We start from the raw sequence: 282,826 nt of genomic DNA on the forward strand, positions 1-282,826 counted from the left end.
CTGAAGACCATTCTTCTGATGAAGAAAGCTCAGACACTTCATCAAAATGTGGCACAACATCATCCTTATCTTTAGTGTCCAGGTTCTCACAGTGGTCTGTGTGACTTTTAATTTCTGTGTCCCCAGAGAAGGTTTCAAATTCCAGCTCCATTTTGTTATCAGGAAGACAGATGCTTTCCAAAGCAGCAGTTTCTCCAGATGTCTTTACTGTCAAACATCTATTGATGGTAACTTCCTCGACTTTAGAGGAAGCATCGATGTCCTTCTGATCTTCAGGAAAAATGTCAAAACTCAAGTTCTTCCCTGTCTTATCCTCTTCGAATTCTCCTGAAATTCCATCATCTTTTACATCATCTTCGGAGACAATGTCAAAACCTGAGGACTCAAATCTTCCATCTACAGATGAGCTCTCAGCATAAACATCCTTGTGTTTTACACATTCTTCAAAGAAATCTTCAAATCCAAAATACTTCATACGTTCATCTTCAGATGAGCTCTCCTTTGAAACATCACTGTGTTTTACATCGTCTTTGGCGACGACGTCAAAATCAAAGTGTTTCGAACTTTTGTCAGTTGATCTCTCTGCTGAAACGTCTTCATCTTTTATCCGATATCCCAGCAACTTTTCTACTCCCTTCGTAACAAGATACCCAAGGCCCCAACCGATGGTTAAAATCATCTTGACTGAGGTTGAAATGGTTTCTAAAATCACTGTCCGAAATCGTCTCTCTATCAAAGTGTTGTACCTCCAACGTCGTTGAAAAGCAAACTGAGAATTCTTGGATTCCAAATGATATGACATCATCGATGAGAACACCGATGACATGATGATGTCATGAGGATGATGTCACACGACCTGTGTCAGGTTCTTGTTTGTTTTAGTTGCTATGGAAACACAAGGAGTTATGTATGAGATAAAACTACTGTCAATTAAAAATGCATGCGTAGACATCTAAATTTGTGAATTTAAGTCAGTAAATGTGCATAAATGTAAGTTTTGTATTTGTCCTGTTTTTCAACTCATACGTACGTGTAACTTTACCTATGAGAATACTCGTAAACAAATAAATTAATACAAGTGTTTTTGATTGGTTTTATAGAGAGTAAGTATTTTCCCAGAAGTTAGACACACATCAGTCACATTTAGAAACTGGCTCTAAACCATCTGCTTGATCTATTTTGAACTGGGAGTGAGGAGGATCCTCTTCAACTTATCATGTCTTGCCTTAATTACTTGCTCTGTTCATCAGGAAAACATTGGCTGGCTGACTTCTCTGGTTTTCACTGCTTAGCTGTGTCATTTATATATTTCCTCTGTCCTGTTGTACAAATGCTTTTTTTAAACATTTTATCTCCAAAAATATAGAAATGTTATGGATGAAATAATGTGTTTACAATCATGAATTTAAAGTGTAGCAGGAAGCCGGAGCACCCGGAGAGAAACCTGCAAATTTCTTTTTGATATTTTATTCATGAAATGTAATTACAAAATCTATTTCTGACATTTTGTAATTAAATGTCAGAAATACATTTTTTATTTCAGAGCCTTTTTGGGAAATAAAGGCTCTAGTGGCCTTTATTTAATAGGAGTAGACAGGAAAGTGGGTTATGAGAGAGGGGATTCAAACCCAGGACTTTGATGCTGCAAGGCAACAGTGCTCCCAACTGAGACACTGTCCAACAGTTTTATTCTCAAAATTAATGTTTTATTAACATCTAAGGAGAATTTAGAGGCCAATTAACCAAAGAGTCATGATGTTAGACTGTGGCAGGAAGCCGGAGCGCCCGGAGAGAAACCTGCAAACAGGAAACCTGTCTTAATCTTTTTACCCTTTGATCCCAGAAGATTTTGTGTCTCTTGTCATGAATGTTTAAGTAACTGAACTCAACAACACATGTTCTGTCCCAGTTACTGAAACGTCTCCAGCTTCAAAATGCTCGGTTATTATCTCATCAGGGATATTTTCTTCAACCAAATTAGACATTTCTAGCTCCTCTCCAAAAGCACCTTAATCGCTTTCGAGAGGAGGGGCTGGAGAAACCGTCGCATTAGATCTTTTTACCCGGTCTTTGCCTACTTCCTTTCCTTTTGATAAAGGTAAATGAAGCCCCTTCTGAACATGATGATGTAGAAGCAGTCGTGATAGTTTGTGGACTCATTTTAAGCGATAAAAAAAAGAAAAGACGTTTGATACGAGACGGAACTACAAAATTTAACTACGAAAAAACATAACTCAACTAGAAATCATAGTTCAGCAAATAGAACCTCCAGCCCCTGCATCCTCCACACCTCCGGTCGTCACCGCTGTGGCTGCCGCTCCCACGCCCCCAGCAGCCGTCGCTCCTAAGCCTTCTCCAGCCCCTCGGCGAAGAGAGCACACTATCGCCTTCGCTCTGGTCCCCATGATGATGGGTTTCCAGGCGGTCGCCAGCCAGGGGGCGCCAGCCTTGGGGCGCGGCTGATGGCGTGGCCTGTTCCCCGTAAGTGAGCCTTCGGGCCCTGTTAGTGGGTTCTTGGCCCCTAAAGAGCTTCCTAGTTCCTCCGAGTTTCCTAGCGTCCCCTCCAAGCTCCCTGGCTTTCCCTCCAAGCTCCCTAGCTTTCCCTCCAAGCTACCTAGCGTCTCCTCCGAGCTCCCTAGTGTTCCCTCCAAGCTCCCTAGCGTCCCCTCCGAGCTCCCTGGCTTTCCCTCCAAGCTCCCTAACGTCCCCTCCAAGCTCCCTGGCTTTCCCTCCAAGCTCCCTAGCGTCTCCTCCGAGCTCCCTAGTGTTTCCAATGTTTCCTCGTCGCCCCCTAGTCCTCCTCCCGAGAACCAGCCTCCTAGTGCTCCTCCAGATACTCCCAGAGACTCCTTGTCGCCGCCTCCTGTGGCCCGGTCCCTGCGCCGACGTTGCCTGGCGGACCCACCTCCCGCAGCCTGGCTTCTGTACCGACGTCGACCTCCGGACCAGCCTCCAGTGGCCCGGCCCCAGCACCGACGTTGCCCGTCGAACCCACATTCGGCTCCTTCCTGTGTCTCCGCCCACCCTGCTGGGTGCTGCTCAAATCTTTCATCTTCAGATGAGCTCTCTGAAGAAACATCACTGTGTTCTACTTCGTCTTCGGAGACACTGTCAGAACCTGAGGACTCAAATCTTTCATCTTCAGATGAGCTCTCTGAAGAAACATCACTGTGTTCTACTTCGTCTTCGGAGACACTGTCAGAACCAGAGGACTCAAATCTTTCATCTTCAGATGAGCTCTCTGAAGAAACATCACTGTGTTTTTCATCGTGTTCAACGAAATCTTCAAATTCAAAGTAATTATGTTGTTTATCTTCAGATGAGCTCTCTGCAGAAACATCAGTGTGTTTTACATTGTCTTCAGAGACGATGTCAGAACTTGTGGACTCAAATCTTCCATCTTCAGATGAGCTTTCTGAAGAAACAACACTGTGTTTTTCATTGTCTTCAACGAAATCTTCAAATCCAAAGTGCTTATGTTGTTCATCTTCAGATGTGCTCTCCTTTGAAACATCCTTGTGTTTTACATCGTCTTTGGCGACGACGTCAAAATCAAACTTTTCTGAACTTTCGTCAGTTGATCTCTCTGCTGAAAGGTCTTCATCTTTAATCCGATATCCCAGCAACTTTTCTACTCCCTTCGTAACAAGATACCCAAGGCCCCAACCGATGGTTAAAATCATCTTGACTGTAGTTGAAATGGTTTCTAAAATCACTGTCCGAAATCGTCTCTCTATCAAAGTGTTGTACCTCCAACGGCGTTGAAAAGCAAACTGAGAATTCTTGGATTCCAAATGATAATAATCGCTTGAACCTTTATGACATCATCGATGAGAACACCGATGACATGATGATGTCACACGACCTGTGTCAGGTTCTTGTTTGTTTTAGTTGCTATGGAAACACAAGGAGTTATGTATGAGATAAAACTACTGTCAATTAAAAATGCATGCGTAGACATCTAAATTTGTGAATTTAAGTCAGTAAATGTGCATAAATGTAAGTTTTGTATTTGTCCTGTTTTTCAACTCATACGTACGTGTAACTTTACCTATGAGAATACTCGTAAACAAATAAATTAATACAAGTGTTTTTGATTGGTTTTATAGAGAGTAAGTATTTTCCCAGAACTTAGACAAACATCAGTCACATTTAGAAACTGGCTCTAAACCATCTGCTTGATCTATTTTGAACTGGGAGTGAGGAGGATCCTCTTCAACTTATCATGTCTTGCCTTAATTACTTGCTCTGTTCATAAGGAAAACATTTAACGACGTCTAATAATGACATTATTATTGTTTTTTTTACATTTGAACTCAGTGAAAAGGATGATTCACAAAGCAGATCATCAGCCAAAGAATTTTATGTCTAATCTCACCTTATTTATTTTTTAATTTTCTCTTTTTCTAACACCCCCATCTCAGCCTCTTTTCTGTGTTTTTATGAATCGCCCCTTTCAGAGATCTTCTGTTTACTCTTACCACTGCAGCATAAAGTGACACCCTACCCAAAACATTTGCAATGGAGATTTTATTCTTGAGTTTGCTTCTTTGATTGCATTGCAAGACCAGTTAATGTGGTTCTTCCAGTTTAGCTGCGTTTTGTCGCCCCCTCCTGGTCACTTTTGAGTAATTGAGTTATTTTTCCCCTGTTGTGTTATTAAACATGCTGTGTTATTAAATAATAAAAAAAAGAAACATAATAAAAGTAGCAGCAGACAATAACTGAACAGTTTGCCAGTAATTTGTGGCACTTCAGTTTAAGTTCAATTTAAATTAAGACCAGATCAGTTTTTGGTCTCTTGAACAGAAAAATATTTTTATTCTCTTACCATAAAACTAGGGTTTAATTTCCTTTTATTCCTGGACTCAATGAAAGAATGTCATGTCAGCTTCATCTTCAAAAGATATCTACTTTGAAAATTGGTGACGTGTTAAATTCTTGTTACTTGAACATAAACGAAACATAGAAACATAAACAATGATAACTCAAAATGCTTTTCTGAAATACTGAGTGAGGTTTCTGTGTAACGATAGGCTGTTCTAACTAAATGTTGTATTTTTACATGAGAAAATGTCAACCATTCATTAATGCATTAGTGTGGATTATCAATCATTAAGATGAAACCATCCTAATGCCTTTAGCTGAACTGATGTAATTATTCCTGTGCTGCGGTTGTTACCACATCTTCATTTCTTGTTTTCTCATTTGGATTTCTTTCTGAGGTTGGCAAGTAGGACACGGCTTGTTCAGATCCACATCTGGGTAGAGCTTAGTAATCGTTTACTTAACTGATTTTATCTCTTTCAAAGAGTCCAAACTCAAAGAAACAAACTTAATTCATTGTTTATCCCAGTTTGTAAACAAGGAGAAAGTTAATTTTAGGACAAAAAACGTTAAGCATCAGTTTTTTCCTCAGGACATTCAAGGCTGTTGCTTCAAAAGACCAACATGAGCTCAGTGTGTTTGGAAAGAGGATTTTAAGTGTTTGTAGTTTATGTAAAATTGTGTCTCATCCACACCACCTTTGGTGCTACAATCCAACTATGTATATTCTACATAAACTGTGACATTTTGCTAATTGTAGAAATGATTGCTTACTTTTCTTTCTGCTCAGCTCAATGAGCCATGCACTGCCTTGCAGGAAACTGTTGTAACTTCAGTATATTTATTTTTTAAATGCCACTCTGGCAATAAAGCTGTGCACAATTGTGAAAATGGAGGAAAACTAACTCAGGGTTTGCAAACATTTTACAAGCAAAAATCTAAAAACAAACTATTCAGCCCCCCTGAGACGATGCTTGAGCTGCTGCCTGTCGCTGCGATCACAGCTGCAGGTTACGTCTGCCTTGCTCTCCTCAGTCTCACTAACTTTTCCTGGCCAGTAGAATCAAAATGATCCCCACATCATCCTGCTGCCACTGCCATGTTTCACTCAACACACTTTGTTTGCAGGGATAAAAAACTGATTTAAAAAATGAAAGAAGAAAAAGGAAAAGATTTTCTTCACTTCTGATATTATTTGAATAAACATGCAGAAAACATTCATATGATGAGCCATCAAGACATCAAGCTGCTTATGAAACACAAAATTGTATACACAATGTACAGTGGTAAAAAAAAATAAATAAAAACACTGTTAGAATAATTAACAAGAAGAAAAGCTAAACTCTGTTCTGTTCATTTACTGATCTATTGTTGGTAATATTGTAGCATTGATAGAAAACATACATTTTGCAAGTTTTCTGAAACACAATTTTTTACCATCTTTAAACCATAATCTTAAATTATAATAACCTATTTAGATTTCACTGTGTTGTGTAATGAATTTATATTTTCTATTAGTTTCACTTTCTGAAATGATAACAAATATATATATACATATTTTTTTCATGATACTCCAATGTTTGAATGGTACTTGCATATTATATCCTTTGAAATGTTAAAGCCTAAACATGTAAACTCTAATTTAAGACCAGGTTGGTCAGTCGGCTGATTTACTCATTAGCGGAGCTCGAAGACTGAAATGCGTTTTTATCAGTCGGATCCATCATTGGCTGGCTGCAGCAATCTATAAATACAAAGACCCGTTCTTTCAAAATTTCATAACATAATAAAATGAACTTAAGGTGATTTATTTGGTCTCACCTGTTGTCTGCTGAGTTACATACAGCCTTCCTGTGAAGTGTGGTAAAAGTCTCATTTTTAATTACTTAACTACTTTTAGTTTATGATGACAAAATCCTGACTTCTCTGGTTTTCACTGCTTAGCTGTGTCATTTATATATTTCCTCTGTCCTGTTGTACAAATGCTTTTCTTTAAACATTTTATCTCCAAAAATATAGAAATGTTATGGATGAAATGAGCAACTCACCAATCGGTAAGATGGGTACCAGTCTCCACATCATCTTAGATGGTTTCTGAATTTGTTCTTCATAAATGAATCACAGAGAACTGAATAAGATATGAGGCAAAAAGTTATTTGCACAAATTCCTTCTCCACTGTGAAACTAATAACAGCTGAATCATCTAGTCATGTTGAATTCATGATGTGCATCACGCAAATCTCCTTTGCATTAGAAATCTCTTCTGAGGACAATAGTCTTGTTCAATGTGCCCCTTTTTTAAATTTGAGCCCCTGCCCCTCCATAGGTCTCTGCACGGCCCTGCTCCCTCCCACCCCGGGCCGCGGCAGCAAAATTGCTAAGTCTTAGCCGGTCCGCGGTAATGAAAAGGTTGGAGACCACTGTTTTAGAATGTCGCCATTCTGTCAACTGGAGCCATTTTCACACCAACCCACAGAAGTGTTTTTCTCCCGTTCCCACAAATCCGTCCCAAGGTGTGCGCCATCTGGTCAACGTCGTCACATTTTTCATTTCACACATGCTCCACTTGGACAGGTGGCTGATGACATTCTCTCTTCCACGGCGAGTTGTCGACGTCTCCCATCTACTCTTGCTATCTTTCCTCTTCATTGTCGCTGGCGGTGGGAGCAAACGCGAGCAGACAGTGTGCAGCAGGGCGAACGGGTCTTCAGTTCACCCCGGGGCTAACAATCCGTCACATGTCTACACTCACTCGCATAGGCAATTTTCAAACATCTACAAACATAACCCCAGAGGAAACCTACATGTTCTCATGAGAGAACATTGAAATTGCTTAAATTTGCTTGATAGGTTTTTCTCTTATGACGAACTTTCCTGCAGCCTTTTGCCCGAGCTCCCACTGCTGCGCCCCGTCTGCATCTTTATTAGGTCTTGTTCTACCCTCTCCAAGTTCATTCAGATTTTAGCAGATAGAAAGCCATAATTTAAATTAGATCTTAATGAAACATTGGTTTAAAAATGCAATGTTTAATATTTGTATAAGTTTTAATAGATAGAGTAAACTGGTTGAAAACAACAAAAAAAACAGCCCCTTGTCCTACTCTCTGCCAAACACAATGTCCCAACTCCAAGTTCTCTGTTTATCCTTTAATATATTCTAACCAGAACCGGATTCCATTGGGACTAAAAAGGATTCGACTATTAGAACACAACAAGACTTGTTTTTCTTTTTTTTTTTCTTGTTTGAATCATGAAGTTGCATTGGAATTTCGGTTTTCTGTTCTCCCTCGCTACTTTTTTTTTAATTAAAGCTTTTTTCTGACCTTGTTGTCATAGCGTTGACAATTAGTAGCAAAACTGTGTGCCTTTTCCTTTCATTTATATATCGCACGAACATTTAAGATCCAGCGCGTTACGTTGACAACTTGCAAACAACACAACCAAAACTGATCCAACAAATGTTCAAATGCGTTGAGGTTATTTCTGCTGGCAGACCGCTCCGCCCTCTTCACTCCCTCAATTCTCTAGGCAGTCTCAGATAAACCATATCTCCTCTACCAGAGTAGAGGAGATACAGAAATTGATCTTGATATCTCCCCTCACTGAGATTGCCTCCAATGTCGACAAGCCGGGTTTTGACAACCATTCATGTCCTACTTTTCCCAGAAGAGTCGCTCCGGTTCTATTACAGCTCCAATCAGAAAACCTGCTCAAGCTCTTGCGCTTACAGACATATTAACACTCGCCGATTGTCAGTGGTTAGAGTTCATTCGATCAGTAAGAATATGCTGCTGCTTTCTTTCGACATGCAGACAGCAAGTGATAGCCCTTCAAACAGCGATGACAGGATGGATTCCCCGTGGTTTCGTTGAACTGTTTCTGTGTGCAGAGGACAGGTGCACCAGACCTCTAGCTTAAAGCCCTCATATCTTTTCCTCACTTTTAGTCTTTACTGTATACATCGTTCCTCCAGAGACGGAAGCCTTTTCTTTTTTATTGTCAACATTTTTCTTCGTTGTTAAATTTAACCTTTCAGGTTGCCCTTTTTAAGATGACTTCAGAAAGAAAGTTCAGCAGTAATCTTCAAGTCTGAGTTATGTTTTTATCCTGGCTGGTAGATTGAAACATAGATCATATGTATAGCATTATGAAAATAAATGCTTATTACTTCAAATAGATCTTATGAAAAGCAATTCTTGCATTCGCCTCTAATACTATGACCCAAAAAGGGACACAATTAAACCTAAAGTGGGTAAGATAAATAAGGTTGGGAGAAATTCCTACATAAACAATGCTATGTTGCTGTGTTTTTATTAACCATAGACTTGCGCAAAAGGAAATCACAAACATTTATTTGTTTGATGGAAACATTCCAATTGTGAAAAAAATAAACATTTAATAGAACGTTTTAGGAGTAGGGTTACTTTTTGGCTGTATCGAGATAGATGCATTTCACAAAACTGAAGTGGAAACACTTTTTTTGCATCAGATGAGTCGCATGATCAACAGCCGAATGTTACTACTGACGGAAACGACGAAGACGACAACAGGAAGTGGTAGGAAGATAATGGTTTGTTTTTGTTTTTTTCCAGATAAACGGCTCTGGGCATCACACAGGTTCAAATGTTTTAAATCCATAAGTCCTCTGTAAAATAGTTGACTACAATTTCACCAAAAAGGTCGCATACATAGCCGCTTCAAGGGGTTTCGGCCTTTGAAGCGTGCATCAGCCGTCTCCTCTGACAGCTGATAGATGATGAGCGCTAGCACCGCGGCTAAATTATGAATATTTCTCAGCCATGTGTCTACATCCATCATTGATTTTTAATGACTTACCATGGGAACAAGCTTATTAAAGTGTGATTTTAATTTCATGTCTTATTAATGAAAACATTGCACTTGCAAAACTGTGTTGTTTTCAACATCAGCAGGATTTAGACAAAGGATCGCTCATGGAAACGCAGCTTCTGTTGTGTCGCCGGAGCATTGCTTGTTTACCTGGACCAGTCAAATCCTGACTTGACTGACAAATGGATCTGAATTATTGATAAACGGACTGCTGTGGCGTTCTTTTGAGAGCAAAATTACTTTTGCGCGGCTTTGTCCGTTCGCTTAATTGTCGCTTAATTGACTATTTGTCTATAGTTGTGCCTAAATCATCTTATTAAAGCCTTTATCAATGTTGCGATTAGGAATTTTAGAACTCATGAGGCACGAGGCGGCTCCCCTACAGTACTCTGGCATGTCCCACTTGCTCGCTGCCTTGCTTAGAGATGAGTTGACATGTGATTTTAGTTTTTTTACCTGACAGGTTGTTGCTGAATTTAATGAGTGAAACTCCAGACGGACGCTGTCAGACAGGAGCGGCCGTGAATAACCGCCATGATTCAGCACAGCAGCAACAGCTCATTAGCTGTGCATAAACAGTATAGCAGGAGATAGAAAGCGTGGTAAACAACCGTGGGTTTCCTGGAGGGCTTTTTCTTTAATTCATTTCACTTCAGCGAGGCGTGAGATAATTTGCATTTGTTTTATGGTCGCACGTCATTCATGGCAATGAACTCTGGCCATGTTTTAACGACACAGAAGCTCATGAAAACGCCTCTAAATGTCATTTGAGTATTTTTCTCTATAACTTCTGAACCAGTCAAACTTTCTTGCATTCATGGTTCTCTAATCCCTTTAGGTCCATGATTTACCTTTGGATGAGTATGACAAATGTTTATTCAACAGCGTTAGACCTAAGGGAACCCTCTACGAAAAACAAACACTGCCTGGATTTCCGATGGTTTGGAAATGGAAACAAACTTAATAGCAGAGACTTTTAAATTTCTTATTCTTCTCTCCACACCCTCCGTCTCTCCATGTCTCTCTTTTGGACATATTTTTGGTTAAGCGCACCTCTTATTGATTTTGTAAGCCGTTTTCCTGCACTCTGTAAAGCACTTTGTATTTATATGTGTAGAATGTGCTGTTTAAATAAAGTTTACACTGTAAAAGTAAAAATAAATAAATAAAAATAAGAAACAGAAATTGTACTTTAAAGAGTGTTGTTAGCGATGTAGCATAATCCAGTACGTATATTGAGATTTTAATGCTGATGTGGAAAAAATAATAATAATAAATTATGTTTTTATGACTCAGCTAGATTTACTGATGCTAAAAAAAACAAACACACAGTATGCTAAACAAAAAAGTCAACTTTGTTGTCGTCAACCGCTTTGGCCTCACTTCTGACCGCCTCATAATGTCTGTTACAGTTTACTGTCAGCACAGGACACATAGCACTTGCAAATGTTTTTATTTATATCATATTAAATTAATATAATGGTGCCCACGTGGCAAAAACAGGAAAACCTCAAAAAAAGATCAAATGGAAGCAGTCTTTTAATATTGCCCTAGCTCCCTATTTATAAAAGAACTGAACGTTTTAAGTCCAGAGGGCTGTGGGCTTGAATCCCAGCCTGGGGTTTGCATGCTCTCTGTTGAATTTTATTATTATTGCTTTGATGTAGTTCCTATTTTGATCTATTAATCTTTATCTCAGTTTGTTTTTTTCCCTGCACAGCCCTCTGAAATCAATCTTGCTACTAAAGTAAATGTACCTCTTGCCAATAATCGAGTCATATTTCTTGAAGCAGACTTTGCTCAGACAGAAATCTTTCTGGGATGTTAAGGATTTATTCCAGAGAGATAAATCTTCATTATTCCATCACAAGCTACTTATTCTCTGAAGGGGCAGGCAGCGGTTCAATTTTCTTACTATTACTCAAACACATAGGCTCATGATTAATTACCAGCCTGACTGTTCTCTGATGATTACTCTCCCTTGGACTCTGTCCACTGACCAAGCCCTACAGTAAGCCGCGCTGCGTTCGGTTTTGGCTCTTAACCCAACTCTGTCCTCCAACAGACCAGGTACACAAGCCGTGAGGTGAGTTCACACACTCTCCTGGTTGGTGTTAATCACTTGAACTACGTACAGCTTTTAAGTTTACCTGTTTGCAGTGACATGTCAAGGTGGAAATTTGAAATATGCAACAAACATTCTGTTTTCCATTTGAAGGGTGAGAATTATGTGTTTCCCATGTACATTGTGCCGTTTTATGCATAATCAAGTAACTATGTTACCTCAGTTGTTATAAAAATTATTTATGAAATATGACTCGAAATTTACTGCCTGATTTAACGCCTTGAAATTGGGTCTCTGTCTCTTTAAAAACTCCTGCTCTTTCTGAAGCCCCGCCTTCAGGAAGCCATCACAACATGGCTCCTCTATTAACCCTTCAACAGCGTTTTTACCAGTGCTGTCCTGGTAAAAGTCGCTCCTATAAAGACCTCAGCAGATGTGCAGCTCCACCAGGTGTTTGCTAATTGCAATGGGCTAGTCTGCAGGAGCTGAGTGGGGAGGGCTGCTTTGTGAGGCAGAAGTTTGGAAACTGCAGCTCCGAGGGGGAGCTGCACCTTGAAGGCAGGGCTAGGTCCAATCAGGCGTTTTCCAGAGCTGAATGGTTACCACGGGAGATTAAAGGATATCTCAAACATGCCTGAAAGAATCAAGGCAACACTCCAGGTATGTTTTTGATGAGGCAATAACATTATAGCATTATGTAAAGCTCAAAAAAGTTGAGCTTTACATAATGCTATCCCTTTAAACTTTGTTGGACTTAGAATTTCTCACAGGTTTGGCAAAACAAACTCGTTTGCAAAAATAGCTAGCTTGATATTATGCAGGTGGAAGTAGGCAGACTTAGTGATGTTGTTGGATTTAAAACATAGTGTGCCATCAAGGCTGACACCCAGACCCTTAAAATGGGGGGGAGGAAAAACTGTCTGTGTTGGATAAGGTGGATTTGGTACTAATTACTTCATTTTGGTGTTTATTTTAATCAAGCTTAGCACGAACAATGTTTTTATTTCAGAGATGGAATCATTGAGGAAGGTGGGCGAGGGTTTTGTGTGTTGAGGTAGACCTGGGTGTCGTCAGCCTCGCAGTGAAAATCAACTCCAAATTTGTGAAAAATACTGCAAAGGAGTTATGATATTGATGATGAATAGTAGGGGCCCGAGGACAGAACCCTGGGGTTAAAGAACTTCAGTTGAATGAAATGTGTGTGACTAGAGCCGTAAGAAGAACATAAAACATCACTATACTACACTCAATTTTCAGGCTGTGATGTGACAAAATGTTACTCCTTGTTTTAACTCACGTAATTCTCTCGCTCTTATAAGAAACTACAAGAAAAAAGTATGAGGCAAACTACCTGTTTGTTGTTTTTCATGTATAGCTGTAAATCAGTATTCTAAACGGCTGTGATTATAGCTCTACAGCGCTCCAGCTGACATCGTACTCGCACAGAACAAGCTGTGAGGCTGAGGACTTAATGGCTCGCTACCTGCACACTTCTGACAGAAATCCATAAAATGGAATTCACTTCTTACTTCTTTCCTGTAGTTTCAGATGTCATTAGCATGCGCAAGCCGCAAATGGCCCGCTCCCTCCCGCCCTCGTCATGTTTGGTGGCCTTGACCAAACTGCCGTCCAATTGTTCAGAGAGCTCTCTAATCCAGCCTTAGATCTGAGTCGTACTGCACCATGCCTAATAGGATCGTAGTATTAACCCTGATGACAATACCACCAGCTGTCGCAGGGCCCCCTGCTGGCCGCCGGCAGAATGTGGCCTGCGGGGCACGAGGGAGGAGAGAGAGAGAGGTTGGAATCAGTGTGTCTGTGGGAGATGGGTTGGATGTAAAGTACAGTCGGACGAAGCCCAGAGGGGGAGACGCTCAAAAACCTACTGAACCGTTCATATTTTGGGATCTTTATTTAATTCATTCACCTTTTGTTTTATTACTGAAATCCCTTTTGTTTTGTTTTTTCTACTTTAATTTTTTTTTTTGCTTTTTAAAGCCCACTTTCTCCTCAATCAGTCTGCCTCCCTCTAGTCGCCCCCACCGTCCTCTCCAGCCCCCCCGGTTTGCTGCGGCGGTTGACCCGACTGGATCTCCATGGCTGAATAACAGATTAAAGTCGGGGGCTTGCTTCTGTGGTTTTCTCTGAGGGGGGTTGCTAAGTTGCGGTTGAGACCGTCGGTGGCGGCGGCGGAGGAGGATGGCGCTGGCTCTGGAGGAAGTGTGGGGCAGAGTGAAGAACGTCTGCAAGCAGAACGGCCTGCTCATCCTGTCCGTGCTGGCCGTGGTCATCGGCTGCCTGCTGGGCTTCTTCCTCAGAGGCAAGCAGCTCTCTGAGCAGGTCAGTTGGTGGTCGTGACCCCAGTCAACCGCCCCCACCCTGCCCCGATTTCACGCCCTTTCTCTACCCTGTCCCCCACACTACAAGATGTTTCTGAGTGATGCCCCCAACTTTCACACTCCTGCTTCTACACATTTTCTCTTAGCACAACAGAAGTTCCAGAGGATGTTTGAGATACGCATCAAGTTCCCAGAGGCTTAACCGCAGCGATTACAAGCCTAACCCTAATCTTTGCCCCAGTCAGAGTTGACTAAAGATCAAATCTTTCAGAGCATATTTGAAACCACTTAGTTATTTAATGATTTTTAGACTGAATGATTAGAGATGTTAATCTTTCAGCAACTAACAAATAGAGTCCGATTTTTTTCTGTTTTTCTATTCAAACGTGTGTGTCACAATAAGCAATGAATCGATTAATCGCACGGTGGATTTAAACGAGCTCAATCATTTCCATTTGCATGATTTATCGTTTTCCTCTTTCCCCTCTCTCTTTCTACCAAAACCTGGATGATAAAAGTCTTCAGTCTAGTGTTTTGGTCTCAACTAGACCCTTATTTTAAGGACAACTTTGTTTACAGAGACTTTATGATTCTATGACTTTATGATTTTATTTGTCATTTCTGTTATTTTGTGTATTTATTTGGGGTATTTAAAATGTCTTCCAGCTCCAGTGTTAAACATTCATTAGAATTTAAAGTTTATTCATCTTTGAGAATGTGTTCTTAAAAGGTCTCAAAACAACAATGTTATCGTTTATCGCGATAACCTTTGGGACGATTTATCGTCCAGCTACATTTGTCATCGTGGCAGAATTATTCAAACCTGCCACTGAGGTTCCTGCCACTGTTTAAGCCTTGTGAATAGAGGAAAATACGGCATAAACAACATTCGGCGTCAAGCTGTTTTCTCTAAATGTTTCTCTAAGGTTTTTTGTCTTGATTTTGAGAAGGAATCATCTTGTCTGTAACTGTTCCAACAGAGGAATCTTTTAATTGAATTTATTTATGACAATGTTGACAGTGTTAATGTTTTTTCTGCTTTTGCTGCAATTGTTCTGTAACCCTCTGCCTGTTGCTGCCAGGATTCTCTCAATAAAAAGATTTTAATTAATCTCTGCGGGATTTTCCTGGTGAAGTCGAAGTTAAAGAAAATAAAATCAATTTCCATCAGTTTATATTTAAACAAAAATACGTTTGTGGATTCTTGAAAGTTTTGAATCTTAAATTACCAGTATTAGGTCAGCTTAGCTGCCTGGCTTTTTTTGTAAATAAAAGGAAATGTCAAAGAATTATTAAAAATATAATTTTACACAGTGGCGCAGTTGGTAGCACTGTTGCCTTGCAGCAAGAAGGTCCTGGGTTCGATTCCCGGCCGGGGTCTTTCTGCATGCCCTGTGCATGCGTGGGTGCTCTCCGGGTACTCCGGCTTCCTCCCACAGTCCAAAAACATGACTGTCAGGTTAATTGGTCTCTCTAAATTCTCCCTAGGTGTGAGTGTGAGTGTGTGTGTGTATGGTTGTGTGTCCTGTATGTCTTTGTGTTGCCCTGCGACAGACTGGCGACCTGTCCAGGGCGTACCCTGCCTCTCGCCCGGAACGTAGCTGGAGATAGGCACCGGCAACCCTCCCGACCCCATTAGGGACAAAGGGTGAACAGAAATGGATGGATGGATGGATAATTTTACAAAAAAAAAAATTTAAGCTGACTAAAATTAACTTTTGAGGATTTTGATTCAGAACTCCCATGAATAGGAACTGCAATTTTCTATACAATCTATTTTTTTCTGCACACACGTTTGTGTGGCTATCTTTGTGGGGACTTTTCATTGACTTCCATTCATTTCTAAAGCATAAACCTTATCCTAACCAAAATTCAATTCACACGTTAGTCCTAAATCTGACCCCTGACCCAAAAACATAATTTCCCCTTGTGGGGACCAGGCTTCGGTCCCCACAAGAAGCAGTGGGTCTCCACAACGTAGTCCCAGGAAAATGGTCCCCACAAGGTATTACAAACAAATGCACACACACGCAAACCAAGAACAATAAATTAAAAAAAAGATGCTTACGCATTAAAAGTCAATAGATCCGACACAAAGAGCCAGCCAGTCGGGAACCAGGGCGGCGCTGTGATGATTGCTGATCTGTTTGGTCAGAGTGACTCTGTTCTCACTTGGTAAGTGCGAAAGCACTCGAACGCATTTAAGCATTTCTTTGAGTCGATGCTCTCTCCTAAAGTTCCAGGAAGTTTGCTTGGTTTTGTTTAGATGGTGCTGCGGATAATGGAGCCGTGATTGTCGTTAGCCGACTCCTCCAGCATCAGTCAAGTTCTGACTGATTTGAAATCCAATCTGTGTGCAGCTGGGGGGAGAGTGTCACAATTACAACACAATCCAAGGAGAGAACAGTGTTCTGTTTTGGTGAAATGTGAACTCAGCCAGTCTACCCGAGGACAGCAGGGGGCCGCAGAGAGAGAAGGCAGCGATTAGCATTTTGTTCTTATATAATTCTCCTAAGACCAACAATAAAGTCTCAGCAACATGAGATGAGTGACTGGAGATGACAAACGCTGAAGAACCACGTCTTGAAAGCACAAGATTTCAGGTCTTTGACTAGGCTGTGCTTACGTTTTCACCGTGTGGCTGGACGTCTGTTTTCTTCTGGTGTTGTTTTATAACATTCACCTTGCTGCCTGTTCTCCAAAAAATCCTCTTAGGCCTTTACAATTCCATTGCATTGTTGGTTTCTAAGATAGAATGTTGCATTGCAGTTTATTTAGGGGCATCAGAGTAAAGGACAGAGTATAAATGCATTGTAGACGGTAGAATTACATGCTAACCCACATTAAACAGAAAATGAAAGTTTGTCAAGGGGTACTGCTTTATTAATATTAGTCCAACTATATGTGATTTCATAACAACCGTGTGCAAAACTTTGTCAATATGTCAATGTCGAAAAAACAAACAATTCTTTCTGAAATCAGATACATTTTTCGTGTACCACGAATTAAACGTGACTGAAATCAGATTTCTGTGTAAAGGGTTTATCTGTTTTTATGTTTCACATCACCATTCCACCATTTACAGAAGTAATATTAATTGGAGCCGATTTTAAAGTTACGGGAGCTGACAGTATTGCCAAAAGATCATAAGACAAAGGAAGCCAAGAAAAAGAAAGCACAACTAACAGCATCGGCCATTTGAGGAGCATTTACTGCAACTTCTGCAGAGAAATCTGCTTTTACGCATTGTCAGAGCTGAGAGTGGTGGGATTATGGTGTGACGCACTTCACCGACACAAACTTCTTCCATGTTTTCTTAATTATAATTTTGATTCAATGGTTATGTCCTGATTTATCGCATCTGGCTTCTTCTGGTACAGAATTATGTTGCACGTCTCACGCCAATGACAGAAAACGTTGAACAAAATGCGACACGACCGTTCAGGTCGCAGACACTTTGAAAACCATCGGACATGCATCCAAATTAGTTCCACATGTGGAAGTGGCATAGGGAAAATTGGGTCACTTAGACTGACGTTAAAAACATCGGACATGAGCAAATAATAAAATAAAGTTAATTGATTAATTAATTGGATTTGGGTCATATTTGTGAACATATTAGCCTTAAAGACACTAAACAAGACTCAACAGAAGAGTAAAGTTTGCTCTGGGTAGAGGAAGGGTTTGTGATGGTGTAGCCTAAACGCTCGACTCTGCTTCTCAACTCTTCAAATGCATTCGTCCTCATGAGGGTGGCACAATTTAAAAGGAAATAAATAGACTTTCCGGAAAAGCAACATTTATTACAAAGAAACGCTGTCACAACAAAGAAATATCCAACTAACCACAACCGTTCTGGTTTTTTGTTGTTGTTGGTTTTTTTTGTTCTAAGAATAAATGCGTGCAGAATAAGCGACACATTAAACATTGATTGTGGTTTGACAAACTTTCTGTTTTTATGGTTTAGTTTTAACATCATTTGTTCCTCATTTAACCATAAAACGCTGCAGGACTGTTCTGATCCCATCATCAGTCTTTAGCTGGACTCAAACATTTAGTACCAAACTCTCGATGGACAGTTATTAAAAACAGAATTTCTGGGGACGTTGTGGGGAAAAAAAACAAAAACAAAAGAACCCCCGGCTCTGCTGCATCTGGTGAGGTCGGGGTCAGCGTAACAGACGCTGACCCTGAGGTCACTGACATACATTTAGTTCTCTGTGTGAGTTGCTGTACTCTTTGCTACCACGTTGTAAAGCCACTAATCTTCAGCCATTCGGTTTGTTTTATTTCCGTTAGAATGAAATCAGTTCCTCTTAGTAAGAATGCACCGATAGGAGATTTATCTGATGTTGATATATATATTTCCCTGCTCTTTTCTAATCCATGACAAAATAAATAAATAAATAAATACGACACTGCTGAAATTGCTTCTCTGCTTCTGTTAAACACGCCACAATCACCGTCACATGACCCAAAAAAGGAGAGAAAAAACCCACGTTGTCACACCACCCTGAAACCATGGCAACCAGATGTAAATAAGCATTGGTTGTTAATATCACCCCAGCTTTGCTAACACTGGTCGATACAGATCTTGTTGCCGATATATCATGCATCCCTACTAAGAAGCAACAATAGACATTGCATCAGACAAGTAATCAGTATCAATAGATATCTGATGGAATATTCAATGATTTCACTGACTCGGAACCTCACAGCATTCTGGGAGATGTAGGCAGAGGAAAGACTTCAGCCGCTCAACTTCTCACCGCCAGCTAAGCTAGCTGGGTGGCATCAACTCACTCGCTCTTTGGTTACCTAGCAACGATTTGTGGAGGAACTTGCGCAGCAGCAGTTTCAGGTTTTGCCTCATGACGGTTTAAAAATAAAAACAATGTGGAGTGTAACAGGAGAGGCACCGTTACAGGTTTAAAAGAGTTTCAGATATTAACGATAATTATCGACATCAACTGGTGGTACGTTTTTCAGCCATATTGTGGAGCCTTAGTGATTAGCTGCTTTTTCTTTTTCATTTAGCTGTATTACTGAAAGCTTTAGTAGTTTTGCCAAATACTATTAAATACTATTAATAGTAATAGTACTATTACTGCTAAATAGTAATAGTATTATTAAATACTAAATAGGGCAAAAAGATGAAAATAAATGAATGCGATATGAAAGAAAAGAAACTTTCTATTTCGGCCACAAGTTTACCATTTAAAAAATAAATAAATAAAAGCAATTAAACTCTTATAATTGTCCGAAAATGGATGGAAATTTCCAAAAATAATGGGAGCGTAATTGCACAGGGAGCTGAGAACCTCTGGCATGACGGTGCAGATTAAAGATTAGTAGCTTCAACAAGCATCCTGCTGCTTTTTGAAATTTTAATTGTTAAATTTCAGCGAAATTACTGCACAGTCTGCCAAGAGACAAATCATGAGATAATCGTCACGCCGTCAGCATCAGGCATTATTATAGGAGAAACTTTAACGCCGGCTTTCAAAGAGAAACTTCAAGAATCCATACGTCTGCTGAGTTAATGGGCCTCCTGTCTGCATGTGTGTTTGCGTGTGTATGAAAGAGAGAGAGAGTGAGAGAGGGAAAGTGTGTCGGAGTACCGACACTGTTTGTTCCACTGTTTAGCAGATGCCAGGTCACAGTGACAGCTGTGATTGTCCTTCACACACATACACACCAACTAGCACACTTGTATATGCCCTCACTATGTCCTCATATACACCCCCTCTTCCTACTTCACACACACACACACGTGCACGCCAACAACAAAATGAACACACTCATTTGCGCTAAAAGCCCAGCCACTCCAAAACACCAGCAAAAAGCTTTCATTGCTCCGTCATCTCACAGATGTCATGTACTTACATTTCTGTTCTCGGCCCTGAGCTCCGCGCTTTTAGTCTCCCTGACTTCCATTAAACAAAAGAAATTTTATGTTGCCCATTAGCTTAAAGACAGAAACGTTTTTTTCTTTCTTAAGCTTTTGCAGGCAGTGACATCCTACGAATCTCTTTCAACGTAAACAGATTCATGCTTTACAGAGTGCTTCTTTTGCGGTAAGATAGAAAGTCTCAGAACAGGAGCGACTCGACTCACCCAGGTTAAAATGGATGAAATCTAAACCAGTTCTTGTTCTTTTGTCATACTTTGGTCTGAAATAAACAAGAAAGCAAAGCAAGTCTGCAATTCAGGAAACTTCATAAAGGACTACAAGGTCCACCAGTTGCTCCACTTGCTCCCGCTATTTGCTTCATTCCTGTAATTGATTCACAAGCAGTAAAACTGCAGCAGTCAAAAAAAACATCAAGGAGCAATTTGTTCCTTTTCTTAAATGATTTGGTGTTTTATTATTATTATTATTGTTATTTACAGCACTTTTATAACAGCTATAGGTGACAGTTATTTGATTATAGCATAAAATGGATCTATGTGTCTGGAAAACACACAGTACTGCTCCTTTAAAATGCTTGGATACGAACGTCTAACAACCAGTTTCTTTAGTAATGACCTTCAGTCTCTTCCCGTCATTGTGCAGGACGTCCGTCTTCTGGACATCTGTCCACTCAGCAGATTGTGCAGCCGACTGACCCAGATTGAGCGTTTATAGGCTCAGGAAACATTTGCAGGTGTTTTGAGTTAATTATCTGATTAGGGTGTGACACTTAGTTTCCAATAATTACCGGTTTCACGGTGGCCTGATTTTCTGCGACTATGGAATGTTGCGTTTTCGTCATCTGTAAACCATAATCAACAAAATTACTAAAAAAATAATAATAATAATAATAATAGTAAACAACTGGTTGGAGTATATGAGTGACTGTGATCCCATAAAATATTTGATTTCACTTTCTGAAATGACTGACAAGAAATACTGCACTTTTACACAATACTCACGTTTTTGGAGACATACCTGACACAGGATATTTTTTAAAAACTCGGCAAGCGAGTATTTAATGTTAAAAAATAGAATATTCTCTTTTGATGAAGAAAAAACTGATTAAATGCTTTTAGAAAGCTCGCTTCCATTACATTTATACTCAGTGATAAATGCATCAATTTAACACGGTTTGCTTTCAAAAGTATCCGACTGATTGAATCCTTGTGAACGAAACAACAGTCGTCTCAAAGAGCTGGGATTGTTTTGTCCGAGTTCCTCTACTGAGGGTTTTGTAGCTGCGCAGTTTTCCTGGAAACAGATAGCAGGAAGAGGTATAGTGACCCTTTGTTTCAGTTCTTGTTGGGTAAAAAAAATAATAAAAGTCCAATATGGCTCAGAGGACACGTGTGACAGGAGGTAATAATTATGTAATAGCTCAGAAGGAACTCAAAACACCGCATGTGAAGTTGTTTGTTCTTTTTGTTTCTACAAATCTTGAGTATGGCGTCTCCCACCTTACACTGGAACGACACACGAGTCCTTCTGAGAAAACTTGCAGTAGACATCTGTGAAGACATTACTACGTCATTATACACTACTTTGCCAGGCTTTCTAGTGTGCCAGGCTTTCTGGAGTGCCAGGCTTTCTTGAAATCTTTTTAAATTATCTGGGTTTGTTAAGCCACATCATCTACAAATCATTCTGGTTTATAAAAGGATCCGAAATTCAAGCAAGGAACCCGATTTGTGTCACAGCAGAAGATGCTTTAGCATAAACATAGCAAGAAACTAAGTTTTATTTTCAATTTGCTGAGCTGTTAAAAAAAAAACCTGCAAATTGTGGTTTGTTGTGAGTCCAACAAACCACAGGAAGAACAAATTGGAAAAAAATATAAATATATACGCTTGTAAACCTTCCCAGAAGTGGCCGATCATCCAAACTTCATAAATTCATCCAGGAAGTCACAAAATAACCCAGGACAAAACCTAAAGCACTGCAGGTGCTTCAGTTAAAGCCAGAGTTGAGGATTCAGCAACAAGAAAGAGAAACTGGGCAGAAATGGCATCCATGAGAGAGTCTACTAGTATTGAACCGATACAGACACTGACTTGGTATTGATATTATTGATACTTTGGCTCAATGTCCCAATATCTAGTTTGTTTTCTTTCTAAATCATTTCCATTTTAGTTTTCGACATCCTGACTGTGCTGCTGCTCGAACTTTATTATTCCTTCACCATAAACAGTTATTAGGTTAATGGGACAATTTGTCACAAACAGCCAGGCTGGTTTGGGATGCATTTTTCCCTTTAAAAAAAATAATAATAATTGTCAGCTCTTTTTTTGAATAAGGTTGAGATTTAAAGCCAGGACCTTCTTGTTGCACCTTTCAGCCAATTATTTTAACACATTGCTCTCTTCAGGGCTTAGAGTAATGCATTTCAGTCTTTTTTTTTTTGGTTCTGATGTCCCGTCATCTTAAGTTTTGGATGTGAAACAGAATGCTATATTTCGAAAGTTAATGTCTTCCAGTGGCCATATAATAAAGGTGCAAAGAAAATCAACTTTCACGCTGAAAACGGTTTTGACTTTTACAAAAGATCTCATTTGTACCAGGGTCAGTCCTCAACAAGAAGCAGTCAAAGTAAAAAATAATTGCAGCTTATTTTGGTTTTTCACTCTATCAATATGTCTCAAGGAAAAGTTGCGCTGTCTGGGTGTTTGTTGGGTTTTTATTGCCTTTAATTGGCTTCGACATTTCTTAGCCTTTCAGGTGCTCCAGTGAGATCAATTCATTTTTGCTCTGGAGGCTCCGTTACGAATCCTCCGACAGCCAGTTGCTTTTTCTTTTTTGTGTTTTTTTGAAGAATGAGAACTTATTTCAAACACAGAGCTGGGGAGCAGTCGAAGGGGGGAGCAGATTAGAGGAGGAAATTGCCATCCCACAGAGGACTGGGTCGCATTTTCACCAGACACTTAGGATTCAGTTTGTGTTTCAGACAGTTTTATTTATGCCATTTATTTATTTATGACATTTCCTCTATATATTGTAAAAGATAAGTTAAATAATGAAAGTAGCAAACAAACAAAATATTCAAATATGAAAATCCAATGGTTGAAATAAAATAAATCAAAATAAACAAGCGCTCCACCATGAAACATTTTTGTTTTGGGTGTGGCCAACGTTGAGCCGGAGTCAGCTGGTTGACTTTACAGATGAATTCATGAAAAGTGACCAAGATACAGCTGTCAATACCTTAGAATTACAATATGTAACTTTTATAAATATGTTTTTTTTTTACATATTTGTTAAAACTGTCGCCATGTCATGACAACATTTTATGATACTGTCATAGGATGCAAAACAAATCAAGCTCTTCTCTTCTGCCTCCCCCCTGAGATACTGTAGTGATCAAAAACAACCAATCAGACAGGAGGAGGGTCTTAGCACTGTCAATCACACTCATCTATGTGCTGCTCAATGAAGTAATAGTGGAGAAACAACTAATTGTTCTAGGAAAACTGTTTATCTCGACCTCTGCTCTAAGACTATTCAGGCTTTGCTCCTTGGAAGCAAAACGGAGAGTAAAGGGTTAAACCAAACGTTTATTGAGAAAAGTTGAGAAATTTTAGAAAGAAAAGTCACAGGTCCTTTTGTGTTGGGTTTTCCAATGATTTTTGTGAAATGTTTGGTGGGTTTTAAGGTCATCATCACTTTTCAGTTGTGCAGAAAAAAAAAGGTAAAATTAAGAAATACCACGGGGGGTCACATCAAGTACCGTGTAGAGCAAAAGTGTGGAAACAGGCAGCAAGGCCTTTCAGAACATACTGTATCTCTCATACATACAGGTTACATCAAGGTCAGGAACTGTTATTGACAAGTAAATGAAAAATAACTTTTTCGCTGAAAAACCTTTTTGGCAGCAGAAACCTCTGATCACCTGAAATCCGGAGTTGTGCAGAGATCCCGTTTTAAACTGAAAGGCGGCGAACAATGTGCTCCGAGAGAAGAGTTTCATCTTTAAGTCTATTCAGTGAGAAAAACACAAAGACCGGCGCCTCTCAGGCTCCGATCTGCTGAGGAAACAATCCGTGATGCGTCTCGGTTCTCAGCCGTCTGCGCTGTGATTGGCTGTCGCCGACAACATCCATTAAAAAAAACGTCTCTGTTGCTTTCAGGAGGTGAAGTACTTCCAGTTTCCCGGTGAGCTGCTCATGAGGATGCTGAAAATGCTAATCTTGCCTCTTGTCGTTTCAAGGTAAGAGAACCAGCTCTGTTAGACAAAAACACACACACACACACGCACACACGCCTACGCTGTGTGCTACTTACTGTCTGACACACACAGTTTTTGTAGTCATTAACAGCATCTGCTACACTTCTGGCTGGATATTTGACCGCTCTGCTTGGCAGAAATGTCAAGAATAAATTTCTCCCAGGAGTGAGCTCTGAGGCATTCAGGAGGCTGGAGTTATCCCGTTTAAAACAAGTTCTGATGTGTTTTTGAGATTGTTATCCTGCCGGACTGTCCAGCTGAGTTCAAGTCAAAGGAAAGAGGCTTTTCAACACAAGGACCAGGCGCAGTGATGACAGCATCACTCAACAAAGTGGTTGGAAAAATCTAAAGCATCCAAGTTTTCAGTTTTACCTTAAACCAGCTGGCAAAGGGTTGAGACAGTTTGTTGTTCTAACCGAGCAATAATCCTGCACAGCTGAGTGAATTTCTGACACAACTTCTCAGACATTTTCTAGAAAAAACTTGGAAATTTGAGAGTAATCTGAGTTTTTTTTTGAGAAAACGCAACCTGGAAATTTCTGAGCCTGGGAAGTTGAAAATTTGTTAGGAAAAAAAAACAACCCTAAAATTCTGAAAATCTCCAGAAATTTTTGAGAGAAAAGGAAAACGTGGAAATTTCTGAGTTAGGAGTCAAAAATTTGCTAGAAAAAAAAAAGGAATTTTGAGAAAAAAAAATTTAACGTTTTTTCTGACCTTGTTATCTAGTCATTGTAGTGTTCACAATTAGAAGCAAAGCAGTGTGTCTTTCATAGCGTGCTTACATCAAACACTTTACGTCATATTGACGGATATTTGATGCTAGCTGTTAAGCTAACACCAATTGTCGCTTAAATTTAGCTAAAATTGGTGTGCTGGTTAAGCCCATAAAATCTCAGCAGACATACATTAAGGTTTATGCTTTTAGCATGCCTTGCATAACGTTAATTTTGCAAAGCACTCACAATGAGCGCTCTCGTTTTTTAAACCTCAGGAAAAAAAAACAGGTGATTTTTTTTTTTTTTCAGATTCTGATTCATTTATTTGCTTCCGCCGGACCTGCGGGGGTCTTCCTGCGTGCCTGAGCGATGATTAGGCTAGATGAGACGGGCAACGTTGATGAGATTGTTCCTCTGCTCAATTGCTTTTTGAAGGAAGATTAAAGAGTAATATGTTCCTCGGAACGCGGGTCACCGTGTGCCGGCTTCAGAGCATGCTTGATCATCTGGGGGAGGGGGCCCCTTCAGAAGCTCTTGGTTTCCTGCATGAGATCAGCGGTGTGTATTGCACACACGCTCCAAACGAATCATGCAAACGCACGGGCAACATCCAGGCTGCTTTGTGCAATAAGCTACTTACAATCGATGCAACAGTAAAGACTGGATGAGAAGTTAATCTCCCCACCCTCTCTCTATCGCTCCATGTCTGCTGTCTGTTCTCCCGCTTTGTCTTCATCTCTGTCTGTTGATGTTTAGGCACATTTTCTTTGAATATTTCCAGTTTTTTTATCCTGGAACACATGCGCTCTAAGCATGAAGACATGTTCATCAATTCCTCCTAATGTCCTTTCCCTTTCTTCTGTTTTGCATTTGGGTTCCACCTCAGTGCCAAACATGGATCACGTTATAGGAAAAGACATGAACTAATCTGAAGTCATCTCCAAAGATCAATCCAGGACATGGGAGTATAAAAGCAATCAGTTATTATTTAACTGATGCTGTGATTCTGCGGCGCTCCTGTTGGCGCCCGCCCGCGTCTCGACCGCAGCAGTGACGCATATTGAGCCTGGAAGGCGTTTCCTGTTCGCTACGGCTAATCACCGTCGGCCTGCAACGCCGCCCACTTTCAGGATCATTTATAGAACATGTGTGAGTGTCTCGCTCCGTCTGATGCTGATCCAGCGGCGGTCTTGGAGATTTTCACCTGCTTTTTTTCCCCCTCCTGTCTTCTGCTGGAGGGTCTTGCCGGGACCCAGAGGAGGGCCGCTCGGCCCGGCGCGTGGTACAGTAGGGCTTATCTAGGGGTGAATGTCCTCTCTGGCCCCACAGCGCGTCTGTCCCCGATTTTCCCCTCCCAGTGCCATCTGTGCGCCAACCAAAGCGGAAACCAGATTATCCCATGAATGCGTCAGGTCAAAAACAACAATGGCCACCGTGCTGGGAGCCTCCTTATGCTTTCATTTTGTGTATAAAAATCTTGTTTTGGCAGAGACAAATGGTTACAAAACATATATATGTATAGTAGAAAACAAGTGGTGAGCCTTAGTATAGAGGAGCTTGGTCCTTCATGGTTATGGAATATTGAAAACAAGCAACTTCAGCTTTAAATGTAGCAAAATACAACAATTTAGATTATTTGTGATCTAAGATCTTTTCTTTAATATGCATTTGTGCATGATTTGCTGCAATATTGTAATACTGTATACTCATAATATGACATGTAATCTTACCAGGTTCATGACGATGAGAAAAGGATACAAATTACAAACTTAGTCTAAAACAATCTCTAATGGGAAAAGGAGCATTTTGTCCACATGTTGAAGGTTTTTTTGCTACTATGATTTTAACATAAACTTAAAGAAACAAACACTTTGAAAGTGACACCTTCTTAGCTTTCATGAATAGAATAAAGGCGTCATAAATCTAAAGGTTATCTGTTTAGTGTGGAATTATTCAGTTCTACATTGATTTCTCAATATTTCTGCTCCAAAATCAACACTTTCCCCACATATCGCAACTGAAATAGAGGATTATATTGATTAATGCTGAATAAAATGAATCTTTCTTTAAGTTTTTAATTTAGGCTTTCTGGAACTTTTCCAGAAACTTCTTTGTGTATCCTGTAAATGTTGAAGTCCAAGTCTAAACTTTGACCTCTTCAGACCTGACAGCTTTGTTTGGTCAAAATCTAGATGACAGATGATGTGGGCTGCTTGTAGTAACAACACTGACTAAATTGAGTCTTTGTGTGACTTGTCAGTTGAAATCCTTTGTATTGCTCAGTGGGCAGAAAGTGCCTGTTGACTTTAAATGACATTTATTTGATGAGAAGGATTGTTTTGTCTTAATTAAAATATGTTAGCCAGGATTTTGGGAACCAAACAAGTGCCCTTAAAACCTTTAAGCATGTTTAAGAAAAAAACCCAACATACTGTAGTTATGCAACTTGTTACCAAAGATGAACTGTGGAGGCCAAATGCTTGGACCTGGTTATTGACTGAAATCGGTCTCCCTCCCCAATTACTGGCTCTTAAAACAATCCCCTGCCCCCGGCGTCCCTCTCCAGCTCACTCTAAGATTTGAAGGAGCCTCGCTGCTCTGCAGAGGAAACTCATTTCAGGCTGACCTGATAACAAGCACTGGAGTTTGTCTCGTGTGTTTCCGTGCTGGCCCTGTTGCCGGGCAACTATTCAAAGAGTCATATTTACTGACTGCTGAGACAGACTCTAAACCCTCGATGCAAACCTAGAACATCACGGAGAAAAAAAAAAAGACTAAACATGTTAGAGTTCGATGTGATTGATTTGTCCGAGGTCTCGCCCGAGCATTAAAGATGTGTAACATGTACAGCTGAAACCAGAAGTTTACATACACCAAATAAAAAGATAACTTTGTTTCTCACTGTCTGAAGTTAAATCACATAAAACTTCTCTTGTTTTTAGACAGAAAAAAAAGAAAATTATTTCTATTTTATAAATGCTACTATATTGAGAGAATGAATATGTCAGAAAGCAAGAAAGTCACTGAGTTGGCAACAGTGGGGTGGCTATTAACTACAAACATGCAGACATGACCTGGTGGGCCGGTCTATCGGTCAAACTTCTCTCTGCAGAGCAGAAGAGAACAGTGGTTGATTTTTAGACCTTTGCTGATGGGGATAATATCGGCTTCATATGTATCAGTCGATCACTGATCTCCCAAACTTAAGGAAATCTGTCCCGATAAATAGGTGCACTCCTACTTTCTTGCAGATGTTTGATGTTGCCTCAATATTTCCACATAATGTTCTTTACTCATGATGTCATCAATTTTATGATGACACCATAATCTATTGGATTTGCTTTTTTTAAGCTTGTCCTCTCCTTTCTGGTCGATTGTTGCTAATACCATCTTAAAATGTAAAAGATATAATCTTCTGTCCTGCAAAAGACAACATGTGGCTTTTTTATTTCCTCTTTCGGTTGGCTACTTGATAGACCTTATTCCAGCAGTCCGTTAAAGAATACATATTTTATTTTGTAGGAACTAGAGCTAGGTGTGCTTTATTTTCTAGTCGAGGCCTGGTCCTTGGTTCTGATCAGCAGAGAAAATGTAAATCTACAGCTAAGACTTCAGCTGCATGCTTCATGCCGCAATTGGTTTGCTTGGTAGGTCAGGAAGCGGAGTTGGATGAACGAGAGGTTTGTGGAAAATTGGTTTTCTTAATCTCAGCGTACAGAGAGCCAGATAAACACGGCAGAGTCGAGCAAAGCCAGGAGAATTCCTCTTCCCGACTCGGTCTGCTGTCCATAAACCTCCTGTTGCTAAAAATTAGGCAGGAGGAAAAACCGTCCTTCTGCAGCACCAGAAGGACGTTGTTTTTTCCACTGATGGCCACGAAGCATTCAACTTAACAACTAGGGAGTGTGTCATGTCTTTTTTTTTTTTTTTGGAGCACCATCACAGCAGCTCACTGAAAGAGAACAGAACGCTGAAAAATAAAGGGGCAATTTTTCTGGATTTTAATTCATCCTGGCACAACCTGAAGTACGCCGCATTCAAACAATACCCTTTTCCAGCTGGAGCTTGTTGTGCACAGTCACACGTCTTTGTACGAGATTTGTGATGACTCACGGTGTGGCACGGACCTGCTTGTGGAAAGTCTTGCAACCAAGGCAACTGCGGCACCAAGTGCACCCCTTGTTGCATCTAGAAACCCAAAATAAAAACTGGGGATATCAAATTTAGAAGCTGCCGCAGAGTTAGAGGACTTATGCGACCTATAATTATCTGAGCTGCTCAAGCAAAAGGCCAGGGTGTCAGTCCTAGATGTCAAGGATAACCCTCTTCCACGGAGCCGCTGCTGTCTCTCTTTCATCTGGATGTGGGATTACTCTAATGCTCTTGCACAGCAAAGGTGGAGCAGGGAAGGCTCTAAACTCCATATGGCCCTGAACTCTTGCAGCAGATCGGCCATGCATGTGCCCCGACCTGCCACGGTCAAGGAGGCTGCACATGGCAGGTGCCACGCTGTAATCCCGCCCGGTCTCAAGAGCGCTCAGCTGCAAGTTTTCTTGGTTACTGTGCCTTGCAAAGGTATTTATGGCCTTTGCAGTTGGCGAGATGTGGGAAAAGCTCAAACTTTGGGACAGCGTCAGCTGCTATTGATGTGACTGAGCAACACAAGTCAATGTATCACAGTGAAATGGAAATTATGCATGTTAACTTTGAGAGTTTTAAATAAAGGCAAGTGGACTTCTCAAGACACGTCTCCTCTCGAAGAGTGTTTCTCAGTTCTGAAACTTGGGTTGAAAATATAAGGTTTTTAACATTTAACCAGAAGCACTTACACTGATAGGGCAATGGGAATCCTTAACGAGGCCCTTGATATTACTAATGAAGGCCATCAAGGTCACACGAGTCTCTGAATTTAGACTCTTTCAATTCTTTGTTGGAGTTGCTGACATTGATGTTCTTACCAAGCCCCCAACAAAGCCAACATCTGCTCTGTCAATCTGTTTGGGAAGATAAGCCAACGCTGCAGTGGAGGTGTTAGAAAGAAGAAATCTTGAAAAATTAAACATGATGGCATTGTTGGGGACTTGTTAGAGTCATCGGTGTCAATGACACCAACAGGGAATTGAATAGTCATGACAATGACATTGCTAGTGACCTCTATTGAGTTATCAGTTTATGGTTACAACTTATAAACCTGACTCTTCCAACCCAAGATTCAGAACTTAAGAACCGTCTTAGAGGAGAGGAGAGGTGACTTCAAGATGTTTAGTTGCCTTTATTTAAAACTCTTAACATTATCTTGTCGTGGACGCCAGTCTCGTCTGGAGTAGGGGACAAAGCAAACATGTGGAAAAAGGCACTCTGGATGATTGAGTAACATAACCTGAGCGCAACGCTATGTGTGATGTTATGTCACCCTGCACATATCATCATCATGCTGGTCCATTGTGTTGAGTATTTTGCGCTGCTGATGCTTTTCATCAGCAGTTTGATGGAAAGATGGATGGAGCTAAATACAGGCTGAGCCTAAAAGAAAGCCTGTTAGAGGCTGCAAAAGGCTTAAGACCACAAGAGACAAAGAATATTCATGTGTTAGAATGATCTAGTCAAAGACCTGATGTTAACAAATTATGTCCATTCATTTTGAAACTGAGCTATTTTGTAAAGCACGTATGTAAATCTAGTAACAGCCCAAGACTTGAAGCTGGAATTGCAGCAAATGCTGGTTCAGCAAACTCTTCATTCAGGAAGAATGCATACAAAAACACTACTTTTCAAGAACTCAACTGGATGGTAGCAAAGTTAGGCACCGTTGCTCTGCAACAACAAGTTTCTGGGTAATGTGGTTAAAAATATACATGCTAGAAAAAATAAAATGAATATAGTTCTTTTCTGGTTTTCAAAATGTAAAAAGTGCCACCTGATGTGAATCACAACACATCATAAATTACATAAGTGTTAGAAAAGACAACCCAGACAACGGAAGCAGTGATGGAAATCATTAAACAGCCTAGAGAAGCCTGCAGCTGGATTAGTCAGAAATATGAATTTCCTCTACGACTCCCATTTTCAAACCCCTGGCTTCAGTTGAATGAGTTGCAGATATTTCAAGCCCATCTGTGTGAAGGTTCAGGTTCAGATTGCTGTGACATTAAACATTATTTATTCACGTTCCATTCCGCTGTAGACTCAGAGACGCGTTTCAAATACATCCTTTTCAGAAGAGTCTTTGACCTCTGAACCCTGTCCCCAGCTGAAGTCTGCTAATCTGTGCGTCTGGAATCACTTCAACATGATGAAACCAATGACTGATAAAGTACAAAGTACATATTCATTCTGGTCTTTCCTGTCCTAACCTAAAACCTGTTGCCATATGGTTTTACAAAGAAGACTTTCTTCTGGTAACAAGCCGTATTTATTCATATATGAGACTTTAACAGAACAATTAAAACTTGTTTCCACAAATAATTTGACATGACGACAATAATTCGCCTTCGACCTGTTCAATCCAAGAGGAAAATGAAAATTCTGTAGAGATAAAAACAACAATTTTAAAAAGTAATAAGCACCACAAAACCTGGTTGCAAAGACAAGTACTTTGAAGTAAAATTGATTTTATTGATGATTGATTTGTCGCCACAGTAACTAACATTTACATTGTTCTCACTGTACAAAGGTATCAGTCAGAATAAAAGGAATTATCCTATGATGTAAAGCACTTTGAACCACTTTGCTGCTGAGATGTGCTATACAAATAAACTTGATTGATTGATTTTCAAACACCATGGCACAGTGAAGGTAACTTCCAATAATTCAAGACCATATTGAACAAGACCGACATTAGATTTCTACCAACTGGGCTTTAAATCCAAATTCGACTGCTTTGTGTTGCAAGTAGGTTTGATTGTAATGTACATATGAGTTTTAATCTGTCTTTATAATTGGGTCCTGACGTTTGGAGCTGATTTTGCATTCCTATGTATGAATCAGCGCTGGTCTGGTATCGAGGCGACCTTTGTTGTGATTTGGAACAACGTAGCTTAAATTGAGTTAAAATGGTGGGAGAAAATATAGATGTAGAATCTGCTTACTAGTATAAGGCCATAGAGAGGGCAAGATGACTTTTACTACAATCTCATACATAAAGGTTCAAAACAGGGTGAACTAACATTTGACTTTTGATTTACAGTGTGCATATACTGAGTACGGAACTCTGTTTAACATAAGTAAGCTTGGGAGGATGACAAGAAGGACATGTATGCTGCAATTTCTTGATTATCGTTTGTAACTTTTCATTTTTTTATTCGCGCAGCGTGCTCCGGGGGGCCCCGCCTCTCACTGGCTGATCCGTCGCTCCATCTTTTCTCGTCCACCTTTTGTTAATCTGCTGAGGAAGTTATCTGTTTAATAACAGATCCACCTCAGGAGATGTTTCCCCTGTGGCCCTTAGACACCCTGGCTTATGGCGCCCGTCATTTGTGTGTTCCTGAACATTGTACGACTTTGCTGCTTTGACCTTCAGCAGAATGCTGGAGATGTTTTTTCTTTCTGCCGGAGCTTATCGTACTCTGCCAGGCTGAGGGGTTGGATCTCTCGGTCGTTGCCGCCGCCAACACGACCTACCGGCGGGCGAAGAGGGTATTCTCACAATCTGTGCATCAATCTATGATTATATGTAAATCCTGTCTGATCCCAGCGTTCAGCTCAGGACAACAAATTGTCAAAGGTATTTAACATTTAGCAACAACTTATATAGCATTTCTTTTCTTATGTAAGAGGGGAAAAAAGCCTAGATTGTCTTACTGCCTACATGCCGCTTCATTTTATGTAGGAAAAACAATGTTATCGTTGTCTGGATGGTGAAACTAGTCAAAGTTCAAGTGTTTCTTGAGAAATAGTGATATTGTTTGTGCTACTAAGTGTGCTCAAATTATTTGGAATTGTGTTTCAATCTAGAATGGGATTTCTTTTTTTTAAGATGTATAACAAATACAAAATAATCAAATATTAAAAAATGATATTTTTAAGACATTTAAAATACATATCATTTTGTTGCTTCAATCAAGAATTAGATTTTTTTTTCTTTGTCAAGCAAAAAACAAAAATCATAAAGTATTTGTCCCCTAACAAATTTCTGCTGTTTTTTTTTTTTACACTTGTTTCGGATCATCAAATGTCAGACAGTAGACTTAGTGTTGCAGATGAACACATATAAGTATTCTTTCTAAAAAGAAAACCTAATGTCTGAGTCCGCATTTATAATATTATTTATACCCAGATGCCTCGACATTTGCAGATCAACACTCTCTAAACTGGAAGAACACTTATTGGCTCAGAATAAACTTTCCTAGATTTGTTAGCGATATCCATTTTGAACAGTTTTAAATTATGGAAGCGTTTCTGAAGGTTGAGAGAGAATTACTACAGATTTTAAACAACATAATAAAGTCAGTAAAGCAGTAAATAACTGTCTCATCTGCATAAAGGTTGATTTTGCAACTTTTCAATGAATGCTTATTAAAAATGCTGAGTAGAACTGGACCGAGGATCGAACACTGAGGCTGAATGTGTGACAGACTGATATGTGACAATTTGTTCTTCACTGTACTGCTTGCTACAGTAGGAGTACAACCTGGTCAATAAAAATAACTGAATAAAAAAAACTTTCAGATCTATTGTTCGTTATGAATTATCGAATGCCTTAACCATGAGGGTTGAGGTTATTTAACAGGAACTTTAATATCTTCACTGGTAACTGTTCCCATAAAAAGCATCCGATTCACATTCACCAACTACCATTTCTATTAAATCATTTGCTCAATATTGCTACGCTGAATTCTCGGTTGCTGCGCTGCCATTCCATCGATGAAATGACAATACTTCACATTGTTTTCATCAAATGGAAAAATGATATTAGATATCTGAAACCTTTCAGTTTAGCAGCTGGGAACACTAATAAGGTTACATATTTGCCTTTGATTGGTGTGTAATCTCCATACTCTGTGAAAATTCATGAAGTTCTGACCCACTGAACACATCCATGACAACACTTGCCAAGTGTGAGCAGATTATGCTCTGACGGCCAGATAATCTTGTCACACAAGCTCAACAGGCTGAGCAGAGATGCAGGCGAATGTTGGCGCCCTTCCACAATAAACAAAAGTACCTCTGGAATAACGTGAAACTGACATGTGTTTTAAGTCGCCTTTTACCGTTTATCCTATATTTAAAGGAGAGGAAGGATTGTGTAAAATTGACTTTTTTTGAGCTTTGCATCATGTTATAATTTTATATAAACATATCTGGTGTGTTGCTTTGACTCTTTCATGCATATTTGATTCTCCCATGTCAACCATCTGGGGCGCCTAAACACTTGCTCTCACAAAGCACCGCCTATTTCCACAAAGCTCCACCCCTCCCCTACTACTACCCCACTCAGCTCCTTCAGACTAGCAGCAAACACCTGGTGGAACTGCACGTCTTCTGAGTCCATCATACAAACTACTTCTCAGTCCACCGCTCCAAAGAACGGTTGTAAATGACTTAACAGAGGAACACTGTTGTGGTGACTTCCTGAAGTCCGAGTGGCGGAAAGAGTAGGAGCTTCTTAAAGAGACAGAGGCCCAATTTCAAGGTGCCAAATTGCAATTTGGATAATTGATTCTGTTGAATATGGCTGCATTCACCGTCATTCTCTCCGAGTTCCTTCTGCGGACGTGCTTTTTTTTTGTCTTTCTGTAAATAGAGGTGCATTCCTCTGCTACTTTCATAGGGCTCATTAAGTTCAAATTGCAAAGCACTGAGCAATCAGTGCTTTGCCTTGGAGTTCAGCTTGAACGGTTTTCTTGGTTCTTTTTCCCTTTTCTACCATCCACACCATCACACTGATTGATTCTGGGGTTGCATTTCATTGCATTATAATTTTTAGGTTTTACTTATTTGGCAGCTGTGCTAGCAGGAAGAAAAAAAAAACTCCCTGGAAGACACTAATTGTCTTTACCTTTATATGCGGACATCTAAAATATTCCTTTTAAACCCTCCAACCAGTTCTTATATTTAGTGAGTTAATGGTATTTTGGTTTTGTTTGAAATTAGCTGTCTGGTTGATGAAAAGCTTGAAGGCACCTGTTCTAATCACGGTCAAACGCCTAGCTTGTTACATGACTGTAACGCAATAATTAATAGTCTTCTTAAAGGTACAGTCAAGTGAAATCATCAAAAACAACTTATTTTCACGGTTTTATTTCATTATCACACTGCAACAGGAGCTTTCAGTTGAATCGGGATTTCCCAGCCTTTGTTTCTATGACACCAGCACTTGTTTCCGGCTCCATATCTTCATAGCCTCACTTCTCAGAAGTGACATTTTTCAGCCTGCTGCGTTCCACACTGACTGAGACGCGGCTACGCCTGAAAGCCTCCTCCTTGCTTTTTTTTTTTTTGTATTCCCGAGTTCGCTTCTAAAGTGACCCAGACTGCTGTAGTAAAAAAAAGAAGCGGTATTTAAAGCCAATTTGAATGTAAATTTGTCTTTTTATATTGTGAAAAGGGTTTTTGTTCTGTTTTTTTTTCTGCTCCCCACAGTAGCCCCCAAACTTTGAGCTGAAAAGAAAAGTTATGTTGCTGTGAAAGGCCTAATAGCAAATGTGCTCAGATTGCCGTACTTCAGAGAGCAGAGGCAGTGGGGCGACTCGGAGGCCCTCTGTGGTTATATACAGGCCCATTCAGTTTCGTCGAGTGCTGCAATCGCTCCCGAGCGAACATGAAAAGGCTTGCTTTTACTTACCCGCGAAGCCCGCTGTATAATTATGGTGGAAATTTTATATTGTTAAATAGCGCGGTGTGAATAATTTCCTCACACAAAGAGTTAGTTGAGCGTTTCTAACACAACTCAGCATTCATGCTTCTTGCTTATCTCCCTCTGCAGGAAAACTCATTCCGTTTCAAAGTGTCCTCTTTGACAGGCAGTAGAAAAGGAGCACTGAGGGAAGCAGTTCCTCAAAGCTGGTCAAATACTAACTTTCTCCTCCTTTTTTCCTTTCCGTCTTTCCTGAATTCTCTCCTGTTTGTGCCCCCTCTCACCCGCTACGCTTCAGTTTGATGTCAGGTCTCGCTGCCCTGGACGCCAAGTGCTCAAGTCGCTTGGGCATCATGACCATTTCCTACTACTTGTGGACCACCTTTGTTGCCGTGGTGGTGGGCATCCTCATGGTGTACATCATACATCCGGGCGGCGCCGCCCAGAAGGAGGACTCTGAGGACAGCAAGAAGCCCATGACGAGTTCTGCCGATGCGCTGCTGGACCTCATCCGGTAGGAGGCCGTCGAGAAATCCACCGTGAAATGGTGACCTTGCAAAAGTATCAATACCGGCTGAGCTGGAACTACGGAGGATGCTGATTAACAAACTTGATAGAGACGTTCCAACAAAGACTTGCAGATGTAATTTCTGCAAAAAAGCAGTTCCACAAAGTATTGACTTAGAGGGTAGAACACAAATGAACGTGGTATGGATACTTTTGCAAGGCTTTATAGCGTAGCCAGCACCATGGCTTTGCATCTAAACATCCAGACAAGCAAACTTTTAACTAAGGGTGCATTCCCACCACCTGTTCAGTTCACTTTAATCAAATTCTAGTTCATTTGCAGAAAAAGTCTGGTTTGTTTGGATAGGAGTGACTCTGTGATCAAACTCTGACAAGGACCAAAAAAGCGAACTCTGGTCCACCTAAAAACCTGGTTCTGATTTCTGTTGAAGTGAATTCTGATGCGGATTAAATGCATATGTGAATGTCATGTGAACCAGAGACCGCTCCAAAACGTTCCACATTAGCCCACTACCAAAGAAAAAAGTGAAGGGCGTTCTGGGTAAATACAACCAAAACAAACATAATAGTCTAGAGCTAGTGGGATTAATGGTTTGTGGTCTTTTACCAAAGACAAAAGAGAAATCCTACAGCCACTAAAATCTGACACTTCTCCCATTTTTGTTTACATTTCAGGAAAACATTGTCTTTTTAATGGTTTTTAAGTGGTTCTTGGTGCAGCGCCTCCACAGGCAAGGAGGGGAACAGGTTTTTCAAAGGTTTGGTTCGTTTGATGTATTGCAGCGTTAAAACAAACCGCATTAGCTGAAAATGTAACCATTTGTACATTTTGGGGCCCCAATCGAACTGAGTCTACTGAACTGTTAGGTGTGAAAACACACTAAAGCAGAGGGTGTTTGACAGATGGAAGCATAGGCTTGCATCGTTTGATTACAGACACGAAGAATTACAAAGTCAAGTCAGATTTACAATCTTGCAGAAGCACAAAACATTTTTGATTTTACAAACTGGATCTTTGGAAAAGTCTTGTATATCTTTCTTGTATTGCAAAAACATAATAATAATAATAAAATATCACATTATAAATCCAATTTAAATTCTTTTGTGGAATTAAACTGGAAAATTAAACACATAAAATAACGCAACCTTAAAAGATCCACCCTGCTCTTTTAAGACCTGGGAACTTATATGCAACTGGGTTACTGTGCTAAGCTAATTAGTGCTGAAGTCTGGTAGTGTTGGAGGTAAACCTGGGTCAGGCCTGCTGAGGAAAAGGTGGGCCGTGTCAGACGGTGGACTACGGCCAAACGCCAGCAAAACACAAGATCTAGAGAGCTGAATTAAAGGAATTCATAAAAACCATCGAAAATGTGAACAAAGACAGACAGAAGTCCATGTAATTTAAATAAATTAATGCTTAATTAGGAATTTAATCTCAAGAAGTTTTACTATACAAACAGAATTAAAACATATTCCATTTTGGCTTGCATTTAGCAGGAATTTAAAAAGAAGGAGGGTTATAAACTGGCCGAGCTCATAAATCCAGCTACGTATTGATCATGTGTAGTGGCGAAGCCTGGTCTATAATAGGCAACAAACGGGGTGTGTGTGTAGGCGGGGGTGGGCGTACGTGTGTGTGTTTACAGAGCACAGCTGGGCTTTGGATTTATTGCGCAAAGCTCCTTTACTGCCTTCATCTAACGTGCAGTCATGGTCTGCTACAGCTGTAGCCTCACAAAAGCACCTGACCCTCGCACAGTCGTGTGTTTGTTGTGAGCGAACACGCGCCGCGACGTTATATAAATGAGCATGAATGGAAACGTGGCGCGTTTATTCTGAGCTCTGAACTCAGAGTGGCTCATCAACCAAAATGCAGGAAAGAGAGGATACGATTTCTCTCTGTGATTAAATCTGTTCAGAGGACTTCGTGAAGACGCACTCAGTCCCACCTGAGTGACCCTGCCCACTCTGTTTACTAAGCTTTCTTTAGAATACAGTAGATCTTAATCTCTCGTAGATTACTCATCTTTGACTCTGCACTGGCGTGGGATTTACAACAGGTTCCAGCGTTTCAATTCGGTTGGGTTTTACACGGCGCAGGTTCAAGGCAAACGTTGCCTCGATGCATTTTACAAGAAGATTTTCTGCTTATGTACAGAAACGCGAAGGTAATTGTGCAAACGGATTCAAAGTCAGTTTGACCTTTCTTGATGAGGGCCAGTGTGCTTGAGGGCTCCTGCAGGCATGAGAGGCTCCAAGACTGAATAAGATTCTTAAAGGACAGAATGACAAACGAGTCAATTGAGGTTAAATATAAATCATGGAAATAAAGTATTAGAAAGTTACTTTGCTTCAGCAATTCAGATCAAGAAGTAAAATTTATGTTTCATTTATTAGATAGAATAGTAACATACACTGATTTATTTTGATGAACACAGCAGACAGTTAATGGAAACCTTAAAATTTAGTTTCTTCAATGATTTGAGTCTTGCATAACAAACTGCACTTCCTAAGACTCTCTGTGACCATTAAGGCATTTCTTCATCTAAAATCCTATTTTGAAGTTCAACATTTCTGAACTTTCTGGTTCTTATCTGTAAACCGTGTTGATCAAAATTATCCAGAGTCATGCGATCTAAAATACATCACTCTGTCTGTGATAAATTCCTAGACAAAAAAATAAAAATAAAAAGACTTTCTAAGTGCAAGCCGACCCACAAATGGAATTCTGCCTGGGAGTCTCTGACCACGTTGGGTCAGTGCTGTTGTTAACAAGTGACCTTCTTGTTGGTACATTGCGCCCTTAACTGTGTAGTCTACTGAGAAAATCCTCATCAGTTTGTATGGTCAGGACTTTTGGGTCTCAGCTGTGCAGTATGCTGTTTATTTATCATTTATATTGGAGGCATCCCAATTCTGTTGCCACATGAGAAAAGCTGAGTGTGTTTGAGTGAAATGTTTAGTTTTACGTTTCATGGAGTAAAACTCTTGACTAATGCATTAGTCAAGAGTTTCACATCAAATCTTGGACACAATGTGGAATGCAAAAAAAAATGTCATTGGACACAGTTACTGAGTGAAGATGGGGTGTTTAAATTATTAATAACCCAAAATTTGTGGATGGATTATTTTAATAAAAGATACCAAAGGGCAAGTTAAATTCAATGTCTTATGACTGCTTTGGCAACCAGATGTATCAGTATGGTGAACTACTTTGTTAGTGAATCCAGGCTCTACAGACAATCAGATGAGATAACAGATAGTTTTTGGCTAGCTGGGGTGGAAATGTCTGAGTGGCCAACCTAAAGAAAATCTGAGCTTATTACAAACAAAAACAAATGCTGTTATTAATGTTCAACTATTGGTAAGCAACCCTGGTCACAAATTTTGGTGAACATTTTACAGAGACAAAACTGATGTGGAGCGATCTGATGAGACGTGGATGCGGTGTAATGCTAAATCGCCTAAAATGTTTTTGTGCTTTTGCTAGAGCCACAAACATCAGGTTCATCTTCATAATTTGCCTGTTTTGTAACAAAGTCTAGCAAAAAATCCTTTCTATTGTCTTCTTTCTGAAAGAAAAACTTGTTTGCTCCTGCAAACTACCATCCAGTTATATTTAAAGTCTGTACAGCTTCCAAAATCAGGGACAGGAAGTTAGCTGACATGCTGCGGGCTAATCTAGAAAACCGAACGACAAATTTCATTGGGGGGTTTTAAGCCGCCAGTTAAATTTGTCAGCTATTGTAAACTATGGCAATATATGACCCAGAAAGGAAATATTCTCATGGTTGTCCAGAACAGCATATTCGTGTCTGCTGGGAATGCTTGGTCTTTTTTAGCCGCTGTTAGCAACAGGTTTGATTTTGGGCTCAACTCTACATGGGTTACAGATTCAATAAAAACTCTTAACAAGTACTTTTTACCAACAAATAAAACCACCAAAACGTTTTGCTGCCCCAATAATAACAGCTGTGTCTTCCTTTAGATAGCCCACTGATAAATTTCTTACCCAACTGCAGTTGGCCAAAAGTGATTCAAAACCCTGAAATCAATTTCTTCCTACAAAGAAGTTTGCGTCTGACAGGAAAAGAGACCACCGTCTTTTACAACATCAAGCAAATTGAAAGAAGCACCTGTATAGAAAGATAATTATTGATCAGTTTTTGCATTTAGTAACATATATTCTTCTCAATCACCATCAGAAAACTCCGAATTGGCTCCACAGAAATGAAATCATTCTCATACTGCATATTGCTGAGCAGCTTGCAGCCGTTTTCCACTGGTACACAGACAATTCCTCTGTTGTCACTACCTTCTTCAAGGCCTCCTGTTCCTCTACTCTAATTTCCAGCTACACCAACAGATTTTTCTATCAGATTCTGAACTCTGGATGACCCGTTTCAAGGCATTAATATTCATATTAGTCAGAAGAAACGTGTTGGTAATATTGAACTGCTACTTTATGAATAACTTTGTACTTAGCTAGAGACAGAAACAAAATGCAAGGTTCTATGAAAATATAAGATAATTTGAACATAACCATAGTTTGATAAAAGCCTACATGTGATATTTAACATTAAGTATAGGTTTAGTGTTTTGATACAGTTTAAGTTTTTCTTAATTAGCCTTTCCATCTTCACTCAGTCTCTGCTTGATATCTCCGGTACTTCTGCATGTGTCACCATGGTTACACGTTGGCTGCCTGTCCTCCCACATGAGCCTTAGTAACATTTAGTAGCATCATTGAAACAGCATTAATCAACCCATACAGTACGACATCTGACAGTCACTGATCAATTTTTCCCACTTTTTCCCCCCCAGCAACATGTTTCCAGCCAACTTGGTTCAAGCTACATTTCAACAGGTAAGCTAATATCAGTATGACATGATAATAAAACATTTTAGAACGGAGATCATACATGGTGTCTTTCAAGATTATCTACGTATAGATTTTTTTCCCAACAAAAGTAAGGTAAAAGATAAGATGCTACAGCATTTGTACTAAGCTAGCAGACAGTTAGCTTATAGCACAGCGATTCACAGGTGTTAGGAACCACTGCCAAAACGTTTAAATCTACAAATTGTTGAAATTGCTTACAGCTGCTTATTTTAATAGTTCAAACACCAAATATATCTTCCTATGCTTTAATACAGACAGTGGAAACCATGTTAGCTCAACCGCACAGGCTAACATCTATCATCTTCCTTATTTCTGCTATTGGTGGGATAGCCAATCAGTGACAAGAAGAATAAAGGCAGCGTTTGGATTGGCTCCTTTCGTAAACATCTGCCAACAGTGTGTCAAGTCGCAGTGCACATTGGTTTTCACCTCCTCAAGTCGCATTTTTCAATTCAAATATTTTTGATACGCTATAGAAAAAAAGTCAGACAGATTTTCCACAAATAAATGGGAGAAGGCCTGTCACAATAGTTAACCATGTCACTCAACACAGCAATAAACAACTCCAACTTGGTTTAGACTTGCAACTAACTAATGCAGCCTCATGTCTGTCATATAATCCAGATGTCAGAAGTAATCAACTCTCCTAACTCAAGATTTTGCTGATCAGTCTTAATTGCTCCTTTATCTCAAAATGTTGCTCTTTACAATCAATTTTCTTGTTTCCTGTGACTAGCGGATAATTATGATGTATTTGAATGTCTGATTTACTTGAATACATATCATTTGACTCTCTAGTTATCTTCAAAGCCAGAAGATAATGGCGTATAATTTTAAAACGAATGTGATCCTTAAAATAAATAAGTAAACGTCTGTCCCAGTTTAGTGCAGACTTCTGTTTGATCATGTGCTTGTTGTGTGGATTATTGTAAATTAGAAACATCACATTGAGAAAATGGCATGCAGTCGGTTATTTAAAAAAAGAAGAAGAAAAGAGCCCAACCATGTGGTTAGTGTTTCCACTCTGATTATTGTGCTGATTTAGAGGCTCCAGCTTCTGTTTTTTTTCCGCCCTCCAGTATCGGACACACAGAGTGTCCGAGCTGATCCCCAAGCCGACGGTGGCCCAGCTCCTGGACGAGACCACCACGCGGCGGGTCTACATCTACGGCGTCCAGGACGACAACGGCACTGACGTCCAGAACTTCTCCTTGGACCTGACGCCGCCTCCCGACGTCATCGTGAAGACGTCGCCCGGGACCAGCGAGGGCATGAACGTGCTGGGGATTGTTATCTTTTCTGCAACTATGGGTGAGCGCTTGGCACGCGCCCTGCAAACGTTAGCATGCACTGCACCCTGAAGCAGCGGCTCAAAGTGACGGTCTGGGCATGCTCCACTTTTCTAAATGATTCAGTTAGAAACACGTGTTTCGCCCCTGGTGAGCAATTAGCACAGTTTGAAAGCTTCCCTGTAGGTGAACCCCCGGGTAAATGTAATATTTACCGCTCTATACATAAGCAATGTCGTTATTTTCTGTTATTTTTTTTAACCTCTTATTGTAGGAATAATGCTGGGAAGGATGGGACCCAACGGAAGCGCGTTGGTCAACTTTTGCCAGAGTTTGAATGAAGCGGTTCTGAAGATTGTTGCCATTGTCATTTGGTAAGAGTCACAGTGGAAACAGGAAGTTCACAAAGTAGCAACTCACCTTACCCAGCCCAATACAATGGTTACTAATCTATTTTTTTTCATTCTGAATTTTCATATATCCACTAAATAAGTATATTAATGAATAAAGCTTGTCTAATCTAAAGGGATGTGTAAATGGTCTAAAAATAAAGTTCCCCCTTTTTTGCACGAGTGTCACTCCTTATGGAAACTTTTGAAAGCACTTAGAGGTCACAAAAATTATATTTTTAAATAAACATTTTTAGTACATTTCTTTCTTCTTTCTGTGTTTGCCCAATGATAAGCTGAAAATGTGACGTTTTACAAAAATGAACAAAATATTGAGATTTGTTTTACAAAACTGAAATCACAGACAATCCAAACATTATTAAATATATTAAAAGGGTCTTGAGTAAATGGGCGACTACAGATGAGGACGGTAGTTGCCTAACTTCTTGGTTTGAGTGTTTTGTTTTTTGGGCAAGATTTTTTTTTCTTCTTTTTTTGCGTAAACTCAGCAACAAGAGTGTGGAACACGGCGATTCTTTCTTCTAGAACTGCTCAAAAATCTATTTTTGTGTAATATTGCTGGATGTTTGTGGTTCTATTTAACAAATGAACCGAGTTGATAAATAAAAAGTCATTTGCTGTATTTAATGTTTTGTATAATAGGGCGACTGTGAAAATGAAAGACTTTTAAAAAGTGTCCATCTGCATCGATCAGTTTCTACTCACGGGCCAGATTCTTCATTCTTGAATTGTTAATGGAGCTGCATAAAATCATTCAGAGCCGTAAATGGGCTGCTGCCCGCAGCATCATTGCTTCCATTCTCAATTCTCCTTATTCCCTATTCGTTTCACTACATTCAGAGATGCTACAGCATCTGTACATAGCTAGCAAACAGTTAGCTTACAGCACAGCGATTCACTGCCAAAAAGTTAAAATCTGTAAATAGTTTTAATTGCTTACAGCTGCTTATTTTAATAGTTCAAACACCAAATATATCTTCCTATGCTTTAATACAGACAGTGGAAACTATGTTAGCTCAGCCGCCCAGGCTAACATCTATCGTCTTCCTTATTTCTGCTGTTGGTGGGATAGCCAATCAGTGACAAGAAGAGTAAAGACAGCTTTTGGATTGGCTCCTTTCGTAAACATCTGCCAATAGTGTGTCAAGTCGCAGTGCACATTGGTTTTCATCTCCTCAAGTCGCATTTTTCAATTCAAATATTTTTGATACACAATTTCTGTCGAATTGGAAACTCACCGGTTTCCAATTCGAACCTGAGGCCAGTCTTTTCTACAGTGATCTCACGTTGATGATAAAACAGTTAAATCTTCACCAGCACGTCCTGAAGGCATTTACCGGGATGTTTTCCTTCGTTCTTCAACACCCAACCAAAAAAAAAATCCACAGCTTAATCCTCAGAAAGTCTGTGATTATTATTATTACTTGACATTACATGGTTCGCTGAACAATAATCACACAAAGAATGAGAACTGACAGTAAAAAAGGATAAAACACCTTTTTGCCAGAAAAAACATTCTTGTGACCTTTAACCTAAATCGTGAGACGCATTCATACGGTTCAGACTTGTATCTGTTTGCTGGTACCAGTAGTGGGTTTGAATGTTTTGGACCACAGATTGTTTTGAGAAGATCAATCAGCTTAATCTCTGCTTGTTTGCAGGGTTATTATAGTTTTGGGTCTTTCATTAGAGTTTAGTTTCTTTCATTGAGTCTTTTTGTTGTCAAATTCAGGTCGTTTTAATTCATCTTTAGAGTGTTTGCTAGCTTTTATTAGTTAAATATTGTTCCGTTTTTATTACTTGTAGTAGTTTTAGTTTTTTCACAGTTTTTGTTCAATTTTAGGTGCAGAATAAAAAGAAATCTGTAATTTGTTTTGTAATTATGTAGACATTGATTGGATAAGGGATACGCAACAATTTTCAAAACATTTATTCAATTGTTGTTGAACAATAAACTGACTCTGGCATTTTCGCTCAATTTTGCCCACTAGCGTAGCGTAGCCACCAGAAGGGGTATGGAGTGCCATAATTTGCAGATAGCTGCCATATACAGCTTGCGTGAAACAAATAAGCTATTAGTGCAAAAGGGTAATAAATAGATTTATAAACACAAAAACAAAGGATATATCTATAATTTTAGTATGTTTTACTGGGTTTTATAAATGCGTAATATAATTCCTGTTAAATTACCCCATAAATTACCATTTTTATTTATTTCAGCAACCGAAAATGTTTTCTCAATTTCAGTTTCTGTCTTTTCGTTAGTTTTAGTTAGCTATAATTACCTTTGCTAACATGCTAACATCTGATGGCTAACAGTTTATCCTAGCACTAGGATGTTTTTTGTTTTCAGCTCTTACTTCATGTTTAAGGGTTACTAGCAACATTCACACAAAGAATACGGCTTTGGGAAATCTTATATTTTTAGTCTAAGTTCTTAACAAGCTTTCCTCGTCTCTCCTCTCCTCCACTTCCAGGTATTTTCCCTTCGGCATCGTCTTCCTCGTTGCCGGGAAGATCTTGGAAATGGATGACCCTTCAGCCATGGGGAAGAAACTGGGCTTTTATGCCATCACTGTGGTCATGGGCTTGGTGCTCCATGGTCTTTTCATCCTCCCTGCCATGTACTTTTTCATCACCAAGAAGAGTCCCATAGTGTACATTAGAGGGATTTTGCAGGCTCTGCTCATCTCTCTCGCCACCTCCTCCAGGTAAAAACTAAAATATGATCCAACTGTACCTCTTTAGATTCTCAGCTTGCTAGGGGTTTTGTTGTCTTGAACTTCGTACATGTCCTCCAAACATATGGATGTATTTTTTGTGATGCCGGCATCATGCTGGACAGTTATTGTGACATTTTAGCCCACAATTATAGATCAATCAATCAATAAAACCCAGCTATTTTTATTTACAGAACACATTTCAGACATCACATTGTATTACCAAGAGATTTAAAGGGTTTAAAGTGGACAGAGATAAACAACTCTGTCCACTTTATTAGAAATAGTTCGACTAAGTAAAAGAAAATATGAATAAATACATTTCTTCAATCAGATAAATAAATCACTCTCGCGGGATGATGAGCTGAGGACATGTAACTGTTTAAATTAGTAATAAAAAGCCAGTATTGTAGCGTAAAACCATTATTATATTATTTAGGATACATTATTGTGTCCTAAAAGTAGGAATAGAGTAGTAAACATACAAATACTTACATGTTTGTGATAGAATCTGAACTATCAAAAAGATACAGTGGTTACCTAAATAAAAAAGAACTACGTAATAATGAAATGAAGTAGTACATTCTAAAAAAAACCATTACTATAAACTGAACAGATTGATTTTAATTACATCCATATTTTTAGCTTGTGGAGCACCGTATTTTGAATACACCGTTCTAATGAACACGTTTTCTGTTCCCGACTACAAAGCAGCTCTAGAAATTCAAATCCGTCTAAAATGTAAAAACCTTTTAACAAAGACGATTGAGACAGTTCTTCTGAGTTCTGAACTTCATTGCTTGCCACAGTACACCACATCCCTATGCATTCTGAGCACTGCTCCAAACAATTCAAACTCTTAGCAGTCAGCTAAACATATCAACAAAGTGAATCAATACACACCAATGTAAAACCCTCTGGAAACTCACAATGCCTGTGACCAAAAGTCGATTCAGTCGAGTCTGACAACACAAACTAAACACTTCTTTTAGCAACTTCAAACATGTGACATTTTTACTACAGTGTCAGTCTGCGTAGTGGGTTCTGATGGTAAGGGCTAAGGGCTAGTACTATATCAATCCATGTACTGTGCGTGGATCCAAACCAGACTGGTATCTTCTGAAATGCTGCCAGGGTTTATAAAAGAGCATAAAAAACTTCTTTTGATCTTCAGTTAAAGTCACAAAGAAAACGTAACTTTTCGAGTTCACGTTTTACAGCTAAATTCTGTGAAAATCCGTGATTAGCACTTCGATCTCATCCGGTTTTTTGCTCCCAATCAGAATAAGTAATCATAACACCACTGACCGTTGTTCAGACCTTTTGTTTTTCTGCCTTTTTGCCGCAGCTCTGCCACTCTGCCTATCACCTTCAAGTGCCTCCTAGAGAACAACCACATCGACCGGCGCATCATCCGCTTCGTGCTGCCCGTCGGGGCCACCATCAACATGGACGGCACTGCTCTCTACGAGGCCGTGGCAGCCATCTTCATCGCCCAAGTGAATAATTACGAGCTCGACTTTGGGCAGATCATCACCATCAGGTAAAGTTGACACAACTCTCAGACTCTTCCGCTGAATGTTGCGCGAAGAAATGTCAGCCTCTGGGGTGGCAGTGGGCTGGAGAAGGGACGTTAGCTTGGTTTGCCCTTTTCAGGCAAATATTTCAAAGTTTCCTCATGGCAGGTTCTTTCAGTTTAAATAGCTAGAAAAGCTACATGATTAAATAGCTGCTCTGTGGGGTTTTTTTTTGTTTTGTGTTTTACACGAGGTCAAGTTCAGCTCAACATATGTGTGGTTTCTCGTTTGGCATGCTAATGAAGCTACGCCATTTTGTGTATTTTGTGAATTTAAAGAAGCTTCCTCAACACTTAGCCCTTTACAGGTTCACACGCCTGCTTCAAACTTTGCTTTCAAATGAGAACAGGGAGTTTAAAAGTGCTTGATATTTACCTTCAGGCAGACTCCTGTGTTGAATTTTGTATTTTTTTCCCCCCCTTTCAGCAAAGACTAAAGGGTAAGATGTTTCCGCTGTTGCGTTACTTCGTTAAACTACAACTGCAGGGCTTCATGTTCAGGCTACTAAATCCCTGAACAGAAAGGCCCGGGGAGACTTTTCACTTGTCACTCTCGTTTGTGGTGAAAGACGACTTGTGGAAAGTTTATCAAGTCAAATTGTCGAGAAAAAAACAAAAAATAACTGTTGAATGTTTTACAGCAAACAATGCATGCTCAGATATTTCATAACTAAAGCAATAATTCAGCTTAAAAAATAAACCACAGGGGGAAAAAAGAAAGGAGCTGCAACTTCAAAAGCATGAGTTAATTTGCTACATGTAACCAAATTTAGTATGTCCAACTTACTTTTTTTATGTTTAACACGACAACTGAATAAACTTAAAATGGCAGTATTATGCAAAATTGACTTTTTTAGCTTAACATCATCTTATAATGTTATTCCCTCATCAAAAACAGAGCTGGAGTGTTGCCTTGATTCTGTCATGCATGTTTTTAGGAAAATCCTTGAGTCTCCATGGCAACCATTCAGCAGTTCAAAACATCTGGGTGGACCTAGCCCCGCCCTCTAGGACAAAGCTCCTCCTTGGAGCTGCAGTCTCCAAGCTTTCGAGCTTCCCCACTCCTTCAGACTAGCTAGCAGCAATTAGCAAACACCTGGTGGAACTGAGCTCATTAGAGGAGCTACTGCTTAGAGCAACGCTGGTAAAAACGTTAAAGACGTTATATAGAGGGGCAAAGTAGGGTGAGCTTCTGAAAAAACAGGAGTTTTTAAAGACACAGTGGCCCAATTAATTATCATTAGGGAGTAAAAAAAACCATTTTTTTGGGAGCTTGGCTCACCTGTTGTTTTTTTTTGTTGTTTTTTTCCTCTCAGAGCAAATCTGAATTTTCTTCGAACAAAATCAGAATCCCAGGAAGTCTGACCGGGTTGCTTCGAGTTCAGCATGTGAAGAAATTTAGCATCACACGTTAAAATCGGAATTATTAATACTATTATGGGATTGAGTATATTCTCGTATATGTAAATGTCACACAGATTACAGCTGGTGTGAGCCTCTTAATCTGATCTGATTTCAGATGAATTGGAACTCGTTGATTATGCAAAATAAATAAATAAATAAAAATTCAGAAATCAAGTGCTCAGGCTCCGCTAGCGATGAGGAGAAGAGGCGCGAACAAATGTCCTGCTCCTCACCTGACCGGAGGACATGTTTGACCGTGATGTCGTTAGGAGCAGACCTGTCCTCGCGGCCGCTCTCTCGACGCACGGTCGCTCCTTCTAATCCCTCGGCTGTAAAACCCACATGACCTGTATTACTCATCTCACATGTCACGACAGAATTATAATCGTTTTCCTCTCTGTCCCTGCGCCGCTTGGCTCCGGACCACGGAGCTCCTCCATCTGTACGCCAACCCGACCCCAAAGCGCCGCTTTCAGATAACGAGTCCAAACCGACCCGCTGTGCAGCGACCGCGGTTCAAACCAGATGTTTACACAAACTGTAAAAAAAAAAAAAAAAAGGGGGAAAAACAAAAATAAGGCCTTTTTTTTTTCTTCCTTCACTGTCTGAGATGAAATCAGGCTAAACGTTTTCTGGTTTTGCTAATCCTGTTTTTATCATTGCCAAAAATATTCAGTTTGTTAAAATGCCACATTAGCAAGACTTGCACTATGTTATGATTGCTCTTGTTTTTGGGAAAAGTCAGGGGTCTGAGACTGAGAGGTTCTTTGGATCTTCCACAATGGCTCTTAAATAATAATAAAAAAATGGACATAATAAAAATACATTGTATTTAAAGGACACTGTACAATAAAAAAGCAACAATTCTAATAGACGTTCAATTTTTGCAAAAAAGCTACGAAAAATTGGTTAATCTAAAAAGATGTTTTTTAATACAATATCTAATAATAAATGCAAGTTTTTACCCGTTTTTCAGTTTATTGTTTCGATATCTGCATTTCATTTCCGCAAAGATCCTAAATGAATCCAAGACAGGAGAGGTTTGTTCTGATTTGATGTCAGGTTGTGAGGAAGGAAGGCCGCGTCTGTTTTTAAACGGTGGACGTAAACGTGAAGTTTCAACTTTATGAAAAAGTGGAGGAAAAAAACAAAATCAACTTATGAATTCAGAATAGTAATTAATTTTACGAGATACAGCTTTAACGTTCTGATTCACGAATGATGGAAACTGCATGTCGCCTCTTTGTAGCTAAACTTGTAAAATTTAGACAGATTATATCTAAAAATGACTTCTTGTATCTAAAATCTTCTTTAAGGGTCTAGTCAAAGCCCAGATTTTATTCTTCAAATCTTAAATTCTTTGTATGACCTAAAGATCACCGAACAGCTTTTTGAACTACCTTAAGAAAGCTTCAGCGCTTCTTTCTTCTCACTGAAAGATTAACCTTCTGATAACTAGATTATTAAAAAAATAGATGCACTGCTTGTAATTTCTGCAAATCGGCTCCAGACGTTGTTTGAGGTTGTTTTCCCACCCCCAAAATTTCAAATACTCCTCTAATATAAGGCATTTTGTGTCAATCAAATAAAATAAAATAAAATAAAAAAAATACTCAAAAGTGGTAACCTTCAGTTGGAAGGGAAGAAAATAAAAATCCAGCTGGAAAATAAATGAAGGAAGTACAGAGAACACTTCAGGTGTTTGAAAGCCCTTCCCCCTCTGTTCCAATTTGTTGTTTTTTTAAATTTTTTATTCCAGCAGTCTCTCACTAAGAAATGTGCACCGGTCAACTCAGAAAGCTTTCACACACCTTCGGTTCTGATTGTGAGTGTGAGGTTTTTTCTTTTCTTTTCTAATGACCCGGTGATCCGCTCGCTTTTCCAGTATCACCGCCACGGCTGCCAGCATCGGCGCAGCCGGAATCCCGCAGGCCGGACTCGTCACCATGGTGATCGTGTTGACCTCCGTGGGTCTACCCACCGACGACATCACTCTCATCATTGCTGTTGATTGGGCCTTGTAAGTAAAATCTCTTCTCTTTTTTCTTTTCTTTCATACATATATGTTTAGTAGCTGTAACAACAAACGGCCTCTAACTGTGTTGTCCAGGGATCGATTCAGGACCATGGTCAACGTCATGGGCGACGCTCTGGCTACCGGCATCATGGCTCACATCTGCAGAAAGGATTTCGTCAAGGAGGGGGAGCAGGTGAGCGCAAAGAAAAAGATGGATCAATACGACTCGGACGGCACAAACCTTGAACATTGGTCTTGTTTTTATTTTAAAGAAAGAGTAATATGATATACGGATGTGGAACAAGAAAAACAACTGTAAAGTTTCATCTGATGGGAGGTGGGATGCAGGGTATATGTAAACACACAGATCATTTAGAGAAAGAGCAGCAGCAGTGGACCAAGAAATATCACTTTCATCACTCGCGGTCCTGCTGGTAGCTCCTCCATATCGGTCTCCAGAAAAGGCCAAATGAATTTGTGTTCTGCGGGAAGAAACGCTGCAGAAGGTTTCACAGCTGTTAGCCGCAAAGGAAAGTATATAGAAAATGCCTGTTTTGTTTTTTTTTCTTTGACGAATCAGTTCAGTGTAGAAATTAGAAAACAAAAATTGAGTTTTTCCTATCATTTGCTTACAGTCGCTGGAAGGCAACGTGATTATGTTACTCCAATAACTGAAATCTGCAGCAAGAGGTTGTTCAAAGTGACTCCGGTTCTGATCTGCTACGTTTCAGCAGCGTGGACCGGCTGGGACGAGAGCCAAAATAAAACTGAATTGGTAGTGGTACAAAGTTTTCAGAAAGTTTGAGGTTTTTAGGACGAGTTAAAATATTCATGGCGGTACTAGACTACAAGGGAAGAAAATGCAATTATATCCAATGGTTTAGGTGGGAAAAAATGGTTTGTTTACATGTACAGAGCGACCGCTCATAACTACAAAGTGATGTGTGAGTGAATGAATTTATGGAACTAGAAGCCAAGCTAAGGTCAAGGCTTTGCAAATGAGCTCTGGCTATATAGTAACAAATATGCAACTTTTGTCCATATGCAAATTAATTCAATTGAATTCAAGGCACAAACTGAACCAGAGCTTTACTGAGTGAAGAAGTGTAAAAGTTATCTGTTTTTAATATCACAGGTGCATAAAAAGGAAGTTGGAAAAGTTTTTCCAAAAATAAATCTGCATTTTCTCAAGACAAACGTGCTACAATGAGGTGGCAACATCCCCTTGGACTGTCACACAGACTCTTCCACTGAGCTCCTTCAGACTAGCCAGCGGCAACTGGCAAACTCCTGGTGGATCTACACATTTATTGAGCTTCTGCTCAGTTAAACGCTGGTAAAAACGCTGTGAAAGGGTTAATAGAGGAGCCATGTTGTGATGACTTCCTGGAGGCGGAGTTTCAGAAAGAGCAGGAGTTTTTAAAGAGACAGAGGCCCAATTTCAAGACATAGATTGCAACGTCAAATTTCTTGGAAGTTATATTCAATATATAGCACTTTTATAACAACTGAAGGAGAAAACAACTACCTTATTGTGCTACAAAATTACACTATGTGCCTGGAAAATACATAATACCAGCCCTTTAAATCTTAAGAAACATTTACAACGTTGTTGTAGACCATTTAAAGAGACGATTCAGTCGCTTTTTGTTTTCTTTCTTTATTTCTCCTTCAGGTACCCCTGATCTGTGAAACCAAACCCATGATAAGTATCCAGCAGATGATGAGGTACCAGAACCAAAAGAACGGCTGCTACCAGCCGCCGCCGGGCAGCCGGCAGGACCACGTGTCCCCGGACGTGGCCCGCCTCATCCAGCTGGAGGAGGGCATCCGGCCGGTGGAGAAGAAGAAGCATGGCCACGGCCCGCACCACAAGCGAGAGCACAGAGACAAGGACCACTGTTCTGTGGACATGAACGGCCTGGAGACCAACGTCTGAGAGGACCGGGCCGCTTTGGAGCTCCGGTTCCGACAGACGGAAGCAGAGGGGACGGCGTCGCGTTCACACTGAGACTGGAACCAGAGGGAAAATATTTTAAAAATAAAATAAAACAGACTTCTTTTTTTTTTTTTACATAACCTGTATAATGACCCACATTATATTCTTGATGTTTATGTGTAAATATTTATCAAAGATGTCATATTCAGCTGCAGCAGCAGCGAGACTCGCAAACCGCAGATGAATAATGCAACAACAACAAGAACAACAAACAAAAAGAAATAAGCGAAGCAGAAGAAAGTTGTCGGATAGTAATGCAAGGCCTCTGGATTCTTCTGTGGACTTCGACACAAAAAAAAACAAAACATCATTTCATAGATATTTTTATTTATTATGTATTTGGAATGTTTTAGCATAATAATAACAACCGGATTTTATATATTTCTTTTATTCTTATTCCGACTGTTCACAGCCGCAATGGAAAATGTTTCCTCGTTAAAGAAGATGTGATTAAACATGCAAGCAAAGAAAAAAGAAACGAAAGAAAGAACGGTGTGGTGCAAAAACAGGATGTTCTGGCTGTGAGGCTTGTCTGACGGTTAAAACAAGACGTTTCCTTCTGCTTCTCTGCCTTGTGAGCCTCCAGGATCCTCCAAATCCTTCCATTATTAATGCAAAACAAGAACTTGAACGCCACGCTTCCTTATCCATCTCTTCGACATTCCTACACCAACTTTTTCTTTTTCTTTTTTTGCCTTAAACGACCGACAGGAGAAGCATGTTAGCCCTAGCGTAGCCACCATCAAGCCAGCCGACAATCACAACCCAGGCTCTGTTTTTCTTTTACTGTTCAGCCTCCACTCACGTCCAATTCTGTAAAAAATTCACAGCTTCGATTAAAGTAAAAGTCCAACTCAACTATGACAAGATTTATTTCCTAATAATTTACAAGCATGTGTGGTAGAGTAACATATCTAACCGTCATGGTATACAAGGTACTGGATGTGTAATCAAATCACTCTAAACTGCGATAGCAGCATGGAGGTCAGTCATAGCGTGACCATGGTGGCCATGATTTAACTCATTCCTCTCAGAGTTAAATGTTAAGCAGCGTACTTTGATTTAAAATGTTAAAGAGAATATGATAACAAAAGACTTCTTTAAAAAACTTTTTAAGTCGGAGCGAGGTGGAAGAAAACCGACGAAAATCCATTCCTTGATCCATTCCTTCAAATGGATCAAGGAATGTCAAAAAGAGGATACAATAAAATTAAGAAAGAAGCCACGCCCCTTTTGTGGAAAAAATGGGATGGGCTGAAAAACTGAAAGAGTTAAAGAAAATGGTGCAGAATGAATATTATTGAAAAGTAAGTTCATTTCAGGAATTTTATCACTAAGTGAAACACATTATAGAGCTTCATGGATGTTTGAAAGCCTTTATTTCTGGTAATTATGATGATTTCCTGCTTGTAGCTAATGAAAAACATGTTTTCATTAGCATGTTTGAAATGAAAACGTTTGAAATGTTTGAAATTAGAATATTACAGACTACTGAAAAAAAAAAGTATAAACAGAAACATTGGCTCAATGAAACATGTCCAACACCTGCGTAAAGGTTGTTATTTTCAAAATACGCTTTTAATCTGAAAAACAAACCTCAACGGGGACATTGTTTTTGTTTGGGGTGGGGGGGAGGGGGGGTTTCTCATTTTTTAAATATGAGAGGTGATGAAAATGAAACTGTTAAGAGTTTGTCAGACAAACCTTAAAACACGGAATTCAAGCCTCACTGTGAATCAGGCCAAGCAGCAACAACACTTGGACTGGTCGGGTTCGCCAACGGTGGAAAAACAAAATCTTTAGAAAAAAATCTTTCTATTTAATAAGACAAGTCCCTTGGTTCCAGACCAACCAGACCTAGTTCCCTGACTGTAGTCAAATAGAAAACGTTTTTTAAAAAAAGATGCAATGTTTATGAAGCAAAACCAAGAAACACAGATGAACTGTAGAACGCCGACCAATCACGCTGGGCTAGGACGTCTGTTTACTGGACTCCATACGACACAGAATGAAGCTTTTTATCAGAAACAGTGGCTCTAAACTAAGCTGAACAATCCAGAATTGTTCAGTTTGCTAAGAAAAACACTGATGCTACTTTTTATTAATTAATTCACTTATTTAGTAAGCAGATCTTTCGTTTTCCTTTGTTTTGATTTGAAATAACATGCCTGTATGGGAATAAAAGCTGTTACAAGGATTTTGTTTTAGCATCACTCACTTGTTTAAACACAATGCTTTTACTTTGAATCAAGTGTTGTTGGCGCCGTAATGTCAAAGAGAAAAATATGAATGCAGAAAATCTTGTTTGAAGGCAGAGAAATGCGACATGAGCCACCGGTGCAGGTTATGTGTCGCAAATGAAACCAGTTGAACACGGTTTGGACTTCTGTGTCATTAAAAGCGGTAAAATATTTTACTTCATCTTTCAAACTGACCATTTTGTTTGTTTTTTTTCCTTTGGCTGTTTTTTGGAAGAGGAATTTAATTTGCCACATTTGTTGATCTGGTGTTAACCTCTTAAAGCCACAGCGTCTCATATTCTGTGAATTTTGTCACATTTTGTCCCTTGACAACCACAAACTCCAGTGAGTTTCATTGTGCAGGATAAAAACGCATCGTTTCCATTTTTGCTTTTTTCATAAAAAAACAACTAGAATGAAACTTTTTGCCTTTCATTTTGTAAAAACAGCTCACGCTCCCTCAGACTGGGTTGATGGCATCTGTGAGCAACAACTGTTTGAATCTTGCCCAAGGGTGTCAGCTAGATTTTTATTTGGTCTTCGACTAGGACATCCTGCAACATAAAAGTCCTTTTCAGCAGCACCATTAAGTCTACGGCTGTCAGTGTTGGCAGAGGTTAAACGACAACCAGGTGGATTTTATTTGGGGGTATCAGAGAGCGAAGGTACTGAGTGTCATGGCGCTGAGCGTCATGGCTCTGAGCGTCATGGCTCCGAGTGTCATGGCAGTGAGCGTCATGGCGCTGAGCGTCATGGCGCTGAGCGTCATGGCAGTGTGCGTCATGGCGCTGAGCGTCATGGCAGTGTGCGTCATGGCGCTGAACGTCATGGCGCTGAACATCATGGCAGTGAGCGTCATGGCGCTGAGCGTCATGGCAGTGTGCGTCATGGCTCTGAGCGTCATGGCAGTGAGCGTCATGGCAGTGAGCGTCATGGCAGTGAGCGTCATGGCAGTGAGCGTCATGGCGCTGAGTGTCATGGCAGTGAGCGTCATGGCGCTGAGTGTCATGGCAGTGAGCGTCATGGCGCTGAGTGTCATGGCAGTGAGCGTCATGGCGCTGAGTGTCATGGCATTGAGCGTCAGAGGGTTTTAAGAATCTGCTGCTCTGCTGGGATTTTCACACACAACCATCTCTCTGGTTTGCAGAAAATGGGCTGAAAATGGATAAATATGCAGTGAACAGCAGCTGTCTGGACAAAACCACCTCGATGTCAAAGGTCGATATGTAGACTGGTCTGAAAGGTAACAGCAGGTCAAAACCAGGTGAGCAGAAAACCATCTTTGACACAGCGTCACTATTTATTTAAGCCAGCTTCTTGAGCACAATGACATCAGTCATTGTGTAGAAACAGCATATCTGCATTTCCATACAAGTTGATATTTTGAAAATAAATTCGCTTAATGGAAATACGCCAATTTTGAAAGAAAGACTTGTTTTCCTTTCAAGTTTTAGCGGTACGATGCGATGGTTTAGTTCGCAAATCCTCAATGGAAACACTTTTTTTCGCGTCACACGAGTCACATGACTCAGCGACCGGATGTTGTCACAAAGTGGACGGGAAAGTGGCTGGAGGACGGTTATTTGTTCACGTCATAAAAACACAGAAACATAAAGTCATAAAAAAAACACCACGGTCAGCGACGGAGGAAACCTGCCCTGAGTGCCATCACCAAAATCATTAGTACATATCAAATATTTGTTCAATGTTTCATTAATTAAGGTTTTAAAGCAACTCTAAGCAGGTGGATGTTGGTAAGTTAAAAAAAAAAAAAGCGTTATCTTTGGACGTATTTTCATTAAAACTCTCCTAAAGTCTGTACTGTAGTCTTTATAATGTCCTTCTCATTGATCAGAACCAAAAATTTTCAAATTTTGGTCAAGAGGAACGGATGTTTCATATGAGCTTTGATCGTGACGCTGTCCAGAAGAGGGCGCCAAACAATTACCTCAGTAATAGAGAGTAACCTATCCTATCGATTATCAGAACAATCGAGTAATGAACGACAATTTGATCAAGTAAAATATAGGCGAATACTGTCATAATATCAGATATTAATATGATTTAAAACATTACCTTTTTCATTTTTTTGTAAGTACTCAAGTTTTTCTTTGAAATGTAAATGAAAGACCTTAAATCAACACAAAAATATATTTCCAATAGTATTTGTCATAGCCACAATAAATTATCACTTTTAACATTAGGTATGTTATCAAGGTTTATTATAGTGATATTTATTAAGCTGAATCACTTCCTGGAGCCTTTTAACTGTATTCGCCAAAGCCGTGGCAGCCATCTTTCTTTCTTTCGCATTACAACTGATTTGTCAACCATTAACTTCAGACTCCAACATGCTAGTTGCAGCAAAACCGTCGCAGGTCACATGACAGCGCAAAAAACACAAAACAAAAAAACCCCCATCAAGACAGAAAGATTTAGCACAGCAGAATGCTTCTCAGCTGACAGACTCTCAGCAGAGAATAAAAACAAACCAACACAGCAAAAAGTCAAGCGCTTTGGGTTTCATTAACAACCAAAACCGGCATCAGCTCTTACTTTGAGACATCTTTGGCCAGTTGTTTGAATTATCCTACCCTTCCTCTGACAGTCGGGCGGATCCTCAGCCTGCCTGTAAGGATCGCCTCAGTGTCCATCTTTGACCTGCTGCTGGTTCCAGACGCCATTTTTCTTTCTCCTCACATGTTTCAGGAATCCCCGCTGCCAAACAAACCGCCTTAGAGACGCCGTGGTCGGGCCGTTCCTTGTCTGTTTCACAGTTTAGACACACAAAAAATTCCTCCCATAACTTAACCAGAAAAAAAAAAAAACACACACAACTTAGAAATGAGGTTTCCGAAAAATAACTTACCATAACACAAGCGCAGCGATTTCCAAACTTGGCGCTCCCGCGGCGTCCTGGCCTATTCTAGAACCTTCTGTTTCATCTTCATGAATTTGATTTGGTGAATGCAGTTAAAAGGCCACAGGAAGTGATTCAGCTCGCCAAGGAACGTTAAGGTTATATTACCGCCACCTGCTGATATGAAGTGTGGCTCAAAAGGTCTTAATTTATTCCAATATGTTTTTAAAAAATAAATAAATAAATAATAAACAATTAAAATGTGAATGTAAAGGTGTAGTGTACTAAATTAAATTAAACGTTTCCTTTTTCAGAATCCCTCCATTAGTCTCCTTTCTATCTCATATCTTCTACAAACGACAATAATGCCGTGTTTTCTCATTTCCTCCATAATATTAGCATTTCCTGTATTATGCTGCTGTATTCTGAAACATGAGCTGTTACTAGTTTCTCCTCCCTTCTCTCATTCCTCATACTCTTTTTGGAATCCTAAGACACCACCTTCCTTTCTTATTTCCATCCCATTCTTTCTGTCATCTTTCCCTCAAGTTTTGTACTTTTTTTATTTGATTGTATTTACTGTAAAGTTGACTTGTCCTTTTTTCCCTTCCCTATCTACTGTTTTTTTCCCTTAATTCCAATATGTGCTGGAACACAAATAAATGTAACTGTTAATCCCATCATCTGTATCCTAGGTAATGATTGTTGCATTTCTAATAAAATGTCTGGACTAAATGACTATATTTTAAACTGGTTAGTGCTGAACTGGAATTTGAACAAATTAGTTCTTACAAAATTGCTGCTATTTCCCCAGCGTATATTGACATTCATCTGTAATTCGTTTCACCAGACATTTTTGTACAATAAAGGCTAAGCATCTCAAAATGTTCATCCTGTGTAAACATCATAATCTTTTTTTGTTGTTTCTACGAAAAATCTAAAACTGTCATCACCAACAAAGGCTTTCACATGAGGAACACACTGTGGACAGTCATTTTTCTCTGTATCATTACAAACCAATTTCCTTCCATCTGAAGGTGAAAGTTGGGGTCAGGCGTTTTTGAAAATTGGACTCAACCGGGAGCTTCAACCAGAAAATGATTCCAAACACATAAAAAAAAAAGAAAGAAACAAAAAACTGGTTTTGGAAATGATAAAAGCGGGCAAACGTTGAGCTGCAACCCCAAACTAAACATGACTGAAAATGCATGGCCGTGTTCTGCTCCTTAAATCAGCTTTGTTGTTTTGAAAAATAACCAAAATTGCACTTTGTAACAAAGTCTCATAAGAAAAGTTCAATTCAAATCATTAAAACCTCTTAAAATTATTACATGATTAATGTCTGAAAGGAATATATGCAAGCCTCAATCTGAGGCTTTCTGGATGAATTCATCTTTTATTATAACAAAGTTTCACTTATCTCCTACTTTTGACTTTGCTTTCCATTTTAAAGAGCCAACAATATCCATTTAGAAGCATTAAAACTTGCAGAGACGACGATTCCAAAGACATTCAGAGTTAAAAACTTTATTTTACAAACATTAGATCTTTCACATTCACATCCTTAGAATGGTTATGAAAAATTTAAAGTCAAGAACAGCTTCAATTTGCCTTCCTAGCTCCAGAATCGGTTAGGACACGCTGTGCTTTTTAATCTGTGACGACATTTGATCATTTCTGTAGGACCAACAACATGAATAACAGCTCTGTCGACTGATTAAAAGGAAGAAAGAAAGAAAAAAACCATGCAGAAGCAGCTTCACAGACCTCCTCCTGAGACAGAGCCGGGCGCATAATCAAAGCATTTCATTTAATATTCAATTAATTCTACATGAGCAGGGTTTCCAGTGCTAGGGGCTGCACAAAGAGCTCCTCCAAGACTTCACAACCGGGCTTTGACTGGCGTCACCTGTAGGTTCTGCAGCTTCATGGCCATGCCCATGTTCCCAGTGATCTTCAGCTTCCCTTTGAAGAACGCCTGATGCAACCAGAGATAAAGGGACAAAAGAGGAAAAGTACATTTGAATATTTCTTACAAGCAACAGCCGTGACGGCAGGTCGCTGATGAAACCCGAAACGGAGCAAAGTTTTATTTTTTAATTAAAATCCAAGCTTTTATTCCTTTATTTTATTTTATTCTTTTTCATCATTTTTGCCTTCGGCTGCTTTTGTCACTGATCAAAATAAGGAGTTTATTTTTCTCAACCGTGTGCTTGAGGGCACAAGTTCTCTGCAAACTGATTCTAGTTTATAATACTTAAAAATCTCCAAATTCTCTCTGCCTCATTGCAAGTCAACTAGTAGAAAAAGAAAAAAAAGAACAGAATAAAGAACACAACTCTGTTAAAAGGGAAAACACATAAAACAATAAAGGTGCAGCAAAAACCTGGGTATACAACTTAGCACACCCTTACGATCATATTTTGAACTAACTTTTAAATTAATTTTAGCATTTAATATTAAAACCCAAGAGGGTTATAGGACTGTAAATGAAGGACTAGTAGGCTACTATAGAGCTAGTCCCAGCTAGCTATCTAGACCTAGAAAGCTAGCTTGACTAGAAAGCTAGTTCCAGCTAGCTCCAGAATTAGCACTAGCTTTCTAGGACTAGTCTTTCATTAACAGTCCTAAAACCCTCCAACTAGACTAGCTAGAAAGCTAGCAGCTTTCTAGCTAGTCTAGCTTTCTAGTCTAGCTAGACTAGCTAGCCAGGAATAGCTATTCTTGCTAGCTAGAAATAGGACTAGCTTTCTAGTCACCAAAACTGCCTTACCAGAAAAAAAAATAATTACCAGGTTTGAAAGGAAATCTGTGGGGGAAATTTGTGCAAATATACCAAAAGGTGTTGGGTGCGCAGACTTTCGCACCTAAGTTTTAACTATTTGTTTCCTTTTGTTAAACGTTTTCTTGCGACTATGACCATTTTTGAAAAAAGCATTTGGTATATTTTTAGCTCCAGACTGTGTTGCTGGATTGAATTGGATTGAATGGAGACTTTAATGGTTCTTGCATTTACTAAATGTATAAACTTAAATACCATTAATTGAACTGAAACAGGACACATTTCAATTGATTCAGCGTGACATAATGTCTTTTAAACACAGTGTATATAAAATATCTGCTTTCCACTATGTCATATTAAAAGGCAGAAATGGTTTCGACGTAATCTAACATTCTACGATGTCCTAACATGACTAAACACGTGCATGTAACCAGGTGTGTGTAACTTTTGGATACAAAAAGTGGATATACTCGGGCACGAATACGCGATCCAACAGGAATTCAGCCAGCACTGCAACAACAGGTCAGTGTCAAAGGTCATTTCATCTCAGTTCAATTCATTTCTGGAAACTGAAAAATTGCTTTTAAAATTTCCCCCTTTCCTATCATATCAACAATGAAACTGAGTGCAAGATGGCAAACACAGTTGCCATGGAGCAAATGTGTGTCCCCAAACCATCTCACAGTGGAAATATATATGTACACACATATATATATTGGACCTGACGTAAGCAAACACACCGTTTGTGGGTTCAGCTTTCCTGTCATGAGATCCAGCAGATCCTCGTCTCCAATGGACAACGTGCAGTCTGCCGTTTTACCTGAAAAATAAAAAAAGAAGATACTTACAGTAAAACTGATTCACTGCAGCAGTTTCAGTACAAACGCTTGAAGCCGAGTTCAAAAACCACCTGGCGTTTAACAACAGGCATATTACGTTTCAGATCGGAGATGAAAAGCTCATCTCGGTCCCTATTATCGCCACGCTCGGAACAGAAGGCTCCAATTTGCATTTTGATGAGTTTCAGAGCGGTGAAAAGTCGCCCTGGAAGGACTCGCGCGTGTTCTAGAGGATTCTTTGAATTATTTTGAGTCAGAGTTTGTGACTCATCCTGCACATTTTAGACCAAAGTGATATTTCAGGTCGCGTTTCTGCCGACTTTTAGGTCAAGCACCTGGAAAACCCTCCGCCTGGAAGCTGAAAAATGTTAAGTGAGCGTTTCTAGAAAGCTGAATTCTGACTGACTTTGAAAGTTTGGAACGTTTTCCGGAGTTGCATCCAAACACTTCAGAGCATTTATTATCTACACAAAGACAAAATGGAGCATAAATGCAAAACAGAAGGAAAAGAAGATGCAGTTTTCATTTCAGTACATGAAAATTTAAATGAAAAAAAAATCCTATTTGGTCCATTTTAAAGTATGTAACTTTAAAAAAAAGCCCCTATGTACCTGCTATCATTTTCACAAATAAACTGTTCAGTCAGAAACAGCCAATTACAGTCAGGAGGAGGGTCTTAGCGCTGTCAATCGTGTTTGCGTACGTGCTGCTCAGACCCTAACCCCTTTCTCTCTGCTATTCTACAACAGAGCCTGTTATAAATGCTAAGGCTAGTTAGCATGGCCGCTGGATAAACAGTATTCCTGTAACGGTGAGTTGTTTCTCTGCCATTAGCACATTTAGCAATGCTAAGACCCGCCTCCTGGCTTTAATTGGTTGTTTCTGGTTGCATTTCTTTAGATGGCAATAATAGCTCAAGGGATGGGGGTGGAGATGTTGGGGGGTTTTTTTTCACAGATTATCTGCCTCATATTACACTGTCATGATATGCTAAAAAACATATTTCTGTTGTCCAGATTGATTTGTGCTTAAGTGTAATAGTGTAAGTCGTCTGAATTTTCAAATTTACATGTGCATTGACAGTTGCGCAGTGAAATTTGTGTCTTGATTAAAATGGAAGTGCAGTACACATGATTCTATAAACACTTGACTAATGGTGCAGTTTATTTTAATATTTGTTTTCTTGACATTAACTCTGGTATTCTGTGCCTTGGTACGGTTGGCTATAATATTCCTGTTTTTTCCACATTTTTTTCCTGATCAAATACTCTAATAAATTTTGAAAGTTTTTTTATGATGATACATGGTAATCTAAGCGATGTTGGGCCCGGGGCACCGAGCAGGCTGTGCATACCGAGCAAGAGCAAATAAGGGTAATGAAATGCAAATAAGGAGAGGAGGGGGGGTTAGAGGAGATACGTACACGAGAAATAAAAGTAATTAAAATCAGATCAGAGTCCCTGACAGGTCCTTCATGGCTCATCCTGCATTGCCGCATTTTCTCCGCTCTTATCTGTTCTGCCTGACCCGAATGTTGATATTTGCACCTCGTCTTTAACTAAGCGTCTTATTATACCAAAGGCCTCCGAGGGGGACTTGTTCATCCCGCACCGCGCCTGTGTTTTAAATGAAGAATTAGCGCCACTGACGCCCTCCTAAAGGAAGCGCGGAGGGGCGCTCTGACAGGAAACAAAGCGATGAAGGAATGTTTTGTGCCGCCTGCCGTTTATCACATTTCCTCTCCTGGCCTTTTGTCTCGTCCCTTTTCGCTCGGGCTCGCAGGTGGGAGAGGCTGAAACCAGGGAGGAGGAGAAACAAGCAGCGAAATGAGATCTGAGGCCCGGCGGAAAGAGAGAGGAAAATGATCGTGTCACTTTGACTTTACCTCCTCTCTGCGTGTAATCTTTTCTGATTGCAATTCAGAGCTGAAAAGTGGCCATAACTTTGAGCTCTGCTTGTACAGCACACAGTAGTTGAAAGTGCTCAGTGTGGCTGGCGGAGGCGGGGCTTAGTCCCTTTTCATGTCAAGGGGGGATAATGTCAAGAGGGATTTAGCATAATACATCCTCTTTGAGTCCAGAACTGTGGTGGCCGCGTCACTGATGATGTCACCGCTGCAACCTGCAAAGAGCCAATAGCGCTGTGGGGGATAGCGAGCCAACATGCCAGAGGCTGTCAACGCGTTGCTAGGTGAGATATGGTGGAATCATGTATGAAAAATTTTTACTATATATTTTTTTCCATATAGAAGGAAGAGTGGGGATTAGCGGTGCTTGCCAAAAACTATTGTCTGCTTTGGTCTATGTCCCTAAATACTGAGGTGCTAGAATGTCACAGAAGATATGACGTGAACAATGACTCGATTTTTGATCAACAGCAGGATGTTACTACTAGCGGAAATGACAAAGAAGACGACAGGGAGTAACAGAAGGACGATTGTTTTCGGGGTTTATTTCTGACATTGTGCCGCTGGCTCCACCAGAAGTCTTACAGCTTTGCACAATTTCTAAGAAGTTGTGTGAAGGTCTTGGATCCTTACCTTTTCTGAAATTAAAAAAAAATAAATAATCGACGACTACATTTTCCCCAAAACTCCTGAATAAGACGCCATCGTCTCTTCTGATGGCTGATATGAATGCAGCTCATGTAACAGTTTACATCCGTCGCTGCCACGATTTTTAATTTTTCTAACTGAACACATGAACAAGCTTATTCACGTGTGCAGCGCCTCCGACTGGAAGAACGTGAGGAGAGTGGTGCGGACAGCAGAGAGGATCATCGGGGCCCCCCTTCCCTCCATCCAGGACATTTCATCCCAGCGATGCGTGTCCCGAGGCCGAAACATCATCAGTGACCCCTCACACCCCCACCATGGACTGTTCTCCCTGCTGCCCTCTGGAAAGAGGTTCCGCAGCGTCCGGTGCAGGTCCACCAGGTTCCGAAACAGCTTTTTCCCACTTGCCATCAGACTGCTGAACTCTTAACTGGACTGCACTTAAAATCTGGTCTCCACTTTATACCTTGCACATGTACAGAGCTAAATAACTTTCTATTTTACTGTCATTCCTGCACTTTATATTCTATATTTATATTCATATTTTATACTGTATTTTATTTTATTCTGGAGTAACCTCACAACATTGGAAGCTCAAAACATTGTCCTGAGCCGTATGCAACGAAATTTCGTTCTGTATACACCCTGTGCATGCAAAATGACAATAAAGTCAGTCTAAGTCTAAGTCTAAGTGATATTAATTTAACTTCTTATTTAATGGAAAATTGTGTTTTTTCGACAGCAGCAGAGTATAGACAAAGATTTGTGCACCGATTGCCGTTATGGAGACCTGGTGACCAGTGGACGCCGCTCGTTGCTGTAGTTTTCCCAGCAGTGAATTTACCTTCCCTCCCTGCTCACTGAGTGAGGCCACAGAACAAATAACAAGCTTTTTTTATTTCATTTTATTTTTTTACACAGACGTGTCCAAACAACGTCCATCATCTCAAGAGTTTTGAAACTCTTTTAAAAAGGTCGTCTTGTACCACATGAGCTTTTAGTAGCTTTCTGAACATTTCACTCCACTTTGAAGGACACTGCAGAGTTCAGAAATAATGGCCTTGATGCAGGAAGTTTCACCGGGGGGTCCATCTAATGGTTTTTTGGTGGCCACTTAGGAAGCAGTGTGTACTTGCACGAGTGTGTCTAGCTTATACAACCAACATCCGGCTCTAGATGAATGGCTTCTTCAACAAGTGGATGGCAAGAGAAGTTTGAAGCAGATTCCATCCTTGAACTGCGACAGAGTTCCTACCTTTTCTTGATGTCGTCTTGTTTCTTGTTTCATGCGCAACGGGGGAGAATCACTGTCCTTATAATCTGCAAATTGTGTTGCGTGTTCAACACAAAACAAAGAGTGTTGTGTTGAACACACGGCTCCAAATTGAACTGGAGAAAATGGGACTGAAATCACTTCAGACTAAAAAAATGTTCTTCTCTATGAGACTTGACTGCATGTTTTTATTGATATCTCTCTTTATTACAGCAATAGCAGGAGAGTAGAGCTCTCAGCAATAGCAGGATAGCTCTACTCTCCTGTCTGAAGTGATTTCAGTCCCATTTTCTCCAGCTCAATTTGGGAGTTCAAGTTACCTCAACAAAACAGGCTATTTATTTTTGAATTAGGTTTGAGGAAGCAAACCCAGTGAACTCATTTATATTTGACATTTTGACAAAAGAAATATCTGGCTGTAGTCTGTGTTGACCAGAGTTTGTGTTGGCCAAGTCATCATGGATCTAAGGCTATGGGTGTTTTTACTTTAGCCTAGGTTTTTAAGTGTTTCCTAGGGGTGGGGGGTGGGGGGTGGGGGGGGGCACAAAGGGAAGAAAAGCAAAGGTAGGAGGAAAGCGAAAAGGACACTGAAGAAATAATTATAGATTTAAATAAGCTTATTCTATAATGAGCCCTTCCGCTTAAAGGATCACATCTCTGCAAAAGATATGTTCGTCTCCGTTGAGGCAGAAACCTCAATCGCTGTTGGCGTTTTCACACAATCTGGAACTTTAGCAGCTCTGTCACTCTGTCAAAGTATCAGCATTTATTAAAGCGTTGGTTCCATTTTGATGAAAGTCAGTCGCTGCTGAAAGCCTTTCTGTGGTTTCTTGAGAGTCAAATCAATGCCTCTCTCCCATCCCGTCCAATTTTCACTGTTTTCTCATGATATTGCATTTTGTTACTGCAGCAATTTGTTTCAACCCACCAAGAATACTCTTGTGTAAAATACAGTAACTGTAAACAGCTCATTAGTAACCATATTAGCCTGATTATGTGTTCCCTTTCTGTTCATTTGACTGAAGAAGTTTTGACCACTGACCGCACAGCTGGTAACTTAAAAAAAAAAAATTTCCAGTCAGCTAATATTCCAAATAGAAGGGCTAACAAGCACAAACACTCTTGGGTGTGGAAGTTCTTACTGAGGAAGAAAAGGGACTCAAGAGTAAGCTATTTATAATAGCGGTGGGCACCGCTAACTAAAATGTTAGCTATGCTAACCCTAATCAAAAACATTACGTTTCAGCTAGTGCTAATGCGCTACACCAACATTGTATTTAGTACAAGCTAATGCTAAAGCGCTACATTCAATTCAAATTGTATCTGCCCTCGATAGACTACAATCCTCAAGCGCCAATTAAATTTTGACATCATAATGTACATGTCCTATAATGCTCTTAAATATTGTGTTTATGGTTATATCATTCTGTATTGTCTGGGTTTCATTTTGTTCCTGTCCGTTCCCGTTTAAAATAAAGATATTTGAGAACAAGAAAAAGAAAGAGAGGAAGCAGAACTGCTGCGTGACAGACTTCGCCGATTTCAAAGTAAGAGCATGAATATAAAAGTCTAAGTACTTAATTCTTAACAGGTGTTAATCAAAACTTTAACACATATGTTGAACTAATCAACTGAAAGGTTTCAAAGCAGCCAAATAAATTAGTGCTTTGAATTTATCCGGGGGAAAAAAAGAAAAAAAAAAGGTGTTTAGGGAAAGCTAAGTATGCTAAACATTTTTAAAATTAGCTCCACTCTTAGTGCATTAGCAGATTAGCAGAAGAGAGCAAGTCAGAACATAATGGGATGGCTGAACGAAGAACAGCAAAGTTACTCCAGACTAGATTTGAAAATATTGCCAGGATTTTTAAGAGTTAAAATAAGGATCATCAATCTTTAGGGAAAACACAGATTGCGGTTTATGAAATGCGACTTTACTCAAGCTAATATAAGGCACAGTGGGTGGTTAAAAATGTAAACTACATAATCATTTTGTCTTTGATTCAATATATGACTTCACATTTCCTCCTAGTTGAAATGTTTTTCTTTTTGTTCTCTCTGTTCTTTCTTCCTTAGTTTAAATATTTAATGATGTCTCTGCAGTAAGGCAAGAAAAAAAACAAAAAACGTTTGAACGTGGATTTGAATATAAAATAGTTGAATGGAGTATTTGTCTTACTCCTTAAACATCAACCAATAGGAGAGCTCCATATTTTCTGTCAGACAGTGTCATACGGGAGAAACTGCAAATATTCATACACTACTTAATTCCTACCTTTCAACAACTATCAGAAAACACACCAGATTGGACGATATAAAGAAAATAAAGCCATCCAACTTGCTGGCAAAAGCATCAATAAACCACAACAATTTGTCCTCGACTGCAGACTTTCCATTAAGTCCATTAAGACACATACCTGGATCGTTTGTGACAGAACCTCTGCCATTTTTCACATCCACGACCCAGGTGGCCTCTCTCCCATCAGGGCCGTCCTTCACCTTGAAAGCAAACACTCCGCCGACCTTCCTGACGAGTTTCTCTCCTTCCTGAAAGAAATCAACAGGGGGTCTCAGAGTCTCTCGACCTTTGGCTGACAGATGGACGGTACCTAAAATCAGAGTCAGACTGGTGAAAATGCACCAATCAGCAACAAGGCGTCAGACGTGTCAAGCCAACACTTGCAGCGAACCGCAGGCGCTGAGGGTGGGGGGAACAGCTGCGTCGCTCCGTTTGCCCAACGCCGTACCTGAGAAGGACAATGCCTCTGCATCTGTTAAGGTACAAAAAGGGATTCTATATAAAGACGCAACGCAGATCGACAGATTACAGGGTGAGAGCCTTATCGTTCGGTGGGAACATGATCTGTTTACATCCTTCATTGTGTGACGCTTTTATGAGCGAATCAGCCAGACAAGCAGTCATTACGAGAAGATTTGGTTTTGTTTTGTTTCACATCAGCAGCTGTCCGAGTTCCTGTCTCGACAGCTATTCTGCTTTCCTTTCAGGGTTAACGTTATCGGCCCCTCGCAGGGCAAAAACCACCCACATGTTCCAGCCCCACTGGGGGGAAACTCTCGCTCAAAAAAAAAAAAAAAACACCCCATAATCAAACAGAACGAGCTCTTCAGAAAGGCGATGAGGACGAACGGAGCACCAATCAACGCTGGAGACAGAAAGAGAGAGAGAGACTTCCTGACAGCTGGGAGAGTGGGAGGTCACACAGCAGGACAATGAATACCACTCCCTCATCGCCGGGAACATTCACACGTACCGTAGCATTTCTCTGCACCGAAGTATTCTCCTCTGCACCAAAGCCTGGAAACTAGTTCATCTGAATTCACCACCGCAGTGCCTTGGAGAAGACACCTCAATGTGTTTTTAGTACAACTTCATGGGTTAGATTGAGAAGAGGTAGAGCAGAATTGTAATTCGTAAAGAAAAAAATATATATAGTTGTACTTCTTTTAATTAAAAGTCTGAAAATTGTAGCATGCTTTTGTATTAAACCACGCTGTGCTGGACACACGTGTGCTGCAGCTACAGCTGTATACATCTAGAGCCGAACATTTGTCCTATGATCAGGTCAAGCCCGGTCAGACTGGATTAACCGACAGTCTTCAGTCGGAAGCTTCTTCAAATGAGCTGCAATACAGACTGCTACAGGAGAGCTTTCCTGCTAACAGCCGTCACTATTTACAATAGCTCTTTGAAGAATCTCTAATTATTATGAGTTAAAACGTTTAATTTTCCTTTGAGGTCAACAATACATTTTTGAGTTTAATTGAATTTGAACGACGAGTGTCTGTGGACATTAATTTTGACAGTTTCGCTAAAAATTCTAGATTTAATTGAAGTCTGGACTTTGATTGGGCCGTTCTAACAAACAAATGTGCTTCAATTTCTAATCCATTCTATTGTGGCTCCAGCTGAAAGTTTTTTTCACTCACCTACGGGAAGGTGAACAAAAACACACCTGGACTGTTGCTTCGATTCTTTCACGCATGTCTGACAAATTCTTTAATCTCCCGTGGCAACCATACAGCTGTTTAAAACACCTGGTTGGACCTAGTCCCGCCTTCAAGGCGCAGCTGCTCGTCTGTGAGGCACCTTCCTAGCTTCAGAACTTTAATCCGTTCAGCTCCTTCAGACTAGCCAGCAGCAATTAGCAAACACCTGGCAACAGTGGGCATCTGCTGAGAACATTATGTGAGCTACTGCTCAGCGAAACGTTGGTAAAAACGTTGTTAAAGGGTCAATAGAGGAGCCATGTTGTGACGACTTCTTGAAGGCGGAGCTTCAGAAAGAGCAGGAGCTTCTTAAAGTGACGAAAGCCAAATTTCAAGGCATTAAATTACAAAGTCAAATTTCTTTTCAGTCATATTTTATTTTTCGTAACAACTGAAGGTAACAGTTACCTCATTGTGCTATAAAATGGAGCTATGTCGCTAGCATATTGCTGCCCCTTCAAGCCTCTCAACAGCTGCCTCCCTGACCTGTCCGCTGTGTCCCTCGGCCTTCATGATGCCGTTTGTTCACTAATGTTCTCTGCTAAACCCCTGAGCTGTTGCCGACAGATGACTGAGATTAAATTACACACCAATTAGGCGTCTTCGGGAGGCAGTTGGTTGCAATTAGCGGTATCAAAGACAAATGATTTTTAATTATAAAGCAAATTGAAAACCATGTCAGACACACACGAGGAGCGCTCAGCTCCGTGATTACTGATTGTATGTTTCCCGCTAACGCACAGACAGATGAAGGTTGGGCCTCGGTATGCTTCACGGCCCCCCGGCCCCTTTCATCTGTTATCCATCATTCTCTACAGCCAATTTCCCTAACTCCGGGTCAGAGAGGACTTCGGGCTCTTTTGTCAAAGGAGCGACAAAAGATACATGGAGGTATTAAATTGACAACTTAAAAAAACAACTAGACACCAGTTTTTAACCATCATGCACTGCTTGGGGGCGGGAAGCTTTGAGCTTTGATACGGTTCATGACCTTCAGACAGCCCACAACTTTAAATGAGGACTGGCTGATTATAACAAACACAGTCAATGTATTGCAATTCGTGCGTCGTCTAAAATGACAAGAGCGTGGCTATTCGAATACGAGTTTCCATAGCAACCACTGCCTAACTCCATCGAATTGTCTGGAAGCTCCGTTTTTTCCTGGCGATCAACAGAGTTATGATAGTTTTAGCTTTTTCGTTGTGGTTTAGTTTTACTTTGCTGTGACTTTTTGTTTGTCTACCTCGGTTATCTTTAATTAGTTTGCAGAATGTGCTAGCTAGATCTTACTAGTGAAATATTGTTTAGTTATAATTTAGATTTTGTTGGTTATTGGAGTCATTTTAGGTTTTTTTCGTACTTTGGTTACATTTTTGGCGCAGAACTCAATAAGGTCAAAGTATTGTACTGTGGTTGTGTTTACATCAATCGGGTAAAGAATTTAAAAGAAAAATGCATTCAGTTATTGTTGAACAGCCGACTGAATCTGGTGCTTTCTCCAAATTTATGTCGTCACGATTGTGCGGACTAGCGTAGCTGCCAGGAGGACGAAGGAGTGACGTAATTTGCCGACAGACGACACACTGCATATGTGGCGAAGGGAAAATCAATTTCACATCAGTATGAAAGTCTAATAAATAGATTCATAAACAGGAAAGGTATTTTATCTCCAATTTCAGTATCTTTTAGTTTTATAACCGCATGATATAGTTCCGGTTGGTTAGTAGTTTTTCTCCATTAATTTGCGTTTTTATTTATTTCAGTTGCCAGAAATGTTTTCTCGATTTCCGCTTTCGTTATTTCATTGGTTCTAGTTCACTATTGTAACCGTGGCGAACGTACGGCTCACCATCCAACCCACATTCATGCAGAAACCTTCTGGGTTTTCCATGTCCTGATGTCAAACAGACGCAACTTAACACCAAGTTCGGGTCTAACGGATGCCAAGGTTTGTCTGATAAACTAATAAAAGATGATCAACTTTAATATCTCTGCCTTCGTCAAACGGTGACAAATTAGGTTAAAATAATTTGCTCAGACGGTTTTCATCCTGATCTCCGCCCTGCTGCTACTTTTAGCCGCGTTTGTTTGAACCGTTTGCCGTATGAGTCATAATTTGCTTTCATACTTATTAACCAGTGTTCCCTCTCCCACTGAAGTATTTATATTAAATCATGTTTAAAAGTACTGCTTTCTGTAACCAACCACACAGTGTGTGTTGCTAGGCTAACGTTCTGGTGGCTTGTCTCTGAACTTGTGGAGAATCACGTCTGCAGATGGATGATGTGGAAAAACAGCTGCAAAATTCTGTTGCTTTTGTCCAGCTGTTGACAAAAGGAGGTACAAAGTATGAATCAATATTTAAAAAAATAATATGTATGTATTGACTACTGCGATATGTCAAACCTATATCTGGATATTAACTTTTAAGAGAGCTGGACTTTGAATGCGAATGATGCGAAATGTAGCATAAGTTCCCACTTTCTGCATGTAAATACGCTGTTTTGGTCCAACAATAACCGAAATAAGCACTCGGCACAAGAGAGGGGAAACAAAAGTTACGTTTGTGACAAAATAACTTCATTTCGATTAGATTTTCTATGTAGAAAAATACACAAAACCAATAAAAACCTGCAGCAGATGGTTCTCAATCTCCTTGAAGACGGGATAAGCTTTAAACCCTTCAAGATCCCCATCGCCGGAGCTGCTGGCTGCCGAACCGATGACATACCTAGGAGAATTGAAAATAAGTAAGTAGAAACACAATAAATTCATTCCTGCTGAGGTTATGGCTATAGTTTAGTTCTGTCTACATAAAAAGATGAAAATCACAACTTTTCCTTTTATAAAACATGCATCCTGGGTAATTTAGTGCAGAACCGCTAATGATACAAGCCTTTGATACACTCCCTTTAGTGTGATCGAATACACACATCCAGTCCAAACACCCGCTAGCAGAACACCTCTAAATTGCGGCCGCTGACTTAAGTGGAATTAGAGCGGAGTCGAAGCTCTTACTGATCCACAGGAGCGCGGGCCGAGCCGCACGGCACAATTAAAATTGTTCCCTATTCAGCTCAACCATTTACAACGGAGATCTCATTTTCTACCTCAACATGTGAATACGTAGGTTACAACCGCAGGAGATACTCAGGACGATATACCACCAAGGTTTTTTTAACAAAACAGCAAAGTGACCTGGGCCTGATTTCTAGATATACAGAACGGACCACATTTTGGACTAAATGTAGGAGGGAAAAAGTGAAGAAAACATTGGAATTAAAGACAGAGAAACACAACTTGGATCTTTAGGGGTGAAGGATTAAACCGCAGCCTCAGGGAGCTACAGGGAAGATTTAAAAACTTTTAGGACTGAGCTCTCAACTGTTTCTGTTGGTAGATGCTGCAGAAGCACAGAAAATTCACAACACAAATGCCGACTATATGCAAACGAGGGTTACGAACTGTTGACAGCACTAAGATACGATGCCTTGCAGCAGCATTCCCAACTCTTTTTTTTTATAAGCTGAAACCTCTTGATGGGTATCTGCAGGTTTCAGCAAGTTCAATTTAAAACTCTGTAAGACCTTTTTAATGTCACCTTGAATAAAATTTTACATAAAAAATCCCTAAATATACGTTTGTAGTTCTTGGCCACAGCTTTGTGTTTCTCACACTGCATATGGCTCTCTACAGTCTTAACCCCCGCAGTGCCAAACTTACAGGTTTTGTTTTTTGTTTTTTTTTGCACAGAGTGGAGACAGGCAACAGAAGTGATGCTACCGCTAACTAACTACCAGTAATGCAGAAGTAATGCTGATAGCAGAAGTAATGCTAGGTATCCCTAGGTACAAATATACTTAGGGCACAAATGTACCTAGGTATATTGGTATTTAAGGCCAATATTATTTTTAATTAATTTATCACATTTTAAGGCCTTATTTTTAGATACATGAATTTAAGACTTTTTAAGGATGCCCTAAATTACTGATGGGTCTGGTTGTTTGTACTAAGTTTGCACATCTACAGACTAAAACCTATTCTTTGCAAAACAACTCTGGCTTTTATTTTATGTTTTTCATTTTATTTATTTCATACATGGGTCCTATTTAAATTACTTGTAATTTCAAACTCATATACATTTTTTATATCATTAATTGTTTTGCTGCTATTTACTAATATTTAACACTTTGAATGGGAGTAGTTTCTCAACAAACAGGCAATTTCCCCTTGATGATCAATAAAGTAACTTAATGATTCTGATCAGAATTTTCCTCTTCCCAATTAAGCGCCACGTTGTGTTTGTCTATCATGTTAAACACATCAAACGTCACACAGTTGGTATCTGAAAAGACGCAGGAGGAGTTAAATGGATACAAATATTGTCGCAGTGCACTGGAATAATGTCACAAAGGGGTTCTGACGGGTCACCTGGACTCCTGTGGGAACCCCATCTTGTAGATGGTGACGACCACGGCTCCCCCCAGGCCAATGTTGTGCTGCAGGGCCACGCTGGCTCCGGGGACCTGCCTCCTGCCAGCCTGTCCTCGCAGCTGCCAGCACAGCTCGGCACACTGAGCCAGCCCTGGGAGGAACACACACACACACACCACAAAGAGAGGCTGATGATGTGGGGAGCGGACACTACAGGCAGAAAAATGATCGTCGTCATCAGCATACGGACAAGATGCGGCGAAGGAAACGGAGGCACAGGTCTGCCAGGCTTCCTTTCATGAACTTGCATGTTTAAATGCAGAAAAAGATTGTCTTTTGAACGGCAGGAAACCCTCAAAGGAACAACTCTGAAGAGACATAAAGCTGTACTGTATGAAGGTGGCCTAAAGGCACAAAGCCTCAGCTCTTTCTCACTTGTTGGATTTCACACAGCACACACTGTGAAAGGTTATTTACATTTTTTAAAAAACATTTAACAGCTGAACAGGCTGTTTCAAGTGTCCAATTATAATCCCGGCTTTGCTGCTAAAACAAAACAAAAAAAAACTGTAATAAAGTTGATAAATATAGAAGCAAACCACAGACGCAGCTACCTTGATGCAAACAGACAGCATGTTTCCACTGGAGAATACTCAAAACAAAGAGCAGTTACAGCGTATAGTTGTTCAATTAAAGAAATCGGGACATACGACTGGAAAAACTGAAGCTATCGGACTGAGAGAGGCGCCATGACGACTGCTAATCTGACAACTCTCTCCGTAATCTCACCGGCGGCTGCTCCTCTGCTGGCCAGAAATTACAGCCAATCATTTCATGCCACATTAATTAGCCTTCATATGCGTTTTGCCATTCAACAGCACTGATTTAATACTCTGCAAGGAAACTTATTAGCCCGAATGCTAATTAGGAGATCTACAGATGGCTCCTCTGGGAAGACGTAAAGAGTCGGCGGATAAATGGTTCATGCTAGGTATGAAATAATCAGCAAAACATTACAACCACTCACTTCACGTTGTGGACAAACAAAATCTTACCAGGTACTTTTAATCTGGTTTCTAGTGTAAATATATTAATACCCTTGAAATAAGACAAAACCTACTTACAAGTAACATTTCAGCAAGAAACAGGAGCTTGTTTTAAGTAATTAATTCCTTAATATTGATGGAAAAAAATTCTAGCTCCACTGGCAGATTATTTCACTTATAACCAGTCTTTTTTTCATCAATATAAAGGGATTGTTGACTTAAAACAAACTGCTGGTTTTTTTTCTGAAAAGTTTATTTTAAGGTAGTTTTATCTTATTTCAAGTATACTAAGATTTTTGCACTAAAAACTACATTAAAAATACTGAAGATATGGGTTTTTTGTTTTGTTTTTTTTCCCAATGTTGGATGTTTTACCCCATTTATTACTTTTACAAATCAACCATGATTAACATAATTTGGCTTTTTTGACAAAAAAACCCTTTAGTAATAAATAAAATAAAAACTGATTTCTACTAAATAATGACAAATAATATTCACTCCCTTTCAAGTGACTGACCTAATTCAACAGAGGTCCAGTCGATTGGTGCCAACAGTCTCAGTGAGTGGAGTGGAGATCAGCTGGCTGCAGTCTCCAGTGATTGTAGCATAAAGACACCTGCTTCTGTAAACTCCTTTCACTGGTTACTGTATTGCTATTGCTGCAAACATATTGTGATGCAACGATTATTATAGTTATAATGATATTATCTGTAACTTTGTTTGTTGTTGATTAGATAATTAGAACTGAAGATCTTTTTCAAGCTGCCCAAAACTCTCCTGTGAGACTTCTGATTTGATTACATAGAGGAAATGTTGTTACTGCCTGCTAATAAGACCACAGTTTTATTTATTTTTTTAAAAACAACAAATGATGTCATGAGAATAATCTGAAAGAGGACCTATCGGCAAGTGAGCTAACAGCTCAGAGCGATAGAAGGAGTGAAGCACCGACGACTCGATCTGGGAAATCGTGTGATTAAAAAAAGGCCAGGCAGTGAGAAAACTAATTAAATATAAACGTATAAAGCAGGCAGACAGAAACGGGCTCCACTCCACGACCCGCTCCAGTGGATTTGAGCGTTTCACGGCCGGCCTGATGCTGCAGAAGCAGGCTGAACCAGTGGCCCAGTCTGCTTGTTGTCAGTGATTTAAAATGTGAACAGATTACAGAAGAGAAGAGGCGGGCCGGGATCTCTCATGCAGGCTAAGCATCACTTTAACCCACTTCCAGTCTGACTGTCCACCAACGGGAGACGGTTGCCCTCTAGTGGCCACAGTGGAAACTTTTCAGAGTCAAAATGTACATTTCCAGAAAAGAAAATCACGAAACTAACAACAAACCAAAAAAGTTGCACTTCTGAAACCGATAAGCAAAGTGAAAGGGAGGCTCGACAACGATGCCGTCTGCGTACCTGTTGCACCGAGAGGATGTCCTTTAGAGATGAGGCCGCCGCTGGGGTTGATCACAAACTTCCCACCGTAAGTGTTGTCCCCTCTGTCAACCAGTTCTCCTGCTTTACCTGGAAAACACAAACGGGACAACAGCTGGTGACGCACTCCCCAAGACCGGATCTTTATGGAAGAAAGCCATTTTAAACTAGGAACAAACTATGTCTGGGTCAGCAAACATGGGGAATAAAATGAAAGTAAACTGAACTGTTTGGCTTACTGTGTGTGCTGGAAAACTGAATGCCAGCCTGAACAGAAAAGCATAGAGGTGGAAGCATCATGCTGTGGGGTGTTTTTCGTCAGCAGGGACGTGGAACAGAATAGAAATTTGGTAACGAGTGCTGTTATTAAATCTATAAGCAGTTTTTTTTGTGTGTGATAAATTGATATTCAGTGACAGGATCGCGTTAAAACACCAGTGGTATTGTTTAAGATCTTTTTTTCTTATTAAGTTAGAACCTATACTTTTTTTTCCTTATACATCTCAACATCCCACAGAAAGAAAAATTTTCTTTCTGCAGTTTTATGTTTTTCTTTATTTTAAAATGTAGCTCGACTTTCATGCGCAACGTTTCAGACACGTTCTGAAGACTCCCAGATCAGCAGCGTCAGGCGGTTTTAAAAACTCCTAGACGAAACCCCGACGCGTACAGGAAAACATTAAAGTACGCTCGACAACACAGTCCCCGCTTTACCTTCTTCACACAAGCCCAGAGCCTCGTATGTGATGAGCTCGTTGGCGGAGAAGCAGTCGTGCAGCTCGACCACGTCAACGTCGCCCGGCGTCAGGCCCGCGGCCTCGAAGCACTTCTTACCCGCCAGCCGAGACATGTCATACCCCACCTGCACGCCACGGGGGAAACGCCCACGGCACTCAGAACTGTCCGGTAATCATCAGAACGGGTTTCGTTTCGCGCGGCGTACCATCTTAATGCAGCTGTTCTCGCTGAATGTGGAGGGAAAGTCCGTCACCATCTCCTGAGCCACGATCTCCACCGCCTGGTTTTCAAGGCGGTGCTTCCTAACGAAGGCCTCGCTGGCCAAAACCGCAGCTCCAGCACCATCTGAAGTTGGGCTGTAAGGAGAAAACAATACTCTGGTCAATCTCTGCTTCTAAAGCTAACAGTTCCCACTAATACAATTTGGAATGAAATGAATTTTGGGAGGGACAATGCACATTAATATTTCTGTAAATGCACCAGAAGTAGCCAAAAAAGGTATTTTTCCATCTGTTGTCCCTGAACAAATAAAGGTTCAACAAAACAAGGTCAAAATGACAACTACACTAATTTACAATCCAGCATGACGGTAAATACAAAAAAAGGAAACTACAACATAATTATTAGAAAAGGTGTAAATGATATTCCTACCAGCACTGCAGCAGAGTTAGAAAGTCAAACACCTTCCTGGAGTTCATCACCTGCTCCAAGCTGTACTCATCCTGGAACTGGGAATACCTGCAGGCGATATATGATAAAAAAATTGTTTTTTTTAAACCCCACACAGTTCACCTCATGGTGTAACATCCATCCATCCATCCATCCATCTTCTTCCGCTTATCCGAGGTCGGGTCGCGGGGGTAGCAGCTTCAGAATGGAGGCCCAGACTTCCCTCTCCCCAGCCACTTCTTCTAGCTCTTCCGGGGGAATCCCGAGGCGTTCCCAGGCCAGCCGAGAGACATAGTCTCTCCAGCGTGTCCTGGGTCTTCCTCGGGGCCTCCTCCCGGTGGGACGTGCCCGGAACACCTCACCAGGGAGGCGTCCAGGAGGCATCCTGACGAGATGCCCAAGCCACCTCAACTGGCTCCTCTCGATGTGAAGGAGCAGCGGCTCTACTCTGAGTCCCTCCCGGATGACTGAGTTTCTCACCCTATCTCTAAGGGAGAGCCCAGCCACCCTACGGAGAAAACCCATTTCGGCCGCTTGTATCCGCGATCTCGTTCTTTCGGTCATGACCCAAAGCTCATGACCATAGATGAGGGTGGGAACGTAGATCGACCGGTAAATCGAGAGCTTCGCTTTTTGGCTCAGCTCTCTCTTCACCACGACGGACCGGTACAGCGCCCGCTTGACAGCAGACGCTGCGCCAATCCGCCCGTCGATCTCCCGCTCCCTTCTTCCCCCATTCGTGAACAAGATCCCGAGATACTTAAACTCCTCCACTTGGGGCAGGACACCCCCCCTGACCCGGAGAAGGCACTCTACCCTTTTCCGGCTCAAGACCATGGCCTCGGATTTGGAGGCACTGATCCCCATCCCGGCCGCTTCACACTCGGCTGCGAACCGCTCCAGCGAGAGCTGCAGATCACAATCTGATGAAGCCAAAAGGACCACATCGTCTGCGAAAAGCAGAGATGAGATCCTAAGGCCACCAAATCGGATCCCCTCAACACCTTGGCTGCGCCTAGAAATTCTGTCCATGAAAGTGATGAACAGAATCGGTGACAAAGGGCAGCCCTGGCGGAGTCCAACTCTCACCGGAAACGAGCCCGACTTGCTGCCGGCAATGCGGACCAGACTCTGACACTGGTCATACAGGGACCTGACAGCCCGTATCAAAGGGCCCGGTACCCCATACTCCCGGAGAACCCCCCACAGGGCTCCCCGAGGGACACGGTCGAACGCCTTCTCCAAGTCCACAAAACACATGTAGACTGGTTGGGCGAACTCCCATGCACCCTCCAGGACCCTGCCGAGGGTGTAGAGCTGGTCCAGTGTTCCACGACCAGGACGAAAACCTGGTCGTGGAACACTGGACCAGTGTAACACACAAAAGTAAAACCCAAGGGCACAAACTGCTACTTCCCCTCCATCTTACGGGTTATTTGTGGAATGCTTGTGGTTTTTCCAGGCAATCTTGGCAAAGTGTTCTGGTTTTGTACCTAAAAAAGTGAGGAAAAACAAAAATTAAAAAATCTAATTAAATAAAATGTTTTGCCATGTCAGTATTTATATACAGCAAGTAGTCACCACATATGACAATAATATGATTTTTTTAAAAATCACTTTAATGTAATCTTACATGTCAGATAGTAGATAATAGTTAGCAAAATTTCGCTAATCCGCTAGCAGTGGAGCTAATTTTTAGCTTAGCACTTCAGCTAACTTTGAAAATATGTAGCGCCCTTGGCTCCCCGTAAGTTTTTTTTTTCTGGATAAATTATAAAGCGCAGGTTTACTGTATTATTAATACAAATACAAATTACATTCCATCATTACTTATTAACCAGAACAGAAAAACTAAGGAGCTGCCATGTTGATTTATCGTCACCAGTGTGACCAACTCTCTAACAGCAGGTGTCGCTCTGGAGCACACCGTTGTGCCTTAACGCAACACTAAAGCATGAAATGATCTCAGCAATGACCTTACAGAAGCAATTATTGCTGATCATATCTATTATGTTTTATTCTGTACGCAAATTTAAGCTACCGGTAATAACATTTTTAAAAAGTACCGTATTTCTCCATGTGCTCCCTGCCGGCGTTGCCAAACATCTGCGGCGCTCCTGGTGCCGCCGCCATCCCATAGCGGTTGATCATCACCTCCATGTGCTTGTCCATTGGATTGGTCCGATCCATGTACTGAAAACAAGGAAAAAAGAGAAAGACATGAAATCAGTTTGCAGCTGCATAACATAACGTACAAAAAAAAGAGAAAAAGATGAGAATGATTTTGGTTTTGACCATTTTCATGGAAGAATTTTAAAGAGTCCTCAGTTCTGTTGCTGTTATTTCACATCATAAGATGCAAACATTCACAAAGAAGGAAGAAAGGACAGAAGGGAAAGTAAATAATGAAGCAGAGGGATGGGATGAACCAAACAATGAAGGAAGAAAGGAGAGACGCAGTCAGTTCTGCTGCTCATCAAGAACTGATGAGATTGTAAGAGTCGTACCTTTGAGGTCAAGGAGCCTCTCTCCATCTTCTCAAAACCAAGAGCGAGCACGCAGTCGGCGAGACCTGCAAGACGTGGATTCAATTAGAGCAGGGGGTTGGAGTCTACTGCAAAGGTTGTTGCTATTTTATGTTTTTTTCTAAACTGACATTATTAGACTCAAGTGATCATAAGTTGTTTATCCAAAAGATACGCTGTCTTGTCTGGTTTTTTGGAAAAAACCAAAAATGCTGTTTTCACATTTGACAGTCCAGTGGACTTGGTTCTACTGGGGATAGAAATTTCAACATTTGTTACATTTTCAGTTGGTGCGCTTCACTTTCACACTGCACCTGTTCCCAACCCTCGCCTGTGGTGGCGCTGCACCAAAAACCACTACAGGAAACGACACAAAAACCTCAGAAGAAGATACCGGGCGCTGCTTTCGTCTTCACAAAATGTAAACAAAAATGAAGTGATGTCATTTGTTCACGGTTGGAGGATTTCTCTTGTCATTTTTAAAAGACCACGAACCATTTCTCCCTCTAGAGCAAGACTCAAGTTTGTTTTGGTTACCCAGAATGCTCTGAACCGTAGCCCGCGGTCTCCAGTCCACATGCATACACATGCGTACCCGAACAGTGCCAGAGTTCACTTCAGCCAGGTTTTTAGGTGGACCAGAGTTCACTAATTTTTGGTTTGATTGCGCGTTTACAAATCCCCCAAAATGAACCGGACTTTCTGAGCAAACGGACTAGAGTTGGACCAAAGCGGACTGAGCAGGGCTGGCGTGAACGCACCCCAAAGTCTGGCGCTTTTTTTTCTGGGACTCACCCCCCTGGATCAGCTGACGGGCCATGAAGAGAGCGGTGGAGCCGGTGGAGCAGTTGTTGTTCACGTTGACGATGGGGATTCCTGTCAGGCCCAAGCCGTGGTAAATCGCTCTCTGTCCACATGTGGAGTCCCCTTTAGCAATGAAACAGACGATAGCGTTCAGGTCTACTGAAATCTAAAATACAGACATTTTTATATAAACCAATATTTTAAAAAACTATATTTCGCTGAGAGTCTTACCGTAAACATACCCTACACAGGCCTGTTCAATGGCCGAATACGGGATCTTTGCATCTTTTAGAGCTTTTTCACCTACAAAACAGACAAACACGGATCATACATGGCTTGTATGTCACATGACATAAAAAACCCCCCCAACAAAGTCAAGGTTCTGGAGTGGCCAATTGTTAGAGAAAATGTCATTATTTATGGTTGTGCACATGTCTTCTAAATGAAATCGAGCTCCATCTTGTTGCATCAATGACCACCTGCTTCTTTAGCCATGTCAGGATAGTCGTAGTCCCCTCTGGCTCCAGGCTTGTCAAACTGCAGAAAAACACAGAGAACCCAAACTGATCAATGGTTCTGAACATTAGAAATTATAACCCTGTAATTTACTACGTTCTCTCTCCAAATTGTCAGGGGGTTTTTCCGCCCTCCTTTTATGTCAATAAATTACATCCTTTGTGCCAAAAATGAAAAAATATTAACTCTGAAAGTCTTTTTGTTTGTTTGTTTGTTTTCTGTACAGAAAACTCATCAGTAAAAGAGACAGATTTACGTACGTTACACATTCATCTGATTAAAATATAAGAAGAATTTCAAAGTATTTAACTTTGTATTTATTATATATTTAATACATGCTTCTACATATTTTGTTATGTATTCAGGCCACAAACAAAGAAAGTAAAGACATAATAAAAAGTGCCATCAGCAGAATTCAAGGCATTTTGTTTCTGCTATGAATATGTTAACAGACCTATATTTTTACTTTTTATTCTTAGAAAGTCTAACTTAGGCCGCTGAAAGCTGCAAAAAGGGAGCTAACCAACCCTCTCAGAAAGACGACCTCTGGCCCACTTTGAAAACTCTCTGGACTTTAAACTTTGACCCCTTGGTGCCGCAACAGAAAACAGCTCCATCAGTCCTCAAAACTGCCATATTGAAGCCTGAATGTAGCTTCCAGAGTTGGGCAGTGACCATTTATGAACCTAATATTGATAAGAATTCCGTTTCATTCAGGGAAACTGTGTTTGTAAATGTCTCAGGCTGTTCTCCCATGAATAGACGAGTTTGATAACAGCATGGAAACTTTCAGTAGCAAGTCCTAGTCTGGAATTAGCCTCAGATGCTAACGTTCAAACTTCTCAAGCGCCTGGTCGGAAGTACTACGGTGCAAGTCGAAGCAGGTGAGTAAAGAATAGAAATATTACCTTCGTCATGCCCACACCGATAACAAACACTCTGTTCTTTTTCCCGGGTGCCATGGTTGCTCCTTTCCCCACTAGCCCTGATTTCAGAGAGGAAAAACAGCGGCTGTGACAAACAGCACCGAGAGGACGACGCCTCCCAGCACAGATCGTCTATTACATACGGGATGTATCACTTGCCTGAAAAAAAAGTTGAACGAGTGAATTGGGTAACAAATTTAGATTTAACTATTGTTAAAGTGGACATATCACGCTTTTAACTTATTCCTTCATAATACTTATAGTCAATATGAAGCACAACTGCAATGCTTTGGTTCCTCGTTAAACTCGGTGTGCTGCGGTCTCTTTAAAAGTGAATGGGACATTTCACGCCCCGCCCCATCCAGGTCGCAGAGAGTTCCACTCCACCCCGTTCGGCCATTTTTGTAGTTTGATAGAGATTATCTACCGGCCGAGAAACTTTTTATTTCAAAGTTTATTAAAGATGTCAACAACGGAAGACTTTCCATCCGACCTTGCATGGTGGCGCTAGAGTCTAACCCACAGCAGGAGAACATTCAGAACCACGCATTCAAATTAATTTTACTAAAGCCACATTTAATAAATTACAATATGCTTGTAATTTTATTTACTTATATATTTGAGGCCTTGATAATTTAATTATGGCGTACAGCCCTCCATATTACCCATAAGGTGTGCTTTAAATTATGTGTATATGCAATGCAAGCAGAGATGATAATTATTTCTTTTAGATATAAACAATAAGTCTCTCAACAAAAAGACCTGACAGGTGGGTAAGACCTCTTCCACTGTGATATGTGATAAACCAAAAATGTTACCTAAAGCAGCTTAATTTAGCTTTAAGAATTGTAAGTTCACCTTTTGAAAAAACAATCACTTTTTAAATCAATCAACCTTCACCTGACCAGAAAGCCAGTTATCAGACCTGGTGGGAAAAAAATATGAAAAACTAAAGTTGTAATATATTTATAATCAATTACTTTTGGAAAAAAAATGTTTTTAAAGTGAACTACGATGAAGAAAAAAACCCCATCTGAAGTCATCATCGTCACTTTTATTAAAACAATGCACAAGGTTCTTGTCTATTGAGCATAATCCAAGAAACGTGAACGAACGTCAACACTTGATGAATCGATGCGTGACCTCATAGATTCCCACAGACTCCTTGGCTTTGTCGTCGTAGTCGTTCCAGTCCTAAAATGTGCAACACGAGGACATTGTTTTTCTTTTTAAATAAGGTAAAATAGACATATCAAGAAAGAAAAGTAACACTCTCGGGAGCAGTCGGAAACAGATAGTGGATTAATAATCTAACAAAATAACTTTTGGGACAAGGTGGCCACAATGTTCTTACCTTTTCTAGCAGGTTGACTTCAGGAAACGGCGTTCCAGTCTCTGCTCCCTCTGCAGCAAAACCGGCCTGCGGAAGGAGAGGTGGTGCTATAGTCAATTCAATTCAAACTTTATTAATAGAGAGTAACCTTGTCCACAGTAGAGATAAAAAAAATAAAATAAAAAAAATAGAAAAAACTGTTTGTGATGTAGATCAGAAGAAGAGGGAAAATACTTCAGGTAAATCCTAAAATCGGAGTCACAAAGTGCAAGTCTTTGTTTTTGTAGAATCTTTGATTTAATAGCTCTAAAAGTCAAAGTGTGCTAATCCTAAATTTTCAAATGTAAATAAAAACTGATAAGAAATACAACTATAAAGTGAAAAAATATGTATAAAATATATATATATTTTGTAATTTATGTACTTCAGTCAAGTACATAAACCTGTTTGAAGTCAACAGCTTCAAACTTCACAAAACAACTTAAAGTTAATTTTAACTGCTTGCTAACATCTTGCAGCCAGATACCACAAGAGTAAATACTCTGTAGGTCAGCCCACCGGGGAACCAACACACTAAAGGTGGTTTTAATGTTATGCCCGAGTGATGCACAACATTTGTACAAAAAAAAATCCAGTGAATCAGTACAAAATTATTACAGTAGATGTAATAGATCTATTATTACATCCTACTAATTGAATTAAATATAGTCTAGGAGTTTTACAGAGAGAGTTTTACAGAACTCTGAAGTTTTTTATGAATCTGCCTGATCAGGAATAAAAAGACGGAAAGATTCTCACCTGCGGTTGGAAGTCAACCGGCTCCAGGCCGCGACACTCGAACTGCACCATCGTCTTGAATTTCTCGTTGTCCGACGCCTTCGTTCCAGAGAACACACACCGGCGTGAGAATGAAAAACAGACACAGTCACACACTCTGTTCATTATAAAGGAGATGGATTTAAAAGGAAAACTGAAAAAAAAAAACTATATAATCCAAAAAGAAAATAATGAAGTTTCTGGAAATATATATATAAATATAGTTTTATAAAATTATCCTATGAACATACAGGAGGAGAGGCGTGTGTACATTCTCAAAACTATTGACACAGGTTCTGAGAGCAGCTAACGGTTATTTGATTTGATATTTGATTATTCTGACGATTAATCGGAAAACAAAATCGCCACATTCTGCTGATTTTTCATTCAGCCGCCTATGCCTTTTTAATACAATATCAGAAATACACAAAAGAAACAATTTCATTCCTTTTTTGAATAAGAAAGTAAACATTTTATTGCCTAAAATGAAACGACAGCGTTCCTTTAGTGAACGCTTGATCAGTTGTCGCAAACGATGCACAAATGATTGCGTCATTAAATTTGTTGTTTTTTATACAGTTTTGTCTTAATTACTGCTCTGGGTGTGTTGTTCTTTCAGAAAATGGCCTTTTTAAGTGTCCGTGTATTTGATGTGTAACGATTCATCAGTTACTAAATTCATTGACAGTTATTTCAATAACCAATTAATCACGATTAATCCAATTAATTGTTTCCATCCTTTAAAAAAAAAAATTAAAATAAAAACATAACACAGTATGCTGGGAAAACTGAGTCGTGGTAGGCCATGTTTAACACCTGGCACCAGACGGTCTACTTACGTTATAAGGGGTGATGGTGTCTCTCAGGATATCTGCAATGGAGGAAATTGGCCTCCGATTAGTTCAAACATCTCAAACGGGCAGCTGACACATTTAATGACAGACTCATGCGCACCTATTGAATTCTCCCTCGCACAAAGTTTGCATTTCTGGACCATGCTGGCGCTCCCCCGGCCTCCTTTCAGCGGAACGCTCTCCTGTCGACACAAAGACCGGGCGAATGTTGACATACGGGACGGCAAATTTGTTTTTTTTTTTTTAAATGACGTTTTTCTACTTACCATTAGAGTCACGTACTGCCATTTATCCGGGACCTCCCCACAGTTTCCACACTTCAGCTGAAGGCGGGAGGAGAAAACGACGAGTGAGTAGAGAGACAGAGAACGACAGAACATGAAGTGGCTCTGGTGGTCTAAGTCCTGGCCTTAACTCCACGGTGCGTTCAAGTCACAAAGGTTTCCTATGTATTTTTAGTTTTTGTCAATTTCATTGTTTTTTTTACTGTTTCAAATTGGTTTTAATACAAGATCATGTTTTAAATGTAGTTTTTTAAAAGGGTGCACAGAAAATGGATGGATGGATGGAATACATTTACCTAATCACAACCAAGATATGCTACAACATTATAAAGTTGGAAATTTGTCAGTAAAAAAATCTCTAAATTTTACTCTCATTTTAAAGTCACACTTTTGCAACAAAAGGATGTACATTCCCTACGTTTACCACCTCTACCCTAGAGGAGTCCTGACTTAATTATTTTAGGAAATTTTCTAATAACTATAAGTATTATTTTTCTAAAACGTTGTCACGTTGCTATGTAACACAACATCTTTTTTAATATTGCAAATATATGTCCTTAACAACAGTGGTCTCCAACCTTTTCATTGCCGCGGACCGGCTAAGACTTAGCAATTTTGCTGCCGCGGCCCGAGATGGGAGGGAGCAGGGCCGTGCAGAGACCTATGGAGGGGCAGGGGCTCAAATTTAAAAAAGGGGCACATTGAACAAGACTATTGTCCTCAGAGGAGATTTCTAATGCAAAGGAGATTTGCGTGATGCACATCATGAATTCAACATGACTAGATGATTCAGCTGTTATTAGTTTCACAGTGGAGAAGGAATTTGTGCAAATAACTTTTTGCCTCATATCTTATTCAGTTCTCTGTGATTCATTTATGAAGAACAAATTCAGAAACCATCTAAGATGATGTGGAGACTGGTACCCATCTTACCGATTGGTGAGTTGCTCATTTCATCCATAACATTTCTATATTTTTGGAGATAAAATGTTTAAAAAAAGCATTTGTACAACAGGACAGAGGAAATATATAAATGACACAGCTAAGCAGTGAAAACCAGAGAAGTCAGCCAGCCAATGTTTTCCTGATGAACAGAGCAAGTAATTAAGGCAAGACATGATAAGTTGAAGAGGATCCTCCTCACTCCCAGTTCAAAATAGATCAAGCAGATGGTTTAGAGCCAGTTTCTAAATGTGACTGATGTTTGTCTAACTTCTGGGAAAATACTTACTGTCTATAAAACCAATCAAAAACACTTGTATTAATTTATTTGTTTACGAGTATTCTCATAGGTAAAGTTACACGTACGTACGAGTTGAAAAACAGGACAAATACAAAACTTACATTTATGCACATTTACTGACTTCAATTCACAAATTTAGATGTCTACGCATGCATTTTTAATTGACAGTAGTTTTATCTCATATATAACTCCTTGTGTTTCCATAGCAACTAAAACAAACAAGAACCTGACACAGGTCGTGTGACATCATCATGTCATCGGTGTTCTCATCGATGATGTCATAAAGGTTCAAGCGATTATTATTATCATTTGGAATCCAAGAATTCTCAGTTTGCTTTTCAACGCCGTTGGAGGTACAACACTTTGATAGAGAGACGATTTCGGACAGTGATTTTAGAAACCATTTCAACTACAGTCAAGATGATTTTAACCATCGGTTGGGGCCTTGGGTATCTTGTTACGAAGGGAGTAGAAAAGTTGCTGGGATATCGGATTAATGATGAAGACATTTCAGCAGAGAGATCAACTGACGAAAGTTCAGAACACTTTGATTTTGACATTGTCTCTGAAGACGATGTAAAACACAGTGTTGTTTCAAAGGAGAGCTCATATGAAGATGAACGATACAAATACTTCGGATTTGAAGATTTCTTTGAAGAATGCGTAAAACACAAGAATGTTTATGCAGAGAGCTCATCTGAAGATGGAAGATTTGAGTACTCTGATTCTGACATTGTCTCCGAAGACGATGAAAAACACACTGATGTTTCTTCAGAAAGCTCATCTGAAGATGAAAGATTTGAGCAGCACCCAGCAGGGTGGGCGGAGACACAGGAAGGAGCCGAATGTGGGTCCGCCAGGCAACGTCGGCGCAGGGACCGGGCCACAGGAGGCGGCGACAAGGAGTCTCTGGGAGCATCTGGAGGAGCACTAGGGGGCGACAAGGAGACGCTAGGGAGCTTGGAGGGGACGCTAGGGAGCTCGGAGGGAAAGCTAGGGAGCTCGGAGGGAAAGCTAGGGAGCTCGGAGGGAAAGCTAGGGAGCTTGGAGTGGACGCTAGGGAGCTCGGAGGGAAAGCTAGGGAGCTTGGAGGGGACGCTAGGGAGCTCGGAGGGAAAGCTAGGGAGCTTGGAGTGGACGCTAGGGAGCTCGGAGGGAAAGCTAGGGAGCTTGGAGTGGACGCTAGGGAGCTCGGAGGGAAAGCCGGGGAGCTTGGAGGGGACGCTAGGAAACTCGGAGGGAACGCTAGGGAGCTCGGAGGGAAAGCTAGGGAGCTTGGAGTGGACGCTAGGAAACTCGGAGGAACTAGGAAGCTCTTTAGGGGCCAAGAACCCACTAACTGGGCGGTGGCTGGCGACCACCTGGAAACCCATCATCATGGGGACCAGAGCGAAGGCGATAGTGTGCTCTCTTCGCCGAGGGGCTGGAGCAGGCTTAGGAGCGACGGCTGATGGGGGCGTGGGAGCGGCAGCCACAGCGGTGACGACCGGAGGTGTGGAGGACGCAGGGGCTGGAGGTTCTATTTGCTGAACTATGATTTCTAGTTGAGTTATGTTTTTTCGTAGTTAAATTTCGTAGTTCCGTCTCGTATCAAAAGTCTTTTCTTTTTTTTATCGCTTAAAATGAGTCCACAAACTATCACGACTGCTTCTACATTATCATGTTCAGAAGGGGCTTCATTTACCTTTATCAAAAGGAAAGGAAGTAGGCAAAGACCGGGTAAAAAGATCTAATGCGACGGTTTCTCCAGCCCCTCCTCTCGAAAGCGATTAAGGTGCTTTTGGAGAGGAGCTAGAAATTTCTAATTTGGTTGAAGAAAATATCCCTGATGAGATAATAACCGAGCATTTTGAAGCTGGAGACGTTTCAGTAACTGGGACAGAACATGTGTTGTTGAGTTCAGTTACTTAAACATTCATGACAAGAGACACAAAATTTTCTGGGATCAAAGGGTAAAAAGATTAAGACAGGTTTCCTGTTTGCAGGTTTCTCTCCGGGCGCTCCGGCTTCCTGCCACAGTCTAACATCATGACTGTTTGGTTAATTGGCCTCTAAATTCTCCTTAGATGTTAATAAAACATTAATTTTGTGAATAAAACTGTTGGACAGTGGCTCAGTTGGGAGCACTGTTGCCTTGCAGCATCAAAGTCCTGGGTTTGAATCCCCTCTCTCATAACCCACTTTCCTGTCTACTCCTATTAAATAAAGGCCACTAGAGCCTTTATTTCCCAAAAAGGCTCTGAAATAATAAATGTATTTCTGACATTTAATTACAAAATGTCAGAAATAGATTTTGTAATTACATTTCATGAATAAAATATCAAAAAGAAATTTGCAGGTTTCTCTCCGGGTGCTCCGGCTTCCTGCTACACTTTAAATTCATGATTGTAAACACATTATTTCATCCATAACATTTCTATATTTTTGGAGATAAAATGTTTAAAAAAAGCATTTGTACAACAGGACAGAGGAAATATATAAATGACACAGCTAAGCAGTGAAAACCAGAGAAGTCAGCCAGCCAATGTTTTCCTGATGAACAGAGCAAGTAATTAAGGCAAGACATGATAAGTTGAAGAGGATCCTCCTCACTCCCAGTTCAAAATAGATCAAGCAGATGGTTTAGAGCCAGTTTCTAAATGTGACTGATGTGTGTCTAACTTCTGGAAAAATACTTACTCTCTATAAAACCAATCAAAAACACTTGTATTAATTTATTTGTTTACGAGTATTCTCATAGGTAAAGTTACACGTACGTACGAGTTGAAAAACAGGACAAATACAAAACTTACATTTATGCACATTTACTGACTTAAATTCACAAATTTAGATGTCTACGCATGCATTTTTAATTGACAGTAGTTTTATCTTATATATAACTCCTTGTGTTTCCATAGCAACTAAAACAAACAAGAACCTGACACAGGTCGTGTGACATCATCATGTCATCGGTGTTCTCATCGATGATGTCATAAAGGTTCAAGCGAATATTATTATCATTTGGAATCCAAGAATTCTCAGTTTGCTTTTCAACGCCGTTGGAGGTACAACACTTTGATAGAGAGACGATTTCGGACAGTGATTTTAGAAACCATTTCAACTACAGTCAAGATGATTTTAACCATCGGTTGGGGCCTTGGGTATCTTGTTACGAAGGGAGTAGAAAAGTTGCTGGGATATCAGATTAAAGATGAAGACCTTTCAGCAGAGAGATCAACTGATGAAAGTTCAGAACACTTTGATTTTGACGTCGTCGCTGAAGACGATATAAAACACAAGGATGTTTCAAAGGAGAGCTCATATGAAGATGAACGATACAAATACTTCGGATTTGAAGATTTCTTTGAAGAATGCGTAAAACACAAGAATGTTTATGCAGAGAGCTCATCTGAAGATGGAAGATTTGAGTACTATGATTCTGACATTGTCTCCGAAGACGATGAAAAACACACTGATGTTTCTTCAGAAAGCTCATCTGAAGATGAAAGATTTGAGCAGCACCCAGCAGGGTGGGCGGAGACACAGGAAGGAGCCGAATGTGGGTCCGACGGGCAACGTCGGCGCAGGGACCGGGCCACAGGAGGCGGCGACAAGGAGTCTCTGGGAGCATCTGGAGGAGCACTAGGGGGCGACAAGGAGACGCTAGGGAGCTTGGAGGGGACGCTAGGGAGCTCGGAGGGAAAGCTAGGGAGCTCGGAGGGAAAGCTAGGGAGCTCGGAGGGAAAGCTAGGGAGCTCGGAGGGAAAGCTAGGGAGCTCGGAGGGAAAGCTAGGGAGCTTGGAGTGGACGCTAGGGAGCTCGGAGGGAAAGCTAGGGAGCTTGGAGGGGACGCTAGGGAGCTCGGAGGGAAAGCTAGGGAGCTTGGAGTGGACGCTAGGGAGCTCGGAGGGAAAGCTAGGGAGCTTGGAGTGGACGCTAGGGAGCTCGGAGGGAAAGCCGGGGAGCTTGGAGGGGACGCTAGGAAACTCGGAGGGAACGCTAGGGAGCTCGGAGGGAAAGCTAGGGAGCTTGGAGTGGACGCTAGGGAGCTCGGAGGGAAAGCCAGGGAGCTTGGAGGGGACGCTAGGAAACTCGGAGGAACTAGGAAGCTCTTTAGGGGCCAAGAACCCACTAACTGGGCGGTGGCTGGCGACCACCTGGAAACCCATCATCATGGGGACCAGAGCGAAGGCGATAGTGTGCTCTCTTCGCCGAGGGGCTGGAGCAGGCTTAGGAGCGACGGCTGATGGGGGCGTGGGAGCGGCAGCCACAGCGGTGACGACTGGAGGTGTGGAGGACGCAGGGGCTGGAGGTTCTATTTGCTGAACTATGATTTCTAGTTGAGTTATGTTTTTTCGTAGTTAAATTTCGTAGTTCCGTCTCGTATCAAAAGTCTTTTCTTTTTTTTATCGCTTAAAATGAGTCCACAAACTATCACGACTGCTTCTACATTATCATGTTCAGAAGGGGCTTCATTTACCTTTATCAAAAGGAAAGGAAGTAGGCAAAGACCGGGTAAAAAGATCTAATGCGACGGTTTCTCCAGCCCCTCCTCTCGAAAGCGATTAAGGTGCTTTTGGAGAGGAGCTAGAAATTTCTAATTTGGTTGAAGAAAATATCCCTGATGAGATAATAACCGAGCATTTTGAAGCTGGAGACGTTTCAGTAACTGGGACAGAACATGTGTTGTTGAGTTCAGTTACTTAAACATTCATGACAAGAGACACAAAATTTTCTGGGATCAAAGGGTAAAAAGATTAAGACAGGTTTCCTGTTTGCAGGTTTCTCTCCGGGCGCTCCGGCTTCCTGCCACAGTCTAACATCATGACTGTTTGGTTAATTGGCCTCTAAATTCTCCTTAGATGTTAATAAAACATTAATTTTGTGAATAAAACTGTTGGACAGTGGCTCAGTTGGGAGCACTGTTGCCTTGCAGCATCAAAGTCCTGGGTTTGAATCCCCTCTCTCATAACCCACTTTCCTGTCTACTCCTATTAAATAAAGGCCACTAGAGCCTTTATTTCCCAAAAAGGCTCTGAAATAATAAATGTATTTCTGACATTTAATTACAAAATGTCAGAAATAGATTTTGTAATTACATTTCATGAATAAAATATCAAAAAGAAATTTGCAGGTTTCTCTCCGGGTGCTCCGGCTTCCTGCTACACTTTAAATTCATGATTGTAAACACATTATTTCATCCATAACATTTCTATATTTTTGGAGATAAAATGTTTAAAAAAAGCATTTGTACAACAGGACAGAGGAAATATATAAATGACACAGCTAAGCAGTGAAAACCAGAGAAGTCAGCCAGCCAATGTTTTCCTGATGAACAGAGCAAGTAATTAAGGCAAGACATGATAAGTTGAAGAGGATCCTCCTCACTCCCAGTTCAAAATAGATCAAGCAGATGGTTTAGAGCCAGTTTCTAAATGTGACTGATGTTTGTCTAACTTCTGGAAAAATACTTACTCTCTATAAAACCAATCAAAAACACTTGTATTAATTTATTTGTTTACGAGTATTCTCATAGGTAAAGTTACACGTACGTATGACTTGAAAAACAGGACAAATACAAAACTTACATTTATGCACATTTACTGACTTAAATTCACAAATTTAGATGTCTACGCATGCATTTTTAATTGACAGTAGTTTTATCTCATACATAACTCCTTGTGTTTCCATAGCAACTAAAACAAACAAGAACCTGACACAGGTCGTGTGACATCATCATCATGACATCATCATGTCATCGGTGTTCTCATCGATGATGTCATATCATTTGGAATCCAAGAATTCTCAGTTTGCTTTTCAACGCCGTTGGAGGTACAACACTTTGATAGAGAGACGATTTCGGACAGTGATTTTAGAAACCATTTCAACCTCAGTCACAATGATTTTAACTATCGGTTGGGGCCTTGGGTATCTTGTCACGAAGGGAGTAGAAAAGTTGCTGGGATATCGGATAAAAGATGAAGACGTTTCAGCAGAGAGCTCAACTGACGAAAGTTCGAAACACTTTGATTTTGACGTCGTCGCCGAAGACGATATAAAACACAGTGGTGTTTCAAAGGAGAGCTCATCTGAAGATGAACGATACAAGTACTTTGGATTTGAAGATTTCTTTGAAGAATGTGTAAAACACAAGGATGTTTCTGCAGAGAGCTCATCTGAAGATGAACGATTTGAGTCCTCTGGTTTTGACATTGTCTCCGAAGACGATGTAAAAGATGATGGAATTTCAGGAGAATTCGAAGAGGATAAGACAGGGAAGTACTTGGGTTTTGACATTTTTTCTGAAGATCAGAAGGACATCGATGCTTCCTCTAAAGTCGAGGAAGTTACCATCAATACATGTTTGACAGTAAAGACATCTGGACAAACTGCTGCTTTGGAAAGCATCTGTCTTCCTGATTACAAAATGGAGCTGGAATTTGAAACCTTCTCTGGGGACACAGAAATTAAAAAATACACAGACCATTTTGAGAACCTGGACACTAAAGATACAGTTGATTCACCAAAGGAAGTTGACGCTGGAAGCAGAAATGATGCTGATGATGTTGTGCCACGTTTTGATGAAGTGTCTGAGCTTTCTTCATCAGAAGAATGGTCTTCAGATGAAGAAAGCTCTGAAGATGATACTGAATTTGACACTGACCATAACGACACCATTTATGCTAAGAACATTGATGCTTCCTCCAAGGATGAGGAAGTTCCTTCTGGAAGCCCAAATGCTGAGGATATGTGGACAGATTTTGGAGAAGTATATAAGTTTTCTTCATCAGAGGAATCGTCTTCTGAAGAAGAAAACTCAGAAGACGGAAATGAGAATGACACCAATGATTTCGATGCCATGGATGTAAATATTTACCCAGCCATGTATTTTTGCAAATTCTCCAACTCCTTTTTTAACTGTTGGATGAATGCCACAACGCAAAGCATCATTAACTTGACTGTTGTCAGAAGGTTTGTGGCTCAGCATCCTGAGGAGATTTCTGAACTTTTTTCAGCGACACCATTGTTTGCGAGATGCTTCTTCACAGCAATGTGCCATCCAGGAAGAGACTTTCCTGCACATGAAGTGTTTGCTGTTCAGAATGAACTAATTGATATTCTGAAAATTAAGGATGTGAAACATCAGGACAGGCCAGGAGTCCTGTTGTTTTACATGTTGCACTATCTGGCGGAGTGTGGCATCTACACAAACACTAAAATATATATAACTGACTACTGTGAACATTGTCAGAAGTGTTCACGAATTATTCGTGACCTTGGTCCTGTCGTTCCTCTGCCAAAGGAACAAGTAAATGACACTACATCAACTCTTCTGGAGGATTATTGGAGTCTAATTTTAGAAAGTTGCGACACCTGCAAGTCCAACAAAAAGAGGCATTGCTTTTTTAATTACACTGATGTGATGACCCTGATACTGCCATGGCCAGACAGTCCAGATGATATCAGACATCCTGTGATACCTGACCCAGCCCTGGAAGTTCCTGTAAAAAATGGAACTCAGTTATATCATCTGTCCTCCGTCATTTGCTGGAGACATTCAACTGCTTCTGACACCAGCAGCTTTTACACATATCTGATGTGTGGAGAACTGGTGTTTAAGGCGGAGGATGAGCGGGTATCACTGGAAACGATCGACTGTGCAGCTGACGTTTGCAGGAATGGGTACGTCTACATCTATGAAAAAGCCACAGAAGGACATAATGTATACAGTGTAGGGTTCAAAGTCTGAAAAACAAAACAAAACAAGGGTGGGTGGAGGGGCGCAGGACGGGGGGCCAGAGTCCAAATAACAACAAAAAACAACCCAACAGCGTGGGCGGAGACACAGGAAGGAGCCAAGAGTCCAAAAACAACAGAAAACAACCCATCGGGGTTGGCGGAGGCACAGGAGATGAAACCCGCGGGGAAAGTCCGGCGGGCGTCCGTCGCGTGGGAGGTCCGGCAGGCGTCCGCGGCACTGGAGGAGGTCTGGAGGACATCCGCGGCACTGGAGGCGGAACCAGGAGGTGCGGCGTAAAGACAGAAACAGCACGATGACACCAAATGAGACGAGGACCTGACAAGGGTGGGTGGAGGGGCGCAGGACGGGGGGCCAGAGTCCAAATAACAACAAAAAACAACCCAGTAGGGTGGGCGGAGGCACAGGAAGGAGCCAAATGTGGGTCCGGCGGGCAACGTCGGTGCTGGGGCCGGGCCCCTGGAGGCTGGTCCGGAGGTCGACGTCGGCACAGAGGCCAGGCTGTGGGAGGCGGGTCCGCCAGGCGACGTCGGCGCAGGGACCGGGCCACAGGAGGCGGCGACAAGGAGTCTCTGGGAGAATCTGGAGGAGCACTAGGAGGCTGGTTCTCGGGAGGAGCCCTAGGGGGCGACGAGGAAACATTGGGAACACTAGGGAGCTCGGAGGAGACGCTAGGGAGCTCGGCGGGAACGCTAGGGAGCTTGGAGGGGACGCTAGGAAACTCGGAGGAACTAGGAAGCTCTGAAGGGGCCGAGAACCCACTAACTGGGCCTGAAGGCTCACTTACGGGGACAGGCCATGCCATCAGCCGCGCCCCCTGTCGGCCCGGTGTCAGGCGGCCGCCTGGCTTAAGGAGGCTGTATCCTAATCTTGCTCCAATAAGTGCACCCATGAGCTCCAAGCGAGGTAATGTCATTTTCTTTAATGGTGCTACTCGTGACTTGGAGGCCACAAAACTGGTAATAGTCTCTCCTAGGTTGTTTTGTCCTTGAAGATATGCCACAGCACCGTAAGCCTTTTCACTTGCATCACAGTAGACATGCAACTTTACAGTGTGTGATTCTTTGTTGATCTCAGTGTGGTACCACCTGGGAATAGACACCAGGTGTAACAGTGGTAACTCCACACACCACTGCTCCCACTTCTTTTCTAAGTCAGTAGGTAATGGTTCATCCCAACTCAGTCCCTTTTCCCACATCTCTTGGAAAAGGCACTTTACTCGGACTGTAAAAGGAGTAAGAAACCCAATAGGGTCGAATATACGGGCTGATGTTCTTAGTACACTTCTTTTTGTATTTTCTCTGTCTTTCAAAATGTCCATTAACCCCCTTTGATCAAACACAAAACCATCGTGTTCCGGTCTCCAAACTAGTCCAAGTACTTTAAGCACATTTCCACTGGACTCTGTATCACCAGTGAGCTCTACTCCATTCTCTTTCCACATGGCTTTCAGATCAGGTGAGTTGGTAACCCATTTGCAGAGGTTCATGCTTGCCTGAGAGAGAATGTACTTTGCTGCAGTTGTCATGTGAAGAGCATCCTGCACAGTAGGTCAGCTTGAAATAAAGTCATCTACATACATAGAGTCTCTGAGAGCCTGTACTGCCCTTGGCTGTTTTCTTTCAAATTGTTTGAGATGTTTTCTGATGGTGGCAGCAAGCAAGAATGGGCTGGGAGTTACTCCAAAAAGAATTCTTTTCATCCTCAGGACACGCACCTCATTTTTCCAGTCCTCAGCTAAAGGTCTGTGCATTCACAAGAACCTGACAGCATCTCTGTCCTTTTCTGCTAGTGAGATTTGAAGAAAAGCCTTAGTTATATCAGCAGCAAATGCTATCTTGTGCAATCTGAACTTTATGAGCGCATCTAGCAGGTTTGGGTTCAGGTTAGGTCCAGTGTACAGACAGTCGTTGAGGGATGGACTGTTTGCCTCATGTGAGGATGCATCAAATACCACTCTAAGTTTGGTTGTGGCCTTTTCTTCTCTTATTACAGCATGATGGGGCATATAATATTTCACAGTCTGTTGATCCATTTCTGGTTTTCCATCTGCAACCTCCTCACAGATACCATTTTGAAGATAGTCTTCTATTACATCGTTGTATCTGGCAAATAAATTTACATCAGTCTTCAGCTTTCTTGTTAGATTCTCAAAGCGTTTCTTCGCTACCCTGAAGTTGTCTGGAAGCTGGTCTTTGTCACATTGCCAGGGTAACTCAACTTTGTACCTTCCGTCTTCAAATGTTGTTGTTTGTTCAAAACGTTGCATAATTTCTGAGTCCTCTGGGCTTTCTGACTGTTTATTTACAATACCCAGGGACTCCACCTCCCAGAATGCATGCAGCTGCTTAGACAGCTGGGTGTCTTCGTTCAAACTAATGTGCATACACGTGGTGTCTGTAACACTGGAGGTAGTCACTGGTCCCTGTAAAGCCCATCCAAAAAGGGTTTCAACTGCCACTAATGAATCTGTAACCCTTTGGACCTTTCCAGTAACAGCCTGCCAGTAGTAATCTGCTCCAATTAACATCTGCAACTCTTGTTCATTAGCACCCTCTAGAGGAAAGTCTCCAAGCTGCAGTCCTCTTTTCTTAATCTCTGCTTGAATGGGCTCAGTTGGTACCTTTATTACAGCAGTGCACACCTCAGGGGCCCCTACAGCATCTATTTCGATTTTCCGTTCAGTGTTCCACACATTTTCAAGTTGAACTCTCACTATGTTGCGTTTCTTTACTACAGGACTGGTGGAACCAAAAACATGGAGGTTTAGTGTCTCTTGCCTCACAACTGGCAGTCCTAGGGCTCGGACAATGTCTCTGTGAACAAAACTACGCTGGCTACCTCCATCTAACAGACAGCGAGATATTTTTCTCTCCTTTGGTCCTACAGCCCATGCCTTAACCGTTTGGAGCAATACTGTGTTCTGAGTATTTGTCTTCACTTTGACTGAGCTGGTCAACGAAGACAACACAGCCTCTGCATTTCCACTATTGCTGGTACTGTCGACTTCTGGTTTAGCTTCAGATTGTTCACAAACTGACAAGTGGTGTTTTCGATTGCACTGTCTGCACAAAATCTTCACTCTGCAGTATTTCGCAATATGTTTCGGGCCCAGGCAGACAAAACACCGTCCAAGCCTTTTCAGTTCAAGCCTTTGCGTGCACTTACTGTAAAACCAGGACAGTTCTCTGGTTTATGGTCATCACCGTCACAAAACACACAGGTTTGTGGCACAACTCTGGCTGTGTGCAAAGCAGTCGCTGATGGGATGCTCCACTTTCTGGGTTGATCACAGGCATAGGATGGCTTACCCACATGCTTGTGTAGTGTGCTCGGGCTCTTCAATGTGTGGCCTGGTCTGGTCAGCAGAAGCGCCCGTTCTCTGCTTTGCACTTCATTTTGCAGAAACTGAATCAATTCTGGGACTTTCCATTCGTTAGTTGAGTTTTGTTGCCGTGTATAAGCAAGTGCTATGTCTTCTGGAATAAGCTGTAGCAACACTGGACATAGGAGACAGCCGTAAGTATCACTTTGCACTCCAAGAGACTCCAAGCTGCGTATCTGGATCTCGCATTCATCATAAATGTGCCTCAAAGCTGCAACATCAGATGATCTTCTCACAGGTGTCAAGTTCAGCAATTTAGACATATGAGCACTTATCACAATATCCTTCCTTCCAAAACGATTCTGGAGTAACTCTATTGCAGCATCATAGTTGACATCTGTCATTGTCAGTCCTGCAATAGTCCGAGCAGCTGCTCCAGTTAGGTAAGATCTCAGGTAAGTGAACTTGTCTGTCTTACATAGTCCATCATTTCTGTGAATGGCTGATTCATACTGTGACCAGAATTCCTGCCATTGGCTTATTTCTCCATCATACTTAATTATCGTTAGTTTGGGCAGTTTAACCGTCTGTTTGGATTGTGATGAAAATGAGCCGTTGTTTACGTCACTCACACGCGCTCTCAGGGTGTCTGTAGCGGTCTCCTGCAATCCAATAACGTTGGTGGTGCGAACCTTCCAAACGAGAATCCGGTCCGTGTAATCCTGTGAGTTCGTTATCTCAGTGTCCAAGTCTTCAATTGACGTTTCATCTTCTATGCTCTTGTCCAAATCCAATAAAATGTCCTCCTTAGAAGATAAAACTGCCAGGAACTCACGCAGTTTATCCATATCTGGACTCTCTTTGCCCACCTCATTCTCTAGTCGAGTTAACAGCTTCGTCGTTGCTGTTCGGATAGTCGACCGTTTCCTCTTTAATCGCTCCAGTCCTTCCGTCATGTTGGCTGCTAAACTGAGCCTTAGCTTCACTTCGTTCAGAAAAATAAAAAAAAAATCCTTATTCCCGGGTTTCGGCACCAAAATGTTACGAAGTAAAGCTTCTTCTCAAACAAGACGGAGGCTCGTATTTCCTTTACTGAACCTTTCTGTTCAGTATTTATTGAAGAGAAAAAGGAACGGCGTCTGCTGATTACGGGCAACAGCAGTTCGTAACCAATGGCAATCAAAAGTCAACAAAGCAAGATAGTGACAAACAGTAACAGGTCCTTAAGCATTCTTCAAAATAAAAGACTTCCTCTATTCAAATAAATCATGTCTTGCACTTAAATATATTTCACTTCACCTTTGTAATTATATACAATCATGTTCAATACAATTAATAATAATCATCATGTAAATTATGCTTAACATATAATTGTAAATCAGTCACTTATCATGCAAATATACCGAACAACATAAGTGTAAAAAAGTCACAACAAGTGGTCCCCAATCTTTTTAGTAACGCGGCCCGGTCAAGACTTCGAAAATTCGCTGCGGACCGGGGGGATGGGGGATGGGTTGCGCGCCGAGACGGAAGTATTTAATTATTTCTTCCGTGGCCCGGTACCAATTGGTCCACGGATCGGTACCGGTCCGCGGCCCGGGGGTTGGGGACCACTGCTTAAGAATACAAATGTGTCCTCGTTTTCTTTAAAAGGCATGACTTTGACATAAAAGAATATCCGAGTTTTTTCTTGCAAATATGTCAAATTAATCCCAAAGTTTCTTTGATTTTCTTGGCAGAAATGTACTTCTCTGTGGACATCAGTTACCAACAACGGCACTAATACTCCTCCATACGTTTCTTACTAGGGACGGTGAGCTTTGGGTTTTTGTTTGCGCGTCTTCAGATGTCTCACTGCCATAATACATAACTTACGTGTGAAGATAATTATTTTCATGCAAGTGTGTAATTTTTTTCCACATAAGATTAACCCAGATGAAGCCAGGTGTATTTGTCAATACGGATTTTACTTGAACTGCCAGATAAGATACAAAAAAAAGTTCTTTTTTCCGCAATATTCTTGATTTTGTCTTTGATCATTATTTAATTGACATTTGCTCTTTTCAGATAGTGATCTTTAATGGGAAGTAAGCAACCCCCCCCTCACCCCCCCCCTACACACACACACACACACACGTTTGATGATTAAGGCTTACAGATTATATAAATCCAAACTGAGGTTCCCGAAATATAGACCGCAACATCAGATCAATTATGAAATATTATATATATATATATATATATATATATATATATATATATTACAGTCATGGGGAATGCTGCTGACATGGCAGAAAAAACCTCAGCGCCCCCCCGGTTGTTTTTAGCATGCCTAGTGCTGTTAGTGATGCAGCTACAGAGCAAACTACATTATACACATGTGTGCAGCTCAAATTAAATTCCTCATTGATCTGAAACTGGATGGGATCAACCAGCAGAGGACACGGAGCAGTTTTCGACAGTGAATTAAAAACAGGGGTATAAATAAAAGCATATAGTAGCATTCTCGCCGTCCTACCTTCAGAAACCAGCGGAAGTCTTCCCCCAGCGGCCTTACATTTGTCACATTTTCCAGGTTGGCTTTAAACTGCAGCCCGAACTTCTGTCATGAAACAGAGAGGAGTTAGAACCGAGACAGAACGAGCCGAACGGGCGCGCTTTGGGTCAGAACCCTGCAGCAGGGGCGACACATACCACCATCTTTGACGCTCCAATGACGTCAACCGTCTTTGAGGCGTTCAGGAATCCTCGAAATTTGTAACTTTTACTACTTAGCACTGGCAGTGGGTCTAGTCATGCGTCAAAGCTAACAGTTTGCTGCTTTGTTCGGGACATACTGAAGCTCGCCCAGTTTTACGTAAAAATACATTTAGGTTTTCCTCCTTTTTAACAAAGACTTCAACCTAAAAAACGCAAACATCGTGGAGCCAATCAACCTAGTTTGAACGAACATGTAAACCCGATTCGAAAAACGTCCGTTTTAAAAACAAACACTTATTTGTGAATTAAAAATGGCAAATTCACCGTTGATTTAAAATGTACCATCTTGACATTATGAATGTACGTTTGCTACTGAACACGTCAACCCCACAACACTCGCGCTCCCTCTAGAGGCCAAAGTGAGCCATTTTGATTTTAGAACAACGTCAGCTCAGGAATCTTGCGCCTCGCTTAAAAGAAACACGCCAAACCAAACCAACTAATCTGCATCAGTTTATTCACCATTGGCAACTGACAAATTCAACTTACCAATCAGTCTCTTACTCCACAACCATTCACAACTCATTCATTCAATTGCACAACATGACAAACATAGGACTTGGCATAAAGGAAAAAAAAAAAACTTTTATTCATTGAAAACCTATCCAAAGCAGACCGGTTTCCTAGTGTTGAGATTTGCTGTGCATGAAAACCTGAGGCAACTTTACAGAGGCATTATGGTGGTTTGTCACACATCTGGAATGAATGCTATTGCTGAGGCAATGAACACCCCTGGAGCACCCCCCAATCATTCATTAATGTGGCATTTTAGGCCAACTGCATTACCCTGAGTCTATGTCATCATGATGTCACAGCTGTGATTTAGCTGTGTGAATGTGAGCAGAAGCACCCAAGTTCTGAAAAATAATTTAGGTAATCTTGTTTAAAATAAAATAACCATTTAGACCTTTTTTTTCCCCCATCATTTAAATTTCAATAAATAATTAAATGTAAAAGAAGCATTTTGATCCTTTTTGGATTAACTGGAAACTTGCCAGCATTTGCTTTGATGTGTGACGATGCTCGTGTGAAACACTGGGGCGGATAACAATTCAAATCATTGACAAAAACAATGAGAAACGCGCTCAAGATTGTCAATACAGAGATCAACCTGCCTTCGGCCAACTTTAAACCCCTTTTTGTTTTTCTTTTTGCTTGTTTCAAATCCTCAGACATTTTTAGGGTTTCCCTAGACACCAGGGCTTCAAGTTTTACCAGAAACAAAAAAGGGAAAAAAAAGTTTTTATTTTCTACCAGAAAAGACTTCCATTGTTTAGTAAGGGGACATTTAAAAAATAGAGCAGGGAGAAAAACCCAGTTTGAACAGCTCCCTTCTTTACCCTCCACACAACAAAAAGAAAATCTAAGTTCAGGTTTGACAAAAGAAAAAAAAAATACATAACTGATCACAAAAGGGCTCAATGCAAGGCATTTCAATTACTTCTGTCTCTCTTCTCTTTTTAAATACAGTGTAGCCAAGGTGGCGTTGTCTACAGTGCGACACCCACACCCCTCTCCGCCCCGTGAAGAGAGGGGTCACGGCGTCAGTGAGGGCGGCTGCTCGACTCCGAGGCCCTCCGCTGCCGGGGGGTGCTGTGTCCGTTCGTGAAGCCGTTCTGACGCTTGGTCTGTCCACCGTTCAGAATGTCTTGGATGTGCTGGACAATCAAGTCGATGGCCACTGCACAAAACAGGAAACAGTTATGTGGACCGCAAAAATTGGCTTCAAAAAGTATTTTTTGGGACTGAACTGATGCAACTAACATGGCTTCCATGCCCTTTTTTTTTTTTTTTTTTTTTTTTTTTTTAATGAACATGTTTGTGTTTGTAAAACTCCAGGGTGGTGAACTCCAGATTTTGTATTGGATCCACTTCCAATACAAAATCTGAGGCACAGTATCGGCCGATACTGATCCAATTCAGAAACAGGAGTGCTGAATTGACTCGAAATGTTTCGGGGGTTTCTTTAAATCCAGACATAAATGTACTGAATTACCAATTTACTTGATAACTCTGCACCAGTACAGCACAGCAACAGCTTCACAAGCTTGGTCAAAAATGTAAAAACAACACCTTTTAATGTATTCAGTCAGTGGAATTGGGAGTAGAACAGCTGATCTAAAACAAAATAAACTGAAACTGATAAAAAATTTAAAAAACAAAACAAAAACAAAGTTGGCTACTGTGGTCAAACATGTAAAATCTCAAAGTTACATAATGTCAAAAAAAAAAAAAAAACACCTGTTAGGTGCATCAGTGCTAGAACCGAGCCTGGACCCAAATTAAAAAAAAAACAGATTAGATTTGAGTTACAGAGAGCAGCACACAATAACGCAGGAGAATGTTTACATTTTCCTTGTAGGGCAAAGTTAACACCCTCAGCCATCCTACTGTTGGTCTACATAACAATCAGTCTTGTCTTACCAAGGTTATCTGCTCCTTTTGGAATAATCAAGTCTGCATACTTCTTTGTCTAGAAGGAAAAAAAAGTTCAAGATAAAGCAAGTCAAAACATTTTCAATGCAGCTCAAATTAAAGCTATAATCAATCTATATTTTTTATTGAAACAAGCCAAAAACAATGGAGAAAGAAAATAAATCGCAGAAAAACAGCACCATCTATTGGATCATCTCTGCAACTGCAGCACTGATTTTCTACAAACACTGTGACCAACATACTAAAAATTTGAAAACATCAGTTGTTTTGCCAATTGGTCAATTATTAGTGTTGGTCATTATGTACCCAATTTTTGAAGGAATTGAAAGGAGCATCTTTGACAATTTACATTTTATACAGGTTGATTTATCTTCTAATATTAAGATAGTGTGAGAAATCTGAGCTTTTTTGATCATCAAAAATCAGTATCTATGATTCTTGACTATACAGAACTTAAAACAAAGCAAAAAACTTGAAACGATAAATAAAAGAAGAAAAATCCTTGCATTGTCACCTACCGGTAAACAGAACTCCTCAAAGGCTGGCTTTACAAAAGTAATATACTGACTCAGCACTTGTTCAAGATCTCTGCCACGCTCATTAATGTCCCTCAGAACTGGGGGGGAAAAAAAAGGCACAATGACCACATAAGATATTTGCAAGACACCCCTGTGGAATCCCACCCCTTTCACTACTGCTGGTTACCTCAGTGTCTTACTAAGCATTGTTCAGATTACTTTTAAACAAGTGACAACAGTGCGTGTCCAATCGGATCTTTTTCTATACACCTCGGCGCGAGAGCCGCGTGTCTGGGTCTGTGTCAACAAACAGCTTCATCTGGAACAGATCCCTGATTTCCTGAGAGTAGAACATGAGGATGCCCTCAAACAGGACCACGTCGGCCGGGTACACCGTAACAAACTCCTCTTTCCTGAAACAACACACAGAAAAAAGTTGCCTTTTCTCTGTGGCTGGAGGGGAAAACAACAACTGGAGATCGATTACAAAACCCGAGCTCAGAGGCAAAAAAAGAACATGTTCCTTTCAGGTCAGGAACTTGTTTATGAAAACGCTGTCCTATGAGAAACTACAATACTGGGAGGTGCTGAAGAAACAGGATCTGGGCAGAGAAAGGAGGAAACGCTTACCTGGAATGAGTAACAAAGTCGTAAACTGGGATTTGCACTGTCTCTCCTTCAAGTATTTGTCTGAGCGTTTGCATGATTAGATCACTGTCGAAGGCATCTAGAAAAACCAAAGAAAGGCACAAGTTTGGTTATGAGTTTGTTTACTGTTTTTTCACCACCACCTAACTTTCAAAAGAACTTTTAGAAGATTTTTTTTTTTTTTTTGCATATTTGTTGAAATTGTCACCATTTTGTGACAACCTGGTACGAGACGGATTATCTCAATAGAACAACCAATCAGAGCCTGTAGGCGGGTCTTAGTGCTGTCAATCACCCTGCGTGTGGCACTGTTCTTCCCCTTCTTCCTCCCTGCTGTGCTGCAGCTATCATAGCCTGCTATGAATGCTAAGGCTAGTTTGCATGGCCACTAATGGCAAACTTTTTTTAACAACATTAAGTTGTTTCTCCATCAGCGCATTTAGCAACGCATACACAAGAATGATTGATAGCACTGAGATCCTCCTCCTGGCTCTGATTGGTTAAGTTTGACCAGGAGTGCTGCATTTCTTCAGACAGAAATATTAACTCAGGGAGGAAATGGAGGAGCTCGATATGTCACGACATTCACGGGAAAAACATATTTATAAAAATTACATACTGCTACTTCAATATGGGTGAAAATCTGCCATTTTGAAAAATGCTGCAAACATTTGACACAAAGTATAAAGTAGATTGTTTGCACTTTCGGTTTTTTTGACTGAAGTCCTAACTGGCAGTTTAGCCAGTTTCTCCTTTTCCGTTTGAAGGACAGTTTTGTTTATTTACAGAGACTTCATAACCTTTTTTTTTATTTTGGATTTATTTATTTTGGATATTTAAAATGTCTTCCAGTTAAATATTCTTTGAGAAATTAATGTTTATTTATCTTTGAGAGATTTTCTCAAAAAGAGTCTCAAAACGACAACATTATCGTTTATTGTGATCATTTCTGAGACAAAACGTCACAATCTGTTATCGTGACAGACCCAGTTGAGAGCTTCCATACCTGGATGATCGAAATTGAATTGGCCCTTTAGTGCTTTGGCTTTCTGCTCTGGAGTCAGCACCTTGTAGAAGCTGTCCTGGCTGAGGATCGCCACCTGCCGCTGGTGGCGGTCGATTTCGTTCTGGCCCAGCTTCTCCATGATCTTCTCACACACGGACGACTGTCACGAGAGACAACGGAGCCGATGAAATGGATAAAACATTCAGAATGGCCAAATAAATCCCTATGTAGTAATTGGAAATGACTCGGCTGGACATACTTTGCTTTTTACCAATAAATCAAAAATAATATAACAAAAAAAAGAAAAAAGTGCACTGTGGGCCATGGAGAGTGCCCTCACTAACCTCGGCAGCCCATTGCTGACAGGGCATTCCCCGCCCCTCCTGAGGCCTAGGTGTCTTTGTGCCAATAAAACTGTGCAGCAATCAGTTTTGTTGCCCCCAGTGGCAGTGGTGAGTCAATTTTGGCCAGATGCAGCAGTTTTGTTTTTGTTTTTGTTTTTTTTTTAGACAAGATGGTCAAACTGTTAATATACACTGGAATCAGGTCGGTAATACCAGCTGGCACAACTGATATGCCTTAGAGATCAAGCTATTCATACTAGTTTTCAGTAGACTCACTCTAAATACGAGAGATGACCAATTGGATTTTTTTTTCAACCAAACAAGTATACTTAAATCAGTTACAGCGATATTGCTAGAACATTTCTTCTTCTCAATGTTGGTTGCTTAAACTATTCTCTTATTGTGACGTTTATAGATTATGGGAAGGATAACTGAAAGTCTGCGTGGTTTTAACACCTTCGCTGGTTATAGAAGCCCAAACCTGCGTCACCAAGCAGAGATATGACATCAGTGATTTAAAGAAGAAATAAAGTAAAAAGGGGCGGGGCTTAAGTTGCAACAGTCAGCTGTACGGACTGGAGTCAGAATGTGGAACAACTTTCCTCTGTGAATGAACTACAGACATTCAATCCGCTTATTTCTCAAAGCAAGTTTTACTGATAAGTTGAGTTCATATTGTTATTCTCTAGGTTCGGTTGCGACAGAATTTGAGTCACACATCTTGAGGCGCGTCCGTTCAGACGCTCGTCAGTCAGCGCTGCCCACGCGGCATCTTGACGACATAAAGGGCCGTGGGGGGAAATCTTTTATTCCCGCGAGCGCCTGCAACTTACTCACGTCAGCACCAAGGCTAAGTTAGCCGTGTTTACCACTGATCATTCCCAAGGGGTTCGTACATTTAGAAATGCGCCAGAAGTTCTACAGATATTCCATTATTTTTGAAAAAGAGCTAAAACCACAACAGACTCAATATGCTCGCTTATGTTTACAAACGCCGGTTTCCTGTTAGCATCATCTATTGTTTTTGCCCAACCAGCTGCCATGTGATGGAATCCCAGCACCAGTTAGCTGCCCGGCACACCAAAGGAAACCTGGTGCGTTCATTCAAAAGCTATGGAAAAAAAGGGGGAACATAAAACACAGCGCGGTGGTCCAGAGGTTTCTGATAACGTAGCCGAACCCGGCTGATGTAACGGACCGTTACCGCGAACAGACGATAAAGCAGACCGTACACCTTCAACTATGCGTCACACGAGCCACGCGGTTCGTTTAGCGTTAGCATCCGGTTACTGTGCCAACGTCAGCTGCGACTTTAAAAATAAAAACCGTGACATTTTCAGAGACCGGCTAAAGTACGAAATGAGAAGGCGAACCTTGCCACTAGCAGTGCCGCCGGAGACACCAATGAGGAAAGGCTGTCGAATAACGGTGGTGCTCTCATCCCGGTCCCTGAGAAGCGCCTCGCTGTCCCCGGCCATACTTGCAATGTGCGGTTGGAGAAGCTGCGCTGGAGCGTCACCGTGACGGAGCTCCTCCCACCGTTTATGACGCCGACATTTATCAAATCAGGGCACTTGTTTTCCACTTGAGCTCAGTTATTATGGCAGGAAAGATAACTTTTTATTTCATTTACGACACAAGAATGTTTTTTTCTGGACGTTTTATTTTTGATGGACAGCGTGACTATCAAATAGCATATTACGCTGCGAGCGATCGCAGCATAGATATCGAAGAGCAGACGCCTGAGTGGCAAGTTTTCTCCGAAAACTAAAATATTGTTATTTAGTTTAAGTAATGTTATTTTTGAAGCAACACTCATCTTGAGTACTTTTTTTTTTTTGGCAACACTACCCACATATGGTCAAAAGAACAAGCCTGTTTTAAACCGAACATGCGCAAACAGAGAGATTATGGTAAGTACAAAACTTATTGGTGACCACTTTCTCCGTTTCTTATTTTCTATCAACTGCTGAAAGTAGTTTCCACTGTTAAAGCATACACTGTAGGCATTGAAGTCAAATACTTAACGCTATGAAAATGTGTCATTCGGAATTTTGCTAAGTGCCTTCATCTATCATTGTATTAAGATGCTATTTATTTTTATTCATTCTATTTGTTACTTTGAAAAACACCAAGATTCATATGTAATTGTAGGGGGGGGGGCATTAGGCATACAAAATTGTTTTATGCTATTTAAATTGTGTAATTGTCCTTTTTTCACTGGAAAGAATATGTAATTGCCACTCACAATATGGCGACATACGAGCCTGACGCACTCGCAGCATCTTATCTATGGGTCGCTGTTCAGCAGCGTCAGTTTGCTCCACCTCCAGTAAACCTCTGCACAACTGGCGAAGCGACAACTTAACACTTTTAGTAGAAGCTATAATCTCCACCTCAACATTTAATGTGACGTTTTCTGTTTGTAAGTGCACTAAGGAGCCGTGGAGGAACTGTTCGCGTTTGCTATTCACTTTTCACATGTTGCTGTAAAAGGACGTTTTTGCGTTTTAACCCGCATGTTGTTTTTTGTTGTTTTTTTTAACAGTCGCTGCTGAAAGTAGAATTAAGAGGGACGGTGTAAGGATGCTTCGGAGACTTCTCGGGTTCCGGTTTCGAAATAAAACCGCTCCGACTCTATCTGCCGCCGTAAGGTGCCTGTCTTCGGGTTCGGTGGACATCACCGTCCCGCTGAACTTCTGGGCTGGACGGAGAAGGTCAAGCCAAGAAAGCCGCGAGAAGGAAAACGTTTACGAACCAGCCACGGGTAAGTCACGCAACTGACCCCGTTTCGTAACTGCTGAACTTTGGTCATTGTTGTGTGAAGACTATTGGTCAGATGATCCAACCTTTAGCAACATCATTTTGCAACTTGAAAATCAAAAATGCTGGATTATTTTTTTTAGCAAACTAAAATTTTACTTAGCTACAGCACAAATAAATACACCAGTAGTTTAACTTTAATTTGTGGAGTCATTGCAATTAGGACTATAACAATGTAAATGTAACAATCAATGTAAAATCAATAATAAAGAAACTGAAACGGACAAAAACAATTGGTTGGCTACCTTGGTCAAACATATATATATAAAAACTGCAAATTCTTTCAAATGGTTCGGAAAGTACAATTAGGAATTTCAAATATAATGTAAAATAAATAATAAAGCTTAACGTTGCACAAAACGTAGAATTAGACCGAATAGACTTGACCTTATGGCTCAGGCACATTGTCACCAATACCCGATCTAGATATTGAAAAATCCGATACAGATGTTAATATCGGACTGAAGCATCGTTAGTGAACTCATTTTCTATTTCTACTCTAAAAGGAGCGTTGATACTTTTACAAGGCGGTGTATATAAACGACTTACGATTCATTTGATGTTTTGAACGGCCTGTTTGTTTTTTCCACTCCAGGCCGTGTTTTGTGCCATTTGGAGCCATGTGGCAGAGAGGAAGTAGATCAGGCCGTGAAGGCTGCTAAGTCGGCCTTTGGTCCCTGGAGCAAAATGTCCGGGATGGAGCGGGCGAGGATCATGATAGAAGCTGCCCATTTAATAGAGGTGTGTTTAAAATTTTGTTGGTACCGTCGTTTCTACACCAAGACAGCTTGAAGCGTTTTCACCCAGGTGTCCTTCACAGAGCAGGAGAGAGGAGATCGCTGAAATGGAGGTGGTCAACAATGGGAAGTCCATCACAGAGGCCCGTCTGGACGTGGACTCCGCTAGACTGTGTATAGAATACTACGCCGGACTGGCCAGCACTCTGGCAGGTTGGTACAAACTGCGCATGAGGGACTGTTTTGCTTTTTTGGTCAAATTTATTTCTTTTTTACACACTTTCTAAAAATGGGTTCTTAGCACAGTGACGCATTAGGTGTATAGAACTGCTAAGAAAAATTCAAAGATCAGCAAAGCTGGTTTGCAGAGGCTACAAGGACAAAGGAATCGAGAAGACTAGGTTAGGTTAAAAAAAAAAAAAAGAATGATGTCACGATTTTATAATGGGAAAATCGCAAAATTTTCCCATCACAAAATCCATTAGCAAAAAAAATCAAGATGTTCCATATGGCAATAAAAAGCCTATTTAAAAATAATAATATCTGGTGCCACAGGCAAAAATATTTTTTTAAGTACCCACATTTTATTTTACAATTTTTTTCATAATTCATTGGAGGTTCTGGTATTAGTGAGAAACACTTTTCATGAGTTGAATTTCGGGGATAGATATTTATCATAAATTTGACTACTGATATATTACTTGAACCTGTTTTTAATAAATTAAGTGTTTATCAATTACGAATCTCATACATACCACCGTAATTTTCTGCTTTTTTTTTTTTTTTTTTGTTCCTTTCTGCCAAGGACAGCATGTTCAGTTGCCGGGGGGATCCTTCGCCTACACCCGCAGGGAGCCTCTGGGAGTGTGTGTGGGCATCGGCGCCTGGAATTATCCCTTCCAGATCGCTGCCTGGAAGTCTGCTCCAGCCCTGGCTTGTGGTACGGGGATTTCCTCTGGAAGCTAGAAAAAACATTTTGCTCCAAATTAATCGCAACATATGCCAGGCTAGCTGAAGAAAACGTTTAGCTAAGCTACACCTGAACGCAGTTGGAGCTGTTTTAAAGCTACCAGGTTACAATGGAGGATTGATTTGCTGCAGCTATTGAAAGAGGATATTTGCGGTGTGTCGGCCCTCTCATGACCAAAATATTATAAGTATGATCTGAAAGGATAAAGAAGAAAAAAAAAATCACATTAAAACCATCTGCTCTGACTTGCTGGTTAAAAGCGTTACAAAGGTTGTCTTAATGGACCGTTTTCCAGTCAGAATTTAAACGTGTGAATAAGAGTCGTTATTTTATTAATGCAGCCATTATAAAATATACTTTATGTGAACAAAGACAGGAGAAAATAAACATGTCGACCACATAATCCATATGCTAATATGTGAATGATGTCATGAGCTGTATTTTTTTTCTTTTTAACTTTTCACGCAGAAAAATTACGACAAATAAACATTTCAAATTGGAGATCAGTTTGTAATGAACTATGAACATGAACCAATTCATTTTGACCTGGCTGGATGAACCGACCAAACATTGCTTTGACTGGAGAAGTCAGTTGTTCTGCTTCCTGTCCTCCAACACAGGGAACTCCATGGTGTTCAAGCCGTCCCCAGTCACACCAGTAACAGCAGTGCTACTGGCAGAGATCTACGCTAAGGCTGGCGTTCCAGAGGGGCTGTTCAACGTGGTACAGGGTGGACAGGAAACTGGCAGCTTGCTGTGTTACCACCCCGATGTCGATAAGGTGTCCTTCACAGGAAGTGTGCCCACAGGACAGAAGGTCAGTGCTTCTATTGTCAACATTTAATTAAGGGTTAATATTATGTAAAATCAACTTTTTTTTTACCTTTACATCATGTAATAATGTTATTCCCTCATCAAAAACATACCAAAAACATTGCTTTAATCTCCCGTGGCAACCATTCAGTTGTGCAAAACGCCTGGGACCTAGCCCCGACTTGAAGGATCTGCGCCGTTATCCTTCAGACTAGCCTACAGCAATTAGCAAATACCTGCGCTTCTGGCTAGCTCGTTAAAAATTTTTGTAAAGCTCAAAAAACTCAATTTTACACAATTCTGGCCCTTTAAATTACAAAATTACTTTTTTTGAAGTCCTATTCAATAGATACAGCTCTTTCATAGCAACTTAAGGTGATAGAGTTATTGATTGTGCTTTAAAGTGGCACTATGTATGGCTGAAAAACACATTATACTGCCCCTTTAATTGTGAAATTTCTATAAACAGAATGAATAACAGGTATTCTTGAATGTGGCGCTAACTTTCAGATCATGGAAATGGCATCAAAGGGGGTCAAACCGGTGACTTTGGAGCTCGGAGGCAAATCTCCCCTTATCATATTTAAGGACAGCGATCTGGAGAACGCTGTGAAAGGAGCGCTCATGGCCAACTTCCTGTCTCAAGGACAGGTAGAGAGAGAATCCCGCACTTTCACCTGTTTGCAGCTGAGAAGCCGAGTTGCTCGGTAAATGCGGCTGGCTTCTGTTTGCGTGGTTGATTGAGCGTGTAACTCACAGGTGTGCAGTAACGGCACGAGGGTGTACGTGCAGAAGGACGTCCTGGCCAAGTTCGTCGAGGAGGTGGTGAAAAGAACCCAGGCGATAGCAATAGGAGACCCGCTGCTGGAAAGCACCAGAATGGGAGCGCTGGTTAGCCGGCCACATCTGGACAAAGTGCTATCCTTTGTCGAACAGGCGAAAAAAGAGGCAAGTCCCTTTAAAACGTTCCTCAAACGTCTGTGTGTTCAGACTCTGATGTGTGTTGTGATGCTGTGCTGTCAGGGAGCCACGGTGTTGTGTGGAGGAGAACGTTTTGTCCCATCTGACCCCAAACTTAAAAGTGGATACTACATGACTCCATGTGTCCTAAGTAAGTCTTCACACTCGGATATTTTTCTTAATGAATTCAGAACAGCAAGAAAAGCCAACCAAGCTGTACTATTTCCAGCAGGGGGTGACAAAAAGCACAAAAAAACTCAACTCTCTTTCGGAGTCAATTCAAGAATATTAATCCTTTTATTTTTTGTTAAAGCTGGTGTATGTAACTTTTATAAATTAAAAAAGTATATATTATTTTTTAAAATTTGTTAAAACTGTCACTATCCCATGTGATAGTATTACATGGGACAGATAATCTGCGGGAAAAAAAATCAAACTCCTCCATCCCCTTTCCGTTTGAAGAAATGCACTGCTCCTGGTCAAAAACAACCAATCAGAGACAGGAGGACGGTCTTAATGCTGTCAATCAAGCTCGGGTACATGCTGAATAATGTGCTAATGGCGGAGAAGCAATTTACTGTTCCAGGAAAACCGTTTATCCGCCATCACTGGTAGTCATGCTAACTAGCCTGAGCAGTCGGCAGGCTCTGCTGGAGGGGAGAAGCTGTAGTGGAGCAGTAAGGGTGATTGACAGCACTAAGATACGCCTCCTGGCTCTGATTTTTTGTTTCTGACCGAGCTGTTTATTTCTTTAGCTAGCACAGAAACGTAATTTTTTTCACAATTATCTGTCTCATATTACATGACAAGTGACAATTTTAACAAATATGTAAAAAAATATATATATACTTTTTATAAAAGTTACATACCCCAGTTTTAACAAAACATGAAGTCCTTTAAAATTGTGTTTAGGCTTTGATTGTATTATCATAAAACGTAATTAGATTACCATGATTTCTAGAAATTGTCTAAGTAAAGTTGTTGACCGTCCTTTACCTTTACACAGGCGACTGCACAGACGACATGACGTGTGTGAGAGATGAAATCTTCGGTCCTGTCATGTCTGTGCTGTCCTTTGAAACAGAACAGGAGGTTCTGCACAGAGCCAACAACACAACAATGGGTCTGGCTGCAGGCGTCTTTACAAGGTCGGTGTGCGATTAAAGAAAAAAATATATATACACAAAAACAAAACAGAGGTATCAGGAAAACCGACGTTGCATAGTCACCGTTTCGGTTTCTGTTCATGTTGTTTTGGACGCGTAAACATTTTAATTTTTTTTATCATACTATGTTGCGTGACCCAGGGATGTGACCCGAGCCCATCGTGTGGTGGAACAGCTCAAGGCCGGTTCCTGTTTCATCAACAACTACAACATCACTCCTGTGGAGGTTCCATTCGGAGGCTTCAAAATGTCAGGTGCAGTCAGAACGAGTGTTTTCCAATGGACCACGGGCCCAACGTCATGTACAAATTACAACATTGTGTCATTTTTTTTACGCCTTCCTTATAGCAACTATCACCGGTTTTGGTGTGAAAATCAAAATGTGCAAAAGGGGCAATTACACACTGCAAAAACAGAAAATCTTGCCAAGTAATTTTGGTTTAGTTCCTAGTGCAAATGTCTCAGTTGTGTCTTCTTTCAAGTGTGGTAACTTACAAGTAACTTTTCAACAACACAAAGGAGCTTGTCTTATGTCAATTAAAAAAAAACACTATTTTTTCATGTTTTACACTAAAATGTCTTGTGCCACTGACATTTTATTTAACTTATAACTAATAATTTGATATCAATATTGAGGAATTATTGTCTTAAAACAAACTTTTCAAGTCTACTAAGATATTTGCTCTTGAAACTAGACTAACAATCTTGCCAAGCTTTTTTATTGTTGCAGTGCAAAACAGCTTTTCCAAATAAAAAGTTGTGAAATGTGGTTTTTATTTGTATCCAGTGATTACTTTGTACAACCATCTTTTAATACATACATCTTCATGATGTAGTTTGTTAGTCTACCACATAAAAATGCAGAAATTTGTTTGCAACGTGACAAATATGAAATTTCAAGCAATATCAGCACCTTTAAGTCCTACGGAGGACAATTAGAGCCACTAATCCTCCTCTGACTAATTACTATTCTGACCTTTTGTTGTCAGAATTCTGAAATTAAAGTCATGATTGTTCCTTTTTATTTTTTTCAGTGGCCCTAATCCTGTAAAGTCTTGTCTTCGTCCCCATTCTCAGCATTTCATACCCTTACATCCACCAGGTATCGGGCGGGAGAACGGCCAGGTGACCGTGGAGTTCTACTCCCAGCTGAAGACCGTGTTTGTGGAGATGGGAGACGTGGACAGCCTGTTTTAGAGTGCTGACCGGAGGAAGCAACCTGAGCCAGAGACTGGAGGAGGTGGAGAGGATCGGACCGAACCGGTCATCTGCCATCACTCGGAGGGAGGAAAAAATCAAATATGAATACAGACAAACGAGCCTTGAACGATGAGAATCATGTCGTTTTATATCCACCTTCAAGATTTACACGTTTGCAACTCTAGCTGAATAAATACTACCACATTTTACAGACTCTTACAATACAACAGAAGTGCTTTACAATCGGTCCGATTTTTTATTTTATTTTTTGCCAACTCTAATCAAAAGAAACTGAACACATTTCAAACATCTATGTAATAAACCACCTTTAAAAAAAAAATCATACCAATGAAATTGGCCTTACTGTTTGTTTCCTTCATACACAGCTGACTGTAAACTGAAAAATGTTTGTAAATATCACACTAATAAACTGGTAACGCTGTGCTGGTCTCCTGGCTTAATTTCTCCTCTTCTTCTTCGCCGCAGATTTCGGAGCTGCTTTCTTCTAACAGAGAAAAAAATACAAAAGTTTTACACCTTACAGCTGCAGTATGCAACGTTTATGAAAATTTTTATTTATTTATTTTTTTTTACAGTTTTGTTAAAACTCACTATGTCCTGACAGTATGCTATAAGATGAATAATCTGAAAAAAAAGAAAATCGAGCTCCTCTTTCTCCCACTGTTACCTAGAAACAACCAATCAGAGCCAGGAGGCGGGGCTTAGCACTCAATCACAGTTACTGATCACTCCCCCACCTACTGTGGTTTTTCTGTAAGGGTAAGTTGCTTCTTTGTCATTAACACATTGAGCAGTAGGTACATGATGTTGATTGGCAGCGCTAAGCCCCTCCTCCTAGCTCTGATTGATCTAGGTTGTTTTTGACCTAGAAATGGCAACAGTAGCTCATGGAGGAGATCAATCTATTCACAGATTATAAGTCTCGACATGCTGACAGTTTTAACAAATTTGTAATAAAAACAGATTTTTTTATAAAGTCATACACTGCAGGTTTAATCATGACTCAAGTGAAGCTCTGAATATTAGGTTTTGCTTCTGAAGCCTCTACATGTATTTCTGCCAGTCATGTTGTACCTTAGTCAGTGGCCTGCTGGGTTTCTTGAACTGTGCAGACTCTGTTGAAAGTAAAGTTGGCACACTTTACTTTAGAACGTTCAAAAAACATTGAAAATACAAGAAAATTGTCGAAATGAATGACTTTATTTAGACAGAAACCCCTACCGTCCTCAGAAGGAAGACCTTCATCGTCTTTTCTCTGAAGAGGATTATGTAAAAACAGCAAAGAAAACATTACAACTCAAATAAAAAAAGTTGACTTAGTCCTTTGAGAAAAAGGACAGGAAGTAAATAATGAATGACGGACTAGAAGAGTCTCCAGTCTAAACCCACCTTGATCGCCTCTTTCCTCGGGGAAATCCGCCCAGGTTCCTTCCCATAGTTTCCTTCCTGCAGTTTTTTCACCTGGCCTTGCTCCACAGACACTCGGACCCTCAGGGAGTGGAAGGCTGTGTGCACTTGGCCCACTTTGAAGTGCACTGGAACCCCTTGAAACCATAGCCGGTCGTGCACCCCCTCCTGGAAGCCTGGTGGTTGATAGTCTGCAGGGGTAACTTTGGAAGCGGAGCAAATAAAGTCAGAAAGCGAATAACTTCATCTACTGATGTGCTTGGGTTGTGCTTAGGAAGGAAGAGAACTAGTCAAAGTAGCGGAATTGAAAAGAGTGGCTTTATGGCCTGCTTTTCAGTCCAACATAAGCTGCATGTTTCCATTGACCGTACAATTCGCAATTTGATATTTCGAAAATGAATTTGCTTAATGGAAACACATCAGTTTAGAAAATAGTTGTTTTTTAATTAAAAGTTTTGGTGCAGGGATGAGGTTTGGTTTTTTTGGGGGGTTTATTTCGTAAAACTGCAAAAATACAAAACTCTTCCTCTACTTCAAACTGTCGTGTCTTTACTTAACTCTTGAGAGCAGCTCAGCGCACAGTAGCCATTTTATGTTTTACATAGTTACATAGCATAAATATCTATACAAAAAACTTTATTCCGAAGGCGTGGTGGCTTTTATTTTGCCGTTGCAGAAAACCCTGCCATATTACTGACGATACACGGTGCATCCCTAGAAAAAAGAAAAACTTGAAAGTTTTTAAAGAACCACAGATTTTTTTCTACTTTCAAGTCTAAAAATTTGCCCTTTATGGGATGTTGATACTTATGGAAAATTACGTAGAAAAATAGCTTACAGGCTCCAACATATTGACAAGAAAATTTGATCTAAAACAAATATCACACGCACCTTTAGTGTCATCCTGTTGTGGAAATTCAGTGAGATTATTTAATCGGAAAATTTAACTATTATTACAGCTGGATTTAAAAAAAACAACAAAAGGTTGATTCTTTCTCACGTGTAGCCAAAGTTACTAAGAGCCATTGTTGAAGGTCCAAAGAACCACTTGCAGCTCCAGAACCGCATGTTGAAGACCCGCGGTTTACACAAAGGGCAGCTGTTATTTCTTCATGTCTTCAGCAACATTCTGCTTGAGGAGTTAATCACACTGAAACGGTTTGGCGTCTTACTGTCATCGTAGTAGTAGAGCTTCATGGTGAGGTAGACGTTGCTGGGGAGGGCGTCCAGGTTCTGCAGAAGCAGGAAGAGCTTCCTGATGAGCAGCACAGAGGCTCTCTTGGTGTCCTCCAGTGCCACCTGCATCCCCTTCACGTTGTTCCTGAGGTTTCATGAAGGATTTACCAACCTTCTACTGAAGTCAGCTCCTAAAGGCGCATATTTATTTACTTACTACAAAAGGAAATCCGTCCCCACCTGCTTATGTCCATTTCTGGTCCCATTTCAGTGTATCTGAAGTTGAACTGGTAAGACTCAATGATGCACTGCAAGTTAAACAATACAAACTTAGTATTTCTGATTGACATGTCACATTATTAAGTGTGTTATACAACTTACATTACGGTCCTCTGGATCAGTGTAAACCTAGATTTTGCCCCCCACCCAAAAAAAAAGGAAATTGTTAACGCCAACTATCACATCAAATCTACATATTGCTTCAGTAATTACAAGGTACTCACCCCAATGCATATGATATGGAGCTATTATAGGAAAACATGGAACAATAATTTTAAAAAACGGGGAAGAAATTGGCTGTTTTAATTCTAAAGGCAATAGAGGATAGGACTTACATACTGTTTCTCTAATGCGTCAAAACAGCCCATCATCCTAAAGAGACCATACGTAAGGACAAAAATGTAATTTATCATTGGGAGGAATAACGACAGCTTTCTTTAAGATCTTCCTATTTAAAACGAAATTTACCATTTCACCACTTTGTTGGCGCCAGGAGTGTTGCTGTTCTCACGCAAAACCTTAATGCACAAATCTAGCAAAACAGACATCGATTTTTAAAGTATAACATATCAAAACATTTGTTTCCAACGCGTTCCATTACTGTAAAATAACGTTATAATTTGAGGTCATTGCAGGGAGTCTGTAAAGAATGCAAATTATGGGGAAATTTTCTGGAATTTTCTGCAGTGTATCTTGCTCACCATCAAGATACCTGGATCGGTAGGCGCTCTCAGGAAAAATCCCTCTCAGGTAGGTGACGGAAGAGACTGCGATGGCCATCATCCTCTTGACAAAGACCAGAGACTCTTGTTTGGTTTTTAAGTCCTGGATGAATAATCCGGTCCACTTGAAAAGTGAAAAATAAAACATAAAAAGCCGTGGAGATAAAATACAGGTGCATCTCGGCAAATTAGAATATCAGCAACAAAATTCACAAATTTCAATACTTAAGTTCTAAAAGTAAAATTCTTTTTTTTTCTTTCCTTTACGTTAAATCAGACCACGCTTCTCTTTAAGGTCAGTTAGAATTACCGAAATAAAACTAGGTATGAAATATCCAGCTTTTGGTGTAAAATAATCTAGTGGAGGTTTAAAGGCTTTAGGTAATTGTAGTTATTAAAGTGCAGCAGATTAAAGATGCTCAAGGTACTGAAAAATTAGGTGTATTTTCCCTTTAGCTTTGATTTTATATTTTATTTTTATATTGCTTTCTGAGAAACTGGATAATGGCTTGAATATATATTTCTGTCTACTGAATGTAAATAGTATATAAATTCGTGTTCTCATTTATTGAAGTGAACCTCGACAAGCTAATTAAGGCTGTATTCTCCATCTTATGAACAAATAATAACGTCAATTGCACTAGAAATGCCATTCACTAACGCATTTTGAGCAAAGACATCTTTTTGGCGTTAGCCTTTATGGAGTGTGTCGTTTCCAAACCTCAGCAGTTCCCTCCTTGTTTCCTCTCAGACGCATTTTCCCAGACGCCATTTTTACCCCTTCTTCTTGCGTCGCACCGTAGTTAGCCCAGTCACTTCCAACGGTTAAATTAGCTAGCGAAGACGCCGAATAAGCTAGGAATATGTAAATGTATCCAAAAAGACAATGTTTTTCTTCTTTCGAAGTTAGTGTGATGTCTAGAGTTTGGAGTATGCTCTAAGACGATATTTTGTAAATAAGTTAGAACTTTAGAAAACGAGCCCGCAGCTCCTCCAGTCAACTAACGATAAGTTTTAACCAGCCAAGTTTTCCCGCGCTAGACGGAAAAAAAGACACTCTCTGATAAAATGGTCATGAATTCACACTTACCGTCATAATGATTTTTTTTTTAACTCGAGTGACGGATTAAAGATTTTAATTTCAAATTAAAAAAAATTCTAATACAACTTAACTGAGCCAAACTAGGTGAATATTCTGAATTTACTGTACAATTTTAACCTTAGTTCCAACAAGACAATACCTATATGCAAGTCTTTAAGTTAACATTAAGCTTCTGCAGTAGCCCTACCAAAGAAATAAAATATTTTTTTAACCCCAACCCTGTTAATGTTCATTAGAATTCTTCTTCCTAATCAATCCTGAGTACAGGAGAATACCAGTAATATTTCAAATATATACAGTACAGACCAAAAGTTTGGACACACCTTTCTAATTCAATGGGTTTTCTTTATTTTCATGACTATTTATAAGGCAATAAATCCCACTTATTAACCTGACAGGGCAGGTTGACCTATGAAGTGAAAACCATTTCAGGTCACTACCTCTTGAAGCTCATCAAGAAAATGCAGAGTGTGTGCAAAGCAGTGATCACAGCAAAAGGTTGCTACTTTGAAGAAACTAGAATATAAGGGGTATTTTCAGTTGTTTTACACTTTTTTGTTTAGTGCATATTTCCACATGTGTTATTCATAGTTTTGATGCCTTCAGTGTGAATCTACAATGTCAATAGTCATGAAAATAAAGGAAACTCATTGAATTCAAAGGTGTGTCCAAACGTTTGGTCTGTACTGTATATGTGTGTTCATCCTACTATATATATAAATTGCTTTTGATTCATCTTTACAAATTATTGTGTAGAGAAAATTCAAATGTCTACTTAATTCTACAATTTATTTAAATTCAAGGGTTTTCAGAAATGTTAGCAGTTTTGTTGACAAACATGAAAACATCACCATATAAGTCAAACACATAATTTATTGAGGTGAAATAATAATTTTGTTCAGAGTATAGGGGAAAAAAACAACATTTTGAGCAGATGGTCTTGCCTTTGCTCCAATGAAAACGTTTGTGAGCTCCTTTGTATGCACCACTAATGATCGACTGCTCAGCTACCTGTCAAAAATTGACTACAGTATAAAATAGCTACCACAGCATAATTACTGTCTTTTGGTCCCAGGGCCACAGTTTACACAGACATAATACACACACACGGTATGATGACGACATAGCTCCGAGTCAAACATTATTGGACGCGCTATCGCAAAATGAAATCTGCTAGAGCAGGCGGCAGACTGTGGTCTTGAGTTTATTGCTGCTTGGAGAAGAAATCTTTGCTTTTCTGCACGTCCGGCTTGATGGTGTCGCTTCCTGGCTTCCAGCCAGCTGGACAGACTGAAGAGATAAACAAGTAATGAGCCCAGGCGCATAGATTAAAGATAAAAGAGGTTCCAGAAAAGAAGCGTGCACAATTTCAAAAGAAAAGTGGCAAAAACAGAAGCAACACACAAACCTTCTCCATGTTTGTCTGTGAACTGAAATGCTTGAACCAAACGCAAGGTCTCCTCAACAGAGCGTCCAACTGGGAGGTCGTTGATGGTGATTTGTCTCAGGACACCCTTGTCATCAATGATGAACAGACCCCTGGAATACAGGAAATATATATGAATCTTATGGATTTTAGGATCAACAAATGCTACATCAGGTTCAATCAAACTGGTTCAATCCAAATCAGCCAAAGGTAAAGCAGACGAAAGCTGGGAAGTCTAGTGTGACCTTTAGCAATCGAAGAGCATTTTGAGATTGGTGCATAGACCAGAGGGCAAAACCTAACATCCACCCCACCTGTAGGCGATGCCTTCGTCATCCTTCAGGACACCGTAGTCTGTGGAGATGGTGCGCCGCGTGTCAGACACAAGTGGGATCTTCATTGCACCCAGACCGCCCTGTTTACGTGGTGTGTTTGTCCTTGAAGACCACAAAACGGCAGCGTTTTTGAAGCACTATGCGTAGTCACCGAGAATGCAAAAACAACAAAGGATTGTTGAATACCATGCAAAATGGGAGAAGTGAGAGTCTACGGAGGCAGCGATGACTTCGCAGCCAATCTTCCTGAAGTCCTCAGCGGCGTCGCTAAAAGCGATGATCTCGGTGGGACACACGAACGTGAAGTCCAGCGGATAAAAGAAGAAGACAACATACTTCCCTGTGCAGAGAGGAAATAAGATGAGGAGATTAGTTTTGTACCTCTAAGGGGGTAAAGGGTTAAATTCAAACCTTAATAGGTAGCGTCTGTTAAAAATAATAAAAACCACTTCCTGCAGCGAAGGAAAGGTCTTACCTCTATAATCCGACAGCTTCAGGTCCTTGAACTGTCCATCCGGCATCACCGCTTTAGCCAAGAAGTCTGGAGCCAGTTTTCCAATCTTTGCGTTGCCTGCAGCCATCTTCAGTCAGACTGAGAAGGAAATGGCCAAGTGTTACACACATCCTCTCTGAAAACTTACAGCTGCTTGTTTATTTTATAAAAGGAATGTCTAATATAAATATGAGCCCACTTGCTCAACTCGTGCAATAAAAAAAAAAAAAAAGTTTTGTTTACAAAGTCTGTGAGATCGTTCACATGGCTACAGTAATGTTTAATATTCTATTTCATTACATTTTTCAGGGTTCCTACACATTTTCAATACAGTTCCAGATGAAAAATTATCCAAATTCTCAAAGATTTTTTTTTTTTTTTTTAAATGTTCAAATAGTATTCAAAGATTTTTTTTTTTCTTGCTCATTTTCAACTATAAACAAAAGCTCACTAGATTATTTTACTGAGCTCAGACAGAGTCTGTAAAGGATGGGTGGAGGAAATGCTGATATTACAAAACTACACATCCTGTTTCGTGCAAAATAATTAAATGAAATTCCCGACTTTTCTGCTCGTTGAACACAACGACAGCTAGTTGCAAGAAATGTTTGTGTCAGCCATTCTCACACCTGACTTTAGGGACATTATTACATTTCCCTTTGGGGTTAATAAAGTATTTTTGAATTTGAATTCAATTTTATTTGTGAAAGATGCGAACAGATTCGAGAAATCTAAATGCAGGTTGACTTAATTGTATTGTTGAGCAACAAATCTCATCATTCACTGAGAGCTAAAAACCGCAGACAAGGTAATTGTGCATCATTACCTTACAATAAATTACTCAGGCTATTACATGCCTGAGTATATAATAGCCTGCAGTCAGTTGGGATCTTTCGAAACATAACCCATGACCACTTCTCTTGTTTCACAGGTGTTTCCGGGTATGAATAAATGCAAACGTATTTTTTTTTTCCCCATCGTGCTTTCGTCGAAAAATGACTCTTTATGAACCGAAATGTATGTTTACCTGGTAAACATTCAAAAATGACAAGAAAAAAACCTGATTTCAGATAAATCCAAATCACACTGGATTTACAGTTTTGTGATTTAAAAAAAAAAAAGAGAAGAAAATAACACTTGTTGAATTCCTCAAAAACACGAATGAGAACTCCCTGACCTTTAAGCACCGCGAATTGGAAGCTTAAAACAAAAAAACTACTCCAAAGCAATACATGTATAGAGAAAAGTTGTCATTTTCTTCTTTTTTTTTTAAACACCTACCTTTGGAAAATTTCACCTCGCATCCAAAGCCGTACAGAGTGCAACGGCTGGCTGTGTCGACTGGATTTATATACCTTCACCAGAATCTCGCGATACTTTTACCAAATAACGCGACGCATCTCCTCAGTTCACTTCTCCAGTCCTGACCACGCCACAGTGTAGCGTGACTTTGCACTTTCTCAGTCTCCCCCTTTCTGGGAATGTAAGTTACTCGAAGGATTACGTCGAGGAAACCTTCAGAGGAAGTGTTAAATAACCGTTTTATGCAATTTATCCATTCTTACGAGTCACTTTCGAAAATATTTTTATTGGCATAATATATTATTTATCCAAAACATAAGACATATTTTTTTCGAGGTTCCTTCTTCCGCAAAGAAACCAGGAAAAGGTCTTTGAGTCAAGAGGTTGGTTGCCATGTGACCCAACCCAATTCCATGTGTAGAGTACATCCTTATCACCATGAACAAGCAATAAAAAGAATCTGTATTTTATGGTATATTCTTTCATTGAATTACCTTCAAATTCTGCACTTCTTACAAAAGGTCTTGTTTGAGTTCACAAAGCGGCCATGTTTTAGATGAGACAAAAACTGAGCTGTTTAACACAGAGTAACAGAGTATGTTTAGGCCTGTCAAAGTAAGGCCTAAGAACCTACTAGCACCGTAACTGTCAAGCATGATGTTGGTAGCATCATGCTGTGGAGCTGCTTCACAGGCTCTAGTCCAGGTGCATTGTAGATTGACCAATGACTAACTCCAGATGTTTTTGTAATAGTAAATAATATGTGGTGTTTTTTTTTGTTTGTTTGTTTTTTGCTCACTATTCTATATGTAAATTGTGTTGTTTTTTAAGTCCCTTTTTTTCCAAGTATCACCTCTTAAGTTGGGAAAAAGAGAATAATGGGGTTCGCATATTTAAGAGAGACGTTTTCATTTTGTGTGACACATAATTCTGCAATGCAAATGTTTCAAAAAGGAAGACAGAAGTTAAACGTAAAATAGATTACAGGATTAATTTTGTGTCAAAACAGGTAATGCGATTGTCTATTAGATAACTAATGGCCACATGCAAAACCATCATTGCCTATTATCATCTTATGTATATTAGGCTACATTACATAGACAACAGTGACATGAAATATGTGTTCAGAAGAGTCAACGTTCAACTTTTAATCCTTAGAGTCTGCTCCAGCTGTTAAACATTAAAAACATTACTTAGATGAAACTTCCTCCTTTCTTTAGACTCGTGTTGCATCATGTTCCTTTAATCAGTTCGCTTCAAAATGGATTTTTCTCTCTCGTTTCCTCTTCACATGCCGCTGCTTTGTTTACTCAGTGAATAAGCAGAGGGACGCCACACATCTTTGTCTGCACACTTTTCACAATGGAGGCAGTTTCTGGTGGTTAGTGAAAACGGAAGTTAAACTAACAACTGGCTGTCTGGTTATGACATGTGTCACATCAATTTCATTATTTGGCTTATATATATATATATATATATATATATATATATATATATATATATATATATATATATATATATATATATATATATATATATAAGGATTTGCAGATCCTTCACAAGCAGTTTGTATTGCAAGGTTGAGCTATGACACACATTTTTATTTTACATTGATATGATTTCCATTTTGATTCAGGGGAATCATAATTGTTAAGAAAAAAAAAGGAGAAGCGAAAACTGGTCATATAATCTTAAGAAATGATTTAAAATAAGCTCACACTAAAATGAGAGGTGTTTCAGTTTCATTGTCCAACCCCTGTATATATATATATATATATGTATATATATTCAAATAGGTGTGGATTTTATAAAACCATGGATAAAAACATGAGAAACAATCCTGCTGACGTGTGCTTGAGAGCTATGCTTCTTAATCAATATTATATATAACAGGATAACAAAAGTGGAACCTCAGAGGTATTGCATATTGCACTGTATTTTACATAATTTCTCGTGATTTAATAGTATGTAGTTGAAGGTCTTGCCAAGTCATTCTAAAAAGCCGCCAACTAAATTGACTATTTACATTCTTCTGCATGTTTGTTCTGGCTTGTGGCAAACCTCACCTTGTGACCTTTTAGTGACGGCTTTCTTCTTGCCACTGGACTGATGTTGAGGCTTAAGGAGCTCAATTACACCTGAAGAGGAAGACAATTTGTATTTTTTTTTTAAAGGCAGAAATTCAAAACAAAATAGTTTTTTGTAGTCTTGACTCATATCAATCTGTTTTACCTAAGGAAACAGGAGTTTTTCAAAGCTTAAGCAGCCTCCTCGCTTTCCTCCATCATCTCTTGTCACCGATTATATTTGCACACCGTTGCCCTAGGAGAAATCTCATCAAGGGCCAGATAAGAGGGACGGTATGGCGGGGGGCGGGGGGGAGGACATAATAACCTCCTTTTAGATGCACCATTGTAGGCTCAGGATCAAACACTGTCCTGTGTTCATCTCCCGTCTCACAATATCCCCGTAATTAGTGAATACGCTCAACGGCTGATTCTGAAGCTGCAGGATGTTTGAAGGGCCCCTCAGGGGCCCATTGTCTTGGTTTCAATGAACCCTGAGGAATAACAACAAAGTTGCACCAGAGATCCGATGTAAAACTGCTAGAAATGTGATGAGTCTCTTCCACCAGACGTAAACACAGTGATGACAGTGATGTCACTGCTATGCAGCTGTGATGCGTTATTCTTCATCAACAAAAGATTTGCAATCATAAAAAAATTAGAACACCATTAAATGTTCAGTTTTTTGCTAAGAAATGTAACCAACAAAACAACATCTTTTAAAGGAGCAGTGTCATGTATTTCCAAGGCCATTTTATAGCACAGTCAACTAAATACGTTACCTTCATTTGCTATAAAAATGCTATCAAATATGGCTTTAAAAAATTTGACATCGCAATGTAACGCCTTGAAATCGGGCTACTGTCTCTTTAAAAACTCCTGCTCTTTCTGAAACTCCACCTTCAGCAAGTCAGCACAACATGGCTCCACTATTAGCCTGGTAACAGTGTTTTTCCAGCATTTCACTGCAGTTCCAGCTGGTGTTTGCTCATTTCTGCTGACTAGTCTGAAGGAGTTGAGTGGGCGGAGTTGTGGGGAAAGGTTGCTCTGTGAGGCGGAAGCGTGGAAACTGCAGCAGAGAGGAGAAGGTGGCTCTAGGTCCAGCCAGGCGTTTTGAGCAGCAGAATGGTTGCCACGGGAAATTAAAGCATTCTCAGCCTCTGGCAGTCCTTGGTGGATTCTCTGCTATGTTTTGGGTCATTGTCATGATTCTGAGTCCAGCTCTGTTTCTGGTTTATTATATTATTTTTGTTTGTTTTACAGATGGTTTCACGTTTTGCTCAATCACTCTCTGAAACATAGAACTCATGTTGGATTCTACGGTAGCGAGTTGGCAAAGAAACCCTAAACCAGGATTCTTATAGCTGTGACTCACTGTTGGTTTGTTGTTTGATTTCTCTCCTCTGTTCTTGGGTACAAATGAATCAGCTTGAGACTCATCTATCTAAAGGATGTTGCTCCAGAACTCTTGGCCTTTGTCCACTTTCTCTCTGGCAAACCTGGGTCTGACCGTCATGTTTTCTTGAATTGTCCAGTCCCTTTCTGGTTGTACAGGCAGGCACTTTCAGATCAACAGTAACGAGAGCCTGTTTTAGGTCCCGTGATGATATTTCTCGGAGACTTCTTTCGGCATATTGCGTTCCACTTCCAGGGTGAACTTGCTTGGACAGCCAGACCTGGGCTTGTTGGCAGCTATTTGAACTGTCCTTCACATTTAGACTATTTGCGGAACAACATAAAGTCTTCTTTTGAATTTTTTAGATCTGTAGCCAGACTCAGGAAACCAAACCTTCTGCCACCGCCATCTTCCTGAAGCTCTTACCATCTCTTTTGAGCTCACCGTGGCACCACAGTGCTGTGAGGCTAATGGCCCAAACCAAGATGGGTCCTTGATGAGCTGTTTGGTCTGGGGTTTGAATGTTCTCTCTGTGACTACAGAAGGTTCTCTCTGGGTACTCCCGTTTTCTGTCACAGTCCGAAAACAATTTGGTCGCTTGAAATTTCTAAATAAAAATAACAACTTAAAACTGATTGATTCTTTATTGTCAGGCGTGTCTGTGTTTCCCTGTGATGGACTGGTGACCTGTCCAAGCCGTGTCATGCCCAGGCCACGGCAAACTTGAGAGACACACCGGTGGCCTTGCGACCTTTAAAAGTATAATGTGAGGATGGAAAACAAATGGATGGATTATTTTATAACATATCCAGATGTGCAATAGAGTACATCTATGCCCCTACAGAGGACAGACTGATGAGCGAGAGGCTGACTGAGAGAGGCCAGGCTGAGACTTGTTCTGACAAGGTGGAGGCAAGAAAGTCAGCAGGAGAAACTCAGAGGGGAGCCGTCAGTCACAGCAGGGTACGACCACAACATGCAGAGCAGAAACACAAACAGGCACCTGCTTAGAATCCAGCAGCAGCACAGATACACACACGTAGATACTGCACCGCTTCCTCTTTTGTTCGTTCGCTAAATAAATCTAAACAGGTTTCATAAATCTACAACTGTTTTATACACCTTTAGGTCACGCATGAAGTTAAATCTGTTTTATCCTGGTTATAGTTGGTCTTTTGACGCTTTAGGTATGCTGACTTCTTATGCAGAAGGATACTTAATGTTATATTTAAAAAAGCTTGCAGTGTAAAAAAAAAAAAAGCAATAGAGGAACTCTATAGATGTTTGTTTTTAAGAACAGGGCAACATTTGAGTATTTTCAGTTCATTAAAATATAAACAACATCAGAAAGGTACAAATATTACTGGGTAATTACATGTTACGGGTAGTTAAAACATGATGGGCCGCCAGGCTTAAAATACACTGAGGGAAACCCTGATAAAAGTGTCTTAATCTGTACATCACTGCCCACTTAATAATTATATTTTTTGAAAAAATAAGCTGTCTAAGAGTATATATATATATATATATATATATATATATATATATATATATATATATATATATATATATATATATATATATATACACTACTCAAAAAAATAAAGGGAACACTTAAACAGGTGTTTAACACTTAAAGTGTTCCCTTTATTTTTTTGAGCAGTACATATATATATATATATATATATATATATATATATATATATATATATATATATATATCCATCCATCCATCCATCCATCCATTTTCTGTTCACCCTTGTCCCTAATGGGGTCGGGAGGGTTGCTGGTGCCCATCTCCAGCTACGTTCCGGGCGAGAGGCGGGGTACACCCTGGACAGGTCGCCAGTCTGTCGCAGGGCATATATATATATATATATATATATAAATAATGTGTTTACAATCATGAATTTAAAGTGTAGCAGGAAGCCGGAGCACCCGGAGAGAAACCTGCAAATTTCTTTTTGATATTTTATTCATGAAATGTAATTACAAAATCTATTTCTGACATTTTGTAATTAAATGTCAGAAATACATTTATTATTTCAGAGCCTTTTTGGGAAATAAAGGCTCTAGTGGCCTTTATTTAATAGGAGTAGACAGGAAAGTGGGTTATGAGAGAGGGGATTCAAACCCAGGACTTTGATGCTGCAAGGCAACAGTGCTCCCAACTGAGCCACTGTCCAACAGTTTTATTCACAAAATTAATGTTTTATTAACATCTAAGGAGAATTTAGAGGCCAATTAACCAAACAGTCATGATGTTAGACTGTGGCAGGAAGCCGGAGCGCCCAGAGAGAAACCTGCAAACAGGAAACCTGTCTTAATCTTTTTACCCTTTGATCCCAGAAAATTTTGTGTCTCTTGTCATGAATGTTTAAGTAACTGAACTCAACAACACATGTTCTGTCCCAGTTACTGAAACGTCTCCAGCTTCAAAATGCTCGGTTATTATCTCATCAGGGATATTTTCTTCAACCAAATTAGAAATTTCTAGCTCCTCTCCAAAAGCACCTTAATCGCTTTCGAGAGGAGGGGCTGGAGAAACCGTCGCATTAGATCTTTTTACCCGGTCTTTGCCTACTTCCTTTCCTTTTGATAAAGGTAAATGAAGCCCCTTCTGAACATGATGATGTAGAAGCAGTCGTGATAGTTTGTGGACTCATTTTAAGCGATAAAAAAAAGAAAAGACGTTTGATACGAGACGGAACTACGAAATTTAACTACGAAAAAACATAACTCAACTAGAAATCATAGTGCAGCGAATAGAACCTCCAGCCCCTGCGTCCTCCACACCTCCGGTCGTCACCGCTGTGGCTGCCGCTCCCACGCCCCCATCAGCCGTCGCTCCTAAGCCTGCTCCAGCGCCTCGGCGAAGAGAGCACACTATCGCCTTCGCTCTGGTCCCCATGATGATGGGTTTCCAGGCGGTCGCCAGCCAGGGGGCGCCAGCCAGGGGGCGCGGCTGATGGCGTGGCCTGTTCCCCGTAAGTGAGCCTTCGGGCCCAGTTAGTGGGTTCTTGGCCCCTAAAGAGCTTCCTAGTTCCTCCGAGTTTCCTAGCGTCCCCTCCAAGCTCCCTGGCTTTCCCTCCAAGCTCCCTAGCTTTCCCTCCAAGTTCCCTAGCTTTCCCTCCGAGATCCCTAGCGTCCCCTCCAAGCTCCCTGGCTTTCCCTCCGAGCTCCCTAGCTTCTCTTTCAAGCTCCCAAGCGTCCCCTCCAAGCTCCCTAGCTTCTCCTTCAAGCTCCCTAGCGTCCCCTCCAAGCTCCCTAGCTTTCCCTCCGAGCTCCATAGCGTCTCCTCCGAGCTCCCTAGCGTCTCCTCCGAGCTCCCTAGTGTTCCCTCCAAGCTCCCTAGCGTCTCCTCCAAGCTCCCTGGCTTTCCCTCCAAGCTCCCTAGCTTCTCCTTCAAGCTCCCTAGCGTCCCCTCCAAGCTCCCTAGCGTCTCCTCCGAGCTCCCTAGTGTTCCCTCCAAGCTCCCTAGCGTCTCCTCCAAGCTCCCTGGCTTTCCCTCCAAGCTCCCTAGCTTCTCTTTCAAGCTCCCAAGCGTCCCCTCCAAGCTCCCTAGCTTCTCCTTCAAGCTCCCTAGCGTCCCCTCCAAGCTCCCTGGCTTTCCCTCCAAGCTCCCTAGCTTTCCCTCCGAGCTCCCTAGCGTCTCCTCCGAGCTCCCTAGTTTTCCCAATGTTTCCTCGTCGCCCCCTAGTCCTCCTCCCGAGAACCAGCCTCCTAGTGCTCCTCCAGATTCTCCCAGAGACTCCTTGTCGCCGCCTCCTGTGGCCCGGTCCCTGCGCCGACGTTGCCTGGCGGACCCGCCTCCCGCAGCCTGGCCTCTGTACCGACGTCGACCTCCGGACCAGCCTCCAGTGGCCCGGCCCCAGCACCGACGTTGCCCGTCGGACCCACATTCGGCTCCTTCCTGTGTCTCCGCCCACCCTGCTGGGTGCTGCTCAAATCTTTCATCTTCAGATGAGCTCTCTGAAGAAACATCGCTGTGTTCTACTTCGTCTTCGGAGACAATGTCAGAACCTGAGGACTCAAATCTTTCATCTTCAGATGAGCTTTCTGAAGAAACATCACTGTGTTCTACATCGTCTTCAGAGACGATGTCAGAACCTGAGGACTCAAATCTTCCATCTTCAGATGAGCTCTCTGCAGAAACATCAGTGTGTTTTACATCGTCTTCAGAGACGATGTCAGAACCTGAGGACTCAAATCTTCCATCTTCAGATGAGCTTTCTGAAGAAACAACACTGTGTTTTTCATCGTCTTCAACGAAATTTTCAAATTCAAAATTCTTGTATCGTCCATCTTCAGATGAGCTCTCCTTTGAAACATCAGTGTGTTTTTCATCGTCTTCAACGAAATCTTCAAATCCAAAGTGCTTATGTTGTTCATCTTCAGATGTGCTCTCCTTTGAAACATCCTTGTGTTTTATATCGTCTTCAGCGACGACGTCAAAATCAAAGTGTTCTGGACTTTCGTCAGTTGATCTCTCTGCTGAAAGGTCTTCATCTTTAATGCGATATCCCAGCAACTTTTCTACTCCCTTCGTGACAAGATACCCAAGGCCCCAACCGATGGTTAAAATCATCTTGACTGTAGTTGAAATGGTTTCTAAAATCACTGTCCGAAATCGTCTCTCTATCAAAGTGTTGTACCTCCAACGGCGTTGAAAAGCAAACTGAGAATTCTTGGATTCCAAATGATAATAATATTCGCTTGAACCTTTATGACATCATCGATGAGAACACCGATGACATGATGATGTCACACGACCTGTGTCAGGTTCTTGTTTGTTTTAGTTGCTATGGAAACACAAGGAGTTATGTATGAGATAAAACTACTGTCAATTAAAAATGCATGCGTAGACATCTAAATTTGTGAATTTAAGTCAGTAAATGTGCATAAATGTAAGTTTTGTATTTGTCCTGTTTTTCAACTCATACGTACGTGTAACTTTACCTATGAGAATACTCGTAAACAAATAAATTAATACAAGTGTTTTTGATTGGTTTTATAGAGAGTAAGTATTTTTCCAGAAGTTAGACACACATCAGTCACGTTTAGAAACTGGCTCTAAACCATCTGCTTGATCTATTTTGAACTGGGAGTGAGGAGGATCCTCTTCAACTTATCATGTCTTGCCTTAATTACTTGCTCTGTTCATAAGGAAAACACTGGCTGGCTGACTTCTCTGGTTTTCACTGCTTAGCTGTGTCATTTATATATTTCCTCTGTCCTGTTGTACAAAGGTTTTTTTTAAACATTTGATCTCCAAAAATATAGAAATGTTATGGATGAAATGAGCAACTCACCAATCGGTAAGATGGGTACCAGTCTCCACATCATCTTAGATGGTTTCTGAATTTGTTCTTCATAAATGAATCACAGAGAACTGAATAAGATATGAGGCAAAAAGTTATTTGCACAAATTCCTTCTCCACTGTGAAACTAATAACAGCTGAATCATCTAGTCATGTTGAATTCATGATGTGCATCACGCAAATCTCCTTTGCATTAGAAATCTCCTCTGAGGACAATAGTCTTGTTCAATGTGCCCCTTTTTTAAATTTGAGCCCCTGCCCCTCCATAGGTCTCTGCACGGCCCTGCTCCCTCCCACCCCGGGCCGCGGTAATAAAAGGTTGGAGACCACTGATCTACATGACCTGATAAGAACCTGATCTATATAATTTACACTTAAGATCTTTAAAGCAGAGGTCAATATTGATTTTATTCGACTTGCCATATAAGATAAAGACATTTTGAATGTTCTTTTACCTTTGATAATTTTATGGCTTATTGCTTTTTCAGGTTCAGTTTTTTCAATAATGAACATTCATAAAATGATCATCTCACCTCCTCCCAGGATGCTGCCCTGGGCTGGGATATTAATCTATACCAGATTAATCGGTTCCTATTGCATTTGTTCTCACAAGGCATTTCCCCCCCCACAATTTTGCCCTTAAACTCCAATCGTTTAATACTCTTTTTTGTATTTCAAGAAATTCTCATAAGACGATGAACACCGCCGTTTTAGATTAAATGAAACATATGGAAGAGTTTCTTTTCAATCAAGCGGTGGATGAACAACATGAACACAACATACTGTTTCAGAACAAATGTGTCTGTACCTTTAAGAATTCTCCCGCGTTTGTCTACGACTCCGGAAGGAGCGAGCCCGTTTCGCGCTAAATTGAAACAACAGAGCAGTTCAGCAGTCCACGCGAGGAGCGACTCACACGTCACATCTCCTGAACCCCTCGCTGCCAGTGGTAGTCTTCAACAAGGTCTGCTGTTTCTTAGCACTCTTCAAAATTTTATGTAAGTTTACCAGCGTAAGTATACAACTTATTATTTTATTGCAAGAAAATATATATATATATATTTAAACTCAAGTGACCACTTGCTTTGGTTTCTCTGTTCAGTGAAGCCAAAATGGAGGAGGCCAACAAGCTCGTCGGGACCGGCAAGAAGTTCCTGGTGACGGGGAAGGTGGTGGAGGCAGTGAGCGCCCTGCAGGAGGCCTGCGGGATGCTGTGAGTAAACCGGCGGCAGACAAAAAGACTCTCACTCAGTATCTTGTGTATATATATCTTTTGGTTGCAAATAGTTTCTTCATTTTGTATTGTTGAATTTTGTATCTCGAGAAGTTGTCTATTTATTTATGCATTTCTAACAGGCTATATTTTTGGTTGTCTAAAATTCTGGCGTTAAGCATCCTCTCCTTTGTGCCGGTTTCCTTCGGGTTTCCTGCGTTATCGTAATAATAGAAAGGAGTGAATGCGGCCCAAACCGCGTTGTTCGCAGTTGGCTTTCACGGCTGTTTCAATGGTTGCTTTTAATTACATGTTACAGTGAAAATGGTCACTTATAAATGTTCTCAAAGAAAATGTTTGGTCCCCATTTTTCAATAGCCACCTTTTCCTCGCTGTCTCTTAGAAACGTAGCGTTAAGGTTAAAAGGTGAGGCACAACCTCGAGGTCTGACCTCAGCAAAAAAAATAAATAAAAATCGTCGACTTTAAATTTATTCAGAACTTTTCAGTTTACCATCAAAACTGAGTTTTAAAGGGACAAACAATTGAGTTTTGAAATGCCTGGTCCAAAAGCGTGTAGAAACCCTGATGGAGTGAAGTTTTTTTTTTGTTGTTGTTTTTTTTCCCAAGTCCATCCATTAACTGCATCTTCAGTCTCAATGTTGTGTGTCAAACAAATTGGTCCAATTTTGTCACCAGGAAAATACAATCATTCAAATGATAACCCAACTGGGAACTGGAGCTGAATATGTAAGCTTACAATAGCCAAACATTTTATTTCTTTCCTGTGTTTGACAATAGCTAACCTATGGCAGAATAGAGGACTGACTCACTGCCTGTACAAAATATAAAACAACAAACACCCTCGGGGTCCTTCCAACTGCAATAAAATATATTGCTGTATATTTCAATGCAGTTACATGTCCATTCTGTGTATTATCTCCATTAACAACAGGTCTGGTCACTTTTCACGTATGGCCTTCGTACAAAAGAACATATGTATTTTTAAAAATGTTCAGATTTTTTGTTTTCTACTTAATTTTATTTTATTTTTTAAAATAAAAGTAATTTAATTTTATTTAGTAAAAGGGGCATTTTTTTCCTCCTCCAAACATTTTGCAGAAGTACAATTCGAAACAGAATATTTTGGCTGATGTGTAACTTGATGATGATATTGACGGGAGAAAAAAAATAATTTCAGAGCTAAGAAGTACGGAGACACGGCGGATGAGTGCGGGGAGGCGTTCTACTGGTGTGGGAAAGCACTGCTGGATTTGGCACGGTGGGTTCAAAAAACGTTAAACCAGCTTTAACCGCCGCTTGACGGCGCTTTGAGTCTGCAGATGTGAACGACAGGATGTGATTACAGGATGGAGAACTCTGTCCTGGGGAACGCTCTGGAAGGAGTCCCGGAGGAGGAGGAGGAGGAAAAGCCCAAAGACTCCAACGTTGAGACCGTAGAAAATGTTGATGGTGAGGGGGCGGGGCTAACTACTTCAAATCCCACTGGGAGCTGGCGTCGACGCTTAACGCTCATCCATCGCATTGTTAGAAAAGTCCAGAGACGAGCTGAGGGTTCAGGTGTACGATGCCATGGCGGAGAAGAAAACAGACTCCGAGAAGCAGAGCGAGGCGACGGAGGAGAGCAAGACTGAAGGCTCAGAGGCTACACCAGAGGAGGAGGAAGAGGACGGCGAGGATGAATCACCTGCTGAGGAGAAGGAGGGAGAATCTGAAGCTGCTGCTGAACAGGAAGAATCTACAGATAAACCAGAGGAAGCTGGAGGTAAACATCTGATTTATCCAGACTGTAGAGATGTTTCTGTCACAACTGGGCACAAAACTTGGCTGATGTCAATATTGGCAGAAAAGGGATGCAGTTTTACCGAAAGACCGTCTTAGAATTCTGGGGGGAAAAAGATTTTTTTTTTTTTGTTTTTCTTTTTTTGAGTTTTCAGAAAATTTCTACTTATTTCTCCTAATTTGTCCGAATTCTTGCAATATTATGACTTTATTCTCGTAATTAAAACTGGAAAAAAAATCTTAGCCGAACCCTGATATTCCATTGCAGAGTTATCCTGAATTCAAACTCTGTAAAAATAGCTGTAAAACACACTAGTCAAACAAGATGGCCGCCTTTGGTGTGGCGACATCACTCTGACCTACGGAAGCCCGAGGAGTTCATAGTTGGGAGGGGAAAAAACAAAATTGTGATTTCTTTTTAGTTTTTCCTTCCAAAAATTATAAATCTTCAAAAACCAGGAATTCAATTAATTGATCAAATTAATTGCTTGTATTTTAATTTCTGCAGCAAAGCATAAGTAGCTGCATTTCCACTACGAGTGTGCTCAGAACTTTGCCAACATTCTGCAAATGTTGGAGAAAAAACCCCTGCAATTTCACAATTGCAGTTTCCCATTAAATAAGAAACACGATTAAAATCCCACATGAATACATTTGGGGTGATAAGTCGTTAAACAGGCCGGGTCACTTCCTGTCGTCTTCTTCATTTCCACCAGTAGTAACATCCAGTTATCGATCATGCAACTCGCACAAAAAAAAGTGTTTCAATAAAGCAAATTTATTTCCACAATTCCAATTTGTGCAATTTTGCGCTTAATGGAAACGAGTGGTTTCAGCTGGGTGCCATGGTAACCACACCTCCCCTCTGCAGGCGATGAAGACGAGGACGACGAAGAGACGGAGGCTGAAGTGGAGGAGCTCGGTGAAGGGGAGCCCACTGCTGACAAGGTACTGACCGCACACTGGCCTTCAGACGGAAAGCGTGACGTGGGCTCACGGTGCCCTGACCTTCCTCCAGGACAGTGAGGATGAGGAGGTGGGGAACCTGCAGCTGGCCTGGGAGATGCTGGAAGTGGCTAAAGTCATCTACAGAAGGTAGAGCTGCAGCGACGCCTGCGGGATCCAGACGCCTGCTGGGATCTGACCTCATGTTTCCGTTTGACTCAGGAAGGAGGGGAAGGACGACCAGCTGATGGCGGCGCAGACCCACCTGAAGCTGGGAGAGGTTTCTGCCGAGTCGGGTAAAAAGACTCACTTTTTCAACACGCTGTTAGATTTTGAGGGTATTGTTTGCTGGGAGGGCATATTGTCACTTTCCTAAAATAACGGCCTGGGCCAATCGTTTTGCCAATTTTTATTTGTATTTTTTTTTTCAGTCTTAGGTCATTGCTTTAGGAAGGTGACAATATGTAACTAAGAGGAAAATGATGTATGTAAGGGGTGCCCAAAGTGTGGCACTGGGGTCATTTATGGCCCTTAGACTGATTTTGTGCAGCTGCCGACTGCAGTTCCATGAAGATGTAAATCCAGCCCGTCCATTTTTTTTTTTTTACCATTTTTTTCTCCGAAGAGTTTTTGCGGCGCTAGTGGCTTGTATTTTTTGTACAGTAGGCAGACAGGACGGAGGGTGAGGAGAGGGGGGAAAACATGCGGCAAAGGTCGTCGGGACCGGGAGTCGAACCCGCGACGTCCGCGTCGAGGACTAAGGCCTCCAAACGTGGGGCGCGCTAACCCCCTGCACGCCCCAATCCATTTTTATTTTTCCCTTAAATCAAACTGTAATCATAAAATCAATTCCCGGGCCACACGTTGGACCCCCCTGATTTAAGACATTTGTTCTGGAATATTGTTGCTCATATTGAATCTGCGTGTCAGGAAATTACAACCAGGCACTCGAGGACTTCCAGGAGTGTCTGAAGGTCCAGCTGAAGCACCTGGACCCAGACAGCCGCCTGCTGGCAGAGACCCACTACCAGCTGGGGGTCACCCACAGCCTGAACCTCCAGTACGCCCCGGCCATCCAGGCCCTGAATAACTCCATCTCGGTCATCAAGAACAGGCTGGGTGAGGCGCCTGGCACCTCAGCAGATCACCACGCGGAGAGCCGACCTTTTAGTCTGACGTTGTTGACCTTTCAGAGAAACTGCAGGAGATGATGGACAAAGCCGAGAGTCCAGAAGCTCTGGAAGAGGAGAGGAAGGAGATGGAGGAGCTGAAGGCTCTGCTCCCAGAGATCCAGGAGAAGGTGGAGGACGCCACTGAGGGGATGAAGGGCAGCGCTGAGGCGGCTCAGGTGAGCTGGGAATGGACAAACTGCTTAATCTGGGTTTTTCTTTTTACTACAGGGGATCTGCATCCTTAGTCTTACATTTGTGTATCTAAAATCACATTAAGTTCACTAAAAAGAAAAAGAGTTAGCCTTAATTACCTTAATCACAGGCATTACATTTTGTTGTGCCAGAATTATTTAGTCTTATATTCTGTGAAGCTTGCTCTTTTTTTCTTAAGGATTTCACTGTTATGCAGAACTTTGATTCGCACGCAGACGACTTTATTGCGTTCTGTGATTAGAGGCAGTTGTGGCTACCGCTAACACGCTACTAATACACAATTGAAGGCTAGCTAGCATGAAGCTAGCCAGCTTTTGTACATCTGTCATGGGTAAGTTCACATTTCTAACCAGTTGGCTGGATGATGTTTCTTTGCCATTGGCTCACTTCTCAGGCCAATCCATGCAAGTTATTTGCGATTTTTCTTTTTATACATTTCTGTAGTTATACATATTTTCAATTCTGTTCCTAGCCTTACAAAGTCTTTGAGTTGGTGAAATCCTGCAGAAGTTCTTTCAAAGAAAGAAATAACCTACCAAGATGTTGCTTATATTCTGAATACTTGGATTATTTGGACCAATCCATAGATGTACAATTCTCATGTTTGCATTCTTAATGCTGACGGACCCTCCACAGCTCCTGTCCTGAGTTCTTTGTTTGCTTTGTTCCCACCTGTAGGATGGAGCCTCCAGTTCCTCTGCCTTGCCCGATTCTACCGTCGGCCCTGCTGACTCTTCGTCCAGTCCAGCAGTAAGTCTGCTCCTGAAATAGCAGGGCTTACACGGATGAAACATTGACACTGGGAAGTGTTTACAGCTGAAAACGAGATATTTGAAGCTTCTGATTTCTTAAACCCTCACTTCCTGACATTGTGAAAAGGTCTGATGTAGGCCAGGCATCCAAAACCCAAACAAAATACAGAGGAGGTTCCTGAAAAGACCTAAACTCTCCCCATCCGTCAAACATCGTGGAATGTCCCCTAGATGACCAGCAGGGGGGAGTGTTATGATCTAACTTTAACTTGAACTAGTTCTGGTTCCTTTCTTATTTGTCAGAAGCAAAGTTTTGGTTGTGTCTCTAACCGCCTGAACGTTGTTTTTCCTAATGGCTATTTGTCTCAATTTCCCAACCAGCTGCAAAGCACCAACAGCACCAGTGAACATCCCTCCACCGTCCCAGTGTCCGATATCTCCCACCTGGTCAGAAAGAAGGTGAGCGCTCAGACATTTGACGGTGACCCTGGTGCAGGTTGAGGATCTCGCCTCCCTTTAAAGTAATTTTTTAAAGGAATTCTATCCAAAAGTTCAGATGGGACTGGAACAGGAATAATCCAATTCAAACATGCAGTTGATGATGATGCATTCTGGTACTCAGTGAAGTTATAAAGTGCCTTTTATATGATTTTTATTTTGTAAACCTCTTACTGCCTAAATTTGTGTGTTTTTTTTTTTTTTTTTAAACATTTTCTTGCTGTCAGGTGGATATTAAATTAAGCAGTTTTATGTATATTTAGCACAATATGTGAAATGTAGAAATGGGCCAATTCTTGTATGTGTAGAATATGCATCAATTGGCATTAGTGGGACCCAGGTGCTGTTTTGGCTGCATTACAGTAGTTTTTGATCCACAAGCCATTTATCCCATTAGCTCTAGACTTGTTTGTTTTGGTTGTATTTACCCAGAATGCCCTGTGCTATGGTGCCCTATTTTTTTCTGTGCTTCCTTTCAGAGGAAACCAGAAAGTCCAGTAAAGGAAGCTGAAGTGAAGAGGGTGAAGCAGGACGACGACCAGGAGCCCCCCACCAACGGGATCCACAAAGCTAACGGAGATTCCGCCAAACGCACCAAAAACATGGAGGTGGCAAAGTGACGCGTCTTTAGGCTTCCTTCCACTTTCCTTTGATGCTCACTGTCCAAGAATATGAAATACACTCTGCTCAGGGGACGCATCTCTGAAGTTCAGAACTGCAATTTTCAGGTTTGGCTGCAGAAAGACCACGACCACAGAACCTAGAGCCTCCTCACTTGTGTTTTAAGTCGGTGAAGCCAGACCGGTTCACATTCTCCTGGACAGCTCTCACACCGTGTTGCTGCTGTTGTAAATATGTTGTTTTTCTAAACCTTTTTGTAACCTGTAAAGTTAATAAAGATTGTCGGCTGAACTTTCTTGCTAATGATCTGATTTGACTCGGGTGTGTTGAAACGGAGTCGTCTGCTTCAACAGACATGACACCTAAAGAGAAAAGGGTCCAGAGAACTTTAATTCATGCTGGTTCTTTTACAAATCCTAATTATAGCATTTTATGCTGTAATTGGCAATAAAATGCTAATTGTAGCTATAATTAGTTGCCATTTATAAATTTATATTGCTATAATAAAATACTAGCTATTAAACATGTAATACAATGGGGTTTTTTTTGTGTATGTAGATTTTCTTTAGTTTATCTCTCACACCCGACGCTGAGTTACAGTCGCTTTTTGGTTCCGTACTCTCCGAAAATGGGCCCAGGTAGTTCCGAATAATGGAGTTTAAGTGAAAGTCAAATTCAGGTTTAAAACCAGGCGTCGCCAAGCCATGTTTTTGCCCCGCTCCTGGTTCAAATCGTTAATTATACACCTAGCCTTGGCTCGGATTGTCTCCAGTGGATTTTTGACCACTGACCAATCAGCGAACAGAAAACGTAGTAAACAATGGCGTTGATTTTCTGCGCCATTTTAGAATTGTAGTTTGAGCAATGGCGGCAGATTAAATGAACCAAGCCAATCGACAGCAGCGTCTCAGAAACGACTGAAGCATTTACAGAACTGGAGCCACAATAAGATTCAACTAAACACTTGCCCTTTATTAAGTCGGTGGATTTTATTAGAAGCTTCATAGTAAAGGGGCCTAACACGCACTTACACCAGACCTGTTTTTTGGCGTAACACGAAAATCATCCCCTAACATTTTATAAGTACTGCACTACTTGGTGTTGGGTTTGCTAAAGCAGTGAAATACATTGAACCCTAATGTAGGCGAATTAACATTTTTGCTTTACTGACACAACCTGACTAATTAAAAGGCCAAGAATACCAGGATTAGAGTTGAGATTTATGGCCTGAGCTGAACCCATCAGGCAAAAAAAAAAAACAATTTGCTAGATGTTTGGGCTCAGGCTTCTGGGGAACGTTTAACAAGCCTACAACACGTCCAGTCCAGAAAAGCCAAAAGAGAAAGTGCGATGAAAAGTTAACAGCACTGCCCTGCTCTTATCACACATCCCAGAAGATACGCACTTGACTCACTGCGGTGGCAACAAAATGGAGCTAGAAGACGTAAAACAAAAGCTCAAAACAGGAAAAGTTCCCCCGCTTACACAAATTATGGTCTATAAATAAAAGCAAAAAAGTCTTAATTAAAATATCAGGTTTACTTTGGACATGGGCTTATAGCTCATGTTAATTGGTTGGGATGGATCAATGCTGGATTTATAAGGCCTGATCTAAACACCAGCTAAGATCACCTACAATTATAACCATAATCTGAGATAAAAGCAGCTCAATTACCTACAACAGTCAATCTGGAGCCTTTCAGACCAGACGGGACGCGTCTCTGAAAACACAAAGTTAGCTGGAAAAACCGTAAACGTAACTCCAGCAACAAATCCTAATCTATTTTAAATATGACAGTCAACATTAAAATGACAGAAAGAAAAAAATCACAGACTTGTTTTTGTACATTTCAGTACCCTTCCTAAAGTTTCCAACCTATAGAAAACATTAGCTCTAGTGTCTTCTTGGAGCAACTTTATTTTGTAGAAAGGCATTAAAGAAAGCAAAAACATTTCATTCTTCAAAGTTGAGCTAAAAACAACCCTGTAGTCTCAAAAAAAAAGGCAGCATTTCATTTTTTTTTTTTTCCTTTTACAACTGGCCTAGACAAAGTAAAGAGTTTTGGAGATGAAACACCACAGTAGTCAAGATTCATAGTGAAACATATCAGCTTGTCAGGAACCAATTTTTATTAATATCATTATTAATGTGTCATCAGCATCATCAATGAAATGAGTTAGTCTGTTTAAAGCAGAATCAAGTGTGCATTCATTGCCCTTCTTTTCTTGATGAACACTTCAGTTCAACAAAGCGAGGAAGAAAAAGGAAGAGGGTGAGGAGAGGGAGGAGGAGGAGGGTCAGAGGTCAAAAGGACTGCAGTGAAGGAGGAAACGCAGGGAAAACGACGTCTGGCAGAGCAGGAATCTCCCCCTTCACTGGGATATGATTGGTTTTTCCCTTGTGCAAGAATGACGAAAAAAAAAAGAAAAAAAACAAAAAAAATTCAAAATGGTGCTCTAAAAAGAAAAGATGAGACAGGAAGAGGGGGTTGCTTGCTGGGATGTGGTGTTGGCTGTTTTTTTTGTTGGATGTTTTGTTCCGTAAAGCCGTATTAGGATCTGGTGCAGTCGTCGTCGTCCGAGGTCTGGCTGCTGCTACTGGTTTCGGACTCGGAGCCCTCCTCCACGCGCGCCTCCGCCACACTCCTCCAGGGGGTGAAGTGGAGGGTCACGCCCCGCGTCCTGGGGAGAACCCCGTTTCTCTGCATGCCGTTCTTCTTCAGCTGGCAGAAAGAAAAGCCCCCCCCACCAAAAAAAAAAAACAAACAAAAAAAAAACACACAAATGAGTTGATGAGCAGGGTTCGCCACAGGAAAATTCAAGCATTTTTAAGGTACGTTTTCATACTTCTGCAGCATCACACTTGGTCGGTAACACTGGTCAACAGCCAAAAAAAACACAAACTGTTTTAGGGTCATTTTGATGAGGCCAATCACATTTGTTTTGCTCAATTAGGTCAACTTTCTGAAATATGGAACAACAGTAGCGTCAAAATGCGTGACCTGTTCTGACACCTGGATCGGTTTCCTGAGAATCTGGATCAATGAGTGATGAGAGTGAATTGAGCATTACGTCTTTGTTGTGTCAAATTCTCCGTCTCTTTCCTGTCCTGGTGGAATCTCTCCTCCTGCTCATCAGTGTTTATGATTCAATTTACAGAAATCCTAGTTTGCAACATTTCATTAACGTACTGTTAGAAAACTTTATTTTTTTTTCTCCCAAGACTTTGTCGGATGAAGCGTTAACAGGGATGAACTGATGATGTCACTAAAATGTCATCAATTTAGTCAGAAGGTCAGATTTCTCTAAATCAAGTTAGAATTAAAAACCTGGCCAGATTGAGGAAAAATGGATGTGATTTTTGCGTTCAGTGGTGCAAAATAATCCTAATTCAGTTGAAAAAACATAGGAAACGTCCAAAATATATTTTTTTGTAATCAAGTGTAATACATACAAATGAACTTAATAAAAAAAAAACACAGCTTCAGTTCACTACCTACACAATGGAGCATTAGGGACATGCTAAGAAAAAATATGTTTTTTTTATAAAATTAGCAAAACAGAATCATAATATTATGAGAATAAAAAGTCATTACAATTTTATTCTCGTAATATCTGAGCTTTATTCTCATAATGCTGCAACTTCATTCCATGATATGACTGTTCTTGTAATACTTTATTTTCGTATTATTTCGAGTTTATTTTTGTAATAGGACTTTAACCTCAATTTTATTTTCATATTTTTTTCTTAGTATGACTAATACTAGTTACTCTTAATATAGTTACTCTGAGGAAAACCATCTGGAAATTGACTTATTATCTCAAGAAGTCTATCGGGGGGAAAAGCATGTACGTAAAATGCCCAATCTTGGCTCCCGTATTAATCCAACATTAAATTCCACTTCATTACAAAACTGTAGTTTCAGTATCAAGCCCCATCAAGGACTTCATACAGAAATCAAGCACTTTCCAAACCTTGAAAACACCTAATTGAATCTCAATCATTTTGAAGGATTTCCTGGCCCCCTATGAACCCTGAATGAGGAAAGCAGAACAACTTCTGATCGCATTTCCTTTCCTCCCAGCCCTCACCTGTTCTGTTTTAGTTTGGAACTCTCTCAGCTCGTCTTCTGTCAGAGGGAGGAAGTTGTCATCGTTTTCTGGGTACTCCTGCCAGCCCATGGCCTTCAGCAACCTGCACCGATTCCCAACGTTAGCTGGTCGCGCCCAGAATTTGATCGACTCAAGACCCAGCCGGCTGGTTTTCCTCACCTGTGCTCTGCCTCCAGGGAGCTGGACAGGTGTTCAGTGTCCGAGTCGCTGAGGGAGTAGGACAGGCCGTTGGCGTGGCACACCTCCTCGCTGTACGCTTTGGGCTCTGGGGTGCTGCTCTCGCCCTGAGGAGGAGAACAAAACAAACAAACGCATAAAACAACATGTCAACAAAAAATAAAACGGACGGTGTGATGTCGCCGCTAAATTAAAGCAAAAACGCACAAAAAAAATCTTTTCAAACTTGGTCTAGGTCTGTCGCGATAAACAATAAGTCAGTAAATCGCACGATAAATGAAAATGATTGACCTCATTTTAATTTATCGTTTCTTCCTGCCCTTTTCTCTTTCTATTGATGATACTGGATGAAAAGAGGCTCACTGACTCCTCACTTCCTCAGTGTAAGGGAGGAGTGAACTATTGCATCAGGTAGTCACATAATCCCATCTTCTCTATCTAAATCTATTGATTACTCAAGGGCAATATAGTATACAGACTTCATAATCTGTACTCTTTTGATTGAGTGTAGTTTTTATTTCCACTTTGGTTTTGTGTTGTGTTTAGTTTTTGTTCAAGTACATTTTTTGTTAACAGCAACTGAGAGTCCATTTTATTTGAGTTTTTTTGTTTATTTTGTTTACCAGTTCTTTTGGAAATGAGGTGTCTTTATTTTTGGCAGAATGTGCTTGCATTATTATGTCATTACTATAACATCAGTTGAAAATGGTCTCCATACAATACTTTTGTTTATCGCAATCATTTTTGAGACAATCGCTCAACAAAATTTGTTCTAACCAGATTTCACACAACACCGCCTCTTATTTTCATTCAGATCCCTTAAACTTTTTTACCACCACAAAATCGGGCATCATTTTAAAATGGAAGGAAAAGAGCGACAGTTCTTAACTCCCGTAGGTCGGAGCTGGCCGCCTCACCTCTCCTGATGTTCCTGGGCTGCTGCTGGTCGTCAGCTCTCCGGTGCCCTCGTCCTTTAGGGTTCGCAGGAACTCGCTCTTCCGGTCCGGACCGCGGCGCATCAGCTTCAGCCTGGAGGGAGCGATGTCTATGGGGGGAGTCGTGCTGGAAGGGTGCTGCGGGGAGTCACAGGAAAAGTTTAGCGTCTTTGTCCAAAATGACACAAACGTCCGCCGCTCATCATTTCGGACGGTTCATTTCGCAGTGTGCCGGTTCTCAGCTTTGTGTTTCAGAAGCGCCGGGTGTCAGGCGATTCGACTCTAACCTCTTTCTGGGTGTTATGCTGCGGTGCGCTGGCAGGGGTGCTGGGTTTGGCTGCAGCGACGGGGCTGGTGAAGACTGAATCCCGGCCTGGCATGTGAAGGCCAGACTTGGTGATCTCTCTACCACCGGCTTTCCACTGGGTGCTCTGGAGAAGACCACAAGTCGATTTTTTATTATTATTTTTTTATTTCCCCATTTTCACCACATCAAATATTTTCATCAGCTCCAGACGTCACCATATATGCTTTGTAAAGATTATTATTGGCAATAGGTTTCAGAAACGGGTCATTACAACCTCGACTAGCTCAATAACTGATAACAAGGATTATGAAGCATCTTGATCAAGACATACAAAGAGCTCCATTAACTCCTCCATTTCCATCCCAACACACGCAGACTGTTCAGAAAAAGGCCTTTATTGAAATGTTTTGATGAATCTCTGCTGCCCCCCTGTGGCCTAACTGTGCTAAAACCTAAAACCTGTTTTCCATGAAGAAAGAGGCTTAAATTTGTAATAGTAACTAATTCTTAGGCCTGTCATGATAACAAATTTTGCTGAACGATTAATTGTCTCAAAAATGATTGCGATAAACGATAATATTGTTTGAAGACCTTTTTAAACTGATTTAATGGAAATGACGTAATAATGCATGCGATTTCCTGCCAAAGTTAGATAAGCTTTCTTTTGAAAATAAAGTGTAACACTGGAACTGATAAACAAAATAAACAAATCAACCAAAAACAAAAATAAAATGGATTCTCAGTCTCCATTAACAAAAAACGCACTTGAAAAAAAACTAAACAACATAAAGCCAAAGTGGAAATAAATACTGCATTCAACCAAAAGACTGCAGATTATGAAGTCTGTATATTATGTTGCCCTTCAGTAATAATTAGATTTAAATAGAGAAGATGGGCACATCGACTACCTGATGCAATAGTTCACACTACATGATTTTTTGCTCCTATTTTTCCCCTTATGACAATCTTAGCACGTTGGTCTTTCTAAGATTGTGTGGTGTGTTACGGTAGATCGTCGTTGCCGCTCAGATCTAAATCAGGGATTTTCCCCGACTGGGCGCTTTAACTCAGCCTGTTGAATGTGACAGGCAGCCAATCAGAAAGCTGGATTCTCCTCCGTGTTTTCTGAGGGGAAATTACGGAGGGGAATCCCAAACAGCTGATACAGTACTGGAAACAACATTAATGTTTATTCAACATGCAAAGAATATAGAAATGACAAGAGGAGGAGTTGGAGCCAAATTGCTACCGCAGTTGATAAACCCGGTAACTTTTCAGCTGTTCTTCGTTAACGTGACATAAATAGGTTATAAATATTTTCATTTGGTCAGGACTTTACGCTGACACTAGCCACATGCATTGCAGGTAGATTGTAGTAAAGCATTGATTAATGTCTGGTTTTAAAATTAGTTCACTGGACTTGCAGCCATTATTTTGTGCCCATTGTTGGACATCACAGGGCAGGACCGAACCCGATCGAACCGTTATAGCTAGGATTTCTGTCGGCTAATGTGTGGTTTAAGGTTTTGAAAATGGGCCGACAATCGGCCGACAACTCTAAGATCGTGTCGTGTGCGCTATGCATTATACTAAGGAAATGAGGAAGGGAGGGTCAGTGGAGAGCACCGGAGTTGAGCCTTTTTTCATTCAGTGTCATCAACAGAAAGAAAAAAAGGCCGGAAGAGACGATAATGCCAATAATTAAAATGACGTCGATAGTTTTAATTTATCGTACGATTAATTGATTTATCATTTATCGCGACAGTTCTGAGAGAATTCTGAGATAAAACAGCATGTAAAACTATCAGAAGCCAAGTACAATGTCTGCCTCTTCTGGGGCCCCTCCACCCTCCCTACCTTGGTGGGGGCCACAGCAGGCTTGGGGACCAGGTTCTTGTAGACGCTGGAGCCCGTGAGGGGAGCTTTGCTGCCGTTGGTGGGCAAGGTGCCAGCAGTGGCGAACCCTGCAGAGAACCCGGCGTCCTCCTTGGAAGCCTTCTTGATGACCAGCATTTTGGACACCATCTGTTTGCTGACAGGAGGGTTTTCTGGAACAGACGTAGAAGAATTCGTGTTACCAGCAGAGACATTCGATCCTTGTGACTCGGCCGACTAGATGATCTCGTACCCCACACCCCGGCGTGGGGAGCAACTGTTCGCATCGGAGTGCCAGACTTTCCAGTTGTTTCAGGGTTGAGGGAGGGCTGCAAAAAAAATAAACCCAAAACATTTTAGATACTGTAAAAAAGAAAAAAGTTGACGTTAGCTTCTAGTAAATTGGTATTCAGAACTCACAAAGTCCTCTTCTACAAAATTCAGCTTGTCGTCCTTGCCGTCTTTGCGTTCCTCGTTGGGGAACTTGTCCTGGTACGAGGTTCCCTTGCGGGGATGAAAGTTACCGTTGCGCTGCCGGTGCCCCCCCTGCCTGTCCCTGTCGCCTCCGCCCCGCTTGGGGTGGCGCCCCTGGTGGTGGTGGCCGTCCTGGGCGCCGCCGCGCGGGGCTCCGTGCCAGTTGGGCGCTTCCTTCCAACAGGAGCCCCCCGCCAGTCCGCCGTGCCCACCCTTGGCCACCCCGGAGTCCACAGAGTCATGCCTCAGGAGCAGCGAGGGCTGCTGCCAGCCATCACCTGAAAATACATTTAATAAACAAAAACATATCATAATGACAGCAAACTATCCTGGATTAAACCTCCACCAGCTGCAGTTTATAATATACAGTCATATAAAAAAAAGTTTGGGCACCCCTATTAATCTTAATTATTTTTATCTCTAAATATTTGGATGTTTGCAACAGATATTTCAGTTTGATACAACCAACAACTTATGGACACAGTAATATTTCAGTATTGAGGTTTATTGAACTAAAAGAAAATGTGCAGTATGCATTAACACAAAATTTGACAGGTGCACAAATATGGGCACCTCAACAGAAAAGTGACAATAATGTTTAGTAGATCCTCCTTTTGCAAAAATAACAGCCTCTAGTCACTTCCTGTAGCTTTTAATGAGTTCCTGGATCCTGGATGAAGGGATTTTTGATCTTCTTTGCAAAACAATTCCAGTTCAGTCAAGTTTGATGGTCGCCGATGGATTTGATGGACAGCCCGCTTCAAATCATCCCACAGATGTTCAATGAGATTCAGGTCTGGGGGCTGAGGTGGCCATTCCAGAACATTGTAATTGTTCCTCTGCATGAATGCCTGAGTAGATTTGGAGCGGTGTTTTGGATCATTGTCTTGCTGAAATATCCATTCCTGGCGTAACTTCAACTTCGTAACTGATTCTTGAACATTATTCTCAAGAATCTGTTGATATTGAGTGGAATCCAGGCAACCCTCAACTTTAACAAAATTCCCAGTGCCAACATTGGCCACACAGCCCCAAAGGATGATGGGACCTCCTCCAAATTTTACAGTGCAAGGGTTTTTCTTGGAATACTGTGTTTTTTTGCTGCCATGCATAACGCCTTTTTTTTAATGACCAAACAACTCAATATTTGCTTCATCAGGCCGCAGGACCTTATTCCAAAATGAAGCTGGCTTGTCCAAATGTGCTTTTGTATGCCTCAAGCGACTGTGTGTGGCGTGCTTGCAGAGAAGGCTTCTGTCGCATCACTCTCCCATACATCTTCTCCTTATGCAAAGTGCGCTGAATTGTTGAACGATGCACAGTGACACCATCTGCAGCAAGATGATGCTGCAGGTCTTTGGAGGTGGCCTGTGGGTTGTCCTTGATTGTTCTCACCATTCTTCTTCTTCTCTGCCTCTGATATTTTTCTTGGCCTTCCATTTCTGGGTTTAACAAGAACTGTCCCTGTGGTCTTCCACTTCCTTACTATGTTCCTCACAGTGGAAACTGACACCTGAAATCTCTGAGAGAACCTTTTGTATCCTTCCGCTAAACAACTATGTTGAACAATCTTTGTTTTCAGATCATGTGAGAGTTGTATTGAGGTGCCCATGATGCCTCTCTTCAGAGGAGATTCAAATAGGAGAACAACTTGCAACTGGCCACCTTAAATACCTTTTCTCATGATTAGATACACCTGGCTATAAAGTTCAAAGCTTAATGAAGTTACAAAACCAACTTTGTGTTTCAGTAAGTCAGTGAAAAGTAGTTAATAGTTTTCAAATTAATAAAATGATAAGGGTACCCAAATTTTTGCACCTGTCAAATTCTGTTTCAATGCATATTGCACATTTTCTGTTAGTACAATAAACCTCAATTCAATACTGAAATATTACTGTGTCCATCGGTTATTGGATATATCAAACTGAAAAAGCTGTTGCAAACAGCCACATATTTAGAAATAAAAAGATTTAAGATTAATAGGGGTGCCCAAATTTTTTCACATGACTGTACATAACTGAATCCAAAATTTTTTTTATTACACAAACTTCATGTAGAATAATAAATCAACACAAAGTTGGACATAGAAGTGAAGTAGAAAGCAACGGATACAAGATTCTACAGAAACATTTTTTTAAAAATGAGGTGCGCGTTGCTATTTAGCCTTTATCTTGATACCCCTACATTTATTTTCAAAAAGTCCACAAGTTATGAGTTAGAAAGGCCTAGTCAAAGGGCAGACCCAAGCTCATTTGAGGATATGGAGCAAAACTTTCAAATTGATCCCCTTCATCCGGTCTGATGCTTTCTACTATTTGCGTTTACTCAATATTTTTATTATTTCTCTGCTATCTGGACAAATTATTTTTCCCTTTCATTGATCAACAAAGTAATCTTAGATCTTGAGATCTACGTCTCCAGAGAAAAGTTGGTTGCTATGGAGACACTCCAAAGATACCCGCAGCTGGAATCCCACCAACGCCGGTTTAGAAGGACTGTTCTCTACTAACACAAGAAAGCAGGGCTGGACATTTATAGTATCGCTTATCATTTATAGTATCGCTTATCATTTATAGTATCGCTTATCATTTATAGTGATACATTTCTTATGATTGTCGCTGCGATAAAGTCCAATTAATGCAGTTTAAAAACCTCCAAAATGGTCTGTATTGGTACACTTTTTTCTCCACCATTTGTTCGATGTGAGCATCAATAAATCTGAAAATGTGATTAAATGCTCGGGCGCAACCAGCTGTTGCATACAGAAAATGCCCAGTAGAAATTCGGCCATTGTTTTGGCGCCCGCTTTAGCGCAGCACCCACATGCGACGCGGGCAGCACCTACCTACTTTAATGTTTTTCAAGAGCAATATTTGTGTTTTTGGGGCTATAATTGCTGTGATACGCAGTCACTGTCGCACAGCTCCCTAAAAAAGAAGTAACAAATAGTTCTCATCACTTCTTTATGACTTTTATTGTTATCACAACAGCACCACAAAGTACCGTGATAACCGTGCGTCCATATCGCCCACCCCCTAGATGGAAGTCTGAAATAAGGTCAGTAACGGGTTACCTGCTGGAGCACGCAGGGAGCCGTTGTTGAAGAATCCATCAGAGGAGTTGTGGCGGCGGCGACTCACAGCAGGTCTGGCGTCTCTGTGGTGGTGAGGCTCACCTTGCTTGTCAAGGTTGGCAGCAGGGGACTGAAGGACGACAGAAAGGCAGCCGTGGGTCAACCAGGAAACATGATCCAACAACAGAGGAACTTTTTACGCCTCCATATTCTTCAGGATACAGTAAAACAGTAGAACAGAGAAGGTGAAGCTCTCTGAATATTCTTTAGGAGGTTCTGATGGAGTGTAAACGTGTATGATCCATCTCGGCAAAAAAACTGAAAATCTTACCGAGTATTTTTGATTTGGTTTCTACGGCAAATATGTTAGTTTTGTCTCAATTCAAATTTTCTAACTCGCAAGTAACTTTTCAGCAAGATGTAGGAGCTTGTTTTAAGTCAATTATTCTTTAATATTGATTTTAAAACGCACCAATTCCACTGGCAGATTATTTCATTAACAACAAGACATTTTCCCATGTTACAAGTAAAATTATCTGCCAGTAGAACTAATACATTTTCCAGCAATATTAAGAACTTGTTTAGTAAAAACAAGTTTCTTCTCCATCTCGCTAAAACAGCTTCTTGTAAGTTAATTTTGTTTGATTTCAACTGTACTTAGATATTTGCATTAGATCAAAAATACGTGGCAAGATTCTTTTGTTTTTGTTGACTGTGTAATTGCTTTTCTTTCAAAACAACTTACTAAGTTAAAGAGTAACTAGAGGAACCTAAAGTAGAGCAGGAAATTAAATGAATAAAAGTCACCACACAGACCGAAAGCGAGGACCGCAACTACTGCGACGTAGCCGAACCCTCGACCCGTCGCTTTGTGAAGTCCGAAGGTCAATTCCCATTGACACGCCTGCCTGATCACTTCCACAACATAAAAACATCTCCTGGGGAGTAAACTAGAGTTTCAACTTGTTTTGTGAACACAGGCGGATGGAAGAAGTCGACCCAGAGGTCAAATAAAGTGCCAAACAGTCGGTAACAAAGAGCAGCTTCCTGTTTCTAGTATTACAGCTTTAGGAAGTCCGATCACACAAAACAGCATCCGAAGAACTGGTTTTGCAGCTTTAAATGACGGCGCTTCACACGACCGGTCTCATCCCCTGAACTTCTTCACATGTTGTAAAAAATTACAACCGCAAACCTCGCCGTGTTTTGTCAGGACTGCGTCTGGTTGCCCAACACAAAGGAGTGCGTGATAGTAAAGTAGGAGAGAATTATACACAGGTTGTAAAAAAAAAAACCAAACAAACTGTTTGTGTTTTCAGAGTCAGTATTTAGTAGAGCCAGTTTTGCTGCAGGTTTTCTACGTGGATTTTTTTCCCCATTCATATGACGGAAATCCATTTAAGTCTTGCTACAAATTCCCAATTGAATTTCAGTCTGGGCTTTGACTGAGCCATTGTAATGCACGAATATGCGTTCATCCCCAGGACCAAAAATGGAGAAGCAGCATACAGTTTTTACGCTCCGCAAATCTGGAACAAACCTCCAGAAAACTGAAAAACGCCCAAAAACGTTTTCTTTTTTAAATCAAGGCTAAAAACTCATCTGTTTAAAGTTTCCTTTTACTCATAATAATTGGACCATTGACTGACATATTTGTTGTATATTTGCTTGATCATTTTTGACAAAATGCAATGTTTATTGCTCGTTTCATAATAGGTGACCTTTTGATTTTTTTTTTATGGTATAAAGCACTTTGAACTGCTTTGTTGCTGAAATGTGCGACGCAAATAAACTCCAAAAAATCTATTGAGGTTTGTGGTTGTAACATAAAGGTGAATAAAGTTAAAAGGGTCTGAACATGGACAAAAAGTTACAATTAAAACAGTTTTTTTTTTTTTATGGCAACCGTAGATGCAGAGCAAGAAAACACCAACAGTCAGCAGAAAACAAACCTGCTGTAGCTTCTGTTTGACGCATGTCCATGTCGGAAAACAAATCTTTGCACTCAGTCAAGTTTAAAGCCTGGTTTTATTCCACTGTCTACCTCTAGGCACACAGACCATTCAAGGGAAACAGCATTTATTACAAATCCTTTGATAAAACAGATGATGTTTATTCACACATATATATTCTGTGCAGTAAAGCCATTTTGTTCCATTTGACGCAGAACCACTCAATCACGGCAACACAAACACAAAAATTAAACCTCGGAAATGACAGAATACTGAGCTTGAGAAAATATGAAATCATGTTCAAATACTGCCATTAAAACTGTAATTAAAAGTTTTTGTTTGCAACCACAGACACGTAACCGAGAATTTAGGTACGGTTGCCTATGAAAAACTTGGTTTCTGTTAAGATTCCTGCAGCGCAGAGGCATTATTCACATTATGGGGACGCCTAATGTTTAGGAGGGGAACTGCCAGCTTCGACATCTAAGTTGTATCCTTTTTATTGTTTATCATAAGTAATTTAGTAAAAGCTTATGCAATGAAAGAAGTTGAAAGATTACATAAATCAAACTGATTTATATAGTTTAGATGCTGTTATCACTGTATAAACTGCAACAGGAAAGCAACTTGAAGAGGAACAGAGAGCTGCATAAACTAGATTTAAAAACAAAATCAAAAATAAGGTCAGTTACATGACTTTCACTGACCAGAATCAAAGCAGACTGCAGACAGCAGAAAGCAAATTAATAATTGGACAGCAAAAGACACATAACAGGAATTTTTTATATAGAATTCTAATTTTAAATACAAAATGTTTATATATTTTTATAGTTTTGTTTTATTTACTGCTTTGACTGTGTTGTTCTTTCAGTAAATGGCCTTTTTTGACTCTATAAACTCCAGTTAACGATTAATCAACAACTAAATGAGTTGACGATTGTTTCAATAATCGATTAATCACAGTTACTCGTTTCAGTTCTATTCGGTTGTGGAAATTCCGCATGAAAATAGAAAAAAATAACGTTTAACTAGCTTTTTATATACATGTTATAAGCAAATATATCGATGGGTTTTAGAACATTTTGATCAGAATTACTGAAAGCCACAGTGAAGGGTCTAAAGAGCCACGCAGACCCCTGCAAAACGCAAAAATAAAATTTTAAAAACATCTATAAAACTGCTCCTAACCGAGTTAGAAATAGCCAATCAAGATCGTCTTTGGTCTGATCAGGTCTTCACTCAGTGTACAACATTTGACTGTTATGCATGTTTTCCTTATTACGGCACTAAAAACCGTGTCGAGGCTCTGCTGCACCACCAACTGACTGCAGTCATCAACCCTGAGGGGAATTTATCTCTGAATGCAGACACACACTCAGATCCCAAGATATACTGGAGCAGTGAGTGCACCCCCCCCCAAAAAAAAAACAGAACAAAAAACGCTTTCATCCTTTGACACACACACACACACATGTATTTCGCTACCTTGGCAGGCTGGGGTGTGGAGAAGTTAAGCCAGGCAGGGACAAAGTCATGCTGCGCCATTTAGGTCCAGTGTTTCCGGTCAGTGGATGGAGGCATCAAACCTCATGGCCAGGATCTAAAGAAACAATCGATTTCCGGGGATTAAATTCAGGAAGAGATAAGATTCATGTTTTACTCAAAACGCCTCCGATGGTAATTTTGTGTTGGATCAATAAATGATCTGCAGAAAAAGGGAAGCCAAAAGGTATTTTTAGTAGGAAACAAAGCGGGATGTGCTGCAGCTGCGCCCGTGAAGTTCATAATCATCTGACAGCTTGGTTGTAAACACACGGTTTAATTTAGCTCCGTGATTCTTTTACCAAAAAATACTTATGCAGTACATTTTCTTATGTGGTAAATATGTCATTTTCATTGGAAACGGAAGAGTAGGAAAACATAAAAGTTTCCGAATCACTTCTGATTAGTTTTTTTTCATACCAGATACAATTTCTTTTCTAAACAAGAAACTACAAATGACAGAAAACACTTATTTATTTCAATAATCCTGTGTGAGTTGTATTAGGGCTAGGCTACGAGAACTTTTCTTTAATTACGACAATATAGTCATAATATTTCGCAGAACAAAAACACAATTTTACCAGAACGTCTTAAAACTACGAGAAAAGAAAAGTTGTTTTAATGACTAAAAAGGCTGAATAATTAACTTTCTTTGTTTGTCTTATAAAAATATGACTTCATTCTAGTAGTATTGTGACTGTAATCTTGCAATCAAATAAGAAAACAAAGATCTCAACCCGCCCCTTATATTCCGTCATAGAGTTGACCTGAATGAACAATAGCTGTAAAAGACGCTAGTGAAACAAGATGGCCGCCTGGGGCCTACCAACAATACTCTGACCTTTGGGAACATGAGAAAAAAAAATTCCACATCTTCCAAAAATTAAATCTTCAAAAACGATTAATCGGTTTGCTGCCCTGTTTCTACAGAGCGTAGTCACGCGCCAGTAGCTGCGTTTCCATTACAAATGTGTGCAAAACATTGTCGATAACTAAGAACAAAATCACGGGAATAAGCTTGTTCACGAAATAAGTCATTAAAAAAAACACGCTGCGCCATCATCATCATTATCCATCCACTTCCTGTCGTCTTCTTTGTCGTTTCCGTCAGTAGTACCATTGGGTCGTTGAAGATGCAAAAATAAGTGCTTGTTTCAGTTTTCCAAAGCACGCTAATTTCATAAAACCACTTCATACCAGTACAAAAACTTGCCGTGTTTCCATCAAGCAGATTTATTTTTATAATTCCAATTTGTGCAATTCTACGGTCAAAGGAAACGCAGCTAGTGAGGTGAAACCTGAACATTACCCCAGAGTCTGTTGCTCTGAAGTCCTCTGCCTCCTCTCTCTCTCTCTCTCTCTGGGCTCGGTTCCTTCAGGCCTGTTGGCACTGATCACGGACAGCGTGCGCTGACAGATGGGAAGCGGCACAAAGAAACCCCCCGCTCCACCTCGACCAGGACAGTGCAGTCCCTTTCTCCAGACGTGGATCCCTTCGTCCAGGATGAAACAGCTGGAGAGAAATAAAAAAATGGGGTTCTGCTGGAATGATCTGGAGCGCTGATCCAGAAGAACAAAAAAAAAAAAAAAAAACTAGCCAAGCGGTGTGACTGGATCTTTGCAGCAGAAGAGCAGGAAGGAAAAAAAGTCTATAAGGAAGAGGTTTCTTTTATATCTCGAATGGGAATTAAATCACGTCTTCCGCACTCTTTTGAAGAAAGCTCTCACAGTAACTTGTTTTTTCGTTTTTCTTTTAGTTGACAAACTGACTTCTTCAGTTTTGGAAGCACTTGCTCCTACTGTCGTGAAAAACAAAAACTCAAAACTTGATTGGGCTTAAAATTGAATGGCAAAAAAAAAAAAAGACAAAACAAGAGATTTGTCCCCCCCCCAAAAAAAAACTTTGAAAAAGGAGAAGAAAAAAATAGAAAGAAGCTAGTCCCGTCTTATTTTCAGCGGAAGGAAAGAGTCTGGTGTGGAAACTGTGCGTCCTCGAACATGGACGACGCTCGTGAAGCAGTCCCGCTTTGGCTCCAGACGGAGGGAAGAGAGGCCGGTGATGTCCTGCCACACCGCGTGCCGGTTCACTACAGAGTCGACGAGCCTCTCACCGGATCATTTTTAAAATCTACGCAGGCATGCAACGGAGAGAAGAAGAGAAAAAAAAAAAAAAAAAAAAAAAAAAAGGATTCACAGACAGTCTTATTGGCAATGGAGGTCGCTGGAAGCCGCCGTTCACCTCATTAAACTGGCGGAAAAAAAGACTGTCGTCACTCGAAAGAAAAAGATTCAGCAGACGTTCAAAGTCACATGACAAAGAGAGGAGGTAAAAAATATATATATATAGGCGCGAAGTTACATCGCTGTGATTTTCAGTTTGGGTTAGTGAATTTGAGACGTCGCCGAGCGAGTCATCGTAACGTCGGATTTAGCTTCGGAGCTCATGTAATCACATCTGGAAGATGCCCCTGTAGTTAGGTGTGCTCTGACTGGAGGACACGCAGGACTTCGGCCTGATTTCATAGACGCGAAAGGTCAGAAAGCCTTCATGAAAGTCGCCGGGCGGGAACTTTCGTCCGAGAATGAAGCCTGACAGCGGCTTGATCGGCAGCTTTCTCTGTTAAAGCCAGAGGATGCTGGGAAAACGCCGACGTGTCCGATGTTTGGAAGGCGGAGCTCCGACCGCACGAGATGCTTCGGGGAAAGTTTCTTCTTGCCGACTGTTCACAGGAACAGACTGGATCTGAAAAACAAAAACAAACCCACGATCATTTATTACGTCGGCAGAGGTAAGAAATGCAACAATCCGGCTTACAATTCATTTTCAGTTTCATATGTCGATAAATCTTTATCTGCAGAAACAAACTCCAAAAAGTGCATCCAAGCACATGTTCTTAGTTTGGCAGCAATTAATGAGAATGAAAAATTTAACTTCATGAAAAATGTGACGTTTGGAGAGGAAGGGTTTTTTTCTTGGATTTAAAGATGGTCGTAGTTTCTGATGGGAATCTTGAAATTTTAAATCAGGGTTTGTAAAAATTTCCCCACAGAAAAATAGGAGCAATTTCAAGAGCTGTCAAGGTTAGTTTTAAAACTTTTCCAGCATCACACTTTAGAGATAAAAACAGAATTAAAATGAACAGACATTTATCATTTATCACAATATTTTGTGATAGTATTCTATATTCCACAGGATGGGCAAGGCAAATTAAAATGTGACAAAATGTTATGTTCTGAAATGTCTTTCTCTCACACAACCTCAACACCTGACTGGACTGAGAACAAAACAGTAATTTAACAAAAGAAAAAAATTCACCAATTTTAATAACTTTACTTAACGTATAAAATATAAGCCAACCTTAATTTCATTTACACAGATTAATAAGTCTTCTGAGCCATTAGGAATAATAAATATATATTACACTGAGACATTCCAAACAAATTGTGTTAAGGTAATTGACCTTCCTGTTCAAATTAAATTTACACACACACAAAAAAGAAAACCTTCTCGAAAAAAAAGAGAAAAAGTTACATTTTCTGTCATTTGGCAAATAGAAATAATTTTGGCAATTATAGCTGAGATAAAATGGGAAAAGTTTAGTCTGATTTAACTCCAGACAGAGATTAAACAAAAAAATGTGTGTGTCTTTTAGTTGTATAAAAAAATATCTGGTTTCAACTGCAAATGATTATTTCCAAATGTAGGCTTTTAATCAAGCGTTGGATTGCACTTTATTGCAAAGCTCTGCCGTTTGAATGTCAACCACTTTCACAGATTTTATACAGAACGCAAGCCCTTTAAAAAAAAAACCTGAAAACACATAATTGAAATTCAAGTATTTTCAATGATTTCAAGCCTAAACTTTTCAGTCACCTTAAAAGTTTGAATGAAACTTTAGCATGTGGACAAAACCAGACAAAATGTGCGGTAAATATTTGGCCACAATGAGAAACAGCCAACAAAAAGTCAAGTTGAGACTTTCAAACTTAAAGAGTAATGTACAATAAAAAAAATGTAAAAAAAAAAAAAAACGCTAATGGTCCTCAAACACATATGAGACTGGTTTTGGAATTGGTAGAAAAGGCTAACAATAAACATCTGGAATCATCCTGGATCATCTGGAATTTGTTGTATTGTTTATCGTGAAGTTTTCTTTACATTTTTATCCATCATCATTGTCGCAATAAAATCCAATTAATGCTGTTAAAAAATAAAACTGACAGTATTGTCGGAGTTGTTTTAAGCAATTTCTCCACTGTTTGTTCCATCAATGAATATCACATACAAAGGGACACTTAACCTAATATTAGTGAGTATGAATAATTTTGAGTCCTGTGTTCACGGTAGGAAAAAAATAAATAAATCAACAATTCAAAATGTGTCACCCAAATTCTTGTTCAACAAAAATACCTAAGAAACTTTTGGAATAAATCAGTAAAAGCCACAAAAATAAAAAATAAACCATTAAATGCACTCGTGTTAAACAGAAATTCATGAAAACTTCTCGTAAAATTACATCCTGATAACAATTAGCAACCAAGCAGCTACTACAATAAAATAAAATGTGGAACTGAGAATATATTGCAGCGCTTTAAATAGAAAGTGCAGGTTTAAATCAAGCATTAAAATTCCCTTTATATCTCTAAAGTTGCTACAAACAGCCTAAATGTGTGACATTTACAAAAAGTCTCTAATTTTAGACAAGCTCAAAGAAACAGACGTTCAAAGACTTCTGCTATCATCTGTGAAGTTTTAATTCAGAAGAAACCCGACTGCTCAGCCTCGAAACTGAAGGTCCCTTTCACTGAGTTTTCGTGATGCCATGTCCACGGAGAGCCTGGATGGTTCACGTATCCTCACTAAGCCATTACGTAAGAGCTCATCATCCACGAGTTGGCTGCGGACAGCACTTTGCGACTCATACATTCACTTTATTGCCGGTCAAAATGCACTTGCGCCAATTTCACAGCTAGAAAAACTGCTGGGCTAACAGCACCTCGTCGTAAACAAGCCCAATGTGCCCACGGAGCTGCAGTAGCAGCCAAATTCAACAGTTACGCGCACGTTTCACCGAGCTAGCTGGCTACATTTAATTATTTAAAGTGCTGTGGCATATTTCAGAGGGGTAAATATTCCACAGCGTTCCTTAACTAGCTGATAATAACCACCAGAATATTGCGCCGTCATTTATGTCCCACCTCCGCAGCTAGCAAACTGTCTACAAAACTAAGGTTCGCGTTAGCATAGCAATTGTTAGCAAAGAGCTGACATTAACTAGCCTGTTTAGTCGCCCGTGAAAACAAGGAAGTATTTAGCAGGAGTGCGTGGGGTTAGCTGGCTTGGTCGACTTAAAATATACTTACTATTGCAATAATGCATAAAACCACCAATTTGAGCAACTGTCACGGGCTTACAAAAGAGGTAAACAGACCTGGCTTGGTTGGAACAACACAGTTTCAAAATGGCTACCTTAGCAGCAGCACCACACATTTATCAGCTTGCTAAGTGCTAGCGAGCTAACTTGCAGTGTTTTATGACGATAGCGCCTACCTTCTCAGGAGCAAGGCAGTCTCGAGTAGAGAGGGATTCCCATACACAGGAACTCTGTGAACACAACAAACACGACTTCTTTCTGTATCTGCAAACTTCTTCGAAAATCGGGCTGTCTACGTTTGTTTGGGCTTTAGGTGCGCTTACGACTGGCGCTGGCACTGAAGGGATTCGAGCAGCCTCAAATGTGTTGCGTTCAAGAACTCTCGTCAGTGTGCAACGGGCGGAAGTTTTAAACAGCTCGTCAGCGGAACTTTCTGAGGGACGCTCCTTTTTAAAATGCATTCGTACTTAGATAATAGAACAAACGCACGAGTATGTCGGCAGAAAATATACCAGTGTTCCCAAAAGCATTCAAAAACCAAAGGGCTGATGATGGGGCACAGTGGAAATGTGCAGCTTTGAATGCAGCTCAACGAGTCAGTCTAGAGTCAGACTAATCGATGTCAGAATTAAGAGAGGCTTTTAATCGAGCACCGACGGGGTGGCGGGGAGAAAATGACCTCTGATTTAGCTAGTTCACGTTAACTTTGGCTCCTTTAAGTCGATTTTTTGTAGTCGTTAAGTTGGCCAGGATAAACCGGTAGGAGGCAGCGAATACACAGAGTTACAATTAGGTAAATGTGACGCCCATGCTTTATTCTGGAAGTTATTGCACTTGAAAGCGTTCTATTGCATCAGAGGTTGAATGCTAGGTGAGCAAAACAACAGATTTATGTTGGCTAATAATCCAGATACAAAGGTTGTGCTGTTTTGTTACAAATTTTCTTATAATTTGTAGGTTAAAATGCTGCGGTTTTCATCCATAAGGAAGATAATATTTGGGGTAAGAAAATTAAGCTTGTTTATGTTTACCTGCAGTGTCTTTTAAAAATAGCTGTGGACTATTTCCTTATTTTGTCTGTGTATTTTATTATGATTTAATTTGATAGACAAGTGGTGCCTAATTCTCAAGTGAAAAGTGGAAAATAGTAGAAGGAAACCACAATAGTGTGAGGATAATTTGTATTCAGTTCCAGCATCCATACTAGTGGAATCCTATTTTGAAGCACTTACAGCTTGTAAGTCTTTGAGATACTGTATGTCCCTACCACTTCCAGGAAGGGACATTTCTATTACAGAATAGCTCAAACAAAGCCAGATTTGACAAAGAGCAAAGAGGTCTGACAGTTTGTAGAGAATATTCCATAAATGCATATATAAAATTTGATATAAACCTTCTGCATGGTAGCTCCTTCTGCATGTTTAGTGTTGTTCCACTGAATGCTAGCAGATCTAATGGGAAAAGTTCAACAAGTCCAGGTTTTCCCCCCCACAAAACCTGCTAAGCCCAGTGGTAGGGGTGCTCGTGGTCCACCATGATTTTGTATTTAAAAAATGTTAAAAGTTACACAAATTTGGACATGCCTGAGCCGGCATCATAATTTGGAAATAATAGTGCGCGAGGCTAACGGACTGGTGGAGGGAAGACGCACTCCCTCGCGCCCAGTTCAATGTGTCAAATAGAAACCTAGTTTAATCCTTCTATACTGTTATTAGTGTATTTAAATAAAAAAAAACTATTTAAAATAAACAAATAACATTTAGCCTGGTGGGGCCGCAAGCACAGCCTGGCGGCCCGCCAGGCTTATAATGCACTGAGGGAAAATGAAGTGAAGTCTGATTTCTTTTGGAAGGCGCTGTAAATAGTGGCGTGTTGAAACAGGAGTGGTGCTGATGTTTTTTCTGTGCCCTACCACCTAGCATCCAGTGTGGAGATGCATCCATCTGAAACCCAGGCCACCTAGCTACACAACAGGATCCCCGCTGCTGGTTCCTTCCCCATCCGCTGCTTTGTTTACGCCGTTTGGACCCTCATCCGGCAGCGGATGTCGGAGCGTCAGGCCCGCGAGCTGGGTGACCTCTCGTCTGTGTCACGGGGATTCAAGAGACGCCTCGGCGAAAGGCATGAGGGCCCTCGCTCAGGCACCGAAACCGGCTCTTTACCTGGGATTCTCAGGCCTCATCCCGTTTCTCTCCGCCCCGCTGTTCATGGCTGCCACCCAGTCCTTCTACCCGGACGTAGCCTACGCTCAGATGGTGTACGGAGCCTCCATAGTGTCGTTCCTCGGAGGAGCCAGATGGGGCTTTGCCATCCCCGCCGGCAGCCCTGCCAAGCCAGACTGGATGAACCTGGGGAACAGCGTGGTGCCGTCGCTCCTGGCTTGGCTGGCGCTGCTCTGCAGGGACCATGTTACAGAAGGAGCGTTGGTGGTTATAATGGGACTGGGCCTGTCGCTGCATTACGACCTGACCCTGCTGCCGGGCTACCCCGCCTGGTTCAGAGCCATGAGGACCGTTCTCACTCTGGTCGCCACCTTCTCGCTTGTTGCCACGTTGATACTCAAAAAAGTCTGCGTAGAGAGGAAACCTAAGGAGGTGGAGAAGTGAATTATGGGAGTTTTTTTTTTTTTAATTGAACACATAAAATAAATACTTTCTGTATGACAAATTGTCTCAGAAATGATTGTGATACACAATAATATTGTTGTTCTGAGACTATTTTTATGTAATATATTGATAATGGCATAATAATGCAAGTTTGTCCTCTCAAAGACTAATAAACTTTACTTTTGTAAAGAACACTTAACACTGGAACTAGAAGATATTTTAAATATCCAAAATTAAATGCAACCATCAAAAACGGTAAATACAACAGAAATAAAAACCACACACAACTGAAACCATAAATAAAATGAATAATAATGTCTCTATGAATAAAATTGCCTTTAAAAAAAATTACTAATCATGATGGAAATTGTCAAGCTCATTTTAATTTATCATGCAATTAATTGTTTATTGAAATGGCCTTAGCAGGGATTCCACAGAAACGATTAATAAACAATAACAAATCTATAGAATTTTCAAAAGCAGAATTTGCTCACAATGCAAATTGTGAGCAACTTTAATTAAAAAAATCAAAAGTAGCATTTTTATCCCGCGCTGTCAAATGTTCTTCATGACCGGTAATATTATCTTTTCCATAGTGCTGTTGTTAAGTTGTTAAAAAAGTGGCAGACAGTATTGACCATGTTCATTTCGGTCTATTTTCCTGACAAATACAGCTGTGAGCACCGTTCAAGTGCAGAACCTATTACCGGCAATGAAGATAAAGAGACGTACTGTGAAGTTGAAGCAAAAAGCAGCGCTCTGACGTCGTAACGCATTTAAAGACCTCTGGCGAGATGCGCCTGTGTTGAACATTTTGATGCGGAAATCATTTTTATTTGAAACTGTCTCAGAAAAAGTCGTAATACCTTTTGAATTCCTCCCATCTTGTCATGTTGCAACCAAAAACTTTGGTGCAGTGAATTAGACATTTTGTGACAAACGAACATAATAGTGCGTAGTTCTAAAGTGGGCGCTCGGTGAAGAAAGACCGGGGAAGACTGACTCCGATTTTGACCAATAATTGTTTTGTTTATATATAACTTCAATACTCCAGTCTTATTTAAATGAACAACTCTGAACACGCAAACTTGTTCCAAATGCACGTGCTCTCAAATATAATTGAGCATTGCTGTTCAAATTACTAAATTAACTACAATAAAAAAAAAAATCGGTTCCTTTAGTTTTCCATTTTTCACTACTTTCAAATGTCGCCAAAGTCTCCAATAAGTCAGAATAAAGTCGCTAAATTTGACACAAGTTGCTTTGTGGTGGTGAGGGGAAGTTGCTGGAGGTGTGTCTGATAAGTCGTTAAATATAGCGACAAATTCTCTTAAGTTAGTAACAGTGAGGCGACTACTGCTAACTGGAAAAATTCAGTCGTGACCCGGTGGGCGAAGTCTGTCGGTCAGGGCAGAGCAAAAGGGACAGTGGCTGATTTTCAGACCTTTGCATAAGCAGGTAACATCGGTTTCACATCAGCCAATCACTGGTCACCCAACATTAGGAAAATCGGACCACCGATCGATCCTTTGGTGCATTCCTAATTACAAATCCCGCTTTGTTAAAGAGAAAACTCTGACCGCACCTTATCCACCGTGGAGCACAGTGGCATCATCATGCTGTGGGGAAACCCTTTCTTCAGCAGGAACAGGAAGCTGGATGAAATTGGTGACGCGAATCTTCACCTTCTGGCAGGAAAACCACAACATGGAGGCAGAGCAACAACAGAAGGGTTTAGAACAAATACAATTCATGTCCTAGTCAAACCCCGGGCATAATTCCAACTCATATGATATGCGGCAAGACTTGGAGAATTTGTGTTGATAGACGCTTTCCGCCTAATCTGAATTGGAGCTACTTTGTAAAAATGTCAGTCTCTACATGTGCATGCAACCTCTTCTTTCATTTCCAGTAAATAAGATGGACTAAGGTTTTTTGGTGTTAAGGTGACAGATTGTGGGAAAGGTTTTAATGGCTATGTCAGAATCAGAGTTGGAAATGTAACGGCGCCCACCGATGACTGCAGTAAACATAAATAATAAAGATTTGCAGTAGGATTATGTACAAATAATCATCCAGTGAAAATAGAGAGACCATCCTCCATCAAGTTTCCAGTAACAAATGAACCAGACGCTAAGAACAACCAAAGGTTTCACTGTCGGCCGTCGTAGAAGCACTGCATACAACAGAAACCACAAAACGGTGATGACCTCCAAGTCTGAGACCAAGAAGCTAATGAAAGAAAAAAACTGCTTCATCTGATCAGCAGGGACGGATTTTGAAGGATCAGGGCCCCTGGAATAGGGCTAGTTTTGGTGCCTTATCCAAAAAAAAGAGAGAACAATTAGACTCATGCAAATTACAGTACATTAACAGGTGCATCAGCAAATGGTGTAAAATGTCACAAAAAGATGTGCTATGACTTCAAAATTTTGAAATATTTGACTATTGTATATATTAATAAAAATGTACCAATATGCACTTCATATGGGCCTTCCAGTTTTACATAAGGTACAATGCTTGTAAAACATGCATTCATTACAAAAACACCCTAAATGTTTGGGGCGCCCCTGTGGGGGGGAATAATGAGAACACCCCAAAACTCGGTGCCCTGGGCGACTGCCCTTGTCAGCCCTGTCTAAAGTTCGTACAACACGGTTGATGTCACTCTCTGTTTCAAGTAAAATGATTTACTCTTACTGAAGATAGGAAGAGCGGTTTGGCACTTTCCAGAGCTGTGCAGTTAAAAAGGAGACCTGTAGAAACAACATCAACCCTCTTCTTTTTTTTTTTTTGAGTTTTAAGGTGCAACGTTTCCACAGTTTCCTTTGCCTCCCACGATGTTCACAGTTCAAAGCGGCGGCTGTCAGAGGACGGCCAGCCCGCCGTCGCAGCGGCTGGTGATCATGTTGCCGACCTCGGTCCACGTGTCCAGGTGCGGGTCGTAGATCTCCACGGAGTCCATCGTCATGGGCGCCGAGAAGTCCCTGCTGGCGGCGCGTCCGCCCACCGCGTAAAGCAGCCCGTTGACGGCCGACACCGACAGGCCCGCGCGCGCCGTGGACATCGGGGCCGCCTCCACCCATTTCTCCTGCAGGGTGGGGGGGGGGGAGATGGGGCGGAGGGGGGGGAGATGGGGCGGAGGGGACGGGGTGAGGTCACAACACGGTGAGAAAAGCGCTCAGAGACACGAGACCGCGAGTACGAAATCCCGCCTCACCTCCTCAGGACAGTATTTCTCCACCGTCTCCAGAGCGCCCAGTGCCTCGTTCCAGCCTCCCACCGCGTATATGCAGTTGTTGAGGCAGGCCACGCCCACGTAGGCCCGACGCTGGCTCATCACCGGCAGGGCGCTCCAACGATGCGAGATGGGGTCGTAAACCTCTGCTGAGCGCAGCTCCATTCCTTCATCGCTGATCCCACCAATCACATAGATTAACCCTGAGAAGAAGAAAAATAATAAGAAAAAGTTTTCTTGCATTTTATTTCAAATGATGTAAAAAATACAGAAAAAAAAAAGGTCTAATTTCAGCTAAAAGCAGAGAAAAAAATCAAATGATAAACAGACCCTGTAGCTCACAGCACCCAAAGTAATATCTGGGAACCGCCATGCTCCCGATGACCTCCCACTTGTTTTCCTCCGGATCGTATCGCTCCATGGTTTTCCCGATCTCCGATCCGATCCAACCACCTGCAAGCAGACGGCATTTTCAGCCGGTAGAGATCAGGGGTTCACCGATAAATCGGCTCCGATTCCTTCAATTTGGGAGATCAGCAATCGGCCAATACTTGTGAAAAACGACCTTATCTACCTAAAAATCAGCAGCTGTCCTATTTCGCTGTGTTGATACTTTACTGTTGCTATATTTAGCAACTTTCACTCTAGAACCAATCAGTAACGGGCAAAATCGGAATCGGCCGGTCAGGCTTTCTGAGGATCGGTGGTCGGTCAGAAAACTACAATTGGTTAAGGTTCATCCATTCACTGTGCCGTCCGAAAGTTTGTACTTTTTAACATTTTGTCTCGTTTACAACAAACATTAATGTACTACGTTGAGATTTAAGGCACCAGACGAGCACAAACGAAAGCAAAATTGTGAAGTACAAGGAAAATTGGACATGGCTTTTAAAAATATTGTGCTAATTTAAGATTTCCATTTATTTAGGGGTATTAAAATCAACAGAAACAAATGCAAGCCACACTTCCAGATATTTTTTTCTGCAAGAAAATTTTAAAACCATGTGCCATTTTCTACCCATTTCACAGCCATCCACTACCCTGTGTCTTAGTCCACCCTATAAAACGATACAATAAGATAAATGGATGGTTTTTGTTGCCATTTTATAAAGCGTAACCTTTTCTTCAACAGCTTCGTTAGCTGAGATGTCTGTCAGCGTTTGGTACCGTTCATAACATTTTGAAAAATTTGACTGATTCCATCTAAAATGACCCTTGTAGCCGTCGCGTGCTCCCACCAGTGTCGTGGCGTTTTACCGAGTGCGTACAGCGCCCCGTGGCAGGGACACACGCCAACTCCACATCGAGGGAAATTCAGAGACGCCACGGCGGCCCACTGCTTCGTCACCGGGTCGTATCGCTCTGTGCAGTCAAAAATCATTGAGTCTTTCTCTCCTGTCGGCAAAAAAACGTAAAAAAAAAAAAAAGAAAGAAAATGAATGCAGGTTTTCTGAAGTTGACTTTAGACTTAAGGCAGAGCGCGGCCTTTTCACCTCCCACCACGTAGATCATGCCCTCCATGACGGCCACGCCCAGCCCGCTGCGGGCCTGATGCAGAGACGACACGGTGGTCCAGTACTGGTTGAAGGTGTCGAAGCGCTCCACGCAGCTCAGCGCTCGGCTGTCACTCCATCGGCCGCCCTGCAGCCGGGTGTAGCCGCCTGACAGGAAGAAACAATTCACGATTTCACTTCTGGGTTTCGTCTCATTTCAGCGTTATCGTGGGCTACGTAGTTTTGGTATAATTTATAGATCTCGACCTATTGCGTAGAGGTACTTCCTAGCTTTCCTTCTGGGTCTCGTCTTTGCTGGTTGGAGCTGACTGTGCAGCTTATTTTCTTTGGGAGACTTTGTGACCTCAGTGTATTCCTTCAGCAGGGTCTGCAGTGCCACCCGCAGGCTGAAGTCGGTAATACCTTTGTTCAGAAACGAGAGGAAAGAGTTTTTTGGGGGGTTCTGTTTCAAGAAAATCTAACTTGTTGCAGTGACCTAAGATACGACAAAGTAATAGAGGCCATACTAATAAAAAATAAATGAATTAATTTAAAAAAAATCAAATAACAAGAATGAGGTCATAATTTTACAAGGATAAACTAAGGAAAGCACTAAACCTTCCATCTTCACAGAAGCCGCATTGCAAACAAAAATCATATTTACGTGCTAATGACATACTTTCCTGACCTTCTATGTACTTGAAGAGTCTCTGAGGGGAGAGCAGAGGGAAGCGGACGGCTTCCAGCACCTCGACGACGTGTTTTTTCCTCTTGGCCACGTCGTGCAGGACCCAGTCCATGGCCGCCGTGAACACTTGGTACTCGTCCTCGATCCTGAGCTCCTCGCTCCGCAGAAGCCTCACCAGCTGGTCCTTCGACAGGCCTCTGAACTCGTCCGTGACGCACACCTGAAGGAGGCGGTGAACACGGACGATACACACGCACGGTCCGGAACAAAAAACAAGAAAAAAACATTTAAGAACGTAAATGTCTTACTTTTTTTATTTTATATTTGTTGGACAGGATCGAATAAAGTGATGTTTGATAGGGTTGGAGGATATATACGGGTTTCATATCAATCAATTATCGATAACTACTGATTAGGTTTTTGTTTTAAATATCAGAAGTACTGACAAACGGGTGGTGTGATCTTTCCTGTTTTATCCATTTTTCATTCCACGCCGTTGTTGTTTGTTTGTAATTGCCTGGGAAAACTAAATTAGATTTGGCCGTGTTGTTTTTCTAGAAAGCCCTGTGACAGAATGTGGATGGACGATGCCCAAACCTCCAGGAAGTGAACGTGGATGTAGTTCTCGGTAAATTCCAGCATTTCCATGTAGGCGATCTGCTCCAGAAACTGAAAGATGCCCACGCAGTTGAAGGGGTCCATGTGGCCCTTGAGGAACTCGCCGCACATTGACACCACCTCAATCAGCTGCAGCATGTCGGCGGCCACCATCAGCTCCTGAACATTCTCCACGCTGACACTGATCGCCCCTAAAAAAACAAACAGAAAAAAAAAAGAAAGAAAAAGGAAAGGCACAGATCGGACAGCATCGCAAAACCAAACAAAACCCGGCATCGAATGCGCGAGGAAAGGGCAACAATCAAAAACAAACAATACCTGTGTATATGAAGTCCAGCAGAATCTCAAAGATTCCCGTGTCCACGCCGATGATCTGCACCTCGTCTTTCTCCGCCTCCCGCATCCCGCCGGAGAACAAGGCGGAGAAGTAGGGACTGCTGGCGGCGAGCACCAGCCGGTGGACTCTGAAGACGCGCCCGCCCACTCTGAGCCCCACGTCGCAGAAGTCGCAGCGGAGACGCATCTTGTTCATCTGGGCCAGGATGAGGCTGGCGTAGCGCTCTGAGGCCAGGATGGCGGCGGCGGCAGCAGCGGCGACTGCGTCCTGGCTGCAAGCGGCCGACGTCAACACGGAGACGGAGGAGGACATGGCAGCTGAGGCTGCTGCGTTACCATGGAGACAGGTGTTCTCCTGTCCGAGGAGTCTGAGCGATACAGCAGGAGCAGGGAGGAAAACACATCTCCATCAAGGAGAAACACACAACGCTGATCAGATCACAAAACGTGATCTTTGGTTCTCCGTAATTTGTTTCCATATTTATTTCTTTGTTTTGTTTTTTGTTGTTGTTGTTTTTCTTCCCTCTCTTTCCCGCTTCTACCCAAAATTTATGTGTCACTAATGAGAACAAGAAATGAGAGAAAAAGGAAATAATCCAAAAAAAAGAAAATCTGAAAATAACAATAATAATTCTAAGTTCTAACCCATATTTATGAAACAATTCCATTTTTGTTGCGACACCAACTGGTTATGTTCTGTTTTGTCCTAAATGTGTCTATTCTTCTTTTATGCATATTGTTGTTGCTGCTGTTTGTTCACTTATCTAATTATTTTGTACATTCATACATCTGTTAGTCTGGAATGTTTGTTTTGTAGGCCCTAATTGGCAAATTAATGGGAAAAAAAAGGAGAAACAGACAAGCCACACTCTGCCACCAGGTGGGCTGTTACTTTTTTGTTTGTTTCATCAGAAGCTAAACATTTTGTCATGTCACCACCTAACTTTACTGTCTTTTTATGCAGGTTTCAGCAATGACAGGGAAGCTGGTGAGAGTTGATGAAGTTAAATACATTCCGACCTCTGAAGGCTGCAGAAGACTTGAACCTGAAGTGGAGGTTCAGCCTCCAGCATTGACTCTAAATATGCCGCCATGGCAACAGTGGAGTGATTGTATGGAAGCACACTCAAGTGCTAAAAACAAGAAAAAAAAGAAGCTAAAAGTCCAGATCTAGATCCAATTCAGACACCGCAGCAAAAGTGTTGAATATGCATCACATATTTCAGGTTTTTTGCCCCCTTTCTTCCTTTAACCTCACAATTATGCATTAACGAAAAAACGTGATATCCCAATATAATAAGCCAGTGGTTGCAAACATTTAAAATGTTAAAAGGTCTGAATGCCTTTGCAAGGCAAGGCTGTGTATGCCACTTACTGTCCCGCTGCTGCACGTTTAAAAAAAATAAAAGACACTTGTCTCTGCTTTTAGCCAGACATGCTAACAGATAAACCAACCCACCAGTGTGTGTTTACATAATTCTATTCAGCAGTCGGGGTTTTAGCTAACAGGACACCGCTTCGACAGCCGAACACCGACAGACGAGAATATCACCCGAATGAAAATAAGGAGTGTGACTCACAAGGAAGACACATAGTTTCTGCTTTCTGCGCTGAAACTCACCGGTGTGTTTACAGCTGAGGATGCGGAGAACTTCCGCCGCCCTGCAGACCGTCAATCCGCTTCCTCCGGGCTCCACTGCGCCGGTCTGAGTCTCCAGGCATCACTAATCAAACCCGCTAACATCGAGACTTAGCAAACAGCCTTGACGCTGACGGGAACCACGACTTTTTTTTAAAATGAACTTAAGTTTCTTCAGTCTATTTATGTTTAATAATGAAATATAAAAACAAAACAATCGCTCTGACGGCTTTTGTTGGGAAATGCACGGACATTTTATACAAACGTGCTAAAAAAAAAATTAAAAAAACAAACAAAGCACATTTGTGCTTTTTTAATCTATGCCATTTTAATCTGAGTATTCTGTTTTTAACAACGCTACAGTATTATTTTTTTATCTTGTAAATGTGCCCTTACTTATTATTATTATTATTGTTGTTGTTGTTGTTGTTATTATTATTATTTAATTTGAGTTGCTATGCATGCGCCCTGCCCTGAGACAGACTGGCGACCTGTCCAGGGTGAACCCCGCCTCTCGCCCGGAACGTAGCTGGAGATGGGCACCAGCAACCCTCCCGACCCCATTAGGGACAAGGGTGAACAGAAAATGGATGGATGGATGGATGGATGCATGCGCCCACATTTACCTTGATGCTTTGACAGCTGAATTTTCCCAATGTGGGTCAATGACCGATCTCCCTTATTCTATTCTACTCATTTTCTAGGATTCTACGTTCACGAAAGTAGAATAACTTTCAGCAGTGCTCCTTCATAACGCTACAATTTGGACTTCTAATTCCTACAAAGTGACAAATATCACCGTCTCTGTCTTTAAACATTTCCCTTTAAGATAATAATAAGATCAGTCAACTTATGCTCATAGGCAATATTATGCTAGAGGAAATGGAACTTCTTGATCTAGTAACATATTTTTTCAAAAGCAACCTAAACTAATTTTTAAATGTTTTTGTAAAAATGAGCAAGGTAGTTTGTAAAAAAAAAAAAAAAAAAAAAAAACATTAAAAACTACAAAACCTTTGACCACTACAGTACATTAATCGTTGTTCAACTTCTTGAAATAAGCATGACTAAATGTTCCTATTTACTATTTTGTTTTAGTTATCCTGGTATGTTATGGTTTGTGATACAAATCCAGCACCAGGTGGCAGTGTTTCCCACAAAGAAGAAAGGCAAGTAGGAGACGGAGCAAACGTGGAAGAGCTTTGAACCCAGTTTTAACGTTTTGCTCTAAACGCTGGAAAACTTACACTGGTGTCCAAACATTTTGGCTAGGGGTCAAAACTGTCAAATTCAAACCACTAAGAAGCCACAAAATTCATTCAATTAAGAATGCAAAATACACTTGTTTTTTATTTTATTTTACTAACAACATTTTAATGAAATCTGTACATAACTAAAGCTCCAAAAACATAAGAAGGACTTTGTACTGTTAAATTATTAAAAGAAAAATAGACAGTTTACTAATTTTTTCGAACATCAATTGTTTTCTGTTTTGTTGACCAATTTATTTATTTATTTTTTTTTACCATTCTTAACTTGTGGTCTCGCGCCAAACAAAATCATTTCAAGGGCTACAAAATGGCCACCTGGGCCACACTTTGGACATCCCTGAAGTAAGTGATCAAAATAGACTGAAACATTGATGACTTGTTAATCTCGCTGAGAATCAATGGAAAAACTTTGAAAAAAGAAGAAATCTTTTTATAAGGGAATCTAACGCCAGGTGGCAGTGTTTCCCTTCCAAAGCCTGCTGGAGAGAAGAAAATCCTTGAGAACAACCCACAGGAACCTAACATGTAAATTATCAGGTTATTCTTGCCTTTCTGGCCCCCAGCAGAATGGTAATTTAAGATGGAGTTATTCTCTGGTGTAGGCTGTATCCCACCCCCACCACCGTCCTGCACCTCCTTACTGAACCCACTGACATAACACTCGCCTACTGTGACACAACTAAAGGTTTTTTTGGTTAGTTTTGATCAAATTGCTCTGAATTATCATGTTGGAAACTTGCTACGCGGCACTCTCAAGTGCTGTCTGGTACACTCTGAAATCTCATCTCAGGTGAAAAAAGCAACAAACAAAAACAACCTGATTGTAACAGTCACGGGGATGAGCCGTCACACACCTGAAATACAAGTCCTGTAACATCTGTCACTTCACTTGTGTTGCCAGCTTTTTTCTTTTTTTCCCCCCCAGTGTGTCACCAGACAGCCACTGGCACACAGGAGGATATCTGGTGGCACCAGTGCTGGCCAATAAAAACGCAGATGTTGGTTTGGGCACCCAGTGAACTACACCCATCACTGGAATTAACTTCAAGTTTGTCTGCTAATCCCGAACAAATTCAGACTTTTTCTTTGGCCTGATTAGACATGAATAAATGCAATGTTGACATCTTTCATTTAGTTTTTTTTTTTTCTGCTTTGCAAAAAGCACATATTCTAAGGGCATTTTAGGTCTAAAGCATTTACCTACTGTCTGTCACTGTTATTTATTATTTTTAAAATCATATTACCTACTGGTAGCCTGGGGAGAAACAGCACAGTTTTGTCTGGTTGCCTTGCAGTGTGAGAACAGGTTTACTCTAAAAGTGGTGGAATGTGATATTCCTTTGGTTATTTAGTTTCTTTCTTTTTTTCCCTTTTTAAAAAAATTAAAAGCATGATAGCTTGCTACCGGTTCAGGCAACAAAAAAGACACTTTTGAGGAAAAGGGGAAAGTTATAACAGTCACAAAAATAATGAAAAACGAATTTTAAAAAAGACATTACATGTAGTAATTTAATGTGTTTCAGTTTCAGAGTGAACTTGTCAAACACCTGATAAACTGGCAGTTTTTTATGTCAAAAACAAAAAAAGAATAAATTATTTCTAGACCTTTGTCATCTTAATATATAAAATTTTTAAATGTCCTTTTAACCCCATATTTTCTCCACTTATTTATAATAGTTTTTATTGTGCTGTTATGCGTAAAAAAAAATGCTAAGGAACTTTTTGGTACCCTACTCCTGACTGATACCTTTCTACAATGAATTAGTTTTGATTCCAACAATGCAAACTATGCGTTCTATAGTGGAAAGGTGAAAATGAGAAAATTGTATGAGAATCCTACTCATGACAGTGAAACTTTGTCATCAACATTCACAAATTTGAAAAACAACAATAAAGGTTGGTTGTCTTTTCCATTTAAATGTATTTTTTTGTTCTTGTTTTATTTTGCTTTTGAAACGATTTCTCGTGGTCGAATTTCTTTATGCGGGTACAAAAACGGTGAGTCTTTAATCAATCGATAATAACCGTTATGTCATAAAGCGGTGTGTTGAGAGTGGTGAGGCAGACGCTGTAGACCCAGGATGTGGTAAATTAATGGCTTTAATGATGAATATGTCTGAATATTCAAACCAGTCCAAAACCCTGTCAGCACAGCAGAGCGGGAAAACAAAGCTCAGCACTGGTAGCACAGGTACACGAATGGACATGAAGGAAAAAACAAACGACTGACTGTTGGTAGACGAGGACCCGACGACGAACAGACACAAAGGTGACACTAAATACACTGGGGGTAATCAGGGAACAAGAAACACCTGGGAACTAATCAAGGGGAGGACAGGACAAGGAAAACTCTAAATAAATACACAGACAACACAGAACATGACACGTTACTTAATCGGCTTATTTTAAAGGGACAACGGAAAAACATTACACAACTCCAATCTATTTCTTATATCCCGGTCAACTACGTCTTTTTTTTTCTTACATGATTTCTGCATGCTTGTGTGTTAATCATGCAACTTAATTTTAGCAGTCGTGACATGATCGGGCCCTACTTTGCAATTCAAGAGCCTCATCAGTGGTTCACTGAAGCGTGACCGCCGGCTCCATTCAGCGCGCAGTGCCACACGTTACATACATGCTCACAGCAAGCCGGACATGACAGCAGGGGCCGCCTGAAGTTGACAGACGTTTCATTCAAACGTCCAGATTTTCTACCACTGATACTAGAAGTTGAAAAGTAGCCTCCGATTGAAAATGTCTGTACACACTAATGGTTTTAAAGTTATGTAGACATGGATTAAGTGTGTGGGGGTGGGTGTATGCGTGTGTTCCTTCACTGCACAGCATTTTTAAAAAATTTTTGCTGGTCAGAAGCGTAATAATATTATCACCGGTCATTAAGTCTCTCCGTTGTGGTGATCGCTCGTCTCGCTCCCAGAACTTCTCATTCAACGGGAGACAAAGTAAACAGCTTCAGGGTCATCTTATGGAAATCAGCTGCCACAATTACTGGTCTTTTTCTTTTTTCTTTTTTTTTAAAGTACAGGGATCACATTGCTTTCCGTTTAGCTGGCTATTTCAACCAGAGAGGGGAATACATTTTTTTGTAGGTACTATTCAAAGGATTGCTCGTTTTTCCACCAACAAATGTAGCTACATGGATAATAAAACACAGCAAAATGTATTTCCATATTGACTGTAGGATTTCAAAGCACACAAAATATTTTTTGAAGTGCCCCGAATAAGAAAAGAAGACGTGCCAATTCTAATTTATGTACGTTTGAGTGAATGACATTGTAAGAGGCATAAAACTGGAACCAAGCAGCTGGCATTAGTATATTACCAAGTGTCTCTTGACAGATTTTGTCTTAAGTTGTTGCTATGAAGTAAGACTCTTCTTTCATTGAAAAAAAAGTTATGTACAACACAAAGCCATTTTCTTTTGTTAATGTATAAATCGGAAACAAATACACTATCGACTTGTACAGATAATAGCAAATGAAAACTGGACATTACAGTCGACCATTTTCCTCTTTACAGAACACTTCCACATGTGTTATTGGTACTGAATTTTCCTAAAATACATACTGCTTTCACATACAGCTCAAACCTTTTTTTAAAAATTATTCTTAAGCTGCAGGAAGTATGGGAGAAATTAGATTAGAAAAAACATGCACATAAAGAGGTGAAATAAAAACAAAATGACAAAAAGAGAATGTTGCACTGAGAGGTGTGGTGGGGAAAGAGAAGTCATCAGTCAGTCTTGGCTTTGTGGCTAACAAAGCTGGTTTATTAACTCTCAAAGGTAACAGTAGATTTCAAAATGGCAACCCTCCCATCAGTCAGCAGTCCACCTAGTACATACAGGTCAAACCCCGCCTTCTCAATTTAAATTGGCCAATCACCTCAGCCTTCCACATTAGGGCAAAAGGAAACATAGTTAACTTACACTAACAATTATTTATCAATAATAAGATATGAGGTTAAACATCTTATGTATGCAAATGTGCATCATTTCGTTCTTTTAACTACTTCATGTTTCAATCAATCAAACTCCAGCTCTCACCACTGCACTTCCTATAAAACAGCTGGGTCTGAGGCGGGACTCTTCTTTAGCGGGGACCCAAGATGGCTGCCACATAAGACACACCCACAAGGTAACAAACATTCCATTAGGACAGTCACAGAGTGCTGATTTACACGCAAAGGTTAGAGGAAAAACCCATTGCACAGCGACAATGACGTTCCACAGATGACCATCTAAAGTGAGTTTTACAGGAACGACTGGATAATGTCTATAAGATAAAACTGGCTGAGAATGAATTCAGACAGGCGGAAGTGAAATCTGTCCACGTCAGATTAAACCACTGTGAGAACATTTGTGCAAAACCCATCATCGGTGTAAATATTCTGTTGTCAGAACAGTCTTCTGGCCCTCGACATGTAAAACCACGAACCCATCCTTGTTCCGACAGACTCTTTCACCGGCACACACCAACAAGCAAGCGGCCAAGGTGTTTGTGCTTCGAAAGTTGCGACTTGCTCTCCCGCACCGGCGCTGGCAACATTAGTTTCCCGGCCACGTGCCCGCTGGGTCTTTTTTTAATCTATCTAAAAGCTGAATTCCCACAATGAGATTGTCCTCGGAGATCAAGGGACGGTGAAATGCTCTGTTGAAGTCATTGCTTAGAACCCCTCCTTCTTCTCATTCTCTTGCTGTCCCTTCTTGAGAAATAGGACAGAGTGTATTTTTATTTCTAATTTTTTTAGTGAATTAGGAGGGAATCATGCAAGCCGTAGCTGGTGATGTTTTGGTCTCCGTGGTTTCTAAAAGTGTGGGATCGGCCTCCCGTCCCTGCCTGTAAGCTGGCGCCTGCAAATCTGATTGGGTTGTGCTAGATCTGGATTGACGTTTCTCTTTAGGGTTTGACAACGGACGGCATTATGCCATCCCTGAGCTGGTTCAGTGTCACCTCCCATCTCAAACAGATGTGAGCTTGTTACTGAAATCAAAGTCGATGGAAGTAAACGACGTGGCGTATTTCCTTGTCCTCCGAAGTAACCGAAAGAATACGGCGAAATGCCAGTGAATGTACTTCATTGATTTAATTAATCTTTTTTGAACTTGTCATCTTTTCTCACCACAAATGTCAATATGTCTTAATTGTAAATACTTCAGGCTCTGTCAGATTGGATGGACAATATTTTTAAACATCAGTTTTCCAAATCTAGCCAGATTCTCAATTGTGTTCATCTATAGGATTGCTGTGTATTTAGCCCCATCTGCCATTTTCCCCCCTCATGTTTCACAGTGGGTTCTGTTTTTCAACACATTTTGCATACAGGCTATAAATTTCACTCATCTGACTAAAGTACCTTCATCCGCATGTTTTCTTTATAGTCTAGATGGCTTGTGGGAAACTGCAAACTTGCCATGCCTTTCTTTCAGCAACAGCTTTCTTCTTCCTAATTTTCCATTAAGGCCATATTTGTTAAAACCAATCCCCTTGTTCTACCCTTCGCTTCGTGCAGACGGTCTATTGAGAAACAATTACTTGCTCAAGGCATGAGCAAGTAAGGTCTTTGAGGTCTTTTACCCAATCGCTAATGTTTAACCATGACGTCAGTTCGACCGTGTGTAGCTTAACGGAAATTGCCTGTGCTGAAAACAACCATCCTCCACTGAGAAGACAGAAGCACCGTTTTTTTTTTTGTTTTTTTTTTATAACCCCTCCAGGGGGTCTTTTGTGGGCTCTAGAGTCCCTTTTCATGAAGTAGGCTGACAGGAAAGGGGGAAGAAGAGGGGGGAAGACATGCGGTAAATGTTGCCGGGTCCGGGAGTCGAACCCGCGACAGCCGCGTCGAGGACTTGAGGCCTCCAAATGTGGGTCGCGCTAACCACTACGCCACCACGGCACGCCCTAGAAATACCGTTTTGAATAACATGGCTATTACTGTTAACTCAATATTTGGAAGCAGGGCTAATCTGGACTGATCAGCTTCGTTCACTTCATCCGCTGCTAAAACAACAGGCTAAAACAACAGGCTAAAACAACAGGCTGGCTACGATTCTAAAATGACGCAAAAAATCGCTGTCATCGTTCACAACTTCTCCTTCTGTTCACTGATTGGCCTGGTTGAAATTCTACCAAAGGGGATTCAAGTCAATGGGAGAAAACGCAGACGGATAACTGAACGGACATGTGAATCTAGTGGAATTGGGTAGGAAGGCAATGGCCAGGCTATGTCACGGTGGATGACAATGTCTTAGAAGGGTTATAGTTGTGCCATACTCCTACTGTATGGCACAACTACATACAGTTGTGGGAGACCAAAACTCCCGATGTAATTTGGTCTCTAGTGTTCTGAGGCTTTCATAGCTTGATTTATACCTATTTAAAATTACACAGTAAGTGGACTCTATTTACTTATTAGATGATCCCTGAAGGTAGTTGGTGAACTGGTTGGTGGCTTTATTTATGGTAACAGGATGAATACATATGCATGCCACACCTATTTGTAAGGTATTATAGAAACATTTAATATTTTCCATCCACTTTTTACAGTTACCCTTTACTTGGTGTTCCCCCATTACATAAAATACTTAAAAGTATACACAGTTGTTAATTAAAAACTGAAGCTGAAGGGGTGTAAATACTTTCACAAGGTGCTGTAATGTAAAACGCAATGTTTAACAAAACCTGACGACCCTGATTGTCGGCTGTATGATGTTTTTATGAAGTGCTGCTGAAAATGTGTACAAATACAGTTGACTTTAGGATATTGACATAAGGCACTCATATATAGTTTCATTGAAATTACCTTTTTTTTTTTTTGCAGCTGATGGATGAGAGTTATTTCACATTCGGTCAAACTTTCAACTCCTGTAAGCACAATTACCCCAAACAAACTGGAATCTAATTATCCTTCCTAACTTTTTTTTCCACCAACAGCTTAAACTATTACCCACAGCCAGCAGAAAAGTTTTATTTATGGTGAAACAAAAGAGCTGTGGCTCTGCTGCAGTGTTTAATGGGTCTAGTCTGCACCCTACATGGCGGTTGGCAAGCAACAGGATCTCCTGCCCTCAGCCTATAAGCCCGCTATAACGTGAGCCTGTAAAAAAAAAGAGAGGGGGAAAAAAATCCTTATCGATTCTGCCTTCAACATAGCAACTGCTTGCTGATTGGCCGAGGCGGCAGCGCGTTCTCTGACTCCCATTGGTTGATCCCGGAGCGTAAACGTGTGGACTCGGACAGAGACAGAGGAGAGGAGAAGCTCGATTGGCTCCTCCGAACTGAAAGCGAAAAGCTATTTTTCTAAAAGCCTGCGAGACAGTTGGTCGTGTGTGTTTGCGTTATAGGCGTGACTCCAAAGGTAATTCGTCCTGCTACCCCCCCGTTCTTTGTCAGTCAGAACCAATTTAAATCGAGAGCCGTGAGGCAAAAAAAAAAAAAAAAAGTGAGGGTTCTAAAGGAGGAAGCCGTCTGACGGGGGGCCGGTGCGGGCTGGGAGGGAGAAAAGGGTAAAAGGAGAGAACTGGATGAATGACTAATACAAGACCTTTTATAATGAATTCAGACACAGAGGGTGGAATTAAGAGACTTTTCTAGAAGTCATTTTTGTTCCAACTTTAGCAGTAGTTTAGCAGTAGTTCACCCCCCCTTTCAAACAAGCCATATTTATTCTGTGCTTTTCTAATACCAGTGTTATGAACATTGACAATGAACTTACCAAAGAGACCTCTTGGATATGTTGGGGGTTTTTTGGGTCCCTTCACATCAGCCATAGTTCGCTTAGGGCAGTCTTTCTGAATTATTTTCTGTCATGCCCCCCCTCCTCCCTGTGGCCTTCCCTCCCCAGAATTGAAATACTGTTGCAAAACTGTTCATATTTAATAACTTATCTGTACAAACCATTGGCTCCGGCATTGTATGACATTATCAAAACCGCCGTTTTGTTGTTTTGAGTCTCAAAATAATTTCCGAAATCAGATTCCAAACCACAGATTTAACAAGTGAATCTGTGACATTTAACCAAGGCTACTCAGTTTGAAGTTACAAAAAAAAAGTGCAAGTGATTCAGTGGGATGTGCATTTTTAGACTTAATACAGCAAAACTTTTTAGAACTGTAAGCATTGATTACTTGTCAGCTTCTTCAATTTAGTTTTCCACAAGGTATATACTTTTCAAACATTTATTGTGGGAAAAATTTGCAGCAATATTACTAATATTTCATCTTGTCAGACGAGAAGAGATGAAAAGTGTATAACATTTTGCATTAATAATAAAAGGATGGGTTTGGTCTATTTCCTGGCCTTTTTCAGCGAGCTACAGTTACTTGCTTATGATGGAGTATAAGAGCGGGGCTCTGAGTTTTTGATTTGTGTTTTAATTATGAGTAAAGTTGGACGAGAATAAAGTCGTAATTTTATGCCTTTTTATCGTACTGCGCTAAATAGTCATCTTGTAAGGTTATCGTTGGTATTGGTTTAACAAATTAGTAAATACTAAATGTTTTAGCAAATCAGAAGCAAATTTTCAGCCCCGGTAGTTTGAAATTATTGTTTAAACAACCTTTTATTTAATAGGAAGAAGCAGACTTGCTGAACGGGTCACGTTGCAGATCACTCTATCGAACTTTTTAGTTTAATGACTTTCTTCCGGCAATATTGCGTCTTTACTCTGCCAATATTTAAATTATTCTGCTAATATGACTTGGTTCTCGTAGCATTATGACTGTATTCTTGTATTTGAAAATAAAAATCTCTTAGCCTGGCCATAAAACTCTGTCATACTTGCTTGCTGCCGTTTTTCTTTTCACTGTCAAACTTCTCCGTCTCTCCTCTATGTTGGTGTTTCAAAAAAATCCGCGCTTGTATCCTTCGTTCCGCTATTTGTTTGTTTGTTTTGTTTTTTTCAACCTGTTGATCAGTTTGAACACTGCTGTCACCTAGTGACCGGAGGCTTGTTCATCAGTTAAGCATGAATAAAGACAATTATAAAGTCCTGCTTCTCACGACCCCCCTGACACTTCGCCAACATTTGAGAAGTACTGGCTTAAGGCAAAGTCTGGTTCGTTTGTCTGGAAGGTACGGTTCGTTTTGGGAGGTGTGAATGCGCAATGGAACTCCAAAAAAAGCAAACTCTGGTCCACCTAAAAACTTAGCTCCCGTTTCGGTTTAAATGAATACTTAGCGTGGTTCAAATGCACAGTGAAAGTGAAAGTGAACCGCACCAGTTGAAAATGTAACAAATGTTGCAACTTTGGTCCCCAATCGAACCGAGTCTGCTGGCGTGAAAACACCCAAGTTCGTTTGGGTATTGCATGGTACGGCCTGGGCGGTGAAATTGCTGGGCCAGCCATACCTTGAAATACTTTAGCCATTCTCGGATTGATAGGTAGCAACAATTGCTTCTCTGGGGTCATTTGCTGATACCTTCCCACCCTTTCAGACCATGTCCACATGGAAACGGTTGCCGGTTTCACAAACACTTAACGGCCGTTTCCAGAAATGTTTTTGCCCACACCACAACACAGAGAACTGTCCAAAACGCTATTTTTGTTCCCCTACACCTCTAGAGTCGCTAAGCATGGAGTACAGGACATTAGTATAGACACTCCACACAAAGTTACATACAACAAAACAAAAATGCAAACATGGAATATGGCATTTGTCAGCCTTCTCTTTTCAGTCAAATAGTACAGATAATTTTGTGAAGTTAATCAATCAGGGAATTTACAAACATTACGATGCTTATGACGCGTTTCAGGTCATAGGTCAAGTTAGAGCTAATACGTCTGGTTTTCACAAAAGAGGCGTTTTCACTGTCTACATGAGTACGCCAGGGTGAAATTTTCAATGTGGAGCCTGTTTAAAGATCCCAAATGGGTAGAATCTCCTAAAACACTGTTTCCATGTAGACGAAGGGCACAAACGGTGACAAACTTTCCTCTTTCAGAAAAACTGTTTTTTTCTCATGCCGAACGTCACACCAGTGTGAGTCCTGACCTTCACACTGCCAAACCCCTTTGGATACAGTCTCAATTTCTAGTGATCAATTGATTAGCCGTATTTAGCTACTGCTGTTAAGGCAGAAAGGATGTAATTAGTTGTTCACACACAGTTTCGTTTTGGCTTCAGATGTTTTTTTCCTAAATAACGACTGTGGAATCTAATGTGTGTTTAGCTCAATTTGAGGTCAGATTTAGATCGTTTTATAACCCTATAAAGAGCAAATATAAATGAACTCAGACCTTGGCAGAAGTGTTCTGACAGTTAAAATCTCTGCTCCCAAACATTTGCATATGGTTTATTTTCTTTTTCCACTAACCCTCCCCCTGGCTTCCCTTCCAAACAAAAATGATACACCAGTCTTGTTTGAAATGTTGGTAGAACAATATTTAATCTAACTGCAGGCCTTTAAGAGATCAGTTCGCCAACTATTGGGGACCACAGAGGAAGAATCCCCACCATAATTACAACAAATGCTAGCTGATTCAACGGCGTGTTTATTTTGGAGGGCTCTGTGACGTGGGGGGTTTGTTGTTTCGATCCCCTTATTTCCATTACTGAAGCCAGGATAAATTCCAGAGTCAACTTTGGGTCGAGCTCGGTACAGCAGAATGGTGCTGCAAACCACATCATCAAGAGTCGTTTGTTTAGCAGAGCAGTTACGCAACAACCACATCAGTTTTCTTCTATATCTAGTAAAATGGTAGATGACAAGCCTCTATCTGCCAAGAGCCGATTCTGTCTACATTGGTAACCAAGTCTTTTACAAATAAAAGTCTGAAAAGTGAGGTATCCATTTGTATTCAGACCCCCCAGAGTCGTGCAGGACCGCCTTTCTCTGGGATGTACGACTGCAAGTCCTTTGGGGTATGTCAACGTTGCACATCTAGACACCAATTTTTGCCTATTCTTTGCAAAATATTTCAACTGTCTATGAACAGCACCTTCCAGTTGTTACCACAGATTTTCAAATGGTTTAAGGTCAAGTCTTCAACTGGACTATTGTAATTCGGAGGGCGTGTTGAGACGTGTTGTTCTGTCAGACGGCGAACTTCTGTTCCGGTCTCAAGTCTTTTGCAGCCTCTAATCCTGGCAGGTTTCTGCCGGGGGGTTGCCCTGCATTTTGTGGCTAATTGACACAAAATAGAGGGCAATCGGCAACCACCAATTGCCCTGGCATCACCACCATGTGTTACCTTCAAATGATGTGAGGAGTAAAATGATCCAAAATGTTAATATCAATTTTAAGTCAGAATCAGTATTGGATATCACTGTGGTAAGATCGATGCTTTAGTTTTAGATTGCCTCCTGAATTTTGTTTTAAAAAAAAGAAGTTGTATTGTAGTTCCTCAAACCTATCTGAAAAATGAAATTGGTTTCGATTTGATCTCGAATGATAACTTTTTGCACTTTGTGCAGGGTTTCCTCCAGAAAACCTGCTACGCCAAGTGGTAGAGGCGATAGGACACACTGGGGGAAACCCAGCTGTTTGTTCAGGTAAAATGCACACAAATCATGTCGATGTGATATAAAAAAATTTTGTAGATGCCTATAAACTTTGTCCAAATTCTGTCGTAGGTTTGAACAAAACCATTCAAAGGAAAAACCACAACGGATGTATCAAACTTGAATAAAACGTACGTGTATCAGTGTTGGTATTGGGGACACCGGCCCTGTATTTACTTTGTGTCGGATCAATGCAAAAGTATGCAGCACTGCACAGCCCCAGTGAGCACTTTAAAGAGCTTACAGTTTTCCACTATAGTTTTCCCGGTCCACACTTGTCTGGTGTAAAATTTACACCCTGCAAATGTGGAAATTTTTCTTCTAGCACATGTAGCAGTAGATGCTAGAAGCTAGCCCGAACAGCTACACAACCCAACCCTAGAAATTGACAGCCTGACTTTTTATTAAGCAAGTTGACTTCGGCAAATATGTGTGAAATCTATTCCCTGAACACATTTTTTCCTGTCCCTCCTCTTTCCTGTCCCTCCACCCACTCCCTCTCCGTCAGTTTGGACTCTCACGCAGCCCGAGGATGACTCACCGTTGGTACATTTTGTCCTGTCCATCTATCTTCAGTGCATATGGTCAATCCCGACAGAGCCTTCCAAGCTGACACAGGTAACGAGGAGTAATCCCTGCCCTGGAACTGTGCCTCATTAATCCTCGCCGAATGCAGACCTCATGTGATGCTCGAAAGAGGCCACCTGTTGTCGAGGTCACTCAGGACCTGTAGTAGTGTCATCTAGGGTCATCGACAGCATTCTCTGCAGCGGGTTACAGGCCGGGCCTCTTCTGAGACGCAGAGGCCCGGCCTGTAAACTCGGAACAGTTTTAACTGTTATCAGGTAACAATGGGGCCGACTGCTGAATGCACAATGTGGGACGGAAGCCCGGGATGTTCTAAAGCTGACAACAGTGGAACATGACATTCCTGCATTCCTTTCAGCGTAGCGTTTAAGCGAAAGTTATTTTTCCAGATCCGGCATTCCTCGCACAGCTAGCTGGGTATACATATTTTTCCGGTGACTTAATGGCACCTAGAGTACAGAGAGCTCGCACACATCCTGCCATTGTCTTCATCACTTCCTCCCCCCCCACACACATCTGTCCACAGAGTGTCCTCCGCTGCCCCCAAAGCCTTCTGAACTCTTGTGGGCAAGAAAAAAAGGTTTTCAGACTTCAGTGGATGTCTGAAAGAGAAACGGCAAACTTTAGACAATGTGTTAACCATCTACGGTATGCATTATTAAGATGTCTTGAGTGCTTTTGTGTCTTAAAATAGACTAATAGGGCATAGTCTAAAGACATTATAGATCTTTTGAAAGTTTTTTTTTAAAGCAGGTAACATTGTAACAAAATGTACAACTGAAAATAATTCGCTTTTTTTAAATTTATTTTTAGAAAAAAATATTCAAACATAGAAGCATGTTCTTGTCACTGATTGGCCTGGTTGGGGATTCAAGTCAATGGCAACATTGTTCTACTGTGAAAACAAGAACACTGTCTCTTGTAGAGCCGTTCATCATAATTTAGTGTAGACCTTTGCAGCTTAACAAAGAGACATTAAATGTTGGTTACAGTGAATTTCGGGCTATTTCTAAACCTTTTACTGCATTTCACCCTCTTTATCCTCATCCTGATGCTGAACATGGAGTGTGATTTCTACGTTTTTCCCTCTTCAGCGTATAAAAACCTAAGAGCCTGATGTTTACTTTGTCATAGCCAACATGACATGTATCTTTAACTGATCAAAGTGAAATCATGGTGAATGGGACACGGTATATTATATATAACCCTTAATGTACTCCTCATTATGACTCCAGAATGATTCAGTGTCGCCATAAAATTGCACTAAGCTATCAAAAATGTAATCGCCCCCCCCAAAAGGGAATTTGAGTAAATGTCCACAAACAGTCATGTGACCAATTAAAGCACACTTATTGGTTCCTCATAATTTCCCCCTCCTTACGTAAATTCCTATGGCGCAACGTAATGCAGTGGTGTCCAAACCTTTTGCAAAATTGCAAGGGGCCAGAACATATAAAGAATATTTTTATTGTGAGTTACTGCTCAGTAAAAGATAAAACATGCAATATTTTTAACTTAAGTAGAAAATAACAAATTACTGTAAGTCTGAAAAAGGGGTTTGCTAGTCTTCTCCTAGCAACAAGAACATTCTGTAAAATTGGTCAATAAAAATTGCAAATTTCATTTCCAATTAAAAAAAAATTGTCAATGAATTTTTTTTCACCAAAAAACAGGGGCACCCTTCTGAATGCCCCCGGCTAAATCTCTTTCTGCAATGTCAAGTTTAATCACAAAGCGCGCAACGACTCTTTGAAAGAAAAGACAGACGACTTTGTAAGTTGACAAAACTCTTTTCAGTTTATTGTCTCTCAGCAAGATAAAGGCCAGGATCTCACATTGCTTAGCTTTTTCCTCGAGGAGTTTCCTCAGTCCTCCAGTGGAGTAATAATTTCTCAAGAGGATCCGTCATCAGCCTCCTCCCCACCAATCAGCACGAGAAACACATCTCTATACAAAGTTGTCCTTTACCTTGGAAAAAAACCCCAAAACAATAAAAATGTGCCGAGTTTAACATGGATTCCTTTCCTCTTAAGCTATGTAGGCTGCGTGTTAAGAAAACAAAACAAAAAAAAGGAACATTCATAGCTAGAGCAACGCCACAATTCAAGTAATGGAGGCAGGATACTTCCGGACCTCTGGCAGTTCACACAGACATCGGAGGCCGCGCAATCCCGAAAAAAAATAAACATCTTTTAAATTAAAAAAAAAAAAACGAAAAAAAAAAACCAAAACACCGGTGGTCAGGGGGGTAGAGTGCTTTTTTTTTTTTTTTTTGGTGGCAACCTCTCGCCAACTAGCGACACTGTTAACCACCTCCGTCATTCTCGTCACACGTTGCAACAATAGAAATACTGTTGGATTGCACTTTCTTCAAGCTTTCATCTTGTGGCGCGTTTATAGAAAAAATATATATAGAATACAAAAAGCTTATACTTCTTTGAGTAACAGAATATAACATACAGTACTTCAGATTATGTTTCGATCAGCACGTCAGCAGGTGTACATACGTCGCCCTACCCTGGCCAAAATGCAGTTACCACACTAAAACAGGGATGTCGTTTTTGCTCACTATTAAGTGCTTTGGTCAATGGGTAATAACATTGAGGATGCCTTTACAATGGTTTTCTACAGTATGTTAATGCTACATAATTATCCATTGTATATGAATTGTTTTATATAAAAAAAGGGGGCAAGTAGTTAAGATGCACCATGACTTCTTTTTTTTTTTTTTAACATATTCACATGTGGCATTTTATTTTAACCCACTTAACTGATATCAACCTTGTGTCTTTTTTTTTTTTTTTTTCCCCCACTCACAAATGCACTTTATAGTCGCAGCCCCAATACATCTGACATATTGGTTAAATCTGAAGAGCTGAATCGATTTCCAACGTCGGAAATGGACATCTCCAGCAACTGGAAGGGCACAGCGCAGCCCGACGCCAGTGGACAAACTCTCGCTCGCGGACGTCACCCACCACCCCACAGCTCGAAAGAAAGGGTGGCCCCGGGGAGGGCCTTTGAACAAACGACGCTGAAACGCTGAAGTAGAAAATCAGTTTGAAACAGTCAAGTTGACATTCAAGTTCCGGTCCCACTTCAAATCTGCAAGATCCCACTCGCGAAAGCTGTCAGAATCACCGGTAGTGCAAATCTTCTGCACGATGCACCGTTTTAACGCAGTCCTTCTCACAGGGTACGCGACGGAAAGTCTCTTGCCGCTCGATCACATCTCCGGGGCTGCGGGCGGGAGTCCCGGTGGCACGTGTTTTGGAGTCTGTAACAGTTTGTGCTCGTCGGAGTGCTGGGAAGCGGGGTCCGCCGCCTTGGCGTGCACGGGGTGCAGCAGCCGGACGTCCAGGGCGTCATTGTGCTGCGCTAGGGAGTGGAGGTGGTAGTGCAGGACGAGGTCTTTGAGCGAGCAGTGGGCGTCGTAGGGCTCGGCGAAGCCGTAGCCGTGGGAAGTACTGTATATCATGCAGTGCTTCACCTCTTCGCTCACGCTGCGGAAAAAAAGAAAGCATCACTGAGCGACGGCCGTCTACAACATGGCTGATTTCTACAGGTGACATTATATGGCGCATACAAAGTACTTTGGGTCTAGTTTCTAGTGCAGACATATCATTACACTTTGAAAAAAGAATAAGATAAAACTAACCTACACATAACTTTTCAACAAGATTGTGTTACGTAAATAATTCTGTAATATTGACAAAAAGGTACAAGTTCCATAGGCAGATTATTTCACCTTTACAAAGGAAATAAACGTCTTAGTGAAATAATCTGCCCGTGTAGCTAGTACTTTTTCAACATTAAGAAATTATTAGTTTAAAACAAGCTCCTATTTTTTTTTTTACTGAAAAGTTAAATGCAAGTTAGTTTTATTATTTCAAATGTACTAAGATATTTTTACTGGAAACTACACCAAAAATGTTGTGTTTTTGCAGTGTTATGTGTTTGAGGTGGAGCTTATGAATAAAAGACCTCTGAAAAATGCTATTTTCTCTGTGTTCACAACTCAAATTAAAAGCTTTCTTAATCTCAAACTAAGTTTTCCATTAAGTGTCAGACCAGGTATTTTGAACTGCGCATCACAAAAGAAAACCTGACACAGGCCTTTCGATTAGCGACGATAGCTTAGTAGCAGCTGCGAACTTTAGGGTTGTTAGCTGCTAGCTGCTAGCCAGTTCTTACAAATCATTTAAATTTTGTCAGACTTTTCAACAGAATACCCAGAATGCTTGACTGACAGTCAACGGTGGAGGTTTCATCAACGCCTTTTGTAGCCAAGTGTTGTCAGCAAAACCAGCTAGCAAGCTGCTAGCCAACTCTGTCGATACAAAAACGCAGCTAAACCACGACTTTCTTACTTCAAAAGAAGTTTCAACTGAATGAACAGGGTGCCAATCTTAAAAGTGGACATCTGTTTACCTGAGTTCATTTACAGCATAGACTTTACCAGACGAAGGTTCATGCTAACAGCACCTGCTAACAACAACTGGATAATGCCTTACTAGACAGACTACATTTTCACAAGAACTACTAAGGGGTCTTAGCATTGTGATATCTCATGATATTAAATCTCATTCCACCCATAGTGAGGATCATATCAAAAGTAGCCTCAGCTACTGAATACTCACACAACAGAGCAGGCGTAGCATCCCTGCTTGCTGCTCTCTCGGATCAGGAACGTTCCGGAAACTTTGCCTTGAAGCATCTCCTCCGCCTGCGTTCGACTCAGTTCCCCAACGAACCAACTCGCCTCGTCTTGATGTGGTAGGTTCTTCTCATCTCCCTTCAATACGTATGTGCTGGAAGACCAAGAGTCGTACTATATATATATGTATATATGTTTAAAAGTGAAGCACAAAGTTTCCTTTCTGGCTGTAAGAGCATTTGTTAAAACTTACTCATCAAGGCTGTCGTTGTGTATCCCAAGCCAATCATTTATGCGTTTCTGCCGTACTCCTTTGTGATTAAGCCAGCTGGAAGAAGATAGGATTTTTTTCCCCCAAATCAATCTACAATGTCAGCAAAACTCAAACTGGTTTGTCTTAAGGGCTTTCATGGGTCACCAGGGATAAAGTACTCACTTGAGATACAGGTCTCGGATGTTGCGAAGCTGGATGAGGTCCGGCCGCAAGTTGTTGATCTTCCTGTCCGTCTCTCTGTAGTCCTCCACCTGCGTCCTCAAGTCGTCCTCCAGGTGCAGCTTGCTGTCGTAGATCTCTCCAAGTCGGCACTTCAGCTTTTCGTAATTGATCAGAAAGCTACGAAGGGAGGAAGGAATCAAATGTCACAGATCCGACTAAGATGAACATGAGGGAGCAGCATTTAAATTTTTGATTTTTTTTTTTTTTTGAAAGCCGCATCATGTTTTAAGTACCTCTCCAAATCATTGTCGGCTCCCTCCGATAGACTGTTCCTCTCGAACTCCTCTCCGTATCGCTCCTGCTCGCGACACTGCTCCTCGAAGATCAGCATTGCCTCGTTGAAGGCCTCTATTGCCGTGCGCTTCATCTGGATCTCCTGAAAGGTAGGAAGAAGGATTTATGAGATTTTAAAAAATACAAACATCAAAAACCCATTTCTAATGTACCGCAGAGTATTAGAGCCACGTTAAGAACATTTTTAAAAATAATAATTACCAGAATAAAGTCAAAATGATACGAGAACAAAGTCGAAACACAATGAGAATAAAACATTTGTAGAATTTTAAAGTGGTAATTTTATGACTTCATTTTCACAACACTATAACTTTATTCTTGTGTGACTTTTCTCTTGTAATACTGACTTTGTTCTTGTAATATGACTTTATTCTGGTAGTTTTATGACTTTGCTCTCGAATTATTTCAACTTGGTTCCTATATGACTTTTTTCTGGTAACACTGGCTTTATTCTCTACATATTATTTTAATCAAATTTTATCTTGACTTGAATCTCGTATGGCTTTATTCTTGAAATACGACTTAATTCATCTTTGTTCTTGTACAACTTTACTCTCATACTATTGACTATGCTCGCAATACTGACTTTATTCTCATAATATCATGACTTTATCCTTGTAATGTTATTCTTAAATTCTCCGTTTGCTCTTTGCATGGCCCTAACACTCTGTGATCCTGACAAAAGATGCCGACTTATAAAAACCAGCCTGTTACCTGCGAGGTCTTGGTGAAGGCTTCATAAAGACGGTCGAACTCTTTTGACTTCTCTTGGTACTGATTGTGGACCTCTTTGAGCTTTCTCCCCGCAACGTCAACGCTGTCTTCTTTCACCTGAAGTCCAAAACAGCAGTCGATCAAAAGACGTACGAGTTACACTCACCTAAGTTTTTTTCAAACGTCCGCATGGTAGGACGTATTAACGGTGGCAGACCTCGCTGACCTGTTGGAAACGGGACACGGGATGCATGAGCATCAGGTCCAGCATGGCGTTGTATTCCACCAGCGAGTGGTGCTGGTAGTACCAGATGAGCTCCACCACCGACGTGAACGTGAAGGGGTCCGAGAAGCCGTACTTCCCGTCATGGTGGTAGATCTTGATTAGCTTGTTGTGTCCGTCTTTCCTGCGACGGTGGAAAAAAATAAATACATAAAAATTTGGAAGGCAGAGAGTTCGATTGGAGAGTCACGGTCAGATTGGACAGATTTCTCTCCATCCTTTGCTCCCTTTTTCTTTAACGTACCGTAAAGTCAAAGTAAAATCTCCCTGCAGCTTCGTGGACGCGTCCCGCACCAGGAAGGAGCCGTCAGGTGTGTCGCGAAGCTTCTCGTTCACCTCGTCCCTGTGGATAAATCGGTAGACGTGGGTCTTACTTTCCAACAAACCAGATTCAATAAATCTGGATAAATGAAAAAAAAACCCAACATATATATATATATATATATATATATATATATATATATATATATAGTAGGCTGCACAGTGGCGCAGTTGGTAGCACTGTTGCCTTGCAGCAAGAAGGTCCTGGGTTCGTTTCCCGGCCAGGGTCTTTCTGCATGGAGTTTGCATGTTCTCCCTGTGCATGCGTGGGTTCTCTCCGGGTACTCCGGCTTCCTCCCACAGTCCAAAAACATGACTGTTAGGTTAATTGGTCTATCTAAATTCTCCCTAGGTGTGAGTGTGTGTGTGAATGGTTGTTTGTCCTGTATGTCTTTGTGTTGCCCTGCGACAGACTGGCGACCTGTCCAGGGTGTACCCCGCCTCCCGCCTGGAACGTAGCTGGAGATGGGCACCAGCAACCCTCCCGACCCCATTAGGGACAAGGGTGAGCAGACAATGGATGGATGGATATATATATATATAAATTTTTCATCCTGAAAAAGTTGCGTTACCTTGTTATATCTCCCCAGTACCATTCGGCGTCCTGAAGCGAACACACAGGTGGAGAAAGGCAGTTGTTGTTGTTCATCGTTGGCTTTGTGGACCGGGGAGGAAGAGCTACACACACACAGAAAAAAAGGTTACATTTTATATGTATGGTGAAAGGAATTACCATCGGATTAACTCCTCCCGTTCACACCAGCACACACACACCCGCTTCTTTAAAACACCCTCATATGATGAAACTGGCTAGGATCTGAGGACAAGCCCAGGCATGTTTCCAACAGATGTCAGGAGGCCAAATCATTAGGAAGACTCTGAGTGGGGGTCATTATCTCCTGAGAAGTGGTGGTGATAAACCGTGAATTTTTAATTGCACCAAACGTCGGAACAGTAATTACTACTAGACTAAAATTGCTTCTTTTTCTTTTTCTTGGAAGCTGACTTCAACTGTCCCGACAGGTGTAGAAAACCTCTCGATTATAATTCAGACCACCCCGCCTATCTGTTAAGTTTACAGAGTATACGTTTTCAAGGTATATAAAAGGGAGAGGGGGGGGGGGAAATCTAAGAGTAAGCATTTCTTTAAAATAAACACATTACGTGTATAAAAGTAGGGCGAACCGCATCAAGAGGAGTTGAAGGGCGGTATATTTCACGGCCGGACAAAAGTGCCTTTCATGAGGCGGTCGGGGGGCAGTCGCGCAGCATCCGCTCACCTCTTTTTCTGACCTTAAAATAAGCAAAAGGCAGGTGCAGGAGGCACAAATGCGGTGAGACTCTAAAAGTCTGAAAAATGTTCATCTGCGCAACCACCTCGTCCGTCTTTGTCTCTTTGCCAAGCCCTTGCCAGAACGCTAAGTCCCCCGACTGCCAAAATCAACATCCCCGCTAATGGATCAGAGAGGGCAATGCAATGTTTCATAATTAAGTATTAAGTATGACCCAAACTAAGCTTTTTCTTTTTTTTCTTCCCCTGGTAGTTTTCCTCAAGTCCTGACCCACGCCCCTTCCTCCACACACACATATACACAGGCGCCTTTACAGACATAATCAGTATATATATTATGTCAAAAAAGATGAACTGCAAAACGTAATGATTGGGTTAATGTTGGATAGCATGTACATAAAATTCAAGAATTATTATTATTATTTTTTTTATCCACAAGTTTTGCAAATCTACCTGTTCCAACTTCGACTTTGCAGCGAATTTGAACTGCCGTGACTTATAACGTTGAATTCACTTGTGTGCATTTCACTGAATAGGAATGCACAAATAAAACATACAAAAAAATTAAATTAAATTAAACAACATCTTTATCATCTATTTTTTGTGGTTGTTGAGGTCTTCTGCCCTCCACCCCCTGGCTACACGCCGCCCTGGGTGGTGAGACATGTCGCCCACATCAAAAGCCGCCTCATTAGCTGCGGCTAAAAATGATGCGAACCTTTTGACAATTACAACAAACGTGGACTTGTAATGTTTGTGATGGTCTGCAATATTTCTCTTTTAACCAATGCCATCGTCACTGTCATAAAAGTGTAATGGCGCATTAGTAGTCATATGGTGAAAAATAATAAAATAATAAAAATAATAATAATAAAACAAAGCGGACCTGTTCGTCACGAGACCCATCAGTCTGCGCTTCTCGCCTGCAGCCTACTTTCAGGGGAGCAGGCGGACGAATTAAGCACGGCTTGCTGCGGAGGAGGACAAAGCACTCGTTTCATGGAGTCGCTCATTAACTGAGTCCGCTTCTTTTCCTCACATTTATTTATTTTTTTTCTCCCCCCCCCCCCCATTTCTTTTGTTTTCTTTTTCTGGCTAATGCCGAACCAAAACCGTCCGCAGCCTCGTGAATCAACTCCGTCACCGCGAGCCCGGCGAGCGCGCGCCGAGACAAAAGAAAAGGAGAGCTCTGCTCTGCGCGCGATCCTCCGAAGAGGGTATTACGTAATTGCCAAGTGAATTGCGCTATGCGTGCCCGGGCAACGCCGCTGGGGGAGCGCAGCAGCACCCGGGAGACGGTCATTAAACCCGCCTGCATGTGCAGCATTTAATCATCTCTATTACAGATATGACAGGAGACGATGCCTCGCGAAAAGGAGAAGGACGGGAAGAGAGGCACGGCTTTTTTTTTTCTTCTTCTTTCTTTTTCTTTAGGGAAGCCGCAGCGGAGCCAAGACAATGGCTGCCTGTAGTTTATCCCTGACTTACCTGGTGGTGCTTGATCCATTTCGATATAGAATAAACCTTCGGGAGGATAAACCATTCCTGTTTTACGGCAGTAGTCCCAGTTGCACTTGTTTTCTTTACGCTTGCTTTCAAAAAATATTTTTTTTAAAAAGACAACAACTTTTTTTTTTTGCGATGAAAGATCTAATTTAGGCTGCTGCTCCGGTGCAGACGCAGCGTCCCGCATAGATCGAGACGAATAGAAACCTCCTTCGATTCCAAGTTGGAAAACATCCCAGATTCCAGATGTGTTGTGTCAGCATAGCCTGTCAAGAAGCTAAAAGATTATCTCTCTTTCTTTCTTTAGAAGATTGTCTGGCTTTCAGTCCTCCTCGCTGAGTGGCGCAGCTCCTCTTTGGTTCATCTCGGAAGTGCAGCGGCTTTAAAGGGCTGCTCAGACATCATCTTGGCGCAGACCAACCCGACGAAGGGAGGGGGTAAGAAAGGCGGCGTTTCAGTACCGACCTCTGCCGCTTAAATCACACCTACACCGCATTAAATGACACGCTCATCAAACAGAAACGCCAGACAACAATCCCGATGTCTCCTAGTGCGACGCAGCTGCGTATGTTCGGACTTTTTTAAATACGGGTGCCCCCTAAATCATAATGGTACCGCCCAGACCGTTTCATTCAGCTCCCTTCAGCCTGGCTGAAACAGCTGGAAAAAAAAAAAAAAAAAATCCTTGCAGGGCATGAATGGAAAAGGCAAAACTGCTTGAAAATCGTCAAAACGAAAACAGTTTCTGTCCCAGACAACCAGGACATGCGGTGTTTCACAGCTCACGAAGCAGATTGCAATTAAAAATGGATCACAGTTGTAACTACCACTGGTGTTGGGGCCAAGGGGGCACCATAAGGCAGACAAAAAAGTTGTCAATTGCTTCCTTACCACAGGCCTACCACTTGTTTGCATATCTAGCCGATAGGATTGGGTGCTATTGAAAGGTGAATAAATAAAGATGGTGTTATCAAAATGTCTAAAACATTTGTTGAAATAAAGGATTTTGGTAATGCTAGTTTCTTATGTGAAACTGTAAATTTTAAACATAGCTAGCTATAGCTTGCTACACCGCAAACTACTGACATTAACATTGTTATCTATAACAACCGTCCCAGCTTGCAGGTAAAAAGGAATTATGTAAAAAATATAGTCTTCTCATAATCTCTAAGATTTTTTTGGTAAGAGCAGTTTGTTAGGTGACAGTGTGAATGTAGCTACGTTTAACATTCACGTAGCTAGCGTCAGATGATTTCTAGCTAGCTATAGCTTGCGATGCGCCACACACACTGACATCAACGTTGTTATAATGCATAATTTTATCAGCTATTATTGATTCATTCTGTAGTGGAGACTCAGTGAACTCTGATTTAATCATTGTATGTAGTTTATTATGGCATTATGTGTAGGAATGATGAGACTTGGGGTCTCGTTCTTGACTCTACCCAACTTCTGTCCCCTGCAGCGTAAGCCAGGTGTCAAAGAAACAACCTGGCAGGTTTTCTTTTTAGCGTTAGCCTTCGGTTGTTTGGTTTCCACGCAGCACTGGGCCTTTTGTCTGTGAAGCAACAGACCTCTCGTGTTGGCAACGGAGTATTATATTCTTGTTGAGCTTGTCGAACACGTTCTGCAGCAAAAATGGCATCTTGGTTGTCACCGCTCCTAATTACTGCTATAAGCTGTGGCACGCTATGAGGTCATCCGGTTGAAGAAGTCATAGCAGGTGTGTTAACAATGACAAAAAATAAATAAAAATAAACATAATAACCGCTGTCAGTGTTGGGGACTGAAGGAACCGATTATTTTGTGATGAGACATTTTGGGCTTTCTTGCCTCATGTGCTAAAAATGGTCCATTACTGTCCTGTTGGTGCCGGATGAATACGTGCATTGTGCGGCTCTGCCTGCGACACAGAATGACACTGTGCTGTAAAATTAAACAGCCGAGGCCTCTTCCTCCAGCTGACATTAGAGGCTGCACAGAGAGAGAGTGGAACTGGGCCTGCTTGGTCAGAGGGTCTGTCTCGGTGGGTGTCCGGGCTTTTACGGCCAAATGCCTTCTGACCCCAGTCCAGAGACTTGTTGGAGACGGTTGCGTGGAGGCCGTCCTTCTCTCTCTTTAGCCCCATCAGAGTCCGGCCAGCTCATAGCCTAAATGGCATCACCGCGGTTATGTCTTTAACCTGAATACAGGGATTTTTATGCCATTGGAGGAGAAGTTGGGTACTTGTTGATTACGCTCCTGAAGTTTTTTTTGTGTGTGTGTTTTTTTGTCATACTTTTTCACAAAAAAAAAGAAGTTTGTTCTCAAAAACGTGATTATGAGATGGAAAAGTAAGCAATGAAACTTCTCTTCTTGAGTGGTTGAGCTGAATAAATTCAAAGTAACATTAAATCTCAAGCCGCCAGGGAGTTTTTCCAGGGTTTTGGACGGAGACACGGCTTCCTTGCTGTGGTCATGTGGTCAACCGGAGAAGCAGCTGATAGCTGCCACCATTCCAGTCTGTGGAGTTTTTATGGATCTGATTCCCAGACAAAGGCCCCGTCCGCACAGAAACAAGATTAGCTGTATCCGCAAGGGAAAAATTTCAAAAGGAGGGTTTCATGTTTTATGCACCTTCTTCTTTTGTTTGTTTTTTTTAAACAATAATGTTGTGGTTCCATTTGTTTCCGTAACCCACCTGCGTCTTACTCTCACAAAAAGCATGTGAGAATAAGACGCAAAAACTACCGGTTTTGTTCGGTAGTTCTCGCGTGGTTCTGTGGCACCGCTACAGCACCACCGACTGGCCCGGCGTGCTTACTGCAGCGTTCTCTGTGATGCCACGTCCTGTTGGGTGGATGCACATATTTTCTTAATGAAAATGCATAGTTTTCATTTTCATGTTAAAAATCCCCAACGTTTTCTAAATGCAGTGTGCATGCCTGGCCTGCAGGAGGCGGTGAGACTTTGCAAATTTTCTGATCCAGAGTCGTATTTGCGTAACTAAGTAGTCATTTAAGGTGTTCTCCGATGGAATAAATGTTCCGCAACGACCAGATTTTGCTTTCACACGCCAAATAACCTGACAAGGTGAAGAAGCTCAGACAGGACACGGATGTCCTCCATTGTTGTTGTTGTTGTTGCTGCTCAGGGCGGAAACTGAGCGTGACATAATTTCCAAATGTTTTTGGTTTGCATTTGCACGGACTCGCGTTGCGTTTCTTTCCGGGTCTTCTTGTTAAACCTTTGCGTCTTTGTCTGGCCAAAACGCGGTTGCGGTGTAAACGGGAAGCCAATATGGGAACCCCCCCCCCCAAACATTTAGCATTTTGCCGTCCTGGCGTTTCCGTGTCAACAGGACCTACGTCGGATGCTGCTTTGGCACTCCCTTCAAAGTTTTTAATTTAAAGAAGAATGTGTGTATTTTGCAGTTTAATACAAATGTTATTTGTCTTTAATTTGTATACATTGCAAAAACACAGTCCTGTTAGGTATTTTCGGTAGTTTGAGTGCAAATATCTTAGTACACTTGAAATAAGACAAAACTAGTAAGTTTTCAGTAAATGTGTTTATTTTAAGTCAGTGATTCCTTAATATTGATGACAAACAACTAGCTATAAGTGAAATAATGTGCAAGTGGAAAAAGACACATTTTTTCCCATAACTTGGGAAGCGGGGAAAAAGGCCTTATGGTTTAACATTTGCAAGACATAAGACATTTTGTTTTGCAAAATCTTACCAAAAATACTTGCATGTTTTTTTTAAATATATTTTTTGTACATACAAAGCTGTTTGAACTTATTGCAAACCATCTTTATATCCAATTCATTCTAGAGTAAATATTTCACCGCTATATAAAATGCTGATACATACCCTGCAAAAGCAGAGAAATGTGTTGTTTAATCCAAGGCTGCGAGAACAAGAACAACATTCTTCCTTGCCAAGACATTTAATGCTTCACGAGAACTCAGTTGAAAAAGCTGCTAGGAAGTCTTTATAGCTCTCTCCTACTGCAGCACACTTTCATATTTCTCTGACACCACTCAAGACAAAACATAAATAAAAATACAAGGTTTGGCCCAGAATATGCATATAAATAAGCTGCAAGAAAAAAATGATGTTATTTGGTTGTTGCAACCCTGGGAGAGAGAAGACATTTTTAATTTTCTACAATAAATGTTGTCGACTGATATGTGGGAAGACTCAGTTGACCAATATCTGTATTAAGTTGTCACCAAAACCAAATTAATTTTAAGTCCAAAGGCTATGACTAAACCTGTGCATTGTGTTCAGATTTATTCTAGTTTGAATACCAAACTGCGTCAAAAACTGTGATGTTTGGCAAGAGATAAGACCGGAAGACGTCCATTTTTCAAACAACAGCCAGGTCAAACTTTACTGAACCGCTTCTGTTTGATAAAACCTGAAAATGGCGAAATTATTCTGTAAAATAATGTTAACGTGAGTGGGGTGTGTCGAACTCCACCGTGAGGGAGGCTGGTGGCGCCTATCTCCATCAGGCAGGAGACTGCCATCACAGGGCAACAAAAGAATGCATGCACGCTCAAAATAATCAGTTTCAACCTAAATTTATTTGTATTTGTTCAGACATCCAGTTTCTGGGTAAGTCTCTCCAACCAGCTTTTTGGTGGGCTAAACATGAACAGCTTTAACTCATTTATGGGGGGTTGAAAGAGGCCAAAACCTACTTCATATAATCCACATGTATTGAAAAAACAGATGCATGTAGGCGTGTACACAAATGTGAAATAACTTCTAACATTAGATGTTGGAGGAATAACTTTACAGCGGCAGCTACATGATTTTTTCCGGTGTTTACGTGTGGCGTCGGGTGAATGTCCTCGCATGTGTCCGTATCTGTTTATAGGTAATATATGATGTCCAAGTGTTGTTCTTGGGCCTTCCATGTCTTCATACTTGAGCTTGAAAGCATGTCACGGCATGTCACGGCATGTCACTTGGCTGAAACCCAACCCTGCCCCCCACCTCCTGTCTTCTTCTTCATGGCCTCCCACTGCCTGCTACCCCCCGCCGTCAGCTGAGCTCAGAATGTGCCCCTTCAGCTTCTAGGCCTGAACTATGGCACACGTTGCCACCGTCGCCTGGAAACAGACCTGCAGTACAGCTCAGGATAATGCGGTGAACATTTGCTGCTGGTGTGTTAGCTGCGTTTCCGTTACAAACGCGAGGAAAACTTTTGTCGATACTCCACTGACGTCAAAAATAGACAACAAAAAATCACAATTGCGCAGTTTCCGTTAAATGACATTGAAATTACATGCGAATAGGCTTGTTCGTGCAATGAATCATTAAAAATCATGTAAACAGTTACTGTTAGTGTTCGGCATCCATCAGCCATCGGAGGTCTCGTTGGCATCTTATTCAGTCGTTGGAGTGGCTACGTATGCGGCGTTTTGGGGAAATTGGAGTGTGTAATTTTATAGAAGAGATTCAACACGTTTGAATGACACACAGCTTTTTATGAACTGTGTGATTCTGTGAGAGCTCTGTTAGAGCCAACCGCACATTGGCCGTAAAAAACCAAACTATCCTCCCCCTACTACTTCTTGTTGTTTTCTTTGGCGTTTCTGCCAGCAGTAACATCCTGCTGTTGATCGCGTGACTCGTGTGGCGCGAAAAAAGCGTTTACGTTGCAGTTCTGCGAAATACATCTATTTTTATACGGCCGAAGAACCACCACATCCTACCGCAAAAACCTTTGATCAAAAAACATTTTTCAAAATTGCTGTGTTTTCGTTAAGCAAATTCATTTCCCTACTTTCAAATTGCGCACATTTACGATTAATTGCAGCTGTTGTTATTTATTTTTTGTCTTTCTGATGTTCCTTCTCATTATCTCTTTGAGTAGCTTGAGGACAGGGCTGACTTGTTTGTTAAATCTCAAGTCTCTGCACCCCCAATCCCGGCAGCCCTGATGGGATCATTGGAAGCTAATCGGAAGATTAACAGGATCGGCTGATACTGCAAGGATGCCTGCTGTCGGTTAGCTGATGTGACTCATCTTGATATCCTCAGCCGCTTTGTCACCAGATTGCGAGGACACCGTGTGCGAGTTTGAAAGCAGCAGGCAGATGTTTCTCACTGTTAAACGCAGAAGGAAACTCCTTTTGACACAAACTTTCACCCTGGAATCGGCATGGAGCGACCGACAAAAGAGCCAGTAATTCTCGTGAATTAATTGCAGTTTGGACGTTTTGCTGGTCGCCAAGGTCAGGAGAGGAAGTTTAAAAACGGAAGCGCCGGGGAGACGTGATGCATGTGGTGCTGAGGAGATTATTAGGTCAGTGTGGTTTAGTGTGTGGTATGTGAACTCTAGGGTGAAAATATGAAACAAGTGTTAATCCCCTTATTCAAGAGTGTTAAATGCGTACGTGATAAACCCCGGGCCGTCAATCTCTTCGCCAAAATAAGCCATAAAAACTGAATCAATTGCACAAGACAATGGCACGCTAAAGTAATGCTTGCTTTTTTTTTGTGGGTAATTATCATCATATTTTCAAGTTAAAGTTTGATCCGATTGCCGTACGTTGGGAAAACCCTTTGCAGACACATCATAACAGCGACTTGTTTAGCTTACCAGTGTCTGTGTCACTGTCTTGCATTGTAGCCTTGAGCAAACTGCGCGTCCCTAAAGTCCTTTGTACCGTAGTGTGCTGCCATTCATGGCCAATAAAGGGATACATAATGGTCCTGGCAGTGCGTTCGACATTCACCATGGTGAAACTGTGGGGTTTCCCTAATCGGCAGCCAGAACCAGCACACAAAGCATGCAGCGGTCCTGCCAGAGGCAACTCAACTGCGGGCAGAGCGCAGGGCGGCTTTGGTCTGGACCCCGGGACCCTGCCATTGTGGAAATGTAAGTAGGGACAGTGTCTGAACGGCTTGACTTGGAACAGAAAATCCTTGGAAAAACCAAAACTATGAGCTTCAAATAGCTGGGCCCTGGGAAACATAGCTTGTTCTTTTAAGGAGGTCAAAGAGAAGCCAGAAAAGAGGGGAGAGGGAAAAAAAAAAGAAGTACAAACCAATGTTTGACGGAGGGAATGTCAAATTGGAGGCTACTGTTACTATAGGCATCAGCAAAACTGACATGCAGTTTTATTTATTTATTTTTCCCCAAGAACTTTGGTGTCTGACTGCGTCTCATTTGTATAAGCGTGGCCTGCTTCTCCTTCCCCCCTCGTCGTCTGAATTAGCACCTGGTGGTCATACCCACCACTCATCGTCTGCCACTCTATTTTGCCTGAGCTTAATCTCACTAACAGAGGTGACAACTGAGGTACTCGTGGCATGCCGCCGCGTAAAGTCTGCCAGCTGAGTGTCCGAGGTATGCAGAGGACGATGATCCATTTGGTTTCATCAGCCTGTTTCTCCGGAGCCTCCCCGCCCCTGTGCAAGTTCCAAATAAAGGTTTGAGTATGTGCAGCGCAAGCAGAAGAGATCTGCAAGTTTCTTCTTCTGCTACGAGTATCACTGGTTTAAGATAAAAGCAGATTGCAGATCTTGTATAACACAGAGGAAATACAAATGTTTTGAAGTTGTGGATTTTTAAAAAATACATCTATTTGCGTAAATCTTTTAATAAGTGATGCAGACGGTGCTAGAATGACGAAGCCAAGGTGTATTCATTTCTCATTATTAGATTTGACACAAGCGGATCGTTTGTCTTTGCCGACGGCGTAAACTTAGATTTTCCGAGACACAATAGCTGCATTTTTCCTTTGCAAAAGTGCGCAGCACTTTGTCGATATTCTGCTAATGTCGAAAAAACCCCACAATTTTGCAATAGCGATAAGAAACGCAATTTAAATCACACACAACTAAGATTGTTATTAAAAAACATCAACCTCCAAGCACGTCCTGTTGTCCTTTTCTTTGTCTTTGCTTCCAGTTGTTGATCACGTGACTAGTGTGATGCCAGAAAATGTGCATGTATGTGCAATTGATGCGTTGAGCAATGTCAAGTTCTCCATGATCTCCTGCGTCCGTTCTTGGCAACATCTCAAGAACACTGAGAAACCGATCATGAGCATTCAACAAAAGATGATGATCTCGGTGTCTTGAGAAAATGATTGTCTCCTTGTTATAAATGGGAGAAAAATCTAATTGTCTCGAGGAAACGGTCATTGTTATTTTTGTGATAACGTCATAGATATCTCGTTATATCGAGAAAAAGAAGACATGCGAGTACGACCTCTCTCGGCTTTCGTACTGACTCACATAAAACAGGGCAATGTAGTCGGATTTACATAAGACCGTAAGAAAATGTGTCTTTTTATGGGGCGTGTTTAAATATCTGGTTTTAGTTCAGAAAACAATTTGAATTCTCTGTGAACTTTTTAAAACAATGACCTTAGGTGTTCTGGACGGAGTCCGACCGCTCTGTCACAGAACGGCTAAGTCACGCAGCAGTCAGCCCCACCTGCACGCTGAACCAGGATGCGCCGCGGCGCTATAAACGGACGAGTCACGGGTGTCGGCGGGCCGAGGATCCATGGCTCGGAGCCTCGCTGGAGTCGAGAGAGAAAACCCTCTCTTTCTCCGTCACACACGCAAACAAACGCAGCCGCACAATCGCCGGCTTTCATCCAGAGTAAAACTGAAAAGCCGAGAACTCTCTCAAGCTCCTGGGTAGTTTCGCCCCCCAACACCCAACTCCCCCTCCTATGAAAGGACACTACTCTACTCTGCTACACAGCCATCACATTAGCACTATAACTCTATTAGGCACAGCTCCAGGACACACCAAGCAACCCGTAGTCCACAAAGGCATCATTGTCAGTGGGGACGGCGGCCATTGTCGTCCATGATGCAGGATTTATCCCCCTCCTCCCATATTGGGGACCTTCAACTCTGACCTCAGTTGCCATCTCACATGCTCTGGGCCCAGGAGCTTGTGAGGCCTTCACAGTCTTAAAAAAAAGAAGAAGAAAAAAATCTCCTTCACAATGCCTCAAGCTTACTTAAGTGGTTTCTGTCAGCTGCGCCAGTGTTGGGGTTTTTCAAGTTAGCGTCAGCATGGGCAGAGAGAGTAGGGGGTGACAGCGAGAGGACGGAGTTGCGGTCGGACTGCTTGACCCATAGAAGAGGTCACTTGCATGGCATGAGAGGAAAGAAGCTGTCTAAATGGCTCCTTTCTCTCCCCTTGTCTCTCTTCGGGTCCAGGGCCGGGCCAGGAGAATCTGGATAGTTATTTATGAGTGTGTGGGAGAGCAAGTGGAGTTGCACTAAAAAAAACAAAAACCCACCACCTCTCTTTGTTACAGGGCCCTGGGCTGAGGTTCAAATCACTGGCTCTGTCATGTATGCATGCAAATGCAAGCGCTCATGCACCTTTATGAACTCCGTCCCAGAACACGGGACAGGACGTTGTTGGGAGGCAGATCTGGGGAATAGCTATCAGCGGTTCAATCGAAGTCCTGGAGGCTTTTAAAACTTGAGAGAAACTAATATTGTTGCCAAGTTTTGTTTTTTCCCCCCACAGACAGTGTTCAAATGACTTTTCTTTTGCATGTTAAAGTGGTCCGAATACAGTTCCTTGCTTGAATAGTCGGGCCCTTTGTAGTTTTTACAGCCTCAGGCCGGATTTTATGACGGACCAACACAAAGTAGCGCATAATAGCGATGTCGTAGGACAAGCACACACAGTTTTCAGCGTTTTTACAAACAAAAATCTGAAAACGTCAACGTGGAGGAGCTGTAGAGATTTATAGCTAATATGGGAGAACCTGTCTTTAGTTGTGGATTACACAAATGAAACCCAGTAGAGGTCCTGCTCTAAATGTGCCACAAACCATGTAGAGGACACAACATGAGGAAGGTGTCCATTACATTTTGTAGATGTGTTTTTAAGTTTTTCTTTATGATTCTATATGACTTTATTTCACTATTTTATGATCAACTGAAGACTTTGCCCTGAGCTTCACCTTCCATCAGGTTTACGATACTAAGCTGAACTTACAACAGATGTCTTTAGATTAAAATATATTCATGTGTTTGAAGATTGAAAAAAAAATGTGGGGGAAAAAATGCACATCTGGGAGTATTTTTTTACTACCCTGTACTTTCCCCTTTTACATGAGTCATTTTATTGTGAAAGTGTTGCTACTCTAACTTGAGTAAACCTTCTGGATCCTTTACCCACTGTGAGTAACTTGACTGAATGAAGAACAAGCTTGTTGTAGCCAAAAATTCTCCAGACACAGACACACACAGACCTGCGTTAAATTTGTTACGTTTTTATAAATTTGTTACTGAAAGAAATTGATTTGGAAAAATGTTACTTTTGTCTGTTTTTGTAATTATGTTTTTTATTTTAATTAGTTTCATTTTGGTCCTAAAAATACCAAAACTTCCACATAGCCTCGTATTTTGGTCCGGCTGATTATGTTTTTTGTTTTTTTTAAAATATGAAATGTACCTGAGTTGCCTTTTTACCAAATACTTTTTTACTCTTACTTGAGTTGGAAGGCTACTTTTACTTTTGCTTGAATAACATATGTTGAAGTAGCGCTACTCTTACTCGAGTAAAAGACTTGCAATTGTATTTGTATGAAGGATTAAGATAAGATAAGAGAATTTATCCCATAGGAGAAATATATCTAGGAAGCAGGGGCAAAACTGTCCCTGCTTGACTCAGGAGGATTGAAAACACATGTACGGAGCTGAATTGGAGCAATGAATTTTGTAAAACAAACAAAAAAAAAACTATTGAAACTGAAACAAAAAGATTTGAAACTGAAGAAAAATAACACCCCCCTCAAAAAAAAAAGAAAACTACTTCTCAGATTCAATTGTTTAAAAAAAAAAAAAAAAAAAAGTTAGTTTCTTTTTTTTCTTGAACAAACTTTATGGCCTCAATTTAGCTCCATACATACGCACACCGCATTTTTCAACTTTTTATTTGTGAAAACGTTGAGTCCCATGTGACAACTTCGTGTTTGTCTAGCACACAAAATCTCAGTGAAGTTGCGTCTACCTGACGACATTTGAAAAAGACGTCAAGCAACAAGGATGATTAAAGACTTCCTTGCTTGTTCGGAAACCTCACTGAGATAGTTAGCGCTTACATCGCCGCTACAACTCAGCTGCATCCTGATACATGTTCCTCCCCAGTTAAGAAATTTCTCAAAGCACCAAGACGATTGGCTCGGGTCACATAATCTTCATGAGCTTGATGTCCCAGAGAATAAATTAGCTTGGCCTTCTCAGAACTGCAGAAAGTTACAGAGAACAGCGCTGCAGCGCCCTGCCAATGTAACACACACCACATTTTCTTTCTCTCTTTCTTTTTTTCCCTGACAAATTTAAATTAAGCTTGAATTTCATGCTGAAGTCAAATGGTCATGATGTCATGGTTTTGAGGACAGAATGACTCGGTTTGTCTGTTGACTGAGAAGGCCTATTCTTGCATGTTTGGGTGGGAGTGCAGCATATAATTGCAGAGCGGGTTAGCATGAGGGGAGGGAGGCAGGAGGAGAGAAGGGAGAGAGTTAGCACGCAACATGAGTTCTGGCCCACAGTTGCTAGTGTGGGTGCCAAGCTCGTCCAGAGGACTGCTCTCTATCTGTGTGTGTGTGTGTGTGTGTGTGTGTGTGTGTGTGTGAGGCTGGTTCTGCTGCGCCTTGAGGCCAGCCCTGTTCCAAGACACATCTTTCATTTGCACACGCTGAATAGCTTAGGGGGAGCCCAAGGCAGTTTGGACAGGGAATGATCTGGCTTACTGGACTTTTTTTTTTTTTTTTTGCTTGGGTACTAGCAGGGTTGGTTGAGAGTTCAGTTCCTTTTTTTTTTTGGGCGGCGGAGGGGGGAGAAGGGTAGTCTCACTTTTTTGGAGAAAACCAGCATCGCATTGTTTTCGTTGTCAAGTAAGTTGTTAGGGAGCAACCGAACCGCTGTACACGTGTTCCAGCCATCCGAGGATTACACTGATCCAAAAATCTGACAGTAAGGGGAAGAGAATGGAAAGCTTTGTCGGCCTTTTCACATCCTCTTGGTGGGAGGTAGAAAGCCAGGACCTCTAGACGTAGGCTCGCACTGGTGGGTGTTAATGGGTGGGAGAGAGAAGGGGGTGGGGGAGAGTGTGAGAGCTCTCAACTGCCAACCAGATGGACAAACCCCATCCTGTGTATTTAGGGAGATCATATGGGATAACCTCGCGAAGAACAGATTGACATTTTGCTGACAAAACAAACCGACTCTCCCTCCACCCCCCTTTGGCCAACCCTCCGGTTTCGGCACGCAAGAACACGCCACTGCCACCTCATTGCTCCGCATGCAAACTCCCAGGAACAACCACGTTGGCCACAGCAGGTCTTAGAGAAGTTATTTTAACATGTGCCGCACACTCAGGACAAGAGCCATAACAGTAAAGGGGATGACAGGACGGGGGAAGCTAGGATTACGCGACTACTGCACAAACAGCAGCAGCATCAGTGACCCGACAGTAAATGACACGGCCTTGAGCCGCGAGGAGGAACAAATAAACCAATTTTCTGCGTCATGCGTCGGGATTTAATCCGGTCTTTCCAGGGTCATAGTTTGGGATGCGCCTCCCTTCAGGGTTAAAAATATATACCCTGTCATCTGTGGGCGGCTCTAGAGAGGGACCGGTGTCCCTGTAGAACTGGCCCTGGTCATCGCCCCTGTACTGAAGAGATGAGGTTATGTTAATGTCCTATGATGATGTGCACCGTTCATTTGGACCGGTTTCATATTTTTCATCATCACAATTTCACTTTAACAATGAATTAAAAGTTAAGGTGTCACATTTTTAGCTTTGGCTAATTAGACGTAGGATTACAGTTGCTGTGGCGTGTTTATAATAAGTGCGGTATTGTGTAAAATCGACTTTTTTGAGGTTTACATAATGTTATGTTACTTTTTTCATCTAAACATATCTGGGTTGTTGCTTTGATTTGTTCATTCATGTTTGAGAAATCCTTTAATCTCCCGTGGCAACCATTCAGATGCGCAAAACATCTGGCTGGACTTAGCTCCGCCTTCGAGGCCCAGCTCCTCCTCAGACCTGCAGTTTCCAAGCTTTCACCTCACAGAGCCCTTCCCCACCTCTCCTCCACTCAGCTCCTTCAGACTAGCCAGCAGCAATTAGCAAAGACCTGGTGGAACTGCGCATCAGCTGAGCTCATCATACGAGCTACTTCTCAGGGAAACACTGGTAAAAACACGTTAAAGGGTTAATATGTTGTGATGACTTCCTGAAGGCAGAGTTTCAGAAAGAGAAATAGTTTCTTAAAGAGACAGTGGCACAATTTCAAAGTGTTAAATCACAAAGTCAAATTTCTTTTAAGTCATATGCACAACATTTTATAACTGACATAGTTTCTTGATTGTGCAATAAAATGGCACTGTACCTGTAAAACATTTAATACTGCCCCTTTAGGAACGCACAATATAAAGCTGCTTTAATCTACTTGTAATAGTCTAGACAGGTGATTAGGTAGTTTACCGTGTCGACGAAAAAAAGAAAGAAAGATGCAGAAGTTCATCAGACTGCACAATGCGCATGCGGCCCCGCCCTGCTCCGCTCCTATCAATCACACATCCCAGAAGATTCCCATTTGACTTACCCTGCGGTTACAACAAGTGGCAAGACGGAGCTGGGAGACGTTAAGCGAAAGCTAAAAACGGGAGAAGTGACACTGCTTACGTGCTAAAATTATAGACTATAAGCGAAAGCAGTAAAAACTTCATTAAAATAATATGTCAGGTTTACTTCGGGCTCGGCCTACAATTAAAGTTAATCAGTCGGGTTGGATCGAGTTTGGACGCCATGTCTGCAGGCTCAGGCTCGGTCGGGTTGCTCTTTGGCTCATATATTAAACAATGAATTATTGCTCTGGTTCTTTTGTTGTTGTTTGTTTGTTTGTCTGTTTCATTTTTTGTTTGGTGCACCCAAGAAAAAAAAAAAAAACTTTCCCCACTGGTACCCTTGATCTAGAGCCGCCACTGCTATCATCTGTTTGACTTTAATTGACTTGACCTGGGGATGGAGTTTGGGTACTGAAAGAAAAATAAAAATCCCATGCCACGACTTAATTACATTGTTGCAACCGTTTAAATGTCATCCTAATTCAATAAAGGAACACTGTGCTGATAAATCAAATGTAAGCAGATTGTGCTACGTGATGTTATTCATTCTCCTTTTGCTCGAGTTAGGATGGTTTACTGAAGATGGGATCACATTGGGACATGAAAGGAAAGAAAATTATGTAGCTAAATGAACAATAAGAAGAACGCGGTACTCTATTACATTTTTTTTTATCTTTCCAGTGCGGGTCATATGTGTCCCAGTTGATTTATGGGTTATGATAAGAAGCCCTCCACAAACCAAACTTTTTCACAATATAAATACAGCTCTTACGCACACCGCCTGTTCCAAAAATACTGATTACGATGTTGGTGTATCGTGTAAGTTAGATGAATGTGGTCCTCCCCCTTTAACAGTGGGTGCTGATTTTGTTCGTAATCTCGGCACACAAGATTCTGGTGGGCAGATGACCGGCCGGTAAAAGTGCTGACTTGCACAGGCTGACTTTGTCAGGGTGACACAAGCAAAGAATGTGTTTCTTGTGACTTGAGGAGTTGTTTTTTTTTTTCTTCTCTCCCTCCTTTTTGCAAAATGAACCTCTAATTCGTTTTGTGCCGGCATGACTAAGATAAAAGACAGAATTGGCAAAGAAATCGGTTCATCTTTTATGTCGTACACGGGAAGGTAGACCGAGGTTTACGATCGTTTTAGTGTCACGATGTTAACTGTACGGAAAATCAGAAATACATAGTTGTGGAGGGATAATAAAATTGTAAACTGTATTTGCAATGCTGTATATGCTACATTGCAAAACATATTTGCTTATCTGCCTTCATACAGACGTGAACTTGAGTTATATCCCATTTCTTAATAGATAGAATCAATATCCTCAATCTTTGTGGATGTAACAACTTTAACTATCGACTTTCACAAAAGGGTGTAATTTTTTGGACTATGTTACCATTCTTCTAGAGTTAAATAATGAGGTCAGACACTGGTGTTGGACCTGAAGTCCTCCACTCGCATTTATCCCACATCTTGTTCTGTTGGGTTGAGGTCTGGACTCTGTTCAGGCCTGTTAAGTTCTTTCCCACCAAACTCTATCAGTCATGTTATGAGTCAGCGAGTTTGTCACATGTCCATAAAGACCTTGTACACAGCTATGTTTGAACCTCTTAGCTGTCATGATGACACACAGTATCCTAACGAACCCATTGACCTACATCTACGTGTTTTGAGAGCGATAGTTAAGGAGTTAACAGGAAGGGACTGTCCCAAAACTGTTGCCACTAATTTGGGAACGTGAAATTGTCCCAAATGTCTAGGTTTGCTGAAACATTAGTTCTCCCTTTTATTGGAACCTTTTATTTGACTCAGTTAAGTCAGACCAGACTCAAATCCAGACTCCTCCATCTTCTGGCCTCTATATTCTGGCAGTGGCAAGCTTTACACCACTGCATCCAACACTTATATGGCATTTTATGATAGATGTATGGATGGACCGGAACACGTACGGCCATCGATGCCCATTCCATGAAGTTCTCTACACACTATTCTGGCAAAAAAAACAGCCCATTGTTCTACACTACTGACTTCGTACAGAGTGTCTGGATTCTCGACTACTGAGAAACAATTGCTTGCTGGAGGCGTGGACTATGTTGAAGTCTTACATTTTTCACAATTGCTAACGTTTGCTCGTGACATATGCAATGCACCAGTTTGACGCCATCGAGCTTACCGTAAATTGCCTGCGGTGTAAACAGCCAACTCCCACTGCGAAGACAGAAGTACAGATCTGAACAAGATGGTTGTTAATGTTAATTCAATATTTGGAAGCGTGTCCAACACGGACTGAACGGATTTGTTCACTTCCTCTGCGGCCATTTCTAAAGCTACAGGCAGACTGTGATTCTAAAACAGCTCAGAAAATCGACGTCAAAACTTCTTCTGTTTGCTTATTGGTCCGGTTGAACATTAGCGGAGGGAATCCAAGTCAAAGAAAAAAAAGCCCAGACTGTGTGAGACTAAAATTGAACAAAATTAAGTTGTAAGGCAATGGCCAGGATACTACACACTGATCTTTAGCTAATCTGAAAGACACATAAAGTTTGGCGGCCTGTAGCTATTGAAAGACCTCGGTGCTCTATGCATCCGCTTTTTATATTTCACACTGCCTACCACTTCATGGCTGAGTTACTATCATTCCCAATCATTTCCACTTTGTGATAATACGACCTAGACTTGACTGTGGAGTATACAGCAAAGATCTCACTGACGAAGGTCTTTGTGTTACCGGTTATGGAGACTGGCGATGAGGTACGCCACAGTTTTAATGCATCCAACCATTCCGACTGTTCAAAGTTGTTTTAATTAGCTGCTGGAGAAAGAGGTGGAGTGACAGGAGCCTTTTCTGGCTCTACGGAACATAGTAGGTCAGCGCTGTCCCTTTCCAACCTTTAGCTGACGAAGGAACCTTTAGCAGGTTGAAGAAAATGTTAAGAAAACATCAAATTTTGGATGCTTGGATTTTTTGTTCCTGGCACTAAAAGGACAGAATATCCAACAAATAGTCACCAGAATGTCTTCTGACTTTGACTGTATCCCTGTAAAAAGTGGGGGGGAAAAAAGTTTGCTTTATGAGCTGCACTTTTTTTTTTTTTCAGTCCCAGCAGTCTTGTGATTGCTTTATGTTCACAGTTCATTTCTATATATGTTTCCATGCTCAGATCTTCAACTAACAGTGTTAGCATTCGTGCTTTAGCATAAAAACATGACATTTAAGAGTAATCTACTGTGAAACACGACGTCCGTGATGCAGTATGTTGCGGTGGTGCAAAAAGAAAATTGTCTGCTCTGCTCTTTTAAATTTGTGGCAAGATAGAATAAGAGGCAGGCTGCATAGAAGATTATAATTATCTAACTGGGTGAAACAATGGATCAAACTCACAGTTAAAAACAAACCGTGTGGGAAATAAAAAGGCTACAGCTGCAAGGGAAAATCCTTTTTAAGAGATATTTTTGGTCACTGGACAAAACATATTGTGTGTGACAATATGTCAGACATCTTAGTTTCACTCTGTTGGTTGCCCGCAATGAATAAATCGGTCTGCATTTACTGTCTAAATTCCTATTCAGAACTCCAGTGACTCAATTAAAGTCATCTAGTGGTCAAATAAAATACTTAATTTTTAAAAATTTGTTCTATAATAGCAGCCAACTGGCATCTTAATTTAGCCTTATTTTTATGGTGCTACACTGTATGGCTTATTAATACAATATTAACGTTTGAATATGGTAATTGGTTTTCCAACACGAAACAAAATGGCAAAGAATTCGGTAACTAGATGTTCAAAACTAGTAAAGACTAACCCCAAAAGGTTGAGTCACTTTTGAGTGATGTGCTACTTTGTGTTATGCTTTTATTTGATATCACCAAAAAAATAAAAATAAAAAACATAAAAAATTGGAAAGTTGAAGTTGTAACGCGAGAAAATGCGAAAAAGTTCAGAAGGGTATGAAAACGTTCACAATATGTTGTCTTCTTTGATCGTCACTAGAAACCTTTGAGGAATTTAACTGGATCTGGAGACCACCATGTTGGTGCAAAAACATCTGCTAACTAATGCATCTTTTTAGCATAACTGCATAGGTAGCTGGTCAAGTTACATTTCTAATGAAATTTGGTAGCATAGCAGGCAGCTCGAGTGTACTCTTTCAGTCGGCCAACTGTTTTCCAGATTCCTCTAAAATCCCATTTAGCGCAGATAAAAACGACCTCCATTAATGGAGCCGATCCTGTTTATTCATCTAGTGGAGTTAGAGCAAGCCGCTTGAAACTCTTAAGACCTCTTAAGCCCATATGACCACTTTGACAATTACACTCGTCACAGAGCGCCGGCTTTTATCAACAGTGCAAACGTCAAGAGGTAATCGGGTCACAAACAGGCCCGTACTCTGGGCGCCAGCCAGCGCATCCCGGTGGGATGTTGAGGAGAAAGCGGAAGCGACCGGGCAAACGCTGTGACGGGCGACGGAGCAAGCCGGGAGGCGAGCCCGGTTGCAACAAAAGGAATCCCTCACATCACGAGGCTTATTTATGTTGCATGTCTGGGCCTTTTCCCTTTGATTACGCTCGTCGTGTGCAAATTTATGTTACCCGCAGAGATTCTTCCTTGTGCTATTTTGGCGGAGTCTGTAGCTCGCGGGCTGCGTCTTGCCTACTCTCTATCCAGCACGCGCGCCTCGCTCTTCCTTTCTGTGTCTTTCCCTCCCGACCGCCGTGGCCACATTGCCACTCTCACTTTTCCATGGCCTCACATTCCTGTGTGCTCTGCAAACTAAAGTAAATGAACACAATCCGGAAATAGTGTTCCAGCCAGCGATGGTGGGAAGGAAAATCCCTTGGCTTGGTGCTTGCAGGAGGGTGGGAGAAACAGTGATAGAAGCCATTCACATTTCACTCAAAGTGTATCCCTATTTTTTAGTTCTAAGTCCTTGCACTGGATTTCTTCTGTAAAGCCTTCTGTCTGAAAGAAAACTCTTTAAAACTTGATTAGCAAAAGTTTCCATGTTTAGAAAGCTTTTAACTACATGGCCTGGCATGTAGTTGTCATGCCAGGCCACTAGATGGCGCTGTGATGTTAGCATGTCATCGAAGCACATGGACTTTTGACTTTAGTTTCCACCTCACTGTACATGGCAACACGTCTCCCCATGGACGCTTTGCATATGTAGCATATTCTTTATCAGAAATTGTGCTAAACTGAACAGGTCGAGTAGGATGGTGTATTAGAAAAAAAGGAGTACATTCCTGCCAAAAAATCTCTGAAATTTTCTAGAAAAACAAGGAAATTTCTGAGTTCAAAAAGTCCAAAAATTGCAAAAAGAATAGAACAACAACTCTGAAATACAAAAACAGGAAATTTGAGTTTCAGAAGTCAAAAAATTCCAAAAGTTTTTTGCTCAAAAATTTCTGAGATGAATCTCAAAATTTGAGTTAGTTTTTTTTTTTCTTTGCAAATTTTCAACTATTCAAACTCCAAAACTTCTTAGTTTTTGTCTTTAATTTTCTGAGATTAGTCTCAACATTTCTGTATAGGTTTTAAATTATTTTCTAAAAAAAATTCATCTCAAAATTTCTGACTTTTATGGCGTAAATGTACTCCTCCTTATTTTTTTCATGGTTAGCATTGGGGTTTTTTTGCGCCACGGGGGGAGTTACAGATAAGCTCCACTCTGAGACCTGGTTCCAAAAGGTTTCGATGTGAGAGACTCTGGTCACTGGAGTCGTGTAAACAAGCGGCTGGATTGCGACGAAAACGTTAAGGTTTAACTCAACAGTGGCTCCATGTAAACGGGGCCCTTAAGCTTAGAAACTGCACAAACAAAGCAGTCGCTAGACGCTTAACAACTTGATGGCAGAGGTTAGCTTATCTTTAGCCTAAGCGGCCAAAGACCAGCACTGAACAGGGAAAATGTCTCATAGGAAGCTGGTGTTATGGAAAAATTAAACTCGAGGAGCTGGAGCGACACTGTCTGGACGGGGCCTGGAGCTTCGGCAGATAGAGGAGGGCGAAGACAGGAGGCTCACCGGCAGGTTAAAAGCGGGGTCAGCTCTATGTTATCAGGGCTTTAGCTGGATACCTCTCCACGGTCGCCAGTCACAATCAGGGTGCAGCGAGCGCGAGGAGAGGTCTGGCAGACAGACATCCTCAGGAAACGTTCGTGTGCAACGGCCTCTCCGCCAAGGTGGTGAAAATGTTCCACCGTCATTCGTCAGAGGATGTGGCTGAGGGTAGGGGGAGTGGGGTCAACGGCGACATTACAGTTATGGGCAGAAACATTAAATTTACTTTGGCAGAAACGTCTCCGAAGGTCGACTTGCAGATTACTAAATGAGCTAATTCTGGTGCCTGTTAAACAACCAGCTCGTTGTTTTTTGATTTTTTTTTGTTGTTCTTTGCAAGGGAAGGATAGTCTGCGTGAGTAAGACTCAGAGAACAGTGTGTAACATGATATGTGGAGCTGCGCAACCGCTAGATCAGTAAAATTGGAATCCAGAGTGACTGTAATTTGGGAGAGAGCTGGTTAACCACTCCTTATAATGGATGGTGTTTCTGTTTAGCCTAAGGCGTTGGAGCTGAGGTCATATGCAAACAAGGCAGGTCAGGTTCTCGATCTGGTTCACAGCAGAATACTCCAACACTGAAGTCTGCTCCTCAGACTATATATATATGTAGTTTTTATTATGATGTTTCTGTTTTGTGTTTTCCTGAATGCTAACAGCAAAACTAGATGCTGTGAGAAAGTCAGTTTTTGAAAAAAAAACAAGGCATGCACGAGTTTGGTTGAAAAGAAATGTCAGAAGAAGGTTACTAAACCCATTTGGCCAAAATAGTAATAATTTTCTTTTGACCAAGAAGGTCGAAAGACCATCCAAACCAGCCTGGCCCTACATGAAAAAGTAAATTCTTAATCTTGAATTAACTGTAATTCTCAACATTTTTGTTTTGGACGGCTGAGTTTGATTTTTCTGACAGACCCTGCAGGATCAAGAAATCACATAAACCTGTCTATCAGTGTGAAGTAGGGAATAAACCCTGAAAACACGATGTCTTCATCTGAAGGGATTCAAGAATGTCTCACAAACAAAGGTTTTGACATCTACCTGTCTGATCCTTTTCTGTTGTTCTGTACCCATGAGTTCAGAACAGCTGAAGGCCTTTAGAAACATCTGAATTTACGTAGGACCTTCCCAGTGATACTGACATCCCCGAGCGCTTTAAGCTACACCCACATTCATGTCCCATTCACGCTCACCAATATGCAGATCAGTAAGCAACTTGGGATTGATTGCCTTGCCCACGTGTCGATGTGCCAGGGGCACGTTGATACGTGACACATGGAAGCTGGAATCATACCTACAATCTTCCGATTGTAAGAAAACTACTCTAACACTGAACCCCAGTCATCCCAAGACCTTGTTATCTCGGGAAAGACCTTCCTACAGAGATCAGTGTCTGGCCCTCCTACAGACAAACCACTGATGTGAGAATGAACCAGCTTCTCATTTCTTACAGTCTGAATATGATGCAAGTAACAAGAGATAAGTGACAAACGTCTCAGATCAAAATGCAAGTGAAACATTTTAGATTCTAAGATAGGTGGTTATTACTTTTCTAATATTGCATGAAAGTTTAGCAAGAAAATCATATTACAAGTAGGGAATCTGAAAAACCTAGGTGCGATGCTACTTCACATGCTATTGGCTGGCATTAGCAAAACGAACAATACAGGAGCTCCATTCATTTTCCTTGGCCCTGATTGACTGTACCCTTAAGAGCAGAGATAAGGAAGACTGTATTAGCTTCTGTGGTAATCCCAAGATGGCTTCATATTGATGCATATTAAAGGTATCATTGGTGTGTTAACTGTTAAATAGACAGAAGTGTTTTTTTAGGGAAAGTCTCAGGTATTAACCCTGGAGTCCACTGTACCACGGAAGTTGAAGAACCAATCAAGTAATATTTAGGTTAAAATGTATGCTTTATAAACAAAGTATATTTGCCAATATATTCCATGTCTACAACATTTCATATGTGCAACATGCATACTGGATACTAAACTTGAGGTTGGTTGGTGACCTCTGACCTGGAAGTCCAAGTTTACCAGGCATTCTTGTATTTCCGACTGGGAACTTGGAAGATGTGAGTTCTGAATGCAAACAGAATGCACCTTGATTAGACTTTCATGGACAAACAATTAAATCAATATATAACACTGTTTAAATATTACATGTGTAGTGATATAATGCTGTATAACAAGGTCAATATCGGAGGGTTAACAGCTTTTCGTCAAACAAGAAAACCAGTTTGTTCAAGGTTAGCCGTTTTACAGGCCAAGTAGTTAGCTCAAGCTACTGCTAGCCATGTCCGACATGCTCAACTGGTCGTTCTAAAACTTGCTCTGGTCCTTTCTCCAACCCATATTCATATTCCTGATAAAATTATTATGTAAGCAAGAACATTTTGGGAGTATTCCAAAACGCATAGTAGCGTACTAGGACTGTAACCATCTCTAAAAAGCAACAGTAAGCTAACATAGAAATCTAAAAAATGTGGTCTATGGGCAAACTGATGCGGGGTTTCAAATTATTTTATTGTTTCTGTTCAGGGAAACAAACAATTTGCCTACAGGACATGCACATGTAAATTTCCTGGTGATGATTTCAGCTTTAGTTCGACCCGTGTGTCCATTGTCACCGTCTTTACATTTTGTGAATGTTCCTTTGAAGGATTACATCATCCTTTTTTTTTTGCTCCTTTTCTTCCCCTGGTGATTCTCAGTGCTGAGCCTTTTCTGCCCAGAGATAATTGGTTAATTCACCGGTGTATAACACCGCCACCTCCCGATCCACAGTTCCCATCGCGGACTGCGAGGCTGCTGTGTTTTTATTGGTGCGTTTGGGTTGTCATGGCATCTGACATCACATACCGCCATGATCGGATTACAGCGACGCTGCCAGCGAACTTCCACCACACAAACTATGTCATTTTCACAGCTCGTTAGGCAAATTTGTATTTTTATTCGCGGACGGAAAGTTCAGAGCACATGCAGGATTTTTAGATGTTGACGGCAAAACCCAAACTGGCTGGGTTAAACGCTGGTAAAAAAAAAAAATGAATAAAAAAAAATGGGATGAGCATTTACAGGGTTGGCCTGCCATCTAGTGGTGGAAATACAGAAGGAAAACCAGATCTTTCCTTTGGAGTGTAATTAATGTCGACTTTCAGGTGTTGTAAACTGACATTTTGCATGCTAATGTGATAGTTAGCTAGTTGGAAAGAGTTTCATATGTTATAAATATTCTCAGCCCACACAAACGAGAGACCAAAATGCTAAAAAAAAAAAAAGAGAGAAGAAAAGTCAGAAACACAGATGGCAAAGAGAGCAAAAAATTAAAATAGCACAACTGAGATTGTCATTATACTATTATTATGCCGTCATAAGATAATGTTGTGTAGCGGCAGTCAGTGTTATGTTTCAGTGACCAGATCTGCTTCAAGACAGTCAAATGAGTTTTTGTATGAAACCTTTGGTACAATTAAGATCCTCAACTTATTCTTCTCCTTTAATGTTTTTATTTATTTTTTGCTTGTAGAAAGAAGTTTTGGAACTTCCAAGCAGTTTCTGACATGATTTAAAATCTAGCAAAAATTCACGAATAAAACCAAAGACTAAATATTCAAACAAGGAAACAGTAAAATTCACATGCATTTTTTTATTCATTTATTTAATCAGGTAAACCCCGTTGAGATCTAGATCTCATTTTCAAGAGGGACCTGAAACAAACTTCACTCCCCGTCGCATGCAATTTCTCACCTCTCCAGAGCTGAATGGTTTGGTGAAATGGTTGGATTGTGTGATGCTGAAGATCAAACAAGCAGTCGGATCCAGACCTTTGGTAAAATTCTTTGGAATCTGCCATCTGCCCTCTTAAAGCCAACCAATTGAATATATGATAATGGAGGACATTCTTGGCATGGAGGTACTGAAATTATGTTTTGAATTTCAGGGGGGTTTTTTGTTTTATTTTTGGAGCCTGTTTGTGACGCTCCTTGGGCTTCAGGGTGACCTCATCGTCCCCAGAGTCCAGGTAGGACTAATCATTTATTCGCCTATCACTAGCTGCGTTTTCATTAACCACAAAATTGCGCAAATTAAAAATTCGAAAATAAATTCCCTTAATAGAAACACGGCAATTAAAAAACCAAACACGTTTTCCGATTAAAGGTTTTTTCGGCCTTTTTTAAATTGATGCAAAACCGCCACGGAAACTTCCTTCGCGCCACGCCACTCACGTGATCAACTGCAGCGCGTCACTACTGGCAAGAACGACGAAGAAGAACGAGGAAGGACTAGGAGGATGAAGGTTTGTGTTTGGGTTTTTTTTCGGACACAGCGTGGTATAGTTCATAAAAATGTGTGTCATTTGAAAGTATTGAATCTCCCATTTCCCAAAAAATCTTGTCCAACCCCTGAATAAGCCACCTGATTGCAATGGTAATGGCTGCCATGATTTTAAACGACTTGTCACGTGAACAAGCTTATTCCCGTGATTTTAATAAAATTTTGTAATTACTGGAAACACTGCAGTTGTGAAATAGTCACCCCCCCCCCCCAACATTAGCAGGTTATCCACATATTTGCGCACATTTGCATTGGAAAGGCAGCAACTGTTGCTCCTGAATTCAGAGAGAAAAATTAAAAAAAAAAAACGTCCTAATGATTTGTCTTGGAAAAACTAACAAATCTGATAAAGTTGCAGAAATGAAGTAAATAATCTTTTTCTGGCTAACAAAGGCTAAGATAATAAAAACCCACCAGCACCCCTGTGGTATTATATTAATGCTAGAGGGTTTAACGTACTGTAAATCCAGAGCTTCCCTCCCTGCTGGGACAGCACATTAGAACCTGTAGTCGTGAACTCACCTCAGGCAACATTTACCTGACACACCAGCAGGAAAGCCATGTCGCCTTTCAGCCACCAGCAGGCACTCTGTATCTATCACAGCAAGAGGTCTTACAACCATAAAGTGTAGAGCTTATGTTTTCAGTATGAAAACTCAGTATGCTGTCCTTTTGTCCCCCCAAAACAGAAGAGATCAAATGGGAATTTCTCCCCTTATAATTTAAAAATGATCAAGTTGATCAATTTCCTTCTTTAATTAACCCAGTAAATCAGGTCAGTTGTGTTTACGTGAATGGGGCTGATGTGGTTTGGTAGCCTTGACTAAAAATACTACAGTGTCCCTGAATTTATTCCCACTTTAAACTAAAAAGGTGAAATAAAACTGAATACAGTCAGAGAAAACAGTGGTCACTCACACTTTCTCGGGATTATCGTACAATAAGTACAACGCAAAGTACTTGCTACTGCTTTTCTGCGTAGAACCACGTTTATCAAGAGAACAGCTTTTGTTTCGTTTATTAACCTTGGCTAAATGTTGGAATCATTTTTAAAGAAAGTGACCCGTGGTTGTTCCAGTGACTGAGAATGAATTTGTTCAAACGAGCCCAAAATGACGTGAAAACTAGATGCCTTTCTCTTAATACTTCAAACATGGAAAATCCCTTTTAAGTTTTGGATCTACTACAAATGACATTCGCTTCCAACAAAAATCAAGCAAAAAAAAAAAGGAAGAAAGGAAGGACTCCTTTACGTGCTTGATTTTAGTTTTATATTTACTTCCTTGTCCTGCGCGAACTTTTGAGTCGACGATTTTGGTCCACGTGTCAAAAAGTTTTTACACCCCTTGTAGATTGTTTCATACGTTGCAGTCACTCATTCATCAACATTCATAAGATGCTCATTTTTTAAGGGTTGTCCTCTATTTTGGTATTATTTTTATGTATTTCTGTCATGCAATACATAACACAGCTTTATTTTACACAAACTGTTTTGATGAAGGGACGTCCTGCTACTCGCATCCTGTAATCCTTTGCTGCCGTGACCTCTGACCCCTGGGTGGTTTCTTGCGTAAGACGGAAAGCACACAGGAACACACCCTGGCCTCTTGCTAGGTAAGCTCATTAGCAACTATTGCTTGACGCTCATGCTAGCAGCGGCACCCAGAAATAGACCTCTCTGTTGACAACTAGATCAGGACCGCCGTGGCCACGTTCCGGGCTTCGTTTTTTTTTTACCCGTCGTTCAGCGGCTTCAGGTTGTGAGACTTTTGCATTGACATGTAGTTGTAGGAAATAACATTTACAGATCAGCATCTTCAGCTGCAGTGAGGTCATCCGCATGAGAGATCACGACCAACACAGAGGAAACAACCAAACGTTTTCTAGTCTTTAAAATTTCATGACTGCTGCCACAGAAATGTCAACTCCCACGGCGACGCGCCGCAGGCCTTCCTTGAACTTACCTTCTTCCTCCAACCGACTTTTAAATCTGCAAAATATTTTTAGCTGATTACATCTTCGCTGTTGTGTTGCGCTGCTGCACATGTTGCATAGAGTCGAGGGGAAAGAAAAAAAAAAAGGTCTGTCCTCTGCCACTCCCTTTTCCTTCTGGGCTAAAGTGAGAGGATGCAATAATTATAGCTGTCAGTTTTTGTCCTGCTGTGGTTGAATTGCTGTTGCTGTTTTGCTGCACAGAGTCCAAACAGCAGAAATACTTTTAAGAGGATTTTTAAGATTTTTCTTAGGTTAGGTTGTGTGAAGGTACTATCAGGAGTAGTTCCCTTTCCTGTTCACTGTTGTAGAAAGATTTTAAAGTGTCTTCAAAGCACAAAGTGCCATTTTACAGCTCAGTTGAGCAACTGTTATCTTCAGTTGTTATGAAAATGCTACATATATCAAATATGCCTTAAAAGAAATTTGACTTTGTGATTTAATGCGCTGAAATTGGGCATCTGTCTCTTTGAGAAACTATTGCTCTTTCTGAAACGCCACCTTCAGGAAGTCATCACAACATGTCTATTAATCCTTTAACAACGTTTCCAGCAGCGTTTCACTGAGAAGTAGCTCCTATAATGAGCTCAGCAGATGCTCAGTTCCGCCAGGTGTTTGCTAATTGCTGCTGGCTAGTCTGAAGGAGCTGAGTGTGTGAGTCTCAGAGGTGGGGTGCTCTGTGAGGCGGAAACTCAGAGGCTTGGAAACTGCAGCTGAAGTTGAAAATCCAAGTCATCTTGAATTTTTAATAGTTCCGCAAGTAAATGTAACTAGTTACTACCTAACTCTGACCATCTGTCAAAGTAAATAAAGCTGAAGCACAACTGGACCCTTCAACATGAAAATGTCCCAAAACATCCCAGTAAATCTGCCAAAGACAGAATCAGAATTAATGTCTTGGGCCTAGTCAAAGCCCAGAGCCTGTATGGGCTGCCCTCAATTGGGCTTCATGTAAAAGAAACCCGTGGGACAATCTTTCTTCAGACCGATGTCAGAGACCTTTAGTTGGCACAAGGACTGTCTCACTAAATTTGTTAAAGCTGCAATATGTAACTTTCATAAAGAATATGTTTTTTTTTACATATTTGTTGAAACTGTCACTAAGTTGTGACAGTTTGATACAAGGCGGGTAATCTTCTCCTAGTGCAAACTAGAACTGTGAATGCTCATTCTAGTTAGCATGAGCATAACTAGCATGCTGACGGCGGATAAACAGTTTTCCCGTAATCATAAGTCGTTTCTCCGCCATTAGCACATTTAGCAGCACGTTCACAGGAAAGATATACAGCATTAAGCCCCTCCTCCTGGCTCTGATTGGTTGCTTTTGTTTGGGCATTTCATCAGACGGCAGCAACAGCTCCGGGAGGAGGTGGAGGAGATTGATCTTCTCACAGATTATCTGTCTCATAACAAACTGTCACGACATGGTGACTGTCTGAACAAATTCACGCACATATTCTTTATAAAAGCTACATACTGCAGCTTTAAAGTGCCATTTTTTTTCCTTGCCATGCATTTTTGTTTCTCTTTTTTATTTTAGAAGTTAAACAAAGTTAATACATTGCGATTAAATCCTTGTCTTTGCCAGAGATGCATTCCTTCAGTAGACATTTAAATGTCCACTACAAGCTGAGATCTTTTCTTTCTTTTCTTTTTTTTTTTTCCACACAGTGTGCATGCAGCTGAGTGTGCGCTCAAGGCAAGGAAAGACAGCGCCAACTAACCGAGGCATTAGAGGACAGCGGCCTGCCATGTGACCGTGCTTTCAGGGATTGGCTCACTGCAGATGTGACATCACAGAGCTTCCTCCTCCTTCTCCCACTCTTCCTCTGCCTCTCTCTGCCCATCTAGCTCTCTGTACCGCTCTCTCTTCCTCCTCAGCATCCCACCGCCCCTCACCCCCCTCCTCACCCCTTCACAGAGATGGCGTGTGTCGATGCTGCTCAGGCGTCCGGGGCCTAGTGCACTCAGGGAGGACACTCCCCTCCCCTCCGTTCCTCCTGCTGTCCCCCGCATTCGGAGTGTTTGTTCCCTCGATCTGTCTTCTTGCTCGTGGTCCTCCAAGTGTGTCACTGTTTGTTGTCGTGCCTCCCTTGTGCGAGCCCGGCCCTCTCGAGGGTGGAAGAAATCAACATCGTGCTTCACAGCGGTGGAGGGAGGTGGGATGAGCTGTGCACAATTAGCCATGCCCTGCCCAGGCTCCGTTTTGACCGCCTAGATGTTTCTTCTTCTTCTTCTGTCCACGTGTGCACCCCAGAGGGCGACGTAGGATGAAAATCTGCGACTATGATGCAAGGTAAACGTTCCGCGCAGCGCTCCTTTCTCTCGCAGTTCTCGCCACGTCCCCCTCTCGCCCTCTCGTGTCCCGCTGGGTCATTAAAGCTAGTGAATCCGTTGGTGTGTCGTGCTGCGCCGAGTGAAGGAGGTATGTGCATGACCGGTTTAGCACCATGGCTGCAGCAGTGCGTGAGTGTGACATTGTGTGTGGGTGTGACAGGTCTACGGAGAGGGCAGCAGTGTGATGTAGGTTTAGCGCGTTTCCTTTTGCACTGCTGTTTTTGTATGTTTTAAGACGGTACGTCCACCTTGTAGAGAACCGATAAACAGGATGCTCCGGTTTCAGACTGTCTGGTTTCCGTGTCAACATCAGTTGATAGATGGATATGATCCAGTTTGCCATATGCAGAGAGTTTTGCCATGCACTTCCAGCCGCCTGGTGATGGAAGGTGGCTAATATTAGCAAAAGGCCTGCAGTCATCCTGCTATGATGATGTGCTCACTTGTCATGTGGGAATCCGCACTCAACACAGACGTCTGCAAATTCATCGCTGTTCCATAGTCCCGGAAGGGTATTGAACTATTTCCGCAATTTTTCAAGTTACAACTGCAGACTTAACGCTGCAGTATGTAAAAGTTTTATTAAAGAAACGTTTTTTTACACGTTATTTAGCTTTCACCATGTCTTGACAGAATAATATCAGACAGGTAATCGGTGAAAAGATCAATCTCCTCCACATTGTCCCTGAGCTACAACAGCCGTCAGAAGAAATGGACAGCTCCCGACCAAAACCAACCAATCAGAGCCAGGAGGAGGGCCTTTGCGCTGTCAGTCATTTTTGTGAATGCGCTGCTAAATGTGCTAAAGCCGGAGAAACAGGAAAAGATTATACAGGAAAAGAGTTTATCTGGCGTCGTCTGTGGAAATGCTAACTAGTGTTAGCATTCACGACAGGCTTTGCTGATAGGGAGAAGCTGTATCATAGCATTACTGAAATAAACTTGAAGCTTATCTGGTTTTATTTGTCATAAAAGGACTACCTAAATCATAATTGTTTCCAACCTGTGCCAGAAGCACAGTGGATGCCAAAGTTATGACCTCTGATTATTTTTTTCCTCTAAGAAACAGTAGTGGGTTTGGTAGCTGCTCAGTTTTCTTCTATCCTGGGCTGTGGTTGGAAATTATTCTGTTCTGGGGATCAAGTTGAACTTTTGTAGAGATATGTATCCACTGCTGGTAAGACAAAGAAGTATCTTTAATACTATATTATCTGAAAGATGAGTAAGTGATGGACATCTCTGAAAGGTCTGACGATATTTTCATGCGGAGCACTAGCACTGAAGTGCTAGGCTAACGCTAGGATGTTTGCTCTCGGCTCTGATAGGACTCTTTGATCGTATATTTCAGAGCAGCTCCATGAAATCATGTGCGAACAAAACTTACAAAACTCCTGTAAGAACGTAGCACTTTGCTTTGAACTTTGTAAATGTTTAAGACGAGTTTTTCAGCTGCTGCGAGTCTCTATATTTTCTACAATACACAGCTCATCTGAGCAGAATGCAAAGAGCAATCAGATGGCAGACAGGAAACTTATGCCGTCAATACAGTCTCTCATTTGCAGCGGTAAGGGGTGATAAAAAGCACCCAGTTTCCTTATAGCAGCCAAACAATGTGAACAGCCTGTACATAAAAAAATGTTTGCAGAAATTGTGGCAGCAACACTTGCTGGTTGATGCTCTGCTGCCTCCAGTAGGTCCAGACTCAAATGAAGGTCATATCGGTTAACAATGCAGAAAAGATGAACTAAAATGCCCCCTTTTTTAAAAATGAAAACAAATCCTCCATGAAGACAAGAATGCGAGTGAGTCAGAGGTTTGCTCTCTTTTATCCTAGACAGAGAGTAGTGCAAACTGCCTTAACATGTCAAGTTTCAACTTACTTTTTGTTTTGGCTGTGTCTGCAAAAAGCAAAAGCAGCATTAATTGAAAGGTTAATGCAGGAAATGTTGCCGTTTGCATTTAGCATAAAGTCATTTGTTGGACAAAATAATCAGTGTTTAGTCTATGCTGTGCAGTTCAAAGTGAACCTAAAGCATTACACTTCATCATTCCCAGAACTTCCGTCTATAAAAGAAAAGCCAATAAAACGAAATCAGATATTAACAATTTTACTATAAAATTAAGCGTCAGATCTAAAATGTACTGAGACAAGACGATGCAAAAAAAAAAACAACAAACAAACAAAAAAGCAAAGTATGTCTCATCCAAACTGGCATAAAGGAGACCCTTACTCAAGTGTATTTATAGATTCTTAATGTTTAATGAGCTTCTCCTCAGGCGAGCCTCATAAACGGGTTACCAAAACAAATCTTGCTGGAATACAAAGAGGGATCTGCATAGCTGTGTATTCAGCTACTCCCATCGTTGTATTGAACAACAGTGCTGAGAAACCAATCTTGTAAAGTGGTTGTGTGTTTACTGTTGAGGTAAGGTTCACGGGGTGAGATGTTTCTGGCACTAATCTGATAAACAAAATGTCACACCACACCATGTCGTTCCGTATCACACCGCACCATACCATCCCCTGCCGCACCACACTACATTACACCACACAATGTCATACCATACCACACCGTGCCATACCATTCCATGCCATGCCGCACCACACACATACCATGCCATAACGCAATAGTTCCCAAAGATTTTCTGGGCCCCCCTATGAATTACAATAAAAATCCCCCCCCAAAACGAATCAGCTGGTCACACATCGTTCAACCATAAACCTACAGTACACACATATTTTGTTTCCAAACTCCACTGAAGTTTATTTCACACTTCAGGTTGGAACAAAACACACTACAAACCATCTTTACAGTGAAACGCTTCTGTGTAACTTTTTTTTATTCCATTCATCCATACTGCTTCCCATTACCCCCCTGCAATGGCACGGCGCGCCCCACACTTTGGGAACCATAACGTAACATACTGTACTGTCCTGTACCATGTCATACCACACCACACACATCACACACACACCATGCCATGTAATACCATGACATATCAGGACATACCATACTTTATTTATAAGACTTTAAAATAACGCTTGCCTGACCAAAGCGCTGTACAACATAGACATAATCCAATAACCACAACATAATTAAAAAAAAAACCACAAAATAAAAGCAATAAGTCGTTCAATGTCCATCACCCACTGATTCAAAAGCCAATAATTAAAAGTGAGTTTTCTTGCCTCGTTTGCAGAGGCAGTTCATTCCAGAGCAACTGTGAAGGAACGATTTCCCCCCCAAGTTTCAGCTAAATTTTTTCCCGTCTCCATGTGTTTTCTGAAAGGGCCAATTAAATAAAGGTAGCAGAAATCAGCCCTCCTCTGTTACGCCTCTGATGCACCAAGTGAGAGACATGATTTAAATTTGAAGCATTTACTCAACCAACACCAGGCTTGCTGCAATAAATTCATCCGCCATCATTGGTACGGGGAGACTTCACATGCAGATTTTATGCATAGTGTTGACATCGATGTCACATGACTCCTCCGGTCACATCCTACATTGCCAGCCCTTTATTTTCTTAAGCATGGAGTTATGTGATTTATGAATGGTCAGATAGAGCTCAGAGGCGGCTCATTTTTGAAGGATCGTGACTGAAACGTTTGGCTAAAGAGGCTACGGAAATCCGGATCTGCATCATTGCTCCTCTGTCATTCCTTGAGCACCTCTAGTGAACCCTTACTTGACCTCAGCGTCAGTTGTCTTTCTGTTTTATGTAGGAAACAAGGGGGTGGAATTGGACCATTACCATTTCAGTCTGTGCTGCGGCTTTCTCCACATAGCAAAGAGTCGATATCTTCATTTAAACAGACATATTGCCAACTGTGCATTTCCTCTTTTGTTTTCTGGAAAATGACATTCCTCCAAGGCTTGCTACACTGTTAATCCTGTTTATTTGCTGTCGAGTAGCTTTTATTGACAAGGCAATTGACTGAATATAAGGCACTCAAGCTGTAAATAATATTTATGATGACGTTCCTCTCCATTTCCTGCTTCAGGACTGAAAAAACGAACCAGGAAAGCCCTGGGCTTACGGAAGAAAGACAAGGACACGGATGCAACGTGAGTTCGCTCTGATGCCTCCATACTTGTGCTGCAGGGCCATTCTCTAAATACAGCCTAGTAACTCAGACAACGAAGCAAAAATGACAAACTGAGGAACCTTTTAGACAACATCCGACATCCTTATATAGGAAGTGTTTGCTAGATTTCAATATGCTAATACACAATGCAACAAAATATTTCAGAGTAGATATTTTTGCAAAGTGAGGAACATTTTGTAATTTGTCAAAAGTCAGGCGTTATTTACAAAGCATTCATTTTAGCAGGTTTGAATGTTTTTCTCCAGTGTAACTTATCTGTCCTATTTTAAACAGGAGCTCACCTGACAAAGAGGGAAGCGAAAGCGGAAAGAAAGGAAAAGTACGTACAAAGAATGCTTCCTATGTTTGTGGCCATAAACTAAAAAAATTTTTAAAAAGTCAGATTCTTAAATTTTTTATTCGTAAAACAAAGATTAAGCCAAAATGGAAGAAGAAGTATGAAAAAAATAAACATATCGTTTATTATTGAATGTCTCCATTGATTTACTTTCAAACCTGATGCCGGCTCAACATGTCTGTCTCCGTCTCATCTGTGTGAAGAAGTTGGTTGCAGATGTGTTTGTGCGATGTTGCCAACCTGCTTCACCTGTTTTCCATTCGCCTCGAGAGTAGTTTTTAAATAACCAACATTGCATTTCTTTCAGAAAAAGGCCAATGGAGCTCCTAACGGCTTCTACGGGGAAATCGACTGGGACAGATATGTAAGTCTCCGGAGTGCACTCCTCGTTTGTCTACCCAGAATCCTCAGCTGTTTGCGCGTTCTGAAGCCGACACTCTGTAGCTCTGGGAATGAAATGGTGCCGGCGTTTCGTGTTGCGTGAGTCGGGCTTTTAAACGCGCTGTTTTGAAGAGAGTTACGAGCTGAATGCTTTGGAGCTCGGCCAGCGAGCTGAACGTCTCGGGCAAGACATCCGTGAAGCCTAACCTCCGTTTGCAACAGCGCCTCACTCTGCCTCTACCGCTCCGCTCTCTTTGTCTCTCTCTCTCGCAGGCCTCACCTGACGTCGACGAGGAGGGTTTCAGCCTGCGGCCCGGTGAGGGAGAGGATGATATCCTTTCAGCGAGACGAGGAAGCGGCGCTCTTGGAACATGTCGCTTGCGACGCTATTGACTTGTTTAGTGGAGTGACTCTTCAGCCGAGTGCCTTTTAAAACAAACGAGACTAATCGATGGTCGTACCCGCCCCGCCACCCCCGCATGTTTGTCTCTGCAGTTGCTAAAGAGGCAAAGGAGCATTAAGGCAGGCGAACGCTGTGATCGTTCTGCAACTCTTTACTCACTCCTTCAACGTACTCCGTTCTACTTCACCCACTCAGCTGTTGCAGCATTCAGCTTTTTCAGCACATTTCAGGAAGCTTTTAAATCATCTAGAATCCTTGAAGGCTAACTAATTCACCTCGAGTGTAGTTTATATTACAGTATACATCTACCTACACGATGTTGAGAGAATAGCAAGTGCTTTTTAAACATCTTTTATTATTTTTATTTTAAAAAATCCCTGTTTTCATGATGTTTTTGACCAGAATATCAATTTCGTGGCAGAGGTTGTTGACACCAGGTTTGCCGCTCAGCTGCCTCACCTTTAACAAGGACAGATTTTAACACGTTAAAAAATTTGAATGCCATTCAGCACATATTTCTAGATTCAAAGGCAGAACCTTTGTATTTGCGTGTTTCTGGTACGGCCATTAATCTGACGCACACGTGAGATCCAGAAACGACAGCGATGGATGATTGAAGCTGCTTCTTTTGGCCCACTGGGGGTTAAAATTGGCTTCAAAAAACAAGCTGATGGGAAGCTGGGAAAGACTATTGTTGCAACTTACTTTTTTATAGCTTGACTTTAAAAAAGTCAAGCTATACTTGACTTTTTTAAGTATAGCTTAAAAAAGCTATACTTTTTGGAACCTTTACGTCTATGTCAAAACGTAAAGGTTTGACATAGACGTATGTTCTATGTAGGAAAATTGAACCTTTACGTCTATGTCAAAATCTTATAGGACAGACAAGGTACGAGGAAAACTCTTCCATGCTAACTTTGAACATCTCAAACCGTACTTTTTATTACTTCTTTTACTCAAATAATTTTTTTCAGCAGGTCTTCAGAAAAATGTTTAAAGGTCTTTGGCCTGTACAGATTTCTGCTTCACTTCAGTCTTTTCGGCTAATTCAAGCTCATCCCTTCATCTTGTATGATCAATGGGCACACACACGGTCCGGCTGTCATGCAGGACGCTTTAGTCATCCCTGTTTTCACTAAGGGTGTTTCCACACCCTTTCAGCTGGTGCTGTTTGCTTTCACACATGCACTGTGTCAAACGGTCCAAACCAGAGGCTGGTGCTGGCCTGTGGTGGCGCTGCACCAAGAAATACTAAATGAAGAGAGATGAAGATGAAGAAGACGACATGAGCGCAACTTTCTTTGTCCCAAAATGTAAGCGAAAGTGGGATAGTGTTTTTAGTGGTTGTAGGATTTCATTTCTCCCATTAGTGCTATCTCCCGTTTGTTTTGGTTGTATTTACCCAGAATGCCCTGTGCCTCCTCCGGTCTGCTTGTAATTCACATCTGCATTCAAACCACAGCAGCATTACCTTCAACTGAACCGAACCGAGACCTACATTTTTAGGCGGACCAGAGTTCGCCTTTTTTTGGTCCAAGTCAGATTTCGATTGCGCGTTCACACCTCACCAAACAAACCGGACTTTCTAGGCTAACAAACAGACAGTGAGAGCAGTTTCAGATCAAATTCATCACACTTTGCCCTTGACAAGCGTTCACCGGCTTCCAAAGAAAAGCACTTCTTCTCCTCCAGCGACTCGGACGACGACGAGGACAGCAAGAAAAAGTTCAAAATCCGTATCAAGCCGCTGGTGGCGGACAGCGGCCGGTGCGTCCCCCCATCGATGAACGAGCTGAAAGCCTCCGTGGGAGGACTGGCACTCTCTCCTTCCCTGGTGAGTTGACACTGACAGAGTTCTGCTTTATGACGTCAGTTTCAGGGTCTTACTGTGTTCATCCTTTCTGTCAACTCACTGCTTTTCTTTGTAGAGGAGAAGTCCGGTAAGCTCCTTCTGTTTTTTTTTTTTCTCTTCAAATGCCTCACCATCATAAAGGACTGTGGTGGAATGTCATTGTCTCTCTGTTTTTGCATGTAGATTCTGTTTTAACAGGCCCCTTTTTAGCACTCAAACCCACAAATTGTTTTTTGTTTTGTTTTTGTTCATGCTTTCTGTTTACTTGAACTTTACTTCCACCTTTCTGGCAAAGCACACATTTGTTCCATAATGCAAAGTAAGAAAAGAACACACACTAAGCTGTGAGCTGGTCTCAGTACAGCTTCTGCATGCCAAGTGGGCCGTCGCGGCGTGATTCGACGTTGACAAAAGCGTTGCATTATGGAAGCTTTGCGGTTGAAGTAAAGAAGATGTGTTGTGTCCAGTTTTAGTTGTTGTCCCGTTGACTGATTTGTCACTCACTCTCTGACCCAGGTCTGTTCTCTCTTCCTTTTTGCTGGTCTCAGAGACGCAGTCCGGTGAGTTTCTCTGGCTCCACCTGCTGGTTGGAGGCCTGAAAGACAACCTCCTTTTAAGTTGTTGTGAAAGTGCACAGATTGCACAAATGGACGAGTATTTTCACTGATCATTTAGAACAAGAAGCCTTCAAAAAGTTAACAATGTAGTGAATAAAGCGGATGTTTTCAAATTCAGATAGAGTATAAGAAATACAATAATATTCAATGCATGTCTGAGTGATTCTACATTACTGTAGAAATAATTTTTGATATTTCTTTAATAGATTTATCAGAATGCACCGTAGATGATTCGTATTGCTAACATCTGTTCTCTGCTTTTCCACTTTGCAGGGGATGATGAAAAGAAACCTATCATGTGAGTTCATTAACTTGCATCATTATTTTATTGTTATGTATTATCACGTTTATTATTTATTTATTTACCAAATTAGGCCATTTTTTGACCTTTACTGCCTTGCAAAAATGTATAACTAACTGGAAAAAGTTTGAAAACAGAATCTTCAATGCCATTTATCAGTATTTTGCGAGAGAGGGCAACACAAGGAGGCCTATAATTGGGAAGCTAAGAAAAGCGATTCTCGTTTTTCTAAATTTAAAATGTTTCTTGCATTTCAACTCAACCTCTTTTCACTCCGAGATCTGATAGAGCCAAAACAGCTCAACCTCAGTAACAACAGATAAAGAACATCTGTTAGGATAATCTCTCAGCAATTTTAAGTGGAAAAAATATATACTCTTTTGTAAGGCAGTGTGTATTATTACACTTCATATTGGTCACTCTGTTAATCTTATCAATTTCTTATTTAGTTGGTTAAATGGTTTTCGTTGCCATAGGTGAAGAGATTCCCCGACCCCGACGCTCTACCCCAACACCAAGTTATGCATCTGAGATGCCAAGGTCTGTGATTCTGTAAACAGCTCACAAGTGAATATGTTCATCAAAGCCCTGGTATTTCTAGATAATATTCCTACATGAGCTTCAAAAGTCTGGACAAGTCTTGAGTTGATTTTTTAAAAATTGTTTTCCATGTCTGGAGAGGTTTGGAAATTTAGTCGGGAAAATCTTTTGAGTTTCCAGATACCATTTGTTGTATTTTAAATGATAAAAACATGAATTTTTGAACAAGGAAGGGCTTTTTCCATTGATTTGATTTATGAAAGTCTCATGAAACGTTCTGGAACTTACCAGGTGCAACCTGGCTGTATAATGAGGTGACTTGTGACAAGACGCTCACCCAGAACTTTCATGTAATCTTTATGGATCTTTTCTAGAACTTTAGCTATTTCTGAAACTTTCATGCACTATTTCTAAAAGTTACCATCGTCTTGTAGTTCTATTAAGAATTCATGCAACTTCTTTCGTTTAACTTGCCTTGAAATTCTTCGGTCCTTTCCCAGGATCTTGCTGTAACTTACCAGCCATTTGTGAGATCTCACCATGTTCCATGAATCTATCTAGCTATCTAGATAACTAGCTATCATTTAGCCGTCTAGATAACTAGCTTTCTATATAGCTATCATGTTAGCCAGCTATGTAGCTATCTATTAAGCAAGCACCATTCTGGATATCTACCTAGCTTATGTAGCTGTCTAGATATCTATATAGCTATTAAGTTAGCTAGCTATTCCGTTTAGATAGCTAGCTATATAGGACACATTTTAAATGATAAAAAAAGCTAGCTAGCTTAGTTAGCTAGCTGAATGCAATTTCAAAGAAAGTACCAGATCATTTCAGAGAAAGTTCCATTTAAGTACTTAAAAGTACATAATCTCATAAATTTTATTGCTGAGAACATAGCTCAGCAGTATTCAGTCAAGAAGAACACATATGTTGATGTAAAGTCCAAACTGACCCAGAACTGGAACTATGTTGGCTCAGATGAATGCTGGCACTGTTTTAGATGAATGTGTTTTCTCTTGCAGCGCCACTGCGCCGCAGAACGTTCCTGCTTTGTTCAGGCTTCCTTCAGACAGCAGATATGCCAGATATGATGGTCTGTCTTTCACTAATTAGTCATAACTTCCTGTATGTTGTGTTTCCTGCTCAGCTCTGTCTTCTTATTTGTTGCGGCACTGTCAGTAATCCGTAGCGATGCATGGGGAGAACCCAGACCGTGTTCAGAATCCCACCTGAGCCGAAGTTTTCCAACAGGAGGTGAGTAGGCAGAGCTTTGTTGTGCCAGTAAATTCAACTGATCTAATGTGTGTGGGTGGGTGTGTGTGTGTGTGTGTGTTCGGTGATGCTGAACTGTCTCTGTTGCAGCTCCTCCACCGCTTCCTCCGAAAAACTTCCCCTCCAGAGGTCGCTACGGCTTTCCATCAGACCTGGCAGGTAAATTTCCTTCTGAATTTATCAGTGGAAGTCGGTCTCGCGCTGTGATTTAACGGCTACTGTTCCAACTCCTTCTTACAGTTGATCTGCCCAACGGGAGGGCGGCACGCAGCTCCGCCCCCATCTACCTGAACGTCCTGTCACCGGCCTCATACCGGGGGTCACCGGGCCCCGACCTGGACGACGTGTTCGGCCCCGCCGACAGCTCCAAAACGAGGGAGGATGCGCCGTCTCCCAGATGGGTCACGTTCATGGACGATCGACCTCCACCCCCCGACGAGCCGGCTCCCCCGCCACCGCCGGACTCTCCTCCCCCGGACACGCCCACCTCCACGCCTTCCACGCCTGGCCTCTCACCGGGACCGCCCCCGAACGAGCCCCCTCCTTCTCCGCCATGCTTTCCCCCCGGCTCCTCCCCTCCTTTCACTCCGCTAGACTCGCCCCCCTCCATCGTTCTCGGCCCTCCACCCCCAGATGAGCCAGCTCCCCCCTTACCTCCCGACTTCTCCCCTTCCGAGTCTCCTCCTGCTTTCCTCGAAGAGGAAGGAGTCGACGAGGAGGTTCTGCAGTTCGCAGGATACGCCTGCGCCCCTGCTCCTATCAGCCCCGTCCCCCCTCTGCCGGCAGAGCGGAGGTCCCCGCGGGCGGCGGTCACGTCTCCTTTAGTCTACGGGACTCTGGGAGGAAAGAGGACTCCAGAGGGAGCGTACCAGAGAGATGAAGTACCAGAAGTGACAGGCTCTCCCAGAGAGCTGACACCCAGCTTCAGGGGAACGCCACCTCCTCTTCCTCCATCTGCGTACCGATCCATCATGTCTTCCCCTGGGCCCTTCTCTGGCAGCAGTGAGTGTTCTGCTCTCTTTGTAAATATGAAGCCCACCTTCAGGTGAATTTAAAGGGGCAGTGTTGTGTAAAGTTGACTTTGTTAACCCTTACACCATTGTTTAATGTTGGTCTCTCATCAAAATGATACCTGGACTGTTGCTTTGACTCTTTCATGCATGTTTGAGAAATCCTTTAACCTCCTGTGGCAACCATTCAGACATGCCTTAACGCTTGAGCCAACCGAGCTCTGCCTTTTCCACGAAGCTCCTCCTTGGAGATCCCGACTCACAAAGCACCCCCCCCCCCCACAGCTCCTTCAGACTAGCCAGCAGCAATTAGTAAATCAGCAAACACCTAGTAGAACTCATTATATATCTTTACTATACTTACTATATGTCCATTAGATGTCTTTCTGTTTAGGCTTTAGTCCATCAAACTGCAGGAACTCCCGCTTTTGTTCTGGTCAACCAATGATGACGATCAGTAAATACAGTATGTTTAAGTATTAGCAACGTCAGTGTACTTGGTGTTGATTCACACAGATTTTCCATTTTGGCTTCAGATTGTATAAAGGGACATTATTATGTGTTTTCCAGTCACATAGTGCTACTTTATAGCACTATAAAGTCATAGTAATATTTACAAGGTCATATTTCTTTAAAGTCATATTTGACTTTAAAGAAATATGACCTTGTAAATTAACACCTTGAAATTGTGTCTCTGTCCCTTTAAAAACTCCTGCTATTTCTGAAGCTCCGCCTTCAGGACGTCGTCACAACATGGCTCCTCTATTAAACCCTTAACAACGTTTTTACCAGCATTGCACTAAGAAGTAGCTCCTATAATGAGCTCCGCAGATGTGCAGCTCTACCAGATGTTTGCTAATTGCTGCTGGCTAGTCTGAAGGAGCTGAGTGGGGGCGTTGTGGTTGAGGGCAGCTCTGTGAGGGTGGAGACTTGGAAGCTGCAGCTCAGAGGAGAAAGCTGAGCCTTGAAGGCGGGGCTAGGTCCACCCAGGCGTTTTCCACAGCTGAATGGTTGCCATGGGAAATTAGAGGATTTCTCAAACATGCATTAAAGAATCAAAGCAACACGTCAGGTATGTTTTTGATGATGGAATAACATTATTATTAATGACAATTTTAATTAACCTTTAATTAACCAGGATGAAACTCCTTGAGATCAAAGATCTCTTAAAAGTGTCCTGGCGGCAAGACGCAGTTAGTTAGAGTAAACATGGTTCAATATCAATAACAATAGCATCATTGAAATAAAAACTACTTTCTTTGTGTGTTTTTCTTATGAGTTTGGATTTCTGTAGATTTCGAAGTTTGTAAACCTCGGATCACTTGATCTTTGACTCTGCCATGAAATAAAGTGTCACCCAGACTCTGGTGCCCCCTGCAGGCCCCTCGTCTCCAGCCCGCCCTACCACGCCTCATTCCCGGGGGAGTCCGGTGCCGCCTCCTCCTCCTCCCCGTCCGTCCTCGCGACCGAAGCTGCCCCCGGGGAAGCCAATCACAGACCTGGTGCGTAGAAAAACTCCCAGCTTCAGTCTGGAATCTCTCAGTTTTCAGGGTCGAGACCGAACGAAGCTCCGTTCTCTTTCTCAGAGTCGGCCTTTCAGCCCCCCGGTTTCGGGAAGCCCTCCGCCTTTTGCCCCCCTGGCCCGCGCCGAGAGCTCCTCCTCCCTGTCCTCCGTCACCTCGCACAGCGCGGCGTCCACTCCCACCTTAGGACGGGACCTCAGCATGCCCACCGCAGGTATGGTGGCTGCCGCGCGCGCCTCGCCACGGCTCCACGTCCATACGCCATCTTCCCTCTTGTCGTCGTGTCCTTGCCTCACTGTCTTGTCCGTCTCATGACTCTCTCCTCCTCATGTCTCCGCCCCGCCCAGAGGCCTCGCAGCCTCTGGTTTGGTTTGACCACGGCAGGTTTTATTTAGCTTTTGAAGGTGAGTCGCTCCACGGAGCAGCAGCAGCAGCAGCAGCACATGAACATGAAGAAAGCTCTTCTTCATGTTCTTGCTGCCCATCCCATCTCCTACTCACCCAGATCCTTGAGTCGTATGGATGTGCAGTGCTGGTCCCAAGTTCACCAACGCTCATCATGGATTTCAAACTAATTTGTGGCTTTTAATAATTTGTTTCAACTGCTCTTCTTTTTTTTCTTTAGGGTACCGACTTTTACTTCTAGTAACAATTATTTTAGTTATCGATTCATTCTGACGATTAATCGGATTAAAAAAACGGACATTCTGAAGATTTATTGTTTAAGCCTTCTTTGTGCAATTTTAGAGATACATTAAAGGACGAAAATAAACCTTTTATTACCTACGAAGCAACAACACATCCTTCCTTCAGTGAACGCTCAGAGGATGCATTGACATGTGAAAAGCTCAGCCCTTTCTAGCTTGTCTGGGCATTAATACAGCGTAGGACTGTTGATTATTTTTTGGATTAATTGATTAATACTTGAATAAAAAAAGTGCTTTTTTTTCAACAGAATTCAAACCAAGTGCGGCTAGAGGTATGCCACTCCAGGAGTTTTGGGTAGAACAGAATTGCACATAAAGAAGGCTTTTTTTTGTATCTTAAAGGCAAAATGTACATAATTTTTATGTAGTTCTGGCTTAATTACTGCTTTGACTGTGTTCTTTCAGCAAATGGCCTTTTTTTTGAGTCCGTATAATCCAGTCAACGATTAATCGATTACTAAATTAGTTGACGATTATTTCAACAATTAATTAATCTGATCAATTGTTTCAGCCCCGGTGAAACATAAAGCAATTTCGGAGAGTTTCAAAATCTAGAACTGTCTGTTTTCCCTGCCAGGTCACATCTGCAGATTAACAATAGTCACCCTGTTGCCAACTTAGTGACTTCATTGCTATACTTTGTGACTTTTCAGAGAAAAAAGGTAAATTGTGTCAGCCAAAATTGGAATAGGCAGGTCAGGCTTTTTAAAGGTTAGTGATCAGCGTCCCAGCTAACGCTGAATATTAGTGTTGAATGGATAAAGTTAAGCCTATACGGTTTGTTAAATACCATTAAAAAATGTTTTTTCCATGTAATATTAAAATCCCAAATGAATCATGATGAGTGTATGTAAACTTCTGAGCAACACTGTGGATAGTTTGGTTTAATCTTCACCTGTTATCTTTTGTTGCTCCCTTTTATAGATTTGTTGCAGCAAACACCGCACTAGAAGATTTCTTACGGCCGTCTTTTGGTTTTATGTCCTGAACAGGCTGCTCTAGAGGGCCCAGCCCGCTCACCATGGGGCCCCAGGACACCCTGCCGGTCGCTGCTGCTTTCACCGAAACCATCAATGCTTATTTCAAAGGCGCTGACCCCAGCAAGTAAACAAAACAAACAAAAAAACAACAGTTCCCTCAGTATGACAGATATTTCACAGTTCGGTTTGCGTATCTTGGAAGTGTTGCCTTCTCTGCCTGCTGCAGATGTGCGGTGAAGATCACCGGGGAGATGGTCCTCTCCTTCCCTGCAGGTATAACCCGGCACTTCGCTTGCCACCCGACTCAACCTGTCCTCAGCTTCGTCATCAGCAGCTACAGCCGCCTGGAGCAAGTCCTGCCCAATCCACAGCTGCTCTGCTGGTGAGCTTCAACACAGTGAAGTTGCCTTTTTTTTTTTCTGGGCCATGAAATCCAGTTAATGCTACGATTTGGGGCTTCATTTCTGTGCAAAGGTAGTTGTGAACCTTGTAGTTTGATTGTTATTGTTTACTCCTGGGATATTTGTTCCAGATCGGTGGTGCACAGGAGCTGAAATGCTGTTTGTCCGTGTTTGGTTCTGGTTCTGGAGAGGCAGAGCAGAACCAGAACCAGAGTAAGAGCTGAAGACGGACAGAGTCAAAGTCCGGATCTAAAATTAAGAGAATCTGTTGCACAACCTGAGAACTGAACTGAAAAACAAAGAATGGACAATAATGTCATTCAATAGAAACTAGTAGAGGCAGACCTTAAACTCTTTGTTTCAACCGGACAAATTATATACGCACGCCACACTTTTCAGATTTTTGTTTGTAAAACGAAGTGATGCATTCACAGTAGCTGCATTTCCACTGACTGTTTCATTGTGTATTTTGACACAAAACAAAACCATTTTGAAAAAAAGTCTTGTTTCTCGATAAAACATTTTTGTGCCAGGATAAGTCGGGGAGAAGGAGATGGATTTCTGTTCGTATCTAAATTGGTTTGTTTCGCAAAACACTCTTTTCACATCACACAAGTCACGCGATCGACAGCCGGAAGTTGCCACCGGCAGAAACCACGAGGAAGACGACAGGCTTATGGCGCAGCTGGGTTTTTTTAATGACTTATCGCGTGAACAAACGTATTCACACGTGGTTTTAAGCGCGTCTCTTGTTTAATGGAGACACTGCAATTGCGAAATTGTGTTGTTGTTGTTTTTTTCGAAATTAGTGCAATGTTGATTGAAGTTTTGCACACATTTGTAATGGAAATGCAGCTAATTAAGCACTACTTTGCGTTGGTTTATCACATAAAGTCCCAGTGAAACACATTGAAACTTGTGGTTAAGCGTTAAAAATGTCGCAGAGCGCCGCAGCCGACCATCTCGGACCTGGACAGGAAGGAATTGTGCACATGAATTATCCTTTTATGCCTGAGCGGAACATTGTTCTTGTCGCTCTGCAGCGACACCGCGCCAGACGGTGTAGACATCAAGGAGTTCTGGGTAAACATGCCAAACCTGATCACCCATCTGAAGAAAGTGGCAGAACAGAAGCCTCAGGCGACATACTACAACGTGGATATGATCAAATACCAAGTAGAAAATGCCTCTTTTCTTTTTTTTTTAAAAAAAAATCTCTCTAACATTATTCCTCTTATTGAAGACATGAACTGTAGTCCACATATTCCTCTGGGCGTTTTCCCGCCAGGTGTCAGCAGAGGGGATCCAGTCCACTCCTCTGAACATGGCCGTGAGCTGGCGGGGGGATTCCGTCAACACCGACCTTCGAATAGATTACAAATACAACGCGGAGGCCATGGCCGCCCCGGTGCCGCTGCACAACATCCACTTTGTGGTTCCGGTGAACGGAGGCATAGCCCGGCTGCACACCATGATCCCCCCCGCCACATGGTAAAGGTCACCCGCACCTCAGAACCCCTAAACCACACCCAGTCTACGAATTAGGCTCAGGCGATAAGTCAATTTTATTGATTAATTTAATCTTTGGTTTTTGAAGATTTAGATTTTTTTTGGAAAATGTTGATTTTTTTTTTCACTAATAAACTCCTTTGGTTTCCATAATTCAAAGTGACGGCGGCCATCTTCTATCCTGTTTCGACTTTGAATTCTGGTCAGCTCAGGCTAAGATGTTTTCCTGTTTTTAATTGTGAGGTTAAAGTTGTAAAGTTATAAGAATGCAGTTGATACGTAAAGGAGGACAAAGTGGTAATTTTATGGAAGCTCCAGCAAAAAAAGGAATTATCCAAGATTTCTTTCATTAAATTACCTTTTTCTTTCCTGTAATTTTTGCTTTTCTTTCTGTTAAAATTTCATCCATATCCTACTATTGTTATGATACGGAGCCCTCTAGGGGACATGGGGAATTTTTTTTCTTTTGCGTTCCCTCGCAAAACTTTTGCGTTCCCTTGCAATACTCTACTGGTCAGTTATGCGGCATAATTGAACACTGCAAGCCTTTCTTACGGTGGCCGCCGTACTTTCTGCTTTAATATAAGGTCATGTGAGGTTTTTCCATGAATGTTAGTATCTTTTTGTGAAATATCTGAAATTTTATATCTTTCTTTAGGATAGAAAGGCGCCACAAACCTACAATATAAACAGAAACCTTCCGTAAGTAGGAAAGAAATAAAAACACATTATAATTTGGACTATTTCTGAGTTATTATCGCCGGTAATAAATCATCTGACAGTTTTGATTGTGTCTCTGTTGTGTTCGTAGTCTGAATGGTTTAAAGAGCTGCTTTCAGTGCCGCTCCATCTCAGCCTTAACAGACATAAACATGCAGTAAAAAAAAATCGATTTTCAATCAGTGTTTTGCACCAAACAGTTTTTATTATTAACAAGTTTTCATTATTAAAAACACAACAAACTAATGATGGTAAAGGGATTAACTCTGGGTTAACTCGGGGAATCTCATCTGTCCGTGTATCAATCAGCTCCAAACCTTTTCTTTGTTCTGTCACAATTATCGATTTATTCCATTTTGATGATCAGGCTCCAAACTTTGCAAGGACTGACCGCCCCGCTCACCGCTTCCTCATACACACAAAGCCAGTATCCTTCCCATTCATACCTGGTGACGTCACGCCCACATCGACACACCTAAGTGTCAAAGCCGCTGCTCCTGTCATATCAATAATTACTTATTTCATTTATATGGCTCCTACAGAGCCTCAGTGAAAACTTGTTTATTATTATTAACTGTTTGGTGCAAAACACTGATTGAAAATCGATTTTTTTTTTCCTGCATGTTTATGTCTGTTAAGGCTGAGATGGAGCGGCACTGAAAGCAGCTCTTTAAACCATTCAGACTAGAACACAACAGAGACACAATCAAAACTGTCAGATGATTTATTACCGGCGATAATAACTCAGAAATAGTCCAAATTATAATGTGTTTTTATTTCTTTCCTACTTATGGAAGGTTTCTGTTTATATCGTAGGTTTGTGGCGCCTTTCTATCCTAAAGAAAGATATAAAACTTCAGATATTTCACAAAAAGATACTAACATTCATGGAAAAACCTCACATAACCTTATATTAAAGCATAAAGTACGGCGGCCACCGTAAGAAAGGCTTGCAGTGTTCAATTATGCCGCATAACTGACCAGTAGAGTATTGCGAGGGAACGCAAAAGTTTTGCGAGGGAACGCAAAAGTTTTGCGAGGGAACGCAAAAGAAAAAAAATTCCCCATGTCCCCTAGAGGGCTCCGTATTATGACTGTATTTTTTAATTGAACAAAAATTCTGGTAGCCTGGCCCTAATAATCATACAATTCACAGAAGAGATGATTGAAATAAACGGTACTTTTTGAAAATATTTTCTGGTATGAAAAAATTGCAGATTTAATTTTTGTACCATATTGTTCAGCCATACTATGAGTAATGGGCTTCTGCCATCTTTGCCCCCTAACACTCCTTTTTATTGTCCAGTGTATAAAGAGGAAAATATGCAGGTTAATCCGCAAGTCTATTAAACATAACATGATATTTTTTTTTGTTCTCTCTCTCATTCAGGAATCCAGAGCAGCAAACGATTCAGTGGAAAATCCAAAGCCTGTCTCAAAGATCTGAAAATGGAGGCAAGTGTTGTTGTTTTTTGTTAATTTGGTTTTTGGTTGAAAATCATTTTCTTTCCCTAAACCTACAGCAAATTGGAAAAAAGGAAAAAAAACTGAGGGCACCTGAACCTTTTCTGTAGCATTTCTCACAAAATTCAAATTCATGTCGTTCTTCGGTGAGTTGAGTGGAGGATCACATCGTACAGTAGCTCAAGAAATGTAGAAATGTTACCTGAAATACACAAAGTAAGCATTTTTTTTACTGCATATTATCAGACTACAAAATTCAAGTCTGTTATGTTTTCTTGTGTTGTTTTCTGTCGTGGAAAAAATACTATTTCCAAGCACTGTTCAGGTGAAATCACTCAATCAGGTTTATTCATATATTGTGCACAATACAGAGAGCTTGTAGGACAATCAGTAATGAAGCAGGTGTGGATGAAAAGCTCTGTCAGGCAGAGACAACACATGAGTTTTATACAAAGGGATAAGGGATCCTAAGCATGGGAAACAGATTGGTTCCCATGCAGCTGGGAAAAACAACGTCCAACCTTGCGCATGTAACCCAAACAGCTTTAACTTGGTGGGAATATACTGGAACTTAGAATAAACATATAGCAATACAACTAACAGGTGTGACCTTATTGTAATTTTTCCACATCATTTTCCTAAATCTTACACCTTTGTTTTGTCATTTCTGTCACTTCCTGGTGTAGTTTGGGTTATTGGCTGTGATTGGTTCTTTTTCATCCGAGCAGTACATGCGATTGGATGAGAACAATCTGTCATTTCCTGCTGCTGTGGTTCAGTTACATGCGCTTTGGAGTTGGTTTTGCATATGAAATTTCACGCCGTTTTGGCCTCATTGGTGTTCCGTACACGAGGAGCAGAAACGTCGGAGCAAAACGCAAATCTACCAATCGAGTGCGAGTTATAAACGACCAATACCACAAATTATTGTTTGCTCACATTGATACATGCGCTCACACCAGATTCACCGCTCACCCATATTGGTGGCACAAAGACAGCGCCATAGAAAAGTGAGGAAGCCTCCGGAAAACAATTAAAATCCAAACCCAGAAACCTTAAAGGAATAAACAACATTGCATATTTTGTCCAATGACTGCATTGCTCTATTACGCAAAGTCAGACATGTGCGTATTGTGTAGGAGTAGGGGCTCTATTGGGCCGGTTCCAGATGGAGGAGGGTCCCTGTAAGCCGTCCCAGCTGGCCGTCCAGTTCACCAGCGAGGGAAGCACGCTGTCCGGCTGCGACATCCAGCTCGTCGGGACTGGCTACCGGCTGTCTCTGGTCAAGAAGAGATTCGCTGCAGGTCGGACCAGAGTTTGTTTTCATTTTCCAACCTTTTGCATCAAGATCCTCCCAATCCCTGATCCTCCTGATGTGTTTGTTGTGTCATTTTTATTTTTTTTAACAGGAAAGTATTTGGCAGATAATTAGCGAAAGCTGTCGATGAAGAGCACCGAGGAAATGTGGCTCTTTGACTGTGAAGACTACGGATCCATCCCACGTTTAGTGCTCTTGACCGATTCTCCTCAGCGAACCGTCGGCGTGAACGGTGGAGGTCTGCTACAAGAACACAGTTTATGCAACCTAACACAAATCATCCTTTGTGCACCTGGAACGGAGTTAAAGACGAGGAGCCGTTGAGTCTTTGTTGTTTTGGTGTAAAAAAAAAGAACAAAAAAATTTCATAATAATTGTAATTCATTCAGTGATCCAGCCTTATTATTTAGTTATTTATTCTTTAGTTGGTCATTCCTGTAGATGCACTGCGAGAGGTAATGGGAGTTGATTGTATAAAGTCTAGAGCAATCTGAAAGGTGAAAAACTAGATCTGGTTGACACTGCCACCTCCCATCAGACAGTCAGAGTGAGAGTCCGTATTTTCATCCAATCAGAACCGTTCCCTCTGTTTTCAAGCCGCTTCGAAATGAAAACTACGCTAATTAGCATTCAGAGGCGGCTGATGAGGATATGAAATTTGCCGTGCCTTGCAAAAATATTCCTTTTGCTATTTTTCCTGGTCTACGTCGCTAAAACCCAAACTTCAACGGATTTCATTGGGCTTTGACGTAGCAGACCAACACGAAGTAGAGCCTGACTGCGAATTGGATGGTTTTCAATTGCTTAGCGAATAAAAATATTAAATAAAATCCACCTCGGCAAGTCAAGACTCCAGAAAATCTGTTTTTTGCTGCAATTGGGTCTGCAACCATCTACCAGCTCTGCACATGTAAAGTCAGACATTTTTGTTGGTTCCTCCTTGTAAAATAATCAAACCACCCAGATTCAATTGAACATTTTAAAACAGGGTTCTGCAACCTTTACCATCCAAAGAACAGCAAAATAAAACTGGCTTAGAGCCGCCAATGTTACAAGACCTTTGGAAAAGACGACGTATATTTTTTTCATGAATATCTGCTATTGGTAATTTGATAGCTTTTTAAATGTTTTTTTGAAGACTCATCTTTTTGTTTCAAAACTAAAGAAAAAAAGAACATAGATACATTTTCCTCTGTGGAAATTGGTGCAAAGAAAACATCAATACAAGAATAATACATATAAATGTAAATCATACTGTCATACTAAATCATACTATTCTGTTTTGGGAATTCAATGTAATTACGCCACAAAAAACAACTGCTGCATTTGTTAGCACAGTTACATTTAAAAACATTAGCTGCTTCTTTGTCATTTTTCACCAAAGTTATGTTACATAAGGCCTGCCAAGTTTTCCCGTAGTGACGAGCATGCTGTGCTTTGTGTTGATCTATCATATGAAATCTCAAAACATTACAATGAAGTCTGATGGAATGTGACAAAAATTTATTAAAAAGTTTATATCGATCAAAACACCAATTAGTAAGAATGTTTGGGGAGTTTTCTTTTCATAATTCTTGAATTTGGTAAAATTGCTTTTTTTTTTTTTTTCTTCACTGCGTCGAACGTCCTGAAAGCGTCAGATTTTTAATCTCCTGGTGTTTTGATTTAGAGGAATAACTAGGAATTTGATTTTAAATGCGCAATAGCATGAGAATGAATCGCTTTTCTACAAAATTACATAAAATAAAATCTTTTGTGTTCAGGACTGGCACAGACTTAGAGCGCTAGCTACATTTGTGGATTACGGACCTCTGTTGGCATCCCTGGTAAAGATGTGTAAAAAGTCTAAAAATAAATCAATATTGTACTTAGTTCCCCTAATCTACAACTTCCTTTTTTTTTGCAAATAGGACAGTATTTACAGTAGTTTTCCTTTATAACACAGTTAGCGCACCGCTAGCCAAAAAGTTAGTAGCACTAGCTAAAAAGCTAGCAGTGGCCACCCTAATCCTGAATCATTAATCATAAACATTAGGTCCACTAAAGCTAACGGTAATTTGTGGAAGCTAATGCTAAACGCTAATTTCAGCCATGTTCACACCCACCATGTGTTAATGACACGTTATATATTTTTCTGTTTTTCCTCATTCGTTTGGTTTTTTGTAGACTTGCCACTTGTTCAGTAAAGTTTCTTTAAATAATAGAAAAAGGACATGAAAGGACTTCAAAATAAGAGCATAAATATAAATGTCTACCTACATGAAAAATTCAGTCGTTAACTGAACAGCTGAATTCTTAGTTCAGTTAACGAACGAAGACTTAACTTGTTTAACACGTCAAACAAGTTTTCACAGTTAGCAAAAATGCGAAGGAAGCAAATGTTAGCGCGTAAACGGAAGTGTGCCCATCACTGGTTTATTTCATTTTTAGTAGAACTCATTAAATACAGACACAGATATTTGTTAATGTTTTAACAGTTAGCTAAATGGTTAGTTTTATCAAAAGAAAATGTATTAAAATGTGAGTTTTTCTAAACTTTGCAATAAAAGTTGTATTTACTTTAAGGGATCTTCCTCCACACATCTTTCCAGAGGGTGTCAATAAGTGTTGCTAGCACTGTAAATAAAGTAGCGCCGTACTAATACATGCAACAAATTATGGTGGGAGTGTTTGGCGGTTTTACGGGGGATTTCGTTCGATCATGGAGGCTGCGGCTTCCCCTGGACCAGTCGGAGTAAACGGTTCAAAGCTCAACATGTTTGCCGTGGGATACGTGAGCGTATGTGAGTGCCATATGTGGATGAGGAGGAGAAGTTGCTGAAGACGTCTCAGAGTTGATGACTGTAGGAAGTTGCCTTTGATGCTGCTAAAAAAACATACGGTCACTTTTTGTTGGCCAAGACCTCGAGGTCGTGAGTAGGGAATTTTTAGGGATGTTCTGGCTGTCGTCGGTCAACAGTAGAACGTCTTTCTAATGGGGACGGCACTAATTAAGTCTCTGTTTTATTATTTCCTTCCTTTTTTCACCATCATAAATACACGATTTATCATTTTCTAATAGCAATATTTTGAAGCCTATGTGTAAAAAGTGTACATATATATAAATATATATATATATATAAAAAAGCCGTTTCGGACATTTGTCTGGACATATGGACATGTCTGTGGTTATCCCTCAGTTTGTTGATGTCAGCACTCGGAATACATTTAGTTCACGACACGCTCTTCATCTGGTGTTTTTCATGCAGGTTTGTGTTCAGAAATAATAATGTAGAACAAAAAAAAAAGCTACTTGTGGATGTTTCTTAATGGTGCCACATGAAAGTGTTTTTGTCACCCCACCGTTCCCATGGAAGCAATACCAGTTTGTCCATCTTCATCCTGGTCATGATGTGTGTGTGTGTTTTCTGTGTAGGTGTGCTTTGGGACGAGACTTCTAGCTTTCTCTTAAGTCTCCACTCAACGTTTCGCTGTCCATGCTCCTTCGAACACTCACTGTCAATAAATCTGGCATGTCATTGATATACCTAGAGGTGTTTTCCATGCGATTTTAATGCTGTTTGTTTTCGGTTGGTGCACAGAATCCAGTTTCACTGCATCTTGTTGCGCAATGTGTTTTGCACATCACATTCACTTTGTTTACTCAACTTGGTCTGGGTTATATATTTGCGACGACGCATCGGGGCCTTTGTAGATGGACAAAAAAGGGGAGTAAATTTCTGCTAAAAACCTCAGAAATTTTGAGATTAATATCAGAAATCTAGAAGAATAAAAGAAAAATTCTGAGCTCTAAAAGGCAACATTTTGCAAGAGTAAACCCATTAAATGTTTTAATTCCTTGAACATTTTAGATTTTTTTAAAACTCAGACATTTTCAAGATTTTTTCTAGAAGATTTCTGAGATTAATCTAAAAAAATTCGGAGTTTTTTCCAACAGTTTTACTTTTCAAGCTCAGAAATTTCCACGTTTTCTTTGTAGTATAGAAAATTTCAGATACTTTTTGGTGAAAATGTACTCCTTTTTTTTCTATCTGCAATGACCCTAATAAGCAGTCGTAGCCATCTGATTCTTTATTTTTCTTTTAGTTTTTTACAGTGCCTTGTAAAAGTAATCACACCCATATTTTCCTGTTTTGTGACGTCACAACAAACCTCAGTGTATTTTTTGCAAGAAACCAAAACTAAATGTGTATGTGTAAAGTTACTGAAACATAATGGAGAAAACAATTTTTCAAAAATTGACAGTTAAAAATTTCAAAAGTGTGGCATGTGTTTGTCTCCAGCCTCCCTGCATTAAAATCTTATTTTACATCACTTGACATCACCTTACATAGGAACTCCGAGGTAGGTTGTTTTATGACCTCCACGGATGCAAACCATTAATTGACTTATTTATTGAGAATTAATAGTTTATTAGATTAAAATGAGTTCCAATAGATTAGTAATGTCCGCTTAGAGACCTTCTGTTACTGTTGCGGTTTGGCCGCCATCCAGCAGAGGGCGCCGCTGGTCATCCTTACGTGGAGCCATACTCCCTGAACGGTAAAAAAAAAAGAAAAAAAGCTGTAAACGAAGTCTGGTGTGGCGTGAAAAAAAGCACTTTACAATATGTGTTGAAATATAAACATTCAAGAAGCTCATTGAGTTTTACCTCAATAGCCCTTGATAAAATGGAAAGACGAGGAACCTCTGGTACATAAGAAGACGCAGATTTTTAAGAAAATGGCCGCTTATCAATTAATCGTGAATAAACCCATACATTTGATCAACTTTAGATCAACTCATTAATCAATAACTTCCATCTATATGACCTGCCCATCCTTTAAACTTCTCCAAATCCTTCTCCCTGACCAGTCTCCTGTGTTTCATTCTCTTAATGTTTGTTCTCTGACTTATACCGACATTAAATTACTCATAGCTCAACTGTCTAATAAAAAAAAGAGTCTTCTGATACCACTTAGGTTTTCGTTCGAGGTGTAAAGGAGACTGAATGCAAATCCATTCTTCACTACTTCGGTCTAGTGGTTCACAAAGTAATCCCTATAAAATACATTGAGTTTTGTAGCTTTACTATGACAAACTGTGAAAGGGTTTAAGAGGGTGTGGATACTGTTACAGGGACTTGCATAACTGTATGGAGTGAAAATAGTGTCAAAAAGATTTGTGTGTGCGTAAAATGATTTGTGCGTGCGTAACAGGATTTGTGCGTGCGTAAAAAGATTTGTGCGTGCGTAACAGGATTTGTGCGTGTGTAAAACGATTTGTGCGTGCGTAAAAAGATTTGTGCGTGCGTAACAGGATTTGTGCGTGCGTAACAGGATTTGTAAACCTTAAAAATAAAATACATGTTGAAAAAGTACACACAAATCACCTGGTACGCACACACAAAACTGCAGTAACACACAAATCCGGTTACGAGTGCACAACTATTTTTGAGACTCATTTCACGCCTCGGTGGAAGCTCCAAGATTTGTGTGTAGATGGTGCGTTTACATGCTAGTAAAAGCTGGGACATCTGAGTTTTCTTCGGAACTGTTTCTTTTTTCCACAGTTCAATACATATTTCTCTCTTTACTTGTCTCGTGGCTTAGACATATTTTTGTGAGAGAAAAATACATATGTCATTACACCCACGTCTACTTTTTAATACTATAAGATTGTTTATATATGAATCCGCATTTGGGACCTATTCAACTGTAATTACTTGGGTAAACAATTCAACCACTAGGTGGCGGAAGTTTATTCCGCTCTGACTGGGAAAAGCCTTCATTCAAACTGAGAGAAGAAACAAGAGGATGGCGGGTCAGCCGAGTGATCATGTTCGTGGTTTACCGTCCGAAGTTAGTGGATGTTAAAATTTGCACGTTTTCCTGACCGTTGTAATGCGTATTTGTTAGATTATTTCAGATTACGTTTTACGTTTCAAGTAGTTCGACCCAAAGTTCTCGCCCTTCTATAGCAATAGCTCATGTCTACGTTAGCTAAGCTACTATTAGCCCTCGATTAGCATCGGTCCAGTTTAAAACAGTATCTTCCTGGCCCATTACAGCCATGTCTACGTTTATCACCATGCTCAGCTATTTTTATGATGCCGACAATAATGTAGGCTTAGGTGACGTCTTTTATTATTTGAAGGATTCATCCCAGTTCTCCTCACTAATTGTAGTTTTTGATTTAAATTTTTTTTTAGTTCTGCTACAGACTTATGTTTCGTCTATCACCTGTATATTTTATATCTTACTGTAATCACTTAAGATTTACTCTTCTCTACATTTCTTCCTGGAATATGATGGTCATTGCTTTCGTACCAGAAATAAATACGTAGAACATCTCTTAACAAATGTACAAATGTATTCTATGCCATACATATACATCTGCACCGTTTTTTATATTAGATTCATGCAGATCATCAATATTTCAAATTTTGAAAATATAACCTCATCCAACACTGAAGCCTTTGTAAGCAGCTGAATATAAGTATAGTAACTCGGCTGAATCTTTAAAATATTAATATTTCTGTTACTTCATTATGAGCAAACCACATTTCTCATTACTTCCATGTGATGACTTACATTTTTGGGCAGATAATATGTTAAGTTGTGCTTCACACTAACTAAATTGTAATTGTAGCCATCTAGTGAAATTATATTTCTATTGTCCCCAAAAAGTGCTAATAATGTATGTGTTTTCCACATTTCAGTCAGTGTTCAATTTTTCACTTTATAAATTGCATAGTTGAAAAAGGACATATACAAATTAAATATGGAATATTTTATTAATTATCTGCCAGATAATTAATAAAATATAATTATAATAAATTATAATAAAAGACGTCACCTAAGCCTACATTATTGTCGGCATCATAAAAATAGCTGAGCATGGTGATAAACGTAGACATGGCTGTAATGGGCCAGGAAGATTCTGTTTTAAACTGGACCGATGCTAATCGAGGGCTAATAGTAGCTTAGCTAACGTAGACATGAGCTATTGCTATAGAAGGGCGAGAACTTTGGGTCGAACTACTTGAAACGTAAAACGTAATCTGAAATAATCTAAAAAATACGCATTACAACGGTCAGGAAAACGTGCAAATTTTAACATCCACTAACTTCGGACGGTAAACCACGAACATGATCACTCGGCTGACCCGCCATCCTCTTGTTTCTTCTCTCAGTTTGAATGAAGGCTTTTCCCAGTCAGAGCGGAATAAACTTCCGCCACCTAGTGGTTGAATTTTTTACCCAAGTAATTACAGTTGAATAGGTCCCAAATGCGGATTCATATATAAACAATCTTATAGTATTAAAAAGTAGACGTGGGTGTAATGACATATGTATTTTTCTCTCACAAAAATATGTCTAAGCCACGAGACAAGTAAAGAGAGAAATATGTATTGAACTGTGGAAAAAAGAAACAGTTCCGAAGAAAACTCAGATGTCCCAGCTTTTACTAGCATGTAAACGCACCATCTACACACAAATCTTGGAGCTTCCACCGAGGCGTGAAATGAGTCTCAAAAATAGTTGTGCACTTGTAACCGGATTTGTGTGTTACTGCAGTTTTGTGTGTGCGTACCAGGTGATTTGTGTGTACTTTTTCAACATGTATTTTATTTTTAAGGTTTACAAATCCTGTTACACACGCACAAATCTTTTTACGCACGCACAAATCCTGTTACGCACGCACAAATCTTTTTACGCACGCACAAATCCTGTTACGCACGCACAAATCTTTTTACGCACGCACAAATCCTGTTACGCACGCACAAATCATTTTACGCACACACAAATCTTTTTGACACTATTTTCACTCCATACAACTGTATTTATATAATTTTTCTTTTGCCTTATTGATGAATCCAAACAATGGTTATCATGTGATCCTCTTCCTCAACTTTTCTCTGCCTTTTGGCTGTCATGTTTTTAATGTGATAGAGTCAGAATATGCAAACATCTCATGTAAATTTCACACCCAAAGCTTTTAAAGGTAAATATATGAAAAAGTCTATATAATGTAACATCTGTTTTACTTGGTAATAAAGAAGAGAAAACTGAGGAAGGACGTCTTTGTGTTACTTCAGGAGTTTTAAGCAGATGTGTCCAGATGTAAAAAAAACCCCAAAACTAATTTAACTGTTACGTATACCCATTGATCAGCCAGCTAAAGGTCATTTCCATCATTTTACAGCATGAAAATTAGGTAAACTGACTTCACAACTCATTTATGACAAAATGGCATACACAGGATGTACAACCTTCTACCCGGCGTCTTAAATCGGAAATGATGGCCATAAAGTCTAAACCAAACAGGTTTTATGAGTGTTTTTCCTCACCGCGTGTGGAGCAGTAAAAGCTCTCACTCAAATCAAAGCCAATAATCAGTAAATACAGACCCATGTCCAATACACCATTTCAAAGAGTATTAAAAAGACAGTTTATGATCTAATGTACCTCCTCATGATAAGGATAACCTCTTTAGTGCTTTTCATTCAGGCTGTAGACGACGTCACAACACAGAGACTGCTTTAGGTTGACGAGTTTAAAACTTTTGACTTGGAATAACTTGATTTCAGTGCTGCGTTTGACAAAGTTGTTCTCAACATACTAATTGACAGACTTGAAAAATTAGTAGAATTCTTTATTACTGTTCTAAACGACCACAAAACAATCCATGGCAATCACAAATCTGGGCAAACAAATACATCTTGGGGCTCCCCTGGGCTCCGTTCTCAGACTACTTTTACATACAGGCTTTCCTCTTCGTGAACAACTTAATCATTAAACGAGTACTTTGGACAAACATTCATGATGCCTTTTATTCGTTCCTATATGGCAAATCCCAACATTATGGATACATTTGTGACTGAAATATGACGGCATCTGATAGACGAGCTTCCCCTCTAGCACAGCATGGACAGCTCATTTCTTCGGCAGCCTTTTTGACAGCACGTTGTTATCAAGGCCTGGTCCTGGTCCCTGCGATGATAGTCCATCCCTGGAAGCTCTCCTGACTTCACGAAGTCCGGCTCTTCTCCGTTGACTTCCCAGAAGTCTGTCGTGAAACAAATGAGTCAGATTTGTACTAAGACATCAACGTTGCCGCAGTTTATCGAGCTAACGAGCACTGACCGTCTGGCAGAAACCCCTTCTCCTCCTCCCCCAGGTGTCTTCTCCACCTGGACCCTCCGCAGGTGAACACCAACGCTCGCACAAGAGCCCGGCCACAAAGCCGCATGGAATTCCTGTTCTCCTGGGCCTGAAGGTTTGCGGCACACAACAGGCAGCAGAGCAGAACGCCGAGTTGGAGTGACGATCTCATGTTGTTCAAATTCACACAACATCCGTCCTCAGCAGCCTCTATTTATACAGCATCCACCGAGTCTCGCCCCCCTCCACCCCCGGGCGATTCCTGTGTAAATGCCCCTTGTTATCTTTGGAAATCATCGTGTGCTTTCGCCAAACAGATGTCGCTTTGGTGATTTGGGATATGTGTGGGAATCTAGGCTGCTGTAAAGATGACCGATAAGCTACATTTTCGTAGAGAGAAGATCCCTTTTACATCTGACCCGCTGAGATTTTACTGCCGGGGATTTAGTTGAGAGTCACTTAATGGATTTCTTGAGATAACATGTGGATCTGATTGCTTTCTACATAGCAACAAAGTGGAATGTATGTGGCTATTGCAAACAGCAATTCTGAGAAAAAAAAAAAGCATTTGCAGGTACACATGTCAAAGGAACAGCTTCAGCCATAAAGAACTTGTTACCTGTCTGTTTGTCATAGTAAAAGCCGATTCATGTTAAAATTACCATTATAGTTAGTTTTTTTTACGATGCAGTTTCCTGCTGTAATTTACACCAGATGATGCTGTAATATAATTATGTTACTATTATTACTCAGGAATCTATTTTATAGGCTAAGAATTAGACCTGTTTTTGGTTTTTATAGTGCTGTGAGTTATACTTTAATTGTCCCCCTACACCTGAAATGAACGTACAGTATAATAAAAAAATATTGCATTTTGGTTTTCTACTATCAGACAAGGATCCCACCTCCCTCCTTGTTAAATAATGAATTAGGTGTATCTCACCAAACTCGAAAGCTAAGTTCAGGTTCACCAGCCACACCCAGGCCTCATGACTGCTAAACCTGCGAGATTAAAAAATGGCTGAGTTTCTTTCTTGCTAACTTTCGACTTTTCAAACTCAGAAATTTCCTCTTTTTTTCTAGAAAATTCTTGAGATTAATATCAAAATATCTGAGTCTTTTGGCGGAAGTTTACGCCTCCTTTTTTTTCTACAATTACCCTAATACGTTTTGTCGTAGTAACCCTACTGAAATAAATCCTTGTTTAATTAAGAACTACTAAAATGAAAGATGAACTAGCTCCAGGCTCGACTTATTTTTTCTTTAGCGCCTGCGCATTAAGTCCTACACGCTTGCAGGCGGAGTAAAAAGTAGTTCCCATCAACGCCGTCTCGTTGAGGAAAAATCACAATAATTCAGTCACTTTCTAAGATGCACTCTTTAAGATGCATTATCTAAAGTGAATGAAGTATTGAAAGTATTTATACCTGACATAGAGAATCGATTTTAAAGGTCTGCTATCGGACAATAGATATTCCAGTATCAATCCGGACTTTCATCCGTCAAAAAGCGAAGAAGAAAGAGTTCCCTCCATTAATTAACGGATTGCCGCACGAGACTCAACGTTACTCGTTGGATTATTAGAAAGCTTTATTTCGATAAAAATGAGGGAAATTCTTCATCTTCAAGCTGGTCAATGTGGAAACCAGATTGGTGCGAAAGTAAGTTAACATTCATTTTAAAAAATGATGCCTAAATTCGTTGGGACACCAACTGAAAAGTTGCATTTAGTTTGGACGGGCTTCTAAATTAGCGTTAGCTAGCTTAGCAAAAAAAAAAAAAAAAAAAGGGTCAAGGTAAGTGCTAGCTTAATGGGAATCTAAAGCCACAGAAAATGAATTAGCATGTCATTAACACATCTTACATTGTTTAACACCGACTTAATAGTTACATTTAGGTCGAGGCCAAAAAACGTTAACTTAGCCGTTAGCTAAAATGCTAGCCGTAGCCGTTGGTTTCCGTTACTTTCCCGCTCAACCCGCTAGTTTAAATGTCATTTTTCCTGTCTCCATGGTTGTAGTTCTGGGAGGTAATAAGTGACGAACATGGCATTGACCCAACCGGGGTGTACCACGGAGACAGCGACCTGCAGCTCGACCGGATCAACGTTTATTACAACGAGGCATCAGGTTTGTTCACACTTCGCTTCACAGTGCAGTCAGTGGAGGAAACGCTTCAGTACCATTACCTTACACAAAGGGCCTCATTAGAATATTCAATGATGCACAATGATGTTGTCCAAGCTACGATGCGCCGCAGTGGCGAAAGAGTAGAGCCTGCGACCAAATATACGTAGGCCTCAGTTCTGACCGTCACGGGTTCGAGTCCCGCCCCACGACCCCAGCCGCCCGACGACCCCTGCCGACTCTCTTTTGCTTTCCTCACTGACTATTCTCAAATGAAGGCTTCTACACACAATTAAAAAAAGTTACCAGTTGCTAACATTTTTTTTCCTCATAAATGCTAAAAAGAAATTACGAGTGCACATAGATTTCTGACAACTGTTCCTCAAACAGTTTATACTTCACATTTTCCACAAATCATTTTTGATCCATTCATTACAATGTTATCCAGATTTTGTTTGTCAACCAGGTAAGGTTGTTACAGTGTTTTTGTATTAGGTCTGTTGTAAATGAATATTTTAGTAAATGAGTAATCTTATCGATTATTCTTTGATTAATCGAGTAATCGGATTAAAAAATATTATACAATAAAATACTGGTAAATCTAACATAACAGCAGTATTACTATCAAATTGGTATGTAATAGTAATACTGAAAAATTAGACTGATGTTGGAACATCAGTCCAATTTTTCATATTTGAACTTCCCTAACAGTTATGTTTTTGTAGTTTAGAAAATTAACCTGTAACAATCATAGCTCACTTTCTAAGTTAACCTGAAGAAAAATTATACAAAAATCTGAAATTATATTCAATTTAATAATAAAGAGGCAGGCTCATAAATACGCTTATATTAAAAAAGTGTATACTCCAGCTTTTCGTTTATGTATTAATCTCCAGTCAATTTAATAGATGAACTCCACCTTCCCCAGCCATTTATAGCTTTTCTGTTCATGCTAGCAATTTGGCTCCTTAGTTCGTCACAGAAACATCTACCAGCTGCAAGGGGTGGAGCCACGATGAGCTCCGCCACCCGTTTGTTGAGACCTGGATGATATGAAGTTAATTTTCCGGTTCGTCCGTAAAGCTACACTTGCGCTGTAAGCATCAACAGCCCCACGCAGTGTTCATTCTATCTGCTTACATGTATAAATACACCTGCAGCGCTCTTCGCCGCCGTTCGCTTTGCACCGCCAACAGGCAGCAGCTCCGGGAGGGAAAATGTTGCCGTACTCCAGGCATCGCGCCAGTCATTTTAAGGATGCTTATTGGTCCCCCGAAAAATGATAAAAGCTCGGACATTGTCATGAATCAATAAAATCCTCCCAGAGCCAACTTGAAAATTGGACGTTATGCTGTTAACACTTAGCTTTCGTCAACAACTCAGGCAGAGGTGAGAGCGCTTCGCAAGGCAAATATTGACCAGGCCGGAACACGGTGCGCTAAATAATAAAACATAATTTAACAAAGTTTCGAGGCAGATAAATTTTCCTCGAGGAATTTTAATGATCAAGGCACACGAATCACTTGAGGAATTGTTTCAACCCTATTTTGTATGACTATTACATCCTCTCCCCTCTCTCTACTAGGTGGAAAATATGTCCCTCGTGCTGTGCTGGTCGACTTGGAGCCAGGCACCATGGACTCTGTGAGGTCTGGACCTTTTGGCCAAGTGTTTAGACCTGACAATTTTGTTTTTGGTATGCATTTTTCTGTAAGAATTTAGTTTTGATTAAAAAAATTTGGGGGCCGCCAAACAAAACTGGAGTGTTAATTTAGTATGTCAGGATTTTTCTGACTTTTTTTTTATTATTTAAATTAAATACTTTGATCTGTAACAGGTCAGAGCGGCGCTGGAAATAACTGGGCTAAGGGTCACTACACCGAAGGAGCAGAGCTGGTGGACTCGGTCCTGGATGTGGTGAGAAAGGAGGCAGAGGGTTGCGACTGTCTGCAGGGCTTCCAGCTCACCCACTCCTTGGGAGGAGGCACCGGCTCCGGTATGGGCACGCTCCTCATCAGCAAGATCCGAGAGGAGTACCCAGACCGCATCATGAACACGTTCAGCGTGGTGCCGTCACCCAAGGTTTATATCGTCACCTTCCTTAAACCTTAAATAATGGGGCCAAGTGCCCCCCCAAAACGGATTTTATTCATATATTTTGCTTTACTCATCTTTTTTTCAATAAAGAGGTGGTGATAATTTATTTACTATTATTATTATTATTATTATTATTATTATTATTATATGTTTTTACTCATATCATTCTTGGCAAAAAATGATTTAGGTCATAATTTTAGGTAGGTAATGATGTTCACTTCTGTTCACAAATGATGCTCTTCTTCAGAACTGCTTCCTCAAGGTGTCCACACATACTTAAGACTTAAATTTGTGTATCTCAAAGTAAGGCCTTAAAATGTCCTAAATTAATCTAAAAAAATTAAATACATTGACATGTGGGAATTGAGCCAACTGGTTCCCTTGCTTGCTATCTTTTTCTTTATGTCCATGCCAGGTAAGTTTATTGCCAGTTGGGTAAACAACATTCATCTTTACCATTGACTCTCTTCTGTTGCCAGCCCATAAGGTTCTATGTATGTTGAGTACCAAAAAAAACTGTAGTTTTAGTACGAGAAGCACTAAGCTAGAAATTTCTTCTGTACATTTCTGTTGTTATATGGGTCTTAAATTTTATTCATAGTCATCTTAAAAAGTCTTATAATTGGGTTGGTGAAACCTTCAGAAATCATTCTTCCAATCTTAAACTAGGTTCCATTTTTCTCTCTGTATTCCCCTCCTGACAGGTGTCGGACACCGTGGTGGAGCCCTATAACGCCACCCTTTCTGTCCACCAGCTGGTGGAGAACACTGACGAGACCTTCTGCATCGACAACGAGGCGCTGTACGACATCTGCTTCCGTACGTTGAAGCTCACCACGCCCACATACGGCGATCTGAACCACCTGGTGTCGGCCACCATGAGCGGCGTCACCACCTGCCTGCGCTTCCCCGGCCAGCTGAATGCAGACCTGAGGAAGCTGGCCGTCAACATGGTGCCATTCCCCAGACTGCACTTCTTCATGCCGGGCTTCGCCCCACTGACGAGCCGCGGCAGCCAGCAGTACCGGTGAAGACGCTCAGTCCCCCATTATATTAGGATTATCCTCCACTTCTTTAGATACTTAATTCCAACTTAATGTCTTCTCTTTTCCAAGGGCCCTGACAGTCCCTGAACTCACCATGCAGATGTTCGACGCCAAGAACATGATGGCGGCATGTGACCCGCGTCACGGCCGCTACCTGACGGTGGCCGCCATCTTTCGCGGCCGCATGTCCATGAAGGAGGTGGACGAGCAGATGCTGAACGTTCAGAACAAGAACAGCAGCTACTTCGTCGAGTGGATCCCCAACAACGTGAAGACGGCCGTGTGCGACATCCCGCCACGCGGCCTCAAGATGTCTGCCACCTTCATCGGAAACAGCACGGCCATCCAGGAGCTGTTCAAGCGCATCTCGGAGCAGTTCACCGCCATGTTCCGCCGCAAGGCCTTCCTTCACTGGTCAGTTAGGGTTAATCAAACGCTAGTCTGTTTGCCTAGAGAATTCGTTCGGGGAGATGTGAATGTGCTATTAAACCAACGTGGACCAATAAAACAACTGGTAAACTGAAAAAACCTTGGTCTCAATTCGGTTGAATGAACTTTGATGCAGTTCAAATTCATATGTGAATGCAAGTGTCCCAGAGACCTCTCCAAAAGCAGGAAGCCAAGTTTAACGTAGGGCATTCTGGGTAAATGCATCCAAAACAAACGCGTTAGCAGAAGAAATAGCACATGGTCAAAGACAGAAGCGAAATCTTACAACCACTAAAATCTGACGCCATTCCATTTACTTTCCATGAAGAAGGAAGTAGCGCTCAGTGTCTTACTCATAAGTTTTCTTCTAGTTTCCTTCAGTAGTTCTTTTTCCTTCCTTGATACAAAGAGGGTAACAGGTTTTTCAACAGGTTTGGTCTGCTTGACAGTGCAGTGTGAAAATGAACCGCACTCTGAAAATGTAACAAATGTTCCAACTTTGATCCTCAATCTAACGGAGTTTATCAGGTGTACTAGAAGACAGTGGCGTTCTATTGTAAGGCACAGACGCTAATGTTGTCTCGTTGCAGGTACACCGGCGAGGGCATGGATGAGATGGAGTTCACCGAGGCGGAGAGCAACATGAACGACCTGGTGTCCGAGTACCAGCAGTACCAGGACGCCACGGCCGAGGAGGAGGGCGAGTTTGAAGAGGAGGGAGAAGAAGACATGGCATAAGCAGCTCATGTGGCAGCTTTGCTCCTGGGCAACATTGTTAGATTTCACCGTTTCTTTCTTTGTTCAAAGTGTCAAACCAATGACAATTAAGGTGTGATAAATGTCACCAGTTTTGCTTGTTTTAAAAGTTTTAGAATTGTTTTCAGGCTTTGCAGAAAACATGTTAAATATTACATTAGAATTTTCTTCTGGAACATAAATTTATTAACCTGTAATTCTGCTCCGTAGCATTTTGAATGTTTTGGATATTGAAGCTTTTTTCTGTGAACGGTTTGTTTTTATGTGGTCGCTCATTTTTTAACTGGGACTGAGTGTTTTTCTGAATGTTGTAACTCCTCCAGCCTGACCTCCACATTGCCCGCTCACAATGCATTTCTTTAAAGCTGTTTATTTTTCTACATAATCCTGACCAGTTGGTACAGAACTCCCAGGTCTAGCCACATGGGAGAAGAAAACACAACTATATAATATCTTGTGGTAACAACGTCATTATGAAGAGGTATGGCCAAGCGTGTTTTTTAATTCCCATGTCACCGGATGGGCTCTGTACGTTTGTCTATCTTTGGATTTTGTAATTTTCAGTCTGATGTATTTAGGATGGTTTCATAAATAGCTTTTCATTAATAACTTGATGGAGTAACTTCATAGAGTTTCAAATAAAGGTTTTTACCCTGGTACTAAGCTGTGAATTGGTGATTTTTGTCAGTTGAAGGCATATTCGGGGCAATTTTAATGCTTTCATGTTGAAAATGAAGGAAATAAATCTGGATGTTACAGAGCCAGTGTGTAAAGGGCGACATCTGCTGGCCAAATGGCAGCATTGTATTTGATCGGAGGAAACCTTTGAGCCATATGGAATTAAAATTCAGCACATGCGCAGTAACATGATGCAATGATCTGAAACAATAATAAAACTAAACTCATAGAATACTTTCAGATCCATCTAACACACAACAGCTGAAGTTGGTGATGATCTGCAGAACTCTGGATCCTGAGGAAGAAACAAAAGTTCTGGTCCAACTTTCTGCAGCAGAAGCAGAGCAACAGAACGTTCATGATTTGCATTGAAATGAAATCTAAGCTGAACATTCAGTTGAAATCTGTTCACTTATCTCTGCATAAATTAACTCTTTCATGCATAGTGGTCACCACAGCAGAATGCTGCTGCAAGAGTCCTTACTAAAACAAAAAGAGATCAGCATATCAGTCCAGTTCTAAGATCCCTGCACTGGCTGCCTGTTACTCAAAGAATAGAATTTAAAATCTCCTTAATAGTTTACAAAGCACTTCGTAATAGAAACCCAGACTACATTTCTGATCTTCAACCCTGTATACCACTCAGACCTTTAAGATCATCAGAATCAAACTTACTTAATCCGAGAGTCAGAACTAAACATGGTGAAGCAGCTTTTAGTTTTTATGCTCCAGCGCTCTGGAATAAGCTTCCTGCTCACTGTAAAACTGCCCCTACCTTCAGTTTATTTAAAACAAGGTTAAAAACCTTCTTATTTGAAGTTGCCTATGCTTAAACTTTTTAATTCTATTCGTTCACTATATTTAACATTTTTTATTTACTGTGTTTATTTTTAATTTGCTTGATTTATCTTCTTGTATGTTGTTTTTAACTTTCTTCTACAGGCACTTTGAATTGTTTTTGGCTGAAAGGTGCTCTATAAATGAAGTTGCCTTGCCTTACAGTGGACAGCTATCCAAAAGCCATTTTCTTGTGCTTCTTGCGGATTTTTATGTTAACTACTGGCCATCAGCTGCAAATGCAAGAAAGCATTTTGTTAAATCCAAAATGGCCGACAGACCAAAGAGCATGCCAACCGACCCAGTCCCTCCTTCTACTGTAGTGTAGGCGACTCTTGCAGGTAAAAAATATTGTGACATCAGAAAACCCCTAAAGAACAATACTACTGATGTACTTTTCAAATAACAACTTTGTATGTGGAGAAAATTACAATTGATCACCTAAAATAAAATAAATTATATATATATATATATATATTTACAAATTCTTTTTTCTACTTTTTTTTTATGCCTTAAGAAAAGAAAATAAAAAATTGGGAAAAAATCCTGACACAAAGGTTAACCAAAAATAAAGGAAAACTTGCTTGAGAAAACTTTATTGTATATTTTTTAATAAGTAATTCATGGATAAACGTGTATTACTCACAGATGGATTAAGAGACGCAGAATGTATGGAGGTTAGTTTTGATTCTCTGCTGAGAATCTGAGAAGCATTCTGCTGGATTAAATCTGACTTCAGGTCTTTTTTTTTTTTTTTGCCGTTATCATGTAACCTGCAAAGGTTTTGCTGCAGCTACCATGTTGGAATCTGAAGTTCATGGTTGAAAATCAGTTGTGTTGGGAAAGAAAGATGGCTGCCAAGGCTTTGGTGAGTACAGTTAAAAGACTACAGGAAGTGATTCAGCTGAGTAAATATCTCTATAATAAACCTGCATGCATCCTCAGTATGAGGCATTGCTTTATCTTGGACCTTTTTAATCAATTTAAATAATGATTGGTGCATCGTTAACAGATTCATGATCTAAAGAATGATCCAAATGTATTTTTTAAACTTTTTATTTTTAATCATGGTAATATCAGCAATTTTCTTACACTGGGAAATATTAAGCACGGCACAAAAGTATTTGCCTTTTTTACAACCAGGCTTTTACAGTAAGAACTACATCTGTTCAGAAGGTTTTCACTTATAAGCCGACTTCACCTAAATCAGCTTTTATTTAAACTCGACTAACTACAGCAAGTGTTTTGAAAGATTGCGACCCAAATCCTGTTTTTATAACTGAAAATAAATTTAATCTGGGCTTAAAAGAATTTGAAAACTAAATGCAAATGTGCAAAGAAATTGGGTCTGCAACACCCATCTTCTACAGCAAAAAAATAAAAAGAGATAATTGGACTTTATTGCTTGATGTTATTTTTCTTGGCACAGAAGTACTCTCCACTCAGTTTTGGTCCATTTGACTAAAAGTTTTAAATGCATGAATTTGACATTTCAAGGACGGCCTGTTTTATTAAGACCCAGCTGCTTGTGCGCAACTCAGGAAGTCAGGACGGCCGAGCGGTCTAAGGCTATGCGTTCAGGTCACAGGCAGACTGGAGGCATGGGTTCGAATCCCAATTTGCTTCCATTTAAATGGACCAAGAAAGTGAGTTTCTGGTCAGGTCTACCAACGAGATGTTCAGTGGGTCTCCGGAATACCATCACTCAACACACATTATGGTAAGAAGTTGCATGGGAGCAATGCAAACACAACCCGAAATTTAGTGGAAAAACTGCTAACTTTTGCTTGTCGCTATGAGCAAACATTTGGCATAGTCCTCATTGAATTGTCAAGTGTTCTTCGCCCTTTGAACATCCTGCATAAAAAGGCATCTCACACCCCAGGGATGGGAGTCAGGATGGCCGAGCGGTCCAAGGCACCCCGTTAAGGTCGCAGTCTCCCCTGGAGGCGTGTGTTCGAATCCCACTTCTGACAGAAAGACTTTTCTCATTTGCCTCGACTGCACTCTCAGAGTCGTCATTTTAACTCGACTCCTGTACTTTTGGTGTAAGTAAGTAAGGCAGTTGAAATGGAGGACCCACTGACTGCTGACTCTGCTGTGGTATTTGCACATGTAAGGAATGAAATCATCCCAATAGATAACAGAGAAAATTTAACTTTGCAGAGCTCTCAATCAACCAAGTGGTTTTCACCCATATGCTAATTCTCAGAGAAAAGACATTAACACATTTGCGTGATGTCAGGATGGCCGAGCGGTCCGAGGCGCTGCGTTCAGGTTGCAGTCTCACCTGGAGGCGTTGGTTTGAGCGTCGAGTAATGAACCTTTTTGCTTCATGAGGCTTCATTTGCCCATCACTACTTACTGATGTTAGAGACGTGACCACTGGAAACCAACCGAGCTGAAGGTTGGTGGACTGTTTTCTTCATGTCCAGGCATAAAGAAAACAGGTGTAGTCTCCTTTTATGCTCCACACCTTGTGAGAAGTTAATTGGGTTCCAGGTGTCCTCAATCCTGCAGGGCAAGCTTCCTCCTGCGACACACGCAGGCTAAAAAGTTAAAAGCGTTGTTCCTTCTGAGCAGGTGACTTCTTTAAGGTTTTTACTGTGAAGCAAACAGAACCTTTTATGTCTGCATTTCAGCAACACCTGTATTTTTGTCGCTTTTCCATAAAGTCCAACATTGCGTACTGCTTGGCCATCAGTCGGTGCATAATCAATTCTGGTGGAGGCCTCAAGAAAACCCACCATTAACTTTGAACCTATTTTTAGACAATATTTTGATTATTCTTGATAATTTTTCTTTTTTTTTGCTTACGGGTAAACTTTTAAGAGCATGTGAAACGTCCGCTGGTTCCGCGTTTACTTCCATTTCACAACAGTGACAAAGCTGAGAGTGAAAACATCCGTCAAGCATCGATCCTAAAACGCAGTTCCATGTTGCCGACACTAGATGTCCTCCGAGAGCCAGTTTCTAAGGGCTTAAACAGCGGCGAGGATGACTTCAGTCCACATGGAGAGCAACCTGACAGAGGCCGTGAATAGACAGAAAACCCAACAGATTTTCTATTAGTGGATCTCTGAGGGTGGAAGGCGAATATGGAGAGAGTGTGGTCAGTGTGTGTGTGGGGGGGGAGAAAGGGGCTGCTGGTTGCCATTTTGGGGTAATTTGTTTAATACGACTCATCAGCAGCAACATCTGTCTTCTTCCTCCTGCTGCTGCTCCTCCTCCATCCTGCTGGGTCTGATTCAGCACTTCAACACCTACACACAGAACCAAGAATAGATTCAGGACTCCACACAGAGTAAAAATAAAAAAATAAGCCCCGCCGGCGCCTGAGACCACCCATCGCATCCTGTCCTGTCACCTGCTACGGAGAAATCGGAAACGAAGTAGAACAGATCCTTCAGTCGCTCCCTTTACTTGCTGTTTAGTTTTAAGTGCGTCTCTAATTTGGTGCTAATGTGACGTTTTAGACAGCAGTTAATGCAATTTGACCTCCATTTTGTCATTTCTAGGGTAAAAGTCTAAAAGACACAAGCTTAGCCTAAACCACCGTTTTCCACAGTCAGAGGTCGTCAAACTTCGTTTGGGATTTTGAAAACTTTCAGGGTCTTTTCACGCCTGACTTTCTTACATTTTCAGTTGCTGCCGTTCACTTTCCCACTGCGTTGCCGAAACCTTTTGGAAAACCCGTCACCTGTGGTGGCGCTGTGCCAATCACCAGTGAGAGAAACGACATGAAAACCTCTGAAGAACGCGATGAGCGCAACTTCCTCCTACGTGAAATGTAAACAAAATGGAGTAGCGTCAGATTTTAGGATTACTATTCGCTAGGGCTGTAGACGCTCACGTTTGTTTTGGTTGTGTTTACCCAGAATTCCTTGTGATGCAGTTCATGTCCTGATCCGTTTTCTTTTCACATAAGCATTTGAATTGCATCGGCGTTCACTTTTAATTCAAACGAGAGGTTGGTAGATGGATCAGAGTTGTTTTCTTTGGGGGGGCGTTGGGGTGTGTGGGGGCGTTTACCCCGGGCTCCCAATTTAAGCAGGATCCGCCCCTGCTTGTGGAACGTTCCTGTCATCTTTGTCCTCCGACACTTATTAACCAAGCTGATTGTAATTACTGAAACCCACCTGAGTCACGCAGACCCACAGCGGAAGCATTCCAGGTGACCTTTACCACCAAATGCCAAACGTGCAGGGCTTGTACTTCCTCCATGTGTGAGACTGGCCCCTGCATTCCCTCCGGTACCCAGACCCCTGCGCTCGTGCTCCAGCTCTCTCCAAAGCGTGAGCTCACTCCACATCCTGCCCCCCCCCCCCCACCCCCCCCCACCCCACCCCCTCCTCCTCTACCCACCGCGCAGTTGGATTCAGTTACAGTGAGCGCCAGGATGGCAACATTAAAAAAAATCTAATGGAACAACTGAGACGGGAAAACGCTGTGAGGTTTTTACGACGTGCGAATAGCAAGCCATAGAAATAACCTCGACAGGAAAAAAAAAAGAAAAAAGAGAGAGAAAATCAAAATGCGAGGCAGCGCGAAGGCATCCGGGGGTCAAGTTCACGCGGCAGCGGATGCGCGCCGGCTCCAGGAGCAGCTGGCCGGCTGGATGAAGTGAGACTCGGCGCGCAGCGGCAGCAGCGTGCCACGGCGCGGCCACGCATTTCGGATCGGACCTCGGTGGGAATCATTTCTGGGGACAAAACAACTCGGCCACCTCGTCCCTCCCCCCTCCCCCTCTCACGGCACATCAATGAGGAATGTGACTGTGTCTGTCTCTGTCCAGACGGGCTTGATGAAGCCCTCGGCGGTGTCATGCGTCTTGCCCCGCAGCCAGCAAGCGCGCAACCCCTGCAGCTCGTAGTGTTCCTCGCGCTCCTCCTGGGCGCCGGGGTCGTGCCGTCCCCGGTCATCTCCGCCGGCTGCCCGGACAGGTGCGTGTGCGACGACCAGCTGGTGGTCCAGTGCGCCGGGCAGCACCTGGTCGCCTTCCCGGCCGACCTGCCGCTGGCCACGCGGCAGCTCATCATCTCCAACAACCGCATCGCGGAGCTGCCGCCGCTGGCGCTCAACTACCTATCCGACCTGGTCTACCTGGACTGCAGCAACAACTCCCTGACCGAGGTGTCCGAGTCCACCTTCGGGAACCTGCGCAAGCTGGCCTACCTGGACCTCTCCTTCAACACCTTGCGCCGGATCGAGGACCGGACGTTCGGGCCGCTGGCCAGCCTGGTGATGCTGAGGATGACGGACAACCCGGGGCTCTCCGACATCCACCCGGACGCCTTTTCGGAGAACGAGGCGCTGCAGGTGCTCGACGTGAGCCGGAACAACCTGACGGCGCTCAACATCACGTCGCTGCTCGCGCTGGCCGCCCTGCGCTCCGTGGGGCTCGGCGGGAACCCGTGGAGCTGCCAGTGCGACAACGAGGACCTCTGCCTGTGGGTCCACCTGGAGACCTTCAAGTTCCAAGGTCCTGTCGGCTCGCTTTCACTTTCACCCCGGGGTCACGTGAGGAAGCGGTTAGTCCAGGGAGCGCGTGCCGCACGCTCCAGTTGGCGCTAATTAGAAAGCCCGGTTACGTAATGGACTGGCCTTTTACTGGAGGCTGTTAGCAGGAAGCAACTCCTGTCAAAATAAAAAATAATTAGACCGTAGAAAAATACAGAATTATCACCCTGGATAAATTCTGAATTTAACATGAAACGTGTTTTGATTGATACATAATCAGGGCCGCTTACAAGGATTTGGGGCCGTTGGGTTGAAACCGTTTTGGGGCCCCATCTACAAAAAAAAAGTTCTTTTGCTAATTCAATTTACAGTAGATTAATAGGTTGTCCTATAGCTACATAATTAAGTATGAACCTGTGATGTAATGACCAGTTGCTCCATGTTGTTTCCAAAAAACAGACAAAAACTATATCTTTGTCATTTTCAATTACGTGAGTATTGTTTCAATTCATAAAAATCCCAAAATGCTATTACAACTCACCTGATTGGCCTATGATTCTTATATTAAGTACAATGTCTGCAAAACACACTTTCATCGAAAATAAATTAAATAAATAAAAATCTCTCATCTCCTGCCTCAGTGCAAAAGGCCCCTTGAATTTTTCATGTTTTGTCAGATCACAGCCACAAACTTCAATGTATTTAAGTTTGAATTTGTGACACAAACTGAGATCTGTTCTCAATTTTAGTCTGATACCCCAAAATAAAAACCTGTGCAACCAACCGCGTTTACAAGTCAGCTAAGAACATATGTGTTTTAATCTGGTGTAATGTTTACATGGAAGTTTATTTGTGGCTCTCGGCAGCAGGGCCGGATTCAGAATGATGTGGGCCTCAGTTTTGGTGCCCCGGTCCACTGCTAGCCAATGCTAGTCCTGTACATCAGTGGGTCTGAACTGATACATGGGAGGTTCACTACTTATGTTGCTTCTAAAAAAATACTATAACTTCATGATCTTCTTTATCCCATGTTTTTTTTTGTTTGTTTGTTGTTGTTTTTTTTACATATCATGTATGCAAGTAAACAAACAAAAGAAATTTTCCAGGGTAATTTTTATTTTTTATTTTTTTACTTTGTGCTCCACCTTATCACTCCCCATGTTGATTTCCTTTTCCATAAAAAAATCGTACATCCTACACTTCCCATCTACACCGCCCCTGATGAGTCTGGCATGTTTTGAACAGCACTAGGGGCGTATTTGTGGATTTATGTGGATTTATGGATTCATTACTGAAACAGTAACGTTTCAGTAATGAAAACATTGCTGAAACTGATCCCATGTTGTGTTTGTGGTTTTTTTTTTTAGGCGATGTTATGGAGATATTTGTTCATATAAAGTCCTGAGACAAAATCATATGCAGATGAACTTCATTTACTAGGACATAAACTCTTTAGGCAATTGTTGCGCTGCCTTTCATTTAGCGGAATCAAAGAGTTGTCTAAGTGAAAATGCACACAGCGCTTTTCAAGTTTTCTTTTGTTTTTTTTTTTGTTAAAAAAAAAAGAAAAAAGTTTGATTTGATCATTTTCCAACTCCACTTCACAACTTTGAGTTCATGTGTTGCATAAAAAGGCTCAAACACACATTTAGTTTTGTGGCTGTAGCATCACAAAACGTGGAGAAGTTGAAGTACAAATGAAACCCAACACAAGTACAAATAAGTATATAATGTCATCTAGGGCTACGTTGATGTATATTTTTTTAAACGTCCTCATCAGATTAACATTATTTGAATTTTGACATCAATTTGTCTTTATTAAGGCATATCTAAAACTAAGACTAATTAAAAAGCCCTTTAATGTGGAAAGGTTATGACATTATGACAATATGTTTGGGTTTTCTTTTAGTCCAAACATATTATTGGAAAGTTGAGTGGAAGGAAAATGAGATTTTAAAAAACAAAACAAAACAAAAAAAGAAACGGGGGAAGCAACAGGGATAACCGCAGCCTTTGAAGGATTGTGAGTCAAATCCAGTTGATGATTTTGGTAGCAAAGCAGCCTGAGCTTCCTGAACACGTCAGTATAACCACGTCACGCCGCACTGATGCAGCAATTCATGAAAAAATAAGCTCCAACTAAGTATATTTCTATATTTTTACAGGTCATATATAAATTTTTTACTTAAATGTAGTTGCTTTTTTTTATTATTTGTATGCCATTGTTATTGAAATTAACAGAAACGAAATGCATCAATAATATTGATGCCAGGTCAGTGTCGGTATCTAATCGATACTTGCGTGGTAAAAATCAATATGTTAGTTTTAGATTCCGTCTTAAGATCCTATTTTTATAATTACCCACAGGGAGTTTTACAGTTTTCTCTCCTTCTTTAACAGAAACTGTGCTGGAAAACGAACCACTCCTGTCACGCACACGCAGAAGCTGCACAATTTCTTTCGCCTCACATCACCCGGGCAACATCTGCAACAGTTATTATTTCACACAAGTAAATGGCCAATAGCCTGCAGGACTGCTGTTATTTTTATAATCGCAGTGAAAAACTGTGGGTTAAACACACATAGTAAAATATAAAAAACAAAACAAAACTGCAGAAGTCCCAAAATTTATTTATCTGCCAAATGTTTGAGTTAGCATGATAATTATTGACGATCACAGAAGCAAATAAAACAACATTTCAACTCAGATTAGGTTTGAAATGTTGCACTTGAACAGCCTGTCAGACTTCTGGAAAAGTGTCAACAGACTGCAAGGCAAAGGAGCACATTAAAAATAATTAGATTTAAAAAAAAAAAACCCAAAAAATCACCAACAACATCTCATTCTAACAGTTTAGAGACGATGTTCTGCAGACTGTTCAGTAAACTCCTAAGATCAGACGTATTCTGGTATATGCTGTTAAATTCAAATAAATGAAATAGTAGTTGATGGTTGGGAATGGTCAAAGAAATTTGACCAACAAAATAGAAAGCAATTGACCCCCAAAATGTGGAAATTTATTTTATTTTTTTTCTTTGTTTTATGATTTGCTCTCTCATTCTTCGGTTCCATGACTTTTAGATGTGAGCAGGGCCAGATTTTAGAAAAATAAGGGCCCCTGGGCTGGAGGGAGTTTTGGTGCCCTAGCCCAGAGAACAGGGGGAAAAAAAGCCCAACTTGTACTCATGCAAATTACAGAACATTAATAAGCAGTCATACAAATCTGAGTTTGAATTAGATGCATGGTCGGTTTGAAATGTCTGGAATTTCTCCATGTTGGGCCCAAAAAGGTGGCAAATTTCCAATGTTTGAGTTTAGCTTAAATTCATAAAAATCCAACAATATTTAGAAAAACCCCCCACCACATGTGAAACAAGTCCATGACTTTAAGATGAGGTCTAGGGCTGCAACTAACGATTGTTTTAATAATCTGATCTGACAATTAATCGAGTGTAATAAAATGGCCCATTCAACAGTTTATTTTATTTGACAACTTAAGCCTTTTATCTACAATACTAGAAATATTTGAAAAGATTCAAGTAAAAAAAAAAACATCCCTTTTTTATGAGAAAATATTTCATTGTGTAAAATACGACACATTACTTCAGTAAATCTGAACCAGGTGAAGCTAAAACTATTTCATTTGAGGATTTCTCCTTAGAACAGATTAGCAAACAAAGATGTTTTAGTCTTAAATATAAATATATTTTGGGCTCTGAATATCTTTCAGCAAATGGCATTTTTTGAGACTCCAGTTTAGAATTAATTGATTACAAAATTAGTTGATGTTTTTTTAATAATAATAATTGATTAATCCGATTAATCGGTTCAGACCTAATGAGGTGTATTGTTTGTGAAACATCATGCACTATATATATATATATATATATATATATATATATATATATATATGTATATATATATATATATATATATATATATATATATATATATATATATATATATATATATGTATATATATATATATATATATATATATATATATAATTTTTGGGCAGTCCCTAAACTTGGTTGCCCTGGGTTACTGCCTCTGTAAGCCTTTTCTAAAGTCTGACTCAGACTGTTGGACCGTTAAATGATGACAAAGAAAACAGAAAGAATGGCGTCTCTTGATTCTCTTTTAGCCACTTCAGCTCCACCAGCCGCGGTTTTGACAGGAAACTCGACAGTCTTGTTATCCAGAAACGACGAATCGATCAATTTTCCACTCGGCCGCTGGGACGCGATGCTGCAGGTGTGATTAACGAATCGTGGGTCTCCCCCATCAAATATTGATCCCCGCAGTTATTTCCCTGCCAACTTGAAAAATCGCTTTCGACACTCTGAGCAAATCCTAAACTTTGATTTACGATGCCGTTGGTTCGGTGTGGACATGTCGCTGTGCAAAAGGCCAGCTGCTATTTATAGCGCCTCTTACTGAGCAAAGAAGCCAGTCGTAATTTTAACACCATGGCTGTAATACAATTTCCACGCTCTCTGAACTACCCTCCCTCCCCGTACCGCTTCTCACTCGCCGCGCGGTTCGCCACACGGCGAAACACGGAGACGTCCCAGTTTTCCCGCCGCTCGTCACCGTTTGTCTCGCCTGACTTGGATTGCGGCCTCTTCCGGTGACAGCTGCCAGGAAAGGAGAAGCCGAACCCTCCGACGCGCGCATCCTTTGGCCCTGCACGCGAAATCTGTATGATTTGATGGAGCTTTTTTTTCTTTTTTTTTTAATTGGATTGTCCATCTCATATTGTAGATAAATGATCGTTTTTCTCCACCCTGCATGTCAGTAGATGACAGAAATGCTCTCTTTGTTGATTAACAATGCCTAACTATTTTTTTGTTGTTAATTGAAGTTACTAAAAAAAAAAAAAAATAGGACATGACATATTAATTAATACTTAAGATTATAGCCAAGTGGCTAATGTCAATCTCTTGTCCCATTGGCAGGTTGATTTATGATTCTTAATAAGAAAAAACAACTGCAAAAATACTGCACTAAAAAAACCCAACCTCTTCTTAAAGTAGATAAATGGTTTTCTTATGTAGTTGTTTGCTATTTTTAGGCTATAGTGTTTCAATCATTTTAATTTAAGTTGAATAGAGTTAGCATAAAATGGGGTTAGATACAGGTAAGCTACGCTAAGCTAATCGGGCCACATGTGTGACTGGCAAAATGAGCCTGTCCTCTAAGCCAGCATAACAAAGAAATCCGCTGTATAGTTTTCACATGCTAAACAGATCCATGTTTTGTTTGGGAAAATAAATAGCTTTGTTTATTATTATTTATTAATATCCTTGTTAAATTATGTTTCACTGTCTAACGCCAACCAAAGCCCTGGAGTTTACACATTCCTTTTAAAATGGGGTCTTTTACGAGACTGCTGCTGTTTATTTCCAATGTTACACTGAATATAATTTCAGATTTTTGGCTAGTTCTTGTCAGCATTGGCTTAAAAAGTGAGCGATCCAGCAAAGATTTTCTACGCTACAGAAAAGTAATAGTTAGGGATGCGTTGACATGAAAATGGTTTCTGCTGTCTGTCAATGAAAAATATGTAGCTACTGCTATTACTTCGTAAAAAAATGAAAAAAAAAAACGAACAACATGGGACGGTGGTAGACGGGTGCAGCCCTGGGAGGCGATACCTTTTGGTTAGCTGAAAATAACACTAGGCTAGATGAAGGGGGGGAAAAAATCATATCTCACACTGGTTTAGGACGAGAGCATGGTTGTCTCCTTCAGTTTAGAAAATCAACAACACCAAGCAAGAGAGAGAGAGAGAACAAAAACCTCAAGAAAGGAACCAACAGATTCTTGTCTGTCTCGCCTTCCTGGCTACATTAGCACTCTGTCAGTTGTTATGTAAGGGAAGCATCTCGAAATGGAGCAGAGCGTGAATCGGAAAGAAGAGAGGGAAAGCCCTCTTCTTTGACGGCAGTCCCGGTTGGGGGGCCAGGAGGATGAGGAGGGTTTTCCGTAAGGGTTTTCCTTCCTGCCTGTGAGACACGCGGAGAGTAGATGTGCAAACGTGAGCCGACTGTGTGAGGATGGAGGGAGGAAGCTCGGCTCTCGGCCTGCGATACGTACAGAGATGATGGGATGCAGGGAGGGCGGGATCCATGGGCATGGAAGGAGAGTGGGCTCTTATGAAGCCGGAGATTCTAACAGCATATCGTTAGAGAGAGAGAGAGCAGCAGCAGCAGCAGCAGCAGCAGCAGCTGTCTGAGAGGATCAGAGCGCGCTTTGAATTTTTCTACAGCACATCTGAACCAAGCAGACCCCGATAAACTAATTTCCAGAAACTCGAGTCACGGAAGTCGAGGAGAGCTACAGAGAGTTAGTTTTTATTTATTACAAGCGGCAAGGGAGCTGGAGCAGAAGTTTAATTCCCAGCTACACTACTCCAGATATTTTTTATACTTTTATCCAACACTGTTTTAAAAATCCAATATGGCTGCCATATGGAGTAAGCTGGAGTAAGAACTTATTTATTTGAACATGTCATTAAATTAGTCACACAGATGGTACCGGACAACACATGTTGAACATGTTGCTTCAATGTTTTAATGGGCACAGGATTCTGATAATGTCCAATTATTAGCTTATGATGCTAACAGTAGATCTGCTGGTGAAGGAGTAGCTCCTATAATGAGCTCAGCAGATGTGCAGTTCCGCCAGGTGTTTGCTAATTGCAGCTGGCTAGTCTGAAGGAGCTGAGTGGGGACATCACAAGGGAAGGCTGCTCTGTGACGAGGAAGAGTAGAAATTTGGAACCTGCTGCTTTGAGGAGGATCTTTCTCTAGAAGGCGGGGCTAAGTCCACCCAGGCGTTTTACACAGCTGCATGGTTGCCATGGGAGATTAAAGGATTTCTCAAACATGCATGAAAGAATCAGGGCAACACTCCAGGTATGTTTTTGATGAGGGAATAACATGATAACATGATGTAAAGATATAAAAAAAAGTATTTTAATGTAACACTGGCCTACTAGCAAAAGGCTACATAGACTGATTTGATAACGGAGGTTCCTCTTCAACCTCATCAATTAAGACAAAGTCTTAAAGATGGGAAGTGAATGAGATCATAAAATGTCCTTAGGAAGGTTTGCGATGAGATGCACCACCGTCTCCTGCAAACAGTTAATTAGAGAGGGAATATTAATAAGCTATTCACGTGAGCGAGGCTGTGCAGAACGAGACATAGTTACTGTCATCCGTCTCACTTTGTGCTGAAAGATTTCTTCGTGTCAAGTGGGTTGAAGCAGCAGATCTTCATTGAAGTCCAAAAGCACTTCTTCTTCTTCTCTGGCTAAGTGATGGTGTGTATTCTGGGGTGTTGGTGCAGAGAGACAGTAACACTGTTCCCACTGCAGAGGATTTCAAAGCTTTTGATCCCTCACAACACAAAAGCTTTTGATAAAACACATGCCAATTACCAGCAGTGTCTGTAGCAGCGTTACAGTTCTGTCTCGCTTTAGCAAAACATTAACTAAAAAAAAACAAGACGGCACTCCCATCAGCTGTTGAAGTGTCGCATCCATCATGCTCTGTATTGGATTTTGACTGAACTTACTGTACTTCCAACCAGTTCTCTTGAAAAGAGGAAAGTCAACGTTTTGTTGGGATTTGCGGATCTCAGAGGGTCTTAGTTGGAGTCCCACCTAAAGCCTGGTGATGAGAAACATTGTTATCTGAGGTCTCAGGCAGACACAAAGACCCCACTCCCTCTCTAATCCTGTGTGGGAAAAGGAGTTTGCATAATTCATTTGTGTGTGTGTGTGTGTGTGTGAGAGAGAGATTTTAAATGCTGCATTAACTTAAAACTGTGGAACACAGAAAACCCCTAAAGCCTCGCAGTGTTTTGATAAATAGGGCAGCAGAATTTTAATACTTGAGCAGATTTCTGTATTTTAATTTCTTTCAGCTCTGTTTGCCTGTATTAACTTGCTCAAATGTTCTTTAAAATTTCTGTGTCAGAAGCAAAGTGTGTTTTGATTGTGGAGATGATAAAATCACTGGCAACGCGAGCAACCACATGACGTCCAAATGGAAATGTGGCCAAACAACCAGTTTTACTCTGAGACAGTGAGAGGAAGAATTCAGTGATTTTGGTTGTGACTCCCGTTGGTGTGTACGAGAAAACAGATGGCATTCTTCTCTCGGCCCCAGACAGGCCGTCTTCAGACCAGGCTAACTTCAGGGATGATAAGAGACCCAGAGTAAATTATCCTGGGCCCATAGCACCTGATTCAAACAACAAAAACAGAGCATGTGTGCAGTAAATTAAATTGGGAAATATCTGACAAAAGTCTTTAGGTCTTACTTGGCTGAGACTAATCCTTATTAGAATTTAAATTTTTGCTCCTCTATGTGCTAGTAGATAACTACAATGGCAAAGTTTTAGAGATGTGCAACACTCCATATTTTGGCATCGATCCGATACCAAGTAAACACACGGCCAGTATCGCCGATACAGATTCCGATACCTATACTTTTCATTGTTAAATGTTGACATGTCTTCACATTTCTGAACTTTATGTGTTTTTATTGTCTTTCTCTATGTTATTTTGTGACAACCTACAACAGAATTTGGACAAAACCTAACCCTACCCTATATGTGCGAAATACTTTAATAATATAAACGGAAACAAAAGAAAAACCAAACAGATATGCGTACAGTTTTTTCCATAAAGTGCAAAAAAATTTGATTGAAGAGCAAATTGATGCTCAAGTCTGTTCCAGTAAAGAAAAAACAGAAATAAAAATTAAAGGCCTGGGCTATTTATCGATATAGCTTGTTAGCTAGGCCTGGCCTAGCTTGGCCATGGCCTTGTAAGTTGGTAAAACTGGCCATGGCCTAGCTAGCTAGTTTGATAGCTAGCTAGCTAGCAATGCTGTTCCACTAAAGAACAAACAGAAATAAAAATTAAAGGCTTGGGCCTAGCTAGCTAGTCATCCATCTAGCTTGTTAGCCAGGCCTGGCCGTGGCCAAGCTAGCTAGCAATGCTGTTGCAGTAAAAAAAACAAAAAAGTAAAGCTCTTAAGCTCTGTGTGTTAATCTGTGTATAAAAAATTCTTGCTGTAACTGCGAAATAATTTCCCTGCTGGGATGAATAAAGTAATTCTTCTTCTTCTTCTAAATGAAGAAGAATTCTTCTTCTTCTGCGGTTGTAATAGGACTAAAATGTTAAAAAGTTGAATACCTTTGCCAGACAATTTATTTTGTAAATAAATATGTAACATTTCTGAACAGCTGGCATTCATCTGGTGTGTGATTTGGCAAGTTTTATAGTTACTGAAGAAAAGCTGAGCAGTTATTTAGTATCCACTGCTTTCTATCGCCTGAAGATGCTGTTAGACCACATTGTCACATGAATAATCTCCATTGTCTGTGTGTGTGTGTGTGTGTGTGTGTGTGTGTGCATGTGTGTGTGTGACAGATGAGGGCCGGACAGTGTGTGGTTCACCGGCTGACATGCAAGGTCGGCGTCTGAGTGAGGTGGGCATCCAGCTGCGGACGTTATGTCACCAGACACTGGACTCCTGGGACTACTTTTTCTTCGTTGTCATCGGCTTCGTCATCTTCGCCGCCGGGACGGTGTCGGCGTGGCTGATGGGCGTCGTCATGGTGCTGTACGAGCGCTACATCAAGAAGAAGGACGATCAGCTCGAACTGGAGAACGAGGAGGAAGGTATTGAGACGGTTGGTGCATCCAGAGGCAGAACAGAGCGGGGCAACAGGAGCTTAAAAACGTCACATACTGTTTGAAAGAATCCGTCCACCATGGATTCTCGCAGTGCCTCCTGTAACTCTCCTCTACAGCTGTCTGTGAAGTCTGACATTAAATGAAATCTGAGTCTTGGCTTGCAAACAGAAAATGGATAAGGAATGTGTTTCTAATCATTTGTAGGGCGCTTTCCGGGGATGAAACAGGTTTTTTTTTTCTTTTTTAAGTCTCCATGCTGGAGGTCCCCATAGCTGGGTGATACATAAACCATATATGCAAATGTATGAATCTGTATGTTGTATAATTCTGTGTTGTGTTTGAGTGGATTTGTTGAGCAGAAAGGAAGTGAGTTGGTAAAACTGGTATTAATAGACCAGTTTGGTGTTTCTATAAGGCATCCAGCTTATTTCAGCTTATTTTATATTTCAGACTTTTGGCCTCTAAAGTATTCTGAACTAGTTTTACATTACTGTTTTTTTTAATGATGCTAAGCGTTTTTGTATCTTCAATAATCTCCTATATCTTTAAGGAATCTTCTGTTTCCAAAAGGCACAGTCTGACTTGAAAGGACTGTATAACGGGATAGTTCAGGATGTTTGGATTGAGTTTAGGCTGAAACGTTATCAGCAATTTATATCTTTGCGTCTTCATTTCACATCAGTCCAGATTAGCTGGTTTTGTCGTTAGCTAGTTGATGCTACCAACAATCCAGAATAGGCCCAAGGCTCAAATAGACTTTTACAGACCGAAAACAACTCCCAATTTCAAAACGTCATATCAGTTTATGAACAAATTTCTGCTTTAGAAGAAACACAGGAAATGGTGACCAGAGGCAGCGCATCCCTGATTATCTTCCTGCGTGAAACGCGATGAGACTAGATCAACAAAGTGTTTGAGGTCAGATTAACAGTCAGAAAGGAAAGAAATGCAGTGTAAAAGTCATACAGTGGCATTTAGTCAAGCTGCTTTATTATGCTACATAATATAATGTTACTATCTGCCATTTTCATAGCTTTACCTTCACAGTTATGATTTGTAATTGTTTCAAACAGTAAAAATCCAGTATGAAACTAGGTAGCTGTGCTACCTAGTCCCCTTGTCTTCATCTCTAACTTATTATTGCAACTTTGGGTATAAAAAACAAACATTATGGCTTAAGTCATTTTTAATTAATAGACGTTTACGTAATTACTTTTATGTAAAAATTGCCATTTGAAACTTATTACATTTGAGAAGGAAGATTATTAGTGAATTATTATTTCACTAATAGATTATTATTAGCACCGCCTCCAACCTCCATATCTGCTGAAATAGTCACAGGTTTGTCTGTAAATATTCATCCATTCAAACCTGAAAATGGTGTAAAAGGTTATAAGATAAATTTCAGGTAAACATGACAATTTTCAGATTGGAGTTTAGGATTATGTGGTCGTGGCGGCTCTCAGATTTAGCCATATAGCTTCGAAATCTGGTCCAACAAATCTGGATTTTAATCAGTTGAAGACGTCGAGACGTACTGAGTCTATACTGCAGGTAAGACATTAGCTGCTGATAATGTTCTTTTAGTATCTCACGTCAAAAGTCCTGAACGATCATTTTCGTTTGATTTGATGTAAAAGCCTGGAAGGTTGTTGGTGATGCATGAAAGACAGGAAGAGAAGCCTACCAATGAAATCTTTGAATATGGACTTCCATATGAGGAACTTTACATACTTCAGTCTCTGCACGTTGTAACTTTTTACATAGTCTAAAGGCAATACAAGTAACTGTGATGGGAAGCACTGAAAGGTTTAGTTCCCCCGGAGGTGACACACACGCTAATAACCTATGTTTTGGTCTGTCTGCAAACATGTTTGATACCACAAAATTTACTCTGATTAGCATAATGCGAGTTGTAAAGTTTTAATAAAAAGTAAAGGTCTTTTTTATATATATACTGAAATGTTTGCCTTACTCATAATTCATTGTTTGCTGACCATCTTGTCCCGTGAGGAATAAGAAAGGAATATTATGAGGTGGAAATCTACTGGATTTCTTGTAAATATAACAACTAAGATTCTTTTGTTACTGTCATTTGTGCAGGATGTTTCAAGCAGACCAGATTTTGAGTTGAATCAGCCACGGACAAATTTGTCCGTTCAAATAATGGAACTGAATGACTTTAAATTGTTTGTTTAAAGTCAAGCCAGCTAATTTTGGTTTTAATTGTAAGCTAGCAAGATGGAAAACCAACAGAAGTGATGGGAAATGGCTTGGTCTCTGTAAAATTACTCTGTCATTTCTGCCATGTTTCGTAGATCAAAACTCGAATCTCGGAATGACGGCGCGTCAGACTCTCCTCAACATTGGTCCAATTTGTCAAAACAATGGAAACAATGTGATGCTTGCTAGCTAGCATCAGCAATTCAAGAAAAATGACGCGTTCCTCAGCATTTTTTACATTCAAACATTAAAGGAACATGTTCACAAATAAATGTTACTCTTGATAAGTCGATTTAGCAAGATGCTATCAAAAGTACGACTGAACAACTCGGTGTGGCTGCTATCATGGTGCCTGGCAGCCATATTGGATCTGGGACTGTGATTGGTGAAACCCCCCCAAATTTATAACTCGAAAATGTCAAATTCACGGAACAAATGGAACACATTATTTGTAAGGAGAGATGTGCATGGAGCTGATCTTCAAACTAAGTCAAAATTTCCCAGCCACATTTGTAATTTAAGTACAAATACAAGAAGTCGTTCTTCCATTGAGCTGACAAGAGTTTGTCAAGATTTCTGAGATGTAGTCGCCAAATAGTCGCAGTTCTCTTGCTAACGTTGCTAAAGTAAGCATTTAACACTGGACCTGGAAGGCACTTTAAATATCCAAAATAAATAAGCAGAATGACAAAATTAATTATGAGGCCTCCGTGAACAAAACTGCCCTTCAAAAAACAGGGCTAGCTGAGACCAAAGCACCAGACTGAAGACTTTTATCATCCAGCTTTTGATAGAAAGAGAAAAACACGTCATGCAGATGGGAATTTTTTAGTTTGTTTTAATTTCTCACACGATTAATTGATTTATTGATATTGGGACGGGCCTAGGCCTTAGTGTGTGTTCCAACAATAGTCTCAGATAAATGGAAGATGGACGAATTTGAACCTCAGAAAACCAATACACTCTCTGTTGACTGTGTAAATGACATAAGCGACAGCAAAAAGCAAAATTCTCGTTAAACTCTTCTCTGTGGAGTGAAGCAGCAAATGCTTATGCATAAACAGACATTTTCCTTTCAGCTGTAGCCAAACAGTAACGAGTGGGGGTGGGGGAGTTGGGGGGGTTTTCAAATGAATGTGGGGGCTGTTGACGGATGATTCAGACGCTGTTTTCTCGCTTGAAAAGCAAACGCAATTCCAGAGGCAGATATTGCTGAGAGCCACAATGGACTCTCTAATTTTTACAGATACAAAACGATGATATTGACTCAAGCAGGAAAAAGAAAAGGTGAAAGTAAAGATATTTCATACCAACCTCTGCTAAACACAGCCTGAATCTGTCTAAAACTCTGTTTCCTTCATTTTGCTTGTTCGTCCTCCTTATATAAAGGGGTGATCCTGACTCATCAAAGTTTGTATAACTATGCTTGTACCAATTTAGGCATAATGGCGTAGCAGGATGTCAAAATGTCAAGCAGAGGTCTGTATGTTGCCGACATGACTGGTGATTAGGAACGCCTGTGAAAAACGTAGTCACTGACTCGCTGATTGCCGTCAACGTTTTGGGCATTTACACAGCCTGCTCTTTTTTTTTTTTTTTTAAAGTGTTGCATAACATGCATGTCTGTACTAAACTCTCATCTACAGTGGATATAAATAATGTGCACACCATTGTCAAAATGTTAGGTCATTGTGTTGCCAAACAAAACAGAGAGAGACCAAAATATATCAATGCAGAACTTGTTCTACTAATAGCCTTACAATCTATACAGCTGTAGTTGCAAGAAAACGTTTTGGAGGTAATTACTATGATTGCACTTTATACGTTCAGTTTTGGGGACAAGGTTGCCTGTCAAACCACACACACACACACACACACACACAAAACAAAACTTCAAAAGCGCACGCAGGGTCAGTGTGATCCCGCCAGACCATGGAACGAGTAAAAAGCTTATGGGGTTGAAATGACCCCACAAGCTTCACGGGAGGGTTAAGGATGTTTTCACACCTGAAGTGTTCAATCAGCGGTTTGTTTGTGTTGATGTGAACACAGCAACTGCACCAAGATACAGACCAAAACAAAACGGTCGGAAAAGTACTGTCGGATTTTGAGAATGCGACATAAACAACTCTAGAGTTCATTTGGAACCGCACCAACGATACCTCCTCCAAACTGACCTCGGACCTCGGTAAGGTCCGCAGTGGTTCATTTACGACGTGAACGACCTCAATCCAACACATCGGTGTCCACTGAAAGGTTGAGCTAAAAGCTGTCCAGGTAGGCTCTGCATTATGGGATACGGTAAACAAACTAATAAACAAAGGCTGTGCATCTTTGTTTAAGACATCTTCTCAAAATCCGTACAAATACTTTTATGGAGAAAGTATCCAGAAACACACTTACGAGATGATGAAATATTTTGTATCGGCTAGAATATACAACATTCAAACCAAAGTGAACTGCATGAGAATGTCCTTAGTCTCTTCATCAATTTCTTCAGTTCTTGGTATTATTACTGTGGCTTTCTCCTCTCTCGACCTCTCTGGCAGATGATGACTGTGTCCCACATAATATCTAAATTCTCTTGTATCCTTCTACTAACAGGAACCTTCTGACGGTGGCGTTCCTCTGATGCTCTACAAACCTTCTGTTGCGACAAACAACTGAAAAGTTGGACTTCCCTTGGGGTCAGTCACAGGCACTCTGAATCACGGCCACGATTATTGCACGCTTACATGGACTTTTTCATTTGACATGTCTGTGCTGAACTCCCATACATACCAGCATAAATATATAATCGCCAGACATATGAATAAGTGAGGGCGTATTATTGTCTCGATCTGAAAATGTGGTGCCAGAGGCAAGGGTGATACTGCGGGCTGGAACGGGAACTGGCAGGCGACCTAATTTGTGTGAGCACAGAGATATGTGGATGGACAGGGAATGCCCAAACCTACCCCACATAAAAAAAATATATGTGATAAGGATTTCTAGAGTGTACAGTATGGAGTACCAGCCCTCATATTGCAGACCATCATGGGCGTAGTACCCATGTGAGTTTACTAACACCCACAGTTTTCATGCAATTTTGCTCAAAAACCGTACTTCTGTGGCGATGTCTTTGTGCACCAATCTGAGTGCGCAGTGAAACAGACGTGAGCGCATAGATCTTTGTAAGCAAAGAATAATTGGCGCCGTTGTCTTTATAATTCACTTGCTTGCTAATTCACATTCTTACTCCTCACGTATGGATTGCTGAGAAGGCCAAATTTCATTTCATTTATCTTTACCATGTTGGTAACACTAGATGTTTGCAGTGTGGGTGTGTTGGTGACACAATAGCAACTGCAAGACATACTGTATGTAAATGAACCACACCACCATGACGGACAGTTTTATTTTGTTTTTTTTTATCCAATCAGGGTATTCCTCAGAGGAAAAACAATCAATCACAACCAACAAGTCAAAAGTCTGCAGGAAGTGACAAATTACCAAAAAAAAGGTAGGATTTTTGAAACCAACACAAGAAAACATGATGCACTTTAAGTTTGTAGCCTAATAAGATGTAGTTAAGCAAATAAGTATGCTTACTTTGTGTATTTCTACATTTATTGAGCTACTAGTCTGTGACGTGATCCTCCAGGTCAGCTCACATCCCCTACACCTTTGAAAAGCGTGCTGCACCACTGCACACTGGGAATTATTTCAGTCAGGACTGTTTTCACATCTATACTCCAGTCATACTGCAGGACCGTTGGTAACAGTTATATTAAGTGGCTAAACTAAATTTCAGTATTATGCACTTTTAACTCCCCCTCCATCCTTCCCATATTTAGGCACATGTCTGAATGTGCTTTAACACACAGACCTGAACGCATCAGTCCTGCCTCCAGCGTGAATCACCTCTGGATGGAACATTGTGTAAAAGGACTATCGCTGGCCAGAAAACCCACGCTGTAAACATCTAGCTGTGAAGTCTAACCTTGATCATCTGTTGCCTTTCTGAACCTGGAAAGAGCGACTTCCATGTTGTTCTGCTAAAGCTAAAGCTGGTTAGAGTGGATCTAATTGACAAATCTATTTAGAAACATGCCCACTCACACACACACACACACACACACACACACGCACACACGCACACACACACACACACACACACACACACACGCTGTGTTGTGTGAGGTGTTGAGGAATTATACACTGAAGTTATAGAACCTGGATCCATCAGTTTCAGTCATTTGAGAGATTTCATCATTGTTTTGTTCCACTTAGAAATGATAAAATGACTCTCAGTGGGGTCCGACCCCGACACACAGCTGCACTCAGCTGGAACAGGAACACTCAGGAAAAGCTGCAACAGCTGCGTTTGGTGTATCTGTTTTGGCTGAAACTTGCAAAAACTATTTGCACTTTCATATTTTGTGGCCTTGAAATCGCAGACTTCTATGTATTGTATTAGGATCTTACACTGCAAAAACCACAAAATCTTAAGTAATTTTGGCCTAGTTTCCAGTGCAAAACTCTTAGTAGACTTGAGCTAAGAGGAAATTCACTTGCAAGTAACTTTCCAGCAAGAAATATGTTTGTTTTATGTCAATAATTTAGTAATATTGTTGGAAAAGTTGTTCCACGCACAATATGGCGAAAATGTCTTGTTCAAAGTTGGTTTCCATGGTGATGCATGTTCGTTATTTCTGGTCCCTCTGGGTTTAGACTGAATGAGCCTCCATGCTGAAAAGTTGCACTGCATTTCCTCAGTGGCATCGAAGTAAAAGGGGGCCTGAAGACAAATGCACATCCTACTTTGTCTATTGTGAACTATTAAGCTTTGTGTTAGTCTGGTAGATAAAACCTCATTTAAAAACTCATCTAATTTGTGTTTGGAACGTGAGAAAATGTGAGAACGGTAATTTGTTTGTCTCCGCTCTGATTGTTCTGAAATCGGAAGCAGTGATTCATCATAAATTACTGAACATCCGGTGCCCGTCTGGCAAACATCATATGTTTTTGAAACAAACACAACAGATAAAATGAGTCCTGAATGATTGCTTTTAGTCGGCGGAGTGACGGATGACGCCTCCATTGTAACAGATCCGCTAACAGGCTCAGAGGCCTGCCATCTCTGTATCCTTCCCCGCCAATAAAAAGGTCATTTCAGAGGAGATGCTGCGTCCTTTCATCAGAGCGCCTGGAGAAGCGCGCGCGCGTTTATCTTTTTTTCTTCTTCTTCTTCTTCTTGTTGCTCAGTTTCTCTTTGTGCTCTGCTCTTTCGCTGCATTTTGTTTTTGTACTGCTCAGAAGGTTAGCTGGTGTCTAACAGGCCTCCAGCTGAAAAGAAGAAGAAGAAGAAAAAACCCCGACATCAACCCGCTCTGTCGCGCGCGGGCCTCGCAGTGTGCGTCAGCCTTCAGAGCTGGAGATGTGACCAGTTCACCGGGGTGTTTTGATCCAATAAAGATGGCCGCGCATGTGAGATAATGAGATGCTAATTCACGCTGAGCTTTGACTCGAAAGTAGCACGGTGATATTTAAGTACCTGAGAGTAAGTCTGAAAAGTTTGACTGTAGTATTTTTGCACTAGTCGTGAAACATGATAGGGGACTTTAATATTCTTGGACTCAGCCGACTCTCTTATCTCATGTCTGCTTTTTGCTTCTTTATTTATCTCCTTGTTCTCTATTTTTGGCCACAAGTCCTATTTTTGCATCTGCTGTATTCCTCTAGGCTTTAGCTGTTCCATTGTTTTGTGACATTTTGGGAAATGTGATTATGTAGTTTGATGACTATATCTGTAGCAGGCTGGTATGTGTCCCCTCTGCTCCAGATTGTTCTTAAACCTGAACAAACAACGAGTGTCTAACAAAAACAAGCTGAACTCTGGATTGTCACAGAAGCATGTTCCTACTCGGCCCACCCAAACACAGCAAAAACTAATTGGAGTCCTGTAACAATACCTCTCAAAAATGGAAAATTGCAGCTCTCTCCGTCGATGCCAGACTTATTTTGGCGCATTTCGTTCGTCCAAGCGTTGTTGCCGATTCACAGCACCTTCCTGATGTCCGTCGTTTCAGACAGCAGGACGATGACAGCTGTCGAATTATGAAAAATCACCATGCAGCTTGAGAAGCAAGCACAATACCAAACCACAATACGTTCCTGGTGCACGACTGAATGTTTTTTGAAAAACTCAGGATGTTTTCACACCTGATAGTCCTGTAGACTCCATTCAGTTTGGGACCAAAATGGTAGCATTTGTTACTTTTTCAGCTGGTGTGGTTCGCTTTCACACTGCATTGTCACATGATCAAAACCCTTTGGAAAATCTGTTCCCCTCCTCGCCTGACGTGGCGCTATGTCAAGAACCACTGAAGGAAACAAAATGAAAACCTCTGAAGAAGACATGGAGAGCAACTTCCTCCTTCACAAAATGTAAGCTTAAATGGAGTAGTGTCAAATTTTCTTTTTGTTTTTGGTCAAAAACAAAAACAAAAAGAAAACCACAAACCGTTCCTTCCACTATTGCTAGACTCATGCGTTTGGTTATATTTACCCAGGATGCTCTGCGCTGTTTTCTTCAGAGTTAGTTCAACTGAACCAAGACAGGTTTTTAAGCGGACCAGAGTTAGCTTTCGGGTCCACATCAGAGTGCAGTTCACACGTCCCCAAACGAGCCAGACTTTCTAGACAAACGAACTGGAGTTTGATTAGATCAGACTAAAACCGGACTGGTGTGAGTGCACATTTAAACTCCAGTACCAGGACGTAAAGGCAATGTTTTGGTTTTAATATTTGACATTTTCGTGCAAAAATAAATGTTTATGAAACCAAAAATATTTATTTCAGTAATTTCTGCGTTTAGCAGTATACAAGCTACTTCTGAGTGCAATGCTGGTTAAAACAATGCTATGATTACTTCCTGAAGGCGGCGTTTCAGAAAGAGGAGTTTTTAAAGAGATAGAGGCCCAGTTTCAAGGAGTTAAATTATGAAGTCCAATTTCTTTGAAGTGATAATTGATACGTATTGGGGTTTTTTTTAACAACTGAGGTTAGCATTAATAGTGCTATATAATGGCACTATGTGCCTGGAAACCACAATATACCGTCCCTTTAAGACTTGAGGTGAGAGATTTTGCACTTGGAGATTTTTTTTGCCTACTTCATGCTGTCAGACATGTTTTATTTAAGCATTTCTAAAGGCCAAGCAGTAAGCAGCTTGTTGTGCACCGAATGCATGATTTAATCAGCAGGTGGAAAAACTTCTTCGCATGGGCAGCTAGTTTTGAGTCCCCACTTCACCCTCCAACAAAATAATAATAATAAAAACCTTTCAGATCCATGTACCACGTTTTGTATTAAAACCCTTATGCATCGAAAAGACGGTAAATAAATACATATGGCCCCCTATTTTTTCATAAATAAATGAAATAGCAGTAAAATAGAGAAGAATGTTTATTAAGGAATATACTGTATATTCAGACAGTCCGTTACGACGCAAAGCAGGTTTCACCACACGTATCATGTCTCAGAGCAAGTCGTCTTATTGAAACCTTGGTCCAAGTTCTCTTTAGAAATCTTGACCTTTTTAAGCCAAAGCACTGCCACATATAGTGTGACGTTTCATGGTTGAGCTGCCGTTTCCGGTCTGTTAGGACATCCTGCATCACACAACTGTTTCCGCTGAATTATTATTAGCGCGCGAAGCTTTAATCTTGTTGTCGGGCTCCTTTTAATTTGAAAGTTAAAGACAGCGGTGAGGCTCGAGCATTTCTCCTCGTCTCGTTAATCTTCTTTTCAAAAGGAATTATAAATATGCCAACTTACAAGCGACGCCGTGGAGCAGCTCCTTCTCCGAGCCGCGTTACATAAAATTTAATGAATTCAGCATCTAGCAGAGTGAGAGCAGAGGGAAGAGGGAAGAGGGGGGTTTGTCGGCTGTGCTTGTTGTTACTCAGGGAACAGATACAAAAACCAAAAGCTTCATAGAGGTTTGGTAACATATCAATAAACACATATGACTTGATTCTAGACATTTAACTAATGAATTTATTTAAATAAGCACGATTTTAAGGCATATCCATATACATATTTCTGAGGTGAAGAACGAAAGCGCCATCTAGCGGTAGGTGTTGAAGCTGCTCATTTCTTAACACACGAGCTTCAAACTTGAGTTTACCAGCTGCAGAGTCGCTGCTTCTTTCAACCACCTTTCACTGTACTTATTTTCTGAGGTCCATCTGTGGACGATCGATTTTGCTTATAGGTTTGGACTTTGACTGGGCCATTCCAACAAATGAAAATGCTTTGACACTTTATCGCAGCTCTAGCGGCGCGTGTGGTTGAAATCCGGCAGGGAGGTGAACCTTTGCACCGTTTTCCTGTTTTTTCTACAGCCTAAAACAGGTTTTCATTCTGCATTAGGGTTTATTTAACGGCTTCCATCTCTCCAGGGTATCCACAGGTTTCAGCAAGTCAAATTTAAAACGTTTGAAGACCTTTTTTTAATGCCACCTTGAATTAAATTTAAGACGGAAAATACTACAAACATAGGGTCTGGTTGGGGAGACCTGCTGCATTACAATCAAGCATAGCAAAGACGATAAAACCGGCTTTAT

General features: G+C 41.0%; 18 protein-coding genes and 1 long non-coding RNA gene across 34 annotated transcripts in view; 8 read left to right on the forward strand and 11 right to left on the reverse strand.

The window, feature by feature from the left end:
- Window positions 1–2,252: 2,252 nt before the first annotated feature.
- On the reverse strand, window positions 2,253–4,122 carry LOC114146232 (keratin, type I cytoskeletal 9-like). Its single transcript, XM_028020120.1, has one exon. It carries the CDS (start codon window positions 3,681–3,683, stop codon window positions 2,253–2,255), a length of 1,431 nt encoding a protein of 476 aa, XP_027875921.1. The 5' UTR covers window positions 3,684–4,122.
- Window positions 4,123–13,789: 9,667 nt separating this feature from the next.
- slc1a7a (solute carrier family 1 member 7a) lies at window positions 13,790–52,588 on the forward strand. The gene is made up of 11 exons (XM_028019730.1): window positions 13,790–14,080; window positions 24,157–24,236; window positions 36,064–36,279; window positions 41,118–41,160; window positions 42,276–42,507; window positions 42,760–42,859; window positions 45,373–45,606; window positions 46,964–47,158; window positions 50,481–50,615; window positions 50,706–50,805; window positions 52,288–52,588. The coding sequence occupies exons 1-11, from the start codon at window positions 13,940–13,942 to the stop codon at window positions 52,549–52,551; spliced, it is 1,740 nt and encodes a 579-aa protein (XP_027875531.1). The 5' UTR covers window positions 13,790–13,939; the 3' UTR covers window positions 52,552–52,588.
- Window positions 52,487–57,875, reverse strand: LOC114146006 (uncharacterized). Its single transcript, XR_003595820.1, has 3 exons — window positions 57,721–57,875; window positions 57,408–57,617; window positions 52,487–52,625 (listed from the first exon to the last, which is right to left on the reverse strand). It is a non-coding gene; the product is annotated as an uncharacterized LOC114146006 (long non-coding RNA).
- A 1,349-nt stretch (window positions 57,876–59,224) lies between these two features.
- Window positions 59,225–82,493, reverse strand: scp2a (sterol carrier protein 2a). 2 transcript variants are annotated; one of them, XM_028019577.1, is made up of 17 exons: window positions 82,412–82,493; window positions 82,235–82,311; window positions 81,290–81,347; window positions 81,042–81,113; window positions 80,802–80,933; window positions 79,989–80,053; window positions 79,548–79,674; window positions 78,911–78,974; window positions 77,464–77,550; window positions 77,018–77,168; window positions 76,789–76,936; window positions 76,057–76,164; window positions 73,596–73,749; window positions 71,796–71,895; window positions 67,574–67,703; window positions 61,234–61,313; window positions 59,225–59,689 (listed from the first exon to the last, which is right to left on the reverse strand). In XM_028019577.1, the coding sequence occupies exons 1-17, from the start codon at window positions 82,476–82,478 to the stop codon at window positions 59,594–59,596; spliced, it is 1,716 nt and encodes a 571-aa protein (XP_027875378.1). In that variant the 5' UTR covers window positions 82,479–82,493; the 3' UTR covers window positions 59,225–59,593. The 2 variants fall into 2 exon arrangements, with proteins under 2 accessions (XP_027875378.1, XP_027875379.1); XM_028019578.1 differs by lacking the exon at window positions 82,412–82,493 and having other exon boundaries at window positions 82,235–82,379.
- A 793-nt stretch (window positions 82,494–83,286) lies between these two features.
- On the reverse strand, window positions 83,287–100,756 carry czib (CXXC motif containing zinc binding protein). The gene is made up of 8 exons (XM_028019615.1): window positions 100,540–100,756; window positions 100,364–100,447; window positions 85,522–85,578; window positions 85,356–85,437; window positions 85,241–85,272; window positions 84,384–84,461; window positions 83,607–83,672; window positions 83,287–83,446 (listed from the first exon to the last, which is right to left on the reverse strand). The coding sequence occupies exons 1-8, from the start codon at window positions 100,543–100,545 to the stop codon at window positions 83,369–83,371; spliced, it is 483 nt and encodes a 160-aa protein (XP_027875416.1). The 5' UTR covers window positions 100,546–100,756; the 3' UTR covers window positions 83,287–83,368.
- On the forward strand, window positions 85,566–88,371 carry LOC114145914 (glycine-rich cell wall structural protein-like). Its single transcript, XM_028019595.1, has 2 exons — window positions 85,566–85,676; window positions 86,399–88,371. Exon 2 carries the CDS (start codon window positions 87,203–87,205, stop codon window positions 88,310–88,312), a length of 1,110 nt encoding a protein of 369 aa, XP_027875396.1. The 5' UTR covers window positions 85,566–85,676; window positions 86,399–87,202; the 3' UTR covers window positions 88,313–88,371.
- Window positions 100,757–101,045: 289 nt separating the features above from the next.
- Window positions 101,046–107,085, reverse strand: uck2b (uridine-cytidine kinase 2b). 2 transcript variants are annotated; one of them, XM_028019609.1, is made up of 7 exons: window positions 106,931–107,085; window positions 105,214–105,373; window positions 104,190–104,286; window positions 103,830–103,972; window positions 103,560–103,657; window positions 103,030–103,078; window positions 101,046–102,286 (listed from the first exon to the last, which is right to left on the reverse strand). In XM_028019609.1, the coding sequence occupies exons 1-7, from the start codon at window positions 107,033–107,035 to the stop codon at window positions 102,150–102,152; spliced, it is 789 nt and encodes a 262-aa protein (XP_027875410.1). In that variant the 5' UTR covers window positions 107,036–107,085; the 3' UTR covers window positions 101,046–102,149. The 2 variants fall into 2 exon arrangements, with proteins under 2 accessions (XP_027875410.1, XP_027875411.1); XM_028019610.1 differs by lacking the exon at window positions 106,931–107,085 and adding an exon at window positions 105,558–106,883.
- Window positions 107,086–107,850: 765 nt separating this feature from the next.
- On the forward strand, window positions 107,851–114,668 carry aldh9a1b (aldehyde dehydrogenase 9 family, member A1b). Its single transcript, XM_028019576.1, has 12 exons — window positions 107,851–107,982; window positions 108,106–108,324; window positions 108,976–109,121; window positions 109,201–109,330; window positions 109,923–110,057; window positions 110,708–110,904; window positions 111,411–111,551; window positions 111,660–111,848; window positions 111,924–112,011; window positions 112,867–113,008; window positions 113,168–113,280; window positions 114,129–114,668. Exons 2-12 carry the CDS (start codon window positions 108,144–108,146, stop codon window positions 114,221–114,223), a joined length of 1,557 nt encoding a protein of 518 aa, XP_027875377.1. The 5' UTR covers window positions 107,851–107,982; window positions 108,106–108,143; the 3' UTR covers window positions 114,224–114,668.
- On the reverse strand, window positions 114,352–118,951 carry zte38 (zebrafish testis-expressed 38). 2 transcript variants are annotated; one of them, XM_028019606.1, is made up of 12 exons: window positions 118,553–118,951; window positions 117,811–117,955; window positions 117,578–117,641; window positions 117,445–117,481; window positions 117,334–117,354; window positions 117,212–117,238; window positions 117,071–117,138; window positions 116,827–116,975; window positions 115,637–115,830; window positions 115,469–115,502; window positions 115,322–115,362; window positions 114,352–114,731 (listed from the first exon to the last, which is right to left on the reverse strand). In XM_028019606.1, exons 1-12 carry the CDS (start codon window positions 118,601–118,603, stop codon window positions 114,684–114,686), a joined length of 879 nt encoding a protein of 292 aa, XP_027875407.1. In that variant the 5' UTR covers window positions 118,604–118,951; the 3' UTR covers window positions 114,352–114,683. The 2 variants fall into 2 exon arrangements, with proteins under 2 accessions (XP_027875407.1, XP_027875406.1); XM_028019605.1 differs by having other exon boundaries at window positions 115,637–115,857; window positions 118,553–118,936.
- Window positions 118,952–119,788: 837 nt separating this feature from the next.
- prdx1 (peroxiredoxin 1) lies at window positions 119,789–122,577 on the reverse strand. The gene is made up of 6 exons (XM_028019614.1): window positions 122,469–122,577; window positions 121,170–121,286; window positions 120,881–121,034; window positions 120,674–120,796; window positions 120,342–120,472; window positions 119,789–120,223 (listed from the first exon to the last, which is right to left on the reverse strand). The coding sequence occupies exons 2-6, from the start codon at window positions 121,273–121,275 to the stop codon at window positions 120,138–120,140; spliced, it is 600 nt and encodes a 199-aa protein (XP_027875415.1). The 5' UTR covers window positions 121,276–121,286; window positions 122,469–122,577; the 3' UTR covers window positions 119,789–120,137.
- A 9,514-nt stretch (window positions 122,578–132,091) lies between these two features.
- On the forward strand, window positions 132,092–138,779 carry LOC114145911 (nuclear autoantigenic sperm protein-like). Of its 2 annotated transcripts, none has more exons than XM_028019588.1 (13): window positions 132,092–132,284; window positions 132,375–132,485; window positions 133,686–133,766; window positions 133,854–133,957; window positions 134,037–134,270; window positions 135,159–135,235; window positions 135,306–135,382; window positions 135,455–135,528; window positions 136,163–136,351; window positions 136,426–136,580; window positions 137,296–137,367; window positions 137,751–137,828; window positions 138,347–138,779. In XM_028019588.1, the coding sequence occupies exons 2-13, from the start codon at window positions 132,385–132,387 to the stop codon at window positions 138,485–138,487; spliced, it is 1,383 nt and encodes a 460-aa protein (XP_027875389.1). In that variant the 5' UTR covers window positions 132,092–132,284; window positions 132,375–132,384; the 3' UTR covers window positions 138,488–138,779. The 2 variants fall into 2 exon arrangements, with proteins under 2 accessions (XP_027875389.1, XP_027875390.1); XM_028019589.1 differs by having other exon boundaries at window positions 132,092–132,270.
- A 1,609-nt stretch (window positions 138,780–140,388) lies between these two features.
- On the reverse strand, window positions 140,389–158,670 carry gpbp1l1 (GC-rich promoter binding protein 1-like 1). Of its 2 annotated transcripts, none has more exons than XM_028019585.1 (12): window positions 158,488–158,670; window positions 154,246–155,679; window positions 152,880–152,994; window positions 149,443–149,572; window positions 146,316–146,647; window positions 146,149–146,224; window positions 145,878–146,068; window positions 144,001–144,144; window positions 143,696–143,851; window positions 142,761–142,885; window positions 142,581–142,683; window positions 140,389–141,211 (listed from the first exon to the last, which is right to left on the reverse strand). In XM_028019585.1, exons 3-12 carry the CDS (start codon window positions 152,937–152,939, stop codon window positions 141,041–141,043), a joined length of 1,488 nt encoding a protein of 495 aa, XP_027875386.1. In that variant the 5' UTR covers window positions 152,940–152,994; window positions 154,246–155,679; window positions 158,488–158,670; the 3' UTR covers window positions 140,389–141,040. The 2 variants fall into 2 exon arrangements, with proteins under 2 accessions (XP_027875386.1, XP_027875387.1); XM_028019586.1 differs by lacking the exon at window positions 158,488–158,670 and adding an exon at window positions 158,301–158,320.
- A 176-nt stretch (window positions 158,671–158,846) lies between these two features.
- Window positions 158,847–160,978, forward strand: LOC114145924 (transmembrane protein 69-like). Its single transcript, XM_028019613.1, has 3 exons — window positions 158,847–159,182; window positions 159,269–159,313; window positions 160,231–160,978. The coding sequence occupies exons 2-3, from the start codon at window positions 159,275–159,277 to the stop codon at window positions 160,915–160,917; spliced, it is 726 nt and encodes a 241-aa protein (XP_027875414.1). The 5' UTR covers window positions 158,847–159,182; window positions 159,269–159,274; the 3' UTR covers window positions 160,918–160,978.
- Window positions 160,979–161,280: 302 nt separating this feature from the next.
- On the reverse strand, window positions 161,281–169,065 carry ipp (intracisternal A particle-promoted polypeptide). Its single transcript, XM_028019569.1, has 10 exons — window positions 168,912–169,065; window positions 167,273–167,660; window positions 166,934–167,145; window positions 166,337–166,556; window positions 165,916–166,071; window positions 165,649–165,816; window positions 165,413–165,550; window positions 164,486–164,608; window positions 164,138–164,358; window positions 161,281–164,008 (listed from the first exon to the last, which is right to left on the reverse strand). The coding sequence occupies exons 2-10, from the start codon at window positions 167,601–167,603 to the stop codon at window positions 163,784–163,786; spliced, it is 1,794 nt and encodes a 597-aa protein (XP_027875370.1). The 5' UTR covers window positions 167,604–167,660; window positions 168,912–169,065; the 3' UTR covers window positions 161,281–163,783.
- Window positions 169,066–184,087: 15,022 nt separating this feature from the next.
- LOC114145908 (phosphatidylinositol 3-kinase regulatory subunit gamma-like) lies at window positions 184,088–192,217 on the reverse strand. 3 transcript variants are annotated; one of them, XM_028019582.1, is made up of 10 exons: window positions 191,858–192,217; window positions 189,651–189,756; window positions 189,002–189,100; window positions 188,701–188,881; window positions 188,475–188,591; window positions 187,700–187,842; window positions 187,407–187,583; window positions 187,224–187,298; window positions 186,954–187,124; window positions 184,088–185,816 (listed from the first exon to the last, which is right to left on the reverse strand). In XM_028019582.1, the coding sequence occupies exons 1-10, from the start codon at window positions 192,060–192,062 to the stop codon at window positions 185,540–185,542; spliced, it is 1,551 nt and encodes a 516-aa protein (XP_027875383.1). In that variant the 5' UTR covers window positions 192,063–192,217; the 3' UTR covers window positions 184,088–185,539. The 3 variants fall into 3 exon arrangements, with proteins under 3 accessions (XP_027875383.1, XP_027875382.1, XP_027875385.1); XM_028019581.1 differs by having other exon boundaries at window positions 188,692–188,881; window positions 191,858–192,062; XM_028019584.1 differs by lacking the exon at window positions 191,858–192,217 and adding an exon at window positions 191,256–191,410 and having other exon boundaries at window positions 188,692–188,881.
- A 22-nt stretch (window positions 192,218–192,239) lies between these two features.
- LOC114145893 (SH3-containing GRB2-like protein 3-interacting protein 1) lies at window positions 192,240–244,250 on the forward strand. 5 transcript variants are annotated; one of them, XM_028019552.1, is made up of 25 exons: window positions 215,318–215,604; window positions 217,420–217,532; window positions 219,582–220,206; window positions 224,254–224,317; window positions 224,632–224,677; window positions 225,003–225,059; window positions 225,350–225,407; window positions 227,138–227,313; window positions 227,408–227,419; window positions 227,880–227,891; window positions 228,222–228,246; window positions 228,726–228,789; window positions 229,815–229,885; window positions 229,972–230,046; window positions 230,155–230,223; window positions 230,305–231,066; window positions 232,455–232,576; window positions 232,661–232,811; window positions 234,297–234,408; window positions 234,511–234,666; window positions 235,729–235,861; window positions 235,974–236,176; window positions 238,305–238,369; window positions 239,518–239,682; window positions 239,788–244,250. In XM_028019552.1, exons 3-25 carry the CDS (start codon window positions 220,197–220,199, stop codon window positions 239,808–239,810), a joined length of 2,631 nt encoding a protein of 876 aa, XP_027875353.1. In that variant the 5' UTR covers window positions 215,318–215,604; window positions 217,420–217,532; window positions 219,582–220,196; the 3' UTR covers window positions 239,811–244,250. The 5 variants fall into 5 exon arrangements, with proteins under 5 accessions (XP_027875354.1, XP_027875353.1, XP_027875356.1 ...); XM_028019554.1 differs by having other exon boundaries at window positions 215,548–217,532; window positions 219,582–220,069; window positions 220,168–220,206; XM_028019553.1 differs by lacking the exons at window positions 215,318–215,604; window positions 217,420–217,532 and adding an exon at window positions 192,240–192,312.
- Window positions 244,251–247,872: 3,622 nt separating this feature from the next.
- On the reverse strand, window positions 247,873–262,109 carry LOC114145928 (relaxin-3-like). The gene is made up of 3 exons (XM_028019616.1): window positions 261,987–262,109; window positions 248,825–248,951; window positions 247,873–248,747 (listed from the first exon to the last, which is right to left on the reverse strand). Exons 2-3 carry the CDS (start codon window positions 248,928–248,930, stop codon window positions 248,596–248,598), a joined length of 258 nt encoding a protein of 85 aa, XP_027875417.1. The 5' UTR covers window positions 248,931–248,951; window positions 261,987–262,109; the 3' UTR covers window positions 247,873–248,595.
- Window positions 250,142–255,955, forward strand: LOC114145912 (tubulin beta-4B chain-like). Of its 2 annotated transcripts, XM_028019590.1 has the most exons (7): window positions 250,142–250,503; window positions 250,863–250,971; window positions 252,554–252,664; window positions 252,806–253,050; window positions 253,770–254,092; window positions 254,181–254,525; window positions 255,131–255,955. In XM_028019590.1, the coding sequence occupies exons 1-7, from the start codon at window positions 250,447–250,449 to the stop codon at window positions 255,276–255,278; spliced, it is 1,338 nt and encodes a 445-aa protein (XP_027875391.1). In that variant the 5' UTR covers window positions 250,142–250,446; the 3' UTR covers window positions 255,279–255,955. The 2 variants fall into 2 exon arrangements, with proteins under 2 accessions (XP_027875391.1, XP_027875392.1); XM_028019591.1 differs by lacking the exon at window positions 252,554–252,664 and having other exon boundaries at window positions 250,144–250,503.
- Window positions 261,191–282,826, forward strand: part of LOC114145917 (leucine-rich repeat-containing protein 52-like) — a 24,263-nt gene continuing 2,627 nt past the window's right edge. The window contains exons 1-4 of one of the 4 annotated variants that reach the window (XR_003595787.1): window positions 261,193–262,293; window positions 271,725–271,976; window positions 276,819–276,901; window positions 277,637–277,716. Coding sequence is in view for 2 of the 4 variants with exons in the window: in XM_028019598.1 (XP_027875399.1) it covers window positions 261,636–262,293; window positions 271,725–272,053 (987 nt within the window). In the remaining 2 variants the exon portion in view is untranslated. Of the gene's footprint in view, window positions 262,294–271,724; window positions 273,955–276,818; window positions 276,902–277,636; window positions 277,717–282,826 lie in introns of those variants that run through there. The other 3 variants (XR_003595786.1, XM_028019599.1, XM_028019598.1) reach the window with 3 other exon arrangements.

The sequence above is a fragment of the Xiphophorus couchianus genome, chromosome 6 (assembly GCF_001444195.1).
Source record: "Xiphophorus couchianus chromosome 6, X_couchianus-1.0, whole genome shotgun sequence".
In the NCBI taxonomy this organism is placed as follows: domain Eukaryota; kingdom Metazoa; phylum Chordata; class Actinopteri; order Cyprinodontiformes; family Poeciliidae; genus Xiphophorus; species Xiphophorus couchianus.

Bases quoted from the DNA above. Each gene is read 5' to 3' on its own strand.
- LOC114146232 (XM_028020120.1), bottom strand. From the start codon at position 3,683: ATGATTTTAACCATCGGTTGGGGCCTTGGGTATCTTGTTACGAAGGGA.
- slc1a7a (XM_028019730.1), top strand. From the start codon at position 13,940: ATGGCGCTGGCTCTGGAGGAAGTGTGGGGCAGAGTGAAGAACGTCTGC. The intron at 24,237-36,063 runs GTAAGAGAACCA...GCTACGCTTCAG, and splicing joins TTGCCTCTTGTCGTTTCAAG to TTTGATGTCAGGTCTCGCTG. The intron at 45,607-46,963 runs GTAAAAACTAAA...TTTTTGCCGCAG, and splicing joins TCTCTCGCCACCTCCTCCAG to CTCTGCCACTCTGCCTATCA.
- scp2a (XM_028019577.1), bottom strand. From the start codon at position 82,478: ATGTCCACTTTAACAATAGTTAAATCTAAATTTGTTACCCAATTCACT. The intron at 79,675-79,988 runs GTACGACTCTTA...CCTTGTTTTCAG, and splicing joins GAGGCTCCTTGACCTCAAAG to TACATGGATCGGACCAATCC. The intron at 77,169-77,463 runs GTAGGAATATCA...TTCTCCTTACAG, and splicing joins CTAACTCTGCTGCAGTGCTG to CCCAACTTCAGATGGTGCTG.
- LOC114145914 (XM_028019595.1), top strand. From the start codon at position 87,203: ATGATTTTAACCATCGGTTGGGGCCTTGGGTATCTTGTTACGAAGGGA.
- czib (XM_028019615.1), bottom strand. The intron at 85,438-85,521 runs GTAAGTAGAAAA...TTGTGTCGACAG, and splicing joins GGCAGTACGTGACTCTAATG to GAGAGCGTTCCGCTGAAAGG. The intron at 83,673-84,383 runs GTGAGAATCTTT...CTCCTTCCGCAG, and splicing joins CGGTTGACTTCCAACCGCAG to GCCGGTTTTGCTGCAGAGGG.
- uck2b (XM_028019609.1), bottom strand. From the start codon at position 107,035: ATGGCCGGGGACAGCGAGGCGCTTCTCAGGGACCGGGATGAGAGCACC. The intron at 105,374-106,930 runs GTTCGCCTTCTC...CTCTCGTGACAG, and splicing joins GCGGCACTGCTAGTGGCAAG to TCGTCCGTGTGTGAGAAGAT. The intron at 103,973-104,189 runs GTAAGCGTTTCC...GTGTTGTTTCAG, and splicing joins GACTTTGTTACTCATTCCAG to GAAAGAGGAGTTTGTTACGG.
- aldh9a1b (XM_028019576.1), top strand. From the start codon at position 108,144: ATGCTTCGGAGACTTCTCGGGTTCCGGTTTCGAAATAAAACCGCTCCG. The intron at 109,331-109,922 runs GTTGGTACAAAC...CTTTCTGCCAAG, and splicing joins ACTGGCCAGCACTCTGGCAG to GACAGCATGTTCAGTTGCCG. The intron at 110,905-111,410 runs GTCAGTGCTTCT...GCTAACTTTCAG, and splicing joins GTGTGCCCACAGGACAGAAG to ATCATGGAAATGGCATCAAA.
- zte38 (XM_028019605.1), bottom strand. From the start codon at position 118,603: ATGGCGTCTGGGAAAATGCGTCTGAGAGGAAACAAGGAGGGAACTGCT. The intron at 117,956-118,552 runs GTTTGGAAACGA...TCACTTTTCAAG, and splicing joins ACAAGGAGGGAACTGCTGAG to TGGACCGGATTATTCATCCA. The intron at 117,482-117,577 runs GTAAATTTCGTT...TGGTCTCTTTAG, and splicing joins GCCAACAAAGTGGTGAAATG to GATGATGGGCTGTTTTGACG.
- prdx1 (XM_028019614.1), bottom strand. From the start codon at position 121,275: ATGGCTGCAGGCAACGCAAAGATTGGAAAACTGGCTCCAGACTTCTTG. The intron at 121,035-121,169 runs GTAAGACCTTTC...CTCTCTGCACAG, and splicing joins GAAGCTGTCGGATTATAGAG to GGAAGTATGTTGTCTTCTTC. The intron at 120,224-120,341 runs GTTTGTGTGTTG...TTATCTCTTCAG, and splicing joins CACAGACAAACATGGAGAAG to TCTGTCCAGCTGGCTGGAAG.
- LOC114145911 (XM_028019588.1), top strand. From the start codon at position 132,385: ATGGAGGAGGCCAACAAGCTCGTCGGGACCGGCAAGAAGTTCCTGGTG. The intron at 133,958-134,036 runs GTGAGGGGGCGG...TCGCATTGTTAG, and splicing joins GACCGTAGAAAATGTTGATG to AAAAGTCCAGAGACGAGCTG. The intron at 135,383-135,454 runs GTAGAGCTGCAG...CGTTTGACTCAG, and splicing joins GCTAAAGTCATCTACAGAAG to GAAGGAGGGGAAGGACGACC.
- gpbp1l1 (XM_028019585.1), bottom strand. From the start codon at position 152,939: ATGGCGCAGCATGACTTTGTCCCTGCCTGGCTTAACTTCTCCACACCC. The intron at 146,648-149,442 runs GTAACCCGTTAC...ATGTATTTTCAG, and splicing joins CTCCCTGCGTGCTCCAGCAG to GTGATGGCTGGCAGCAGCCC. The intron at 146,069-146,148 runs GTACGAGATCAT...CGTCTGTTCCAG, and splicing joins TCCCCACGCCGGGGTGTGGG to AAAACCCTCCTGTCAGCAAA.
- LOC114145924 (XM_028019613.1), top strand. From the start codon at position 159,275: ATGCTGCGGTTTTCATCCATAAGGAAGATAATATTTGGG. The intron at 159,314-160,230 runs GTAAGAAAATTA...CCTACCACCTAG, and splicing joins TAAGGAAGATAATATTTGGG to CATCCAGTGTGGAGATGCAT.
- ipp (XM_028019569.1), bottom strand. From the start codon at position 167,603: ATGTCCTCCTCCGTCTCCGTGTTGACGTCGGCCGCTTGCAGCCAGGAC. The intron at 164,609-165,412 runs GTAAAACGCCAC...GTCTGCTTGCAG, and splicing joins CGGGGCGCTGTACGCACTCG to GTGGTTGGATCGGATCGGAG. The intron at 164,009-164,137 runs GTGAGGCGGGAT...CCCACCCTGCAG, and splicing joins AGAAATACTGTCCTGAGGAG to GAGAAATGGGTGGAGGCGGC.
- LOC114145908 (XM_028019581.1), bottom strand. From the start codon at position 192,062: ATGCGGGACGCTGCGTCTGCACCGGAGCAGCAGCCTAAATTAGATCTT. The intron at 187,299-187,406 runs GTGAGTACTTTA...ATCTTCTTCCAG, and splicing joins ATCCGAGACCTGTATCTCAA to CTGGCTTAATCACAAAGGAG. The intron at 185,817-186,953 runs GTGAGTATTCAG...TTTTTTCCGCAG, and splicing joins TGCTACGCCTGCTCTGTTGT to CGTGAGCGAAGAGGTGAAGC.
- LOC114145893 (XM_028019553.1), top strand. The intron at 232,812-234,296 runs GTATGGTGGCTG...TGTCCTGAACAG, and splicing joins CCTCAGCATGCCCACCGCAG to GCTGCTCTAGAGGGCCCAGC. The intron at 234,409-234,510 runs GTAAACAAAACA...TGCCTGCTGCAG, and splicing joins AAAGGCGCTGACCCCAGCAA to ATGTGCGGTGAAGATCACCG.
- LOC114145928 (XM_028019616.1), bottom strand. From the start codon at position 248,930: ATGCGGCTTTGTGGCCGGGCTCTTGTGCGAGCGTTGGTGTTCACCTGC. The intron at 248,748-248,824 runs GTCAGTGCTCGT...GTTTCACGACAG, and splicing joins GAAGGGGTTTCTGCCAGACG to ACTTCTGGGAAGTCAACGGA.
- LOC114145912 (XM_028019590.1), top strand. From the start codon at position 250,447: ATGAGGGAAATTCTTCATCTTCAAGCTGGTCAATGTGGAAACCAGATT. The intron at 252,665-252,805 runs GTATGCATTTTT...GATCTGTAACAG, and splicing joins ACCTGACAATTTTGTTTTTG to GTCAGAGCGGCGCTGGAAAT. The intron at 254,093-254,180 runs GTGAAGACGCTC...CTCTTTTCCAAG, and splicing joins CGCGGCAGCCAGCAGTACCG to GGCCCTGACAGTCCCTGAAC.